Below are 248,059 nucleotides of genomic sequence, written 5' to 3' on the forward strand. Positions count from 1 at the left end.
AATGGGCAGAAGACCTAAATAGACATTTCTCCAAAGAAGATATACAGATCGCCAACAAACACATGAAAGAATGCTCAACATCATTAATAATTAGAGAAATGCAAATCGAAACTACAATGAGATATAATCTCACACAGGTCAGAATGGCCATCATCAAAAAATCTACAAACAATAAATGCTGGAAAGGGTGTGGAGAAAAGGGAACCCTCTTGCACTGTTGGTGGGAATGTAAATTGATACAGCCACTATGGAGAACAGTATGGAGGTTCCTTAAAAAACTAAAAATAGAATTACCATACAACCCAGCAATCCCACTACTGGGCATATACCCTGAGGAAAACATAATTCAAAAAGAGTCATGTACCACAATGTTCATTGCAACTCTATTTACAATAGCTAGGACATGGAAGCAACCTAAGTGTCCATCAACAGATGAATGGATAAAGATGTGGCACATATATACAATGGAATATTACTCAGCCATAAAAAAATAAATGAAATTGAGTTATTTGTAGTGAGATGGATGGACCTAGAGTCTGTCTATAGAGTGAAGTAAGTCAGAAAGAAGAAAACAAATACCATACGCTAACACATATATATGGAATCTAAAAAAAAAAAAAAAAAAGGTCATGAAGAACCTAGGGGCAAGACGGGAATAAAGATGCAGACCTACGAGAGAATGGACTTGAGGACATGGCGAGCAGGAAGGGTAAGCTGGGACAAAGTGAGAGAGTGGCATAGACATATATACACTACCAAATGTAAAATAAATAGGTAGTAGGAAGCAGCCGCATAGCACAGGGAGATCAGCTCAGTGCTTTGTGACCACATAGAGGGGTGGGATAGGGAGGGTGGGAGGGAGGGAGATGAAAGAGAGAAAAATTTTTTTTAATTTTTTAAGTAAGTAAATAAATAAAAATGGTGTAAACATCACAATTAAAAGGCTGAGATTGTAAGATTCGATAAAAAAGCAAGACAACTATATGCTACCTAAAAGAAACATACCAAATATAAAGACACAAATAGGTTAAATGTAAAGGATGGGAAATGATAAACCATGATAATACTAGTTAAAAGAAAGCTGGAGTAGCTACATTAATATCAGACTAAATAGATTTCAGAATAAAGAATATTACCAGTTATAAATAAGGCCATTTTATAATGATAAGGGAGTTGACTAATCGAGAGAACGTGAAAATCCTAAACACTTATGCACTTAAAACAAAGCTTCAAGATACATAAAACAAAAACCGATAGAATTTCAAGGAAAAAAAGAAAAATTCACAATTATTGTCAGAGACTTCAATCTCTTTCTCTCAATGACTGATGGAAGAAATCGGCAGAAAATCAGCAAGGATATAGTAAAGTTGAACAACACCATCAACCCACTTAAACTGATGGACATCCACAGAACATTCCACCCAACAGTAGCAGAATATACACTTTTCTCAAGTGCATAGGGAACATTTACAAGTAAAAATCACATTCTGGGCTTTAAAACAAATTTCAATAAATTCGTAAAGATTCAGTTTATAAAAAGTTTGTTCTTTGATCATGATAGGATTGAATTAGAAATCAACAGCAAGATCCTTGGAAAAGCCCCAAATATCTGGAAACTAAATTACATGCTTCTAAATAATGCATCAATCAAATAAGAAATCAAAGGAGCACTATTGATGTTTTGGGCCAGCTAGTTCTTTGTTTGGGTCAGGGGAGGACAGTGGCTGTCTTGTGCATTGTAACGTATTTAGTGGCATCCCTGACCTCTGCCTACTAGATGCCTATAGCACTCCTCCCCACATCCCACCACCCACAGCTGCAACAACCAAAAATATCTCAAGACATTGTGAAGTGTCCCTGATGGGAAACTACTCCCCTCTCTACCCACATTGAGAACCACTGCTCTAGAGTCAAGGTGAAAAGGAGATTACAGGAATTTGAGAATGAAGGCAGTTAGAATATGACTGCAGTAGTAAAAGTGAAATGTAATAAAGGCCTGAACCACATTAGCAGTAGTAGACTTGGACTAGAAGGAGTGGGACAATCTTACTTAAATATCATTTGGGTAATAGGGTAGAATAGAGTAAGAGCTCAAGTTTTGGCTTAAGTAAGTAGGTGGATGATGGTGTCACTAAAGAGATAATCATATTACATATCAGAAAATAAATAGGATATGTGTTTTTGCAAGTCTGTCATAGTGGCTGAATTTCTGATTCCAAAGGACCTCTGGATAAAAAGAATTAGAAAAGTAGAACTTTACTAAGAGTGCTCTGACTTGACTTTCGTCTTGACAAACATGATCTTAAGTGGTCTTCCTGATCCCCAGAATCATGAGTCACCACTCACATTGAGACATGGAGGACTACAGAGTGGATTTGGTTTCTATAAGTATGATAGAGCAGCAGAGCACCAAAGAGAGGCAAGGAGGGGCATTCAAGTTAAACATGGAGCTGTAAAGATAGTTCCATAGTCGCTCAGAAATACAGACCTTTCCTCCAGAAAGCAGAAAAAGGACAGCCAACTGGAATGTGCCATTCTACCTTAGGCTGACACCTATGATACCTATGTGTGTGACTTTTTTATTTACAAGGCGCAATATTTATTAACATGATGACATTTTGTCTTGATTTATATCTTAATACACTTCAATTATCAGCAGTTGTTATATGCAATAGTAAATAACAGATTGAAATAATTTACCTTGGGGTGAAAAGCAAAACACATTCCAGGAGCCTGTCGAGATAACAAAGCTTCACCTTTCTTTTCTTTTTTTCCTCCTTTTTTGCTGCTGCTAGCAGTAGTTCTCCTCAAACGCATCAAATCTTTATTTAAAGAAAAAATACATATATTATTTACCACAGGAAATAATAATGTAGATATGTCCCTTCTGCAAAGAATATGATCTCTGCCATCCTTTGCAGGTCATTAGGTTAAAATTAGCAAATACCAGAGCTAGATGCTTAGAAAAACAATGACCAAGCCCAGTTTTTTTTCTTATTTAGCCAAACCTAAATTCGTCACCTCTTATACATAGTTCACTAGGAATTTTTAATTCAACACATAACAAGAGAAAGATAATTTGGTGTCTGTGTGTGTATTTATTTATTTTTACCATGACAGTCCAGTCCTTTCCGCATAACCCATTTGGAGATCCTTCCATCTGCTGATATAGAAACTAGTATTTCTCTTTTGTCATCACCTGCTGTCCCTCGATCTTGTTCTATCCACTGTAGTTGCCATACAGGTCCCAAATGTTTTTGAGGTGATTCGCTAAAACAGGGAAAAGCACGAAATATAAAATACTTATAATAATTTTAAAATTCTTGGGGTATAAGCGACTTGGAGTATAAGTGATAAGGACAGCTCCCTAAAGCATCATGACCTACTCATGGAATGATACTTTTGTTGTTCAAAACTGGACTTTTACTTTAAGTATTTTGAAAAACAGGGGAAAAAATCACTTTGCTAATATTCACTGGTGTTTTTCTCATTTCTTACAAAAGGAAAATTTTATTGCCTTTAATTATATTAGCTATCATATCAGGGATACAAAAGCAAACATTTTCTTTTTTTAGAATCTACTTCTCTTACTCTATTCATTTACTTTTTCCTAGTTGTGTAAGTTTATTTTAGACACATTGAATATTACTATCTCCATCTTTATAAGGATATTTTTCATAGCTTAAATGAGTAAGTCATTTAAGTCTTATTCAAGTAGATAGTTACCTCACCCTTCTTCCTATGTTTCAGGATTGCCCACTGGCTTGATTCTCTCTAGGGCTGAGATTTAAAAGTTTTATGATGAATTATAATCACTTCTTAGATTACTGGTTGCTTTCCTGTCAGATTAATGGGTTGCTTTGTTCCTAGTACTGACTCCCTTGATTTTTTATGCAAACTCTCCAAATCAGTAGTTCTGAATTTTTTAAAGTCTATATATCTTTGATTATTTGGTAAAAGTTATGGACCCTCTTCCCAGAAACAAGCACAAAGGCTCACGCTTACAAAACTATGTAAATAATTTCAAAATTAAGCTAAAGAACACCTGCTTTAATGCCTATTTCCAGTTATTGTGAAGTTTATGCAAACACTAATATAAATATACTGCCTCATTTTGCTCCACTGGTATCTGGTTTATTATAAAAACCTAAGATATCTTTAACATTTTATTTTCTCAATATGTCTCATTCATTCATTCTTAATCAAACACTTACTGTAATCCTGTTATATGCCTGATATTATGTGACATACTGAGGATACAAAGGTAAGGAAGACATAATCCTTGCCCCCAGAGCTTACAGCCTCCTCAGGGAGTTATATATGTAAATAATTTATACAAAGCACAATAAAGGCTACAATAAACGTATGTATCGGATGTACAAAAGAAAAGAATGGGCAGGTTTCCTGGAAGACGTGACACAGAGGCAATAAAGGATACAACTTTCATTTATAAGGTGAATAAGTTCTGGAAATCTAATGTACAGCATGGTGATTATAGTTAATAATACTGTATTGCATACTTGAAATTTGCTAAGAGAGTAGATCTTAAGTGTCCTCACCACTCACACATAAAATGGTAATTATGTGAGGTTATGGTTGTGTTAATTAATTTGACTGTGGTAATCATTTCACAATGTATACATATATTAAATCACCACACTGTATGCCTTTAAAAATTATGTCATACAATCTAAATATATCCAATTTTTATTTTTCAATTATACCTCAATAAAGCTGGAGATATTTAAAATTTTTGAAAAGAATAAACCGTCAAGCCAAAGGAAGTTTGTTGGTAAAGAGGCAGAGAGGATGATAAGGAGATATTAGGGCAGAGCATTCCAGCTGGAGAGACATTATGAGGAATTATTAAATGCTTGAAGGATAATGGTATTACTCGCAATAACAATATAAACATTCACTCAAAACTAAATAACATTAGAGTAATTTTTTCCTTCTCCCTAAAAAAAGCACATGGTTTATGTTTATCTAATTCTTGGGATTCTCACCTACTATCCAGAACTGGAATGTTACTGTTGCTCTGTACATTATAAATCGCAATAGTGCCATTGTGATAGCCAACTGCTAAAAGGTTAGGTGCTCCAATTGAAAAATCCACAGCAGTAACGCCATATGGACTCTGATAAGTACGTTCTGGCCACTGAATAAAAAAGAAATTACATTACATTTTAACCTTGGTTTTGTAGACCACAGTAAGGTGGGTATGATGGTGGCTGAAGACTAGGCTGGTGGCAGTGGGGATATGAGGAGAGTTAGTCTGCATTCAGTTACTCATTTCTTCCTAACTTCCTGTATACATGAGAATAAAACTTCAATTGGCCATTTCCTTTATTTTGATGAATCCTCAGACCTCAGTAGTTTTAAGAAATACAGCACGTGGTTTCTACAGTAATTATCATTTTGGGTAATCCTGCAGCAGGATTTGTATGATCATCACAAGTCACCGTCTTAAAGATACAAATAATGGACACCAAATAAATTATCCTGCATATATTCCTATCCTCCAGTATCTGTTTCAGATGCTTGTATTATCTAATCATTCTAAACAAGGATAGAGGAAGCTCCAAAACTCTCTAAGTTACTCTTTTCTACAACTCTGTCAAGATTTTTATTGTTTTGTTTTGTTTTAATGTCTAATCCAACTCCTTTCTGGTTTCTAACAACCTACATGGAAGAGAAGATAACCTGCTGATGATGAATCCTATGTCAACCCTTCCATACGTTTAAAATTGCTTCTTCCTTTCTTTTAGGCTATATACACCCAGCTTCCTAACAGATGGGGGATTATTTATAAAAACTCTAATCATTTTAATATGCTCTTCTGATCCTTTTCTAAGTTTTCCACTTTACATTTCAGTTGTGACTTAAAACGAAAGCTGTAAAGTAACAGGTTGACTAGGGCTGTTTAACAAAAAGCATAACTGATTCTTGTTCATTCTCTTTGAAAAATTCATGGCAGTAAGAGAGTTATATTAATCTATTTTCTATCTATCGAGGAGAGCAGAAATATATTTTATAAAGTGATAAGGAGTTATTTATATATTGAGAAACAACCCAGTAGTAAATGAAACTTAATTTTTAAAGAATTTTTCTTTGCAAATATATTCTTCTTTATAACAGGCAGTGATAAACAATAATGGTTCAGCCCTAGATCATCATATCTAACAGCACATAGTAGATTTTCAATAAATATTTATTAAATGAATTTACCTTATCCAATAAAGTGTAAGAACAAATTTTTGTTGTTGTTGTGTTTTGTTTTTGTTTTTTGGGGGGTTTTTTTGCAGTACGAGGGCCTCTCACTGTTGTGGCCTCTCCTGCTGCGGAGCACAGGCTCTGGACGCACAGGGTCAGCGGCCATGGCTCACGGGCCCAGCCACTCCGCGGCACGTGGGATCCTCCCGGACCGGGGCACGAACCCGTGTCCCCTGCATCGGCAGGCGGACTCTCAACCACTGCGCCATCAGGGAAGCCCAAGAACAAATTTTAATTGTTTTATTGTTATAGATTTAAACCAAAGAAAGTAAAGTGTTGCTTGGTAAAACTTTCTTGAGTTAGTTTAATGATCACATAAAACTAATTACTTTATGAGATTTATGTGAACATTTAATTAAATAAAAATAGGTCTTATTCCTGTTTTAGTTACCATGGGATTCTTTATTGACCAGCAGCAAGCCAATCCTCTTTTTTGCTCCTTAAATCCAAAGTGCCCATAGCCAACAGCCAAAAGGTCCTTAAAAACAGAAAAATTAAAAATAAGAGAAGACAGCATAAAAATATCAGCAAATGTATAAAGATGCATATTAATGAACTGTGTTAAAATAGTGATGACATTTCAATTGAGGTTAAAAAATACCAATATGCCAACTATTTTCACTCTACATTTCCATCTTCATAAGCAAAATAATAGTAAAAATAACCATATTTTTAGGCTGAAGAATAAACATACAAAAAAAACAATTGCTGAAAAGCTATTTTACATACTGAGATAATCTTCAAAAATTGTATTATTGCATTATAGTGTCTTATGGGTTTTTAATAATGACCTAATAATTTCAAATGTAAAATAAAAGACATTTATTTTTAAAGGGAGGTGCCATGGACTGAATTGTGTCTCCTCCCTTAAAAGTGATATGCTGAAGTTCTAACGCCTAATAACATGTGATTATATTTGGAAATAGGGCACTTAGGAGGTTATTAAGGTTAAATGAAGTCATAAGGGTGGGGTCCTAACCTGATAGGATTGGGTTCCTTACAAAAAGACAAAGAGACACAAGAGCTCTTTCTCTCCACCATGCAAGGATACAGCCAAGCCAGGAAGAAAGCCTTCCCCAGCAACCAAATTCATCTGGCACCTTTATCCTGGGCTTCCCAGCCTCCAGAACCGTAAGAAATAAATTTCTGTTGTATAAGCCATCCAGTCTATGGTATTTTCTTATGGCAGCTCGAGCTGATTAATATAGCAGGTCATTTCCAGAAGTGCTTATACAGATGACCCTTGAACAACACAGGTTTGAACTGTGCAGGTCCACTTATACATGGATTCTTTTAAATAAATACATTGAAAATTTTTTAGAGATTTGAGATAATTTGAAAATTTTACAAACTGCATAACCTAGAAATATCAAAAAAATTAAGATTTATCATGAATGCATAAAATATGTGTAGATAGTAGTCTATCCTCATATAGGCATAAGTGATATTCAATATAAAATTAATAATATGTGAGTTTTCTTACTGTTTTATAGCTTTGCTTTCGAAGAACTACATTACCATAAAGTATGCCTCTCTCTCATAATTGGAGAAACTGCATATCAGCCTATCATCACAGGTAAGTAGGTTTTTTTTTTAATGTAACAGTGTTTCCAATATTGTATTATGAATATGACTGTAATACTGTATGTCATAAAAACTTTATAATAATTCACTCATTAGTTTATAGGCTAGGCTATACTGAAGCAATCATATCAATTACACTAGGCTACCATTAAGCAATCATATTGCTGCTTCTTCATTATCAATGCATAAATCATTATACCTGTAAACAAATATGAATTTATTTTTCACATGATATTTTCATTTTTGATGTCTGCTGTTAGTAATACATGTAACATCAACAGTGTTTTGTATCATATAAGATAGTATTGATGCAGGTACTGACAGAGTATTCATCTGTTAAACAGATGACATAAGCTTAACGGTATTGATAAATACAGTACTATAAATGTATTTTCTCTGATGATTTCCTTAATAACATTTTCTTTTCTCTAGCTTACTTTATTGTAAGAATACAGTATATAATACATATCACACACAAGATATGTGTTAATTGACTATGTTATTGGCAAGGCTTCCAGTCAGCTACTATAGGCATTAGTCGTTAAGTTTTGGGAGAGTCAAAAGTTATACTTGGATTTTCATTTGCATGGGGGGTTGGCATCCCAACCCCCTCGTTGTTCAAGGTCAACTGTATAAGGATGTATGGACAAAAGTTTAATGATCGACCAAACCCTGCCTCTTCTCTGTAATCAGAAATATTACAAACACAGTCCTGCCACCACCTTACCTTCAAGCCAACATCGTGTCTCCACAATTCCCTCTGCCTTAAAATACTCTTCACCACTACCCTTTTTATCTTAACATTGACAAACTCCTATTCATCTCTTCTAGACTCAGCACAGGCGTCACTTCCTCTAAGAAGCATTCACAAGCCTCTCTTATATGTTCCCACAGCATTATTTATTTTCTTTATTAAAGCACATAGGAAAGTATTATATGGTCAGTGTCTATGTGTGACTAAATTACTACTGTATCTCCAGCGCTTTAACAGAGTTCCTGGCACAGAGTTAATGTTCAATAAATATTTGTAGAATGAATTAATAAATATGATAGATGGCACCTGTCATATATTTTTTAGCTTCATTCAAAATTAATCTTATTCTCAATAGCAATAATAATGTTTAAATGCTAGTATATCCAGTTTCTTAAAATGATTCATCTGTACTTATTACATGGTTATTATTGATTTATTAAATTTCACTTATCTACAAGATGTTCCCAAATAGTTTTATAAAGACAAATCCATACTAATAGTATTCTATTTTATTCAAAAATAATATATATAATTTAAGAATGCTGTAATTTAGGTTTCAACAAAAATGATTTTTTTAGGTTTTTTAGCATTAATTTTTTTATTGAGGTATAATTGACATACATTATATTAGTTTCATGTGTACAACATAATGATTCAATATTTGTATATATTGTGAAATGATCATCACAAAAAGTCTAGTTAATATGCATCACTATACATAGCTACAGAATTTTTTTCTTGTGATGAGAACTTTTAAGATCTACTGTCTTAGCAACTTTCAAATATGCAATGCAGTATTATTAACTATAGTCACCATGCTGCACATTACAGCATGACTTATTTATTTTATAACTGGAAGTTTGTACCTTTTGACTCCATTCACCCATTTAATAGCCATAACAACTATCACGTTTGCGCACAGTACCTTATAAGGTGTAGCAATAAAATAATAAGGCTAATTCTTAAAACATGGATAATACAAGACAATTTAAACAAATTAGTTTTGACCATTTTAAAAATACACCAAATATTTATTCCAAAGATACTGCCATTACACAAAAGATTTTTGAAATTACTAGTGGAGAATCATGTCTTCAGAATGAGTTTATAAACCACAGGAAAAAATAAGTCTCATTACTCTATAATCATCTCTTCTTGACAAGCAAACATACCATTCTCCCACTTGATGATTCATCTAATTCTCCTCAGGATGATTCTTAGCAGTGCAGTAGCTAAAAGCAAGAACTCTGGAGCCAGATGTCTGGGTTTGAATTCTGTTTCACTTACTGGTTACATAACTTTGGGCAAGTTATTTATCCTTTCTGTGCTTCAGTTTCCTCATCAACATAATGAGGAAAATAGTAGAGTTGTGATAATACAAGTAAAACATTTACAATAGTGCCTGGTACATAGTAGGTGCTGTTTAAGTATTTGCTGCTATTAGTAGTTATAGTATTTTAAGGAATCTCAAAATCATTTTGCACATGTTCAGGGTCACTGGATTAAGTATATACTTCCAAATATGATTACTTTAAAGAGAACACAAATTTGAGCACATGAATTTGGTACCATGTTAAACTAAATAAATATATACTATCTTCTTGTTCACTTAATATCTCATGTGGATTCAGAGAATGCCATGTCCCAAGTACATCTCCTAAAATAAAAATGGTGACATTTTCATATTAAAGGAGAAAACCATCATTTTGTAACTGTTTGCGTTTTCCCCTTTTAAAAACATAAACTTGTTTTTAGAGGAATTTTAAAACTAGGGGTTATGTCCATTTAAAGCCCTTGCCTAATAGCTGAGAAAAAAAAGTTTTCATTAATACTTGACAAGTGCCCTTAAATGCTAGAGACAGAATTACTAAAATGTTTGATAACTTACTGGATTTTTTTTATTCCAGGCAAGGCTGCTCACATTAAGGCCTTTGGTTAAGTCGCAGGAAAAGGACCAAAGTCGTTCCAAATTGGCTGGTATTGTTGATTGTTCTGAACCTATTTCTATTTCTTCTTCCTCTTCCTTCTTAACCTCTTCTTCTACCTCTTCAAGTTTTTCACCTACTAAAAAGTCTTCAGGTTCTGGTTCTAAAATTAAGTCAAATCAAAAAGAAGATCATTGTGCTTTATACCTACAGGAATCTACCAAAGTCTCCAAAGGGCATCTCTATCTACCACTGACACTTCAGCCATCATTGGATCTGCTGGGTCATATGGGTACCCTGAATAGCTGCCTGAGCCTGTTGCAGAATATTCTGTCATTCTAGGCCCCACTCAAAGCTATTGGTTTTTCAGACCACTTAGTAAATGGACCAGAGGACACATCCAAATGAGGAATATGTTGCCTCTAAAATGCAAAGAGGTCCACTAGGCATTGTGTCTCTTTTTTTTTTATTTTTGGTTGAAGGGGAACCAGATGCAACAATGTATCCTTCACCTTAGAAGGTATATATCTTGACATATTCCATGCCACTGGACCCTTTGAAATTTCACTGAGGTGGAAGGCCCCTGAAATTTTGTCAGATTTATTTCTCACCCTCTGACATGCAAATGTCTTACCAGTTAAGTCTACTTCCTGTTCACTAGGTCCAATCAGCACAATATCAACAATGTAATGGACCAGTGTGATGTTCTGCTGAAGGGAAAGCTCCCTGCAGACTAAATTATGACATGAAGCAGAACCGTGAAGGTGTACTGCTAACCTGACCAGCTGAAAGCAAATAGCTTCTGGTGGTTTTACCAACAGGTATTGAGGGAAAAAAAACACATTTGTCTTATCAATAGCTACACACCAGGTACCATGAGATACGTTAATTTGCTCAGGCAGTGAAACCCTATCTGAAACAACAGCTGCAATTGGAGTCACCACGTGGTTAAGTTTACAATAATCCACTGTTTTTCTCTAGGATCCGTGTGTTTTCTATGTAAGCTAAACAGATGAGTTGAATGGTGAGAGTCAACAATTCCTGCATATTTCAGGTCCTTGGTGGTAGCATTAATCTCTGAAATCCCTCCAGAAAGGTGGTATTGCTATGATGTACTATTTTCATAGGTATAGGCAGCTCTAGTGGCTTCCACTTCGCCTTTTCCTCCCATATTAGCCCTCACTCCACAGGTCAAGAATCACATGTGGGGATTCTGCCAGTTTCTGAATATTTCTATTTCAAGTATACATTCTGGAACAGGGGAAATAACCACAGGATGATTCAGTGGACCCACTGTGAGATGAACCTGATCTAAAATTCTGTAGATCACCTGACTTTTACAAGTCCTTACTCTGACTTGTAGACTCCAGTGATGTTTTGGGTCTCCCAGAGCTAGTGTGAACTCAGAGCCACTGTTCAGTAATCCCTGAAATTTCTGATTATTTCCTTATCCGCAATGCACAGTCACCCTTGTAAAAGGCTATAGATCCCTATGGGGAAAGCTGGGATAAATATTAACAGTATACATTCTTGGCAGTGTAGCGTGATACATTCTCAAAGGGACCCAGTCTCCCCTTCATTCAAGAAGTTCTGGTTCTATAAACTGGCTCAAGAATAGGAATAGGTTAAGGGGCTGTGACTTTGTTTTTTAGTGTTTCAAGTTAGAAACACTTGACCTAGAACTCTACTGCTTACACAGATTAAGAATTTACAAGAAGTGTGTCTGTTATGGGCTGAATCATTTCTCCCCAAAATTCATATATTGAAGTCCTAAGAATGTAGTACCTCAGAATGTAATAGTATTTTGAGACAAGGGCTTTAAAGAGGTGATTAAGGTAAAATTAGGCTATTAGTGTGGGTCCCAATCCAATATGATTGGTATCCTTATAAGAAGAGGAAATTTAGACACATCAAGAGAGACAAGGGATGCACACACACAGAGAAAAGACCGTGTAAAGAGGCAGCAAGAGGGTGGCCATCTGCAAGCCAAGGAGAGAGGCCTCAGAGGAAACCAATGTTGCTGGCACCTGGATCTTGGACTTCCTGCCCCCAGAACTGTAAGGAAGTAAATTTCTATTGTTTAAGCCACTCAGTTTGTGGTATTTTGTTATGGCAGTCCTAGCAAACTAATACACCACCTACCAATTTCTCTTCTAAGGACATCATAATCAACTAGCCAGTGCCCTGGGTCTCTGCAAGTCAGACTATTCTCATTACTGCCTTGTCCCCATTATGGTAACCACGCCTACATTTCCTCTGGCAATTAAATGCTGCCCTTTAGCCCCCTCACCTTCAGGATCCAATTACCCTTATTGTATTTAAGGCCCCAGTTCAGAGGCAGCAGCTCTCACTATAAATTCTGACCTACAGAAGAGTGACCACAGAGCTCTTCAAGGATGTTGGGGCTCTCCCTCACAAGTTTATTTCTCACAATTGTGATGAAAGGTATGTTATCTGGACCCTCTTGGAGTGACCAGGCAGGTCATCATGATAAGTCCGCTCTAACGTTAGAAAGTCCCTATGCCTTTGGATACCTTTCTTTAGAGTATACCAAGACAGTTCTGATACTTCAGCTCCACTTAGTAAAGGCCACATTTTGGTCCATTATCAGCCAACCAAATAAAAAATTCTTAAAGCCATCTCTAATCCTTAAACTACAACACTGTACCCAGAATCTCCGCTCAGCGGAACCATATTAACTTTGACCTGATCTGACTTTATATTCCTTCCATCATTATCCTATAATACCCATTTCCACCTATATTCCTCAGATCTCTGCCTGCATAAATTAGCAAACTCAGCAATTGATTCTCCAAGAATTATAACAAACCAAAATATGTATGTACCTAACAACTTCAAAATACATGAAACAAATAAACAATCAAAACCAATAGCTCTGAAAGGAGACATAAATACACAATTATAATTGGAGATTTCAACACTCCTCTCTCAATAACTGGTAGAACAAGTAGGCAGAAAATCAGATGGCCTGAACATCACTATCAACCAACTTGACCTAACCAACATTTATAGAACATTCTATTCAAAAACACCAGAATATATATTCTTCTCAAGTACCATAGCACATTCTTTAAGATGGACCATATTATGGACCATAAAACGACTTTAGACCACAATGGAATTAAATTAGAAATAAGAGAAAGATAGCTAGAAAATTCCAAAATATTTGTAAATTAACACATTTATAACAACACATGGGTCAACGAAGTCTCAAGAGAAATTTTAAAATACATTTTAATGAACTGAAAATACAACATATCAAATCTTATGAGTTTCAGCTAAAGCACTGCTTAGAAAGCGTATATGAGAAAAGAAAGAAAGTTAAATTTGTATCTCACATGTGATCCACCCATTCCACTCCTAGGTACTGACCCAAGAAAAATGAATGCAAATGCCCGTACAAAGACTTGTATACCAATATTTTTACCAACTTTATTTGTAATGGCCCCAGACTAGAAACAAATATAAATCAACAGGTGAAAGGATAAACATAGTATAGGATATTCATACAATGGAATACTAGTCAGTAATAAAAAAGAGTGAACAATTGATACATGCAACCACATGAGTGAATCTGAAATAATAATTTTGATTTTAATAATTTTGCTGAGGAAAAGAAGCTAGATAAAAAAGAGTACATAATGTACATTTATATAAAATTCTAGAAAATGCAAACTACTAATCTATATAAGGATATAAAGCAAATCAGTGGCTTCTTAAGGATAGGAGAGGGGCAAAGAGGAATAAGAAGGAAGGATTATAAAAAACATGAAAAAAACATTTGAGATATACATATATATCATTATATATAATTGTATATATTGATTGATTGTGGTGATATATCAAAGCTTTTGAATTGTATGCCTTAAGCATCGGCAGTTTATTGTCACTTGTACTTCAGTAAAGCTGTTAAAAAATAACAGTGGTATATCACTCTTTAAATGAATCCCAGATAATATAAATACCACAGCATTTTTTAATTGTGAAAAAAATTACAATCATTGACATGCATAGGTTTTAGCTGTACAGTTTGATGAGTTTTGATAAATATACACACTGATGTAACCAACAATCCAATCAAGATGCAGAATATATCCATCAACCGAAAAAGTTTCCTCATACTACTTTCCAGTCAAACCTAATCTACCATAGGCAGGCACTGGTTTAATTTCTAAAACCTTGGAGTAGTTTTGTTGGTTATAGCATATCATGAAAATGGGCCCATTGGTATGCATTCTTTTGTGTCTGAATTCTTTCACTTAACAATGTTTTTGAAATCCATCAAGGTTATTATGTATATAAGTAGTGCACTCAGTTTTACTGCTGAGTAGTGCTCCAGCATTTGTTTAAGCATTGACCTACTGATGGATACCTGGGCTTTTTCCAGTTTGGGGTTATTATGAATAAAGCTATAATGAGCATTCTTATATAAGTCTTTTTTGTGGACATATTTTTTTCTCTTGGGTAAATATCCAGGAAAAGGATTATTGGGTCATTGGATGGATCTGTGTTTAACATTTTAAGGAACTTCCTAGCAGACGTCTGGGTTGTACAATTTTATATTCACACAGCAATATATGAAAAACCCAAGCTGCTCCATGTTTTTGCTAACACTTGGTTTTGTCAGTCTTTTTAATTTCAGCCATTCCGGCTAGTGTATTGATTTTAACTTGCATTTCCTTGATGACTATGTTTAGTACATTTTCAGGTGTCTATTTGTTGGGTGAAGTTCCTGTTCAAACCTTTTGTCTAATTTTTTAAACATCTTTATTAGAGTATAATTGCTTTACAATCTTTTGTCTGTTTTTTCATTAGTCTGTTTATCTTCTTTTTATTGGGCTGTAAATAAATGTCCATTACATATTCAAAACTTAAGTCTTTAGTCAGATGTATGTATTGTAAACATATTTTTCTAGTCTGTTGCCTTGCATTTTTTTCCTATCAGTGTTATTCAAAGAGCAGGTGTTTTAACTCTTGCAAAAGTCTTATTTTTTTCCTTTATGCCTTGGGATTTTTGTGTATTAAGTATCTTTTCTTACGCTAAGATCACAAATAATTTTTCTTATATCTTCTTCTAGAACTTTATAGTTTTAATTTTTACATTTAAATCTATGGCCCATTCTGAGTTAATTTATACATATGAGGTGACAGTTGATCTTCATTTTTCTGCCCCTATGGATATCCAATTGTTTCAGCACCATTTTTAAAAGATCAGCCTTCCTCTATTGAATCACCTTGGCATGTTTGTTAAAAATCAGTTGACCATATAGGTCTGTGTTTATTTCTGTACTCACTACTCTGTTTCAATCATCTATATGTCTATCCTTAGACAAATACCACACCGCCTTGATTACTGTAGCTTTATAGTCACTTGTAATCTGGTGGGGTAAATCCTTCAACTTTATTCTTCTGTTTCAAAGTTGATTTAGTTATTCTAGGTCCTTTGCTTTGCCATATAAAATATAGAATTATATTGTCAATTAATTATCTTTAAAGAAATTTAAAATGGTAAGAAATGTCTCTTACTTTTACTCACATTTTCAAATTCTAGCATTTTCCATTTCTTTGTTTAGATTCTGGTTTCTATTATTATTTTCCATCAGTCTGAAGAACTTCCTTTAATATTTTTTACAGTGCTGGTCTGCTAGCAATGAATTCTCTCAGTTTTTGTTTGTCTGAACATGTTTTTATTTCACCTTGATTTTTGAAGGATATTTTCTCTACATATAGAATTTTTTAGCACAGTAAAAGTGTCATTGCACTGGCTTCTGGCTTCTGTTAAGAAATAAGGGCATTATTAGCTTTCTTCCCTAAATGTAACATGTTTTTTCTGGCAACTTTTAAACATTCTTTTTTTTGATATATTACTTATGTGCCTCAGTGTGGTTTTCATTGTGTTTATCTTGCTTGGGTTTCATTGAGCTTCTTATAATTGTTGGTTTAAAGATTTTTTTCAAGTATGGAAAATTTCTAGCTACTCTTTCTTCAAATATTTTTCTGCTTTCCCTCCTCTTTATTCTAGTACTACAATTCCAATTACATGCATATTAAATCACATGATCTTGTGACACAGGTCACTGAGGCTCTTTTTTTTTTTTTTTTTTTGGCCTTGTTTATCTCTGTACTCCAGTTTGGAATGTTCCTCTTGCTTGTCTTTGAGTTCACTGATCTTCTTCAGTTTTTAGTATTCTGTTAAACCCAAACAGTAAATTTTTCATTTCATGTATTATGTATTTCAGCTCTAGAAGTTCTGTTTGGTCCTATATGTAGCTTTCATTACTTTCCTCATTGTATTCTTATTTTCTTTAAATCCTTAAGCATATTTTTATAGCTTTTTCTTTAATAAACTTTATTTTTTTAGAGTAGTTTTAGGTTCACAGCAAAAATGAACTCAAAGTGCAGAGTTCCCAAATACTCACACACAGATATATGCACAGCCTCTTCCAGATCAACATCCTGCACCACTAGTACATTTGTTACAATCAGTGAACCCATACTGACAAATCATTATCCCCCAAAGTCCATAGTTTACATTAGGATTCACTCTTGGTGTTGTACATTCTATGGGTTTGGATGAGTGTACAATGACATGTACCCACAATTATGTATCATGCAGAATAGTTTCATCACTCTAAAAATCTTATGTGCTCTGCTTATTCATTTCTCCCAACCCTCTAATCCCTGGAAACGCCTGATTTTTTTACTGTCTCCATACTTTTTCCCTTTCCAGAATGTCATACAGTTGTAATCAGAGCATGTAGCCTTTTCAGATTGGCTTCTTTCACTTAGTAACATGCATTTAGGTTTTCTCCATGTCTGTTCATGGCTCGATAAGTAATTTCTTTTTAGTGCTGAATAATATTCTATTGTCTGGATATACTGCAATTTATTCATCCATTCACCTACTGAAGAACATTTGTTTGCCTTCAAGTTTGGGCTATTATGAATAAAGCTGCTATAAACATCTGCATGCAGATTTCTGTGTGGATATAATTATTCAACTCCTTTGGGTAAATACCAAGGAGTGCAGTTATGGACCATATGGTTACAGCATGTTTAGTTTTGTAAGAAACTGCCAAACTATATTCCAAAGTGGATGAACTATTGTGCATTCCCACCAACACTGAATGAGAATACTTGTTGCTCCACATCTTTGCTAGCATTTGGTAGTATCAATGTTTTGGATTTTAGCTATTCAATAGTTTTGTGGTGGTATCTCATTGAGGTTTTAATTGGAAGTTCCTTAATATATAATGTTGAGTATCTTCTTACATGCTTATTTGCCCTCTGTATATCTCTTTGGTGAGGTATCTGTTAGGTCTTTTGCCCATTTTTAAAAATTATGTTTCCTTATTGTTGAGTTTTAAGAGATATTTTTATATATTGGATGAGTCCTTTACCAGATATGTCTTTTGTATTTTCTCCAGTCTGTGACTTGACTTCTCATTCTATTGACAATGTCTTTCATAGGGCATAAGTTTTTTTGTGTTTTTTTAAATTAGTTTTTATTGAAGTATAGTTGCTGTACAATATTATATAAGTTAAGTATGTACAATATAGTGATTCATAATTTTTAAAGATTATACTCCATTTACAGTAATTATAAAAATTGGCTATATTCCATGTGTTGTACAATATATTCTTGTAGCTTATCCTATACCTAATAGCTTGTATCTCTTAATCCCCTACACGGCCCCTCCTACGTTCCCTCTCCTCACTGGTAGCCACTAGTTTGTTCTCTATAAGTTTGCTTCTTCTTTTGTTATATTCACTAGTTTTTTGTATTTTTAGATGCCACATATAAGTGATACACAGTACATGTCTTTCTCTGTCTGACTTATTTCACTTAGCATAATGCCCTCCAAATCCATCCATTTTGCTGCAAATGGCAAATTTTCATTTTTATTTTTGGCTGAGTAGTATTCCATTGTATATATATTTTTTCTTTATCCGTTTATCTGTTGATGGACACTTAGGTTGGTTCCATATCTTGGCAATTGTAAATAATGCTGCTAATGTACATTTCAGAATTAGTGTTTTTGGTTTTTTTGGCTATATATCCAGGAGTGAAATTTCTGGGTCATACAGTATCAATATGGTATAACTTTTTTTTTAATATGGTATAACTTTTTAATTGTAATGAAGTCTGGATTATCAATTATTTCTTTCAATAGATCATGCTTTTGATGTTAAATCTAAAAAGTCATCATCATACCCAATATCCTCTAGATTTTCTCCTGTGTTATCTTCTATGAGTTTTATAGTTCTGCATCTTACATTGAGGTTTGTGATCCATTTTGAGTTAATTTTTCTGAAAAGTGTAAGGTCTGTATCTACATTCTTTATTTTTCCCATAAATATTCAGTTGTTCCAGTACCATTTGTTGAAAAGACTATCTTTTCTTTCCATTGTATTGCCTTTCCTCTTTGGTCAAAGATTAGTTGGCTATACTTATATGTATCTAGTCTGGGCTTTCTGTTCTGTCTCATTGATCTGTGTGTCTATTCTTTCACCAACACCACACTGTCTTAACCACTGTACCTTTATGGTAATTCTTGAAGTCAGGTAATTCCAGTCCTCCAACTTTGTTCTTCTCCTTCAATATTGTGTTAGCTATTCTGGGTAAAATAGCTTTTTAAAACTCCTTGCCTCGAGTTAGTGTCTCCCTACAATTAGGGCACCTGCTGGCCACTGGTGGGGAACCCTGACACCCAAGGAGGTGGGAAGAACCCCCAAGTGAACCGGATCTTCGTTCACTAGCTGGGGGTTCGGCCAGCTCTGCAGAGGGAGCTCTGAGTCTAAACCACTGGACTAACAGAGAACCTCAGACCCCATGGAATATTCACTGGAGTGAGGTCTCACAGAGGTCCTCATCTCAGCACCAAGACCCAGTTCTACCCAACAGCCTACAAACTCCAGAGTTGGAAGCCTCAGGCCAAACAACCAGTAAGACAGGAACACAATCCTACTCATTAAAAAAAAAAATGAGATGGCAGAAAATTATGCCACAGATGAAGCAGCAAGGTAAAAACCTACAAGACCAAAAACTTGAAGAGGAAATAGGCACTCGACCTGAAAAAGAATTCAGAGTAATGACAGTAAAAATAATCCAGAATCTCGGGAAAAAAATGGAGGCACAGATCGAGAAAATACAAGAAATGTTTAACAAAGATCTAGAAGAACTAAAGAACAAACAAACAGAGATGAACAACACAGTAACTGAAATGAAAAATACACTAGAGGGAATCAATAACAGAATAACTGAGGCAGAAGAACGAATAAGTGAGCTGGAAGACAAAATCGTGGAAATAACTGCAGAGGAGCAGAATAATGAAAAGAGAATGAAAAGAATTGAAGACAATCTCAGAGACCACTGGGACAACACTAAACACACCAACATTCGAACTATATGGGTCCCAGAAGAAGAAGAGAAAAAGAAAGGGACTGAGAAAATATTTGAAGACATTATAGTGGAAAACTTCCCTAACATGGGAAAGGAAACAGTCACCCAAGTCCAGGAGTGCAGAGAGTCCCATACAGGATAAACCCTAGGAGAAACACACCAAGACACATATTAATCAAACTAACAAAAATTAAACACACAAAAAAATATTAAAAGCAGCAAGGGAAAAACAAAAAATAACATACAAAGGAATCCCAATAAGATTAGCAGCTGATTTTTCGGCAGAAACTCTGAAGGTCAGAAGGGAGTGGCAGGATATACTTAAAGTGATGAAAGAGAAAAACCTACAACCAAGATTACTCTATCCAGCAAGGATCTCATTCAGATATGACAGAGAAATTAAAAGATTTTCAGACAATTGAAAGCTAAGAGAATTCAGCACCACCAAAACAGTTTTACAACAAATGCTAAAGAAACTTCTCTAGGTGGGAAACACAAGAAAAAAAAAAGATGCACAAAAACAAACCCAAAACAATTAAGAAAACTGTAATAGGAACACACATATCAATAACAACCTTGAATGTAAATGGATTAAATGCCCAGCCAAAAGACACAGACTGGCTGAATGCATATAAAAACAAGACCCATCTATGTGCTGTCTACAAGAGACCCACTTCAGACCTATGGACACATACACACTGAAAGTGAAGGGATGGAAAAAGATATTCCATGCAAATGGAAATCAAAAGAAAGCTGGAGTAGCAATATTCGTATCAGATAAAATAGACTTTAAAATAATGAATGTTACAAGAGATAAGGAGGGACAGTACATAATGATCAAAGGATCAATCCAAGAAGAAGATATAACAATTATAAATGTTTATGCACCCAACACAGGAGCACTTCAATACGCAAGGCAAATGCTAACAACCATGAAAGGAGAAATCAACAGTAACACAATAATAGTAAGGGACTTTAACACCCCACTTACACCAATGGACAGATCATCCAAAATGAAAATAAATAAGGAAACACAGCTTTAAATGATACATTAAACAAGATGGACTTAATTGATATTTATAGGACATTCCATCCAAAAACAGCAGAATACACTTTCTTCTCAAGGGTTCATGGAACATTCTCCAGGATAGATCACACCTTGGGTCACAAATCAAGCCTTGGTAAATTTAAGAAAATTGAAATCATATCAAGCATCTTTTCTGACCACAACACTATGAGATTGGAAATAAATTACAGGAAAAAACCGTAAAAAACACAAATACATGGAGGCTAAAGAATACGTTACTAAATAACCAAGAGATTGCTGAAGACCTCAAAGATGAAATTAAAAAATACCTAGAAACACATGATAATGATATGCAATGACCCAAAACCTATGGGATGCAGCAAAAGCAGTTCTAAGAGGAAAGTTTATAGCAATACAATCCTACCTCAAGAAACAAGAAAAACTACAAATAAACAATCTAACCTTAAACCTAAAGCAACTAGAGAAAGAAGAACAAGCAAATCCTAAAGTTAGTAGAAGGAAAGAGATCATAAAGATCAGAGCAGAAATAAATGAATAGAAATGAAGAAAACAATAGCAAAGATCAATAAAACTAAAAGCTGGTTCTTTAAGAAGATAAACAAAATTAATAAACCCTTAGCCAGACTACTCAAGAAAAAAAGGGAGAGGACACAAATCAATAAAATTAGAAATTATAAAGTAGAAATCACAAGTGACACTGCAGGCATACAAAGGATTATAAGAGACTACGACAGACAACTATATGCCAATAAAATGGACAACCATGCAGAAATGAACAAATTCTTGGAAAGGTACAATTTTCCACTACTGAACCAGGAAGAATTAGAAAATATAAACAGATTGATCACACGAAATGAAATTGAAACCGTAATTAAAAATCTTTGACAAAAAAAAAGTCCAGGACCAGATGGCCTTACAGAAGAATTCTATCAAACACCAAGAGAAGAGCTAACAGCAATCCTTCTCAAACTCTTCCAAAAAAAAGCAGAGGGAGAAACACTCCCAAATTCATTCTACAAAGCCACCATCACCCTGATACCAAAACCAGAAAAATATATCACAAAATAAAGAAAATTATAGACCAATATCACTGATGAACGTAGATGCAAAAATCCTCAACAAAATACTAGCAAACAGAATCCAACAGCACATTAAAAGGATCATACACCATGATCAAGTGGGATTTATCCCAGGGATGCAAGGATTCTTCAGTATATGCAAATCAATCAATGTGATACACTACATTAATAAATTAAGGAATAAAAACCATATGATCATCTCAATAGATGCAGAAAAAGCTTTTGACAAAATTCAACACCCATTTAGGATAACAACTCTCCAGAAAATGGGCATAGAGGGGACCTACCTCACCATAATAAAGGCCATATATGACAAACCACAGCAAGCATCATACTCAATGGTGAAAAACTGAAAGCATTTCCACTAAGATAAGGAACAAGACAAGGATGCCCATTCCCGCCACTCTTATTCAACATAGTTTTGGAAGTCCTAGCCACACCAATCAGAGAAGAAAAAGAAATAAAAGGAATATAAATTGGAAAAGAAGATATAAAACTTTGTGTGCTGATGACATGATACCATACATAAAAAGTCCTAAAGATGCCACCAGAAAACTACTAGAACTAATCAATGAACTTGGTTAAGTAGCAGGATACAAAATTAATGCACAGAAATCTCTGGCATTCCTATACACCAACAACAAAAATCAGAAAGAGAAATTAAGCAAACACTCCCATTTACCACTGCAACAAAAAGAATAAAATACCTAGGAATAAACCTGCATAAGGAGGCAAAAGACTTGTACTCAGAAAACTATAAAACACTGATGAAAGAAATCAAAGATGACATAAACAGATGGAGGAACGTACCATGTTCTTGGATTGGAAGAATCAACATTGTGAAAATGACTATACTACCCAAAGCAATCTACAGATTCAATGCAATCCCTATTTAACTTCCAATGGCATTCTTCACAGAATTAGAACAAAAAATTTTACAATTCATATGAAAACACAAAAGACCCCAAATAGCCAAAGCGATCTTGAGAAAGAAAAGCAGAGCTGGAGGGATCAGGCACCCTGACTTCAAACTATACCACAAAGCTACAGTAATCAAGACAGTATGGTACTGGCACAAAAACAGAAATATATATCAATGGTACAGGATAGAATGCCCAGAGATAAACCAACGCACATATGGTCATCTAATTTACGACAATGGAGGCAAGAACATACAATGGAGAAAAGACAGCCTCTTCAATAAGTGGTGCTTGGAAAACTGGACAGCTACATGTAAAGGAATGAAATTAGAACACTACCTTATACCATACACAAAAATAAACTCCAAATGGATTAAAGACCTAAATGTAAGACCAGACACTATAAAACTCTTAGAGGAAAACATAGGAAAAACACTCTGACATAAATCACAGCAAGATCTTTTTTGACCTACCTTCTAGAGTAATGGAAATAAAAACAAATGGGACTTAATTAAACTTAAAATCTTTTGCACAGCAAAGGAAACCATAAACTAGACAAAAAGACAACCCTCAGAATGGGAGAAAATATTTGCAAATTAAACAACAGACAAAGGATTAATCTCCAAAATATACAAACAGCTCATGGAGCTCAATATCAAAAGAACAAACAACCCAGTTAAAAAATGGACAGCAGACCTAAATATACATTTCACCAAGGAAGACATACAGATGGCCAAAAGGCACATGAAAAGATGCTCAACATCACTAGTTATTAGAGAAATGCAAATCAAAAGTACAATGAGGGGACTTCCCTGCTGCTGCAGTGGTTGGGACTCTGCCTGCCAATGCAGGGGATACGGGTTCAAGCCCTGTTCTGGGAAGATCCCACATGCCACAGAGCAACTAAGTCCATGCACCACAGCTACTGAGCCTGCACTGCAGAACCCACGAGCCACAACTGCTGGGCCTGCATGCCACAACTGCTGAGGACCGCGTGCCTAGAGCCCGTGCTCTGCAACAAGAGAGGCCACCGCAATGAGAAGCCCATGCACTGCAACGAAGAGTAGCCCCCACTTGCCATGACCAAAGAGAGCCCGTGCACAACAACAAAGACCCAACGCAGCCAAAAATAAATAAATAAAAATTTGAAAAACCAACCAGAAAAAGCACTACAATGATGTATCACCTCATGCCAGTCAGAATGGCCATTGTCAAAAAATCTAGAAACAATAAATGCTGGAAAGGGTGTGGTGAAAAGGGAACCCTCCTGCACTGTTGGTGGCAATGTAAATTGATAAAACCACTATGGAAAACAGTATGGAGGTTCCTTTAAAAACTAAAAATAGAACTACCATATGACCCAGCAATCCCACTACTGTGCATATACCCTGAGAAAACCATAATTCAAAAAGACATGTACCACAATGTTTATTGCAACACTATTTACAATAGCCAGGACATGGAACCAACCTAAATGTCCATTGACAGATAAATGGATAAGGAAGATGTAACACATATATACAATGGAATATTATTCAGCCATAAAAAGAAAGGAAATTGAGTTATTTGTATTGAGGTGGATGGACCTAGAATCTGTCATACAGAGTGAAGTAAGCCAGAAAGAGAAAAACAAATACCATGTGCTAATACATATATATGGCATCTAAAAGAAAAAATGGTACTGATGAACCTAGCTGCAGGGCAGGAATAAAGACGTAGACATAGAGAATGGACTTGAGGACACGGGGTAGGAGGGGGAAGCTGGGGTGATGTGAGAGTAGCATCAACATATATACACTACCGAATGTAAAATAGTTAGCTAGTGGGAAGCAGCAGCATAGCACAGGGAGAACAGCTCAGTGCTTTGTGATGACCTAGAGGGGTGGCATAGGGAGGCTCAAGAGGGATGGGATGTGAGGACAGGTGTATACATATTTCTGATTCACTTTGTTGTATAACAGAAACTAACACAATATTGTGAAGCAATTATACTCCAATAAAGATCTATTAAAAAAAAAAGTCCTTGTCTGCTTTTGCACCATCTCAGTCATCTTTTCATCTGTTTCTATTAACTGATTTTTCTCAGTTATGGCTCACATTTTCCTGCTTCTTTACGTGACTAGTAATTATTTTTATTGGAGGCTGTACATCATAAAATTTACAGCATGAATGACCGGATTGTGTTTTCTTCCAAACAATACAGTTTGAAGTTTGTTTTATCAAGCAGTGAACTTATGTTCAGATTATCTTGCTTTTTAAATTAGCTTTTTCTAAAGTGTGTGAAGGTAGGGGTCTAGACTAGATAGAACAATTTAAGTATGAATGTATCTGATAATAAAGCTCTCAAATATATACAGTAAAATTAATAAGCCTAGAGAAAATAGAGACAAATCCATAATCATAATTAAAGATTCTAACAATACTCTCTCATTAGTTGATAGAACAAGTCAGCAAAAACTCAATAAAAATGAAAGATTTGTAAAACACTATCAATCAATTGGACATAATTAACATCTAAAGAATACTGCACTAAATAATAGAATACCCCATCTTCTTGAATGTGGAATATTCATCATATGCTGGACCATAAAACAATTCTTAATAAATTTCAAAGGGTAGAAATCATATAGAATATGTTCTCTGACCACCATGCCGATGTTAAATTAGAATTCAGTAAGAAAAGATGAATAAAAAATTACTAAAAACTTGGAAACTAAACAGTATACTTTTAACTAACCTAAACATCAAAGAAAATCCCACATGGAAAATTAAAAATTATTTGGAACTGAATAATAATAAAAACACAAGATATCAATATTTGTAAGAGGCAGGAAAATTTATAGTATTAAATGCCTATCTTAGACACGAAAAAAGATGTAAAATCAATGATCCAAACTTCCATCTTAAGAAGCTACAAAAAGAAGAGTAGATTAAATTCAACGAAGAAAAACATAAAAGTAAAAATGAAAATAACTGGTTTTTTTTTAAAAAGACCAAAACATTGAGAAAATCATTGAAACAAGAAGATATTTTTGAAAGGATTACTATAATTGAAAAAGCCCCAACCAGACTAATAAAAAAGAGAGAAAAGTCAAAAATGACCAATATCAAGAATGAAATAGGAGATACCACTATAAATCCTACAGATATCAAAACAATTTAAAGAGAGGATATTATAAACAACTTTATGCATATAATTTCAACAACATAGACAAAACGGGTAAATTCCTCACAGATTACCAAAACTGATACAGGTAGGAATAGAATAACCCTATATTTGTCAAAGAAATTAAATTTGCAATTTGAAAACTTTCTGTAAAGAAAACTCCATCCCAGATGGTTTCACTGGTAAATTTTATGAAACATTTAAAGAAGAAATAATACACAAAAATTTTTGAAAACAGAGAATGAGGGAAGACTTTCAAAACTCATATTATAAGTCTATCATAACACTTAAGAACTTCAAAGGAACAGAAAATTACAGAAAAATATGTTGCATGAGACTAGTCACGAAAATTCTCAATAGAGTATTAGAAAATTGAATTCAACAGTATATAAAAAGGATAATATATCATAACCAAGTGAAGTTTAACCAGAGGAATTCAGTTTGTTTTAACATTTTAAAATCAAGCACTGTAACTGGCCACATTGACAGATTAAAGGAAAAAATTACGTAATTGTTTTAATAATTTAGAAAATGTTTTGAACAAAATTCAACACCCATTTATGTTTAAAAATGTCTAGCAAACTGGAATGAGAAGGAAATTTCCTCAAACCAGTAAAAGGCATCTATAAAAAACTATACTTAACATCTCATTTAACAATGAAATACTGAATTCCTTTATCCTAAGTTCAGAAACAAGACAAAGACATTTGCAACCTTGGGGCAGGCAAAGATTTCTTAGAGAAGACATGGAAAGTATTTACTACAAAAGGAAAAACTGATAGATAAGACTTCATCAAAATTAAAAACGTCTGCTCAACAACAGACAAATATATAAGTTATAGGCTTAAATAAAATAGTTGTATCTTTCAAAGAGCTTGTACCCAGAATATATTTTTTAAAAAAAAGCTCCTACTACTTGATTTTTTTTTAAAAAGACAACTCAATTTAAAAATGCACAAAGAACTTGACCAAATATTACACAGAAGAAGATATACAAATGACAAAAAAAGTTATTGAAAAGATTGCCAACGGCAGGCATTATCAAGAATGCGGGGCTTCCCTAGTGGCAGTGGTTAAGAATCTACCCGCCAATGTAGGGGACACGGGTTCAAGCCCTGGTCCGGGAAGGTCCCACATGCCGCCGAGCAACTAAGCCCATTCACCACAACTACTGAGCCTGCACTCTACAGTCTGTCAGCCACAACTACTGAGCCCGTGTACCACAACTACGGAAGCCCACGTGCCTAGAGCCCATGCTCTGCAACAAGAGAAGCCACCGCAATGAGAAGACCGCGCACTGCAATGAAGAGTAGCCCCCGTTCAGCAATGAAGACCTACCGCAGCCAAAAAAAAAAAAAAAGAAGGTGGAGCAACTCCTGTATATTTCTTGTGGGATTGTAATATGGTACAAATAATCTGGAAAGGTATTTTGCAGTTATACATACATCTATCCAAAGACCCAATAATTCCATTTCTAGGTATTTATCTAAGATAAATTAAAACATATATCCACAAAAAGAAACACAAAAATGGTCATAGCAGCTTTATTCACAACAGCTCAAAGATGTACGGGTGTCCATCAGCAGGTGAATGAATATACAAATTATTATGGTATATTCATAAAAAGGAGTAGTACTCAGGAAAAAAAATGAACTACTATACATATCAATGTACAAAAAATGAACTACTATACATATCAATGTAGATGAATCTCAAAAACATTATGTTAAGTAAAAGAAGCCAGACACAAAAGAATACTTACTATACGAACCCACTTATATGAGATACCAAAACAATTTCTCTATAGTGATAGAAATCAGCTTAATGCCTGTCTATAAGGGTGTACATTTTAACTGGAAAACAGCAGAAGGGAACTTTTGGGGTTGGTAAATATATTTTCTGTCTTGATTACAGTATTAGTTATATAGGCTTATACATTCTTAAATATATCAAATTATGCAGTTAAAATATATGTACTTTATTATATGTAAATCTTACCTCATTAAAAAATTTCCTACTATATTTCTATTTCTTAGATATATTTAAAGAAGTGATCTACCACCAGTTTTGTTTTTAAAACATCAAAATTTACAGTACTCAGTAAAATTTTAATCTTATAACTCTAATTATGGGACGAAAAATTTATATATATGATAAAAATTTTAAAACATCAACCTAATGTGAGATAAGAAACATAGTTTTTCAATATTCTTAGAGGTAAGTAAGCAAAAAGGTTTACATCCATTTGTCACACATGCAATTTTGTAACCTAATTTTTTGATGTAGAAGATCAGTTTTGACTTGAAGGATCAAGAAAGATTTCTTAAAGGAGGTGGCCCTAAGCCATACTTGAAAGCTAGGCATTGAAATTGAAAAGTTGAATTAGATAATCTCTCAAATCCTACAAAATATTTTGTGAATCTGTGAGATGGGATTTGTAGCAATAAGAGTATGTAATAAAATTAGGGAGAGGTAATAAAAGCTAGAACCTGGAAAGTATAAATGGCAATGGAAAGGTGGGTCTGATTATGAGAGAATAATTCAATGAGGGGACAACGGAGAGGAAAGGGCCAAAGGTAAAAGTCTACACCTTTTTCTTTCAGGTTCCTGGTCTGGACTCTCTTGCTACTCATATGTTTAGTGCTGTAAACTATATAAAAATGTCTTCTGATCAGTGATAACTCAGTCTAGATATTGCATTTAGAAATAATAACATCATTTGATTTTTTAAATTATTTGAGCTTAACTAAAAGTGATTATTTTTAAATACCTTTTTTAAAGTACAAAATCGTTATTTCAAAACAACACCATGTTTTTTTACAAAAGATTTTTAGTATATAATGTATTAAATACCTTTTAAAACAGGAAGCTGACGATAAGCTGCAAGTTTTGGCTGAAATATATTTTCCATTATAACTCGTTCCATAAAAAATAAGTCCTGTTGGAACTTATCAGATTTCAATACTGCCTCTGAGTTGTCTTCTTCTTCATCATGGACTTTAGCCAGAATTACATTTTCAATATCCATTAGAGAACTACATTCACTAACTGTAAAATACAAATATGATGCAATGCTAAAATAATTCAAATAATATTAGCTGGTTTGTACATTCTAAAGATTTAAGAAATGACATTTTGCCACCACTATTTGTTTTCCTCCAGTATTTAACAACTTCAATACACATTTATTGAACATCTTTTACAAACCAAGCACATACAAGATATACGTAAATTATCTCATTTTGGAATTCTTAACCACTCAAAAAATGTGTGTTTTCCAGAAAATAAGCAATGATAACTCATAAGGTAATTTGTATCTCTATATATTTTTATTCAAACTGAAATAAAATTATTAGCAGTCTTCAGATAAAGGTTTGATTTGATTATTGCTTTATAGGAACAATAGATTAATTTTTATTGATTTTATTTTTATTGATGCTATAACAAATTACCAAAAACTTAGTGGACTAAAACCATACAAATGTATTATCTTAGAGTTCTGTAGGTTAGAGGTCTGACTCAGGTCTCACTGGGCTAAAACAAAAAAGTTAATAGGGTTATGTTCCTTTCTGAAGGCTCTAGAGGAGAATTCATTTCTTTGCCTTTTCCCACTTCTAGAGGCCACCAGCAACCCTTCCTCTATCTTCAAGAGACAGCAATATTGCATCTCTCTGATAGTCTCCTGTCATTACATTTCTCTCTGACCAGAACTGGAAAAAGTGCTCCAATTTTAAGTACCCATGTGATTAGTTTGCGTCCACTCCAGTAACCCAGGATAACCTCCTTCTCTGAAGATCCTTAATGTAATCACATCTGGAAAGTCTCTTTTGTCATGTAAGGTAATTTATTCACAGGTTCCAGAGATTGGGATGTGTATATATTTGGGGAATGATTATTCTGCCTACCACATTACTTAGTAAAAAAACAGAATGAAGGGGAATCCTGCATCCATGAAGATGGAGTAGACACTTTTTCTTATTCCTTTTCTAAGTACAACTAAAAACCCTGGACATCATATATAAAACAAACATAGGAAGCCTTTGAAAACTTTGATAAAAGGAGGCAAAGCAACAAGAGAGCTCAGGAAACAAGGAATGACACAGTGGTGAGTTCCCTGGATTCTTTATTGCTACATATACTCCAGACAAACCTCCTCTCTCTAGCCAAAAGACCAGGAAAAGAAAAACCTTGCAAGAGAAAAAAAAAAAAAAAACTTTTAGAATATAACCATTCCACTCCAGACAAAAACACAGAGAAAAAATTGTAGCCCCACCCATTCCACAAATTCCACTAGCAAAGTGGGGAGCCTAGACTTCCATCCTTGCCAGGCTCTAATAAGGCATCCCAATCTCCTAGTCTTCCAGTGGGAGTGGTGTCAGAAAAGGATCAGTAAGGAGCCAGGACTTTCAATCCTAACAAAAATAATAACTGTGCTGCCCTTTCTGCAATGTCAGTGGAGACCAGTTGGGGAACATGGAATTCCACACCTATCTGGCAGTAACAAGATGTCCCTTCTTCTCCTCAATAGAATAGTCAGAGTTGGACTGGTAGAGTCAGAACTTACAGAACTGCCCCAAAGTAATAAAGCCAAGTCCCAATCCATGGTGTCAGGGAGTGGTAATGAGGTGCTCCTATCCCTCCCAGTCATACAGGTATCAATGGAAATCAGAGCTCCCCACCTGTCCCTGCAAAACAGTAATGAGGAGATGATCCCCTCCCTCACTGTAATTGAAGGTCAAGTGGAGAACATGGATTTCTACAAAACCCCACTTCTACTCCCACCTGGCAGTAATGGAGCAGTAAATTCCCCTGTCAAAATAGTGTCAAACAAAGCCTGCTAAAAAGGAAGGTTTAGAGAAGATCCAGTTCTCATGACATAATGCCCAAAATTTCTAAATTTCAACTGAAAGTCACTCATCATAAAAAGACCCAAGAAAATCTCAACCTAAATGAAACAAAGAAAAAACAAATAAAATCAATAGATGCCAACACTGAGATGACAGAGATATGTGAATTACCTGACAGTTTAAGGCAATCATCAAAAAAATGTTTCAAGCATTTATGAACACATTTGAAACAAATGGAATAATAGAAAGTATTATCAAAGAAATTAAAAATCTTAGTAAATCAATTCAAGAACCAAACGGAAATTTTAGAACTGAAAAATGAAATAATCAAAATTTTAAAATTCAATGGATGGGCTGAACAGCAAAATGAAGGGGACAGAGGAAAGAATTAGTGAATTTGAAGAGAGAACAATAGAAATTACCTAATCTGAAAAACAGAAAGAAAATAATCTGAAAAAAAAACCAAAAAAGAACAGAGGCTCAAAGGCCTGTGGGACTATAACAAGATATCTAACATTCATGTCATTGGGGAGAGCAGAAACAGGATGAGACTGAAAAATGTACTTGAAGAAATAATAGCTGAAAATTTCCAAAATTTAGCAAAGAATAATACACAGAATCAAGAAACTCAGTGAATTCCAAAGAAGATAAACCTAAAGAAATCCACACCAAGACATCATACTCAAATTTCTCAAAACTGAAAACAAAGTAAACAAAAATACAGAAAGCATTAAAGAAGAAATGATGTCTTATACATAGAGAGAAATAATTTGAATAACAGCAGATTTGTCATCAGAAACCATGGAGGCCAGAAGGAGGTGGCACACATATTCTAAGTGATGAGAGAAAATAACTTTCAACCAAGAATTCTATATCCACTAAAAATATTTTATAGGAATAAAGGTGAAATTAAGATATTCTCAGATGAAGAAATACTAAGAGAATTTGTTGCCAGTAGATCTTCCTTAAGAATGGCTAAAGGAGAATGGCTAAACAAGAAGGAAATTATTTTTGAAAAGAATTTTGGAATATCAGAGAGAAAAACAGAATGTGGAGAGTAAAAATATAGGTAAATACAATTTCCTTCTCTTCAGTTTTCTTAATTATGTTTGATGGTTGATATAAAAATTATAACTAGCTGATACAGTTCTAATGTTCAAATACTCCATTTAAATATTTAAAGGAAATATTTAGGGCAAACATATAAACAGGGGAGAGTGAAAAGATATAAAGGGGGGGGAAGATTTCTACTCTTAAACTGGTAAAATGTCAACACAAGTGGACTGCAATATGTAGAGCATCCACTAAGAAAAGCTCCACAAAGAGATAAACTCAGAAATACCATATATATATTAGAATGGAATTGTGAAAAAAAAAAAAAGAGTTACCAACAGGAAGACTGAAAGTGGGGGAATGGAAAAAGGTATTCCATTCAAATAGAAATTAAAAGAAAGCTGGACTAACTATACTTATATCAGACAAAATAGACTTTAAAACAAAGACTATTACAAGATACAGAGAAGGGTATAATATAATGATAAAGGGATCATCCCAACAAAAAGGAAAACACTTGTAAATATATATATACACTCAACATAAGGACATTTAACTACATAAAGCAAATACAAATACACATAAAGGGAAAGATTTTATAATAATTTAACAAGAATTATTATAATTGTAGAATAATATAACAATAATACATAATTGTATAATAATAGAAAGGGACGTTTACACCCCACTTACATCAATGGACAGATGATCCAGACAGAAAATCAAAAGGAAACATTTGGCTTATACAACACATCAGACCAGATTGTTTAATAGGTATACAAAACATTCATCAAAAAAACAGCAGGATACACATTCTTTTCAAGTTCACATTGAATATTCTCCAGGGTAGATCATATGTTAGTCCATGTACAGGTTTCAGTAAATTTAAGAAGACTGAAATCATATTAAGCATCTTTTCTGGCCACAAAGGTATGAGACAAGAAGTCAACTACAAGAAGAACCTGGAAACACAAACATGTGGAGTCTAAACAACATGCTAGAAAACAACAAATGAGTTACTGAAGAAATCAGAGAGAAAATCAAAAAATACCTCGAGATAAATGAAAGTGGAAATACAACATTGCAAAATCTATGGGATGCAACAAAAGCAGTTCTCTGAGGAAAGTTTATAGTGATACAAGTCTATCTCAGGAAACAAGAAAAATCTCACACAATTTAAAATTACACCTACAGGAACTAGAGAAAGAAGAACCAACACCCTCACACAGTTACTAAAAGGAAGGAAATAATAAAGATCAGAGCAGAAATAAATGAAATAGGCACTAAAAAACAATAGAAAAAAATCAATGAAACTAAGAGCTGGTTCTTTGAAAAAATAAACAAAATTGATAAACCTTTAGCCAGACTTTTCAAGAAGGAAAAAGGGCTCAAATAAATAAAATCAGAAATGAAAGAGGAAAAGTTACAACCAACACTACAGAAATATAAAGTATTATAAGAGATTATTATGAACAATTACATGCAAACAAATTGGACAGCCAATTTGTTGTTTAGAAGAAATGGATAAAGTCCTATAAATACACAACCTACAAAGACTTATCATAATAAAATAGAAAATCTGAACTAACAGATGACTAGTAAGGAGATTCACTAATGAAAAACCTCCCAACAAACAAAAGTCCAAGACCAGACAGCTTCACTGGTGAATTCTACCAAATACTTAAAGAAGGATTATTACCTATTCTTCTCAAATTATTCCAAAAGATTGAAGAGGGAACACATCCAAATACATTCTATAAGGCCAACATACATACCAAAATCAAAGACAGTAAAAACAAAAAGAAAACAATAGGTCAACATCCCAGATAAACATAGATGCAAAAATCCTCAACAAAATATTAACAAACAAAATTCAACAATACATTAAAAGGATCATACACCATAATCAAGTGGGATTTATCCCAGGCATGCAAAGATGGCTCAATATCTGCAACTCAGTCAACATGATACACCACATTAACAAAACAAAGGATAAAAATCATATGATCATTACAATAAATGCAGAAAAAAGTTTTGATAAAAGTTAACATCAGTTTATGATAAAAACTGTCAACAAAGTGGTAATAGAGGGAACATACTTCAACATAATAAAAGCCATATATGACAAACCCACAGCTAATATCATACTCAAAGTGAAAAGCTGAAAGCATTGCCTTTAAGATCAGGAAAAAGACAAAGTTGTCCACTCTTACCACTATTATTTAACGTAGTATTAGAGAGACCTTCAAGATGGCAGAGGAGTAAGACGTGGAGATTCCCTTCCTCCCCACAAATACATCAGAAATACATCTACATGTGGGACAACTCCTGCAGAACACCTACTGAATGCTGGCAGAAGACCTCAGACCTCCCAAAAGGCAAGAAACTCCCCCACATACTCGGGGAGGGCAAAAGAAAAAAGAATAAACAGAGACAAAAGGATAGGGATGGGACCTGCACATCTAGGAGGGAGCTGTGAAGGAGGAAAAGTTTCCACACACTACGAAGCCCCTTCACTGGTGGAGACGGGGTGGCGTGGGGAAGCTTCAGAGCCATGGAGGAGAGCACAGCAACAGGGGTGTGGAGGGCAAAGCGGAGAGATTCCCGCACAGAGGATCGGTGCCGACCAGCACTCACCAGCCGGAAAGGCTTGTCTGCTCACCCGCCTGGGCGGGCGGGGCTGGGAGCTGAGGCTCGGGCTTGGGAGGTCAGATCCCAGGGAGAGGAATGGGGTTGGCGGCATGAACACAGCCTGAAGGGGGCTAGTGCACCACGGCTAGCCGGGAGGGAGTCTGGGGAAAAGTCTGGAACTGCCTAAGAGGCAAGAGACCATTGTTTCAGGGTGTATGAGGAGAGGTGATTCAGAGCACCACCTAAATGAGCTCCAGAGACAGGCGCGAGCTGTGGCTATCAGCACGAACACCAAAGATGGGGATAAAATGCTAAGGCTGCTTCTGCAGCCACCAAGAAGCCTGTGTGCAAGCACAGGTCACTATCCACACCTCCCCTGCCGGGAGCCTGTGCACCCTGCCACTGCCAGGGGCCCATGATCCAGGGACAACATTCCTGGGAGAACACAGAGTACACCTCAGGCTGTTGCAACGTCATGCCAGCCTCTGCCACCGCAGGCTCGCCCCACATTCCATACCCGTCTCCCCCCTCAGCCTGAGTGAGCCAGAGCCCCCTAATCAGCTGCTACTTTAACCCCATCCTGTCTGAGAGAAGAAAAGACGCCATCAGGAGAACTACACGCAGAGGCAGGGACAATTCCAAAGCTGAACCGCAGGAGCTGTGCGAACAAAGAAGAGAAAGGGAAATCTCTCCCAGCAGCTTCAGGAGCAGCGGATTAAATCTCCAGAATCAACTTGATGTACCCTGCATCTCTGGAATACCTGAAGAGATAATGAATCATCCCAAAATTGAGGCAGTGGACTTTGGGAGTAACTGTAGACTTGGGGTTTGCTTTCTTCTGCATCAATTTGTTTCTGATTTTATGTTTATCTTAGTTTAGTATTTAGAGTTTATTATCATTGGTAGACTTGTTTATTGATTTGGTTGCTCTCTTTTTTGTTTTCTTATACATAGATATATAGATATTTTTTTCCTTTTTCTCTTTTTGTGAGTGTGTATGTGTATGCTTCTTTGTGTAATTTTGTCTGTATAGCTTTCCTTTTACCATTTGCCCTAGGGTTCTGTCTGTCTCTTTTTTTTGTTCGTTTGTTTGTTTAGTATAGTTTGTTTAGTATAGTATGTTATCATTGGTGGATTTGTTTTTTGCTTTGATTGCTCTCCTTTATCTTTCCTTTTTTCTTCTTTTTTGTATTACTTTCTAATTTTTTTATTTTTAATAATTAAAAAAATTATTTTAATAACTTTATTTTATTTTTTTCTTTCATTTTTTTCTCCCTTTTCTTCTGAGCCATGTGGCTGACAGGGTCTTGGTGCTCTGTTCAGGTGTCAGGCCTGTACCTCTGAGGTGGAAGAGCCGAGTTCAGGACACTGGTCCACAGGAGACCTCCCAGCTCCACATAATATCAAACAGCGAAAGCTCTCCCAGAGATCTCCAACTCAGCTATAAGATCCAGATCCACTCAACAACAAGCAAGCTACAGTGCTGAAAACCCTATACCAAGCAACTAGCAAGACAAGAACACAACCCCACCCATTAGCAGAGAGGCAGCCTAAAATCAAAATAAGGTCACAGACACCCCAAAACACACCAGCGGTCGTGATCCTGCCCACCAGAAAGACAAGATCCAGCCTCATCCACCATAACACAGGCACCAGTCCCCTCCACCAGGAAGCCTACACAACCCACTGAACCAACCATACCCACTGGGGGCAGACACCAAAAACAATGGGAAATACGAACTTGCAGCCTGCAAAAAGGAGACCCCAAACACAGTAAGTTAAGCAAAATGAGAAGACAGAGAAATAACAGCAGATGAAAGAGCAAGATAAAAACCCATCAGACCAAACAAATGAAAAAGAAATCGGCAGTCTACCTCAAAACGAATTCAGAATAATGATAGTAAAGATGATCCAAAATCTGGGAAATAGAATGGAGAAAATACAAGAAATGTTTAACAAGGGCCTAGAAGAACTATAGAGCAAACAATGATCAACAACACAATAAATGAAATTAAAATTTCTCTAGAAGGAATCAAGAGCAGAATAACTGAGGCAGAAGAACAGATAAGTGACCCAAAAGATAAAATAGTGGAAAACACTACTGCAGAGCAGAATAAAGAAAAAAGAATGAAAAGAATTGAGAACAGTCTCAGAGACCTCTGGGACAACACTAAATGCACCAACATTCAAACTATAGGGGTCCCAGAAGAAAAAGAGAAAAAGAAAGGATCTGAGAAAATATTTGAAGAGATTATAGTTGAAATCTCTAATATGGGAAAGGAAATAGTCAATCAAGTCCAGGAAGCACAGAGAGTCCCATACAGGATAAATCCAAGGAGAAACACGCCAAGACACAAATTAATCAAGCTTTCAAAAATTAAATACAAAGAAAAAATATTAAAGGCAGCAAGGGAAAAACAACAAATAACATACAAGGGAATCCCCATAAAGTTAACAGCTGAACTTTCAGCAGAAACTCTGCATGCCAGAAGGGAATGGCAGGACATATTTAAAGTGATGAAACAGAAAAAACCTACACCCAAGATTACTCTACTCAGCAAGGATCTCATTAACATTTGATGCAGAAATTAAAACCTTTACAGACAAGCAAATGCTAAGAGAATTCAGCACCACCAAACCACCTTTAAAACAGATGCTAAAGGAACCTCTCTAGGCAGGAAACATGAAAGAAGGAAAAGACCTATAATAACAAACCCAAGACAATTAAGAAAATGGTAATAGGAACATACAGATTGATAAGTACCTTAAATGTAAACAGATTAAATGCTCCAACCAAAAAATATAGGCTGGCTGAATGGATACAAAAACAAGACTCATATGTATGTTGTCTACAAGAGACCCACTTCAGACCTAGGGACACATACAGACTGAAAGTTAGGGGATAGAAAAAGATATTCCATGCAAATGGAAATCAAAAGAAAGCTGGAGTAGCAATTCTCATATCATACAAAATAGACTTCAAAATAAAGACTATTACAAGAGACAAAGAAGGACATTACATAATGATCAAGGGATCAATCCAAGAAGAAGATAAAACAATTATAAGTATTTATGCACAAAGCATAGGAGCACCTCAATACATAATGCAAATGCTAACAGCCAAAAAAGGGGAATCGACAGTGACACAATCATAGCAGGAGACTTTAACACCCCACTTTCACCAATGGACAGATCAGCCAAAATGAAAATAAATAAGGAAACACAAGCTTTAAATGATACATTAAACAAGATGGACTTAATTGATATTTATATGACAATCCATCCAAAGAAAACAGAATACACTTTCTTCTCAAGGGCTCATGGAACATCCTCCAGGATAGATCATATCTTGGGACACAAAGCAAGTCTTGGTAAATCTAAGAAAATTTAAATTGTATCAAGCATCTTTTCTGACTGCAGCCCTATGAGACTAGATATCAGTTACAGGAGAAAATCTGTAAAAAATACAAAAACATGGAGGCTAAACAATACACTACTAAATAACCAAGAGCTCACTTAAAAAATTAAAGAGGAATCAAAAAATACCTTGAAACAAATGATAATGAAAACACGATGACCCAAAACCTATGGGATGCAGCAAAAGCAGTTCTATGAGGGAAGTTTATAGCAGTACAATCTTATCTCAAGAAACAAGAAACATCTCAAATAAACAACCTAAACTTACACCTAAAGCAATTAGAGAAAGAAGAACAAAAAAACCCAAAGTTAACAGAAGAAAGGGAATCATGAAGATCAGATCAGAAATAAATGAAAAAGAAATGAAGGAAACAATAGCACAGATCAATGAAACTAAAAGCTGGTTCCTTGAGAAGATAAACAAGATTGATAAAGCATCAGCCAGAGTCATCAAGAAAAAAAGGGAGAAAACCCAAATAAATGGAATTAGCAATTAAAAAGGAGGAGTAACAACTGACACTGCAGAAATACAAAGGATTATGAGAGATTGCTACAAGCCACTATATGCCAATAAAATGGACATCCTGGAAGAAATGGCCAAATTCTTAGAAAAGCACAAGCTTCTGAGACTGAACCAGGAAGAAATAGAAAATATAAACAGATCAATCACAAGCACTGAAATTGAGACTTTGATTAAAAACCTTCCAACAAACAGAAGCCCAGGACCAGATGGCTTCACAGGCAAATTCTATCAAACATTTAGAGAAGAGCTAACACCTATCCTTCTCAAACTCTTCCAAAATATAGCAGAGGGAGGAACACACCTAAATTCATTTTATGAGGCCACCATCACCCTGATACCAAAACCAGACAAAGATGTCACAAAGAAAGAAAGCTATAGGCCAATATCACTGATGCAAATATCCTCAACAAAACACTATCAAACAGAATCCAACAGCACATTAAAAGGATCATACACCATGATCAAGTGCGGTTTATCCCAGGAATGCAAGAATTCTTCAATATATGCAAATCAATCAATGTGATACACCATATTAACAAACTGAAGGAAAAAAACCATATGATCATCTCAATAGATGCAGAAAAAGCTTTCGACTAAATTCAACAACCATTTATGATAAAAACCCTCCAGAAAGTAGGCACAGAGGGAACTTACCTCAACATAATAAAGGTCATATATGACAAACCCACAACCAACATCATTCTCAATGGCGAAAAACTGAAACCATTTCTACTAAGATCAGGAACAAGACAAGTTTTCCCACTCTCACCAGCATTATTCAACACAGTTTGGAAAGTTTTAGACACAGCAATCAGAGAAGAAAAAGAAATAAAAGGAATCCAAATTGGAAAACAAGAAGTAAAGCGGTCACTGTTTGCAGATGACATGATATTATACATAGAGAATCCTAGAGATGCTACCAGAAAACTACTAGAGCTAATCAATGAATTTGTAAAGTAGCAGGATACAAACTTAATGCACAGAAATCTCTTGCATTCCTATACACTATTAATGAAATATCTGAAAGAGAAATCAAGGAAATACTTCCATTTACCACTGCAACAAAAAGAATAAAATACCTAGGAAGAAACCTACCTAAGGAGACAAAAGACCTATATGCAGAAAACTATAAGACACTAAAGAAAGAAATTAAAGATGATACAAACAGATGGAGAGATATACCATGTTCCTGGATTGGAAGAATCAACATAGTGAAAATGACTATCCTATCCAAAGCAATCTACAGATTCAATGCAATCCCTATCAAACTACCAATGGCATTTTTCACAGAACTGGAACAAAAAATTTCACTATTTGTATGAAAACACAAAAGACCCCGAATAGCCAAAGCAATCTAGAGAAAGAAAAACGGAGCTGGAGGAATCAGGCTCCCTGACTTCAGACTATACTACAAAGATGCAGTAATCAAGACAGTATGGTACTGGCACAAAAACAGAAATATAGATCAATGGAACAGGATAGAAAGCCCAGAAATAAAGCCAGACACATATGGGTTATCAAACCCATAGCTTTGATAAAAGAGGTAAGAATATACAATGGAGAAAAGACAGCCTCTTCAATAAGCAGTGCTAGGAAAACTTTGGATCTGCCACCTCAGGCAAGGGCAGCAAAAGCAAAAATAAACAAATGGGACTACATCAATTTCAAAAGCTTTTGCACAGAAAAGCACACTATCAACAAAATGAAAAGGCAATCTACCGAACAAGAGAAGACATTTACAAATCATGTATCTGATAAGGGGTTAATATCCAAAATATATAAAGAACACATACATCTCAATATCAAGAAACCAAATAATCAGATTAGAAAATGGGCAGAGGACCTAAGTAGGTATTTTTCCAAAGAAGACCTACAGATGGCCAACAGACACATGAAAAGATGCTCAACGTCACTAATGATCAGGGAAATGCAAATCAAAACTACAATGAGATATCACATGAAACCTATCAGAATGGCTAACATCAAAAAGACAATAATGACTTCCCTGGTGGCACAGTGGTTAAGAATCCACCTGCCAATGCAGGGGACACGGGTCTGATCCCTTGTCCAGGAGGATCTCACGTTCCGCAAAGCAACTAAGCCCATGAGCCACAACCACTGAGCCCACATGCTGCAACTGCTGAAGCCCACACACCTAGAGCCCGTGCTCCACAACAAGACAGGCCACAACAAAGAAAAGCCCGTGCACCGCAACGAAGAGTAGCTCCCACTCGCTGGAACTAGAGAAAGCCTTCATGTAGCAACTAAGACCCAACGCAGCCAAAAAGAAAAAAAAAAAAGAAAGAAAAGACAATAAATAACAAGTGTCAGCAAGGATGTAGAGAAAAAAGAACCCTCCTGCACTGTTGGTGGGAATGTAAATTGGTACAGACACTATGCAAAACAGTATGAAGATTCCTCAAAAAATTAAAAATAGAATTACCATATGATCCAACAATTCCACTGCCTGGTATATATCTGAAGAAAATGAAAACATTAATTTGAAAAGATACATGCACTCCAATATTCATAGCAGCATTACTTACAATAGCAAAGATATGGAAACAACCTAAGTTTTCATTGATAGGTAAATGGATAAAGAAGATATGGTATATATATAATGGAATAATACCAAACCATAGAAAAGAATGAAATCTTGCCACTTGCAACAACATGGATGAATATAGAGGGCATTTTCCTAAGTGAAATAAGTGAGAGAAAGACAAATATTGTATGATTTCACTTACATGTAGAATCAAGAAACCAAAATAAGTAAACAACAAAAACCAGAAACAGACATAGATACAGAGAACAAACAGGGGGTTGCAGAGGAAATGACTGTGGGTGGTTGGGTGAAACAGGTAAAAGGGATTAAGAGGTACAAACTTCCAGTTATAAAATAAGTCACAAGGAAGTAATATACAGCATAAGGAATATAGCTTATAATCCTGTAATAACTTTGTATGATGACAGGTGGTTACTGAACATATCCTGGTGATTATTTCATAATGTATTTAAATGTTGAATCAGTATGTTGTAAAACAGAACCTTATATAATATTATATCCATTATATGTCAATAAATTTTAAAAAGAATAGCTAAAAATCCAAAAAAAGTAACAATATCAAATATTGCCAAGAATGAGAGCAACAGGAATACTCATTCATTGCTTGTGGCAATGCAAAATGGTACAACCACTTTTGAGGACAGTTTCATAGTTTCTTAAGCTAAGCATACGCTCACTATATGATCCAGCAATCATACTGCTAGGTATTTACCCAAATGAGTTGAAAACTTATATCCACACAAAAACCAACACATGAATGTTTATAGCTGCTTTATTTATAATCGCCAAAAACTAGAAGCAACCAAAATATCTTTCAATAAAGTAATAGATAAACAAACAGTGGTACATCCATATAATGTAATATTATTCAGTGATAAAAATAAATGAGCTGTCATGATAAGACATAGGGAAATCTTAAATGCATATTGTTTAGTGAAAGCAGCCAGTCTGAAAAGGCTGTATATTATACAATTCCAACTATATGATATTTTGGAAAAGGCAAAAATACAGAGACAATAAAAAGATCAGTGGTGGCCAGGGGTATAGGGAAGAAGGAATGGTAGAATAGGTGGAGCACAGGAGAAATTTAGGTCAGTGAAATTATTCCATGTAAAACTGTAATAGTGGAAATATGTCATTATGCATTTGTCAAAACTCATAGAACAGTACAGCACAAGGATTAAACTATAATGTAAACTATGAATAATAATATATTAATATGGGTTTATGAATTGTAACAAATTTACTACATTAATGCAAGATGTTTGAAATAGGGGAAATTTTGTGTGGAGTTGGGACAGAGATGGAGTTGTATGAATCTCTCAGTACTATCTGCTCAACTTTTCTATAAACCTTTGCTTAAAATGCCTACTCATTTTTTAAAATCTAAAACCCTACTGCAAAAGAAAAAAAAAGCCTTTAAGAGAAAATAATTTTTCTCTGTGAACTGAGCTATGGCCTTATACACTTTCAAAAATGAAAACTATTGGCCTATTTTTCCCTTGAATATGATAACAGAGGTTAAAATATAACCCGTACATTCAAAATTTAAATGGAATAGAAATACTTCTTAAAGCAATATGGATCATATTTAACTTTCTTCTCTTTGTGTTTACATTACAAAATCTCGGCGTCAAAAAGGACCTTAGAGGTGACCTAGTCCTAGTTTTTATCTGAATTACTTTAATTCTCAATAAATCTGATCATTCGGCTCTGTTGCATACATTTTTCTATGTTTTATTTTCTCCCTTTTCCTAGTTCTGGGGTCTCCTATTCCACTAACTGGCTATCATAATAAAATAAAATTTATTTTCACTTTGTATTGTAGTTATTGAATATAATTATATTATCCCTTTTTGCTTTTAAAAGCACACCCATACACACATGAAATAAAAGACCCGCAATTTGAGACATTTTCCTTGTAGGACCTTCCACTAACACGTTTTTGTGGATCAATGGCTTTAATGGGGGTGGGATAATATGTTTTGAAGTCTCATGTAATTTTTAGTCTAAGATTGATTTTTTTCCTAGCAATTTTTGGAATCTTCTAAAAGCAAACCTACTGTATGGACATTAATACTTAAATAACAAAAAATAATGTTTCTTTAGTGGTTACTAATGATTCATTCTTCCCCTTCACTTTCCTCTGGGAAAATGAACTGGTGTTCATTATAAATAACTTTCAGTAAAATATGGATATAGTCTACATACCGTAAGTATCATTTAAAAAAACCAAAAAGATATAGGTAACACATCTAAAGTTTAGACGTTTTTAACATTAAACTTGAGAAACAATGATAGAGCAAGTTATAAGGTGATAAGTTCCATGAATCTCTATCTCTGAAGGGTATGTAGTCATTATAAATAAGGTCATTGTTTTCTGAAAATTATCAATTCTTTTTAAACTTGGCTTTTCAAAATATTTACTGATTTACTATTTTTAAATATTACATTTGTCTTTGGGTCAAAATTAGTGAGAGTAGAAATATTTGAGTTCAATTTATGAAAATTTACCAAAACTTTACAAAATTTTGCCAGGGTATAGTTAGTCTGAAGTAAAGACCATCCCTTAAATGTAGTAATATAATTCTAGAAGAAAAAGACTCAGAAGTTCAGAATATGGAGACAAAAATTATATAATCACAATATAATCAGAAGTGGAACTTAACAAACTTCTTATAACTGAACTTTGTAAAAATTCTTTCATAGCAGTATATCTGGAGAATTACAATTTTGTGTTGGTTTTAATTATAACATTTAATCTTAAAACTTAACATACTAAAAGCTAAATTTGTAATGCAGGATTTCCAAGCCTTGGTACTATTGACATTTTGGCCAGATAATTTTTTTTGTTGTGGGGCTGTTTGGTGAATTGACGAAATTTTAGCAGTATCCTTGGCATCTACCCAAAATGTCAACATAGACATGACAACCAAAAATGTCTCCAGATATTGCCAAGTGTCCCCTAGGAAAGGTAAAATTGTCCCCAATTAAAAGCCATTGTTGTTAACGTATCTCCATTTTATGTTGTCACAGAGCTTGCATATTTTATTTTTCTTACAAGTTATCTAACGTATAGAAAGAGAGAGAGAAAACTGTGGAACCTACATGTATGAAAAAGAGCTTAAGAGCAAGTAAAGAAGCGACAGAGAAAGATACGATCTTTGAAACTCTTGACAGGTATCCAAGAAAAAATAAAATTTTCAGTTCAAAGTTCAAGACTATGTGAAAGAGTAACAATGATATTTCTAAGTAAAAGTTGTATTTTTCATGTTCCACCAGAAAGAAAATATTGTAACTACTACAAAAGATTTGTTAAAAATGTCACATGAAAACATTCCAAAAAATCTTAAATAGCAAGACACTAATAAAAGAAATTTTAAAAGATACAAATAAATGGAAAGGTAGTCCATGCTCATGGATTGGAAGAATTAACATTGTTAAAATGTTCATGTGGGGCTTCCCTGGTGGCGCAGTGGCTGAGAGTGCGCCTGCCGATGCAGGGGACGCAGGTTCGTGCCCCAGTCCAGGAAGATCCCACATGCCACGGAGTGGCTGGGCCCGTGAGGCATGGCCGCTGAGCCTGCACGTCCGGGGCCTGTGCTCCTCAACAGGAGAGGCCACAACAGTGAGACGCCCACATACCGCAAAAAAAAAAAAAAAAAATGTTCATGTGACCCAAAGCAGTCTACAGATTCAATGCAATCCCTATCAAAATTCCAATGGCAGGTTTCACAGAACTAGAACAAATAATTCAGAAATTTATGTGGAACCACAAAAGACAGTGAATAGTCTAAGCAATCTTGAGAAAGAAGAACTAAGCTGGAGGTACACACTCTCTAATTTCAAACTATACTACAAAGCACTAGTAATCAGAACAGCATGGTATTGACATAAAAACAGACTCATAGATCAATGAAACAGAATAGAGGACACAGAAATAAATGCACACATATATTGTCAATTATTTATGACAAAGGAGCCAAGAATATACAATGGGGAAAGGATAGTCTCTTCAATAAATGGTGTGGGGAGAACTAGACAGCCACAAGCAAAAGAATGATACTAGATTACTATTTTACACCAAATGTAAAAATTAACTCAAAATGGATTAAAGACTTGAAACATAAGACCTGAAACCATAAATCTCCTAGAAGAAAACATAGACAATAAGCTTCTTGACATTGGTCTTGGCATTGATTTTTTAGATCTGACTCCAAAGCAAAAGCAACCAAAGCAAAAATAAACAAGTGGTACTACATCAAACTAAAAAGCTTCTGCATAGCAAAGGAAACCATCAATGAAATCAAAAGACAACCTACTGAATAGGAGAAAATATTTGCAAACCATATATCTGATAAGGGGTTAATCCAAAATATATAAAGAACTCAAAGAACTCAATAGCAAAAAAAAAAAAATCTGATTAAAAATGGACAGATAAGCAAAACAGACATTTTTTTCCAAATGGTACATGAGATGTTCAACATCACTAATTATCAGGGAAATGCAGGGTATTATGTTAAGTGAAATAAGTCAGAGAGAGAAAGACAAATACCATATGATTTCACTCATATGTGGAATGTAAAAAACAAAACAAAAACAAAATTCATAAATGCAGAGAACAGATTCATGGTTGTTAGAGGGGAAGGAGGTTGGGGGTAGGTGAAATGGGTAAAGGGGGTGGGTTAATTATATGGTGACAGATAGTAACTAGACATGGTGGTGATCACTTTGTAGTGTATACAAAGATTGAATTATATGTTGTACAGTTGAAACTAATATAATGTTATATACCAATTTTACCCCAATTTTTAAAAAACTGAAATAAATGAAATCTTACTTTTTTCTAAATTACTCCCTGGCATTCTTTGGTCCCAGTCTTTAGAAGGTATGCATGCTTTACTACTTGAATCAACTATAGATCTTTTTACTGGTAAAGATGAAAGCTCCATAGCATTATAAGAATCGTACAAATCCCAAGCAGTGGACATTATGCCTAAATAAAGAAACAGAAAGGTACAAAGTATTTTGAACCAAATTCTAATATTTTCGCTTATATATAATGAGTTATAGCAAAATCTAAGATAAGAAAATCTATTGTTCAGGGAAAAAATACTATTGTTTTCCAACAATGGCAGGAAGTAGATAACGATGAAAAAGAAATAAATCAAGAGGACACCTTAAGAGATCCTTAGCCATTACACTTTTAGCATCTACAAATACCTTAATGTTTTAGTAATAGCTGCAAATAATCCTCACCATCTATTCTGATCCCCACGCCTTCCTCTCTTTATCCCAAACTGGTGCCACATAATCTCATTAGTCTGTCGGTATAGGGCTGCCTTGATATGGTCCTGGACAATCATGTTATAATAAGGTTTTAAGGTGCTTTACTTAAGGTTAACATATAACATGCTATATTCTATAGTACTTTTTATTTGTAATATAATTCCATTTTTATCAAGTTAAATTTCCTATATACTTATGTGTAAAGATTGTACTTGGGAAAGTGACAGACTCTGTTCTCAGGAAATTTATAGACTAGTACGGTTATTACCTTCTCTTTTTAAATTTTTGTTTAATTTATCTACATTTAATCAAATTAGCAAATATAACAATGGCCTCCAAACAAAAATTGGTAATGTTATTTATCTTTAATATATAAAAATAAAAAGTGCCCAACCCCTTTTATTGCTGATATAACAATGAAATTCTCATATATAAATTATTTTATCAGTGACCATGTAATGATATATTCCTACATGCTAACCTTACTAAACTTTCAGTTAAAGTACAATGACTTAATAAAAAGTTATTTTCCCTGAAAGTCAAAACAGGATCTAGATCTAATAAATGCAACTACTTCATTGTTAGAACTTTTATTTTCATGATGTGGAATGAAGGAGCTCTGGTATTTAACAATTTTTTCAATTAGTAAGAATGTTAATTCACATCTCATAATAACATTTCTATCTTAATGAACTTATCTTGACAGTATGTAACAAAGTCATGCACAGAGTAAATAAATACCTAGTATATTTTGCTGAATTGAAAAGGGTAGAATTTCCATGGTCACAAAGTAAAAGACCTTAGAAAGAAATTATTTCTTTGAATTTTGAATTACCTAACCTTCTTTTTCTTCCGGTAACTAAAAGTTTAGTAAGTTGAGCATATAGAAATATATTGTTACATGGTCACTAATAAGATAATTGTTACATAAATAAATATACAAGTTATAAATGAGCAATGTAAGATGTTTTGGTGATTTAAAGTTGTTTCTTCTTTAAAGATAATAAATAACATTCATTGGTAATTTTAGTTTAGGTAACATCATTACATTTGTTCACTGGAATAAAAATTAACCTAAGAGACAGAAAACCTAAGAAACAGATATTATGTACATGCCATAATATCATGTACAAGGTAGAATAACAAATAATGAGTGTGACTTCCCAGTTTTATACTGTCATACACTATTAAAGAAATCTTACTTTAATTACTATCAGAAAAAAAAGTATTCCCTACTATATGTATGTTTTGAGCATTTCTGAGTGTACGATTGTGTAAAGCTGTTACAAGTTTTAAAACATTGTTTCTATCTACTAGTTTAATTCAGACTATAAAAGAGTAACAATTGGCCACATAACATTTATACAAAAATAATTTTGGGCTTCCCTGGTGGCGCAGTGTTTGAGAGTCTGCCTGCCAATGCAGGGGACACGGGTTCATGCCCCGGTCCGGGAAGATCCCACATGCCGCGGAGCGGCTGGGCCCGTGAGCCATGGCCGCTGAGCCTGCGCGTCCGGAGCCTGTGCTCCGCCATGGGACAGGCCACATCCGTGAGAGGACCGTGTAACGCAAAAAAAAAAAAAAAAAAAAAAAAAGGAGGAAAAATAATTTTATTTTAGCTGAGTAAAAAGACATGCTTACTGTAAAAGAAAAGGTAAGACTTACATTTCCATCACCTAGAAATAATAACTGCTAACATTTTCATACATGTCCTTCCAGACTGACATAAATATATATGTGTTTGTATATGAACAAATATAAATGCATATTTTTTAATAAAAACGAGCTCATATCACACATACTTTTTTAAAAGAATTTTTATTGTAGTATAATATACATAGAAAACAAACTGTCTTTATGAAATCTACCGAGTTTTAGGATTTAACTGTATTTTCAAAAGTTAGCCAGGAACACTAATACATTTATTGAATTATCTATTTTTTTGAAGTGACACTTCTGTAACAAATTATTGTATGTATACTGTTAGGTGGGAAAACTTTTCCTCAGTTTTTGTGAATCTTTACAGAGGCAACTTCAGCTAAATTGACATTTCTGGCTTCTCTATGTCCCTCATTCACTAATTGCCAGGGAAAGAGAAATGGCTAATCCTATAGGAGAGTTTAGGAGAAGGAATTGCAGCTCAGCCACTTCTGGATTCTTTTGTTAAGCCTCCTCACTTGCAAAAAGCATGCATTCTGGTCTGTTCTCACCCATGCAGAGGAGGTCTGTGCTTTTCTAGCTGTGCCAATTACTATTGGTAAGATCTATTCTGGAGGGGAAAACAGCAAATCCACTTAGCTGTGGATTTAAGGCTACATTTTTCAATTAACTTCATCAGTAATAAAGGTACTACTTTTATTTCCTTCTCTGTGACTCCTGAATCTCTTTCAATTTCAACCAAAATCAGGCAAGGAAGACATGCTTTTTTATTGATCCATAAAATCTCAATACTTACTTGGTCTGTATCAAATTCTTTAATATAAATTGTACCATTATTTTTAAATTTTTTATTGGAGTATAGTTTATTTACAGTGTTGTGTTAGTTTCAGGTGTACAGCAAAGTGAATCAGTTATACATATACATATATCCACTGTCTTTTAGATTCTTTTCCCATATAGGCCATTACAGAGTAGAGTTCCCTGTGCTATACCCATTATTTTAATAAAACCTTTATTGTGAAATATATACCTTCACAGAAGAGTGTATAACACATATATGTGAATTAAGAATTAATACCATGTACTCACAAACCAATATAAGAAATAGAACATCCTTAGATGCTTAGAAGCCCCCTGGACACTCTCCCATCATAGGCCCCTTCCTTCGAGCTACCTCCAAAAGAAGTATTCACTTTGCGTAACTTTCGTATTGATCATTCTCTTGCTTTGTTTTAAGGTTTTTTTCTCCTGTGGCAAATGTTATTGGGGTCCTGCATGTATCCATTCTGCATCACCTCTTACTTGCCAATCTCCCAACTACCAGCACCTGCATTTCTCTGCTTGGATCTGTCTTTGGTCACCAAGACCACTTTGATGTCCATAAATTAAGCTGGGATTGCCAAGGAACTAAAAAGCCCATCAACCATCAAACAATGTATACCTATATAATACATTGTCTAGTTAAAAAAACAGAATAGCAAACACTAACACAGATGCATAAGGAGAAAACAAAACCACTATTAGATGAGGACAATTAGATGAGGACTCCCAAGAGAAGACAAGCAGAACTATCTGGGCCATAATCTGACTTCAGCTTCTTTGAGAGTCTATAAGAGACACTTAGAGGGGAATCACAGGGTGAGACCATGAGTAAGTCCTTGGAAACACAGAGCGTAACCCACTAACAGCGCCTGACAAGCTAGGCACTGAATGTCCACTGAAAACATGGTCAGGGTAAGTGAGCTGCTTTGTGTTTTCTGTTCACCATGACTTCTCTGCTGGTCTCAGGAGTATGGTAAAACAGAACATGTCTGTGAAGTGAAATGAGTTTCCTCAAACTTACCTAAGGAGACCTACTGGAAAGGAGAGTAGGGACTATATAAAGAATGGTAAAACCCAGCTAGATACAGAGAAGGATCTGGGCAGATTCACCTGAGCATTCTGTCCTCAGGTTAAGAAGATGGGACTCAGAGTTTCCAGTTCCACAGTTAAGGGGCTTGGAAGTTGCCATTCTGTACTAACAACAAGTAAAAAATTAAACAGACTGAAAAATCAACACCTCTTCTTGGATCTGAAAAAGAGGTAAGGACACAGGGAAAAGAACTGCTGACTCTAAGATTGGAGAGTCACAGTTTACTGGAGCAGAGACTCAGAAGTAGAAACTGCTGTGGGAACAAGTTCTGGGGTAGGAAAACCTGAACTGTAAATGATGAATTGGTGCAGGTTCAGTGTGGACAAGTCTGAGAGTTAAAAACTCTAAGGGGCCCAGTCATAGGGAAGCCCCTGCATTTTGTGAGCTTTATCTCCAGGAGCTGGACCAGATTCCCAGAGTGAGAATGAGAAAAAAAAAAAAAAAATCCCTCATGCTTCTGGTAGGGGAGGGGGAAAAGGAACCATTCTGAAATATACCAGAGCACTCTGTTCTTAACAATGCCTGCCCTCAGAATAAACTAGTTCAGCAGAGAACAGCCTGCCAGGGTCTTTTCAGAGCCTAACTGACCTGCGGGAAGGGAAATACCCAGCACCAGCACACTGGAGACATCTTGTCCTACCTAAGGGTGGGGAAAAAAACTGAGACACATTTGTGAAGTTCATAGTCCACAGGAATAGGTACACTGAAAGGCTGAAACCTAATCAAAGGACTAAAATGCTTGCCTCCTCTACACCTTACCACCACAATACTAAAGGCCTATTTATAGCAGCTCCTTTTACCTGATACATCATGTATCATATGTATCATACTAAAAGATCATACTAAAAGATAAAAAAATCATACTAAAAGATAAAATCATACCGAAAGATAAAAATCATATTAAAAGATAAATCATACTAAAAGATTAAAAAAATCATACTAAAAGATAAAAAATCATACTAAAAGATATAAAAATCATACTAAAAGATAAATCAAATCATACTAAAAGATAAAAAAAATTTTTGAAGAGGTAGAGCAAGCATCAAAACTAGACATGGCAGGGATGTTGGAATTATCAGACCAGGAATTTAAAACAACTGTGATGAATATGCTAAGGGCTCTAATGGATAAAGTAGACAAAATGCAAGAACAGATTGGCAATGTAAGCAGAGAGATGGAAATCATAAAAAAAAGGACCAAAAAGAAAAGTGAGAAACCAAAAACACTGTAGAAGAATGCCTTTGATGGGCTTATTGGTACACTGAACACTGCTGAGGAAAGAATCTCTGAGCTTGAAGAAATCTCAACAGAAATCTCCAAAACTGAGAAGGAAAGAGAACAAAGACGAAAAATACAGAACAGAAAGAAGGGAAAGAAGAAATCTTATTTGAAGACATAATGGCTGAAAACTTCCCTAACCTTGGGAAGGAAATAGACATCCAGATCCAGGAGGCCCAGAGTTCCTAATAAGAGGAAACCAGGGCTTCCCTGGCGGCGCAGTGGTTGAGAGTCTGCCTACCGATACAGGGGACACGGGTTCATGCCCCGGTCCGGGAAGATCCCACATGTCGCAGAGCGGCTGGGCCCGTGAGCCATGGCCGCTGAGCCTGCGCATCCGGAGGCTGTGCCCTGCAACAGGAGAGGCCACAACATTGAGAGGCGTGCATACCGCAAAAAAAAAAAAAAAAGAAATACCACTCTGTGCATGGCCACAACTGTGAAGTAAGGAAAGCCCTATCTAAGCAAAAGGTGGCTAGTCCTTCATCCAGCCAAAGAGGTCAAAGTGTTTCTGGAAACTTTGGTGGTGGTCATCGGGGGTTTTGGAGGGAATGACAGCTGTGGTCGTGGAGGAAACGTCAGTGGTCAAGGTGGCTTTGGTGGCAGATGTGGTGGTGGCTATGGTGGCAGTGGGGATGGCTATAATGGATTTGGTAATGATGAAAGCAGTTTTGGAGGTGGCAGAAGCTACAATGATTTTGGCAATTATAACAATTAATCTTCAAATTTTGAACCCATGAAAGGAGGAAACTTTGGAGGCAGAAGTTCTGGGCCCTATGATGGTAGGGGCCAATACTTTGCCAAACCACAAAACCAAGGTGGCTATGGTGGTTCTAGCAGCATCAGTAGCTATGGCAGTGGCAGAAGGTTTTAGTTGCTGCCAGGAAACAAAGCTTAGCAGGAGAGGAGAGCCAGAGAAGTGACAGGGAAACTACAGGTTACAACAGATTTGTGAACTCAGCCAAGCACAGTGGTGGCAGGGCCTAGGTGCTACAAAGAGGACGTGTTTTAGACAATACTCATGTGTATGGGCAAAAAAAATCTCGAGGACTGTACTTGTGACTCATTGTATAACAGGTTATTTTAGTTTCTGTTCTGTGGAAAGTATAAAGCATTCCAACAAAGGGTTTTAATGTAGATTTTTTGTTTTTTGCACCCATGTTGTTGATTGTTAAATGTAATAGTCTGATCATGACACTGAATAAATGTGTCTTTTTAAAATGTGCTATGTAAAGTAGTTAGTCTACTCTGAAGCCATTTTGGTAAACTACGCCAACAGTGTGAAGTTAGTATTCCTTCAGGGTGATGCCAGGTTCCATGTGAAATTTATTTACAACCTGCTTGGGTAGAGAAGCCATTGTCTTCAGAAACCTTGGTATAGTTGAACTGACAGTTACTGTGTTGTGACCTGGAGTTCACCTTTAAAAGGGTCACCCAAGCAAAGTCATGGAGCTTCTTGGTTATTAATATGATTCTTGGCACATCCTATGCGATATATCTAAATTGAATTATGGTACTAGATAAAGTTATAGTTGGGAATGAAGCTTGTGTATCATCCTTTATCATGTGTAACCAATAAACGATTTAATACCCTCTTGAAAACAATGCTAAAGGGACTTCTTTAAGCTGAAAAGAAAGGATGCTAATTAGTAACAAGGAAACATGAAAGAACAAGTCTCACTGAAAAGGTAAATATATAGTAAGTGGATTAATCACTTTTAAGCTAGTATGAAGATTAAAAGTAAAAATAGCTATGATGACAATAATTAGTCAATGAATACATAAAATAAAAAGATATTAAATGTGACATCAAAAACATAAGATGGGAAAAGAGAATAAAAATGTTGAACTTTAGAATGAGATCAAGCGTAAGTTTTTATCCCCAAATCAGGCTGTGTGATACAGCACATTAACAAAATGAAGCATAAAACTATATGATCATAGAGGACAAAAAGCATTTGACAAAAGTCAACATCTGTTTATGATAAAAACTGTCAACAAGGTGGGTATAGAGGGAACAGACTTCAACATATTAAAGGTCATATATGACAAGCCCACATCTAACATCATACTCAACAATAAAAAGCTGAAAGCATTTCCTCTAAGATCAGGAACAAGACAAGGATGCCCACAATTTCCACTTTTATCCAACATAATATTGGAAGTCCTAGACGGAGAAAATAGGAAAGAAAAAGAAATAGGTATCCAAATTGGAAAGAAGAAAGTAAAACTGTCACTCTTTGCAGATGACATATTATATACAGAAAAGCCTAAAAACTCCATCAAAAAGTTGTTAGAACAAATAAAGTAATTCAGTAAATTACAGGATACAAAATCAATACACAAAAATCTGCTGCATTTCTATACACCAATAACAAGCTATCACAAAGAGAAATAAAGAAAAAAAATCTTATTCACAAATGCATCCCCCCACCCCAAAAAAACACCACCTAGGAATAAATTTAACCAAGAAGGTGAAAGACCTCTATATTGAAAACCACAAGACATTAATGAAAGTAATGGAAGAAGACACAAATAAATGGGAAGACACAAATAAATAGCCATAAATGGATATTTCATGCTCATGAATTAGACGAATCAGTATTGTTAAATGTTAAATTAAATTAATTAAATTAAATTAATTTAAATTAAATGTTAAATGTTAAATTAAATGTTAAATTAAATCCACAGATTCAATTCAATCTCCATTGAAATTCCAATGACATTTTTCAAAGAAACAGAACAAACTGTCCTAAAATTTGTATGGAACCACAAGAAAAACCAAACAGCCAGAGCAATCTTGTGTAACAAGGAACAAAGTTGGAGGCATCACACTCTCTGATTTGAAACTATATTACAGGACTTCCCTGGTGGCTCAGTGGTTAAGAATCCACCTGCCAATGCAGGGGACATGGGTTTGATCCCTGGTCCAGGAAGACCCCACATGCCAGTGAGCAACTAAGCCTGTGAGCCACAACTACTGAGCCCACATGCCACAACTATTGAGCCCACATGCCACAATTACTGAAGCCCACACACCTAGAGCCGGTGCTCCACAACAAGAGAAGCCACCACAATGAGAAGCCTGCGCACCACAACAAACAGTAGTCCCTGCTCGCTGCAACTAGAGAAAGCCCACGTGCAGCAATGAAGACCCAACACAGCCAAAAAGAAAAAGAAAAAGAAACTATATTACAAAGTATAGTAATTAAAACAGTATGCTATTGACATAAAAACAGACACATAGATCAATGGAACAAAATTGAGAGCTCAGAAATAAACCCACATATATATTGTCAATTAATTTGTAACAAAAGAGCCAAGAATATACAATGGGGAAAGAAATGTCTCTTCAGTAAATGGTGTTGTAAAAACTGGACAACCAGTCTTCCCTGGTGGCGCAGTGATTGAGAGTCCGCCTGCCGATGCAGGGGACACGGGTTTGTGCCCCAGTCTGGGAAGATCCCACATGCCGCGGAGCAGCTGGGCCTGTGAGCCACGGCCGCTGATCCTGCGCATCCGGAGCCTGTGCTCCGCAACAGGAGAGGCCACAACAGTGAGAGGCCTGTGTACCGCAAAAAAACAAAACAAAACTGGACAACCACAGGCAAAAGAATGAAACTAGATCACTATTTTACACCATACATAAAAATTAACTCAAAATGGATTAAAGACTTGAATGTAAGATCTGAAATCATAAAATTCTTAGGGGAAAACATAGGAAGTATGCTCTTTGACACTGGTCTTAGTAATTCTTCTTTGGATATGTCTCCTCAGGCAAAGGAAACAAAAGCAAAAATAAACAAATGGGACTAGTATATCAAACTAAAAAGTTTTGCACAGCAAAAGAAACTATCAACAAAATGAAAAGGCCTCTTACTGAATGGGAGAAGATATTTTCAAGCAATATATCTTATAAAGGGTTAATATCTAAAATATACACAAAACTCATATAATTCAACATTAAAAACAAACAACCTAATTTTAAAAATGGGTAGAGGACCTGAATAGACTTTTTTCAAAGATGACATGCAGAGAGCCAACAGGTACGTGAAAGGTGCTCAACATCACTAACCAACTGGGAAATGCAAATCAATACCCAATGAGATATCATCTCATGCCTGTTAAAATGGTTATTATCAAAAATACAAAAATAAGTGTTGGCAAGGATGTGGAGAAAAGGGAACACTTGTGCACCATGGGTGAGAATGTAAATTGGTGTAAGCACTATGAAAAGCAGTATGGAGGTTCCTCAAAATATTAAAAATAGAACTACCATATCATCCAGCAATTCCACTTCTAGGTATTTATACGAAGAAAAGCAAAACATTAACTTGAAAAGATATATGCACCCCCATGTTCATAGCAAAATGAGTACAATAGCCAAAATATGGAAGCAACCTAGGTGCTCCTTGAGGGATGAATGGGTAAAGAAAATGTGTTATATATACATAATGTAATAATATATAGCTATGAAAAAATGAAATCTTGCCATCTGCAACAACATGGATGGATCTTAAGATTATTATACTACATGAAATATGCCAGACAGAAAAAGATAAATACCTTATGATCTCACTTATATGTGGAATCTAAAAAAGAGAGAGAGAGAGAGAGAGAGCACGGACACAGAGAACAGACTGGTAATTGCCAGAGGCAAGGGAGTGAGGGGTGGGTGAAATGGGTGAAGGGGGTTAAAAAGTACAAACTTCCCCCTATAAAATAAATAAGGCATGGGGGTGTAATGTACAGAGTGGTGACTATAGTTAATAATACTGTATTGTATATTTGGACGTTGCTAAGAGAGTAGATCTTAAAAGTAATCACAAGAAAAAACTTTTCTATGTACAGTGATGAATGTTAACTAGACTTATGATCATGATCCATTTCACAATATATACAAACATCTAATTGATATGTTGTACACCTGAAACTAATGTTATGTGTCAATTATATCTCAATGAAACATAATAAAATATAAAAGAATTAGAGCAGGGCTTCCCTGGTGGCACAGTGGTTAAGAATCCGCCTGCCAATGCAGTGGACATGGGTTCGTTCACTTGTCCAGGAAGATCGCACATGCCGCGGAGCAACTAAGCCCGTGCGCCAAAACTACTGAGCCTGCGCTCTTAGCCCACAAGCCACAACTACTGAAGCCTGCAGATCTAGAGACCATGCTCCGCAACAAGAGAAGCCACCACAATGAGAAGACTGCGCAACGCAACGAAGAGCAGCCTCTGCTCACCACAACTAGAGGAAGCCTGCACGCAGCAACAAAGACCCAATGCAGCCATAAATAAATAAATAAATAAATTTATTTTTCAAAAAAGATAACAAAGGGATACTATGAACAACTCTATGCCAATAGATTTGAAAACCTTGATGAAATTGTCCGATTCCTTGAAAGACACAATCTGCCAAAACTCACACAAGAAGAAACAGACAATATCAATTAAGGAAATTGAATCAATAATTAATAATCTTCTAAAACTGAAAGCACCAGGCCCAGATAGATCCACTGAGTTCTACCAATAATTTAAGGAGAAAATTATACCAATTCCCTGCAATATCTTTCAGAGGATAGAAACAGAGGGAATACTTCTTAACTCATACTTTGAGGCCAGCATTACTCTAATACCAAAAACAGACAAAAACACCATAAGAAAGAAAAATGGCAGGCCAATAACTCTCATGAAAACAGATGCAAAAATCCTCTACGAAATATTAGCAATCAAATCCAGCTGTATATAAAGAGAATTATACACCACAATTAAGTGGAGTTTATCCCAGGTATACAAAGCCTAGTTCAACATTGGAAAATTGATTGATGTAATCCATCACATCAACAGACCAAAGAAGAAAAATTACTTGATCATATCAACAGATTCAGAAAAAAGCACTTGACAAAATCCAACACTCATTCATGATAAAAACTCTCAGTAATTTAGGAATAGAGGAGGAACTTAACTTGACAAAGAATATCTATAAAAACCTACAGCTAACATACTTAATGGTTTTCTTCTAGAAACTAGATTTTCCACTAAGATCAGGACCAAGGCAAGGATGTCCCCTTTCATCACTCCTTTTCAACATCCTACTGGAAGTTCAAGCAAATGCAGTAAGAAAAAGGAAATAAAAGAAATACAGATTGGAAAGGAAGAAATAAAGCTGTTTTTGTTCTCGGATGACATAATCATCTATATAGAAAATCTGAAAGAATTAACAAAAACTACTGAACTAGTAAGTGATTACAGCAAGGTTGCAGGGTACAAGGTTAATAATACACAAAAGTCAATCTCTTCCTGTACACCAACAATGAACAAAGGAATTTGAAATTTAAAACAATATGATTTACATTAGCACCCCAAAAATGGAATAATAATAAATCTAACAAAATATGTACAAAATCTATTATGAGGAAAACTACTAAACTCTGATGAACAAAATCAAAGAATGAAATGAATGGAGAAATATTCCATGTTTATTAATAGGAGGACTCAGCATTGTCATGATGTCTGTTCTTCCCAAGTTGATCTATAGATTCAACGCAATCCCAATCAAAATCCCAACAAGTTATTTTGTGCATATCAGCAGACTGATTCTAAAGTTTATGTGAAGGGGCAAAAGACCCAGAAGAGCCAGCACAATATTGAAGACAAAGAACAAAGTCAGAGGACTGACACTACTCAACTTGAAGACTTACTACAGCGCTATAGTAATCAAGACAATGGACAATGTGAATGGAACACAATAGAGTGCTCAGAAATAAACCCACATTAATATAATCAATTGATCTCTGTAAAAGGAATGGAAAAAAACAAATGGAGCGAAGACAGTCTTTTCAACAAATGGTGCTGGAACAACTGCACATCCAAATGCAAAAAAAAAAAATCTATACACAGATCTTACATCCTTCAGAAAAATTAACTAAAAACTCATTATAGACTTAAAAGTAAAAGCAAAACTAGAAAACTCCTAGAATAAAACAGGAGAAAATTTAGATGACCTTGGGTATGGCAATGACTTTTTTAGAAACAGCAAAAGCACAATCCATTAAACAGTAATAGATAAGCTGGACTTCATTAAAATTAAAAATGTCTGCTCTGTAAAAAGAAATGTCAAAAGAATAACACAACAAGCCACATATTGGAAGGAAACATTTGCTAAAGATACATCTGAAAAAGGACTATTGTCCAAAATATACAAATATCTTTTGATCCTTAACAATAAGAAAACAAAAAACCAAATTTTAAAATGGGCCAAAAGCTTAACAGACACCTCATCAAAGAAGACATACAGATGGCAAGTAAGTATACAAAAATATGCTCCACATCATATGTCATCATGGAAGTACAAATTAAAACAAAAATGAGGAGAATTCCCTGGTGGTTCAATGGTTGGGACTAGGTGCTTTCACTGCTGGGGCCTGGGTTCCATCCCTGGTTGGGGAACTAGGATCCCTCAAGCCGGACAATGCAGCCAGAAAACCAAAAAACAAACAAACAAAAATGAGTTGCAAAAAAAAAAAAAGAGTTGCCACTACTCCCCTATTAGAATGGTCAAAATCTGGAACACTGACAACACAAAATGCTGGTGAGGACATGGAACCACAGAAACTCTTCATCATTGCTTCTGGGAATGCAAAATGGTACAGCCACTTTCAAGACAGTATGGCTATTTCTTACAAAAATAAAAATACTGTTGCCATACAATCCAGCAATAGCGCTCCTTGATATTTACCAAAAGGAGTTAAAAACTTATGTCTATACAAAAACCTGCATACAGATATTTATAGCAGCTTTACTGATAATTGCCAAAACTTGAAACAATCAAGATGCCCTTCAGTAGGTAAATGGATAAATTAACTGTGGTACATCCAGATAATGGATGGTTAAGAGTCTTGCTACCTATGTTCTACAAGCCGTCCATGATGGAGGAGAGGATTTCAGAGGAGTCTCTGTGTGTAGCATTCAGTATGCTTGTTTGTTTGTTTTGTTTTGTTTGTTTAAGTACCCATGTCTTGATCTATGCCTGGTGTTCCCCAGCTAAAGAGCCTCTATTTTGTCCTCTCCAGAGAAGAAATTTCTGACATCTTCCAGGGTAGAAGAGGGGAAGTTGCTCAGAGAATGTACTTGATTCCTTTTTGTGATTGGATTATATTTCATTGCATGTATTTACACATTTTGTTTATCCATTCATCCATTGATGGACATTTCAGTTGTTTCTACTTTTTGACTATGGTAAAAATTGCTGCCATGAACATGTGTGTACATATATTTGAGTACCTATTTTCCATTCTGTGGGGTATTATATCTATCTTTATGCTAGTACCACCCATTTTGATCACTATAATTTTATAGCAAGTTTTCAAATCAGGAAGTATGAGCTCTCTAACTTTGTTCTTTTTCAAGATTGTTTTGGCTACTTGGGGATCCTTTGATATTCCATATAAATTTTAGGATGACTTTTTTTCTATTGTTGCAAAAAAGTCTTTGGGATTATTTTGGGTGGTATTCACATCTTAATAACATTAAGTCTTTCAACCCATAAACACAGAATGTATTTCCCATTTACTTAGGTCTCCTTTAATTTTTTTCAGCAATGTTTTATAGGTGTCAGTGTACAAGTCTTTCATCTCCTTGGTTAAAATTATTCCTAGGTATTTTATTATTTAGGATGCTATTATAAACACAATTACTTTCTTAATTTCCTTTTTGGATTGTTCATAGGTAATATATAGAAATACAACTGAATTTTGTGTGCTGATCTTATATTCTGCAACTTTTCTTTTTATTTTATCTATATGAGATGATGGTTGTTAATTAAACCTATTGTGGTAATCTTTTCACAATATAGGTAAATCAAACCATCATGCTGTACTTATACATTGATGTATATCAATTATTTCTCAATAAAACTGGAAAAAATAGTGAGTCTCTTGTTAGACAACATATAGATGGATCATGGGTTTTTTTCTTCCAGTTTTTTTGATGTTTGTTATCTTTGTTTAATCCACCCTACCAACATTTGCTCTTTAATTGGAGTGTTTAATCCATTTATTTAAAGTAATTACTGTTTAGGAAGGGCTTCTGCCATTTTTAATCTGTCTTCTTTATGTCTCAAATTTTCTTGTTCTTCAAATCCTCCATGACCATCTTCTTTAATGTTTAATTGATCTTTTTTATAGTGCATCATTTTTATTCCTCTCTAAATTTTTTTCTGTAATTTTTAAGTGATTTCTTGGTGACTGCCTTGGGAATTAAAATTAATTTCTTAAAATTTTAACATTCTATTTTGAAGTAATACTACCTTACTTCAGTTATATACAAAAACTGCTCCTATACAGCTAAATCCCATCCACTTTAAGTTGATGTCACAAATTACATCTTTATGCTTTGTATGCCCATTAGCATAGATTTAGAATTATTGTTCAATGCATTTATTTTAAGTCATATTGCAAAAAAAATAGGAGTTACAAACCAACATTACAATATTGGCTTTTGTATTGACTTATGTAGTTACCTTTACCAATCTTCTGTATTTCTTCATATGTCTTCGAGTTACTGTCTAATATCCTTTCATTTCTGACTGAAGGGACTCCTGTTAGCATTTCTTGTAAGGCAGTTCTACTAGTGCTGAATTCTCTTAGCTTTTAGTTATCTAGGAACATCTTAATTTCTCCTTCATTCAGTTTTAATTAGATTTCTCCTTCATGAGGATTATTTGAAGAATATAGAATTCCTGGTTGACAGTTTTTTCTTTTGGTGCTTTAAGTATGTCATCCCATTGGCTTCCAGCCTCCATGGTTTCTGCTGAAAATTGAGTGTAATCTGATTGATGATCCTTTGTAAATGATGAGTTACTTTTCTCCTGTTGCTTTCAAGATTTTCTCTTTGTATTTCAACTGTTTGATTATAATATGTCTCAGTGTGGATCTCTTTATTTTTATCTTTCTTGGAGTTCGTTAAGCTTCTCGGAGGTGCAGATTTATGTCTTTTAGCTGGGAATTTGGGAATATTTAGGCCACTACTTCTTCAACTTTTCTTTATGCCCCTTTATCTCTTTCTTCTCCTCTCTTTCTGAAATTTCCATTATATGTATGTTGGTGACTTGATGGAGTCCCACAGGTCCTTTAGGCTCTGTTCATTTTACTTCATTATTTTTGCTTTCTGCTTCTCAGACTGGATTATTTCAATTGACCTATTATTAAAAACTGGTGATTCTTTCTTTTGCCTGCTCAGATGTGCTACTGAAAACTCTAGGGAGTTTTTCCATTTCAGTTATTGTACTTTTAACTCCAGAATTTGTTTTTTTTCCTTTTTATAATTTCTACCTTTATTGATACTTTTTATTTGTTCACACACTGTTCTGGTTTATTTTATCTCTTTGTCCATAGCTTCCTTTAGCTTTTTTTTTCTTCTTCTTCTTCTTTTTTTTAATACAATTGATCTAAAACCTTTGCCTAGTAAGTTTAATATCTATACTTCCTCAGGGAGAGTTTCTGTTCATTTCTCCTTTGAAAGAGCCATACCTTCTTGTTCCTCTGTATCCTTTGCAGTTTTTTTTTGACAATTGAACATTTTGAATATAATTATGTGGTAATTCTGGAAATCACTCTCTTCCTCAGGATCTGATATCATAGTTTGCTGTGAGTGGTAGTTGTTTGTTTGCTAAGTGATTTTGCTAAACTATTTTTGTAAAGTCTGTATTCTTTGTCACGTATCATCTCATAAGTGTTTGTTTTTTAGCTTTTGGTCAGTTAGTGTCCTGACAGAGATTTCCTTGAACACCTGGGTTTCTTCCCACTCAGAAGAAAAAAAGGAAAGAAAGAAAGGAAAAAAAAAAGGGAAAAAAACCCTCCCAGTCTTTGCAGATGGGCTCCATGTTGGGGAATTCCTTCAATGCTTAGACATGCTGCTTAAAACTATACCACAGCTTTCACTTCCTGCTTGTACTGAGCCTAGAGATCAGCCAGAAGTGAAAGTTTAGGATCTTTTCAGGTCTTTCTGAGCATGCATCCTGCCCTAGGCATGTGCATGACTTTCTGAATTCCTCTGTATATGCAAGCCTTTTTCAATACCTTAATTTCCCAAAGGAAGTCTCTCTCAGTTTTTTCTTCCAGGCTTTCAGTGTGTCTCTTGTTTGACTCAGTTGCATTATTTTGCCTTAGGTAGCAGTGAGTTGTTCATCTGCCTTACAGTTTTTTGAAGAATGCATTATGCTTATCACCTGAGAGAGTTCTGGGTTAGGCAAAAAAACCACAAATGCCTTAGGTCAATCCTCCAGGTAGCCCCTAGACAGGTTAAAACATACAAACCAAATTCTTTGAGAATAAGGTCTTTTCTGTTCCCTCTGGAACCAAGGGCCAGGGTCTCACACTGAGAAGGCAGGCTTCTATCTTTAAGACTACCACTCTACTGGGGAGGGGAGTGGAACAAGAGCAAGTAAAGATGCCACAAAGCTTTCCTACTAATTGTAAGTTTCTCTTTTCTTGATTTAGCACCTGCTTAGAAGTTTGTCTATTTTAATCTTTTTAAAGAATTAGCTTATGGTTTTGCTGAGTAACAAAGGCCATTAAGATTATAACCTTTCTTCTAATTACCTTTTTGGCCACAGCATTCAGAAGTTTGGCAATGCAGTGTTCTCAGAGTTGTTAATTTATAAACACTGAAAGATAGTAAGTATAGTAGTTAAGAGAACAGGTTCAAGAACCAGAGCGTCTGGGAGTATCGTTGTCCACCATAGTAACTGAGTGACCTTGGGCAAATTAGCTAACATCTCTTTGCCTGTTTCTTCTTCTATAAAATGAGGAATAGGGAGTTCCCTGGTGGTCCAGTGGTTAGGACTTGGTACTTTCACTGCCATGGCCCAGGTTCAATCCCTGGTTGGGGAACTAAGATCCCGCAAGCCTGGGGGTGCACCCCCCCAAAAAAAATGAGGACTAGTAAGAGCTCCTACCTCATAGGGTTGCTGTGAGAATTAAATCAGTTAATATACAGGTCTACCTCCTTTACTGCACTTTGCAGGTATTGCATTTTTTCCAAATTGAAGATTTGTGGCAACCCTGCATTGAACAAGTCTGTTGGTGCCATTTTTCCAACAGCATTTGCTCACCTCATGTCTCTATGTCACATTTTGATAATTCTTGCAGTACTTAAACTTTTTCATTATTATATTTGTTATGGTGAGGTGTGATCAGTGATCTTTGATGTTAGTATTGTAATTGTTTGGGGGTAACACGAACCATGTCAATATAAGACAGTGAACTTATTCTATAAATGTAGTTTATGTTCCAACTGCTTCACTGACTGACTCATCCCCCATCTCTCTCCTTCTCCTCAAGCCTCCCCACCTCCTCAGAAATGACAATATTGAAATTAGGCCAATTAATAACCTTATAATGGTCTCTAAGTGTTCAAGAGAAAGAAAGAATAACACATCTCACTCTAAATCAAAAACTAGAAATGATTAAGCTCCGTGAGGAAGGCATGGTGAAAGCTGAGAGACCCAAAGCTAGGCCTCTTGCACCAAACAGCCAAATTGTGAATGAAAAGGAAAAGTTCTTGAAGGAAATTAAAAGTGCTACTCTAGTGAACACATGAATGGTAAGAAAGTAAAACTGCCTTATTGCTGATAGGAGGAAGTTTTAGTGGTCTGGGTAGAAGATGAAAACCAGCCACAACATTCCCTTAAGCCAAAGCCTAATCCAGAAGAAGGCCCTAACTCCCTTTAATTCTATGAAGGCTGAGAGAGGTGAGGAAGCTGCAGAAGAAATGTCTGAAGCTAGCAGAGCTCATGATGTTTAAGGAAAGAAGCCATCTCCATAACATAATAGTGCAAGGTGAAGCAGCATGAGCTGATGTAGAAGCTATAGCAAGTTAACCAGAAGACCTACTTAAGATAATTAATAAGGATGGCTATGCTAAACAACAGATTTTCAATATAGATGAAACAGCCTTGTATTGGAAGAAGACAACACCCAGGATTGTTACAGCTAGAGAGGAGAAGTCAATGCCTGACTTCAAAGATTCAAAGGACAGGCTGACTCTCTTGTCAGTTAGGAGCTAATGCAGCTGATGACTTTGGGTTGAAGCCAATGCTCATTTACCATTCTGAAAATCCTAGAGTCCTTAATAATTATGATAAATCTATTGTTGAGATCTACTACTCAGAAAAAAAACATTCTTTTCAAAATATAACTGCTCATTGACAATGCACCTGGTCACCCAAGAGCTCTGATGGAAGTGTACTATGAGATTCATGTTGTTTTCATGCCTACTAACACAACATCCATTCTGCAGCCCATGGATCAAGGAGTCATTTTAACTTTCAAGTCTTATTATTTAAGAAATACATTTTTGAAGGCTATAGCTGTCATAGATAGTGATTCCTGTGATGGATCTGGGCAAAATAAATTGAAAACCTTCTAGGAATGACTCATCATTCTAGATGCCATTAAGAACATCTGTGATTCATAGGAAGAGTTCAAAATATAAACATTATCAGGAGTTAGGAAGAAGTTGATTCCAACTCTCATGGATGACTTTAAGGGGTTCAAGACTTTAGTAGAAGTAACTACAGATGTGGTAGAAATAGCAAGAGAACTAGGATTAGAAGTAGAGCCTGGGGCTTCCCTGGTGGTGCAGTGGTTGAGAGTCCGCCTGCCGATGCAGGGGACACGGGTTCATGCCCCGGTCCGGGAAGATCCCACATGCCGCGGAGCGGCTGGGCCCGTGAGCCATGGCTGCTGAGCCTGCGCGTCCGGAGCCTGTGCTCTGCAACGGGAGAGGCCACAACAGTGAGAGGCCCGTGTACCGCAAAAAAAAAAAAAAAAAAAAAGAAGTAGAGCCTGAATGAATTGCTGCAATCTGCTTCTTATGGATGAGCAAAGAAAGTGGTTTCTTGAGATGGAATTTACTCTTGGTGAAGATGCTGTGAAGATTGTTGAAATGACATCAAAGGATTTAGAGTATTACATAAACTTAGTTGACAAGGCAGTGGCAGGGTTTGAGAGGACTGAGTCCAATTTTGAAAGAAGTTCTACTATGGGTAAAATGCTATCAAACAGCATTACATGCTACAAAGAAATCACTCATGAAAGGAAGAGTCAATCAATGTAGCAAACTTCATTGTTGTCTTATTTTTAAAAAATTCTGCAGCCACCCCAATCTTCAGCAACCACCACCCTGATCAGTCAGCAGCCATCAACATCAAGGCAAGATGCTCTACAACAAAAACATTATGACTCACTGAAGGCTCTATGATAGTTAGCATTTTTTAGCAATAAAGTATTTTAAATTAAAGCATATACATTGGTTTTTTAGATATAATGCTATTGTACACTTAATAGACTATAGTATATTATATGCACTGGGACATTTTAAAAATTCATGTGACTAGCTTTATTGCGATATTCACTTAACTGGAGTGGTCTGGAACTGAACCTGCAATATCTCTCAGGTATGCCTGTATGTGAAAAGCCTAAAATAGTGCTTGGCATGTTTTAAATTTTATTAGTTATGGTCGATATGCTTTGTTACAGTAAACAATCAGTTTCTATAAATGTTTCATAAATATTTGAAGAATACAGTTCTATGATATAGTTTGTATAAAAATCAAGATAATTATATTATTCAAATCTTCTAAATCTCTATTTATTGCTTGTAACTTAATTGTCAAATTCTGAAAGCTGTAGATCACAGCACCCAGCTATTGTTGTGATTTGGCCAAATCATTTATATTTTTGCCTTATATACTATAGTATTGATTTGTTAATCGACAGACTCAAAGAATATATATTAAAATATGGTAATTTAGTAAGCAGAATAAAACATAAATTACCTTTGTCTTCCTTCATGATTTTGTCACATTGAACGTGTTTATTCTTTGGTGCTCCATTAATAGTCTGCATCATCCTTTCTACATATAAGTCATTACCTAATCTATTTCGACAAAGAGTCTCATAGTTCTTGTTTCTCCGGCTATAAAAAGTAATATATACTCAACTTATTAATAAAAATTAATTTTTACCACACATATATTTTTCTATTGATATTATGCTTTTTCTTAAAATTACCTTCTTTAATGTGGATTGCACCAAAAAATGAAGTGAAAATTCAAGACACTTCTTAGGGAAAGACTGAATTAAACTACCTCCAAAGGACTCTTTTACACTATATCCCCCGACATCCCTACAACTTTCGGTCCCCACCAATAATATCCTAGCACTATCTCCACATAGGTTTTATGAATTTTGATTATAGACATAAAGCTATAAATTTCCCTCAAAGTACTACTTTTGTGTCATCCTGCAGTATTATTTTCATAATTGTTTTGTTCTGAGTATTTCTTTGATTTCCATTATGATTTCTTCTTTGGTTCATGAGGAATTTTCAAAATGTGCTTTTTAACTTTCAAAAGCGTATGTGAATATGCATCTATGTTTTAGTTGAGATTTATGTAATTAATTTTTAACTTCATTCCACTGTGGTCAGAGAATTTAGTTTGTCTGACACTACTTCTTTGAAATTTTTGAAACCTTGCTTCATGGTCTTGTACATGGATGATTTTTGTAATTGTTCCATGTGTGATTGAAAAGAGTGTGAATCATCTAATTGTTAAATTCAGAGTTCTATATATGACCATTAAATTATGTTTTTGGTTCAAATTTTCTATAACTATACTAATTTTATCAGATTGACATCAATAATTAAGAGAGGCATATTCATACCTCCTACTTTAATAAGATACTTATCAAGTTTCCAGTTTTTGCTTTATATATTAAGAGGTTATTTTATTAGGAGTTTCAAGTTTAGAATTATTATACCTTCCTATCATTATGAAACCACACTCTTTATCCCTAATAATGCTATTGGTGTGTTTCTCTGTAGATGATGTGTTCTTTATATTTTTCCTTCTGTTTTTAAAATCTTCTTTTAATATTTGGTATTTTGGAGTATGAGTACAATGCGTCCCATTTGTGTGTGTGTGGATTTCTTTTTATTTATTCCTATTTCTGTGGAATGGTGTTTTTCAATAGTTTGGGGAATTACTTACTCTCCTTGAATAGTAACTCTCGTCCATTCTTTCTATTCTGCCCTTTCGGAACTGATTAGGTGTATGTTAGACCTCTAGTCTATTATCAATATCTATTTAATATCAAAGATTAAATCAATATTTAATATCAAAGATTAAATCAATATTTACTTTTTAATTTTAACAATTATAAACATACTTTATTTTAAAATTCTTTTTAAATTTTTTGTCTTATAAGTAATCATTTTGATAGTTTCTTAGTGTTAATGATGTTTTAACTCTATCTTTTATTTAAATATTTCACATATATTTTATACTTTATATTTGATAATATCATTACCCATAGTCCTCAGGATTTAGATCTAGGAATTGTTATTTTTAAAATTCTCATTCATAATGACTTGTTTCTTTATTGGTTTGGTGTATTTTTACTAAACTCAAACTGAATGAATCTTAAGAGTATAAATGGGATATGCTTTCCTCCAGAGAAAATTTGTATTTGCTTATGAGATAACTGAGATCCTTGTAAGGGTCTTGGTTTAATATAAGAATCTCTCCTTCAGCTGTCTCAATTTGTGGGGGATCCAAGACTTACTGGTGGACTCTAGATCCATGTGCTAATATTAACATTTGCTTCTAGCATCTCTCCCTCTATGATTTCAGATCACTTATCTATCCCATTGTTATTCTTTTCCTTTCCTTTTTCTGGTCCTGGGAGCTTTCCCTTATGTCTCATGAGCTTTAAAAGTATGCTGTTTGAGTTATAAAGCAGAAACTAATACACCATTGTAAAGCAATTATACTCCAGTAAAGATGTTAAAACAAAAAAAGTATGCTGTTTGAGATCTAATTGTACTATATTATATAGTCTAAACAATTTTACAAGATTTTATATTTGTATAAAAATAATACCATAAAAATTATTTTAGTGATGAATTTTTTAGTACTATAAATTATATTCATATTATACTTGAAGAAAACTAATCTGAACAATTATATTAATAATCTATTTATGTAGCTGTATTAATTTCAGACAGAGCAGACTTCAGAGCAATGAAAATTATCAGAGATAAAGAGGGGCATTACATAATGATAAAGGGGTCAAGTATCCAAAAAGACATAACAATTCTTAATGTGTATGTGCCTAACAGGAGAGTTTCAAAATAACATGAGGCAAAAACTAATGATCCCCGCGTGCCGCAGAGCGGCTGGGCCCGGGTGCTACCACTGCTGAGCCTGCGCCATGGAGCCCGCGGGGCACAACTGCTGAGCCCACGTGCCATGGCTGCTGGGGCCTGTGCGACTAGAGTCCGTGCTCCACAGGAGGGGCCAGCGCAGTGAGAGGCATGCACACCCCGGCGGGGAGTGGCCCCCACTCGCTGCAGCTGGGGGGGGCCCACGTGCAGCAGTGGAGACCCAGTGCAGCCAAAAATAAATAAATAAATTTATTTAAAAAAAAAAAAAACAACTAATGATCCATTTATATTCATTAATAAAGAGAAATGGAAAATCTACTCTCAATAGTAAATTCAGTCATTTCCCCATAACATATTTTCCCTTTTAAGTTTTAAATATAAAAAATGACAGTCATTTCTTTTTAACTTGAAAATAATTCACATATGCATAAAAGAAAAAATCATTAAAACCTATACTGAGACTTAGAAGCCTCCTTTATTTCTTTTATTATTTAACTTAGTAGCTCACCTACTTTTTAAAGAATATGCTAAAGCTATGGGTTCCTCTTCTAGGAAAAACATACAGCATAAACACTTTACATGTAATTTCATGAGGCACATATGTAACTTTATATACGATTTCACCAGGCACATATACCACCAGTGTTTATCCAGAAATCCCCAAAGACAGAAACAAGGATAAGAGCCTCTGATTTAGCATTTAAATTACAAAAGCAATGTAAACAACTGGACAATACATACCTTACTTTCTCAGCTTCTTCAGATCCTACAGAAACCATGACTGTTGGTAGGTTAAAAAAGTTCATCGTTTCTGTCTCTGTGAGTATTATCTCTATAGTCTTCTCCAGGTCTTCTTTTGTTACAATTTTTCCAGGTGTTGCCCTAATAACTTGTAAATCTAAAATACATGACTTAATAAAAATCATTTACTAATTGTTATTTTTAATTTTCATTTCATCAAAATACCATGACGAGTCATACATTGCAGGTGGCATTACATGGTCCAGGAATAGGCCATGTTGTGAGATGTAGTCTATTTAATCCCTCTGAAGCCAAACTGGATCCTATGGCTCATAAACCATCTCTGTTGCTGATACATCAAGCCTACTCCAATCTCAAATGTGTAGTCATGACTACAAGGGCATCCCATTACATCTATCCTATAATATTAACAGGGAGATTGGGGTGAACAACTATTGATACAACTCAAGAGACATATGGGCAAGTGTATTTCCCAGATAATATGCAACCCTTCTCTGAGCCCTGAAGCTAATTTCTAGTATATATCTACAACAGCCTTTTATTCTGTTTGTCCTTCTTACTGGTTGACTTTTGATTTAGATTACAGCTCACCTCTAATCATCTTCACCAAGAGCTAAAAAGACTCTCCAGTGAAAGTTGTGGTTAAATATAGGAGAAAAAGAGGCTCAATATCCATGCAAAACATACACTGAAAAGGGTTAGCCTCAAGCCTGTAGTCTTGTCAGAAGTCCAAGATTCTTGAAAAATTTCACTGAGGATGGAGTGTCAGGGCTAGAGAGTTTGGACTTGGTTGTATGGGTAATAAAGAGCCATGACACAGTATATAGGTCAGAGTTCAACGTTTTCTGTTAAAAACAGCATGTGAAGCAGGGATACATGAGGCTTTGACATGGGTAAAGCTTGAAAAGCTTTAGGAAAACAAGACTTAAGGGTATACACTTTCTAGAGATTAAGGCTCAGTCTCCTTAAGAAGGCCCAAAGCCTGAGAAAAACACTCTCCTTATAACCTAAAAAAAATACAAGCTACTAATTTCACAAACCAATCATCAACATTTGGAATGGCTAAATAAATAATAGTATACTCATCTATGAATAGTAACTAGTAATTAAATATGACATTAAAAACATATGAAAATGTTTGTGATAAAATGTAAAGTGACAGAATAATCCAGGACAAAACCCATGCTATGGTTATAACAATTAAAATACTTATGCATATGGAGAAGCTGAGGAAACAAAATTTTTAATTGCTAATCCTTTATAGTATTGGATGATTCTTCTTTTAAAATATGTTCTTTAATTTTTATTATTTATGCAATAAATTTAAAATATGAGGGAGAGGGCTTCCCTGGTGCCGCAGTGGTTCAGAGTCCGCCTGCCGATGCAGGGGACATGGGTTCGTGCCCCGGTCCGGGAGGATCCCACATGCTAAGGAGCAGCTGGGCCCATGAGCCATGGCCGCTGAGCCTACGCGTCCAGAGCCTGTTCTCCTCAACGGGAGAGGCCACAGCGGTGAGAGGCCCGCGTACCGCAAAAAAAAAAATAAATAAATAATAAAAATAAAGTAAAATATGAGGGAGAGATAATTTATATAAGCAAATCTAGCTAAGATAGATATAAGGTAAGTGAAAAAATAAATGAATTACCCATAATGGACACAACTGAAGATATATCTAGTTCAAACTGTTCGTTTTATCAGTGAAGAAAATGAGAAACAGAGAGGCTAAGTGAGAAGTTTAAGGTCAAAAAGGAATACTGGCAGTTTTGAGACTAGAAATTTTGGTTCTTTTTTTTTTTTTCTTCGTGGTTCGCAGGTCTCTCACTGTTGTGGCCTCTCCCATTGCGGAGCACAGGCTCTGGACGCGCAGGCTCAGCGGCCATGGCTCATGGGCCCAGCTGCTCCGCGGCATGTGGGATCTTCCCGAACCGGAGCATGAACCCGTGTCCCCTGCACTGGCAGGTGGACTCTCAACCACTGTGCCACCAGGAAAGCCCCTAAATTTTGGTTCTTGATACTCTAAACTTTGTTTCTTTAAGAACACCAGATCTTCATCTATGATTTAGTTACATATACCTTAAAGTAGCATTATGGCACAGATATGTTAATTATAAAAATGAACGATCTTACAGTAGATAGAACCTAATAGGGGACTTCCCTGGTGGCGCAGTAGTTAAGAATCCGCTTGCCAGGGCAGGAATAAAGACACAGACGTAGAGAATGGACTTGAGGACACAGGGAGGGGGAAGGGTAAGCTGGGATGAAGTAAGACAGTAGCACTGACATACATACACTACCAAATGTAAAATAGATAGCTAGTGGGAAGCAGCTGCATGGAACAGGGAGATCAGCTCGGTGCTTTGCGACCACCTAGAGGGGTGGGATAAGGAGGGTGGGAGGGAGACTCAAGAAGGAGGTGATATGGGGATATACGTACTCATATAGCTGATTCACTTTGTTACACTGCAGAAACTAACACAACACTGTAAAGCAATTATACCCGAATAAAGATGTTTCAAAAAAAAAAAGAATCCGCCTGCCAATGCAGGGGACACGAGTTCGAGCCCTGGTCCAGGAAGATCCCACATGCCGCGGAGCAACTAAGCCCGTGTACCACAACTACTGAGCCTGCGCTCTACAGCCTGCAAGCCACAACTACTGAGCTCGCGTGCCACGACTACCATGACTAGGTGCCATGCGCGTGCTCCGCGACAAGAGAAGCCACAGCAATGAGAAGCTCGCACACTGCAACAAAGAATAGCCCGGCACGCCACAACTAGAGAAAGCCCACGTGCAGCAACGAAGACCCAACGCAGCCAGAAATAAAAATAAAAGATATACCAGATTATGTTAATGCAGTCAAGACTGAGAAATACTGATCTACCAGGTGGTAGAAGTAGAATTGTTTGGGTGTGACTCAGTTTAGAGACTTGACTTTGTGGTTGGAATTCACCAGCAGGCCAAGACGATATAAACATCTATACTATTCTTCAAGGCTTCTGGAGGTGAAGTTTTGTTACGTTTGTTTGTTTGTTTGTTTGTTTTTGATGTAGACAAATAGAGGTAGACCTCAAGGCAAATCACTACATAAAGATTTTCTTCTTTATCTTAAGAGGAGTGCAAATCCATTGGAGGGCTTTAAGCAGGGAGAATGCGATTAGATTGTGTTCTTAAAAAGATCATTCTAATAGGGATACAGTAGGATAATTAGTTGGCTTAGAAATCCCACTAAGGGATTAAAGACAGAAAGAATTTTAAGGGAGTTTGGGGAGACTGTTGTAAACTATTGACCACTCAAGAAAAGAATCTAGTAACCTAGCAACAATCTACACTACCTTGACGAAAGACCAGGTGCATCCAAGCACCAGGCACACTCAAGCCACAAACGTCATTGTTAAAACACAATAGATATATGGTCTGAATCTTGTTACATGAAGTCAGGGAGTTAGTAGTCCTTGAAGAGTAGCATTTCTGCAAGACAGAAATATAGGTGAAAAAGGAAAGAAAGTAGGTGAAAGGGGACATTATACCAAAACCTGAGATGAATTACCATATATTAGTATATGTCACCACGCTTCTGCTAATATACATATTTAAATAGCGTCATGACCGTCCCCATTAGACAATACAGGGTCAAAGGAGGAACTAGTGATTTAAGCCTTGACGTCTACCCAAAACTGAGGAAGAAGGTGGTCTTCTCTTCCCACCCCACTTCTTCTTTGATTGTAAAAATGTAACGCTCTTTGTTCTCAGGGCTGTGCTCCCTTGCCTGCCCATTTGTAGCTCTCACAAGTATCCTATGCTTATAAACTCACTCTTTGCCTATCGCTTTGCCTCATGCTGAATTCTTTCTGCAAGGAGAAAAAAGAACCTGAGCTTGAGTAAGACCTGACACCAGGTGAGCAGCTTCAATTAAAAGACAGTGGATCTGAGTCCCCTCCTAAGTCAGGGACCCCAGTCTGAGGTGTGGCTGGGCTTGAGTCCCATTCCATGGGTTCAAGTCCCATCCTGTCGATTCAAGTCCCAATCTGAATTTTGGCTGGGTTCGAGTCCCATCCAAGAAGGAGAGCAGGTTCAATTCTGCATACAGTTTGGAAAAACAAATTGGAGGGTGGCAAGAATATATGTAGAGACTGCTGGGGGAGCTTATGACAATAATTCAATTCTTTGTCCCCTCCTGAGAGGACGGGCATCTTCCTACAACAGACATTGCTAATTGCTTAAGTTTTCATTGCTAAGCCTTTCTCCCTTCCCTGGCCTCTTTCCATTAATACAGGCTGAGAAATAAAATGTGTGGCTTTTCCAGCCTCTCTTGAAGCTAGTGGTGTCAATGTGACACAGTTCTGGCCAATGAGATAAAAACAGAAATATACAGGAAAAAGGAAGCCTTCTGGGAAAATGTTTACTTTCCTGATAAATGAGGGAGATGTGACTGGTGCTACTGCCTTTCTCCCTCTTTCTGCTTTTAATGTGGATATAATACCCAGAGCTGGGGCACATATCATGAGACCATGAGGCAAGAAAGAAGAAGAAAAGGCTTACGAAAAGAGAAGAGCAGAGCTTCCAATCCAGATTCTGACACAATTAAGCCACAAAAGCAAACCCAAAAGCTACCTACATTTAACTTCTTTTAATGTGGAAAAAATGGTAGTTGGGTATTCTGTTACTTGTCAGAAGCATTCTGTTACATATGCTAACACCAAATAGAAGAGTCCATCAAGCACTTTTCCAACCTTATTAATATTTTCACTAATCCTCATTACCATCTTAGAGGAAAAGACATCCTGACCCTCAAGGAAGTACCCACTTCTTCCAGCACTTTTGGTCAACCATTATTTCCTCATTCTTTTAACTTTACTTGCATAATCCTTTGCATTACCTCATGTTTTATCCTCTGCCTGGAATGGGTCTCTCCTTTTGTTCTCCTGACAAATTACTAATTATCTTTAGAAACCCAATTCAAAAGTCAATAATGTTCTCTATGAACGTTCTCTCATTTTTTGTTTTCCACTTCACAGTAGTTAATATTTTCTTTGTAAGTACTCCCATCACATTCTGCACATGTCTTAATATGGCATTGATCACAGTGTATCACAATTATTTGTCTCCTGAGTTAGAAGCTGAGCTCTTTTAAAACAGGGTCTGTGGGACCTCCCTGGTGGTGCAGTGGTTAAGAATCCACCTGCCAATGCAGAGGATACAGGTTCAAGCCCTGGTCCTGGAAAATCCCACATGCCAGGGAGCAACTAAGCCCACGTGCCACAACTACTGAGCCCGCGGTCTAGAGCCCGCACACCTAGAGCCCGTGCTCTGCAACAAGAGAAGCCACAGAAATGAGAAGCCCACACACCACAATGAAGAGTAGCTCCTGCTCACCACAAGTAGAGAAAACCCGCACACAACAACAAAGACTCAATGCAACCAAAAATAAATAAGTAAATAAAATATTTTTTTTAAATTAAAAACAAAAAAAAACAGGGTCTGTGATTACTGAGGCTGGTGGTGCAAGAAAGTCACTTGAGAATTTTAAAAAATATATAAACATTACCCTGGTAATTCTCATGTAGCTACTGCACAGGCCAGTATTTGGGAATGATTACCATAGTCCTGCTACCTCAAGCACCCAAAAAATAATGAGCATATTTGCTAAAGAAATAATGAACTGTTACTGAAATAAAAGATTGGATTTTCATTACCTGTAAAACTAGCCAACCTTTCCCGTTTAAAGGATGGTTCTTCTAGGTCTTCTACCATTGATTCAGTAGTGGATGTACTTGACTTAGAAACTGTACTGCTTCCTAAAATTGACCTTTAATAATGAATAACAACATTATTTATTTAGATGTCCTTATGGGCAATTAAATGTATAAATGAAAACATTATCAGATTGAGAAATCAAATATACTGTAATCATATGAGCAAAGTTGATAAAAATAAACTAGTTCTTTAAATATTGAGTTGATTTTTAATGTTCTTTAAGTAAAAAGTCATTTTAAATATATTTTAGAAATAAAACATGTCAAACCTATGCCTAGAGACCTTCAATGGATTCTCAACAGTATGTTTAGGATAAAAATCCAAAACACAGCCTACCTACCAAGACTCTCTGTCTTATCTTCATTATCAATATTCTCTCCCCCCACTTTTTTTTTAAGTTTCTCAAACTTATGGAGCTCTCTTACCTCAGGGCCTCAGCCTGGAGTAGTCTACCCTTCATTTTTCACCAGGTTTCTGCTCATTTTTCAAATCCCATATTAAATGCAATTTATTCAATTTGATAAATGTCCTCTCAAGACAATTTAAAATAAAATTTATATACTTCGTGGGAAATCAATACACTGAAGAATCCAAAAATAATTTTCTTTAAACATAGAAACTTAACATTACTCCATGATATTACATACTTTTTTCCTTTCTATTTATAGTTCCAACTGCCTTCCAAAAGGTTGGCTTCAGTTTACTGGAATATCCTTTGTTTTGCGGAGAACTCCCATGGCTTCTGTATGCTAATTTGGAGGCAGACTCTAGAGTAGCATATTTTCTCCTAAAATTTCGTGCTTAGTTAACATCTGGAACTTTTAATTTATCAGATTGAAAGTTACACACTAAAGTATTTCCCCATAATCTTTAGATTGTTTTAGGAGTACTGTTTTATTATGGCAAAGACTGCATTTCTCTATTGGAAGCAGTAAAAATTTTCAATTGTATAAGTATTTATATATGTAAATGCAAAACATGTCATTTACCAAAAAAAAAGTTACAAAACAAGAGAGAAATCAAACCCTAGGAGAACAAGGATTTGTATGGAAGAATAGGGAGGGAAAAAAAGGAAAGCTCCTAAACTGCAGCATAAAAGAAACAACTGAAGAAACATGTCTGTGATGCTAGGTCGCATCTTTTGGCTCCTCAGGAAATCTTGAGTAAAATCTGTATATTTTTTCACAAATGTTTTGGTGTAAGTGTAGGGGAACACTTGACATGCAAGCTCTACATCTAGTTAAAACATGAGAGGAACACAGAGGTGGCACACTAGGATGAGAGAACAGAGCTGGGAGACTGGGGACAACTGACATCCAAGTTACATATGTGCAACTTAAATGAAAATACATAAGATATAAAAAAAGAATCATAGAATAGTATACACTACCTTGTAAACTGCCCTAACGTACTAGGATTTATTGTATTCTGATAAAGGCTATAGGAAGCTATAAAGTCTGATGTACGTGATCCTTCTTGTGATGTCAATAGTTTATTTGGCTTTGCTGTACCAGTATATGGATCTGGATGGTAAAGAGGTCTGGGAGTAACATCAACTCCATGTATATCAGTCACCTGTAGAAAATAGTTATTTAAAATAAAATAAGTAAAAAAGACAGGGTTTCTGAATGATAGGTCCTAAAAAACAGAGATAAAAATAGTAGAAAAAAGATAAATATAATGTTTGTAGGATAGGACAAACATGAAAAATTGAATGATACAAGATTTTATGCTTAAAAAGTTTCTTAACTGAGGCATACACTTTTTTAAAAGTCTTATTCATGTTTTACCTATATATAAGAAATATATACTAATTTTGAGAAAATTCAAAAATATAGAAAGATAATTCATTCAGATTGTTAATAATTTGGTATATTTAATTATTTTATGTATAAGCTTTAAAAACCAAAACTTTTCATTTAACATTTTATTAATAAACATTAGCCAAGTTATTACACATTTTTGGCTTATTTGTTTTTGGTTAATTTTTAATATTTTTAATTATGAAATTTAACACATACAGAAATATAATTAAAACATAACCATATAGTTAAATAATACAAAGCAAATGTTCTTATAATCACAACTAAAGTAAAAAATTAGAACATTGATAGAACCTCTAGGAGACTTTGCCCCTCCTAGATCACAAGCAGCTCCCCTGGCTTTTGCTTCTTCTGGCTTACTGCCTCTCCCTCCTCCCCAGTGAATATCATTAACTTGATTTTGGTAATTATTTTCTTTCTTCTTTTTAAAGTTTTATTAAGTATGCATTCCTAAACAATAGCACTTACTTTTTATAACTTATATTGAAGTAAAATATACATAGAGATGTGCACATATAAATGCACACCTTAATGAATTTTCATAAATGGAAGACACCCAGGTACCTAGCATTCAGATTTAGAAACAGAAAATTACCAGCATCTCAGAAGTTCCTTCCATAAGAGTCACTATCTCCCACCAAAGGTAATGATTATACTGACTCCATGGATTAGTTTTGCCTGTTTTTGAACTTCACTTTGATGGAATCATGAAGCACATACCCTTGGTATCTGGTTTCTTTTTTTCAATGTTATATTTGTGAGAGCTCTTCATATTGTTAAGTATAGCTGTAGATGGTTCATTTTCATTGTTGTACAATATTCCATTGTGTGAATATATCACAATTTTATATATCTATTTTATTGTGCATGGACATTTCTGTAGTTTCCAAATTTTTGGCTTTTACAAATGATGCCACTGGGCTTCCCTGGTGGTGCAGTGGTTAAGAATCCACCTGCCAATGCAGGGGATATGGGTTCCAGCCCTGGTCCAGGAAGATCCCACATACTGCAGAGCAACTAAGCCCATGCACCACAACTACTGAGCCTGAGCTCTACAGCCCGCGAGCCACAACTACTAAGCCCATGTGCCATAACTACTGAAGCCCTCGCACCTAGAGCCTGTGCTCCACAACAAGAGAAGCCACTGCAGTGAGAAGCCCGCACACTGCAACGAAGAGTAGTCCCCACTCACCGCAACTAGAGAAAGCCCGCGAGCAGCAATGAGGAACCAACGCAGCCAAAATAAATTTTAAAAAACCAAAAACAAATGATGCCACTAAGAAGATGGTTGTACGTGTGTTTTGCTGACTATAATGTATGAATTTATGTTGGGTGTATACCTGTGTGAAATTCCTGGTTATTGGATTATTTATATGTTCACATACAGTAGATACTGCTGAAAGGTTTTCCCAAGTGGTTCCCACCAACAAAGTATGAGAGTTCTGGTTGCTCCAGATTTTGGTTAGCACTTAGTATTGATATTTACCAAGTTTATCAATGTAATTTAGTTTTGCCTGTTTTTAAAATTTATATAAATAGCCATATATTATAATGGAATTATCTGACATCTTTTGTTCAACAGTATGCTTTTATGTGTCTCTCCATGTTGTTGCATGTATAATAGTTCATTCATTTATTGGTGACTGTAGTCTGTTGGATTAGTATATCATATTTTATCTATCTCTTTTACTTTTAACAGACATTGAATTGTTTCCCAGTTTTTGGCCATCATGAAAACTGTTTCAATAAACATTAATGTGAAAGCATACTGCTAAACATGAAAATGTATTTCTGTAGGGGATATATAGATGTGGAATTGATGAGTCAACCTGATTAGATAACACCAAACTGTTTTCCAAGTTGATTGTAAAACTTTTCAAGATTGCCAGCATTGTGACAGTTGCTGTTACTCTACATTCTCATCAACAACTAGCACTGCCAGATTTAGAAATTTAAACCAGTATGGGTATAGGTGTACAGGTATCTCATTTCGACTTTAATTTTCATGAAATTGAACTTCTTTTCATGTGCTTATTCCTATCTTGACTTCCTTTTTTTTGAAGGAAAATATTCCATGCAAGTCCTTTGCACACTTTTCTGTTGAGTTCCGTCATTTTTTAAATTGATGATAGAGTTCATTAAATGTTCTGACTATGAACCCTTTCTGTTTTATGTGTTGAAAATGTCTTCTTTCACTGTATGGCTGAATTTTCCTTGTAGTATCTTTTAATGAATAGAAGTTCTTCATCTTAGCGTAGTCAAATGTATCATGTTTTCCTTTATGGTTTACACCTTAGATGTCTCATCCAAGAAACCATTCCCAATCCTGAAATTATGAAGATATTTTTGCTTTTCATGTTTAGATCTATAATATACCCGGAATTCAGTTTTGTGTACAGTATGAGGAAGAAAGCCAATATATTTTTATTCCATGTGAATACCCAATTGTCTCAACAAGAATTTTTGAAAATCCTGTTATTTCCCCATTACTCTTTAGTGCATATTTATTATAAAACAAGTGTTTATATGTGCCTGAGTCACTTGTAGGCTCTCTATCTATACCTTTGTTAATGTTACACTTTATATAAAACTTGGTATCTAGGAGAGCAAGTCCTTTCACAAAGTTCTTATTCAAGAGTATCTCGGTTATACCTAAGCTTCAGCAGCTTTATATAAATTTTAGACTTACCTTGACAAGTTCCTGAAAAAAATACAATGAAAAAAAAACAGATTTTGACTGAAATTGCAAAGAATCTATAAATCAAAATTTGGGTATAATTGATATACTTACAATACTGACTCTTTCTATGCATAAACATGTTCTAGCTCTCCATTTGTTTGGGTCTTGTTTAATGTCTCCCAGTAAAATTTTATAGTTTTTACAGTATAGGTATGTGCATCTTTGCTATATTTATCCACAAGTACTTAATACATTTTAGTGCTATTATAAATGGTATCATTAGAAAAATATGTAATTTTTGAAATGTGTGTTGCTGGTATATAAAAATATAATTGTTCTTGGTTGTTTTATTTGATATCCAATAACCTTGCTAAACTCTTATTAATTTGATAATTATTAATAGGTGATTTAAAATTTTACATGTAGATAATTGTGTCATTTACAAATATTCAATGTTTCTTTTCTTTCTTTCCAATGCTTACATTTTTCATTTCTTTTTCTTGCCATACTGAAATGGCTAAGACTTCCAAGAATGTTGGATAGAAGTGGATCCTTCTTAGGCATGCTTTACCATTAAATACAACCAGTGCTGTAGGATTTTATAAATCAGATTAAGGAAGTTCCTTGTGATTGCCAGTTTCATAAGAACATTTTAAATCATGAATAAATTTTAATCTTATCAAATAAATACTTTATGTATTGAGATGATCATATGCTTTTTTCCTTTAAGCTATATATGAATGTGGTGAATTACACTAATGGATTTTTCAATGTTAAACCAATCTTTCTTGGTATAAATGTAGCTCATGATGTACTATCTCTTTTTATTGTTATTGAATTTTGTTAACATTTTATTGAGGATTTCTCCATCTATGTTTGGAGATATCGACTTGTAATGTTTCTTTCTCATACTGTTGTAGTCAGATTTTGATATCAAGATATTTCTAGCCTCATAACATGAGTTCTGGAGTATACCCATTTCTTCTGTTCTGTTTTTGTCCTTATGTGTTTGGCATATATCACTAGTGAAACCATCTGAGCCTGGAATTATCTTTGAAGAAAGATTTTTAAATTACTCATATTAATTTCTTTAATATCTTCCAATTTTCATTTTTGTTTGTCTCTTGGTAAAATGTAAGTTTTTAAGGAATCTTTCCATTTTATATTCATTTGCAAATTTTGCAAAATTTAAAATTGGCATAAAGTTACACACAATCTGCATAATTATCTTTTTAAATAGCTTTTAAAGTGTACAAGTCAGTGGTTTTGAGTGTATTCACAAATATGAGCAATCATCACCACAGTTAATTTTAGAAATTTTTTATCACCTCAAGAAGAAACTCTGTATCCTTTAACTCTGATTCCCTAACCCTTGTCTTCCTCCCAGTCCTAGGCAACCACGTAGGTATTTCATGTCTCTATAGATTTCCCTATTCTGGACTTTCATGTGAGTGGCATCACATAGTGTGTGGTATTTTGATTGGCTTGTTTCATTTAGCATAATGGTTTCAAGATTCATCCATGTTGTTGCATGCATCAGTACTTCATTCCTTTCTGTGGTTGAATAATATTCTACTGTATGAATATACCACATTTTGTTTAGCCATCTGTCCACTGATGGACATTTGCCCTGTTCCCACTTTTTGGCTATTATGAATAATACCGATATAAACATTCATGTACAAGTTTCTGGGTTGGAAATATATCTTAATTTCTCTTGGGTGTATATATCTACATGTAGAATTGCAGGGTCATATGATAACAGTATGTTTAAACACCTGAATTACTACCAGACTGTTTTCCAAAGTGGCAGGACCATTTTACATTCCTATCAGTAGTATTCTGATTTCTTGATATCCTTGCCAACACCTGTCATCTGACTTTTTGATTCTAGCCATCCTACTGAGTATGAAGTAAAGATCACACTGTGGTTTTGATTTGCATTTCTCTGATGACTAGTGATGTAAAGTATTTTTCCATGTGCTTTTTGACCATTTGTATACCTTCTTTGGAGAAATGAGCATTCAAATCCCTTGCCCAATTTTTAATTGGATTTTGTCTTTTTATTATTGAGTTGTAATTCTTTATATATTCCCGATACAAATCCCTTAACAGATATATTGTTTGCAAATATTTTCTCCCATTCTGTGGGTAGACTTTTCACTTTATTATGTTCTTTGAAGAACAAACATTTTTAATTTTGGTAAAGTTCAATTCATCTGGCTTTTTTTCTTTTGTTGTTCATATTTTTTGTGTCATATCTGAGAATCCTTCGCCAAACCAAGGTCATGAAGGTTTACCACCATGGTTTCTTCTAAGAGTTTTTAGTTTTAACTGTTACGTATGTCTTTGATTCATGTTGAATTAATTTTTATATGGTGTGAGGCAAGGGTCCAACTTTATTCTTTTGCATGTGGCTATCCAGTCATCCCAGCACCATTTATTGAAGACTATCCCTTCCCTCTTAAATGGTCATGGTACGCTTATCAGAAATCAGTTGACCATAGATGTAATGGGTCTATTTCTGGACTCTCAATTCTATTCCATTGATCTGTATATCTATCCTTGTGCCAATCAGTACCACACTATCGTGATTTCTGTTGCTTTGTAGTAAATGTTGAAATTGGGAAGTGTGAGTCTGCCTACTTTAGTCTCCTTTTTCAGGACTATTTTGGCTATTCTGGGTTCCTAGCAATTCCATATGAATTTTAGAATCAATTGTCAATTTGCACAAGGAAGTCTGCTGGGATTCTGATAAGGACTGTGTTGAATCTATAGAACAGATTGGGAAGTATCACCATCTTAATAATGGTAAGTCTTCCAATTCATAAATTTTGGATGCTTTCCCATTTATTTAGATCTTCTTTAATTTCATTCAGTAATGTTTTACAGTTTTCAGAGCTTATGATGTCACTTTTATTATTAAATTAATTCCTAAGTATTTTATTGTTTTTGATGTTATTGTGAAAGAAATTGTTTTCTTAATTTTCAAATTGTTTATTGCAAGTGTAAAAAATACAATTTATTTGTATATTGATCATGTATCCTGCAACCTAACAGAATCCATTCATTAGTTTTAATAGTTTCTTTTGCATTTGTTTGGCCATGCCACGGCTTGCAGAATCTTAGTTCCCCCACCAGGCATTGAACCCGGGCCACTGCAGTGAGAGCGCTGAGTCCTAACCACTGGACCGCCAGGGAATTCAATAGTCTTAATAGTTTTTTAGTAGATTTCTTAGGAGTTTCTATATGTAACATTATGTCACCTGCAAATAGAGATTTATCTTTTCCTTTCCAATCTGGTTGCCTTTTTTTTCCCCCTAATTGCCCTATCTAGAACCTCCAGTACAATGTTGAATAGAGTGGCAAGAAAATTTTGTCTTGTTCCTGATGTCAAAAGGAAAGCATCCAGTTGCATGATTGAGTTGATATTAGTGGATTTTTCGTAAGTGTTCTTTATCAAGTTGAGGAAGTCCCTCTACTCCTAGTTTATTAAGTGTTTTTTATCATGAAAGGATGTTGAATTTCGAAAAGTGCTTTTTCTGGATCTAGATGATCATTGCTTTTTATTCTACTGATATGAGATGTATTACATTAATTTTTAGATGTTAAAGTACTTTGCATCCCTGGGATAAATCCCATTTGGTAACTGTTATGGGCTGAATTGTCTCTCCCCACCAAAAAATTCACATGTTGAACCCCTAACCCCTAGTACCTCTAAATGTGACTGTATTTAGTGATAGGGACATTAAAGAGATAATTAAGTTAAAATGAGGCCATTAAGGTGGGTCCTAATCCAATATAACTAGTGTCCCTAAAGGAAGAGTAGATTAGGACACTGTTTAGGCCATACAGTCTGTGATATTATGTTATGGCAGCCTTAGCAGACTAATGCACTCCAGGCATATAATTCTTTTTATATGTTAGATTTGGTTTGCTAGAATTTTGTTCAGGATATTTGCACCCACATTCATAAGAGATATTGGTCTGAAATTAATATTGAAATTAATGTGTGTCTCCTCTAGACAGCCTATCATTGGATAATGTTTATTAAGCCAGTCTGACAATCTTTGCCCCTTATTTGGATTGTTTAATCTATCTACATTTAATGTTTTCTTAATATAGTTGGATTTATATCTCCCATCTTACTTTATGTGTTCCATATGTCTCATGTCTTTTTCGTTCTCTATTCATCCTTTATTACTTTTTTCTGCATTGAGTGAATATTTTCTAAGGTAGCATTTTAATTTTTTAATGATCTTTTCATTATATTTTTGAGGTTTTTCTAGATGGTTGTTCTAGGGTTTAACATACACATCTTGTCAAAATTAGCTTTGGATTTATATCAGCTTAATTCCAGTAATATATTGAAATATTACTCCTATACAGCTCTATTCACTATTTCCCCCTTTTGTGGTATTATTTTTATGTAAATTACATGTATTACTGTTACAAAATATAAGAAAACAGAGCCATAATTATTACTTTTCATTTTGTCATCATTTGCTTACATTACAGCTTTGTTCCCATCCACCTCCTGTGTGCTATTACTGCCAAATACATAACACATATATTACATTTCTGTGTCATAGATCCAATAATACATTATATACATGTTATTTTATATAATCATTTTTCAAATCAGTTAAGAGGGAAAAAAGGAGGAAATGCACTAATAGTTACATTAATTACATGATATAATAGTTGTTGTAATTACATAATTGTGTTCACTGATGTTCTTTGTATGGATATGAATTACCATCTGAAGTTACTTGTTTTCAAGCTGAAGAACTTCCCTTAGTATTTCCCGTAAGGTGGGTCTGCAAGCAATAAATTCTTTCAGTTTTTGTTTATCTTGGAGACTCTTTATTTCATCTTCATTTTGGAATAATAGCTTTACTGGATACAACATTCTTGGTTGAGCTTTTTCTTTAACAATTTCAAATTTGTTCTCCTCTGCCTTCTGGCCTCATTGTTTCTGATGAAAAGTTATCTGTTAATCTTATTAAGGTTCCTTTGTACATGATACACACTGTTTTTCTCCTGCTGCTTTTAAGATTTTCTTCTTGTCTTTGACTTTCAGCATTTTTACTGTAATATGTCTGCATTCATTCATTCTTGGACTTCACTGAGTTTCCTAGATATGTAGGATATTGTTTTTCATTAAATTTGGGGTGTTTTCCATTATCTTTTTGAATATTTTTTCCTTTCCTTTTGTGTCTCCCTTCTTCTGTTACTCCCATTATGCATATGTTGGTGTGTCTGATGGTGTTTGATGGCTCTATTCATTTTTCTTCATTCTTTTTTTTCCCACTCTGTGTTTGTCTTGAATAATCTCTATTGATCTATCTTCTAGTTTGCTAATTCTTGCTTCTGTCAGTTAAAATCCATTGTTGAGCTCCTCTAGTGAATTTTTAAAATTTCAATTATTGTACTTTTCAGCTCCAGAATTTCCATCAGTTCTTTTTTATAATTTCTGTCTCTTTATTGATACTTGATGTAACATGATCATACCTTCTTTTACTTCTTTAAAGCATAGTTTCTGTAATTCCATGAAGCTATTTATAATGGCTTCTTTTAAATCTGTTAAATTTGACATTTGCTTCCTCCCACAGACAGCTTCTGTTGCCTTTTTTCTTGAGTATGGGTCATACTTTCCTATTTCTTTACATGTTCCACAATTTTTTGTTGGAAATCAGAGATTTTAGATAATATATTGTAGCAACTCTGGGTACTGGAACTTCCCTCCTCCCTAGAGCTTGTTATTTGCTTGTTTATATTTTGTTTAGTGATAACCTGGATTATTTTAGAGAGGTCTGTTTTCCCATTGCAGGTTGAACAGTGTCCCCAAAAAGAAGATATGTTGAAGTCCTAACCTCCAGTACCTCAGATTATGGAAATAGGGTCTTTGCAGATTTAACTGAGTTAAGATGAGATCATTAGGGTGAGCCATAATTCAATATGACTGATGTCTTTATAAAAGGGGGAAATTTGAACAGAGGCAGAGGGAAGATACTGTGAAGATAATGGGGAGAACACAATGTACAGATAGAGGATTAGAGTGATGGATCTACAAGCCAAGGAGTGTTCGGGGTTATCAGAATCTAGGAGAGAAACAGATACTTCCCTAGCATATTCAGAAGCTGCACACCCCTGCTAACACCTTAATTTCAGACTTTGAGCCTCCAGAAGTGTGAGACAATAAATTTCTATTGTTTGAAGTCATACAGCTGTTGGTACTTTGTTAAGGCACTCCTGGGAAACTAATATGCCCCCTCCCAACACCTACCCTGCAGTCCTGTTAACACACTAATGTTGCTCCTCAGGGAGGTGCAGCTTTGGGTATGCCCAAAACCATCCTGCGATGACAGCGCTACTGGTAGGGCTCTCTTCCACACTTACTCTGACCACACTCAGCTGTTAACTTCACTAGTCGCCAGCTGATTGCTCTATTGTTTTCAACAATGCCCTGGGGCATAAATTCTCTACAGACTAATCCAATCAAATTGTGGCTCCTTCCAGGGAAGTTTCTGATGCCAATGTTCAATATTTATTCTCACTACAGGAATTCCTTCTTGCTGAGGAATTGCCTTATACCCTGTTTCCCTATAAACTAGCTAGCCTACAGTCTAGGGTGTATCTTCATTAGATCAATTAATTTCCTTGCAATTGCCTTTTACCACTATGTCCACTGTTTTTGAGGGTGTTCATAGGTTTAAACTTCTCCATGCTCTGCTGCAAATAAAGGTGGTTCCTTATGGAAGATATAAGGAACTACCTGTTGTACAGCTTGCTTCTCTCCCCAGATAATATCTCTGCACCAGATCTCTGGGGTTGACAGTGGAGACAATGGTAAGCTTCTCCATGAGTGACAACCTCACTCTAGGTGTTGAGTGCTCCATGGAGGGAATAGGGCAGTAGCCTGAGGTCTTCTCAGCTTGCCTCTCCTGACATGGAACATGATCTCATGGACCAGGGGAAGGCCCCAGGATTCTCAGTGTGCCACACCCAGGCAGAGCTCATCAGTGGGGGTTATTATGGTAAAATGCATACATTTTTCATCTTAACTACATTTAAGTGCTCATGGCATTAAGTACTTTCACATTGCTGTGCAGTCACCACCACCATCCATCTCCAGAACTCTTTTTAAGAATCTCACAAAGGGCTTCCCTGGTGGTGCAGTGGTTGAGAGTCCACCTCCCGATGCAGGGGACATGGGTTCATGCCCCGGTCCGGGAAGATCCCACATGCCGCGAAGTGGCTGGGCCTGTGAGCCATGGCCGCTGAGCCTGTGCGTCCGGAGGCTGTGCTCTTCAGCGGGAGAGGCCACAACAGTGAGAGGCCCGTGTACCGCAAAACAAAAACAAAAATCTCACAAAACTGCAAATCTGTACCCATTAAACAATAATTCCTCTTTATTCTTTCCCTGGTGACCACCATTTTACTTTGTCTCTATGAATTTGACTACTCTAGGTATCTCAGATAAGTCGAGTCATACAGTCTTTGTCCTTTTGTGACTAGTTTATTTCACTAAGTATAATTAATATCTTCAAGGTTCATCCATATTGTAGTATGTGTTGAAATTTCCTTCTTTTTAAAGGTATATACACACATACACTTTGTTTATTCATTCATCTGTTGATGGAAACTTGGGTTGCTTCCACCTTTTAGCTACTATGAATAATGCTGCGATGAAAATCGTTGTACAAATATTTGTTCAAATCTCTGCTTTCAATTCTTTTAGGTACAGACCAAGAAATGGAATTGCTGGACGATATGGTAATTCTATTTTAAAATTTTTGAGGGACAATAATACTGTTTTCATAGCAGCTGCACCATTTTACAATCCTACCAACAGTGCACAAAGGTTCTGATTTCTCTATATCCTCATCAATACTTGTTATTTTCTGTTATTGTTGGGTTTTTTTTCATAGTGGCCATCCTAATTGGTGTGAGCTGGTATCTTACTGTGGTTCTGATCTACATTTCCCTAATGATTACTGGTGTGATGTTGAGCATTTTTTCATGTGCTGTCAGCCATTTGTATATCTTCTTTGGAAAAATATTTATTCAAGTCCTTTGTCAATTTTTTAAATTAGGCTGTTTGTTGTTGAGTTGCAGTTCTTTATATATTCCAGATATTAACTTGTTATCAGATATATGATTTTCTAATAATTTTCCTCATCCCATGGGCTGCCTTTCACTCTGTTGTTGTGTCCCTTGATGCACAGAAGTTTCTAATGCTTGATGTAGTCCAATATATCTATTCTCTTTTGCTGTATATGCTTTTGATATCATATCTAAGAAATCATTGCCAAATCCAATGTCAAAAAGTTTTTCCCTTATATTTTCTTCTAAGAGTTTTATAGTTTTAGATCTTCCCTTTAGGTTTTTATTACATTTTGAGTTACTTTTGTAAATGGTGTAAGGTAAGAGTCCTACTTTGTTCTTTTGCATGTAGATATCCAGTTCTCTTAACACATTTGTTGAAAAGACACCATTGCATGGTCTTGATATCCTTATTGTGAGGGTTTGTTTCTGGGCTCTATATTATTTCATTGACCTATATGTCTGTCTTTTCTTTCTTTCTTTTTCTTTCTTTCTTTCTTTTCTCCCTTCCTCCCTTTCTTTCTTTCCTTCCTTCCTTCCTTTCTTGATATCCTTATTATTTCTGGGCTCTATATTATTTCATTGACCTATGTCTGTCTTTTTCTTTCTTTCTTTCTTTCTTCCTTCCTTCCTTTCTTTTTGGCTGTGGTGGGTCTTCATTGCTGTGTGCAGTCTTTCTCTAGTTGTGGTGAGTGGGGGCTACTCTTCATTGTGGGCATGGGCTTCTCATTGCGGTGGCTTCTCTTGTTGTGGCTGTAGGCACACAAGCTTCAGTAGTGTGGCTTGCGGGCTCTAGAGCGCAGGCTCAGTAGTTGTGGTGCACAGGCTTAGTTGCTCCACGGCATGTGGGATCTTCCCAGACCAGGGATCAAACCTGTGTCTCCTGCATTGGCAGGCGGATTCTTAACCACTGCGCCACCAGAGAAGTCCCTATATGTCTGTCTTTATGCCAGTACTACACTGTGTTGATTACTGAAGCTATGTAATAAGTTTTTAAATCAGGACGTGTGAGACCTCCAACTTTGTTCTTTTTCAAGATTGTTTTGGCTATTTGGGCTCCCTTGATAGTCCATATGAATTTTAGGATGGGTTTTTTTTATTTCTGCAAAAAATGTCACTGGGATTTTGATAGGGATTGCATTGAAGCTGTAGATTGCTTTGGATAGTATTGACATCTTAACAATATTAAGTCTATGAACAAAGGATGTGTTCCTATTTATTATTGTCTTCTTTCAGCACTCTTTATAGTTATCAGTGTACATATCTTTCAACTCCTTAGTTAAGTTTATTTCTAAGTATTTCATTCTTTTTGATGCTATTGCAAACAAAACTATTTTTCTTGATTTTCTTCTTAAATTATTCATTGCTAGTGTATAGAAACAATAGATTTTTGTGTGTCAATTTTCTATCCTGCAAATTTGCTGAATTTATTAGTTCTAACAATTTTTTTAATGTGGAATCTTTAGGGTTTTGTATATATAAGATTATGTCATCTGTGAACTGAGATAATTTTACTTCTTCCTTTCTACTTTGGATGACTTGTATTTCTTTTACTTGCCTAAGCGCTCTGGCTAGGACACCCACTACTGTGCTGAATAGAAGTGATGAAAGTGAGCATCCATGTCTTGTTCCTGATATTAGGGGAAAAGCATTCAGCCTTTCATCACTGAGTATGATGTTAACTGTAGGTTTTACAGATCGCTCCTGAGGAAATCCTTTCTCTTTCAAGTTAGTTGAAAGATTTTATTTTTAATTTTTATAATCATTGGATATTGAATTTTTCAAATGCTTTTTCTTTATCTGTTGTGATAATCACATGGATTCTTTTTCAATCTACTAATAAGGGGGAAAGTACTGACTTTTGAATATTGGAACAATCTTGCATATATTATCCCCACTTGGTCATGATGCATTATACCTTTTACATAGTGCTGTTAATACTGTGTAATATATATGTATAACATACACGTAATGCATATAATGTGTATGTAATATGTATATAATTATTATGGACTGAATGTTTGTGTACCCCCCCGATTCATATGCTGGAACACTAATCCCAGTGTGAGATGGTATTGGGAGGTGGAACTTTTGAGAGGTAATTAGGTCATGAAGGTAGAACCCTCATGAATGAGATTACTGTCTTTATAAAAAGAGGCTAGGGAGCTAGCTAAATCTCTTTCCCCCTTGTGAGGATACAATAAAAGTTGGTAGTCTGCAACCTGGAAGAGGGTCCTCACCAGAACCTGACCATTTGTCACCATACTCTTGGACTTCCAGACTCCAGAACTATAAGAAATAAATTTGTTTATAAGCCACCCAGTGTATGATACTTTATTACAGCAGCCTGAGCTGACTAAATCATTCTTAAGGTCATGAGTAGACTTTCTTCACTCCACTCTAATGTTCTTACTACCAATAATGAATTATAGGTGCCAACTGCCAATATTATGCTGTAAGATATGTTATATGGCAAAGATTCTAACAAAATCAATATATCAATACAGGCATACCTCATTTTACTGTGCTTCACTTTATTGCACTTCACAGATATTGTTTTTTACAAATTGAAGGCTTGTGACAACTCTGCATCCAGCAAGTCTATTGACACCATTTTTCCAACAGCATTTGCTCACTTTGAGTCTCTGTGTCACATTTTTGTAATTCTCGCAATATTTCAAACTTTTTCATTATTATTATGTTTGTTATGGTAATCTGTGACCAGTGATCTTTGATGTTACTATGACTTGCTGAAGGCTCAGAGGATGGTTAGCACTTTTTGGCAGTAAAGTTTTTTAATTAAGTCACGTACATTGTAATTTTTAAACATAATGCTACTGTACTCTTAAGAGACTACAGTATAATGTAATAATTTTTATATGCATTGGGAAGCCAAAAAAACTCAAGTGACCCACTTTATTGCGATATTTGTGTTATTCAAGTGGTCTAGAACTGAACCTGCAATATCTCTGAGATATGCCTGTATTAGAAGTTATTGTTTCAAAGCAGCATACTTTCTACCTTTAACATTTCAATCAAGTTCTTCCCAGTGTCATTTTCACAAAAAAACTCAGAATTCTAAAGAATATTACCCGCGTGGCTGTCTTTGTGGAGGAAATATTCATTTTTTCTACTGTTTTGGGGTCAGGTAGAATCACCATGGTTTTTGACCCAGCCATTTTGCTTTGGTTTGCACTAATATATCCTCCTTTCGTTTGCGCTCCTTTTGCTGGGCCAGTAAAGCTCATAGACCTCTTCGACTGTGTGCCAGTGTTTCTATATCAGGAAAAGAAAACATAACACTGAGGATCCAGGATTGAAGAAAAATTAGCCAATGATAAAAAAGTAGATTTTCATTTAGAAACATGGAAACAATCTAAACATATAAACAAGAAAAAAATAGTAGCCACTTGAGAGCTCATTATGTGTAAGCATAGCTCTAGAATGTTTACAAGCACTGTGTCACTTTTTCCTCACAATAATTCTAAGAGGTTGCTATAACATTATTTTATATAAAGTCACAGAGGCTTAGAGGGAAACATTCTTACTAGAGTTGAAATTTGAACCCAGGCAGTCAGATCAAAAGTCTACACTTATTTCTCTGGGTCTCAGTTTCCTTATCTGTAAGATGAGGATAAAGATAGTACTTAATTCATTGGTTATTATGAGGATTAAATGTATTAATTTCTATATTATGGTTAGGAAATGCCTGACACATAGTAAGCACAAATGAGTGTAGAGCGCAGTTTTGCAGGCAGATTGAAGAATGAGTAATAAAACCTGGGAAAGAATATCATGTTCCTGCCTGAACGATTACATAATAATTCTTAATAAGAGAAATTATAATCAAAATATTTGTATCCAGGAGAAAAAATATGATTTCACTTTTGGATCAATTCTCTAAATTCCTTAAGACAAAAACCTAATCATTCTTTCATTCTAGTACTCTGATTGTACTGCAGACTTCTATAAAACAAGAATGATCACCCCTTACACTATAAAAAGGCATTGTGTTTCCAAAGAAAACATTTTAAACAATACTTTTACTTTCCTACTCATAAAAGATCAGACAAGAATAAAATACTTTAAAATGACAACAATCTACTTTTCATATTTTATTTTTCTTCATGGCATTTAGTACTACTTGACACTGTTTGTTGTCTACTCCTCTACTAGAATGTAAGCATCTTTAGGGCAAGAACTTTGTCTTGTTCATTGCTATATCGCTAGCACACAGGACAGTACCCAGTATATTGTGGGCACTATTAGTATTTTTTAAATAAATGACTAAATGAATTCCATTCATACTATTTCAAGTTTACATTCTTTTAAAGTATCATACCCTATCCTCCCTCCTTCAGTCTCTAAATGACTTTAACTCCAACATTTCCAAGAAAACCAAATTAATCAATGAGGTAAGAATTCCTTAAATTTCTCTACCTTCATTATATTCTTCTTTCATATCCCACAAACTCATCTAATCCATCCTTATTTCTTTCCTCCTCTTTCAGTTCAAAAGTTGCTCTTCTTATCTAAGGTTAACCTTTCTACCTGTGCTCTGAAACCTGTCTGTTACTACTTTTCTCAGGGACTCTTTTCCTTTGCAAAAAAATTTTTTTGGCCATGCCACGTAGCTGTGGGCTCTTAGTTCCCCAAGAATGGAACCCAGGCTCTCAGCAGTGAAAGCACTAAGCCCTAACCACTGGACTGCAAGGGAATTCCCATCTCAGGGACTCTTACGTCAATAATTCTTGGTCTCCTATATCTTGTTTCCAATCTTTTCCCCTTCAGCATATAATTGTACTCCAGTCATCTCTTCAACTTAAAAATCCTTCCTTTACCTATCTATTACTAGTCTTCCACTATCTATTACTGTACCTCTCCTTCACTTTTTAAAATATTAGTCAATAATCCTGTCTATGTCCTTACTCCTCTTATGCTCCATAATTCACTACAACCTAATTCCACCCTCTCCTCTCCTACTGCAGAGACTACTTTCATTAAAATCACCTAGTCTTGTCCTTCAAATTGTCAGATCCATAGGACTCTTTCCAGTACTTATCTTTGTAGCATCTGACGTCAGTTGACCATTCCCCCTTCTTCTTTTTTTTTTTTTTTTTTTTTTTTTGTGGTAGGTGGGCCTCTCACTGTTGTGGCCTCTCCCGTTGCAGAGCACAGGCTCCGGACGCGCAGGCTCAGCGGCCATGGCTCACGGGCCCAGCCGCTCCGCGGCATGTGGGGTCTTCCCAGACCAGGGCACGAACCCGTGTCCCCTGCATCGGCAGGCAGACTCCCAACCACTGCGCCACCAGGGAAGCCCCCCCCTTCTTCTTAAACTTGAGTTCTCAAATTGGTTTCTGTAACATAACTGTCTCCTATTCTTCACCCTCCTTGGGACCTCTAATTACCTGACCCTTCCATTTTCTACCAATTACTCAGTACCTTTTAGGTTTCTCTTCTTTCACTGTTTAATCCAGTATCCACAATTCATCAACTGAATCACTCTTTTACCATTACCTTCAACTCTTATTTTCTTTCTCCCTTGAGCTTTGCCCTACTATCCCTACAAAATACAGTCTGTCCATTCTATTCTTCCTCTTTACTATATCAGCTGCTTATTCCCATGGTCATACATTTGACCTTGTCCTTGTCAAGGACAAATACCCCTCAAATACTTCATATCCCCTTGCTTTTTCTCCTCAGTACTTCTTACTAACATATCTGTTACTTATTTATCTTATGAATTAGATGTTCCCCACCCAACCCTCCAACGCTGAGAATCTAAATTCCACGAGACTAGGGACTTTGTGTTATTTTGTTCCCTGCTGTATCCCTAATGCCTACCATAGTACCCAATACACAGTAGCTGCTTAATAAAAAATTGTTGAATGAATTCCCAAATCATTACATCCAATTCAAAACATTCTCTCAACCTTCATACTCAAATGTTTACCAGTCTACTGGGTAGCTGCAGCTAAATGTCTACTAGACATCTCAAACTAAATAGATGCATAATGAAATCATATCACATTTACTCATAAACCAGCTCTATCTCTTTTATTCCCATAGGGACCAAATAGAAATGAATCAGCAAATGATGTTGCATTTACCAATTAGGTAGTTACTGTGATCTTATGAGAATCATCAATAAACTCCCCCAAATCTTCAGACTATAAGTTTCATGGGAAGGAACCATGTCTACCATGATAGCCCCAACTCTTAGTACTCTGCCTGACAGAGTGGGAAATTAGATTCAGAAAGTACAGACTACTTTAAAAAAAAAAATGAACTAAGTACCTGTAGCCAATTATGTTAGAAATTTATGGTGCACATCTAGCTATGTTAAAAAAACAGATGCTTTCAAAAGAGCCAAATTGGTGGGCAATAAATAGGATGACTTTCAGGAGATATTCACTTTGAAAGTTTTGCCTGAAAAACAGTCATGATACAAGAGGTTATGTAGCTGTACATTCCTGAGTTTTCTGAAGCAGGGACCTAATCTATTTTGTTCACTCCTATGTCTTCAGTACCTAGGGCAGTAGCTGGAAAATATAAGGCATTCAGTTGGTACCTGTAGAATGAACACCATGAGCACCGGATGACCACTTCTATGAAAAAAGAGACTAATGACATTAAAAGCATGCTACACATACATAAATCTCACTATGAAAAAAATAACCACAAGAGGAAAGAAGGAATGGCTTAAGAAAAAGTGTCTGTATTAGCCACTTCTTAGTTTAATGAGATTAAGGTAAACATTTCAATCTAAACCCAATCAATTACTTTCATTTATCCAACTGTTATTCATAAAACACTTATTGTACATAAGGCTACATGCTGGCAGAGATACAATATGAATCAGATATGGGCCCTAAGGAGCTGACCGTCTAATAAGAGATAAAACATATATATGATTACAATGCAAGTACAAAATTGTATTTGCCTCAAGACTTACATGTAAGATGAAATGAAAGTTGTGGTAAAGATTACCTTGGGTAAGAGGAGTGAGCAGAGAAATCATGAAGATGGCATTTGAGTTAGGCTTGAATGTAGGTCAAATTCAAAAGAAGTACACGGGGCCAAATGTATATGTGTGCTTGTGTCTGATGCACATGCAGGTGAGGAGGGATGAGGACAAGACAGGAAATGCACCCTGAGCAAAGATCACTGTGAACGATGACAGTAGGAAAGCATGTGGTATATACAGGGTATCTTAAATGATTCAATTAGAAGGAAATTGAAGGAAAACAAAGTTAAGCTTTGAAAAAATAAAATGGCCAGGCTAAGTCTCTGAAATTTACTACACAAGCATGAGAGTGCCTTTGAATGATTTTGAGCATAAGAGTTAACTGCTCAAAACTATGCTTCAGAAAAATTTAGCTATATTCAGAACACACTAGTAGCAAGAAGACCATTAGTTAAGATGCTATGGAAATAGGCCAGATGAGAAGTAATCAAGGCTTAACCTGGGGTGGCAAATGTAGAAATAAAACAAATGCTAAATACAGCATGTATTAAGCATATCTTTTTATTTTCTGTATTTTGATGTTTTGATATCTAGGAACTTGCTAACCCTGGAGGGACTGCCCCTCCCAGGGCTAATCAATTCTTATACATAGTAAGGGACTTGCCTACAAGCAAACCTTTTATACGCAAACCAACAAATCCAGAGTCCATACCCTCAACCATCTCCTTCATCAGGCTCTCAAAGAGATCTCACTCTCTGGGTCACTATCCACTTGCCCTAATCACTGTAGGGACAGGAACCAGACAACTAGGGATAGTCCCTATGCCCAGAGCCTTTTGAAATTATTCAAACAAGCTATTCCTACACCTGCTTATTCCGCTATGTCCATTTCTCCCCATGGGAACCACAATAAAGCTTCTTGCCCATGTTTTCCCCTTGCTAGTTTTACCTCCTGCTCAGCCCTGGTGCTTCCTCATGTGGCCCCACTATGTGGTACGGCATGCCATGTCTCCTGATTCTAGGGATCTATGAGTATTTAAAAAAACAAAAACAAAAAAAACCTTCTTCCTTCATGATAGTTATTTCTGTGTCTATGTACCTGATTAAAACATACCCCAAGTACCCTTAAACCACAGATACAGAACAAACAGGACTTAATTGATAATAACAATGCCACTTAAAATCTAAACTTCAAAGTACTTCCACTATATTTGTAATTTAATTCTTTTATTTATTTCATTTTTTTTAAATGGAAGTATAATTGACCTACAGTTCCAGGTACACAATATTGTGATTCAATATTTCCGTACATTACAAAATGATCACCACCCTAATTCAATTCTTATAATAAATTATGAGATATTTAATTGCCATGTTTTACAAGTGAGGAACTTAAAACTCAAAGAGGTCAACTTAAATGCCCAAACTCATCCAATAACTCACAGGCTATGTGTTCTTGAGCAAGTTTCTTTCCTCATATGTAAATTAAGGTTAATAACAGTATCTGCCTCAAAGAGTTAAGGCAATGATTAAAGTAGTCATTATTTCCAAAGCACAATAAGAAGTTAAATTGTAGACATGTTCAAGTTTAGATATTATGAGTGATATCCTGGTGGAGCTGTTTGGTAGCAGTTGAAAATCAAGAGGAAAGTGAATTTCAGGGAACAAAAGTGAGAACTGGAGATACAGATTTGAGAATCTTTCATGGAGATGATAATAAATGAACTGAGTCCCAAAATAAAAACCTAAAGATACAAAGAGAAGGTAATAGGGCCAAGGAGAGAAACTGGAGGTAGAAAGAAAGTAAAACCAGAAAAAAGGCATCTTTGCCAGTAGTAAGTGAACCAGTTCAGGGTTAGTTCAGGGTTAAGGAGGGGAAGATTGATATTGTCAAATGCTGCAGAGAGGTAAAGAGAAAGCCCATTGAATTTGGTGACTTTTGAAACCTTTAGGTTACTCATTATTGACCTGAGTAATTTTCATATAGAAATGGAGACAACAGACTGCAAGTGTTAAAGAGTAAACAGATACTTCTGGTTTCTGGTCTGACGTGTAAAGGCCATGAAAGACATCAATCCTGTACTCACAAGAAAAAGGCTGAGCAAACTGAAAATCAATGGGTCTTCTTAGGTCCATCAGAGAATTGAGGTTACAGGCAAACCCTCACACTGAAAGATTGAGATGCAGGAATAACAGAATCACAACTTACTGGGAGCAGAAACTGCCACTAGAGCCAACAAGTGGTAGGAAAACCTAAAGGGTAATTGCCTAATTGCTGGAAACTGAGTGTAGACTAATTCAAAAGAGAAAAAACTGCTGGGGGCCCAGCCTTAGGGAGCTCCCGCCCACAACACTTTTATCTTTACACACTCCACCAGTCTCTCAGGATGAAGATCAGAGTAAAACTCCCTGATAGTTCCAGCAGGGGGACAAGAAGTAACCATTTTGAAATATACCTGGAATGTTCAGTTATCCTTAACAAAGGCCTGCCCTCAAGGAAAACCATTTTACCAGAGCCTAACCAATGTGGGGGGAGGGAAATAACCTACTCGAAGTCCATCTAACCTTCTTGTTCCACCTAAAGAGAAAAATTCTGAGAAATACTTATGAAGGTCACAGCCCAGGGACAAAGGCCCACTAAAGGATTAAGACCTAATCATAGGATTATGGCACACTCCCCTCCCCCTTCCCCGCTCCCTCACATATCTTACCACCACATCAACAGGGCTCCTGTATAACTGAATTACAATGGGAAGAACTGTAAGGCTCAGACTCTAAGAAGGAGTCTCTAGGGAAACCTAAAAAGCCAGAGGAGACAAAAAGCAGGACACTAGAGGAAACTGAAGTCTTGGAAACCTAGAGCTACAGCAAACAGCCTAATTCCTAGACAGATAAACATAAATCCTCACACTAAGGGCTTACTTACCTCAGTTCATATTACCTGATGCAACATGTTCAGCTTTCAACAAAATACATGGCATACCAAAAAGCAAAAACAGTCTGAAGAAACAAAGCAAGGATTAGAGCCAGAATAAGATATGGCAGAGATTTTGGAATTATCAAGACTGGGAATTTAAAATAATTATGATTAATGTTAAGGATCCTAATGGAACAAGTAACATGCAAGAACAGATGAAAACTCTCCCCACCCCCCAAATCAAAAGGAAATGAATGAACACGTAAGGAAGAACAGAGAAACTGGGCAAAGAAGTGAGATAAAGGCAGTGAAGGAAACACTAGTGGTTTTTACCACAACGGAAGATTGTCTAATACAGCCAACCCCCAAATTATGATTTTTTGACTTTACAGGGGTGTGAATGTGATATGCATTCGGTAGAAACTGTACTTCGAATTTTTATCTTTTCCTGGACTAACGATATGCTATAAAATGATACTCTCGTGATGCTGGCAGTGAGCCATAGTTCCCAGTCAGCCGTGCAATCATGAGAGTAAACAACCAATACATTTACAACCATTCTGTACCCATACAATCATTGCTTTTAATTTTCAGTACAGTATTCAATAAATTACATGAGCTATTCAACACTTTATTATTAAACAGACTTCATGTTAGATGATTTTGTCGAACTGTAGGCTAATATAAGTGTTCTGAGCATGTTTAAGGTAGGCTATGCTAAGTATGATGTCTGGTAGGCTAGGTGTAATAAGTGCATTTTCTACTTAATGATATTTTCAACCTATGATGGGTTTATTGGGACATACCTCATTGTAAGTTGAAGAAGATCTGTATTGCTAAGCCAATAGGTAAAACCCAATATAGGAAAAATTGGAGAAAGTGAAAAATTGATAAATACATGTTTCATGATATCCTTTCCAAGATCAGATTAAGTCTTAAACTGAGAAAGATGAGAAACATTAGGTCAAACCAATGGGTGTAAACTTTAGTGTGTATGAAATTTTGTTTTAATTAGATAATATGGCTACCTCAAAAAGTGAAGGTTATATTAATTTCTATCTCCCACCCCACTCTTTCCTTAATAGGTAATCTCCCATGAATGTGTCATTATTCAAGAAATCCCGAAGGGAATTTTTCTAACACTCTCTCAGGTACTCTGAGAGTTTTATGATTTTTTAAAACTTCACATGAAACCAACTTAATGTTAGTTTGAGACTGCCATACCTACAAGTAAAAACAAAAACCAGACGAGATGAGCAATAACCAATGTTACTCAAATACATATTCACTCATTTGTTTGCTGCCAGCAAATACTGTCTTCTTCATTCTAAGCAGTAGCAGTGAACAAAACAAAACTCTCTGCCATTATGGAGTACATCATAGCTTGGATGAAGACAGATTAACAAACAAGTATATAATATATCAAACAGAAATAAATCTTATGGAGAAGAATAAAGCAAGTTGAGGGACAGGAAGTACTGGGGAGAGTAGTATTATTTTACGTAGGGTAGTTAGAGAAGGACTCTTTGATAAGGTGACACGTGAAGAAAATGAGTGTCATGAGATTACTAGCGGGTACAGTATTCCAAAGAACAGCAAATGCCCAGGCCTTGAAGTGGGAAAATATGCCTGATATTGTTGTGGAACAATATGGAGTGTAATTAGCCAGGGGGAAGAATCCAAAGTGAGATTCTGTGGGGCCCTGTGAGGATGTGAGCTTTTACTCTGAGTGAAATGGGAGAAATTGGAGGCTTTTGAGAAGAGCCACAGTGATTACTATGTTGAGGGTGAGGGCAAGATCATTTAGGTGTTTACTGCAATGTAACAGTGACTTACATTGGAGTGGTAGTCTGGACTTATTTTGCAGGTAGAAATGGTAGAATCTGCTGATGGAGTGGGGTATTGAGAAGTCAAGGGTAACCCAAAGTTTTTTTACTGAGTAACTGGAAGAGTGGAAATTGCCATTTACTGAAATGGGAGACTGCAGAGTTGATTAGAGGGCGAAATAAGTTCAGTTTTAGACACAAGTTTTGAGATGCCTATTAACTTTTAAGCACAGCTGCTTGATTTTAAGTCTGTTTTCTTGGGAGAGATGTTGGCTGCAGTTAAACTTGTAAACGATCAGTAAATAGGTGACTTTTAAAGGCAAAAAACAATAGTGAAGAGCTTTACTGATCCCATCAACACTGCAATATTTAGATACGGGAGAGATAAAGAGGTGCCAGCAAAGTACTTTGAAAAGGAGTAGGCATAAACCAAGGGGAGAATTAGGGAGGAGTGGTGTCCCAGAAACCAAATGAAGTGATTCAACACTCAAGAAGTGGTAAACCAGATCAAAGCTGCTGATGGGTGAGTTAAGAAACAAACTGAGAAATGGCCACTGTATTTGGCTGGACAGTTATTGCTGACCTTCACAAAAGCTATTTTTTGTGGAGTGATAGGATGGACAAAAACCTGAGTACCATATGCAGGAAAGAGCAGAAGGTTCTCTCCCAAGACCTTTTCAACAAGTTCTGCTAAAGAAAGATTAGCTGATCTGGAAGAGACTGGATAGAAGAGATGCTGAAGGTTTGAGAAGAGAGAACAAAAGTGGTCTGGAAGTGCGGGAGAGTGAATGAATTAGGAAACTTCAGTGTAATTGCTGGACTAAGGGACCATTTGAAGTTGTAAGCGAGACATCTGTAGAGCTGTATGCTTTTCTCCAGCCTCTCGTCCAACTGCTGCAGAACAACAGAGAAAGTTGTAAGCTGGAATGAGTTTTAAGGCAGAATGGTATGAGGAGAAGGCAGAAAAAAACCTCAACTACAGAGCATAGTAATGTTCGGTCTGGTAGCTCACAGAAGCTGAGAGGGTTGAACATCTGGGCACAGCTTGGAGGCAACAAGCTGGAGACTGCAGACCGGGGGAAAAAAAAAAAAAAAAAAAAAAAAAAAACCAGGAGTGCTAGGAGGAAGGGTGGTTCCCAACAAACTAAGTCTTTTCTCGACCAAGCACAGCAGTAGAGGTTTGGAAAAGGCAGTCCTAGGCCAACGAAGTAGACATTGCCGCCTCGGAGGTTCGAGGGCTGCCGACTGAACACAGATGCAATAAGTGCTAAGATCTAAAAGGGCTCCCTCCGGGACCCAGGGGAATGGACTTAGGTTTTAGCGCCGGAACTTACACCCCGACGTTCGGCTGCTTGCGGCTGTTTACCGGAGAGATGGGCATGGTGGCGACTGGGTGGGGAGTGGTCGACCACCCCCTTCCCTGGCTGCTTCTGGAGCCCCTGTACCCCAACCCCCGGCGTCAGCGGCTCCGGCTAAGGCACGGGAATGTTTGCCGGGCGTCATGGAGACGGTGGAGCCTTGGCTCAACAAGCGGCCGCGCGGTTGGCTGGCGGCTGGAGGCCGAGGAGGAGGGCGGAGGCGGAGGGGAGGACAGAGGGTTGGTGGAGCAAGAGCAAGCCCCGGACGACGACTAGAACAAGGAGGCGGGCGGCCCGGGCCCTAGGCCCCTCCCAGGCTCTGAGTCTCCCGGGCTGCAGGCGGATGGATGGGGCTTCTTCAGGCGGTGGCGGCAGCAGCGGAGGTGGCGGCGGCAGCGGCGGCAGCGGCTGTAAGTGCAGCCTCCATAAACCACCTCTCCTCTTCTAGCCCTGTTTGGGTGGAGGGGCTCCCAAGGTGTCCTCGGTCCCCTTTCTCTCCTTCCCCTCCCCCACTGCAGAGTACCGCCCGGAAGACCCTTAACTTCCGGGGAGGGGCTGAGAGAGCGCGCCGGGCGCGCTTCCCCTCCCGGAGTGGCGCCGGCCACCCAAGGCGCATGCGCAGCTCTCCATCGCCATCCACCCCCTTCCCGGACTGGTCTTTGCTTTGGTGGTGGTGGCGGCGGCGGCGCCAGTCTTCCCCGGCGTCCGCGGCGCGCTGGGAGTCAGCTGCGGAGTGAGTTCGCTTCGCCTTGTCCGCTTCCGTCTTTCTCCAGTCGGCCCCGGAACGCGGTCGGGGTGGGGTCAAGCAGACCGCCCCGCTGTGGCTCCGCCTCTTTCCCGCAGTATCTCCGGGTTCTGTCTCAGACCTGGAAGGCTCCTGCTCCCACTGCAGCCCCCTGTGGTGAGCAGGGTCTTGGGCAAACCGGCCCTTTTCGGAGGGAGTGAGGGAGGGAAGAGAGGCTCGAAGAGGCTGTTGTGAGGGAATGAGGTCTTCCCAGGCCTTGGGTGTATCCCTGGGGGCAGATGCCTCCCTAGTCTTTGAATGGCCTTGTTCTTTCAGCTTTTGGTGGAAAGATCTCTGGCCTGGAGACCATTTCTAGTCCTCGTTTGCTGTGTGACCTTGGGCGAGTCACTACCTCTCTCTGGGGGCCCCAGTTATACCTAAAGCTTCTTCCAACGCTAAAACTCTTAATTTTGCAGAAAAGCTTATGCAGTTCCAAGATTGGCCCGTCTACTGAGGCCGCTTAGACGAGATGACCCGGACTTGAGTGAACCTTTCTTCAATCATGGGTGGAATGAGGCGACCTATTTATTGGATCGCGTTTATTCCTTTATCATCAGTTACAAATTGCATGACTCAAGACTCATTAATGTTTTTCTAAAATTGTCATGGGATTCCTGTCCTAATTCCTGGCCGTCTTTTTAAAAATTAGAGACAGGGCGAATGGTGAGCTTGTAGTATCATCGTCTCTAGTCTCGTTACTACTGAGGCTCTCTTTCCTTTGATCCAGATGGTGTGGTGGCTCGATTCTCCCAGTGCCTGGCTGAGTTTCGGACGTGGTTAAGAACCAACTGGTTGAGGTTCAATGCAGACAAGACGGATGTGATGCTGGTAGGCAGGGGCACACTTGGAGATTAAGGGAGGGAAAGTCCAAACTCCCTCAAGTAATATAAATGTTATATTACTCTTCCAGTGTTTGAGAACTGCTGATGGGCCAATAATTTCCAGAATTTGGGTGAGATAAAAATAACATGTCAACAATATAAAAACTATCAAAGTATCAGTTTGTGATAATCTGATAAAATGGAGCCACTGGATAAAACTCTTTATGTAAAAATTATGAAAAGAAAAACCAGAACTGTTCTTTGAAGAACCAAAAGGCTATATAGGTGTTTTGGGGTGGCGTTAATAATAAAAATCAAACTAACAAAAAGATGATGCTGATTGTCATAGATGTGGGGCTTCCAAATGTAATGCATTACTGCTTTGTAACCTACATTTTGCCTGCTAGAGTAAAGGTAAAACTCAATTTATCTAAAATGCACATTTTAAAAATAGGTGAAGTTTTTTGACATTTAGCTATCTTCAACCAAATTAGTATAGTTATCCATAAATTTTCACCTGCACATCATGTGTAGCCTGTCACTCTTAAATAAAAATTTAAGGAAATAGTTAACACAATAATCTCAAAAGGGACTCATGGACTCTGAAAATTGTTAGATACAGAATTTGGTTTTAGGGTTTTGAATGTGCTGTTTTAATCTATTTCATTCAAACAGCCCCAGAGTCTGAATTGTTTTCTTGGTGCATTTTTTTTGTTGTTTTTGGTTTTTTTTTTTTTTGCGGTACGCGGGCCTCTCACTGCTGTGGCCTCTCCCGTTGCGGAGCACAGGCTCCGGACGCGCAGGCTCAGCGGCCACGGCTCACGGACCCAGCCGCTCCGCGGCATGTGGGATCTTCCCGGACCGGGGCACGAACCCGTGTCCCCTGCATCGGCAGGCAGACTCTCAACCACTGCACCACCAGGGAAGCCCTTCTTGGTGCATTTTGAGAGGTACCTTTTTGAAGTGCATAACATGTTTATATTGTATACATTATATTTGAATCAGGTATTGGTCCTGAATAAAAGGTTATATTTCTTAGGTATGTGTAAATTGCCAGGTTTACTTATTGGTTAGTTTGGGGTACTGGCTGAAGAAAAATTGAGACCTTAAAATGCTTTTGTTAATAGCAAAATAACTTCGAGGGGTTCGTGTGTGTGTGTGTGTGAGTGTGTATATATGTATGTTTGTGAATTGCAGCCTCTATAAAATTGTTTAAAACTTTTTAATGGAGTATGCAGTAAATTGCTTAAAAAGAATTTCCCAATATAGCAGCAGTTTTGAGTAGCTTATGTGGTAAAAGTTAATGTTGGTTTGCCTGAAAATAAGAAAGCCTTTAGGTGGGGAATGGGAGCTAAAGAGGCATTTATTCAGGCTTTGTATAGTGATTTTTTTTGTTTTGAGACATTAGCCACAAACCTCACATATAATTGGAATTAACCACACCTTTTAGCTTAACTGTAAACGTTTTACTACACAATTCTAACAGCTACCATTTTGGATATCACAAAATAAAGATTATAAACCGTAATAATTTTAAACAGCTCATAGGCAACGGTGAATTTTCTCATGCTTTCAACTCTGTAATGTCCCGTTTTCAGCTCCTCTGGTATCAGTAGGCTTTAAAGATTTATTTTTTGTTGACCCAAGTATAAATATTGAGTGTTTGTATTTGAATACAGAGAAGACATCTGTTGAATTAATCCAAAGTGCTGAAGAACTCAGGGTAATGGGTGGAAATAACAAGGAGGTAGATTCTGGTTTGTTAAAAAGAAGAATGTTCCAAACATTAGAGGTTTTTTTGAAGAGCAGCCTTTTCATGAGACAGTGAGTCATTGGAGGTGTTTAAGCTTAGGCAGAAAAGCCTGGTAGTGGGGAAACAGAATGAGGGATTCCCACCTAGACAACATTAAGATTCTATGACTAATGAATAGTTAATTTTTACATATTTGTTACTGAAGAGGTAAGCAAGCGTTTTGAAAATTTGCTTTCCTTAAGATGGCTCCTTAAAATTTTTGAAGTATAGCACTAGAATAAAATGGGGAGTAAAACTATACTGAATTCAATAATAATGTTACCAATGACTTACAATATTGGAGCTGTTTCTTTTTACCTTTAGAATATCTGAACCTAAAAAAAAAAAATCATGTAACCCACATTTACAAAAAAAGGAAGGAGAAAAATGTAGAGGGAATGTTTCCCCAAAACGATAATGCCACATAAAAATAGTAAAATTGATAACACAATATTAATAAGCCTAAAAGTCATTTATCAGTAAGATGGATATCTATTCAAATATGTCCCAGACCTCGATATTCCTGACAATTTCAGAATTTATTCAGTAGCTTATTTATTCAGTAGCTTGAGGGACCATGATCCCCAGCTCTTTATCACAATTGGGATTCTTGTTGATGAATTAACTGAAGAATCAAAGATTTAACAGGCTTAAGCAAGTTATTCCTGTACCTTGCATTTTGACAATACTTTTAAATTTTCCTTTTGAGAACCCGCTGAATTTCATATATTAGCTTTAGTATTTAAATGGATAATTCTCCTTCAACCAGTGGTTTTATAAAGCCTGAGTTTCTACCTCTAGGCCCCTTATTTTTCTTATCTTTACCCACCTCAGGTCTATGCACATACATTGTTCTTTGCCTTCACAGATGTTTCCATCAAGCATCTCAAAGTGAAAAGTGTTTGAATATGAACTGGCTTATACAAAAGTCATTTCTATTTCGAGTCCAAAGGACTAAGGTAATTCAACAGGGTAACTTAGAAACTGTATACCTATGCTAAAATATTTATTCCCTCAAGGAATCCTGAAAAACACTTTTATATAAATATTATTAAAAAATAAAATGAAAATACTGTACAGTACAGTTAATGGTAAAAATTGTTTGTAGATTTGGGAACCTTAAAGTTTTCCTTTCTCTTCTTTCCCTTGCTTTTCTTTCAGTAGAAAATGTGCATCAGATGTTTATGTTTAATTGGTTTACAGACTGTCTGTGGACTCTTTTCCTGTCATATTACCAGGTAATGTCCTTACTTAGCAGCTACTTCATATACCTATAAATGCACAAAATATTCATGCACAAATTATTATTGGACATAAGAATTTCAAGTTAATGTTGAATCTGTGGAAATAAGCTACTTAATAGAGTCTAGAATTTTAAGGGAATACAAATAACTTAAAACAGACTTCCCCATATTCCTTGTAAGTTAAGTATCAGTTTAAAGAAAAATTGTATACGTGCACATTTATGCAATATATTGTAGTGCTGGCATCACATTATTTGGAGGGAATGAATGAGTTTCATATATAACTTGTTGATTTTGGTAGTCATTTTTGAAATTGCAATAAGAAGAACCCTTGAACATTTGGGGGAAAACAGGTCTTTATGAAATAAGACTTTCTAACTTCTGGTTTGGTAAAATGTGTTAGTGCACGTTTTAATATCACGTTTGCATTACCCAGTATCTGCCTTAGTAATGGAGGTGAAACATGTTTGTTATTTTGCAATCTTTGGCTCTGGCAGTCATCAGAATTGTCACCAAAGCCACTTGGCAGTTCTAGGCCAATACATTAAAATAAACTTTTAACTTGCAGGCATTTCAGGCGTTGCACATAAGCAAGTTCTCCATCTATGCAGTCGAGTCGGAGATTATTTATATCTATTAAAGAGCAGCTTTTCAATATTTCACATTTAAAAATTTTCTCTAGTTGTGCAGAATTCAGCAGTTGCACAATTATGTTGCTACTGGCATCGCAGAAGGTGTGTGAGGAAAAGCAAATGATATATGAGGATGGCAGTCTACCTAGCACAATCCCTTTTCTTAATCTCTGCTGTGACCTCTAAGATTTTGGTACATGGGATTTTACAGTTCCTGTAGGGAAAGAACCGAGAGAAATATCTGTCAAGGGATAACCGCTTTCAAAGCGCACTAGTTGCAGCTGTTGCATCACAGCAACATCCGTTTTCTAACAAATGCACTTCAAAAAAGGCCTACATGTGAAATGTATCGTATCTTTTCCCCTGCGATATGAAGGCAGGACGCGGCTTGTTTGGCTAGTTTCCTCGACCTCTCTGGTCCCTAGAGCCCTCTCCCGGGCTGGAGTCGCGGATCCGCTAGGGCAGGCGCCCGGCACTAAGATGCCCGCCTCCCCCCACACCCACCTTGGCTCCGCCTCCTCTGCGCTCCTCCGGGGGAGGGCTGCCTCGGGGCCGCGCGCGCGCGCTCCGGCCTTTTCCCTCTAGTCCAGCTCAGCCCGGGCGCCGCGAGGGGGCGGAGTGGGGTGTGGTGGGCGCGCTCGGGCGGCTCCTGCGCGTTCCCGCCGAGGCAGCGGCGGCGGGAGCGGCAGAGACTGTGGCGGCGGCGGCTGGAGTCCCGTTGCCGAGTCTTACATCCGGGTTCTGGCCGTGACCCAGCTGCGGCCGCCGCGGAGATGTGACCCGTCAGTACGGCAAATATGGCGGAGGTAAGGGAGTGAGCTCCCCTCCCCGTCCCGGAGCCGGGCGCCCCCAGGTCCGGGCCGGGGAGGAGTGGAGTGGGCCTGGCTAGGGGAGGCCCAGCCCTGCTGGCGCCACTGCCCACCTGTTGTCCGGAACAGGCCGCGCTCTGGGCGGGAGCTTTCCGTGGAACTTAGTTGGGATGGGTCCGGGGGCAGGAGGAAGCGGAGGCGTAGTTGGACTTCGGGGGGCACTTTGAAGGGTCGAGGGCTGCGTAGCCGTGCGTACGGAGAGGGGCGAGGGGGAGGGGGCGCCCGCGGGGCTGGGGCGCCTGTGGCGCAACTTCGCCGGCCGGTGCTAGGGGCCAAGAGAGGAGCTGCTGCTTCCTCTTCTTGCGAAGTTTCTTCCTTCCCTAGCCGAGATGCTGTTGCGCCCTTCCGCGTCACCCTAGTCGGATTGCTACTGACATTCTGCCTGTGTTGGGGAAAACGGCCTTTGATTAACTCTAATTTTCTAGATGGTGACCAGATGAGCGTGGAGAAATAAACCTGGTCTTTCGCAATCCATCCCTCTAGGTTGGGGGAGTCTCCCCATTTCTTAAAACATTTCCCTTTCCCCCCCACCGGAGAACCTCTTCTACTCTTTATGTTTCAGAAGAGTTGCTTTCTCCCTTTCTTACCCCCCCATCACTTTCCAGGCATTTACCCCCCTTGCAAATCTAGGCTGTCTATTCTTGTCTTCTTTTTAACCCTTAGGGAAAATTTTTTTTTCCCCCGTTTGCTCTTTTTCTAGTAAACGAGTTGCCAAAGCCCCCTTTTTCGATGGCGATTGTTTTACATTTTGGGGCCTCAGATCGGTGGGCAAACAACCTCTCTCGATTAATTTGAATTTAGTATATGCTACTGGAGATTTAAATTTTTCCCTCTGATTTAAACCTTTAAATATTTGATTTTTTTTAACACGTTTTTTACCCTTACCGTCTGAAGAATTTCGCTGTCCTTTACTCGCTGCAGTTCAAGAGGTGATATATTTGGACTTTTATGTCTTCTTTGAGTAGAGCCACTCTAAACGTTGATAAAGCCATTTTTATTCATGTGAGAATTACCATTTTCATAGTCTCAGAGGCACCTAAAAACAGATTCAGGAAGTAGGTAATTTTATTTATCATCCAACCCCAGTTTTTGTCTTCATTATTTGCTAAATGAAGTCAATGGTGAGTACACTTATCAATACCATAATTTCTCCTTTTTAAACCTTGGAATACAGAAACATAGGTTATGGAAAAGAATCTTAATTTGGAGGCCTTTTCATGTACCTGTTGAGTGGAGGGACCTAAAGCTTAAACAGTTTTCTGGAGTGGCTCTTAGGGTGCTCCTTCCCCTTTATGGAAACTGACTTTATATTTATGTCTTGGAGTATTTGCTATTAAAAGAGGAAGAGATTTTACTGTAGCAGGATTGATTGCTGCCAGTATTATTTTTAAAAATTCAATATTCTGATTTAAAACTAAATTTAGATCTTAGAATTTATTTCAATTTCTTTTGCTCTTTGTGGTTAAATAATTGTATTTCAAGAAATTATGAGTTGGAGAAAACATAGTTCTTTGTATTTCACTTAAATGTGACTGGATTTATTTCACTGGGCTGAAAGGTTTTTAGCCTTGATGAGGTTCTTAAGTGATTCTTTCCTTCATATGTAAGAGGGGAAGGGGTTCTGTGTAGCTGGATTTACATATATTTTGTCAAGTAGTCTTCATTGGATCCCATGCCCATTAGATAAGCAGCAGTGTGTTGTAATAGGAGATGTCGTTTCTTGCCTCGTGGTGCTGCTCACAATGGTTTGAGCTTTAAGTTCTGTAGTCATATTTTAAAGCAAGATATTACTGAAGGAAAATATCTTAGTGTATGAAAATACGGTGAAAACTCAGAAATTTTAACTGCCTACCACACTGAAAACTTAATATGTAAATAAAAGCATTTTAACATTTTATTTGTTTTAGAAATTAAAGATGGTTGCATTCATGTAAGAGAAGAAAAGCAATATTTTGAGCCACTGGTCATTTCCTAATAGTTTCAAGTGTATGTTTTAGTTTGCTTAAACATTACGTCATTTGGAGAATGGAACTCTCATATTCTGTAGGAACACATGGATAGTTCAGTTTCAGGGAGAAAAAAACCCTGAATTTTGTTTTCAGTGCACTTTTTTAGTGACCTGGTATCTTAAAAATTCATCTTTTATATTCTTCCATTACTTGTAGATGGTTTTATTTATAGTGAATTTGTAGGAAGAGTGGAGGAACGTTCATCTCCTACAGAAAATCTAGAATAAAAAAAAATTTTTAGAATGATTTTAGAGACTGGTCATTTTAAAAATTAGATAAGGAGAAATGCTTGTTTTATATTATAGAGTGCTTTTACTTTTATGTGAATGCTCAGGAGATTCATTCTTTATGCTGCCAATACAAAGCATGTGGTAAAATAATTCAAATGCAGTGCTCTTGCACTTTTGGTTAGATAGACCTGAGTATTGACACTAACTGATAAAATAACAGTAAGCGCAAAGTGACAGTATGCGTTTATTTGATAAATCTGAGGGGAAAACGGGTTATTGAAGAAATAAGTTTCCAGAGAAAAATGTAGGTATTATGCTTCTGTGCTTTTTTGTTGTTGTTTCCTACATAGAATGACCCTGACCTTGTTTCTCCAGAAAAATATTTAATTCTTAAATACAATTTGCTTTAGATGTGAATACAAAACACTAATTTTTCATACTTGATCTGATCATCTTAGTCCATAATAGGAAGTATGTGTTTAATGCTTATTAAAATTGTAGTAACGTTAAAAACATACTTAATGTATACAGAAGTAATAGCATATGCTCCCTTTCTTAATACTTTTTGGTAACATTTCTCATTGTTTATTATCTCTTAAAATTATTAATCAACCTTCCAAAAGGAGGCTCTCCTAGTCACACTTAAAGGAAGGAAATTACAGGGCAGTGGCAGTTTTACAAAGGCAATGAGAGAGAGAATAAGAGGAAGAAATAGGCGATCCTTTGGGTTTTATAAGGAATGTGGTGTACAGACCTTTGGGAATGAACAATTTGTTTTTTATTTCAGAGTTTGTAAACACATAAGGGACTTCCTTTTCAAGGAAAAAAAGCTACAGCATAGTGCAAGACCTGTCTTTTCACCTAGGCCATATTGTTGTCTCATAAAGAGAAGAAAATTTAATGGATTTGCTATTCTGTATTAGTTTAAAGTATTTTAGTATTTCCAAAAATAATACATAATCTTATTTATTCACTATCCAATCTATCCATTTCTCTTAAAAACAGACTCCCTGTTTAGCATTTTTCAAGGGTATTTGAATTTTGTTTCTTAAGAAAATGGGATCATCTTGACTGCTGTTCTTGATAGTGTTAATTTCTACTTTAAACAAAACTTGTTTTACTGCAATGAATTTAGGCCTTAAAACTGCTAATGAAAAAAAACCTTTTTTTGGTGTTTATACTTACAGAGCTATTAAGGAATTATCCAAAGTGCTTAACACCAATGCATGAAAGTCTTAAAAAGCTTAATTCAGAAGGAGTAATAGTCAAAGTGCTTGTTAAGGTAGGAAAGATTAGTTGGGAAATATAGAAGTGAATTTCTTTTAGAGAATTCTTGAGACTAATCATTTTCCCAAATTATTCAGAAATACAACACTGCCAGTGAAACTTCAGTGTTTCTTCATAAAAGATAATCAGCTATATAGAAATTTATTGCATAAAGTTCAGATGGAGTCCCTGTATATTTCAAAAGATTTGCAAATTCATTGCAGTGATTAAGTTCACATACCAGTTGTTGCTGGGACCCATTCTGTTCGACTTATGCCGTGGCTTAGAATGACTTGTATAATTAGGTTTATGTAGATATGAAATTCATAAAGTAGCCACCCCCAAAAGCTTTTTGCAAATTGAGATCTTTTTTTCCCAGTAGCCCTAGATTTAAAAAAAAAATTTAGAAGAATCTTAAACATATCCCATCCATGGAGCTAAGTACTCCTCAGTAGTGTTTATGTCTTTTGAGCAATTCATAATAAAAGTAAAGAACTTAGATCTCAAAGGAAATTGAACTAAACTTGAAGAAATCTAAATCTTTTCATCTAAGGGCAGATGAAACTGAGCAGAGAGCTTACGCAATTTGTCCTAGATGGTGCCATTTGTGGCACAATTAAGACTGGAACCTAGTAGGCCTCTGAATTCCTAGTGCTTAGTAATAGCAGTTCATCCTCTGAATTACTACTACTGTGGTAAACTTGCTAGTTTTAACTCCAAGGCTTTGTTAACCAACAGCAAAGTTAAGTGATTTAATTGTGTATGGAGGAAGAGAGATGGTGGGCCCTGGCACAGTGTCCCTGCCTTCTCCACCCTGGAGTAGGCCCTAAACTCCTTTCTGTCTTCATCCCGGTGAGAATCTGTGATTCAGTGTCTGCATTACTAAGTAGGTGGTAATAATACTTAAATGGTGGTGGAATTGGTTTGAGGGGAACAATTAGGACAGTTATACTTACTGAAAAATACGCTCTTGATTGCCTGGGATAAAAGAGTCTAATGACTACTTGATGTTTTTACTACCTTATTTATTTATGTTTTAGTAATGGTGATATTCTAGTTAGTTGATCTTTTATCTCTCAGTTGGCAGTTTTCTGGTATATGGGATATTTCTTACCATGGTCTAGAAAAATACAGAAGAAAAACATTTGAACAAATCTGAGGCATTGAATGTTTTACAATTATTAGCAGCTTGATCAACTGAATCATATATATGGGTGACAGTATAAAAGTTGCTATAAAAGTTAACAGAGTTCATTCTTTAATTTGATTTAGCCTATTCATATTCTGTCTTTCTAGTGTTTTCCATCTCAGATAAAACAATTACGTATGTACCTAAAAGAAAACTAGGTTATTTTTCAAAATTATACAAACTTGTTAAAAAAGAAAAAAAAGGCAAATACTAGGTTTTCTTGAAAATCTAAAAGTAAAGGAAGAAAGTGAAAATAGCTCATAATTCCACGAGATAGTCTTTACTGACTTCCTTTTTAAAAAACAAAGAGTAATGCTTGCAAGTGGTTAAAAAATTCCAACAGTACAGAAAGGTATAAAATGAAAAAAGCCTTCTTTCTGCAACCCATACTCTAGAGGTAACTGTTGTTAACAGATTCTTGTGTATCCTTTTGGGGGAAAACTTTTTATGTATATCCCAGCCCAATTTACTCTCTCCTCTATACTTTGCTTTTTACTCCTAACATAGCTGTCTATTTATCCAGATACATGTACTTATATATACATATATATTTCTTTTTAGCATTCTTTTCTCAATCAACAGAAACAGAACTGTCTCATTCTTTTTAGTGGATTAATAATGTTCCATTGCTTGGAAAAACTATATTTCATTTCTAACTAGTTAAAGGATGGACTTAAATTTTTTCCCAACTCTTTGCTATAGACAACTTTGTGGTGATACATGATATACATGTATCTTGGTGTGCTGTTTTAGGCATATCAGTAGGGTAAGTTCATGTTGGCAAGATGATCTCCAGAATGCTTAAACTAACTCATACTTCTGCCAGTAATGTATGAGTGCATTTTCAGTGCATTTTAATCCCCAATGTAAAAATTTTCTTTACTGCTTACATTTTATAATTTGAGCTTTTGCTAAAAATAGGTATTGCTACAAATGATTACCTGTTTAGCTTTAGTTTTATTTTTCCCCTCCGTCTTCCTTTCTAATTTACTGTAGTCACTAACAGTAGATGTTGCAGGTTTTTCTGGAGGGTGTTGTTAGAGATACCAGTTCCTAATGTGACATAAATAAGAGTCTGACATGACAGATGACAACTTGCAGTCACATTTTTAAACATGCTTTGGATAGATGAAAACCATTTTAAAAAGAAAGAGAAAGTAAGGAGGAGAGAGGTAAAGATAATTTTTTTTTTTTAACATAGTTGTTTCCATGGGAAGTATAGAAAGAATCAGATCCTAGGCTTTACCTTCACCACCCACCGTGGAACCTTGATCAAGTCAGTTTATCTCCCTGGGTTTGCTAATCTATAAAATGAGGTAGGTGGGTCAGGTTTTATTGTCAGGTTTATGATCAGGTAACCTTATGCATTTGAAAATATGTAGTGCTCTATGAACATAAGCTGGTTCTGTTGTTCTTTTAAATACCTAAATAAAAAATGCCCTCATTTCATACTAAAGTTTTCTGTATTATGATACTAAACTCATATTTCATTTGAAAGATAATCATTTAGTTTGTTAGTTGGACAAAAGTAATGTTTACAGTATACACTATTTTCAAATGCCTGTTTTCAAGAAGCTCATCTTTGATTTATTTGGATATAATTAACTTTCAGGAAACCGGTCTCCCATCTTCATCAAACTGATACAGTAGAATTTTATTTTGAACATGGAATACTAAAATATGTATCTATAGGCAAACCATTCCTACTTCCCCTCCCCCAGTTCTAATCTAGATATACCATCCATCAAATCACGGTTTTAAAACATTCTAGTATGTCTTACATAATATGATTAGTGCTATCTTTGAGCACTGAGTGTTCTACCTTATGCCAGCTATACTTACAAATGCTATCAGTCCTCTAAACATTTGGTATCTTAATAAATGGAAGATATTTCAGGCCTTTTTCAGAACATTAAAGTGGTAACTATTTACCAGTAAAACAACAATCAGTGTGGTGTCTATTGGCATTTAGCACAGTCTGAGGCGTCTTACAAATACAAATGCAGACGCCAGTCGCAATTCAGTATCTCTGTTATTGCCAATATCTAATAACATCAGTGAAAATGTACCTTTTATTCTTCAGTGGAATAACTTATTTTTAATCAGCCTTTTTAATCAGAAGATTGTTAAGCGGAATAATTATTGAAGTGTTCAAAAAGAACCAAATGCTCAAAGAGCTATTTCTTTTTAGCTAATTTGAAAGAAGTCCTGGGTTCTTTTTGTTTATGCCATGCAAACCAATTTCAGAAGTTTACTAAAAAGGAAAAACAGCATTGTAAGGCTACTCTGTGGATAGTGAACCTGGGACCAGATGAAGATAGAACTTTGCTGTAGCCTTGAACAGAGGTTGTGCTTAAACTTAGGAAATAAAGTATGAAGTAGAAGTGGATTAATATTTTAAAATACTGATTTGCTGTGTAATAATTTGTGTGGTGTTAAATCTATTTTGAGCTAGAAGTATATAACTGTTCAAAAGATGTTAAGCAAGCTAAAAACCCTTTTTATGGTTACATTCTTTGTTACCCTGCTCTACAGCTTCCCATTGGAGGAACCAAATTTAACAGTAGCACTGTTTTCACTCTGTTGTGGCAGAGTAACTTTTAAGTAAAGATGGTGGTGTGACACTTGAAAATATATAATACTGAATACTGTTGGTCTTTTGTTAGAATGAGACAATGCTGTAGGCAAGAACCATTCTTTTGTAAGAATTAAAAGGAAAAAATAAGACCCTTGAAAAAGTATGCCTCAAAATAATCTAAGTCACCACGTGGACTCTAGAATGGCATACTTACTGCAATAGCATAATGTGGACAGTTTTCAAAATGGACTTTTAACACCTTGTAAGAACTTGTCTTAGATGTCTAGCTTTTGAAAAATCGGGCACTTTGCTCATTTCAATTTTGTTCTTGCCTCTCTGCCCCATTTCTTAGTAGAAAGAAGGAAAACACTAGAATATCTCTATCTTTTTCCTAGTGCTTTTGGACTTCCAGCATCTCTGACTTCTAATGAGCATGAAATAGATAGCTTGAAATGAATAGGCAAGGTTTCAGTTATAAAGTTTATGTCATTTGAGGCATTTTTTGAATTTCTATTATTGAATTTATAGGAGTTGATGTTTGCAGATGACTTGTTTATAATTGTGAATTAACTGAATTAAGATAAAACACAGCCACAGACTGTCAAGTGGTGATAACACTAAAATAAGTTGCTAACAATTTTATCTTTAAATTTTCCAGATGCTTGTGGTTAAATTTATAAGAGGTAGAATGGTACAGTAGAAGGAACATTATAATTGGGAATCTTTGTGATCTTCCGTTAGATAACCTTCCCAGATTTGAGCTTGAAAGGTTGTTAATTCTGTGGTAATTTAAAAGTATGTTTTGTGTTAGTAAAGTTAACCTAATGTACTGTCTGGTGCTGAAGTAACACTTAAATTTTTCCTTCTGCTTTCTTACAACGAAATTTTTATTTTAAACAATGTTGTAAATTGTTTCTGCCTCCCTTCTCACACTCATTTTAAGCCAGAGACCAGCTTGATAACAAACCTTGGGTTTTCCCTGTATTGATAAGGAAATAATATTTTAGAGAATTCCAGGATCTAGAATCATATCTCTTGAACCACATATATTATGAGATACATGTTTGCCTTTAAAATCTGAATCTAATTCCACGTTATTGTCTTTGTTTCTAGATTTAGGAACGTTTTAGATTTTTCTCTATGTTTAAGTTAACATGTCAGAGAAGGGATTATATGGGAAGTTTTAGTTTGTCTTAGACAATTCAGACATTAAAACGTAACTATAGTTTTTGGTGTTTATATCAGTCATTGAATAATTCTTGTAATGTTTATAAAGATTTACTACACAAAGATGCTAATTTTTGTTCTTTTCTCCCCCACTCAGCCATCTGTTGAGTCTTCAAGTCCAGGTAAGTATTTTCTATATTTTTCATAATCTCTGTTCGACTAACATTTGGCCTATTAGTTACATAAAGGTTAGAGGAGTTAGACTATCATCTGACTTGCTTTTCTTCTGAATGCTTCTTTTCTCTGGGGAAAAAGAAATGGATGAAATATTTGACTGCCCATGAAGGTACAGGTGAGGCTGCTGTGAGTTCAACCTCGTGACTATTTGTGGGTTTCTTCTCTCTCTTTCTCTCTCTTTTTTTTAAATGAATTGCCACATGTATTTTGCGTAGTTTTTATTTGCTGTTTGATTTGAAGTATATTTGAAGTGTATTTTTAAAAAGGAAACATTAACTGCTTAGAGATATTTGATTGTGTAGGAAACTCAGAGTATTTGAGAAAAATACTGTTAGCGCATATAATGAGAGAGGGAAAGGTAAAATAAAAGATTCAACAAATGAGTGTTGTTGTAAATTAAGAAAGTTATTTTTAGATTTTATTATTTGTAGTATCAGGCTTCTGTCCAAGGAAATGTTTATTGTTTTAAGTAATAATAATTGTAGGCAATTAAGAAAAAATTAGGAATAAAAACTTAATGTAAAAACATTTTTGGTCCACTGGTGAAAGGCTGTGTGCTTTGTAACATCTGTACTTTGGAATTGATGCTAATAATAGTAGTCATGTGACCCAGGCTAAATGGTTTGTCTATAGACTCCACCAATGTAAACCAGTTACATCTAGTAGCCATTAGAGGTGAGGATTTAGGGGAGGGAAGGTAATAAAATGATTAAATGAGTGCACGTGTGATGTATTATAAACTGAATTTATCTTTTGAGTCTTTGCAAAGATGTAAGGTACTTTTTAGTGATTTTGCAGTAGGATGGAATTCTATGACGAAACAGTGATATTAGCCTTAACTCTGAAGCAAAATACTTACACAAAGCACCAGACTCCCTAACCCTAATAATTTACTTTTGGGATTCTTTTCCCTAGGAGATAGCCTAATCTTGGGCCTTAGTAATTAACAGAAAGGAATAGGGTGGTTAGTTGGTCTCAAAGAACAAGGTAAAAAGAAGTCAACTAAAACAAGGGTGAAGAAAAATATAGCAACATCTGTAGGAATACATCATTATCGACTAAGTGTCCTAAAAGATTGCTGTGTGAACCGAAAAGTTTTGGGACATTTCCATTGAAAACTCAGAAAGAAGGAAGAATGATTGGGACAAAGAAGCAACAACTAAATTAGTGATTCTCAAACTGCTCTTACAGAACCCTTGTGTCTAGTCCCTCACCTAGTACTAAGATCCCCTACTAAAATTATGCCACATTCTTCTTAATTTCCAGAAGAAATTAAAGTAATATAATTTCTTAAGTGTTTTTATTTTATAAATCATTCTAAAACTCTGATAACTCATTTGTATTATAACAAGATAATACTTGATTTAGCAATTATATATTTAGTTATTTTATATTTAATATCAATATTTTGTTACGTTCCTCAGAGAGCATACTGACTTCTCAGTGCTTTGCCATCTGACCTAGCTTGCAGTTTACTCATCTTTGTGAACATAGGCTCTTTTCAGGTATTCTTTGAGGCAGAATATCTACTGCTTCTGAAACTCGGGCTTACAGGAGCCTTGAAGCACAGTGAAAGCAAAGGCATTGGAATTGGCAGAACCAGGATTAAAATTCCGTTCTTGGCACCTACTGGCTCTGTGAGTTTAAACATGCTATTTAAACTCTCTGAGCCTCAAGTTTTTGTTTTTTGTTCATAGGATTGTTTGAAGATTAAATGAGATAATGTATGTGAAGTGCTTAAGCATAGTATTTGGCACATAAGAAAATATTGTGAGGTAACAAGAACCCTGGAGTCTTGGTGCCCCTTATTCCTAATTGCCTGATTTTTCAAGAAATCAGCCTCTATATCTCTTTCTTTTACTTATTGGTTTTCTTAATGGAGTGAAATAGAAGGGTAGGTATATATAAAGGTAATATAACCTTTAACACTTTAAATTGATAAAAATAAATTGCTAATTGTTTTTGGTTTTTTTAGTGTTAAGTAACTCATTTGTTTATTAGTTAACAATGCTTTTGTAAACTTAAGTCCAGGTTTGGCAATAGCCAAATGTGGGGATAGTTTATAGACTATATATGCCCAGCATTTGCTATCTCCTATTACAAGTTTTGACCCTATTGAGTACAGTATTCTCCAGCCACGAGGCTAAAAATAGATTAGCTTATACAAGTTACCTACTGGATTATTTTTAATGCCTTTCATAAGAGTTTTATATGTAATTTTAATAAACTTTGCTTTTTATACTCTATCTTTGAGTTATTAGAATATATTTTCCTGGATATGTGATAAAATAATATTTGAGTTCAGCTGTATTTTCATTAGACTGTGTATTCAGATGGTTGTGTATTTCACATGACTGTATATTCATATTCATTGGTTCTATTAAATATCAATCAATTGATTACGAATTGACTTTTCTCACACAAAAGATCATTCTTATTTGATATGACCATTTATTATTTACAACTCACGTTTTGTTGGAAGATTACAGTACTCTTCAAACATTCCCCCCACCTCCTCCCCGTTTTGCGGTTGTCACTGTAAATATATAGAAGTGAAACAGGGTAAAAAATAATCCTTAAAGAAGATATTTTGTGGGGGGTGATAAGTAAGGGCAAGAATTTTAGAAAACAACAAATAATACTTCCCGTGCATAGCCTTTTGTGCATAGCTTTTCCCTCGTACTTTTACTTGACATATCCAGCTTCAGATAACATATACATTAAATTAATATTAATAAGGTACACATAATTTGGTTTACCAAACTGTTTAAAATATTCTTTACCAGGAGGTTCAGCAACATCAGATGACCATGAATTTGATCCATCAGCTGACATGCTGGTTCATGATTTTGATGATGAACGCACATTAGAAGAGGAAGAAATGATGGAAGGAGAAACAAACTTCAGTTCTGAAATAGAGGATCTTGCAAGGGTAAATAACAATAAGAGCTAGAGAATGAAGTGGTTATAACTTTTTTGTGGAGAGAGGAAACACTAAATTTTATTTCTCTACTTTATTTTGGGGAAAGTGGTATTATATATAATCAATACTGAAAATTTTTATGTGGTCATAGGTGGGATAATTTAAAGTTGGAAATTTTTTAAAAAGAACTTTATTATGTGAATTAGAATTCAGTAGTTACTTTGGTAAAACATCACAGATATTGGGTCAAAAAATATATAAAAAAGGGTACTAAATTTCCTCTTACATACCTTTTGCCTTCCCACAATTACTGCACCTTTTATTTACTCCCCTTCAGAAGCAAAACTTCTTATGAGTTGTCATCGTCTTCCTCATTTCCTGCTTACTCCATAAAGTGCTCTAGATTGTCTCTGCCCCTTTCCTATCAAGATAACCAGTGATTTTATTGTTATATCCTTTGGTCGCTTTTTTCTCTACTTAACTCTCAGAGGTATTAACACAATTTATTATTCCCTTCTTTTTTTTGAATTTTAGAGCACCCACTGTCGTTTTCCCGATCTCCTTGTTCCTCTTCAGTGTCTTTCGTAGACTCGTCTTGCTTTCCTCAAGGATTAGATTTGGAATTTCCCAGTTCTCAGTTCTGGGTTGTGTTTTCTTCTGTCTGTAAATCAGTGCTCCTCAGAATACAGTATGAGGGTCAGCTGCATCAGAATCACTCATGGACTCACTAAGAAATGTGCATTTGTATGCCTCTCTCCCAGGCACACTGAATCAGAATGTGGGGCGGGGGGGGGGCTCAAATCTACATCTTCACCAAGTGTGCACACCAGGTTTAGACACTGCTAAGCTAGGTGGTTGATCTCATTTAATCCCATGGTGTCTGTGTATGCTCAGTATTTCTTAGTTATTTTTCTAGCATTAACCTATTCCCTGTCTCCAGTTTTGTTTATCTAACCACCTGCTTGACATTTCTGTTTGGGTATCTCAGTAGACATCTTTATATTTTAAATGTCTAAACAGAATTATTGATTGATGTTCTCCTTCCTCTGCCTGTTTCTTCCCTGTATTCTCCATCTCAGTAGAAAATGGTACTACTGTTTACCTTGTTGGCTGAGTCAGAAACCAGGGAGTCATCTTTCTTCATTCTCAATATCCATTCTTAAATAAACCTATAATTTCTATCCAGAAATATCTCTTATCTGGCTCTTGTTCCATCTCTGCTGCTACCCTCAAGCCCAGGTCACCATCATTTTTAGCTTAGACTATTACAGTAGCTTCCTAACTGGTTTTTCATGTCCTCTTTTACCACTCTTCTCTCCAATATATTACCACAGCAACTATGATGATCTTTTCAAAATATAAATCAATTTATATCAGCCTTCTATTTAAAAAACTCTTCAGTGGCTTCCTGTTACACCAGAAGAAAATCCAGACTCCTTTCCCTGGCCAGCAAGGCCACCTACATGATATGGTCCTTTATCCCTTTATTACACTAGTTGTATAGCTACACTAGTTGCTTTTGTTCTTAGGTGTGCTGTTTGTTTTCACACTTGAAGGCTTTTCAGCTCATTCCCACTCTCTTGTATGTGCTTTCTGCATCTGGCTCCTTATCCTCTCAAGTCTGGGCTTAATATTCCCTCCTCAGAATGGCCTTTCCTGGCCCCTAATCAGCTTTTATAAACCACTGTACCCCATTCAATGCTTTCTTTATACCTAACACAATTTGTAATTATATGTTTGTTTAACTTTTTTGTCTGTATCCTTTAGTTCCATGAGAGGAGGGATAGTCTGTTTTATTTACCAATGTATTTCATGACACCTAGCAAGAGTGGTCACCCAGAGTTTTTGAATGAATGAATAAATCAGTTTGGTATGCTATCATTGAAAGGTATTATGTATACAATCTGCTGAACTCCATGACAAGAACGTAAGAAAAAAGACATGCCAGCCTTTAAGCATTTGGAGTATATAATGTCATCGAAAAATGAATTCTTCCACTTTTACAGTAGTAAAGATTATGTTTCAGAATTTTAGTTTAGAACTTTTTTTTTTTTTTTGCGGTACGTGGGCCTCTCACTGTTGTGGCCTCTCCCGTTGCGGAGCACAGGCTCCGGACGCGCAGGCTCAGCGGCCATGGCTCACGGGCCCAGCCGCTCTGTGGCATGTGGAATCTTCCCGGACCGGGGCACGAACCCGTGTCCCCTGCATCGGCAGGCGGACTCCCAACCACTGCGCCACCAGGGAAGCCCTAGAACTTTTTAAAGTGTACAGTTAAAGAGCTGGAAAAGTAGTATTATTAAGTCAAATCTTGTCAGGTGATCCCATTTTGAATCATTTAGTGATTAAAACTGGCTTAATCCATAATACCTAAGCAATTCAATATTTTATTAAGCCAGACAACAGAACTGATCTTAGTGGTAATGGTGTAGAGCTGTTATAAAAGCTTTTCAAGGATGAGTTAAAAAGAACACGAGGAATCTGGAGTCAGAACTATTCTTTATAAGAGGCTGGAAAGCCATTCAAAAACTGGGATAATTTGCTTGGATGATTCAGAACCTAGGTGAACATCAGAGGAAATGATTGATTTAACAATCAGTCACAGTGGCTTCATATATTCATGAAGTGGAAATGCAGTTATTTTTAGTTATTTGCCTGTATTTCACAGAAACTTACCACTTTAGATATATTTTCTTTTTTCTGAATAACCCATCCATGGGATAAAGGGTAAAGGAAGAAAATCTTATATTTTCCATTTTTTCACATTCTGTGTTAGTCAAGTAATTGAGTAAGTAATTACTCAAGAAGAGATAATCAAGTACAGGTGAAAATAGGTTATGAAGTGGAATGATTATTTTATTTCAGAAAATGGGCTACTATATTTAATTAGTACAAAATTACTAATGGGCTTCACTAAAATTTTGGTTGTGTTATGGTCTTTTCCTATTTTCTCCTTTATTCTACCTCCTTCCCGAGTCCCTTACAACCCCCCAAAATTTGCTTTCAAATGACCCTTTTTTAGGAAAAAGTAATTAAAATATACAAAGGGAGAGAAAGACAAGGGAACCAATCTTTTATCATTCCTTTCAACCAGACAGTCTTAAACCTTCTCAGAGAGTACTTATAACTTTTCCCAAAGTAATTAAGGCTTAGGTGTAAGTAGCACATAATCACCAGTGCTTTTATCTGTAGCCTAGAGCTAAGCTACACGGCCAATGTATTGGATTTCCTATAGTTGTAAACTCTTTAGGTCCAAACCAAACTGGTTTTAGTTTTTATTAAAAAGGTGAGCATGATTTTGTCATTGGTTACTAATTTGCTTCTATAGAAGTGAAACATCATAGTTGTGTCAGGAATTGATAAGGTAGTTTATGCCTGGCATTTTGGTTGCATGAAATGGACCTTTGATGTAATTGGGGCAAAATTTTGACAGTTGATTCATTCAGGAGTTATCAGTAACTGCAATAACCTGTAGTTTTAAGTTCATTCAATATGAATTCTAAAATTTCAGTGTAAACTAGCTTTTATGTGTATTGTTATGTTTGTATGCATGAATCTTATTAATATAAAGTATTTTAGGTAAGTTCAGCATTTAAATGTTTTAAGAGAATTAGATGTACAGGTTAGAATTTATTAGTGATCTTAGAAGTGTCAGAATCATTCCCATAGTAAACTTTGGTTTGCTGGGAATGGCAATATGCAGGTTTAACTCTGTTTTTCAAATGCACTCTTAAAACCCATGGTCTCACTTAACAGTAGCAGTCTGTTTGGGAGAAGAGGGATCAGGATCAGCTATATCTTTATGTATTTATAGTTTTGAAAATCACATTATAGCAGTGTTAATAATTGACACTTTAAAGTGCTAGACACGTTTCACCCAGTGGATCTCCAGAGCTAGAGAATAAAGATTAAAATGTGAGAGATTGAGGTTTTTTTTAAGTGTACACACCACATGAATTATACAGATAAAAAAAAGAAACTCCAGCATGGAGATTATAAAGAAGAGTTCACTGCCTTCATCTCTTCATAGTTTATTCTGTAGTGAAGCCCCAGCCCCAAGAGGTTGGTTACCTTAGGAACCAGCACTCTTGTCCAATCTGGATGTGGTGTCTTAAGCCTTCCTGGCTGAAAATCAGTCTCTTTCCTTCTTTCCCCCAACTTAGTAAGTATTTACTGGTAAGTCACAACAGGTATACAGAGAGTACTATGTCCATCCACCAAATGGCCCTTCATTGGCCAACACCTGGTACCACGTGCAGTCATTGCTAAATGACTAATCCCCTGGTGTGAGGGAGAGGGAGCCACCTCCTGTGCAGCTAGGAGATGGATACCACTCCAGCCTTATAATGCTGCTGGTGGTGATTGGTAATGTTACCCTATTGTTGTGAAGTTTAAGGACAGATTTAATTTCAGCTATGATGTTTGTCTTTGAAAAAGTCTATATTCTTTCCACCTCCACCTGGTCTCCGGTGAGCTTATATAGGCATGATTTTCCCTCTTCTTGTTACAGTGCTTAGACAACTTATATTTTAAAGCACAATATGTAGGTATAGTCCACATGGCTGATTTTTATTCATCTTGTACTATGTCCATTTTCCTTTTTATAGTCTATCAACTTCTTTCCTTACTTTTTCTTACTTCTTATAGTCTATCAACCCAGCACATCGTATTTCACTCTCCATCAGGATGATGCACACTTAACCTAGGATCAGGTTTTGAGGAAGGGAGTGTATATGCATATGTATGTAAGGGCACTGTAAAGCAGTGAGTCAGACTGTACTACTTATTCAGTGTGTAACTTTGGGCTAGTTGCTTAACATTATTAAGCTTCAGTGTTATTACAAGGATGATATATGTAAAACATTGAACACAGTGTCTGGTACATGATAATCACTCAATAAGTCTTAATAGTTACTCATAAAATTCTCAAAGAAATCTGTAACACCCGAACAGTGGAGAACCACTGTAATTGACTCATAATTTTCTTTCATCTGCTCCTTCCATTTCTCAACTCTTGTATGAATGGGAACAAAACACTCTTGACACTTTATTATGATGTTTCAATTTGGGGAAAGCCCCTTAGTACCTGGTAGAACATAGACTTCGACAATATAAGCTAATGAGAAAGTCTCTGGAACAGGTGACTGATGGGCCCTAGTATAATGTACTGTCAGCCACATTTTATTCATCTTTTAGTCTTTTTTCAGAAGGAAATAGCAAAGAACATTTGCTTTACGGGATAGCATTACTTTTTTTTTTGAGGTTTTTCTCTCTTTTTTTTTTTGGCTGCATTGGGTCTTCACTGCTATGCACAGGCTTTCTCTAGTTGTGGCGAGTGGGGGCTACTCTTCGTGTGGTGTGCGGACCTCTCATCACGGTGGCTTCTCTTCTTGTAGAGCACGGGCTCTAGGCGCACGGACTTCAGTAGTTGTAGCACACGGGCTCAGCGCGGGCTCTAGAGCGCAGGCTCAGTAGTTGTGGCGCACGGGCTTAGTTGCTCTGCGGCATGTGGGGTCTTCCCGGACCAGGGCTCGAACCCATGTTGCCTGCATTGGCAGGCGGATTCTTAACCACTGCGCTGCCAGGGAAGCCCAGCATTACTTTTTATATCAAATATTTGGGGACAAATAACAGGAATCCATCTTGAACTAGCTTAGGCAAAATGAAGATTTAGTTGTAAGGCTCGTGTTAATTTCATTAAGGGCAGAGGGATATCTAGACCTCATGGACTCAAGTGCCACCAGAACATATTTTTCTGTTTCTGCTTTTTTACATGGTGGTGTCCTTTTTCAGACTAATTTTCTTCACATCTTGTCAGTTTTCAGGCTCCTAGATTTATTGCTTGAGATATAGCCTATATTCTTTAGCTGCTATTGGTAAAATTCTGGAAACAAATTATGGTCCACCTTGGGTCATGTGCCCATTCCAAATGCATGGCCAGGGAGTACAGTGATTCTAATTGGGTTAGATACTATGAGGTCCATGAGGTAAGCTTTCAATCAAAATACATGCTTGGAATGGAGGAAAGAACACTTCTGGAAAAAGATGCGTGTAGAAGTAGAAAGAAAGGATTGGGTAGCAGACAAGATACGATACTTGAATTTAAAACTGGGGATTCCTCAGCAAAGTTAATTTGAGGTTTTATTGTAGTTGTAGCCCAGTGTTTTCTGTAAGGGCATCACTTCATACCTTAGATCAAGTAAGATATTTTTCATACTATGTGGGTCATGATTGTTGCTTACTAACTTGATATTGGGTAACAGAAATTAAAAGTCAATTCCAAAGAAAAGCATAATACCACTATATAGTCTTTGTTTTCAATATTAAGAATTTTCTAGATGGAATAGGCAAGGATATTTTGTTTACACATGATACAACCCACCTAAAACCAACTTTGACTGAAAATAAACTTTTTAGACGTTTGTTAGAACTTCTTTAGAACTTTATTGTTTTTATTTTTTTTTTTGGTATCATACGAATATGTATCTGGGTCCAAGGAATGTCTGGAGCCAGAGATTCAGTGTCACAAGGACCTCTTGATCACTCTTAACCCATGGTTAAATCTGTTGATTCCTTCTGCAGGGTCTCTTTGAGTTTTTTCTGTACCACAACCACTAATTTGGTTTAGGCTCTGATTACTCATATGAATAACAGTGGATTCCAACTTAGCAAACTAAATTTCTCCCTGCCTAAGTCCATCTTGAATATTTTGTTGTGTGCATAATTTTCCCTAAGATGTTCCATAGGGTCAGTCACTGTTCAACAGCTACTCTCAAATGAATCAAAAGTAGAGTATAACAGATCCCTTTAGAAACTAAGTACAACTAGAGAAAGTAGGTAAAAATACCAGCCCTAACTTTTTTTGGTTACAACAGATACCCTCTATTCTAATCAGGATAACCTGCTTATTCATTGTTTGTTTCTACGCTTGCACAGTTGTCATTTCCTCTGACTTTTCTCTCTTCCAGTTCTGTTACTGTTTTTCAGATTCAAGCACTTCTCTTCCAAATGCACTATGATCAGCCACTTCTGACTCTACTCTGTTCTCTGCTTAGTCAATATTGGAGGTGTTGCTAAATTTTTCTTTGAGAAATGAATTTTTATAAAGCAAGTCACACTTCTCAGATGTGTATCCAAGAGGGAAAAATCTTGACCTCACCATGGAAGTCAGATATTCCACTTACCTGAAAATGGTTAAAAAAAAAAAAAATCTTTTCATGCAGTTGGTGTATCACTTACCCTTTTGACATGTAACTTAGCTATCAGCTGTTAATGATAAGCTTTATTAAAGATAATGATCGTACTTTATTACCTCCCACTGGAGAGGCTGATTTGCAGTTATCTTATCCTAGAACTGTGAGCTAAGTGGTTCTCCAGGTGGTCTCATACCAGCAGCATCAATATCACCTGGTACTTTAAAAAATGCAGATACTCAGGCCCCACTTCAGCCTTACTAGATCAGAAACTTTGGGGTGGGGTTCAGCAGTCTGTTTAAATAAGGTCTCAAGGTGATTCTCTTGCCCTTGAATAAGACAGACCAAAGGTAGAGAACTTGAAGACATTTATTTGATTGGTAATCATACCTCTTTTTTGTGATCTCTCAAAGTATCAGTTAACTCAGTTGTAAAAATTAGAGGTAGTAGTAGCATATTAAGGTAGTCTTAAAGATGAAATAAATATTATGAAACAGGCTGTTTATGAATTCTCAAGGTCCATGTAAATGTTAGTTGCAAACCTACACTAAAGTGTTTTTCCTGGTTTGGCCCTTATTCATAATAGTGACTTCAGTGGCTTGGTCATAGAAGTGACTTCATTGTTAAACCTGCTTCTCATTCGTTGTGCAAAAGTTTATGGAAAGTATGAGCTGGGCTTAGGAGGTCTAGGTATTATAGTAAAGTCTCTGTCAGTGCATGATGTTTCTCTCTGCTTGGTTTTCTTATTTACATATATAAAGGTAGCACTGTCATCTGGTACTTTTAAAGATCAAATAAGATAGTATAATATTCTCACTCTGCTTTTGTTAAGAAAAGAGAATAAGATAGTGGAATTAGAGCACTTATCACAAATGCCTGGCATATAGAAGACACTTTATGGAAGCTATATGTTATGATTGTTTATATAACCCACCTTTTCTATATCTTTTTCTCATTTTACTTCTTTCTTGATTCTGAAGTTCTGTTTTCTTAAATCCTGACTCCTAATTCCCTAATTTCTGTCTCCTGTACCAGATGCTTGGTACTGGACCAGATATCTGCAGGGACTAGATCCTTGAACACTTCAAGCACTGTCTGTGTTATTGCACCTTGAGAATCACAATATGAGATGTCAATTAAGTATGACAGCTTGTCATTGATTTCTGTTTCAGAAACTGATTCACAGGCTGATTTATAACTAGAATATCCATTTACAGTATGAAATAGAAGTGTTAAACAGTATTTTCTTCCTATTTCTTTCTATAAGAAAATTTTTTCAAATTATAATCATTAGTTGCTTTTTACACACGAATTCTGAGTGATGGGGGTTAACTGTATGATCTAAGTATTTAGTGTCACCAGGTTATATCGTCCAGTCTCATGTATTCATGCCCACTATAACAGTGTATTTAACACACGGGCTAGACTTATTTCTATCCATGAATGAGGCTGCAAGACTGCTGGAGAAATACAAAAGTCTTGTTTCATGATTATCCTTGTTCTAGGTTCTAAACTGACTGACTCAGTTAAATTTTTCTTCAGAGTGTGTATGTGTGCGTCTGTGTAAAATTTCCTTTTTATAATCAATTCTGTCATGTTTCCCTGATACTTTATAATGCTTGATTATTGATTAGAGTGAGTACCTTCTGCAGAAAGCTGATTTCATTTCATTACATATGGATATTTCTTCATTTCACCTTGAGGAGGGTATGTTTTTTGTGATGATTGGGGAAGGTCCAGGGCCCTGGCTGAGGCAGCCTGGTATATATATGATAAGAGTATGGGCTTTTGTAATTAGACTTGAAATCTGGCTTCACTACTTGTAACTTGTGTGGTTTTTGGAGAAATTGCTTAATCTGCCAGCCTCAATTTCCTCATCTATGAAATGGAGATAATACAACAGTTTTGTAAGATGGATAGTAAGGATTCCATGAAAGGATTTTATATGCAATTATACATAAAGCTAGAAAAGAATATATAGCTAATGTAATCCAGTATCATTCATGTATGTCATTGCTGTTTTAATTTATTTGGGCTGGGCTATGAATTTCATCCCCCTTTCTGGGTTTGTTAACTTAGTTTACAGTCTGTTTTCTGATTATTCTATTTCCCCACTCCCAAATTATGTATGGTACGCTTACTAAGTGTGAGCATCCATACGTAGTGTTAACTGAACATTGGTGTACATTCACTGAATTGATGCAGAAAAGAATAGTAAAAGCCTAGGATTTTCTTAGGTTTCAGAATTATATTCAGTTTTACCTTATATGATTTGAGAATTCATAACAGTTCTAAGAGTATACTCAACAGATTCGTGAATTATAGGAATATGAAATATCACCTATTCAGAAATTAACTTTTTATTTTGTTCTATTTAGGAAGGCGACATGCCAATTCATGAACTTCTCAGCCTTTATGGTTATGATAGTACTATTCGACTACCTGAGGAAGATGAGGAGGAGGAGGAGGAGGAAGAAGGTGAAGATGATGAAGATGCTGATAATGATGATAACAGTGGCTGTAGTGGGGAAAATAAAGTAAGGTTATACACATATATTTTTATTCCTCTTGAAGTTAAAGTTTATTAATACATTCATTTTGACTGCTTATTTTTGTCATCTGTTTTTACTGACTTTAGAAGTAATACATTTAAATGTTAAAAAGTTAATATATAGATATACGTAATACAAATTGGAAGTCCCCTATAATCTAATACAGAGAAGTAATAGTTTTCTCTGTGTCATTCCAGATTTCTTATCAATGCCTAGTCTAAATAAATTTGTATGAACTTTTTAAAAAATGCTATTTTTTTTAAGTAATAAAGGCTAATTGGTAGTTCTGTATTCACTTTTATTTTGTTTTGAAATAATTTTAGATTTACAGAAGAGGCTCAAAGATAGTACAGACTTTCTGCATATTCTTCACTCAACTACCCCTAATGTTAGCATCTGTGTAACCATGGTCTATTTATTAAAACTAAGAAATCAACAGTGGTACCATACTATTAATTAAACTACAGACAATTCAGATTTCACGAGATTTTCCACTGATGTTCTTCTTCCTGTTCCAGGATCCAACCCAAGACACCATTTAGTATATTTATTTTAGCCTTCCAGTTGTATATGGAGTACTATGACCTTTCATCTGCAACAATCTTCTTTTTATCTTAGAGATTTAATTTATTATTCCACAGGAAGAGAATATAAAAGATTCCTCAGGTCAAGAGGATGAAACTCAGTCTTCCAATGATGATCCATCACAATCTGTTGCTTCTCAAGATGCCCAGGAAATAATCCGTCCACGTCGATGTAAATATTTTGATACAAGTAAGTGTTATTAGTTACTATTTTTTGGATATGATTTTTACTGCTTAATGTATGCCTAAAATTTTAGTGTTTTTTTTCACTACTCTGTTTGAATTCATTGATTTTGAAATCTTGCTCATCAGTAATGGGATTTTGTTCTAGATTATTAGTTTAGCAGTACTGGGGCCCTCTTGTCCATGAATATACTACAGTAATTACTGTGTCACTATGATGCCCGATTCTGAGTGTGTTCCTTTTTTTCCCTCTTGACTGTTCTTTAGTTTGTTTCATGGTCATCTTTTTGATTTCACCTAGTCTTTTCCTCAGTTTTCCATTTTCTGCTTTCTTTGCCTCCTCAGCCTTGATATATTCATAAGCATTGCTTTCTCTAATCAATGGCTCCCAAGTCCAAAAAGTGATTGACTCTTGAGGTAGGAATATGTTATACAAAGAACTCTCCTAATTTTTCTACAGTTATGATCTAGTCAGAGATGACCAGTAGTCAAGACAACATTTAATATATGTATCTTGAATAATTGCATGTTTCATCTGCTCCATAATATTCATTCTAAGCAGGAATCCTTACTCTGGAAGTAAGATAAGAAAAAGTTAAACATTAGTGTTATTAGTTTAAATATGTGGTCTAAATTTCTATACTTGAAAAAGGAAAATAGTTGAAGAACAATAACCTCTCATGAAATGTGGTAAAGTAATAACTGATTAAACATGGCTACTTCTTTGTATGAGTGACTTCTGTTACACAGTTTGTTTAGAAGTGAATGTAGGGCTGCTAATAATAATTTTATTGTGAACTTTGATCACAGATATGGTCCAACTGAAAAGTATATCAATGCACAGAGAGATTAGTTACTGAGATAGTTGTTTGGGGGAAATGTGGTATTTTTCCCTTAGTTAAACCAGGAGCAGATCCATTGCCAAAGTTTGCTCAAAAGTGGGATACTAAGTGACTGCCTCTTGAAATAATATTTAATAATTCACATCTGGAATTTTAGTTATGGTGTATGCATTGAAGCTACAAATATACTGCCTATCTTAGCTTTTCCATAGGAAGAATTAATTTCTGTATGCAGTGTTACCCTTTTGAATTTTGTGTGCCATTTTAGAGTTGAGAAGATGCTGACAGTCTCATGGTTTTCAGATTTCCCACCCCTTTATGTAAATACATTCTTAGTCCAAAATGTAAACAAATAGCAGCTTGCCTGCTCTGAATAAAACAGGAGTTGGGAAGACATACATACCCTCTCTTCATGCGCTCCCCCCAAAGTGGTGCTACAGAGTTGTCAGTGCTTTAAGGAGCACTGTTCAGAAACCACTGTTTTGCCCCAATTCTTATTTTATAAGGGAAGAAACTGAGATCATATAATTTATTCTGTCACCAAGCTGTTGGAAGGAGAATTAGGCTTAGAAACAGATTATCTTGACTCTGAATCAGATTTTTTCTTAAAATTTTTTGTAGGAAATCATTTTATGAAAATACAGTTGTCTAAGAAGATTGTCCTAGAAGGTTTATGAGTTTTGTTTTTTTTGTTTTAACTGACAGGGTATTATTTGATTAAAAATATCTTGACCTACCTCTGCAAATACCTTTTGGCATATTTAAATATTTGATGGTAGATATAAGAATGGATAGGATAAGCAATCATTTTATAGTACTATTGTCTTACTTATTCTAGATAGTGAAATAGAAGAAGAATCTGAAGAAGATGAAGATTATATACCATCAGAAGACTGGAAAAAGGTAGTTAGAGCCATATTTTCCCAAAACTTAGATAAATAACTACTTAAAAAGCCAAGTGTAATTATTCTTTTACTAAGTATAAATATTGATAAAATTGAAGTAAGTCTTTTTGTGACATATGAATGTTTAGACTTTCCCTTAATACATCCAGGTAAGAAAAATAATTTACCTTTTTATAAATAAAATAATGGTATAGAAAAAATTGGACTTTGTTGAGCAAGCCAGTACTCAGAGCAAGATTAGAATTCCAAATTTCTGAACCACTACAAATTACACTTTTGTTAGCTACACTATAAAAAGTATCACATGTGATTTTTTTTTTTTTTTTTTTAATATACTTGAGAAAGCAGTTGTGGAGGCTTTGGTATTTGTTAAGTAAATTTTGTTTAATAAGTTAGATTACAAGTTTTTCCATCCCATATTAATGTCGATATTTACAACTCGAGTATATTGTGTGAAGAGACAGATTTGGGCTTCGGTATAACTATCCATAATTAATTTCTAAAATGAGTCTAAAGATAATATATTGACGTAGTCTTTAAATATAAAATTGTATAACATTGTGTAGTTAATCACATGGTTAAATTGAAGAATTTTAAGCTGTTGCAAAGCAGTTGACTTATCAGGAAGATTTATCAAAATGTTGTATAGAATTGATCAGGGCAAATCATTTCTATAGAAGAGATGATGTCATTCTTGTTGAGATAGGTGACCTGATATTTCTCTTAAAATCTCCATTGAGGTTTTTTAGTGTTCTTTTTCATAGGTCTGATTTTTAATTTAGGGCATAAGCCGTCATTTATTTGGAAGCAGAATAGCCCAAAATATCAAATTGAGTGGCCTTTCTGCACTTTTTGAGTCATGATTGTTTACTTAATTAGTTAATACTTTTGAGGCTTCCCGGTGTTTTGTTTGTTTAGTTTGTTTAAAGTTGTCTAGTTTGGGATGCCTGGGGCAAACTTAAAAAGAGCTAACCTCCTTGTGGATTAAAATAAGGGAAAATCTCTATATTTAGAGTTTCAGTTGGGAAGAATGAAGTATTCAAATGAACTTGGACTGTGCTACCCAAGGATTCTGGGCTTCAGCCAGAATTGATCTATTTATGGGTTTCCAAAGAGACGTTTAGAAGAGAGAGACATTAGTGTGGGTTGGAGTGGTAAGGAAAGATTATCCCAGTGCCGGATGTGTTAATTAACTTGAGTGAGTAATGAATGAATGATGGGACTGAAGACAGAAAAAAGGATCACAGAAGTTACTATTTGTGTGACCTATTTGAGCAAGTGTTCTTCAATCCATTTTTTTCTGATTCCTACATCATGTAGAAATTAAGGTGAAAAAAAGCTAGAAACCTTGGGAGTCATCTTAAACTGTTATTTTCTACCACACGTTCAAGTTTATCTTTTCTCCAGTATAAATTGATTTTGTATCTGGAGTTTCCCAAGAGAGTATTTGATTAAGCCTTGAATTTTTTTTTTTTTTTTAATGAAGCAATAAAAACTCAGGAGGGAGAACATGGGGGAGATGAAGCCTTTACTGCTAGGGAGTATTAGTCCCTTCCTCAGGAAAAACATGTAATAACGTAGACCACAGTAAATCCAGATTGTCTTATTTTAGTGAGATTTGTAAAAAAGTGTCAGGATTCAGAGATTCATCTTCTAAGGCTTGTAAGATGAAATTGAATTTTTATAGAAACTAGGGTAGAGGAAACAGCTTTGAAATCAAACCTGAGTTCAAATTATAGCTCAGAATTTACTAGTAGTGTGTTTCCGAGGAAATTAATTTTGTTGAGTTTCATCTCCTCAAATACAATATGGGAATGACAAATTCAGCCTTGTCGAAGTTGGTGAGGATTTAATGAAAACTTTGCATAAGATACCTGGTACATAATGCACCTAAACGCTGTTTTCCTTCCCTTCCCTGCAGAACAAATTAGGTGAAAAGAAGTTATCTGAACTCGATAGGAAAAAGGAAGTGTCTTATCTTTATACCAGTCGAGAAGTTATCAACCCTGGCTTCATGTTAGAATCACTTAAAGAACTTTTAAATACTGATTACCATGGCTTTCATCCAGAGATTCTAGTTTAATTGGTCTGGAATGGATCCAGACATCTATATTTTAGAAGCGCCCTAGCCAGGATTGATAACTTGACTAGTTATTCTCTGATAGGCATAGGTGAGTAAAGTTAAAAGAGCCACAAGAAGTGACAATAGAGTAATCTTTTTTATGGTGAAAGACATAAAGAAAATTCCTATATATGAGTAGAGAAAATGTGAATGTGGTATTTTTAGAAAACTAACTGGTTTTCCTGTACAGGTGCAGCAATAAATTTATTACATAGAACATGTCTTTGAAGTTACACTAGATAAAATGAAATTCTAACAAAAGTGGGAAACAATAACAGGAGAGAGAAACTTTTCAAATCCCAAGAGTTATTTAAACTTACTAGACCATGATTTTGTACCTTTCCTGCATAAGTCTTCATTCTGAAAATGTAGTAACTGTATTATTAACATTTAGCCACAGACAAAAGAGGGCCCATGTAATTAATCTTGGTCCCTATGTCTTGTAAAATCTCATCAGTGGTGATTTCTCATTGTCTTTCTGAACAGCCAGTTTCCCCTAATCTGTGTTTTGACTATATAGTTTACCAGATTTCCTAAAATAAGATATAATTACATTTGGGAGAAGGTACGATTTCATCTTGTATTGTTTTAATGAAAGTTAGGCACTAATTACCTGTCCAGTTGGTTTGGAGTTTCATTCGTTTGGCCTCTACTGAGCTTTATACAAATGCTTTCGTTATTTCCCTTACCTTAAAGCTCTGGTTCTCAGACTTCAGTGTGTGTCAGAATCACCTGGACAGCTTGTTAAAACACTTATAATTGCCGAATCCCATGCTCGTAGTTTCTGGTTCAGTAGGTCTGGTGTAAGACCTGAGTATTTGCATTTGGTGATGCTGCTGATCCAGAGACCATAGCTTAGAGTGGGATGCTCTGAAAATACTTTAACTTGACTTTCTGCTTTTCAGAGTTATCTTATAATTGAATTATAAGAATTCATTTTTATTTCTTTTCCTCCATATTTTGAAGTAGTTTGTATCCATTTCACCCCATTATTATTACTAATGTTTTCATCCAGTCATATCCAAGGTCTTATCTATTATTAATTCATGCATCCTCACAATACTCCCCTGAGGTAGTTAATTGGTTGTAACTGTGTTTTATGACAAACCAGGAACAGTTAACCCAAGACGGTAAATCTAGAAAATGGATACAGAATCTGTGTTACTAGATCTTATTAATGTTTTATGTTATTTTTAAAATAGGAGATTATGGTGGGCTCCATGTTTCAAGCAGAGATTCCAGTTGGCATCTGTAGATACAAAGAAAATGAAAAAGGTGAGTTATTAGTAAATTTACTAATTTATAGCTGAATTCATGCTTTTGAATTGATGAACTGTTTTTATAATGGGATAAGAGCATGACAGTTTGTTACCCCACTGATTTATGAAAGAAGACCTCTGCACCAGTATCTGTAAGAAATACGTTTTCTGTTTCTCCACTTCTGTCCATAGAAGTCTAGCCAAAAAAGAAAGAAAGAAAAGTGAATGCTTCTTTGGTATTGGATTATTAGATGACTTAAAACATTCCAACTTTTAATTTTTTTCATATTTTAAGTACTCTAAAATATATGCCCTTTTATAACCTTTATGATTTATGTTTTAAAAGGTCATTTTGTTTCAGTGGAAGCTGTTGGACAGGTTTTAAAAAACAAGTAAACAACTAATATAAAACGTTTATTTGCTTCTGAAACTTCTAATATTACTAAAATTGAGTATTTTGATGTTTGTGTATTTAAAAACAATTTGGAAAAATTGTTTTACTTTGGAAAAACAATTTGTATACTTAAATTTTACATGTTTTTTTTTCATTATTTTGTCTAAAAGTGCTAAGGTAAGTCACAAATAATAAATACTTAACAAAAACAGAATACTTTAAGAGAGTTCCAGAAAGAGAGAGAGAATGTGTGTGTGTGCGCACGCACGTTTAATGAGTTTTCATGTGCGGTGTGACATCACTCAATGCTAGAACTCTTTCATCATTTCCTTATTTCAGTTTTCTTTTCCGCACTTCACCTTACATATACAGAGCCTTTGGGAGTTGTCGTCTTGTTTGTTTTCTTTTTTAGCATTCCCTCTAGAAAATTTATATTCTAAGTATGCACCTGCTTTCAGGGCAGAGCAGCAGATCAGAAGCAGTTAAGGGAGCACCACAGGCTAGTAAATTCTAGTGACAGTAGAAATGTTTTAACACAACAGTAATAGCTTTCAAGTTAATTTCTGCAACATACAGGAATGTTAAAGGTATCAATATGGAGTGACCTTGTTGTATATTGAAATTCTGTGCACAGTGTTTGTGAATACATTATAATTGTGTGCAAAAATGAATGATCCATTGGCTTTTGTATTTTTTTATATGTGGCAAGTTAATATTATGGCTAAAGATGGTTTTAATTATGTCTTAATATGTTTATCTTTTATTTTAACATGTTTGCATTGTCAGATATCACAGTGAATGAGTGATCACAATCTCCAATTTTGATTTACTGTTTTCCATTTTAACATTTTAGAAAGCAATTTTATGTGTGTGTGTATATATATATATTTTTCTTTCTTTCTTTCTTTTTCCAGAAAAGCTGTGGTTTATGAAGCTTTCTCACTTTGAGAAATTTAAGCGTGTTATATTGTATGAGGATCAGATGCATTTACCAGGGTTACTGCCTTAGAGGAGTCACTATGGTTCAGGCCCTTTCCTCATCTTTGTAGTTCTAGGAATTCAAACTTTGGTCATGATACCACGAATTCGTCTCCACTTAGGTTAACCTGTGCACACAAACCAAATTGTTGTAAAACTATTAGGTAAACCACCCTGTTAGAAATAAAACTGTCAAAGGGATAGTGCCTTTTTTCCTTACAGCGAAAGTTTCGCAGGGTATTTTTCATCAGTTTGGTGATCACATTCAAAAAGGAGAGCATTTGGTTTGAGTGATTTTGATAACAGTGCCACAAAACTTAAGATACCTTGATATCTGAACTGTAAGGAATTATTCGGCAGTTGGATTAGAATTTTTCATTGCTATAAGGAAACCCTATTACTGAGTATCCTAAAGAGACATTAACTTTTTCTCTTAAATGTATATAAATGATCATTTTTACTCAATGAGTATATTATAATCATTTGTTTATTCATCTTTGTATCCTTAATACCTTGGGAGATCTTTTTCACATAAGACACTTTGTAAACATTTGGTAGCTGAGTTATTAGGTGGGTGCAGGTAGTGTAAACAGAACGTATGTGGAGTCAGTAAACTTGAATCAGTATCTAGGCATTTAGCCATGGACGTGTTACTTAACTACTTTTTTCTTCTCGTCTATAAAATAGCAGTCACCTATTTATTTATAAAGCTCGTGCGAGGATTCACATGTGATGTTTTTACGTGTAGTGCTTAGCGGCATAGTGTTTGGCACATAGAAAATGGTCAGTAAGTGGCATTAATATCCAAAAGATGATTAATCTTACCCTTATGTTTAGGTTTTATTATTCAGATTTTCAGAAAGTATCAATTTATGCTCTTTTGCTTGCAGGTGACAAAAACTGAGTTCAGTTTAGCTTTAGCAAAAAAGAATTTACCTTATTGCTTTACTGGGAAGTTCTGGCTAGTCTGGCTTCAAATAAAACTGGATTCGGGATTTTTATGACATCAGGTGTCTCTCCTCCCCTTTTCCTTTATTGTCAGACAAGCTAGGATGGCTACTGGGAGCTCATGACTTATACTTTTCACTATTCTAGCCAGGAACCAGGAAAAATGAGAACTTCCTCATCCCCCTTTGCTCCAGCAAAAGTCCTAGAGAGAGCCTCTATTGACTCAGCTTGAGTCTTACCCAACCAGAATTACTGTGAGCCAAGAGAAGAGTGAGTACTCAGGCTTGCCCTGGCTCGTTTATCTCTTGGGGCTCCAAGGAGCAGTGTCAGCCCTGCTCAGACTGTATGAAAAGGGTTTAATTCCCAAAAAAGTGCTGGGCATATGAAAAACATGATTTTTAAAGTTACGTGGGTGTTTTGTTTCTCCCATGTACTAAAAACTGAGTAAATGCCGCAGCTTTGTGATAATACTAAATAATTCGAATACTTGGTAAACATCTTACAATGCATGGGACCCCTTTCCTCAAACTAAGAAGTATCTGGCCAAAGGTGTCAGTAGTGCTGAGGTTGAGAACCCTTTACTAGATTAGCTGAGAATTAGATGGGCTACTTAGGAAAAAAAGTTAAGAGAAAGGAACAAGGTATTCTCAAATTTTCATGCTTGCATGACGTAAATTTTAGAGTAAGTAAATGTTGGCTAGGAATTACAAAGCAGTGAATAGCAAAGGACCAGGTGAATTGTTGTTTCTAATGAATATTAGACGAATTATTGATTCTTAAGTTGCTTACTGAAAAATGAACACATGCATTACCCTTAGTTGATAATAGTAATGTTGAAACAGGCAGTTCAATTAATCTACACATAGGAAAAGCTCAGCTAGACAACTTAAAATTCATGTCATTAATCACAGTGTGACCTTTTAAGAATGTGGAAATCTCTATTATAAACCGCATTACTACACCTTGCTGATTATGTTTCAGCATTTTCATTCTCATAATACATTGATTAGGTAGAATTTTTACTTGAGCATTAAAAATGGAATGACACCTTTTTTTTTTAACAGAAACTGGAGGTTTATAAATTTCATTTATTTATTCACGTTTATTCTTACTCACTAGGAATTTCCCAGATTGCAGAAGTTTTTAATTTTGTGATGTAGTTTCTCAGCTTTCTACATTTGTCATCTCCATTCCCACCCCCAACACACATATAATGAACTTTGTTAAATTATTTTGAACTCATTTTTGCTTATCTGACACACTTACTTTGATTACTTAAAATACCATAAAAAGCACTTCCCCAGTTAACAACCTGTGTTGATAGACTAGGTGAGCTCTTGCCTTCTGAGACTCTTTCACTTATTTATAATCATTTGTAAATTATATCTTTCAGTAGTATGAGGTGGATATATTTATGGTTGCTTTTTAAAAGTTCTAATATTTAGGCTTGGTAATTCATTCGAATGAAATAGTTTCAAAAGATGCTGTTACAGTTCAGTGATTGTGATCTTTCAAAATCCAGCATGTTCATGAAACTATACAATTATAATAAAGACTGTTTTTTCCTTCTGTTGCTGTCATATTTATAGAGGTTCATGTCATATTTATAGAGATTATAAATTTAAAAAATAGAGATAAATAAATTAAAAAATCGAGATTATTTTTCCTCCTTATTTTCGTGTGTTTTATCATAATGGTGGAGTTCTTCCTGAATTTATGATCTCTTGGCGTTTAGTCATTCTATAGATATTTAATAAATATCAACTGTGTTGCCTTTTTTATTTAGATCATAGTCAGAAGTCATATTTAGAGTATAAACTTAACTGGAAAGTGATTTGGTCTGTTTCTGGAACCAGTTAAGGCAGTGTGGTTTATTCTCTGAGAATGCTAGTGGTTCTCACCTCATTGTCATTTTTAGTATATGCATTAAATGAAGTATCATATTCTCAGGGTTAGCCTATCTGGCTGCTAGTCACAATTCTAGGGACCTGGCTTGTCATTTGGCGCCATCTGGTGATGTTTGTGTACTCAGTTTAAATAAGCATATCTCTGTATCCTGTGACTTGGGACTTCCAGATTGATTCCAGAAGTATCTCTCAGGTAGTTTGTGCTTGTTTCATAGGCTCAACATGGGGTATCTAACTGGGAGAACACTGGGGACTCAGGGACCCACCCTCCATTGTCTTCTTCCTGAATCAGGGTTTCCTTGTAAGGCATTGTCCATCTCCCACTCCCACTCCAAGAATATAAGAACTCTAGTGTGTTCCCTTTGGCAAAGAAAGGCTGAGTGCACACCAGAAATCAATAGCAGTATATCCAAATTCACTTTATCATGGGAGTTTTATTGTATTTACAGTTTGGAGTTTTTCTACGATTGTACCAACAGGTTAGAAAAGGAATAAGGTTTATTACTAAGGAAAAATGTAAAGTGTATGTGTGTAGTGGCAGGGGAGTGGGTGGGGACAAGGTAATTTATATGAAAACACTTAACATAGTACCTGGTATGTAGGAGATGTACCTTTGTTAGCTGTTAATTCCTTTTCATAACACAAGGAAGTTTGACACTGTCAGCTATACTTTGTCTGTTAAATTCAGAGTCTTTGTCCAGCTGGCTCCTTTCTATTGGCATTTAAGTGATTATGTCTCATGCCTTTAAAAACCAACAAACAAGCAAAACCAAAAACTTTCTTCAGCTATGCTTCCGCTCTAGCTACTGTACTGCTCTATCTCCTCCCTCACCATGGAACTTTTCAGAAGAGTTTTCTACTTTATTTCTTTACCTTCCATTTCCTCTTTATTCCTCTCTAGTATGGCTTTGGCTTCCATCTCTGCACAGAAACAGTTCTTGAAACATTCCCCTCCTAGTTAGTAAATCCAGTGCACCTCTTCAATTTTCATCCTGCTTGTTTAACAGCATTTAACCAATCTATTACTCTCTGAAACATTTTCTTCCCCTTGCTGCTATGATGCCACACTTTTGATATTTCTTCGGTCTTGTGACTGTTCCTTCTTAATTTTGTGTTTTCATCTTCCTGTCATTTAGGATTCCACAAGGCTCTCATCTTAGTTTCTCCTCCATTCTTTCACTTATAAAATTTTGATGAAATTGGGGCCTCAGTCTTATAATGGAAATTCTGATGAAACCTAAATGCTTTTTTTAAAAAAGTAATGACTTGTTTTATGAAAATGATTTATGGTTATCACAATATATTTTCAAGCATCATGGAAAAGTACAAAGATGTAAGAAAAAATTGTCCCAAATCCTACCACTAAGAAATAAGCAGTGTTAACATTTGGTGAGCATTCTTTTAGACATCCCTATTCAAAAATCATAATTATAGCTAACATTCATTGAAACTTATTTAATATGTGTCAGAATTGTTTTAAATTGCTTGAAATCCTTACAGCCATGTATAATAGGATTGTTTTCCCCATTTCACAGATGAGGCAGAAAGAAGGGAAGTAACTTGCTGGGGTCATACAGGTAGGAAGTGTTGGTACTGCTATTCAAACCAAGAGAGCTTGGAATTTGGTTAAGTCAAGCCAAGTCAGACTAGATCTGAAAGGGGCATCAAGTGGTACCTTCTGTTTAGATTGTTTAAATCACTTAAGCTATAAATATTGCCCCAGAATGAAGTCACGCAAGTAGTGGGACCACACTTTACGTCTCAGTTCTCAACATTTTGGCTCTAAGTATGGGTTATTTGTTCAGTGATATGTTTTAACACAAACTCTATCCATTTTTGGCATTATTTTTAACATTATATTTTACTAATTTAGTATATGAAAATGATGATCAGCTCCTGTGGGACCCTGAGTACTTACCGGAAGACAAAGTGATTGTATTTCTTAAGGATGCATCTAGAAGAACAGGTGATGAGAAAGGTGTAGAAGCAATTCCTGAAGGATCTCACATAAAAGACAATGAACAGGTACATGAATAAGAAATAACTTACAATATTCCCAAAATATATTAACCACATACGTTTATAAGTTTAAGTGCTGTCACATTTAGTGCTATTCTATCCACCAAAATTCCTTTACAGATGGTCCCTGACTTAACGAAGGTTCAGCTTAAAATTTTTTGACTCTATGATTGTATGAAAGCAGTATGCGTTCAATGGAAAGCATACTTCGAATTCTGATCTTTGCCCAGGCTAGTGTTGAATATCTCTTGTGATGCTGGGCAGTGTAAGAGAGCCATACCTCCCGGTCAGCCACATGACCATGAGGGTAAACAACTGATACAACCATTCTGTACCCAGACAACCATTCTCTTTTTCAGTACAGTATTCAGTAAATTACATGAGATATTCAACACTTTGTTATAAAATAGGCTTTGTGTTAGGTGATTTTGCCCAGCTGTAAGCTAACGTAAGTGTTCTGAGCACATTTAAGGTAGGCTAGGCTAAGTGATGGTGTTCAGTAGGTTAGGTGTATTAAATGCATTTTCAGCTTACAGTATTTTCAACTTAGGATGTGTTTTTGGGGATCCATTTTACGTAGAGGAAGATCTGTAATGTCATCAACAGGGAGTCTGATGTTTATAATCAGCATAAGATATGTAGTATTGACACACTCGTTGGTATGACTTCAGCTCAAATAAAAATTTTGATATTTTATTTTGCCTGTATATATTTTTTATTAAGCTTTTTGAACTTCCTTTGCATATCCCATAGAATCTGTGGATATCATCAAGTTGGGAATACCTGTCTGGGATAATGTTATTCTGTATATAATAGAACAGTGCCTACCATGAACCTAATAGCAGCATTATATACTTTCTTGCCTTTTTCACCAGTGTTTTTATTTTCTGATTTGTTTTAAATTGTCTTTGAATAGGAACCCCAGAAAACCAAAAAGAAGGGACTTGTGATTATTATAAAATTTCTTTTTATTTATAAATTCCTAGAGTACCATGGCCACCAGTAGAGTATTTGCTTATCCATTATTTTCTACATATTCAGAGGCAGTTAATTATCAGGAATGAATTATGTTTGTTTTTCTTTAGTGTTCTTTATGTTGCATTTACTAGAATTACTTGTCCTCTGGAAAGTATGAAAACACTGGATTCTGGAAAAGCCTTTACTCTGTTAAGAAACTGTAGCCTTGAATTGTTCATAGTCCAGGTTACATACTGAAGCCTTTTATTTTTCTAGGCATTGTATGAATTAGTTAAATGCAATTTTGATACAGAAGAAGCATTAAGAAGATTAAGATTTAATGTAAAAGCAGCTAGAGGTAAGCATAAATATTAATTTTTTTATTTGTTTTCATGATATAGCAGAAATTTAAAATTTAAGCTTTTCAATTTACCTAGGTATATCCTAAATTTAATAATACTAATCTCTGAATTCAGTAAATATTTGCTGGAAAACAACTTGTTATAACTTGTTAAATAACTTGTATATAACACAAGTGTTACACAAGGCATTATGGGGAATGGGGTTAATATTGTCCCTTCCTTTATGGGAAAATAAGGCCATTTAAATAAAAATATATAATGCCTTTCAATTTTAAGGCATTTTTATAAACATTTTCCTATTTGATCTTGGTAATGATCCTGTGAGCTAAGTAAGGTGAAAGATGTTAGCTTCACTTTAAAACTGATGAGAACTGAGGTCTCTTAGTTGAGGCAAGCATAATTCATAAATAATGAAGCCAAAACTAAAATCCAGGTTTTTCACTTTTTTACTCCAAACTGGCTCTCACCCCACTTCACTAAGAGTACTGTTTATATATCATTATGTAACAAATGAAAGATTATTCATTCAACAGAATTGGAGGGCCTACTAAATTGTGGGGACATAACTATAAACAAGGTCCCTGACATCACGGTGCTTAGAGCCTAGGTAGGGAAGCTGAAAAATAGTTACGAGTTCTTCCAAGGAGAATTAGAGGGTGCAATCCAAACTTATTGCAGTGGGACTTAACCTAGTTGGGGAAAGAGTGAGGCTGTTAAAGCTTCTCGAACAAAGGGATATTTTTACTGGCTAGGTGAAAGGAGTTTGAGGTAAGAGGCAGGAAATAACTCTAGACAAAGGGAAGAGCATGCACAAAGTCTCTAAAGTAAGAAAGGACATAACGAATTAAAGGAATTGAAAGGTAGCTTGTTTAGTTGGATCATAAAGAATAAAAGGGAGGGCTTCCCTGGTGGTGCAGTGGTTGAGAGTCCCCCTGCCGATGCAGGGGACACGGGTTCGTGCCCTGATCCGGGAAGATCCCACATGCCGCGGAGCGGCTGGGCCCGTGAGCCATGGCCGCTGAGCCTGTGCGTCCGGAGCCTGTGCTCCGCAATGGGAGAGACCACAACAGTGAGAGGCCCGTGTACCGCAAAAAAAAAAAAAAAAAAAAGAATAAAGGGGAAAGGGGAAAGGCATAAGTTGAGGTTGGAGAGTCAGGGACTAAATCATCCATTATTAAATAAGGAGTTTTTGTCACTATCTTTTTCAGCCATCAGTAATAGAATTCAGGAGTAAAATACTTCCCTCATTGTTACCAGAAAGTTACATTTTTATTTACAACTTTGTTTGTTGTATGCAGCATTTGGGAGAATATTGCTTAACAGTTTCCCCTCCTTCCCCCGCCCCCCGATTTTGTCAGAGGAATTATCTGTTTGGACAGAGGAAGAGTGTAGAAATTTTGAACAAGGGTTGAAGGCCTATGGAAAGGACTTTCATTTGATTCAGGCTAATAAAGTAAGTGATGATATATGTTGTCTCTTTTATTAAAAGAAATTTAGTTAACCTAGATTATATTAAATCTTCTATTATGTTTTCTCATTAGTTAAAGGTTCAATAATGAATATTTTAATACACTGGTATTTAGAAAATTATAATAAGCATGCCTAGACTTCCTGGCATGTATTTGCCAAGTGACTGTTCTCAGTGTATGATATTGGAAGCCTTTAAGAATTAGACGTTTATAAATATGTTCATCAGCTTCTGGATGGGATTTGTGTATACACTGTAATTACTTAAAGCTATTTTCCACAAACTTGTTAACAGATTTTTTTTAGGAGGGTCTTACTTGGAAACTTTAAAGCATTTTTACCATGACATTATTTATAATTAAAATGTTTTTTACATTTGCTTAAGTCCTAAGTGGTCCAAAATCAGATACTTAATATTTAATTTGGTTTTAATTAAGATTTAATTTTCCAGAAGAATATCTCAATAAGTCAGCTTTATTATACATTACATAATTTTATAATTTGACAATTTAGCATAATTTATCATGCCATATGGATAATATCAATCATACAGTGTCAATGTATACCCAAAAAACCTTCATAAGTACTTGCAAATTTATTTTTAGGTTTAATTCTCTTAAACTGAAATCAGGTAGGATTTTTACTACTAACTACACAATTACATAGAATAGAAAAATATGTTCCTAGGGGATATTAGGACAGGCAAAATTAAAATCTCAGAATGTAAATATAGGGCTTCCCTGGTGGTGCAGTGGTTGAGAGTCCCCCTGCCGATGCAGGGGACACGGGTTCGTGCCCCAGTCCGGGAAGATCCCACAAGCCGCGGAGCGGCTGGGCCTGTGAGCCATGGCCGCTGAGCCTGCGCGTCCGGAGCCTGTGCTCCGCAACAGGAGAGGCCACAACAATGAGAGGCCCGCGTACCGCAAAAAAAAAAAAAAAAAAAAAAAGAATGTAAATATAGGAAATTAAGTAATTTCTAGGTTTATAAATATCACATTTTTAGCAAATATAAATGACAAGGAGCTTGGCTTTACATGTTTCCTTAAGGATGGTGTGTAAGATATGTGATGGCTTATCTAGGATGATGCTGAAAGTATCTGGGCTTATGTGGGCTTGCTTCTGAGGCTCTAAATAGTCTGTCATCACATTCTCCTATTTCATACCTCTGGATGTGATCCGATGGTATTCACTTGATTTGTTTCAACACATATTTAACAGTATCTATTTTATGTTCCAAAATAAAAGAGTTGCTTACAAATCCTGTGAGTTCATTCTTCTCAATTTTGTTGTTCTTTAGTTTATTCTTGATTATTTTGTTGAATTTTGGTATTTGACATCAGGCATAATTAATAAGAGAAATTTTGAGTCTTAGCATTGATGTGAAAGGTGTATCCAAATCATCTTAATGTTGTATCTAACATTAAGGTGTTGTATCCAAATCATCTGATAATTTCCAATATAGTGAATACTCTATGAAAGGAGCGCATTATTCTAATGTCTGTTTCATGTAATGGCCATGCATGTTTCTGATTTTAAAAAAACAAATTGTCTCATGGTTGAAAGGGACAGCGTTGTGGGAAAGAGTTTTCTAGCATTCCTGCTTGAATTCAAACACTATTGACCAAACCATGCTGGATTATCTGTGGAGGGACCCTTGGGATGATAAGCTGATGTAACTGGCAGGAGCAGTCCTTTTTTAAGGAATAAGAACTTATTAGATGACTTAAAACTATTAGCCAAAAAAAGTCTTAACATAATATTGAAAATAAGACCTTGATTTCTTCATAAATATTTGGGATGGTAATATTTCAGTGTTACAGAAGTCATCCGACCTATATGTACCTAGTACACTAGTTGTTCCAGTGAACAAAGGGAGGACAATAATTCTTAAGAAGAAGACACTGAAGTCCAGTGAAAACATTAAGGCTTTGTTTTTACACCTGAAATTGAAGTTTGGATCTTAATCGTAGGTTGTATTATGCACACTTACTTAATTGAGGATTTTTCATAATAATGTTAACTTTGCATGCTACAAAATGTGTTTGTAATTTTTGCTTTCAGTAACGTACAGTTGACTTGACAATTGTCTACTAGAAATAAGATTCTAAAAAGGAGGCAAAAAACAGCTTGAGAAGATGACTGGGTTTTTAGTTTTTGTTTTTAAAGCCCTGATAGCTTTGTCTTAAAGCAACACGGGGCAAAAAGAAAAATATACGTCGCATAACAAAATAAGGATGTCATAAAATTGACCTTAGGTGCAGTCAGTCCCACCGGATACCTTCTTCAGAATCAGAAATTTATGAGTTAAAGCATATTGTCTTGCATCCCAAGCACTCATTCAGATACCTTTTTAACTCGTATTTTATATGCATCAACCCTACCAGCTCTCTAAGCAAAGTAGCAGAACAGGGAATTTTGTCAACATCAGTTGCCAATCTCATATGTTTAACATTAGTAAAGGGAGCCATTCAGTTGCCCAAATAGGTATAGCACAGTAAGCCACTGGAGTAATTTAGTAAACAAAGTATTAGCATTACTATAATAGCTTTTAACTCACTGGGGAATACTTTCAGCCTTTCTAGAAAGTAAGTAACTGAGACTGGATCAGTGTTGGGATTAGTAAGAGAATCCTTTAAATGGGAATTTAAAGACAGTCTCCCTAGGCGTTCTGTGAGTAAAAGTATTTGCAAATTGTTTATAACATTATTTTAATTCAAATGCCACTTCCAGACATTTTCAATAAAGGGGTATTTATTTTATAGTAAATGAACATATGATAGTCTCTTTAAAAGCATAATGCTATTGACATATATACACTACCAAATGTAAAATACATAGCTCGTGGGAAGCAGCTGCATAGCACTGGGAGATCAGCTTGGTGCTTTGTGACCGCCTAGAGGGGTGGGATAGGGAGGGTGGGAGGGAGACACAAGAGGGAGGGGATACGGGGATATATGTATACATACAGCTGATTCACTTTGTTATACAGGAGAAACACAGCATTGTAAAGCAACTATTATTCCAATAAAGATGTTAAAAAAAATTAAAAGGTTAAAAGCATAATGCTAAATATCTGAAGACCTGTTGCCAATGTATTATTTTTCGTAATGGGAGTTCAGAAAGAGTAATTTTTAACACGGCTGCTACAGTGTTGTATTTTATAAGTGGTATTATGTATTACTTAAAGACCAGCTAAATTTGTTTTCAAACTTCAGGTATTTTTCATGAGATAACTCCTTTAAGGAGGAGATACTTGTTAAAAACAAGTATTTGTTTCTTATAGGTTCGAACAAGGTCAGTTGGTGAATGTGTAGCATTCTATTATATGTGGAAAAAATCTGAACGTTACGATTTCTTTGCTCAGCAAACGCGATTTGGAAAAAAGAAATATAATCTTCATCCTGGTGTCACGTGAGTATTTTTTCTTTTGAGTCATATTTTTGCTAAGCTTTTCTAAATTTTTCTTGAGAAAATTGTAATTTTTAGAATCCTCTTTCTCTTGATAGGATAAAAGTTTACACTAGTTTCAATTTATCCATTTATTGACATCTTCATAGGGCATTTAGACTTTTCAGTGTATTATAAATACATTGTAAACTACAGTTCATCTTATTTGAGACAGCAGATTTATCAAAGCGAATGTTAAGAGTGTATGTTTTCAGTAGTATTCCTGAGAGGAAATGGATCAGAACAGCTGTGGAGGCATGTTTTTGTTAAATTTTATTCCATTCAGTATAAGCGCATACAGTTTTGATCTAATAACACTGAGAGAGAGCAGTAAGAATAGGAGAGACTATCTTTTCTAAAACTTATAGGGCCATATGCCTAATAGAGGCCCTTTAAAGAGGAAGGGAAATTAATATTTTTCCTTTCCCAATCTATTTTTGATTCTGGGAACCAAAATCAGATTTGGATATAGATGATATCAAAGGGAAAAGACGTAGGGATATAATAAGTCAGGTAAAATTGCATTTTCTTTTATTACAAATTTTTTTATAGAGGTGCACATGTGCATGATGACTTCCCTTTCCCTAAATATTCTGAAACCTTTTCCTTTAACAAGTAATATTTAATAAGTAATGTACCTTTAGCTAACTCCCAGTGATAGAGGGAGTATAGTTTATTATATCCTCTTTTTAAGCAAAATGCCTATATGTCTAATCCATTCCCCATGCACCAAATTCTCTTAGCTTCATTCAGTCTAGCTGTGGAATGAAACACTGTTCCCACTCCCACTAGCAATTTGTTACTTAAGTATATAGTACATAGAGTATTGAACCCTTCATTTCACGTGAGTTGCTCTAAAATGCTGATGAATTTGTTGTGGTGGAATTGACTTTACCATATACAAATTAACTTTGCCAATACCTTGAGTATTCCCTAATGTTTATGGAATAAAAATAATGCAAAGTTGTGACTTCATTTGGTCACCATGCACCACTGAAGTTCTTAAGCCTGGCCAAATAACTGCCTTTGGAAGATGTGCTTATATGCATATTTGCTTGTGCTTTTCAAACTCCTAGGCTGCACTATTTCTTGGTCATGTTCATTTACAGGTGTCTCTGCTGGTCACTTCCTTGGAGGATCAAACACTCTAAAATCCAAAGCAGAATTACCTAAAAGGGAATAAATGGGTATGATTGCTCCTGGAAGTCATGAGACATTGGACTCTGTGCCTCATTCTCCCTTGTTCAAATCTCATAATGAGTAGAATTTTATATATAACAGTATTCCAAATTTTATATAATTGCTTACTGTTATCAATTTAGAGTTAAATTTGTATTTATTGGTAGTGTTGAGGCACAGTGATGTAGAACTAGATACAGCTATCTAGTCTTCAGAGTATATCTTAAAATAGTCAGTTTTCAAGCTATTCTATAGGGAAAAGCAATAGTAACATCTTTCATTTTTTTCACCCATTTCAGAAATAATGTTCACACATGAACTACAGGCAATCTGTCGTCATCAGCAGTAAGAACATAAGAATTGCCATGCTGGGTCAGACCCATGGTTCATCCAGTTTTCTCTTTCAGAAAGCATCACCAAGGGAAGTGTTGTGGGCTGGCTTAGTTGGTCCTCTGTGATGTCAAGCTCAACAGGTTAGGTAGGGATGTGCTGCCAAACATTTTAGTTTTTCTGATAATCTCTCCGTAGCTTCTGAAAACTTTCTGAAGATATTTATATTTGTAACCTTGATTCTCCTTAAGGTTTAAGTATTCTGTAGGTGGAGTAGTCTCAGTTAAAAGTAATCCCGTATCTTCTCTTTTCTCAGGCTTTAAGAGTTAACAAGCATGTTCCCTGGTGTTATGGTAGGAAGTGAAGAAGTGCTTTTCCCCCTAGACAAGAATACTGTGTTTTTGTAGGCTTCAGTTATATCCCCTCCGGGGTCTTTTATAAAGTTTTTTGTTTTTTTAACTGAAAACTATAATTCTTTTACTCCTGCTTCTCCCTTTTAACTGTGTTAAATCTCCTGTAAGAAGCCATGACCAGACTGTATATTCCAGATGGGGAGAAATTGTGGTTTTCTGTAGGCATGAAGATATTTTTCTAGTTTGCTTCCAGGACCTTCTCTATTAATAGTTGCACTTTAAGTGACCGCACAAAACATTAAGTTAATGCCTTTAGACAAAAATTGGACTGAATTTTAAAATTTTCCTCCTTAGTCAGAATCAATAGTTAAGAGCAGATTATCCTGAAAGTTATTTGCTCATTTTTCTGTTACATTGTTACCTTCCATTTGTTCACCAGAATGAAGCACATTGCCACTTTTCTGCCTATAAATGGCCTTTGAAAGATCCTACTGTGGGTTCTGTCTGTTCACTACCTACCTGGAAGAATTGGTAGCCATATACAAATTGAAGATTTTGCTGTAACAGCCTTGCAAATAATTTTTTTCAAAGTAAAAATTAACTCAGCATAACTCGAACTATTTGAATGCTACTCCAGCCTTCTGTACGGTCTACCTGACTCTTCCTTTCTTAAGCATTCTGGATGCCATTAACCTTTAAGAAATAATAGTAATAAGTCTTTCACAATATCATTGTTATATTCAGAAATTTAAAATAATTTTGATATCTAGTCAGTTCTAGCTTCCTTTGCGTGGCTTTTAACATCCTCCATTACCCATTCCCACTATGCCAAATTTATTTCCAACAATTCCTCATGCATCATCTGTTTCTGTTAGCTTTAGCTTCTGAAGTCCCTTTGGCATTGCATTCATCATGCTCATTCTGTTTCTGTGTGATTGTTCTGTAATGGTGAATGACATAAAGCCAAAGAGATCTTAAAAGACCATTCTCTCCATTTATAGATGAGGAAAATAAGGCCTAGAATGTTAAATTGATTAGTTCGTGGTCATATATGTTTCTTTGATATGTGTTAGTTTGTACTCTTAACCTGTTGGAAGCTTCTTGAGGTCAGATTCTACATCCCTATATTATAAACTACACATTTATAATGTATGTCCCTGTATATAAATGACAACGTGATCACGTAGTTTGAGATTAAAACTATAGTTACTAATCTGTTCTAGACTGTTACCACAGACTTTCAGTAAAGTCCCAAAAGCCCTTCCATGGTTTCCTTCTTGTCCACATTCTTACTTAAGCCGCTCACAAAATTCTAAAAGATAAGATTTGCCTTTCTATTTGTTATACATATTGAGGGAATTTAAAAATAAATAAGGTATTTTGGTTTTTATTGCACTTCTCTGCACCGTGCACAACTTAGGCACTGGTGGTGCAGTGATAAAGCAGACTAAACTCCCTGCTTTCAGGGAACTATTCCAGCACAGGTGATGGCAGACTTTTTCTGTAAAGAGCTAGAGAGTAAATGTTTTAGGCTTTTGCAGGCGTTAAGTTCTCTTGCAACTACTTAGCTCTGCTATTGTTGTGAAAAGCAGCCATAGACACTGTGTAAGTGAATGGATGTGGCTGTGTTCCAGTAAAATACTGTCCACAAAAATAGGTGGCCAGCCCACAGGCCATAGTTTGCTGACCTTTATCCTAGTGACTTAATAGCACTTCATAGTTCATAAAACACTTCGCTACACATATCTTATACAACAGCCCTGTGTGGTAGATAGGTCATGTATGGTTACATGCATTTTATAGGTAAAGACACTAGACCTGAGAGAGAAAAGTATTTTGTTCAGATCGTCTAACCTCAACCCAATGTCACTTACCACAAATGTCTTCCCATGCCATACAGTTAGGAATGACTTAGGGAAGGAAGTAAGTTCACCTCTAATAATATATGGGCAGATACAGCTAGCAGATAAGCCCAGGAACTTAGTGAGCTTATTATAGCTTAGCTCTAGCAGAAAGGTAATATAGAAGGTAACAGGAAGGTAATTCACTATTAGGTCCTAATTTGTCTTTCAGGTATTGCCGTAGCCATCCAATAGTCTTTATGAGCTTTACAGTTCCAACCTGTGTCTGTTCAGAAATTCTTCTGTACTCCTCCTGATTGACATCATCCCAGTCTCTTCATTTACAGATTTTCTGATTTTAGTTGGGCCCCTCTGATCACTTGCCTACAGTTTTTAAAGTTTTAAAACTTCCTATAGGTCTCTAAAATTTGCTAGTGTAGAGGACTTACATATTTTTCCTACAAACATGTAACCAAAAGGAGCGTTTCCATTTAAATGTTCAGATATTGGTGTCATAGATGAGGCACTGGAATAAATGTAAGTGAAAATTAGGATATATTTGCTAATAAAGCCTTCTAAATTTAACTTCAGTCAACTTTAATTTTCAGCTGTTTTTAATATAAGAAAATAATTGTCTTATTATTTTACTCAATTTTAAGGGATTACATGGATCGTCTTCTAGATGAAAGTGAAAGTGCTGCTTCTAGTCGAGCACCATCCCCTCCCCCAACTGCCTCAAACAGTAGTAACAGCCAGTCTGAGAAAGAAGATGGCACTATAAGCAATAGTAATCAAAATGGTAAGCAACCAAAGAACACTTAGATTTCTTCATAGTGACGGGCACTTTTCTTTCAGTAGCTTGGAAAATTCAGTTTTGGTGTCTCTTAAACTTCCAAAGCAGAACTGAAGTCATAATTGTAAATACCAGATGAAACATAGTATCAGCATACATATATACTAGCACGCAGAATATGTACAAGTCAGTTGGAAAGAATTCCCATTGGATATCACTAAAAAGCACATATAATAAAGTATACTATCAACAGTGACCATTTCTTTTAAGAAATTAAGAAAATAGCATCTGTTTTCTTATCAGGTTGGAATGTCTAGCTATAAGTATTCTTGTTAAGTCTTAGACCGAAACTCCAGCCATTTCACATCAGAAATACACAGATATTTATGAAATACTTTCAGAGCTTATAACACTTTATTAGGGAACTGATTTAAGCATATAAATGAAAAGAAGCAGATAACAAGGGCACTTTTTAAAATATTTTCCTCCTTGATAACATAATAACCTTGAAGGACGAGTAAAGATAAAGCGGGTGTCAGCCTGTGCATTAATATTGTACAGAAACATTCATTTTTATGTCCATGAAAAAGAGAAGCAAAAAGCATACTAATATGTTTGAGATTCAGATAGTGTTCTTGTTTAAAATATACAGTGGACCAAGGATCACTGAGCTGATCAGTAAGACCTAGTCAGAGAATTATCTTGATTTCTACTTTAATTAAAATAGTCTTAAGTAAGACCATTGCTAAGCAGAAAGTAATAAATCCTCCAGTCCTTTTTAGGAGGAAACTGGTGAATTAGAGACAAGCTCTGCCCACCTGCATTCTGATGTAACAGCTTTAGGGGAGGGCCAGTGGAGAGCTAACCTCCCCCTGACAGAAACTAGAAGAGGAATACTGTGAAGAATTTGAACTTTGTTCTGATCTTTGCTCTCACACTGGCATTTAATATTACTGTGGTGAATATACTTTCTTCATTTAATGACCCCTCTCTATTCCCTCACTACTTCCCCTCTAAGAACAAGCCAAACAAATATTAGGGCCCAGCCGTTTCCTGATTCAAGAAGGTTCATTGACATGATTTCTAATGCCAGTCACATCCATCCTGAAGTTGAATAAGAAGCTGAGACTGACTTTGGGACTAGGGGTGGAAACTCGGGGAGGCAGACGATTGGTAGTACAGTCAGCCCTCTGTATCGATGGGCTCCGCATCTGCAGATTCAACCAACTGCATAGCAAAAATATTTGAAGAAAGAAAAAATTCCAGAAAATTCCACAAAGCGAAACTTGAATTTGCTCTGTGCTGACAGCTATTTACACTTTATTAGGTATTATAAGAAATCTAGAGATGATTGAAAGTGCATGGGTAATATGAATTTTTCATGCTGTTTTATTTATATAAGGGACGAGCATCTATGGGTTTTGGTATCCGAGGGGGTCCTGGAACCAATCCCCTACAGATGCCAGGGACTACTGTATTTCTGTCTTTTCTTATTTGCTGATAACACCAAATAAATTGTTTCCCTTTCTTTTCCTTCTTTGTTTTTTAACCATTTGATGATAACATGCAGTTAGCCAAGGAAGAGTGTTCATAAGTTACTTACAAATTACTCAGCCCAGAAGCCATTCACATCAGGTACAATTAAGATTTCCAGGTTTTTCAAGGAAAGGAAGGAACTTTGCAACCCAACTGTCTTTTTTTGTAAGGGGCTTTAATTCATGTCTTGAAATCTACTAGTGCTTTTTGACCTAATGAGAGTGTCACCAAGCTTCTTGTGCTTACTATGACAAAATCACTCCTTCACTGTCATATGGCGCATAATCCCATAAGCGTACATGACTTGAGTGCACCTTTGAGCTGGGGAAATAGTATATTTTATTTGACCAAAATGTGTATTTGAGGCTCTCGTTCTTTATAGTGAATATTTTTCAGAAAATTAAATTTAAATTATCTCCAGTGGCACATTCTATATTTTACATTAAGTATTTGCAAAATTTCTCCATTTTGCAGTCAACTCTAACCTTTTGTCACTTCATTAGAGTAATTATACTTTCTTTTCTCAATCTGTTATGAAGGAATTTGTGTTTACTTTTAGCATTTTCAAGTGTACGTTGGACAGTGCAAGAATTAATTTAACATTACGACAGATTATTTAAATCCGTTTAGATAAATATAGCATATGATCTTTACCCTTAAAGCATAATACCTGTAGATTTACATTAAGAATGAAAACGTCATGTCATCCTGCTTTTTATATACGGCACTAGAAAACTCAAACTTCTAAAGAAAAAATATAATTTTTTCATGGTTTTAGAAAGTTTTGGCCTTTTTGCTAAATCTGAATAATTTATGCATATCTTTGCTTTAACTCACCTTATTTAGACTGCTGGATCCATTGCTTATTTCTTGCCACGTATAATACCAGCATGCTATTAATATATGCCAAATTCTGTTCTTAATTCTTTACATTTATTAACTTATTTAATCTTCACAGCAATCCTATAAATTTGTTATTATCTTCATTGTATATGTGATGAAACTGAGGTACAAGAGAGTGTAAATAACATGCCTAAGGTCACACAGCTACTAAAGTAAATAAAGCCAGAATTCAAACCATTATGTATACACAGATTTGATACCTCACTTGCTCGATAAAAAGTTATTTTACAGCTGTTTATAGCTGTGTTATAATAGTTTACAAATTTAGCTTTTTAATATTAGCAGTTTCATTCATGTTTCTTTCAACTTAGGGGTGTCATCTAACGGACCAGGTGAAACATTAAACAAAGAAGAAGTGAAAGTTGAAGGGTTACATGTTAATGGACCAACAGGTGGAAGTAAGAAACCACTTCACACAGATATGGATACTAATGGTTATGAAACAGATAACCTTACCACTGACCCAAAAATTGCCCATACGGCTGCAAGAAATGAAAGTGATTTTGATGAAAAAAGTGAGAGACCTGCCAAAAGGCGAAGGGTGAACAGCAATGGAAAAGAAAGTCCGGGTTCTTCTGAATTTTTCCAAGATGCAGTCTCACATGGAAAATTTGAAGAACTTGAAAACACAGATGACTAAATTTTAGACTTATTTTACTTTCTTTGGAGTAAATTCTGGTGTGACTAAAGTTTTCAGGGTTGATGGGTGACCTTAAAAAGTTGACTTCCTTGAAGCAGTTGGTTAAAATTTTGAATTGTCCTAACTTTAGTAAATAAGATTTCATAATTCTGCCTTTTGCAGACTTTTTACTTTAAAATTGTGAAGGCCCTTTTAAGGATATATAACAAATAGTTTAGTAAATTTGAAAGATATATCTGTACCTTCTCATTTGATGTATTAATCCTAAAATTTCACTACAAGGTACTTTTTGCTTAGTTTGATGGCAGAGAAGGAAAAAACAAGTTCAAATTTCTGATTAACACCAATTTTTCTGAGTTTCTTGAAATGTCTTTTATGACATTTTTCTTCTCCATACAAATTGAGTTATCATTATTAAGGAAACCCTTATGAATCCTGAAAGTTATGCTAGCATGATTTTTTTATATATAGAAGTTTAAAAATAAACCAAGTCAGGTTTGTATATGTAAAATTGTTGACATCAATGATGTCTTTCCATATTCTTATCTGGGCTTAAGAAATACATTCTGTATTTTTCCAGATTCTTTGTAGCCTTTGGAAGATTTTTACAGTACATATGTCTTGACTGAGCTGTCCTTTCTTAATACAAAAGCTTGTATAATTTTCTTAACTTGTACAGTTGGTAAACTTTTATGAGAGGAATTGATATTCTGAGTCTGTCAGCTTTCATTTTATTTTGCTAAGGTTTTTCTAATGAATTTTTAAGTGTTTGTGTAGTAACTAAGTCATGTTTCTTATATCCAGGTGGTAAAAGCATTCATAAAGGATTGTGAACATTTGTTTTTTTCAAGTTTCTACTTAAGGACAAATAGTTTGAGAACTCTGAAATTAAGCATGATACTTAGATCACATAGTTTGTTTTGCATTTGCTATAATTTTCAAAATTATTTTTGAATCGACAAAAGTTTAATGTTGGCTTAAGTGCTTAAATGTATCATGCTGACCAGAATCCTGTTCAGTTATTTTTATATGCATTACAAAATTTCCCATTTTTGCATTAAATAAACAGGGGAAAAGGTCAAGTGATACTTAGATGTTGGCACACACAAGGAGTTGGCAGGCAACAGTATTGATTTTATGAGGAAAAAGTGATAAAGTCAGAAGTTTTTAGAAACTTCCAGTTAACAGTCCAGCTTTTCAGATTTGATAGTGTATTTCCAAAATGAAAATAAGATATTCAGTAACCACTGCTCTGTGTGATTACAAATAGGATCATCCATTTGCATAGCCTTACAATAGTGCCATTTTATTTTTAGTGCAAAATTCTTGTTTAAAAAATGTAGTTTTATACAGCTGATAGACCAACCTATATCCAAACTTTTATAAAAGATTATTAACTATTCTTGTTTTATCACACGGGCATACCCCAAATGCTTCTACTGATTCATTTTCAGCCATCAAAGAGCCAATGCCTTTTTAAAATAAATCTTCTGTGGTCTTGTTTTTAATGGCTCAACTGTCTAATGCAATTGAGTAGAGGTTTGCAGTGAGAAATTATGGTTTAGGCCTTATCCCCCATGAAGTATTACTATTAACCTATGTTCAGACTGCTTCCCTCCACCAATGTGAACAACTTTTTCTCCCCAAACAGTGTTAAAAGCCACTTTACAACACTTGACTTCATATGATGTAGATTCATTGTTGTTACATACACATCCAAGTAAATCAAAGTTTTGGGTGGAAGTGTTGAGAAGCGTGAACAACTTCTTGTTTTTGTTTTACCTAGAACATTAATTTATCCAGAATGGCAGCTTTTGCAGATGGTCACTATCCATTTTCTAAATCAGATTTTATTATACGAATCCAAAGTGTCCTAGCTCTTTGTCAAAGGTGGTCTATAGAAATAGTGATGATGAACTTTAAGTTGCTGCAATATTAGAGTTGCCATTTTCACCTTTTTTTTTGAAAGATGCATTTTGTTTGCAGGTTTGTGAAGTTCTTGCAGACTAACATTACAGGAACATTTTAAATAAATTCTCAGGCATGTTTGCAAATACGGCACATGTTGTATACATGTTAGGAAATTTTACTTTTCTTGATCTTTTTAAAGTATGCCTAATGAAAGACATTCCACTATTATAATACATAATGCTCAGCTTTTCATAGAGAAATATTTAATTGTATTTTATGTTTATACAGGTATTTCACACAGTACTTTGTTCTTCATAACGCAGCCACTATAACTTGATGTCATTGCACTACTTTAAATATTTTTAGTAATACCATGAATTTAATTTGCTTAAGATTTAGTACATTTCATAACTCTTGAACTCTTGACAAATTGCATTGGGAAAAGAAGGCTTCGTTAATAGTTACTTAGTCTCCCTCACCCCATACCTACCCCCAGCAAAGCACTATCTGTCTTCATTTGGAATGGTTTTCTGTTTTATGATGTGCTTTCAAAAGAGTTCAAAATTTGTAACTCAGTTCAACACAAGTCTGTTGAGCTTTCAAATGTATTTGAAGTAATATTCAAATAGGCATTTAAAATTATGAATTAGATGTTTTAAAATTTATGCATAGTAATTTTGCACTATTAGGAAATTCCCTTCCCCTATTCCCTGTCTGCCATTCTGAATATGCTTATTAAAATATTTTTTTAAACATATTTGCCTATATAATGCTTTGTGAATGATTTTTATTAGATTGAGTAGGTTTTAATGATAGATTTTAAGTTTGTATAATGCACACTGTTTACAATGCAAATATATACAACTTCTGTTCCTTCTGCTCCTAGACGAAGTGTGTGAACTAGTGTTTCGGTGGCTCCTGATCCCTTTGACCTCATGGGTAAATGGGTGAATGATGTATTTTTGTCTTTTTTTTTTTTTCCTCCAGAGAGATCCTTTGGTCTGTGGACCTCTATTCACCTGTGTCTCTTCCTCTGAACTATTTAATTAAAAACATTTTGTTTCCTTCTTTTGCAGTGCAGTGTATATGGCACATGTGAATTTGCAAAAAAACTTTTGTCACAGTATTTGATTTACTCTCAATGGAAAATTAAGAGTGGGCACTTTGAAAATTGGGGCTGATGAATTTTCATAGGCAAGATGTGTGCTGATGACGCTAGGGGGTGTGTAACCAGCTCTATATCACTACTAAATACCAAATCAGAAATACAGGTTTTCCTAACTATAATCCATATTCATGAAAAGTGCTAATGTGGAAAACCACATAAATCTCTCTCCCTAAAAATGACCTTCCTGTATCACATAAGTCTACTGATTATAAACTTTTTATCGTAAAATCGACTCTGCTCTTTAATAATCAAGTTTATCCTTTGCAGAATCTTAAGGGTCATACCCCCCCCCCAGTTATGGACTGATTTTATGTATTTAAATATCTGCATTAGTCTCTGTCTTCTAATACCAATTTTCTATAACCTTATTTCTCATTTACCCTTAGTATTGCGCTGGTATCTTTGACATCTGTATGTGTGTGTTTTTCCTTTTCCGAACATGATTGTTTTTTATCTTAATTTGTTTTTATACTAGCTTCTGTGACTTATTTAGGATACATAATACACAGTTGACCCTTGAACTAAACAGGTTTGAACTTAATGGGTCCATTTATATGCAGATTTCTTTCAGTAGTAAATACTACAGCACTACATGATCCATGGTTGGTTGAATCCGTGGACGTGGGACACTGGATGAGAGAGGAATTGTATACAGAGGGCAGACTGTAAATTATATGCTGATTTTCAACTGCATAGAGGGTCAGCGCCCCAGCCCCTGCGTTGTCCACAGGTCAACTGTACTTAAAATGTCATTTTGCTTGTTCTAAGAAGTAAACTCGAATATACTTCTAAAGTCTACTTATTCTGTGAAGAACACTGAGGAACTGCCATATAAACTGGACGTGAATTCTAATTCTCCTTTGTCCAAATTGATGATAAAGTTTTCTTTACATTTAAAGTCAGTGGTGGCAAGTTTTCATCATGTTTCCATATACAGTATTCAACAGATATTTGGGCCTGTACTTATGCAAGCTACTATGCTTGGCTTATGGCTTCAGAGGTGTGGCATGTCCTCTTCAAGAAGGCATTAGGTAAGTGCAACAGTAGAACTGCATGCTGAGTACAAGGAGGGCACAAGGAGAGGAAGAGGTAGGCACCACCTCAGGGAAATGAAGAATTAATGACTCCATGCCCTATAATTCTAGCTAAATAAGATTTTCCTCTAACTTAGTATATTTGTTAGAAATTAATCGACATAAAATAAATGTACGATTCCCTAAGAAAGCATTTATTTTTACCATTTCCTGCAGGCGGATTACAACAGCTGTGGATTATGCAGGACTCGCCCCTTTTGTCATTCACTGTCCAGGGAGCACTACTGTAAGGTGAGGAGGCTCCTGATTTCCTAAAGAAAGAGGAGAGGTGAGGCCTAATCTAAATTTGGCCTGATTATACAATTTCACTTTTTGCTATTATCATCATTAACATGAATGGTTGAGTGAATGTAGAGCTGGTTAAATGTGTCTTTCTGCACACCACCTAGAACATGTTTGCCAAGTGAGTTCAGGTAGGTTCTAAAATAAATGGTTTTGCTTTCTCTCCAAAAGACAATGGACTTTGAATTAATGTGAGGAATATACACTTAAGCTTGAATTAATGTGAGGAATATACACTTAAGCTTTTTTTTTTTTTTTTTGCGGTATGCAGGCCTCTCACTGTTGTGGCTTCTCCCGTTGCGGAGCACAGGCTCCAGACGCGCAGGCTCAGCGGCCATGGCTCACGGGCCCAGCCGCTCCGCGGCATGTGGGATCCTCCTGGACCGGGGCAGGAACCCGTGTCCCCTGCATCGGCAGGCGGACTCTCAACCACTGCGCCACCAGGGAAGCCCCCCACTTAAGCTTTTTAAGCAGAAAAAGATCTGGACCCTGAGTTAGCGTGGTTTCTTTCAGAACTGAACGAAATGAAGCAGAGAATGGCATCAGAGTCATTTTAAATTCCTGAGCCACTTTAAACTCCCGACCAGAAAATCTGGGTTGAGGGAAAGAACTCGCCCTCAGTCTACCCTTGTCACCAGTTGTACTTTAGCTGAGTGAACAAGAGAAACCAGCTCTGGCTAGGAGCTACTGTGGTGCCAGTCATTGAGTCTGAATACTCCATTAATCCCCTCTGAACACGTATTTGTAGAGGGTGGAAATTTGTTTGGATGGCTAGTGGTTCTCAGCTTTCAAACAGCCTGAATTCCCGGCTCCATGAACTGCCTTGCCATGTGGCCTTCTTACTGCATTGCTGTCTGCATCTGCCTCCAGTGTTCAGCAGACAAGCGGTTGCATTTCAGAAACATACTATAAACACAATTGGGCTGTGTCTACAAATCTCCTAATATTCGGCCAAAAAGGATGAAACAGCTCATTTAGCTCTCTCCTCTGCCACAATCTGTGTCATACTTTTAAGTGAAAAGAGCAGGATGACCCCAGTTTTGTTAAAGGGATACATTTCATGCATATGTATGGTTAGGAAAAACGAAGGCCATATGCCAAAAATGTTTCTAGGTGGATTTACACTGGCTCTTACTAAAGACTTAAGTCTTCTATGTAGCACTAGTCACAGGGGCCATTTTGGTTTTGTAGGATTATCACCCCCTTGTGATCGTAAGCCTCATGAGAGGAAGGGTCATGTTTGTTTTCTGACTATACTCAGAAGATTGACCCACTCGATTTCCTTATCTCTGATTATACCTCCATTTCAACCAAGGGATAGTCTAAAATATGCACAGTTGACCCTTAAACACAGATTTGAACTGTGTTGGGTCCTCTTATACATGGGTATCTTTTTCCAATAAATATAGTACCTGTATTTCCATTTTACATATCTTGAAGTGTGGGGGAAGGTTAGTGTTTGATTGGAGATCACAATATAGGGAATCAAAAGAATTTAGGGTTTGAGTCCTGATTCTATCCAAACTCAGCTTCCTGTCCTTGGGTGAGTCATTTACTAGTCCCTTTGTTTTGGAGGCAGAAATAGCAGTACTTGGATTTTCGCCTGCACAGGATTGGGGTAGGCACCCCTAACACTCCCACTATTCAAGGGTCAGCTGTACTTTATTCAGAATCCTCCTATTCAAACAGCCTTTTCTACACCATGCCACCTCTTTCCATCCCACTTATCCAAATTCAGCCATGTTTCAAGATTTCCCCTCTTGATTTGGCCACTACTTGTGTCATACATATTGTGCTAAATAAACAGCTGAACTGCCCATCTGTAAAATAAGCATGATACCCACAGTGCCAGTATAACAGGGATTATAAAATCACACATGGGCAATTTTTTTATCCCCAGGAAGTACTAGATAGTAGTAGACCTAGTAGTAGTACAGGTCTATAATCCCCTACCCAAAATCCCCATAGCCAGAATTTTTCAGATTTTAGGGAGGTAATACATCTGTTCTATAAAAGATCCATGGCAGGGTATAGAACCTATGGTAAAAACACTTATGTCCACAATAAAATGTATTCGTATTCATACAAATTTCAGGTCAAATACTGCTGCCAGATGAGTTTGCCAACAAACTCAAGAAAAAACTTGGTTTTCAGAGCGATGTGAATTTCAGAACTACAAGCTTGTAGTAGCCTTCAAATTTGGTAGCCGTCACTTGGCAGTTGATTCCAATTTCCTTTACTTTGTTATGTAACTGGCAAAGAGGAAGGTAAACAGGAAGCCGAAAGTAAAATAGCAGGGTGTGCTTTGCTAGGTACGGCAGCCACAACAGAACCCTGTACACTGGTCCTTCCGCAGAGCCAAGAAGCAGCCTGTACGTGAAGCAGCAAGTGGGTGAGAGGAACCTGCCAGAGCCCAGATGTAGCCCTTCTGGAACCTCCCACTCAGTCCTCTGATTTTATAGAAGGGAAAACCTAAGGCCCAAAATGGAGAAATCACTTGTCCAAAGTTCAACAGCCTTAGACTGAGCTTCTTAGACAAGATCAGATCCCTCTGTCTCTTTCTTTCACGACACTTAATAGTTATGTAAGTAGGTATGCGTGGCTAGGGCCATGGGCTCAACCCTTGGCCAATCAGTCCCTATGGCCAGGGAAGTGAATCCTATTAGCCATCCTTTAGCCAACTCATAAGGTGGGCGCTCCTTTTGGATTCATTTGGCTAGGACAGTTGGGGAAGAGCCATTCCCTCAAGAGGAGCGTGTGCCGATCACAGACAAAGGGTCATCAGGCAGCTAAAACAAGCCTGTGGCAAATAATACATGTACCATTACTGAGTGATTGCCATTGCATGCACTGGGCTAAACACTCAAACCAATCTCAAAACGATATTTCCCCCAACTTACAAATGGGGAAACTAAGCCACCTTGAGAAGTTGAAAGACTTAACCTTTCCAATCATTTGGATTTTGTTCACTTTGTATTTTTCCAGGTTGGATCTTTGCGTTCTGGGAAGATGTGTGTTCTGGGGTAAAAAGCAGATGTTGCTTGCAAACGACATTTTCTCCTAGCCTGTTTCCCACAAGTCAGTTTTGGAAAGGAGAAAGTCCGCAAATTGAAAAGATGGTCAGTAGGCTCTGGGAAAAGCTGGAATGCAAATCTCGTGGAGTGAGACATCAAAGGAATGGCTGCATGGGGTGTAGGACAGGCTGCACTCAAGGCACTGGAACTTCCAGGAGTAAAAAATATCACTGTGCCGAAGTCTGGAATCTGTGGTGCCACCTGCCTTCAAAGGACACCTTAGAGTTAGTCATTAAGATGAGTTCAGCAGTGACCATGAGGGACTGAAGACAAGAATGTCCCCCTTCTATATTCTAGGCACCAGGTGACTCTCCCTTCAATCTTGTCTAACCTTAGAGAAGGACTGAGATTGAATATCCTGCCAAGTGGCAAGATGGGGACTCATGTAATTTGATTTAAAAGAATAATTTGACATTTCCTCCACATGCAGACATTACACTGTACTGCAGCTCCAAGAACTCAGAGCAAAAGGTAGGCCTTACAGGAAGGCAAATTTATATTCTGTACAGCAAAGAATTTCTCACAATTACCACTGTCCAACAATGGGACCTTCCTGTGCCTGTTTCCTCACCTCTAAAATAAAGTTAATAATGGGACTTATATTAAAGGACAGTTTAGAGGATTCGAATGTACTTATATGTAAGGTGCCAAGAAGAAATGCCTCCCTAGCATGTAGCAAATGCTCAGTAAACTTATTTTTACTGTGGGTAGTGGATGTACTCTGTTCCATGGCTACAGTTCAAATTTACCTTTTTGGAAAACACTTGGAAACCTAAGATAAAATACTTAACAATGTTCATGTTTGGTCTCCTGAAGACATTAGATTTCAGCCAAAAAAAAAAAAAATTCACCACAGTTTTACTTATAAACAAAAAGTAGAAACAGATCTCATCATCACCTGTTAATTCTACCTCCTAAAATAACCCAAATCCTGTTTCTCTGCCGTGCTTTCACAACCGCGTTAGGACCCCATCATTTCTCAGCAGGACTGTGCATCCTTCTCTAGCCGATGTACTTACCTGTACAGTCACACCCTTCTTTGACCACCACCCGACAGTAAGCGGCACAGCAACCTCAGCGATCTCGTTATTGTGCAAATCGGATCTACAGCAGTTCCTTGATTGAGGCACACTGGTAGCCAGTGGGCCAAACCTGGCTGGCAGATCTGTTTTAATTCGAATGCCTTTAAGCAGGTAGGTACCACAAGCCCTACCACTCGCTGTTGTATGTACTGATCGCATTCTTTCAGATTCACACTTCTTTCCTGCCTGGGCCCTGTAAGATTTGAATTTGTCAGTCTACAGTATACAATCCAAATACTGCAGCTGGCATAATCTTTCTGAAATGAAGAAGAGGCTATGTTTCTGCCTTGCTGTGCTCAAAAAATGTAGCTATTAATTGGCTACTCTTTGTCTAGATGTATTCAATTCAGAAAATACTGTGTCCCTACAACGTTACCCAGCACTCTTCTATGTGCTGTGCCAGGGACACAAGAGCAAACAAAACAGACCAACATCTCTGCCTTCATTAGGCTTAAATTTGATGAGAGGAGGAGACAAGTGCTGTGGAGATAAAGCATGGAAGGGGAAGGGAGTATGGTGGGGTACCATTTCAGACCCACTGGCCAAGGAAGGACCACAGATATGGGGGCATGTGCTCTAAAGACATGGGGGGATGGGTGGAAAGCATTCCAGACAGATACAGTGGCCCTGGAATGCTGGAGGCCTGTCCCTCCAATAGCTTCTCAGTTGAATCCTAGTTGTCCCTCAAGAATCAGCTCAAAGGCAGTTTCTCCCAAGAAATTTTTCCTACCATTCCCAGGTAGAGTGGCATTCTTCCTCCCATAGATTCTTACATATAGCTCAGATAATTTCATGATTCTGTCATCATGTGTAGATATTGGCCTCAAAAATATCCACTGAAAAAAATAAGTTACCTGAAGGATAAGCAGACATGATGAGGCGCTCTGGTGAAACTCTCCTACTGCATTCTCCTAACGCAGGGATGTTACCTGGAATTCTTTGGAAAAAAGGTTTTGGAATCAAAGTCCAGATTTCAGTTTATCAGCTGAGGGACAAATCCCTCAGCCTTGTTTAAGCCACCATTTGTACGTTGTCCCATGAAAACGCATGATAGAGGCCTAACTCTGTAACAGCATATAGTGGGCATAAATAAGTAAATCATAGTGCTTTTCTCCTTCCTGGAAAGCAAATTGCTTTCCATCATAGATTCCCCCAGTGGTAGCTGTGGCCACAAGAGGGCACCATCAGCGTAACTGAAAAGCATGGCTGCTTTGCCTACTCAGGCTCCACCAGCCACCAGCTCCTGCCAGCTTTAAGTCCACTGTGTGTGAACTCTGAATGAAGAATGCCAACTGACAGGCGTATGGTGGTGATGAGCTTGGTACCACCAAGTATATTACAAGCAGACGAGGAGAAACAAGTATCCAGTGCCGTGGGGAAGAGCAAAGGCTGATCAGGATTGGAATGTGGGTTCCACAACCACAGTGCACAGCTGTACCTCCCTCAGCTTCACCTGTAAAACAAGGTCGTGCCAGGCCTCTGCTACAGGCTGTGCGCTGGCCTCAGTGAGCTCAGTCTTGCTCGATGGATGAACAAACATGTGATGAGAGCTGCAGGGAAGAAGTCCTGGGGGCACGTGGTCACTGCTCACCTGCTGTGGATACACAAAGTCCCCAGCTCTGCGCTCTGCCCCTCTCGACAGTGCCTCTTCCGTGCTGCTCCCCAATAACCGAGGGCCCTGTGTGCGGAAGCCATGCGAGACGATAAACCAGCAAGGGGCTGCGTGAAAGAGCATATATCTCACAGATTAGAAAGAAAAAAACTCTAAGATGATATTTAAAAATTGATTAAAACACATGCCTTAAAGGACAGTCTCTCCAACAACTGGTGCCAGAAAAGCTGGATATTCACATGGAAAAAAAAACAAATAGCTGGATCCTTACCTTGAACCATACACAAAAACTAACTAAAAACAGATCCAAGACTTAAAATTATAAAACTCTTAGAAGAAAACGTAGACGAAAGGCTTCATGACAATGGATTTGGCAATTATCTCTTGGATATGATACCAAAAGCATAGTCAACAAAAGTAAAAATAGATTGCATTACGTCAAAATTTAAAACTACATCAAGGACACCAGTCAACAAGAATCAAAAGGCAACCTTCAGAATGGGAGAAAATATTTGTAGATAATATATTTGATAAGGGGTTAAAATTCCGGATATTTATGAAGAAATGCCTAAAATTCAAGAACAAAAAAATCCAATTGAAAAAAATGGACTTGAATAGACATTTCTCCAAAGAAAGTATATTAAGTGGCCAACGAATATATGAAAAAATGCTCGTTAATCATTAGGAAAATACAAGTCACAGTAACCTATCACCTCACACCCAGTAGGATGGCTACCATCAATAAAACAGAAAATAACAAGTGTTGAAACTGGAACCCTTGTGCACTACTGGTGGGAATGTAAAATAGCACAGCCACAATGGAAAACAGTATGGCAACTCCCCAAAAAATTAAAAATAGAATTATTATATGACCTAGCAACTCCAAAAAGAATCGAAAGCATATTCGCACACCCACTCCTATAGATTTTGTGTCCCATCCCCCTCCCCCAATTTATGTTGAAACCCCAATCCCCAATAAGATGGTATTTGGAGATGGGGCCTTTGGGAGGTAATTAGGTCATGAAGGTGGAGACACTCAGGATTAGAGCCCTTGTAAGAAAAATCAAGACGGCTTGCTTCCTCTCTGCTCTCCACCACGTGAGGATATGAGAAGATGGACATCTGCAAACCAGGAGGTGGGCTCTTACCAGATGCCAGATCTGCTGGCATTTTGACCTTGGACATCCCAGCCTCGGAACTGTGAGAAAAAAAATGTTGTTTACCCAGTCTGTGGCAACTTGTTAGAGCAACCCAAAGTGACAGCTTGGCTTGTTTGGCAGTATTATTCAGAATAGCCACAAGGTGGAAGAAACCAAAGTGTCCGTCAGTGGGTGAACGGATAAACAAAAGCTGGTATATACATACAATGGAAAATTATTCAGCCTCAAAAAAGAAAGAAATTCTGACACGTGCTACAACACGGATGAACCTCAAGGACATTAAGTGAAATAAGACAATCACAAAATGACAAATACTGTATGATTTCACTCATACGAGTTATCTAGAGTAGTCAAATTCAGAGAGACAGAAAGTAGAATGGTAGCTGCCAGGGACTAGGGGGAAGGGGGAAATGGGGAGCTCTTTAATGGTTATGGATTTCAGTTTTACAAGATGAAAAAGTTCTGGAGACTGATTGCACAACAATGTGAATATACATTATACGACTGAATTGTACACTTCAAAAGTATTAGGATAGTAAATTTTATGTTATGTTTTACTACTATTTTTTTTAATGCCTTAATATACTTCTACCTCTGTTGAGTGTGCCAGTAACAAAAAATGCTTCCTGATGAGCATGTTTTATTGGGGGGTTATTTCCTAATAAAGCTACTCAGAGTCTTAAACACGATGAAGCAGATGAAATATTTTAAAAGCAGAGAGGTTATCAGCACTTTTTTTCCTTTCAGCTTACCACAAGTACACCAAAGACACTGGATATTTAGTCATATGTGCTATTCATGCAAAGCATTGAATGGTTATAAAAGAAAAACTGCCCCTGGGTCTTCCTCTCAATGCTCTACTCACAATATTTCTGGTCACCAAATGTGTGTTTTTCTCCCTACCAAGCCAGTCTGCTACACAGGTTGTAACAGGAACTGTAATTCAGTTCCGACACTATGTACCCGGAGTTAGCATCAGATCCTGCAGGCTAAGGGCTCAGTCTCACAAGACTGTTCCCCAACCCATTTCCGACACAAATCACAAATCCAGATTGTTACCTGTGCTTCTGAACAAACAGCTATATATCACACCCTCTCCTCACATTGGATTAATTTGTTAAGAGTGGCTCACAGAACTCAGGAAAACAGTTTACTTACTAAACTACCAGTTTATTACAAAAGGATACAAATCAGGAACAGCAGATGGAAGAGATGCAGAGGGCAAGTACATGGAGAAGGGTGCCGAGATTCCATGCCCTCTCCAGAAGCATCATCATCCCAGCACTTATGCATGTTCGATAATCTGGAAGCTGTCCAGATCTCAAAGTTCATGGATTTTTATGTAGGCTTCATTATGTTGACATGGTTGACTAAATCATTGGCCATTAGTGATTGATTTAACCTCCTGCCCCTCTCCCCTCCACTTGGAGGGGGCGGGTGTGTGGAGGTTGAAAGTTCCAATATAAATCATTCAGTTGGTTCCCTGGGCAACCAGCTCCCAGCCTTAGGGAGTTTCCAAAAGTCACCTCATTAACATAAACTCAGGTATGGTTGAAAGATGCTAAGGAAAGACACCCATTTCACTGTTACGGCTCTGGAGCTATTTCAGGAACTGGAAACGATACTAAATACTGTAACAAAACATGTTCCTATAGCTCTTATAGAAAACTACAAGGGGGCTTCCCTGGTGGCGCAGTGGTTGAGAGTCTGCCTGCCGATGCAGGGGACACGGGTTCCTGCCCCGGTCTGGGAGGATCCCACATGCCGCAGAGCGGCTGGGCCCATGAGCCATGGCCGCTGAGCCTGCGCGTCTGGAGCCTGTGCTCCGCAACAGGAGAGGCCATAACAGTGAGAGGCCCGTTTATCACAAAAAAAAAAAAAAAAAGAAAATTACAAGGGTTTTAGGAGCTGTGTGCCAGGAACAGGGACAAAGACCAAATGTATATTTCTTATTATAAATCATAATATCACAATGGCAAACAGTATTTTCTCTATTACTGGGTCTCAGTTAACTAACTTGGATGCCATCCTCTTAAATTCAGGCATGCTTATGGCTCTTGACTGTCTTTGTAGGCACTTAGAAAGAAATTTTAATACATGTGTTGAAGAAAAAGTATTTATTTGACACCTTTACAAAAATATTTAGGCACATAATTTTCATATTATGTCACCTGATTTACATATCTCAATCCTTGGTACCTTTTAAAAACACTAAAATGGTCATTTGGTAAATAGAATCTGTATTGAAAAAATACTGTGATAGGCCAACATTTGTAGACAAACTCAGTTGATCATCAGCATGAGAAAGAAACATTTATGAACAAAATAATCTCTAAAAACATTTTTGTGAGACAAAAAAATCTAACCAGTAGATTTCTTTTTAAAAAGTATTTTCAAAAAAGCAAGCTTAAAAAAAAAACCACCATAGAATACCTCCTCATACCATGATGAAGTGGCACCCTAACAGTAAGAACTAGAAGGTAGGTTTAGAAAACAGCAATGGTGCCAGAGGTTCACAAACACCAACTGACAAAAGCCTGGACACAGAGGCAGCATGAAGTTGATGCATTTAATTCGGAGAAGGGAAGAAGGAATGTCTGACCTATACAGGAGCTACCTTAAGGTGACAAACCGGGGAAGTTTTAACGGAATCACCATTCTGAAGTCTAATTATCTTCCTCTCAGGTAGAAAATAATTTTTCTTTTTTTTTTTTTTAATTTACCAAAATACGAAAGTAATTTTATTTTATTTTTAAACAGATGGATTCACCTGCATCACACAATATCCACAATTATATCCAGTAGGTATTTAATAAAAGACGGCCGTGAGCAGAAACCATTCTTTAACCGTGAGCAGAAACTGTTCTTTGAAACTAAGCATTCTAGAGGCAACAAAGTATAGGGTCACATTTTAAAAGAAATACACTGCCCAGCCTCTAGCATTTTAAGGAGCACAAATTAAGAATCTTAACCTTTGCCTATAGTCTTACCATGAAATAATGACAATAACAACATGTGCTGAGTGCCTAATATGTAGGAGGCGTTGTGCTGAGTAGTTTGCATCTGTTATCTCATTTATTCTGAGTATCTTTTTTTCCCCTCAGGGAGGGAAAAATCAATTACAGCCTCATTCACAAGGAGGACCAGAAGTACACAGCTGTAGCTCTGAGGAAGCAAGAATGCACGCACGAGAGGGAGGAGGGACCCAGGCTAGTCACAGAAGTCTAATGGCCTGGCACGCATCTCAGAGCTGGGGGACTAGTAGGAGTTATAACTCCTCTTAGATTAAAAAAGTGCTTCATTCAGCGCAGTGGGTGGGACACCCCTGATCAGCGGTGCTGACAACTGTGCAGGCAGCTTTTACTCATAAATCATGGACTCCTTTCATCTCAATCGGGGTCTCAATCGGGGTCTGGCTAAAGAATTATACATTCCTTGAGAACAAGAACCCTGCCCTCTTCACCTCAGATGCCCCAGAGCTTAGAATAATGCCTGGAATTAAACAGTCAATCTTTGCTCACTGAATGACGCCATAATAATGAAAGCAAAGGCAGGCCCTCCCCAAATCCTGGGTTCCTTCCCAAACCAGTCAAAAGTGAAATTCTACTATTCTTTCCACGAAGATCCTACATCAGCGTTACTGATGTGAACTTACCATGCATTCCTGATACACTAGGACTACAAACAACAAACTTGCAAACATACTTTTCTTTCTTAACCTACGTGCAAGTTGGATCCTACAAATGACCGACTCATACAGCCAACTGCCATATAAGGGTATTAAAAATCACCTGACATGTTAGCAATGTGTACCCTGGCCAACCAGGGTTATTCAAATCAATCTGGCACTGCCTTAAAAACAGACTGGCCAAAGACAACATCACTGTCACTGACTCAAGAAGAGGAGCCACTAGTCACTAATGTGTTTTCAAAATTCTCACCACAGCTCATCTGTCTCAAAGGGCAAATTTAAGCATTTAACTCTATACTGTCTCTTTCTTCCAAGAGGTAGTTAACAGGTCAAAGAACTTTTGCCTTATAAGATGCTGGAATACCAGGTATATCTCTTTGTGTGTGCCATAACCAAGCCTGCACGTAATTGAAAACAAACTTCAAAACTGGTTAGCCAGTCTATTCAATCTCCAACTTCTCCAGGCTTCTTTCTCTTATCTTGAAATGTTGGTGGCAGTTGAAGGGGGCATCCAGCAATCAACATGGACAGAGCAGAAGCTGTAAACTACTCTACTGCTTCTAAGCATCCAGAAAGTTCAGCACAGGCCAGGAGCCCTGAGGTCATGTGCATCTAGTGAAGTTATAACTATTCATGATTTCCTCAAATAAACCTGGAGAGATGACATATCTTCAAGGGAACCTGATCTCCAAGAAGCAGTTCAACCCCTGGTGGGGTTTTAGTCCAACACCTCTAAATGCACACAAAGTATTTCTAACATCAAAGTTCCCTCCTCCATGTGGCTGGCAGAAGAAGGAACAGAACTGCTAAAATTAGCTCCTACGACTTCCCACTGTCCCCAGTGGCAAAACCAGGCAGTGGCAGCAACATTCACAGCCAGAAGTGCATGTCAACCGAGGCCAGCCTGGAAGTGAGACAGAAGCTCAGGCATGTAGACTGACCCATCATTCTCCCTGATTCACAAAGCCTATTCCTCTCTGACTCCAAATTCAATCAACAGATTGCCTCCCTGAAAGAGCTCAAGCTAGCTTAGCTGGCAGCCTCATTTCCTCACTCCCTCGGAGGAGAAGGGAGGTTATCATTGGCAGCATGGTTCAGTAGAAAAAACAGGAATTGTGACTTACTAGCAAGTCACCTAACTTTCTCTGAGTCTTGTTTTCTTATCAATAAAACAGGGACAACAAGATATCTTGTACAAGATAATATCCTATTCTCGCACTTGAATTTTCTCAGCTCACATAATACTGGAAAAAAGTGAGGCTTAGGACCCCTTACCTGGAGCTTGTAACTTAGGAGTTGGCCATGAGGCTAATTCTAGGGACCCAGCACCACCGGCCAGGCTTCGATAAAGACAAAATAAGGGAAAGATATGAACGTGAAATGACCTCAATATAATACTTTTTCAAAAATAAAAAGAAATCAAAACCTTCCAGGTCCCCTGTTGAGGCCCCAAAATACTAACTGTTTAGGTCAACAAAGGCCAGTAGATTGCAAACCTAATGAAATGGAAGCCAGAGTGTACACCAACACAAAGGTACCCAGCCTCTTACACAATGATTGCACAGCTGGCCTGAGCAAACACTCATCTCCAAAGTCAATGGATGTCTCTAAGCCAAGTCACACTACTGTGTTCGAGTTAACACCTGACCCACCCAAAGAGGCAATTTAGGCGTATGCCCATCCACAGCTGCTCTCCAGGATGCAGCGCCGGTCTTGAGAGAAGCGGGCATGCCCATCAAGTGACCAAGGGAGGTGGGATGTAGGTGGGAGCGTCCAAAGGAAATAGGTATGCTCGTGCCACGCAAGTGGAAAGGAAGGTGATGGCTCCAACACTGACACTGCCAGAGACAGTCCAAGCATCGACAATGGAGAAACATCTAACCAGCCTTTCTCCTCAAACCATACACTCAAAAATATAAGATGCAGACATATTGATTCAAGGATGAGTAAAAAGGGTAGCAACCAAACCCAGAGGTGGGAAGCATGGGGAAACGTGACGGCCCCCTTCCCTGCACGCCACTCTCACTCAGAGAAGAAAGGCTGAGTTGCATGGTTTACAATTGCAGCTTTTCACATACATGTGACTGACATACACTGTAGCATGTGGTTTTGCATCGCCCTGGGGCTGGTAGACAGGTGCTTCCAACCCTGCTTACAGATCTGCAGTTTCTGAGAGCTGAAAAAATTCCCATGACTTGTTCATAGTCACAACGTCTTCTAAATAAATCAACAGAGCTAAGTCCTCTGTCTAACCCTTGGTCACTGTAGCAGGAGTGAGATCAAGGCAACTACCTCCAAAACATCCCTTTACCCCCAGCACTTAGCACAATGCCTGGCACATAACTACATACTCAGTACATTTTAGTTGAATGAATGAATCAGAGACAGACGAATAAATGAATAAAAGGCCTACTTCCTCCGCCCCTTCATTATCCTCATCCTACACAACAAAGAGGGAATAGGATATTTTCAAGGAAAGCACTCTGTTCATCCCATGAGTTCTTAGGGAAGCCAGCGTGGAAACCAGTACACTTCAAAGCCGCACACATTTCTTTAGCGCCAAAGATGTCATCTTTGGCAAAAGGAGTGATGACATCCTTATGAAGAAAATGCAATTGTTAAGAAAGAAAATTCAAAGAAGAGAAATTTAAGATCCTTGGCTGCATTTCCAGCAGAAGGAAGGCTCAAGTGCCTCCAGACGCGGCAACGACGTGAATGATGAGGCTCCAGGTGAAGCACTTCATATACGCAGCTCTCAGGGACACCTGGATATCAAACTATGGAATAAAATATTTTCAAAACATTGACGTTTCACTGTTGGCATAGAAGAAAAATAAATTAAAAAGCCCAGTACATTTTCCAGTCTGATATAAATTAATGCAAATGGCATATTTAAAAGAGTCAATTATAAGTCTCTTTCATAAAATTTTAAAAGGCAGCAATCAATCCTCAGATTGTACAAGTGCAAAGGAATGGTATTTTTCTCCATGATCAAGACACCTCAGAATCTGTATAAGAACTGCCAGTGTTCCGAGCTGATCAAAAACTTGGGCCTATGTAGCTGATGCAATCCTCCGGTCATACTGCTCCTTTCCCCTTAATGTCCAGCTTGTTACTGGCCTCTGACTGTTTGCTCAGCTGCTCTTCAGAGAAGGTGATGTAGGAATACACCAGGCTCCCAGCAATGCTGCAAAATAGAAAACCACCATCAGAGAAGAAGGAAGGAATGGCAAATGTAAGTGGTGTGAGCACTGCAGCTACCTTTACAAATCAACAGCACAAAAAACTAAAACATATAGCATTTTCATCTACCAAACTAGAGACATTTCCCTCATCATGATATTATTATCCACTGCTGTTGATGCTCTGGGAAAATGAATGTTTGCACATACTTGCCAGCAGGACTGCCAATTTTATATAGCCTTTCTGCACGACAATTTGTTGAAATAAAAACCCTTAGAATTCGGCTTATCCTTTGACCTAGCAATCCATTTCATGGATGAATTGTATACATCTTCACAGAGTTATTGACAAAGTATTTACCACAAAATCTATAATTGCAGAAAATTAGCTAAAGGATAAATGTCCCACAACAGGGAATTATATAAATTCATACAATAGAATACTATGCATCCATTTAAATGATATAAAATAAAAACTGGCAATGACAGTATTTTGTAATCTTACAAAATATTAAGTATTGTCCAACCCCATTTTATTTAAATGAACATGAATATGTATATTAATATGCATCATAATAGGAAAATGTCTGAAAGGAACACAACAAGAGTATTAACAATGGTTACATCTGGGGGCTTCCCTGGTGGTGCAGTGGTTAAGAATCCGCCTGCCCATGCAGGGGACACGGGTTTTAGCCCTGGTCCAGGAAGATCCCACACACGGCGGAGCAACTAAGCCTGTGCTCTAGAGCCCGCAAGCCACAAATACTGAGCCCAAGTGCCAGAACTACTGCAGCCCGTGTGCCTAGAGCCTGCGCTCCGCAATGAGAAGCCACCGCAATGAGAAGCCCGCGCACTGCAACGAGGAGTAGCCCATGCTCTCCGCAACTAGAGAAAGCCCGCGCACAGCAACAAAGACCCAAAGCACCCCAAAATAAACAAAAAAAATAAATAAATTTATTTTAAAAAAATGGTTACATCTGGACGGTAAGGTTATAGGTGATTTCTATATGTATTTTCTGCATTTTCAAAAGTAATCATTCAAGACAAAAGAAATATTATTTTTAATAAGAGTAAAAAGCATCCCAATAAGTAAGTAAACATGCAGACCCTGGGGAGATTTCACAGAGTTGGTTTCTCTCCCACTAGAATCAAGGTCACAGTGGAGAGAACCTGTCATCTGAGCCCTCAGACTCTGAGCTGGTTGCTGCTAGCCCTCACACTTGTCTACCACACCTAACGGCAGGAGGGTTCATTCTTTTGCGACAGTGATTATTCTTGTCTACTCTCACCTGGACTACATAGCCTCCTGCCCCAATCACTAAACTGAAAGCAAGCTGGAGAAGCTCCAAGAGCCGACATGCTAAACTGCCCTGACCAGCTCTGCCACCAAGCCTGCCACCTGTGACTCCCTAGGGTCTCCAGCTGGCAGCCTAGCCTACACTCTTTCAGATGTCTCCATCCTGGATTTGGCCCCCACCTCCTACCTGACCACCTGATTCATAAATTTGCTGCTTATCTGAAATTAGTTCTATTCTCCTCTGGACTTTGGCATCCCGGTCCCAGGAGGGTAAAAGCTGCATAGCTCCTGCAAATAAGGAAGCAAGATCAGGTATTTAGGGTACTAAATAATCAAATTGTGACCATTTATTAAAGTCTACTACATGCCAGGCATTTTACATACATCTCCTGCCACTATAATATCCCTTCAAGGTGCTCATTTTAGGGATGAAGAAACTGAGTCCCAGAAGTCATAAGTTACCTTGCTCAGGGTCACAAAGCATCTTAATCATGGACCAGAATAAAACCCAAGTCTGTCTGATTTTCTCCACTGAATCGGCTTCCTCCCTATAGCCCCTGCTCCACTTGATAGTGCAGGTACCTGGCTTTATACTGTTCCCATCAGCCTATGAATTTCCCAAGGCTTTACTCTTAGCTCTACAGAGTGCCTTACACAGGCCTGGCACTTTGTAGCAGCACAATTAAATAACTGCTGAATTGAATATCTGCTATGGCCCCATTCAAAGAAAGGAGCCTCATGAACCCAGCCCTGGGCCAGAGTTCACGGAGCTTCATCTTTTCCTTCATCTGGTTGCTTTCTTCCATTTCTTTTTTTTTCTTCTTCTTTTTTCCTTTCAGAATTTGATCCGACTCTTCTGGAAACTTTTCTTATTTATCTAATGCATCAAGTAGATGATTTCCTTGGTAGCTGGGCTAGGACCCAAGGAGACAGACAGCCTACCATAGGCTTCCTGATCAAAGCTAAACTTCTTTGAGGTTCACATGCACATCTACATGATAGTCAATTTCCCTTTGCTTCCAACCCCGCAAAAAAGTAGAAGGAATGCTCTTTCTTACTTTCATCCTATCCTCCTCTAGATCCCCTCTCTTATGACAACCTAAAACATAACAATGCTCTCTTTTATTTCTCCTGTCAAGACAATCTATTATGTTCATGTTAAGCCGATTTCACCTAAATAGAAATAATGGAGCAATGTAGGATAGAAGAAGACAAAGAACGCCCTGGAATTCACTCTGGACTTCCTCCTTATGGCGATCTTGGGACCCTATATCCCTAGTGTAGTTAGTGTGACAAAAAACATGGACTCTGGAGTTAGGTGTTGGTTCAAATCTTGAATGTAACCGCTAGCTCTGTGCCCCTGGGCAAATCTGTTAATCTCTCTTGAGATTCTAGTTCTGTACTAAAAAGATAAGAATAATACTATCTACCTAGACTTGTTTGAAGAATAAATGAGATAACACGTATAAAGAACCAGGCCCTAATCCTGGCACACAGAGTAAGCAATCAGGAAATATTTATTCCCTTCTCCCCACTTCCATGTAAGCTCCAATACTCACAGGCTAGAGGCGAGATGCATTGTTAACAAAAGGTACAGTGGTATGATAAGGTATAATAAGAAGATTCCTGATGCAAGAAAAGGGCATCTTGTTACCACAGAGTTGTTTAAATAACCAGAGCAAAACCAAAACACAGAAACCATTATTCTTAACTCTGGAGATTAAAGAGTACAGACTGTTCGGGTTATCACAAGTTCCAACATGAGGCAATAATAAAAGGCTTTCATCTCATCTTTATTCCTGACCTGATCATTATCAAACGTTTACATCTTCAGAAATGGCCTTTCCTGAATCACCTGAAAAGAAGTAAATATTCATCGACAAAGACACCATGTGCCAAAAAGCAAGGATGAGTTAATGCTGTGGAAGAATATAAATTGCTTCCTAGAAGCTTTGGGAATGTGGGGAAGCTGGAAGGAGGAGATGAGGAGGACTAAGAAAAGAAAGGGAAAAAACCCAATTTGGGGGGGAAAGGCCTACATCTAAATTTTTATACATCACTATCAAGTGATTTTGAATCAAAATCTGCTACTTCAAAAAACTTCTCATTAATCTACTGGCTCTACAAATATTCACATTAAAGTTGACCTCTGATACTTTGGAATTGGTATTTATATATTTATATATTCGACAATCCTAAACACTGATTGTTAAAAATCTTAAGCAATTCTCCATCTGCCTAATATTCAGTGAATATTGTTAATTCACTGAGACCTGCTGTGGCAGACACAGCCAGGAAAGAAACAGAAGAAAGAGACAAAGCAAGAGTGTCCTGCAGACAGGAGTCTAGCTAGAATGCCACAAGCCTGGCTGGCAAGTGCCACTTCACCTGCTCTGATCCGCTTCTGATCTTCCAGAGATCAGGCAAGTACAACCTACCTCTCCGAGACCTACGCAGCCATGGACATGTTTACCAGCCTCATACGATTAGAAATCCATCCTACAAACATATACTAAAAACGCCCCTCCATGTAGCAGCTCCATGGCCGCGGACAAGAGTCTGAAGGAACAGGCTGTCTCCATCTCCCCCTGCAGCTGACTTGTCTGTTCACCGGTGTAGCCAGGTAGCTCTGCCTCTTAGATTAGACCCTGCCTTCCATATTCCATGTGTAAAATATGTCAACCAGTATCAAGACCTATGAACTAAGACAGTTTGACTTTTACTGCGATTTCCTAATACACGCAATTTCTGCCAAATAATTGAGGCAGGGCCTCTGAGTACATTCCTCCTACAGTGACCAGGGACACCCCATCTTCACTCCACACGCAGCAGCTGCTGGGGACCCTTTTCTCATCTTTCTCACCAGGCACATAAAGCAGAGCTATGCTGCCTCTTCATCTATCTTCCAGAGCTCCTATCTGAACAAAGGGAAACAGAGAGGTGACACAGGGTTGACTAGAAAGCATTTAACTGTGGGCTCTGTGACATTTGCAAAATTCTATAATGTGGGGCAAGTTACTCTCAGAACCTCTCAGAACCTTAGTTTCCTCATTTGTGAAATGGTAATTAGACTACCACCCTTACAGGACTGATGTGAGAATTAAATTATATAATTTATTTATATAACAATGTTATATATAATTATATGTTAAACCATATAACTAAACTACAGACTTAATAGGACAACAGATCATTTTCAAAAGGTTAATCAGCATACAGCAGACATCCAATAGGGGTAAGAGTCAAAATGCTACGGCATACCAGGGACGAATACTGCCAAACGCAGAAAGAAGAAAGGGGTTTTGGCAGTTGTCACTTCTCCCCCATCTCTGTGGCTGCACACCAATTTATTCATCCAGAAAGTCAAGGAGTCCTAAGTATAGTAAAACCTTCCTGGTTTTGTCATCCCAATTAGACCTTAATTGTATTATGAGTAAGCAAGACTTGACCTACCCTCTACCATCTGTAGTGTATTAGTAACTCTCAGAGTATTTTCCTAGCTGGGTATTCATCCTTCCCATTATGAGACATTCAAGGCACTCTGCACTCGGGCACCAACCTACTTCTCTAGCACAGTCAGCCCTCGGTACCTGCAGATGTAGAACCCACAGATACAGAGGGCTGACCACGGGACTTGAGCATCTGCAGATTTCGGCATCCACGGCAGGTCCTGGAACCAATCCCCAGGAAATACTGAGGGAGGCCTGTTTCACCCTTGTGAAATACGTCTTGCTCTAGCTGTACTGGAGTCCCTACCAGCACCTCCCCAGCCTCCACCCAACATCTGCCTTTCCAGCCCCACACTTCTGCTCACGCAGTACTGCGTGGCTGGAATACCCTCCCTTCTCTTTCTCACCTCTCCAAATCCTACCCACTGGTCAAGTCCTGGCCTAAGTATCCTTTCCACTGTGAAATCTCCCAAGCAACTCTGTGTGATTTTAGTTCCTGAGACTACCACAACCTTTATTACTGGTGCCAGTCTGGATAGATACTTTGTGACCTTTGAGTGATGACAGCTGTTGAAAGCTCTTTTGAGGGAATGTATTAAAAGGGCCTCGGCATTGCTATTATTAATGCCATATAAATGCCTAATGTTATTATAAATGCTATGTGATTCCTATATAAATGAAAGCCATTACTATTAATATAAACATTTCACACTTCCCCTCTTTTGGTCTCATCACAGTAGCCAGGGTGGTCCTATTAAAATTAAATCAGATCTTGTCACTCCTCTATTCAAAATCCTCCAACTCTCTTCCTATCTCTTAAAAGTTGTCCCTAGGGGTCTTCCCTGGTGGCGCAGTGGTTGAGAGTCCGCCTGCCGATGCAGGGGACACGGGTTCGTGCCCCGGTCTGGGAGGATCCCACATGCCGCGGAGCAGCTGGACCCATGAGCCATGGCCGCTGAGCCTGCGCGTCCAGAGCCTGTGCTCCGCAACGGGAGAGGCCACCACTGTAACAGTGAGAGGCCCGCGTACCGCAAAAAAAAAAAAAAAAAAAGTTGTCCCTAATCTGCCCCCACCCCATTACCTCTACGGTCCCATCTCATTTCAGGCACTCCACTCCCACCTGCCACACTGGCCTCCTTGCTGGTTCTTGAACACACCAGGCACACTCCCACTTCAGGACCTTTCCACTTGCTCTTCCCTCAAGAAATCAGTATGGCATCTTTGATACTAATCAACTCGGAGCTGAGTCCAAACTACTCAAGCATTTCCATCATTTTCTCCCCTACTTCTGTTCCTTTTTCTTTCCTGCCTCTTAAAACAACTTAAAATGAGGGTAGAGAACTCCCATCAGAACTTTTAAAAAGATAATATATTTTATGTGTTTCCTACACCTGGAAGAAGTTCCTTCAAATGTCATTAGTCTTCTGCAAAATAACTTTAGACCTAATGACCACATGACACAGTTTCACAGGACTTCCTCAGGGTGAATCAGAGAAGTTTAGTGGCAGAACTAGGATAGACAACTCTAGCTTAAAAACTGAGCACATGAAAACTGAGGTCATGAAAAGTGAACTATATATAAATAGCTAGCAGCAGTACCCATAACAAAACACACATTTTTGGGCTATATTCTATTTCAGTGCTCTTCTGTAAGGAATTATACTATAACCAAGGGCTAGCTAACCTCCCTGCATCCTATTTAAAAGTCCAAGTTATTCTAGTGAGATGCCAGTTATTTAACTCTAAAAAGCCTGGTAACTGTTGTCCTCTCTCTCTCCAAATGAGAGAACTACTAAGTAAAATGTCCTTACTTCAGGAGTAAGGACATGTCCTTACTTGTAAGTAAGTAAGTCCTTACTTCAGGAGAAGCCTAGAACCAGAAGAGAGTCTGCTAGGATGGAATTATTCAGGAGGAGAAGTCTGGAACTAGGAAGCAACACATGCTCCTAAGGAAACAGGCAAAGGAGTCCACAAGGAACGAACTGTAGATTCAGGCGCTGGGCAGAGACCGCTAGACCAAAGTCCTCAGAAGCTAACTCTGGAGCTAGACTCTGAGCTGCGCCATGGCCCACCCCGAAGACTGCAGAGACTCTAGTTTGGTGTCAGAAGCTACAGTAAAATGGGTTGTGTTACACAAAAGGAGGCCGACTTAAGAGTTATATAACCAGTATGATGACACATCCTGAAGGGATATGAAAATAAGTGCATTCACCTATTCACCATTTACTAGATTGCAGTTAAGAAAATGTGGAAGGCAATCAAGGATTGAATATTTACCAGCTGGGTAGTATGTGGCAAGTTTCTCAGCCCCACTATGAGATGGAATATACACAGCATCTGTCTCAGAGGGCTGTTTTAAAGATGAAGTATGGAGTACTTAGGGCAATGCCTAAGCATAAAAAATATTGTCTGGTATTTTGTTATTATTATTACTGGTTGGATGCCTATTATGGACCAGGAACTGATAAATACTGACACAACTATAAATAAGACAAGTGGTTTCTACCCTCAAATAGCTGAGAATCTAAGGTAACAATGGCTACATATGGTTTACTTAGGTTACATTACAACTAATCAGTCATTTACTGAATGATAATTCATTAAGGGGTGAGAACTTGGACTCTGGAGTCCAACGCATCTGGGTTAAAATCCTTTAATGACTTACTAGCTCTGTGACCTTGGCAGAGCTATGAGTGAATGCACCATGTCTCTCTGGAGCACGATGCCTGGCACACAGAAACAGGCTCAATGCATGTCTTCAGAATCCATTCAACTCAAACTTTCTAAGCCTCAGCCTCCTCATTTATAAAACAGTGATAATAAAAGAACTTCAAAAGAGTGTTATGAAGAATTAGGCAATTCAACAAAGAACAGTATTTTCAACAAAAGGTACTGGAACAATTGGATATCTATATTAAAAAAACACATACACAGGAAAAAGAATCTTCATCCAGACCTCACACCACATATAAAAATTATTACAAAACAGGCTATATACCTAACTATAAAACCTAAAACTGTAAAACTTCTAGAAGAAAATATAAGAGAAAATCTTCGTGACCTTGGGTTAGGCAGAGATTTCTTAGACACAGCACTGAAAGCACAACCCATAAAAGAAAAAAGAACTGGTAAATTAAACTTCATGAAAAATTTTAAATTTTGCTCTTCAAAAGAGATTAAGAAAATGAAAAGCAAGCCATGACCGAGAAAAACTACTTGCAAGTCACACATCTGATAAAGGACATGTATCCACAATATACCGATATAAGGAACTCTCAAAACTCATTAAGAAAACAACTCAAGTTTTTGAAATGAGCAAAATATTTGAATAGCCATTTTACCAAAGAATACATACAGATGGCAAATAAGCACATGAAAAGATGCTCAACATCATTAATCATTAGGGAAATTAAAACCACAATGAGACACCACTACAGATCTATTAGAATGTCTAGAATTTGAAAAACAAAGACAAACTGACGATACCAAGGGCCAGGATGCGGAACAATTAGAACTCTCATACACGGCTGGGGGTTACACAAAATGGTACAGACACTTTCGAAAATAGTTTGGCAACTTCTAACAAAGTTAAATATACACTTACCATAGGGCCCAGAAATTCCACTCCTAAGTATTTACCCAAGTGAAATGAAAACTTATGTTCATACACAACTTTTAAACAAATGTTTTAGCAGCTAACACAAAACACCTAAAAACTGATAACTATGCAAATAACTTTCAGCTGATGAATGCATAAACAAACTGTGATGTATCCATAATGGAATACTACTCAGCAGTAAAATGGTACAAACTACTGATACATGCACACCACAGAATCTCAAATGCAACATGGAATCTCACATGCAGTATGTTAAGCAAAAGAAGTCAGACCAAGAGCTACATAACATTATGTATCATTATATGACATTCTGGACACCATATGGATAGAAAACAGATCTTTGTACGGGGAGAGAGGGTCAATGCAAAGGGACATAGGGAGATTTTGGGGGGTAATACAATTATTTTATACCTTGAGTTGGTGGTTACATAACTGTAATAGTTGGTTACATAACTGTATGCATTTGTCAAAACGTGCAGAACTGCACAGGAAAAGGGGGACATTTTACTGTATTTAAATCATATGTTAATTTTTTTTTTTTTTAATGGAAGGGAAAAAAAAGAATCACAGATAAAGATAAGCTCCATAGATTCTACAAATTCTAGGCCGGGCAGTTATGGGGATGATGATATCATTATCTGGAGAGGATACATTACTCGGGCCAAAGCCACGGGCCAGAGCCCAACCTCTGAAGAAAGTACAGAAGCGTGTTCTGTCACCACCCTTCACTATTCATTCCCCACTTGCTCTGTTGCTTTTTTGGGCTTGGGTGAACATGCACTAATTGGCCACTGGAAAAAGGCACTTAGGGGAGTTAGAGACAGCCAGGCTCCCCACAGAGCCCTACTGAAAAAAGAAAAAAAAAAAGCCTTCATAAATCACAGTATCAAATTTGAATGGAGCCTGAGAAGCCAGCAATGCAAACCTCCTGCTTCCTGGAATTGAATCATATCAGAGGGGGCTATTTAAACTTTCCTTAAAACAGCAAAGAAACCAGGCAGGGTGAAGGGGAGCTAGATGCATCTGAGTTTAATCAGAGAATCCTTTAAGAGTACAGTTTAATTAGTGATTTCCTTCAAAGTGCAATCAGCCAAGGATGGACTGACACCATGTCCAATCAAAGTGAAATCTATTAAGTAGCCAATTTAAGTTTGGTTTTCACATTTTAAAAAGAAGTAATATTCACAACCTATGAGTCTGCTTATTAACTAGTGGAAGATAAGTCAAAAAAACCAATAAAACCATAATTTTCATTTTAAAGAGAAAAAGTGAAAGAAAAAAAGGCAACATATACTTTCCTTTACAAATGCTGTAAAGCATGTTGTAATGGAAAGAGTATTTGAAACAGAAGGTCACCTGGATTTTAATCCCAACTCTGCAAATAATTTGAACGCTGACTGGTGACTAAGTATACCACTTATTGTCCTTAACCTTATAATGAAACAGAGATTGAAGAGATACGGCATATGTAGGGCTTCCCTGGTGGCGCAACGGTTGAGAGTCCGCCTGCCGATGCAGGGGACACGAGTTCGTGCCCCAGTCTGGGAAGATCCCACATGCCACAGAGTGGCTGGGCCTGTGAGCCATGGCCGCTGAGCCTGCATGTCCGGAGCCTGTGCTCCGCAACGGGAGAGGCCACAACGGTGAGAGGCCTGCGTACCGCAAAAAAAAAAAAAAAAAAAAAAAAAAAAGAAGAGATACGGCATGTAAAATTTATTACAATAAAATGTGAAAGCAATTAGGAATTATTAAAAATACTACAGAGGAGAAGAGTACCAATGACATCATTATCAACTAACCTTGCTAGCAAACAGTACTGTTTAACCAGAACTATAATGCACTACTTAACACAAAAAGAAATTCCACTGGAAGAATTTTCAAGATGTTATGTATGTTAGGCTGACATACGTTGTAACATTCCAGCATACTCAGGCACTTCAAAGTTTTTTTTAAGTAGCCTGAAACGTGAAAAAAAAAAAAAAACCTAATATTTCTTATAAGATACTATAAGAGATTTGAATTGCAGATATCTGAAAATGCAAACAGCAGCTTTTATTTCATTTTGACTATCGAGTTCTCATTTGAAGGGGACAAAAAGAAAATCAAGGCATCTCTGAATCGGGTCTATAACGTGTCATAATGATTCTTTAATCTAGATTTTTAGAAATGAAGGAAACTTAGGCCACATCCAAAGTCAAAACTGGTTCACCATGTTGATCCTTACAGCCTGGCCCTTCTTCACAGCTATTAATGAAAGAGACTGATATTTACTAAGCATAGATGTGAAGCGATGAATCAGGTACTTTACATTCACTGGATTATTTCATTCCAACAACTCTAAAGAGATAGGTATTTCTATCCCAAACACATAAGAAAACTGAAGCTCAGAAAAGATAAACAACTCTTTCAAAATCACACAGGTAGCAAGCATCAGAATTGTGACTCTGACCAAGATCTGAGACTCAGCTACTCATCTTCCTTCTATAATATGCAATCCTCAGGTATACTTACATACCCATCCTCTCACCAACTCCTACCGCACAAGTAAAAAATGATTTTTCCTCTAAAAGGCGAACAACAATAGTGGCAAATAAATGTCAGGGAAGGGGAAACAATGAATTACTAACCTATTAATAATATTAGTATGGAATATTAAATTCTCATATTGATTCATAAGAAAGGTAGAATAGGTATTATCATTTGTTTACATTTGAAAGGTAGAATAGGTATCATTTGTTTACAATTACTAACCTATTAATAATATTAGTACTGAATATTAAATTCTCATATTGATTCATAAGAAAGGTAAAATAGGTACTATCATTTGTTTACATTTGAAGAAATAAAAGCTCAAGAGAAGTTATATACTTTCTTGCAAATTAAAAAAAAAGATACTACCATATTCTAGAAAAGAGCTTTACAGTTTCCAAAGTGTTTTTTTACCAATCCATACAGCAATATACAGCAATCCGATCAAGCAAATATTTATTAAGCAATGGCCAGGATTCATTCTAGGAGCTTGGGAAACGTGAGTGAAGAATACAGGCAGAGATCCATACCCTCACAGAACTTACATTATAGCAGGGGAGATAGAAAATAGGTAATATATATAAATATAAATAGAAAAGTAGAATAAGAGGGTTTGGGAGTATCAGAAGAGGAAGAGCAGGCTGCAATTTTAAATAAGGTGGTCGGGATAGACCTCCTTGAATAGGTAACATTTGAGCAAAAATTTATAGGCATAAAGGAATTAGCCACGCAAAGTATCTGGCAGTATAATGTTCCAGGTAGAGGAAATATCCTGTCCAAGCACCTAAAGAGAGAGCATGCCTTGTATTCTAAACAGCAAGGAGGTCTGTGTAGATGAAGTGAGGTGAGGGAGAAGAGAAGCAAGAGTTGAGCTTGGAGGACAAGAGGGGGATAGATCTTGTAGGGCCTTGTCAGGACTTTGGGACCTGGAGAGACATGGGGGAAGGGGAGTAAAAAGAAGAGTGACATGTTCTGACTTACCTTTTACAAGGAATATACTGTCAACTCTTGAGAACTGACTAGGGGTGGGATGGGGGGATGAGTTAAACCAGGGATACAAGTACACAAGACTAGGCAGTAATCTAGGCAAAAGATGTTGGTAGCTTAGATGATGATGGAAGTTATGCACATGGTGAAAAGTGATATTCTGAAGGCAGAACCAACAGAATTTGCTAACAAACTGGATACTGGGTATAAGACAGAAGAGCCAAGGATGACTCCAAGGCTTTTGAACTGAGAGGCTAGAAGGATGGAGGCTCCATCAGCTGAGATGCAGAGGCTGTGGAGGTGGAAGAGACTTTGGAGAAAATGAAGGAGTTCAGTTTTTGACATGTCAGCCAGAGATGTCAAGTGGGCTACTACATATAAAAGTCTTGAGCTCAGGACAGAGGTCTCTAAAATTTGAGAATTTTAAAGCATATAAATAGTGTTTAAAAGCATGAAATTCAAAATTCTCAAACTGAAAAAGATCTTTCATGCAAGTCACCCTCATCACTGTTGAAGATAAAGTCTAAAGAAATGCAGTGATATGTCCAAGGTTAGACACATATAAAGCAACTCTAACAGAGCTGGTATTCTTTAGCCTGGAATTTTCTTGAGAACACTGCATTGACATCTAGCACAATAAATAAAGGATTATTCTTTGAAGGCTAAATAAAAGGGGTTCAACTTCCAGAAAAGACTCCCCAAAAACTGTGGATAAAATATGGAACCACTGTCTCCCTTTTCTTAAAAAGCATTATTGAAAGACGTGAAATGTATAGTTTAAAGACAGCCTCTTCAATAAGTGGTGCTGGGAAAACTGGACAGCTACATGTAAAAGAATGAAATTAGAACACTCCCTAACACCATACACAAAAATAAACTCAAAATGGATTAAAGACCTAAATGTAAGACTAGACACTATAAAACTCTTAGAGGAAAACACAGGAAAAACACTCTTTGACATAAATCACAGCAAGACCTTTTTTGACCCACCTCCTAGAGTAATGAAAATAAAAACAAAAATAAACAAATGGAACCTAATGAAACTTAAAAGCTTTTGCACAGCAAAGGAAACCATAAACAAGAGGAAAAGACAACCCTGAGAATGGGAGAAAATATTTGCAAATGAAACAACAGACAAAGGATTAATCTCCAAAATATACAAACAGCTCATGCAGCTCAATATCAAGAAAACAAACAACCCAATCAAAAAAATGGGTGGAAGCCCTAATAGACATTTCACCGAAGAAGACATACAGATGGCCAAGAGGCACATGAAAAGATGTTCAACATCACTAATTATTAAAGAAATGCAAATCAAAACTACAATGAGGTATCACCTCACACCAGTCAGAATGGCCATCATCAAAAAATCTACAAACAATAAATGCTGGAGAGGGTGTGGAGAAAAGGGAACCCTCTTGCATTGTTGGTGGGAATGTAAATTGACATAGCCACTATGGAGACCAGTATGGAGATTCCTTAAAAAACGAAAAATAGAACTGCTATGTAACCCAGCAATCCCACTACTAGGCATATACCCTGAGAAAACCATAATTCAAAAGGACACATGTACCCCAATGTTCACTGCAGCACTATTTACAATAGCCAGTTCATGGAGACAACCTAAATGTCCAACGACAGATGAATGCATAAAGAAGATGTGGTACATATATACAATGGAATATTACTCAGCCATAAAAAGGAACGAAACTGGGTCATTTGTAGAGATGTGGATGGTCCTAGAGTCTGTCATACAGAGTGAAGTAAGTCAGAAAGAGAAAAACAAATATCGTATATTAACGCATATATGCGGAATCTAGAAAAATGGTACAGATGAACCTACTTTCAGGGCAGGAATAAAGACGTAGAGAAGGGACATGTGGACACAACGGGGTGGTGGTGGGGAAAGGAAGGGTGGGACAAACTGGGAGATTAGGATTGACATATAAACACTACTGTGGGTAAAACAGATAGCTAGTGGGAACATGCTATAAAACACAGGAAGTTCAGCTTGGTGCTCTGTGACGACCTAGATGGGGTGGGGTGGGAGGGAGGGGATATACGTATACATATAGCTGATTCATTTCACTGTACAGCAGAAATTAACACAACATTGTAAAGCAATTATACTCCAATAAAAAATTTTTTAATAAAAAAAAATATATATAGTACATTGCAGGCACTCCATAAATATTTGTCTAATAATAAATGAACAAATTTGCTGTGAAACAGTCTAAGCTTACCGTAACTATTTGACAATCCAAATCCACTCATCAAAGTGGTTACAATTAAATATTTTTACTTACCTGATATTTAAGCCAATGAAGTTTGTCCATGTGAAAATGTAATCTCCACCAAAGACCATTCCGATATAAGTTATTAATATATTCTAAAAAGAAAAATGGCAATATACTGTTTCATAGGTTTAACTGAACTTTTTCAATATTCATATAAACTCATCCATACAAAGACCCAAACATATATCCTTAAAATACAAAAACAAATAAACAGAAAATAACAAAAACCCAACGACCCTAAAATGAGTGTAGTATGAGCATGAACATTAACTAATTAAAAAACAATGACATCAGTCTCTTCCCAGTCTCTCTCTGAAAGCTAAATGCTTTCACTGATACTGAAGAATACTAAAAAGATTATCAAACTTTCCCTGCCCTGTGGCACGCGCTGACATTATCAATCTAGAAAGAAAAGCACTGCTATTACTAGGGGCAGAAAACACCAAGGCACATTTAGCAATCTCAGAGAAGAGTGCTTTTTTCCTCCCATAGAGGTAGCAGTTGACTTGCCAGGGGAGAGTGAAGAAGGAAAATCTGCTTACATGCAAGCATCTTTCCCTCTTTCTTGAAAAGGAAAAAAGGGATGGTGGGGAATTTACCAACTCAAAGACTGTTTCTAGAGCAATCTTCCTTGGCACCTTAAAAAACCACAGGGGAAGTCATCTCAAAGTAGCATACCTAAAATCACCTCTCCCAACTCCCTTAAACTCCCAGGTGTAAACATCTTCTGCTTATCTCACTCCCTTTTTGGCTTGTGAGATCTTACTTCTTAGACCAGGGATAGAACTGGGCCCAGGCAGTGAAAGCATCTGGCTCCCTTTTAATTATCCTCAGACCGTAAAGGTGATATAAAGTTTTCCAGGGCTTCCCTGGTGGCGCAGTGGTTGAGAGTCCGCCTGCTGATGCAGGGGACACGGGTTCGTGCCCTGGTCCGGGAAGATCCCACATACCGTGGAGCGGCTGGGCCCGTGAGCCATGGCTGCTGAGCCTGCGCGTCTGGAGCCTGTGCTCCGAACGGGAGAGGCCACAACAGTAAGAGACCGCGTACCGCAAAAAAAAAAAAAAAAAAGTTTTCCAAAGTTTCATCTCTTATTTAGTTCTTCCCTAACCTCTCTTCTTTCACATTAAGTCACTGCCTCCCTCTGTGCTATTACAACTGCCAGAAACGGTAAATGTCACAAATATTTTTAGTACCTGGGCTCTCTCCGATTAGACCTATGAAGCAGAAAGTATAGTGCCACAGTGTTTTTAAGAAGCCAAAAACAAACTTCAAAATTATTTTTTTAATGGAGTATGCTTTGAGAGAGCACTCAAAATTATGTCAGCCTCTTCTAGGTCTAAGGATGGAGACAGAAAGTTATTTTAGAGCAGATTTTCTTATTATTTGAGAGGAAAAAAATAAAATTAAATACCATGTAACAGTAAACAAGGTTGGTAGACAACTTGGGAAAATGTGTAACAGGACCTCTTGGAATACAGAGATCCAGGGAAAAGAGAGATTAATTTGCATAAGCTGCCCAAGGAACTTCAGAAAGGGAAAGGACAGAGAACTCAACCCTTGTTGCTCAAAATCAGTCAGAAGTTAGAAAAACTTTTTTTGAAATATTTATTTATTTATTTGGCTACGCCAGGTCTTAGTTTTGGCATGCGGTATCTTTAGTTGTGGCATATGGGATCTAGTTCCCTGACCAGGGATCGAACCCGGGGCCCCTGAGTGCGGAGTCTTAGCCACTGGACCATCAGGGAAGCCCCAGAAGTTAGAAAAACTTCAAGTATATATTAGGGTATCCTAACCAAGGTTTTCTATCAGAAAAGACACTCATGTTCCCAAAGTAGAACTTACCAGGAAGCACAGAAGAGTCTGCGCTGGTAGCTCAAAACTAAGACCGCAATCTCAGCCTTTAGCACACCTGAGACTCAGCTGGAAACCCTGATGATTTCCATGTCCTGCTTTAGAGATTCTGATTCAATACATCTGAGGTGAGCCTAGGAATTTCCGTGTTTAACTAGCTCTCCTAAGTAATTTTCCCACCACACTCAGGCGAAACAAGGAATGCTGACCCAAGGGTTTATGGGGTTAGGATCCTCAAGCACAGAAGGAAGCCTGAAGCCTGCTGGGGAACAGTAACTGAGCTACAAGGGCTGTAACTGGGAGGCTAATGAAAGAAGCTCCACTGTGTCCTGAAACACTCCAAACCAGCAAGGACATCAGGGTACTCCCATCTGTCTGAAGGTATAAGACATCCTTTAATAGCAAAACCACATGGCCGTGAGAAGCAACAGCAATTATAAACCACAGCTGACCCTTGAACAAAGCAGGGGTTAGGGGTGCAGTGGAAAATCCGACTGTAACTTATGGATGGCCCTCCTTGCCTGTGATTCAGCATCTGTGGATTCAACAACCACAGATGGTGCAGTACTGTGATATTCACTACTGAAAAACATCCGAGTATTAAGTGGACCAGAGCAGTTTAAACCTGCATTGTTTAAGGGTCAACTATAATCAGATAATCCATTTTTTCCCCTCCCTCTAGAGTTTGGAAGTAAAACTGCTCCCTTTGGACTAAGTTCATACAGTTCTGTGGGAAGGAAGAAATATCAAAAGAAAAGTACTGGACTTTATGGTAATGAGAGCATGACTGTATTTGTACCCCATGCTAATAAAGATAAAGAACGTACACTAAGAGATTCTAAGCAAATAGGTTTAGTGATCTGCTAAATAACTTTCCCTCACCATCCTTCTTCTTGGTTAAAAACATGGCACCAACTGTTCTGTCTCTCATGTTCTTACTGTTTTTATTCTGAAAAGGCAAGTCATCTACTTTGCTCTTGAAGCACTCACTTTACAAAAACCGAAACAGGGCTGAGAGCTAAGGCCAGGCCTTTGAATACCTATCTCTAGCTTTCACGGGAAGTCACACAACTACTTGTTATAGTTTAATTTAGAATTCTATTCACACCAAACACTCCAAATCCATGATTTGAAGACACAGACCTTCTGAAGTTTTAACCCAAATCTAGTTTCTAAAATGAGGTCAGGCAGACACAACTCCACTGGGGGTGTAAAGGGAAACATAGCACAACAGTACAAACTTTGCCTCTGTAACCCCTTCCCTCGCTATTGACAAATGGGGCACCAGAAAGTAAGTTCCAAGGGCAACTGCACTCTTTCCTCCAAATGATCCAGGACCTACCTCTATCCTGCTTTTCTTAGAAAGCAAGCCTACCTCACTAATTCTTTTGGAATTCAGGGATGCTGTGGCCTCTTCCATCTTAAAGCACCAGAATCACAAAGTCAGATGAAAGAGGCCTCAGGCTTCAAGTCACTAACTGCAGCTCAATATTCAAGTCAGCTTGGCTCTCCTGGCTGAAGACAAATGAGCCTCCCTCAAATAAAATGGATCAGGAGGAAATGACATCACTGGAAATGTCAGATACAGCTTTTAAAAGTGGGCCATTTAAGGTTTGGCTCACGCTTAGGAAAACTCGCTGGATTAGCTTTTGGCAGGCATCCTTTTCCTACAGAACAGCCAGAACTCAGCGAGGCAGAGAACAATTCTCATTGGGAGTTAAAGGGACAAACCTATCAGAACCAAGCTAGTCATCTGCTCTGTGAGAAACAGGGCTGACTCTCCTTCCTCTGCTCTGAGATGACACATTCTCCTTTTCCCATACTCCTCAGACCTAAGTTGCCTGGAAGTAGAGATGATGCTTTCCCTGAGTTCTCAAGGATTGTTCTAGCAACCACCCCACAAGTCGTCAAACTACCAAGGCAACACATGAGGAAATAAGAATGATGGGGCTTAAGGCCACAGCCAGATGTATTTTAGAGGAACACTTTTCAAATAAAGAAGGCACCCAAAAGAGAACAGTATTTTTTCCACTCACCTTAATACAGCCAACTATTGTAGTTGTAAGAGCAGAATTATACTGAGTGCAGAGTACTGTGGCATACATCAAGATAAATCTGGAAAAAAGAAGGAAAAGGTATCTTATAAGTAAGATTCAACTGCTGATTTTATAATAACCTGTAGCCAAGAGAAACAGTGTTGGCCATGCCAGTACATTCTACTAGTCGCCCACTGACTGTGAGCTTTCCCTACTCCACTGCTGCTTATACTGCAGCTTCAGAATTTTTTTTAATTTCATTAAAGAGAAACACACGTACATTTAACGATCAGGTGCTTTTCCCAGCTACCGCACCAAAACCTTGAAACCACCATTCACAATCATGAGTACTCTTTTTAAATCACAGTCTTAATTCACCTAACCCAGACAGAAAGCTCAGGACTCACAGACCCTGGCTCAGGTGTGCATGTCACTGTGAGGCCAATATGATTCCAGACCAGGGTGAAGGCAAGAGAGATTCTTAAGGATGGAAGAAAAGCAAATGAGAACTACTTTAAGAGGGGATATAGTTCACTTAACAACCAAGTGGCAGCAGTCAGCAGCCCCAGATTTTACAATGAGGCTTCGAAGCCTGACTCAGTACCAAGGTATCATGTCAACTTTATTTTGAAGCATCCAATCACTATGTACCTAGCCTGTGCCAGATCTGGTCACAAATATCGAGTGAAATGACTGGTTGAGGGAAAAAAGCATTAGGGATATTTGGAGGTGAAGAGAAGAGGCAGATAACAGCACATTTGCAGATATCCTCTTGCCTTCTACAACCTGGCAGGGAGAAGTCAGCCCTAAATTCAAAGGCTGCCACTGCTACCTACTAATTCTGCAAACTTAAGACAATTTACTTGAATTCTGGGCCTGCTTTCTCATAGGTAAGGGACAACAATATCTGTCAAATGGTCAATGTAGAAATAAAAGTAAATAATGCATGTTGAAATATAATGGTGCTTATCACATACTATCTTATTGGGTAAATATTAGTTTTTTTCCTTCATCCTTCTAAGCATGACTTTGAGATCAGTTTGGTAGCCCTGAGGGCACATTCCCAAGGGTGGTGAAACCACTTGAATCTGGAGGTTTATCCTAAGCTGATACACTCAAGAGACAGAACAGGATACTAAGGAATGAGGCAAAAAGACACTAGAACAAATCTGCCTCGAAAAACTATCTGTTAACAAGGCAGCAAAGGCTTACCCCATCACACAAGAGAGGGTGAACTGCAGAAGAAAGAGGGTGTCGGCCCAGCCTTCAAAATCCATTGCCTGTAATACACAAGAAAGCCCCGGACTTTAGAGCAGGCTCTCAACATCAGCCGTTCCACTCATTAACCCAACTCCTGTGCACTTTTGCTCCCGCCACACTCTGACACATACATACATTTCCCTGCATCGCTCCAAGCATAGTGATGTTCAAGAATGTCATATACATGAGGCTGAATCAACAAGCAGTTTCGTAAGGTTTTCTCCTTTCCAAAATATGTAAGGTGAGGGAGATTTTGTACTTCTCCCTGTTGGTACAAGGAAACTGATATCTGCTTGAAGGCACAAGCCATGTCCTACTAATCTCAGCAGTTTTCCCAGATGGCTGGTATTAAATAAAGGCTTTCTCAAACCCTAAAATGTATTTCTTCCCTGTAACGTGCGAAAGCTGAAGTACAGCCTTAGTTACACAAATTCAGCTGAGGTCTGTCCAGGAAGAATTCCTATTTTAAAACAGTTGATTTTGTAAAAGCAAGATTTCTGTTGTTCTGTTTGTTTTGAAGCCAAAAGCAAAGGAATGAATAGAAATGACAGGTGCATTGATCATCTCATTTCTCATCCAATAGGGAGGGTTTGTCTCTCAAGTACATAATTTCTCTTGCAATGTGAGTTTGTCAGGCAAATATGAGAAATGCTCCACTTTTTCTCTCTCTGCCAACCTGTCCAGCTTCAACTCTTACCACTTCAACATAAATCTCACAGCTCCAGGGCTCCAGCAATACCAGGCTCCTTGTGGTTTATAAAACATAACCTGCAGTTTCAAACTCACATGCCTTCGCCTGGAATACCCTTCCCCTCTACATTCATCTGACTCCTGCTCACCCATCAAACTAGAAGCCAAGCAGCTTCTTCGTGGGGCTTTCCCGGAACAAGAACACCTTCCTTTGTGCCTCATCAGGACTTCTCTTTAGTGCTCTTATCTCTCTGAACTGCAAATCTTTCTACACCACATCTACAGACTGTGAGCTCCCTGGTGGGAGGAACCACATCAAATTAACTGAATCACATTCCGAACACAGCATCTGACAGACAGTAGACATTCAATTTGTTTATGGTTCTTTGTTGAGGCGTAACATATAAAAAATAAAATTCACTAATTTTAAGTATGTAATTCAATGAGTCTTGAAAAATATATAGTCATGAAACCACCATTACAGTCATGATAAAGAAATTTCGGCCTAAAACCATGAAACCTAGAAGAGAACACAGGGAAAAGCTCCTTACCACTGGTCTTGACAATAATTTTTTGGCTATGACACCAAAAGCACAAACAACAAAAGCAAAGATAAGAGGGACTACATCAAACTAAAAGGTTTCTGCACAGCACAGCAAAATAAACCATCAACAAAATGAGAAGGCAACCTACGGAATGGGAAAAATTATTTGTAAACCATATATCTGATAAGAGGTGAATAGCCAAAGTACATAAGGAACTCATATAACTCAACAGCAAAAAAAAAAAAAAAAAAAACCAAACAACCCAATTAAAAAATGGGCAAAGGAAGTGAGTAGACATTTCCCCCAAAAGGAGGCACAAATGGACAACAGGTACATGAAAAGGTGCTCAACATCACTAATCAAAAGAAAGATGCAAATCAAAACCACAGTAAGCACACCACACCTGTTAGAATAGCTGTCAGCAAAAAGACAAGAGATAACAAGTGCTGAGAGGGTGTGGAGGAAAGAGAGCACTTGTGCCCTGCGGGTGGGAATGTAAATTTGTACAGCCAAGATGGAAAACACACACACACACAGACACACAGACAATGGAGAATTATTTAGCCATGAGAAAGGAAATCCTGCTTTTTGCAACAACATTAATGGACCTTGAGGGCATTATGCAAAGTGAGATAAATCAGACAGAGAAAGACAGACAGGGTCTGATCTCACATGTAAAATCTAAAAAAGCCAAATTCACAGAAACAGAGGGTGAATGGTGGTTGCCAGGGGCTGGGCCGTGGGGGAAATGGTGAGAGGTTGGTTTTACAACTTTTAAGATGCGTAAATTCTAGGTATCTAACGTATAAGCATGGTATTATAGTTAACAACACTATATTATATACTTGAAAATTACTAAGAGAGTAGATCTTAAGTGTTCTCACCACACACAAAAAAAGGCAGTTATGTGAGGTGATGGCAGGGTTAACTAATGCTACTATGGTAATTATTTCCTAATACATAACTGTATAAAATCAACCATTGTACAACTTAAACTTACAAAACATTAAATGTCCATTGTAACTCAGTGAAGCTGGAAAGAAAGATTTACCACCCTAGAAAGTTCCCTCCTGCCCCTTTACAGTCAATCCCCTCTCCCATTTACAGCCCCTGGGAACCTCTGATCTACTTTCTTACTAGAGTTTTACCATTCAGTAATTTCATATAAATGAGAGATTGTACAGTATGTACTCTTTTATATCTGGCTTCTTTCACTTGACACAATGTGGATGGCTTGGTTCTTTCAGTAAATGCATCTTTAATTTTATAATGAACTGTCCAACTGTTTTCCAAAGTAGCTATAACATTTTGTATTCCCACCAGAACTGTTATGAGAGTTCCTGCTGCTCTACATTCATACATACATTTGGAATTGTTTCAGACCATCCAAGTGATTAAATAAATGGTAGCTCATTATAATTTTAATTTTTTTTAGGTCATGAATCAATTTATTGATCACAAATAGCATTCAAAAATAAAACAGAACAAAACAGAAAACAGGGTGTATTCCGTGTAACAAGAAATATTTTTTCATGAAATTTTGCCTCATTTATGTGTGCATGGGAGTGTATACTGAATCACAATATAATTATTATTTCTAACTGTATGTAGAGGTCAAACATTTTAAGAAATACTGGTCTAGGGGATCAAGTGTTAGTTTTAGGGTTAAATGTTTAAAATATTTATACACTGACATGAAAATTGTAGTTTATACCTGGTCGAAGCATGGCAAGACTCACACAGATAAACCGGAGTAAAAAGTATTACAGACCTAATACTTTTTTTTGGCTGCGTCAGGTCTTAGCTGCAGCACATGGGATCTTCGTTGAGGCATGCGGGCTTCTCTCTAGTTGCGGCGTGCAGGTTTTTCTCTCTCTAGTTGTGGTGTGCGGGCTCCAGGGCAAGTGGGCTCTGAAGTTGTGGCGCTCGGGCTCCAGAGCGCGTGGGCTCTGCAGTTTGCGGCACGCAGGCTTAGTTGCCCTGCGGCATGTGGGATCTTAGTTCCCCGACCGACCAGCGATGGAACCCAAGTCCCCTGCGTTGGATGGCAGATTCTTTACCACAGGACCACCAGGGAAGTCCCCAGACCTAATACTCTTGAAGAAATAGAATACATTCTATTTCACACACAGACACCAACATCTTTGGTCTTGAAACTTGTAGCACTTTCCTCTCTTATAAGTTCCGTTTCTTCTTCTTTTTTAAAACCTTCATAAACTGATTACTGGCTTTGAAGTCAGACCTGCACCCAGATCCCAAATCCAGCATTCCCTATCATCCCTATTATCACTGTAATTTTAATTTGCATTTCCCTAATCACTAATGAGGTTAACCATCTTTTAATGTGCTTTTTTGCCATCAGTACTGTTTCTTTAGTGAAGTGTCTGTGCAAATCTTTTCCAAATTTTATTCAAGTTATTTGTCTTCTTAACTACTAAGTTTTAAATTAACAGTTTTAAAAAATATATTCTAGATACAAGTCCTTAATCATATATATTGGGTTGGCCAAAAAGTTCCTTTGGTTTTTAAGTAAAAATAAAAGACACATTTTTCATTTTCACCAAGAACTTGACAACGTATTCCCCCTCTTGTTCCACTACCTTCTGCCATTTTCCAGGCAACTTCATAATTCCATCTTCCCAAACATTTCATCTTTTTGAGCAAAGAACTGTTCCAGGTGCCTTTTACAATTTTCCTGGGAATTGAAATTTTTTCCGTTGAGAGAATTTTCTAAAGACTGAAATAAATGGAAACCCGAAGGTGCAATGTCTGGTGAATACGGCAGATGAACCAGAACTTCCCAGCCAAGCCTTAACAGTTTTTGCCTGGTTATCAGAGAAACATGCGGCCTTGCGTGATCCTGATGGAAGATTATGCGTTTTCTGTTGACTAATTCCAGACGCTTTCATCGAGTGCTGCTTTCAGTTGGTCTAACTGAGAGCAGTACTTGTTGGAATTAACTGACTGGTTTTCTGAAAGGAGTTCATAATAGAGGACTCCCTTCAATCCCACCATATACACATCACTACCTTCTTTGGATGAAGACTGGCCTTTGGTGTGGTTGGTGGTGATTCATTTCACTTACCCCACGATCCCTTCCATTCCACATTATTGAACAGTATACACTTTTCATTGCCCGTCACAATTTGTTTTAAAAACGGAACGTTTTTGTTACGTTTCAGTAGAGAATCGCATGTGGAAATACGGTCCAGAAGGTTTTTTTCCACTTTAACTTATGTGGAACCCAAACATTAAAGTGATTAACATAACCAAGCTGCTGCAAATGATTTTCAATGCTTGATTTGGATATTTTGAGTATGTTGGCTATCTCCCGCGTGGTATAACGTTGACTGTTCTCAATGCCTCGATTGATCACTATCAACTTCAACTGGTCAACCTGAACGTGGAGCATCTTCCAGCAAGAAATCTCCAGCACAAAACTTCGCAAACCACGTTTGAAACGTTCGATTAGTCACAGCACCTTCTCCAAACACTGTACAAATCTTTTTGTGCATTGCAGTTGCGTTTTTACCATTCTTGAAATAATAAAGCATAATGTGCCAAAAATGTTGCTTTCTTCCCATCTTCAATATTAAAATGACTGGACAAAAATTCACCAATATCCATGTTTTTTTTTTTAAATGCAGGCTGATATGACAGCTGTCATACAATCTAACAAAACAATCTAACAAAATTGTTTTGAATGAAGTTAAAGACAACTAAGCACTACTAGAGCCATCTTATGGGAAAAAACCAAATGAACTTTTTGGCCAACCCAATATATATGAATGCAATATATGATTATACAAGTATTTTCAGTCTGTGGCTTGCATCTTCTTAATAGTGTCTTTTGATAAACAATTTTAGGGGTTCCCTGGTGGTGAAGTGGTTGAGAATCTGCCTGCCAGTGCAGGTGACACGGGTTCACGCCCTGGTCTGGGAAGATCCCACATGCCGCGGAGCAACTGGGCCCGTGAGCCACAACTACTGAGCCTGCGCGTCTGGAGCCTGTGCTCCGCAACAAGAGAGGCCCGTGCACCGTGATGAAGAGTGGCCCCCGCTCGCAGCAACTAGAGAAAGCCCTCGCACAGAAACGAAGACCCAACACAGCCATAAATAAATAAATAAATAAATAAATGTATTTAAAAAAAAAAAAAAAACAATTTTAATTTTGATGGAGTCTAAGATCAATTTTGTGTTTTACAATTCTTGCTTTTTATGACTTTTCTATGAAACCCAGTGTAACCCCAAATCACAAAGATATTTTTCTGTGTTTTCGTCTAGTTTTATAGTTTTAGCTCTACTTTTAGGTCTATGATCCTTTTTGTATTAGTTTGCTAGGGCTGCTGTAACAAAGTATCACAAACTGAGTGACTTAAAAAACAGAACTGCATTGCCTTACAGTTCTAAATGCTAGAAGTCCAAGATCAAGGTGTCAGCAGGGTTGGTTCCTTCTGAGGGCTGTGAGAAAGAATCTGTTCCACGCCTCTCCCCTAGCTTCTGGTGATTTGCTGGCAATCTTTGGTGTTCCTTAGCTTGCTGAGGCATCATTCTGGTGTCTGCCTTCATGTTCTCATGGCATTCTCTCTATGTTACTGTCCGTGTCCAAATTTACCCTTTTTATAACTGCACCACTGATAATAGATTTAGGGTCCACCCTACTTCCATTATGATTTCATCTTAATGAATTGCAATCTGCAATGATCCTGTTTCAACATAAGGTAACATTCTGATACTGGGGGTAGGACTTCAACATGACTTTGAGGGGAGGAACAACACAATGCCACTCAAAATACTTTTCAAATTAATTTTTGTGTATTTCCTGAGGTAAGGGTCAAGGTTCATTTTTCTGCAAATAGATGTCAAACTGTTCCAGCACCATTTGTTGAAGAGATTATCCTTTCCTCATTGATTTATTTAGTTACCTTCAACAAAAACAACTGACCAAATGGTCTATCTGTACTTCTCGATTCTCTGCTCTGTTCCATTGGTCTATGTCTACTCTTAATCCAATACCACACCATCTTGATTACAGTAGTTTTATAAAAGTCTTGAAATCAAGTAGATAAATCCTCCAACATTTTTCTTTTCTTTATAAAATTTTTTTTTTTTTTTTTTTTTTTTTTGTGGTATGTGGGCCTCTCACTGTTGTGGCCTCTCCTGTTGTGGAGCACAGGCTCTGGACGCGCAGGCTCAGCGGCCATGGCTCACGGGCCCAGCCGCTCCATGGCATGTGGGATCCTTCCGGACCGGGGCACGAACCCGTGTCCCCTGCATCGGCAGGCGGACTCTCAACCACTGCGCCACCAGGGAAGCCCCAAAAGATTTTTGGTTTTTTTTAATTGAAGTATACTTACAATATTGTGTTAATTTCAGGTTACAGCAAAGTGATTCAGTTATATATATGTTTTTTTTCAGATTATTTTCCATTATAGGCTATTACAAGATACTGCATAGAGTTCCCTGTACTATACAGTAAATCCTTGTTGCTTCTCTATTTTATGTAATAGTAATTTGTATCTGTTAATCCCATACCCCTAATTTATCTCTTCCCCTGACTCCCTTTCCCCTTTGGTAACCATATGTTTGTTTTCTGTACCTGTTGAGTCTGTTTTGTATATAGATTCATTTGCATTATTTTTTAGATTCCACATATAAGTGATATCATATGTGCCTTTCTCTGTCTGACTTACTTCAGTTAGCATGATATTCACTAGGTCCTCCAACATTTTTCTTTTTCAAATTTGACTATGATTAAGTCCTTTGCAATTCTATATAAATTTCAAAATCAGCCTAGCAATTCTACAAAAAATCCTGCTATGGGATTGGAACGGTGTTGAATCTACAGATCAATTAGAAGAGAATTGACAGATTAATAATATCAAGTTTTCCAATTCATAAACATTCATAAATATAAAAATCATTTATTTCAGTCTTTTAAAATTTCTCTCAGTACTATTTTATAAAGTTTTCAGTGTACAGACATTGACATATTTTGTTAAATTTTTCCCTATTTCATACTTTTGAAGCTTTTATAAATGGTATTATTTACTTAGTTGCCAAGTGTTCATTGTTGGTATATGGCAGTACAGTCCATTTTTATATGCTGACCGTATATCTCACAACTTTGCTAAACTAATTAGTTCTAATCACTCTTTTCTAGATTCTTTAGGATTTTCTGCATATATGATCATGGTTTTTATAGAGATATTATTAATTCTTCCTTTATAATCTCTTATTCTTACCTTCCTGCACTGATGGGGTCCTCAGACATCCCTGCCTTGTTTTCAATCCTAGTGAAAAGGTATTCAGTCGTTCACCATTAAGTAAAATAGCAATACATTATTTTGGTAGATGTCCTTTATTAGGTTGAGAAAGTTCCCTTCTATTCCTACTTTGCTGAGAATTCTAAACTCATAAATGGGTGTCAATTTTTGTCAAATACATTTTCTCAAACTATCGACATGTTCTTCTACTTTATTCTTGCCAATAAGATGAATTGCACTGATTAACTGATATTCCAATTTTAAACTAACCTTAATTCCTAAGATAAACACAACTTGGTCATGATTTAGTGTCCTTTTTATATACTGCTGTATTTTTTTGGACTATAGTTTTCTTCTCTCCTTGTAATTTTTTGTCAGCTAGCGGTAGAGGGTATGCTGGCCTCATAAATCAATTGGGAAGTGTTCTTTTCTATACTCTGGAAAATTTTATGTAGAATTAGCATTGTTTCTTCCTTAAACATCTTGTAAAATTCTCCAGTGAAGTGATCAGGGCCTGGAGTTTCCTTTCTCGGAAGGTTTTAAACTAAAAATTCAATTTCTTTAATAAAGATAGGGCTAAAAACTAGGGCTTTTACTTATTTTAATTAAATACAGCAATTTATTTAATCGAATAAGGCTATTCATGTTATCTATTTCTTCTTGAGTGAGCTTTGGCAGTTTTGTTTCTTTCATGAATTTGTCCATTTCATCTCAGTTTTTGAGTTTATGGTATATTGTTCATAAAATTCCCTTATTATCCTTTTAATATATGCAGGCTAGGTAGTGATGTCCCTTTCTCATTCCTGATGTCGGTAATTTGTGTATTCTGACTTTCCGTCCTGATCAATTGGCCATGGTTTAGCAATTGTACTGATCTTTTCAAAGAACCAGCTTTTAGTTTCATTGACTTCTCTACTGCTTTTCTGTTTCCTATTTCACCGATTTCTGCTTCCTTCTATTTACTTTGGGTTTAATTTGCTCTTATTTTTTCTAGTTTCTTAAGGGAGAGGCTTAGATCACTGAATTTAAATCTTTCTTCTTTTATAATACATACTAATTTCTAGTTTAATTCTGTGCTGATCAGCGAACATACCCTGCATGGTTTTGATTCTTTTAAACTATTACTACTTGTTTTATGGCCCAGAATATAGTTTATCTTGGTGAATTGTTCCATGTGCACTTGAAACAAATGTGTATCCTCTTGCTATTGAGCGGAGTGCTCTACAAACGTCAGTTAGGTCGGCTTGGTTGACGGTGCTGTTCAAGTCTTCTCTATCCTTAATGACTCTGAATTTGTTTTATCAATTACTGAAAGGAGAATGTTAAAATCTCCACTATAATCGTAGGTTGGTCTATTTATCCTTTCTGTTCTATCACTTTTTGCTTCATATATTTTGAAGCTCTCTCATCAAGTACATACACACTCAGTACTGTTATACCCACTAATATTAACCCTTTTAGCATTATGGAATATCCCTCTTTATGGTATAGTTTCCTTTATGCTTATTCTATTTAAGGTTTATTGAGTTCCTTGTGGGCATAGGTTTAGAGTTTCCATCAAATTTGGAAAAAATTCAGCCATTATTTCTTCAAATATTTTTTTTCTCCCCCACCCCGCCCCTTTTTCAGGACGATACTTACACAAATGTTAGACCCTTAATATTATCCTACATGTCACTAATAATCTGTTCGTTTGTTTTCTAGTCTTTTTTTCTGAACTTCATCTTGAATAGTTTCTATTACTATTTGTTTAATTCACTGAACTTTTCTTGTATAGTACCTCATCTTTTTGATACCTTCTGCTTTATTTTTCAATTCTGATTATATTTTTCATCCCTAAAAGTTTCACTTGGGTCTTTTTTTATATCTTTCTTTTCTCTCCTCATCCTTTCTCAACAGTCCTTCACTGCTTTCAATGTACAATTCAACATCTGCTAAGTTCCGATCATGTGCCAGGCCCCATGGTAGGCCTCAGAGCACTAAGGTGAAGATGGTTTAGTCAGGTTTGCTGATAGTGAAGGGACAAACGGCAGCAATAAAAACGTATCACCTTATATTTATGGAGCACATTTATGGTTTACAAAGTGCTTCCGTACATGGCCTGTCATTTGATTCCTACAATAGAAAGGCCTAGCCTTATTATTCCCAGAAGACAATGAGTGACTTACTTCAGGTAACACAGCTAATCCATGGTAGACTTAACATATTTCAAAGCCCAATGTTCTCTACACGGAGCATTAAATTTTATTCAGAAAAATGCCCCAAATATTTAGTGCACAGTCCCCTTTGGGAACATAATAACTATACAGAATATTAAAATAAATCTCAAGAACATAATTCCATTTATATATAATTCAAAAATAGAAAAATAATTCTCACGGGATTTTTTTCTTTCCCTAAATACTCAGCCTGTCTCTGGAGAAAGCCAGTCTACGGGACAGGCAGCCTGTTGCATTCCCCTGCTTTGCTCTAGGAATGGATCTTTGGCAAGCAGCAGACATTTGAATGTATAGCTGCAGGGTAAATATGACCCAAACAGTCCTACAGTACAAAGGAGTCCAGTCTCCTTTTATTGTGCCATAAAGATGGCATAATAAAAACAATAAAAGCTACTGCTTATTAAGCTATTATGCTCTAGGCTCAGAAATATTAAGTAACTTTACCAAAATTATTCGGCTAGTAAATACCTGTTCAGCTCCATAACCTTCATCCTGCTATCTGGGCTACTGGGGAAAACCAAAGACAAGGCAATATATTCTGAATTTTCTCCTAGATGGTTCCACATGGTTACTGAGTCAAAAAGCGAAAGTTCTAACTCTATCTCTGCCATTAATTTTCTGTGAGGCCATCATAAAGTCATTTAACCTTGCTAAACCTCTACCTATATTACAAATATAGAAAACTACTCCATCTGTCTCTTATGAGAATCAATCAAGAATAAGATACAGACTCTTTAAATGTATACATAATTTACATTCAGAGAGATTATTCACTTAAACTTCTATCACTGTTATCTCTCAGTGATAGATTTACAAGCGAATTTTTCTTCTCCCTAAGTTAGAAATAAAGAAGGCACGGTGAGAATGTACTTTGTTATTCAATTTTTAAACAAAACAAAACTTCTGCCTCTAGAGAAAACTGATAAAGAGCCACTGTGAAGAAAATGACCTGCTTGGTCATTCTGTGTGGCACAGAACTAGATGGGCTCTCTGACACAAGGCCGGCAATTTTCAGTGCTGGCTGAGTGCGGGCTGTGATTACAGACTGAACATACAAACGTGCTTTCTGAGGCTTTCCTTCTGTTTTGAATGAAGTCTCTGGTTCTACAGGTGCTGATAGTGTAACGTAATACACACCACAGGCATGAAAAGAATGTGGCGTAAGTAATGGGCAAACAGGTCATATGGACCTACCACTTCCTAAAACTAGGCATTTGGTTTAAATAAGACTTTCAGTTAAATAAAAATATTTAGAAAAAAACTTTAATGAAAAAAATGTGTTCTTTAGTTGCTTAGGTTAAGGAAATTAAGAAAGAAAGGGAGACTGAGTAAGAGTAGGCAGTAATCAGTAACATAATGAATAAAATCTAGTGAAGGTACACCTGAAACTAATGTAATATTGTAAGTCAATTACACTTCAGTTTAAAAAGAAAACAAACCTAGTGTAGGGATACAATCAGATTTTGTCTAATCAACTAGCTCTGATCGATAGATCTGCCTATCTGGACCAGTATCTTGGTGAAAAGTCTGAGGCTACGTGCAGGCTTAGCAAGAAAGTGCTGGGACAACTTGGCAATGTCTACAATGCCACGTTAGCACCAAATCACCACCCTAATCTAGTGAAAAGCAGGGAATAATTTCAACATGTACCTGAGTCTTAGATGCAACCATTCTCACTCCCAGGAAAATCTGTTGCCAATTTACTTGAGATTTGAAATAAAATCCAAAGCATCATTGAGACATTTTCTTATGTTTGGATACCTCCCTGCTTACTATAAAGACTAAAATTAAACAAACCACTTAGTCTTTGGACTTCATGGTTAAAAGAAAAAAAAGATTAATGAATTCTATTTTGAAAATTCATTCCCCAAAAAACTCTTGAGAAAGGAATTGAATGAATCCTTAGCCTAGAAAGTAAACTGCCAGGACACCTGCTAAGGCAGAAGATAATGTCAGTGGTGTAAATGATCTGCATGGTTCCCCCCACCTTGGAAAAGTTAGACAAGTTCATGCAACCAGTGGTCCTAGTTAGCAACCCATCTTCTGCACTACTGTAACCATCTGCCTGCCTCCTGCTCCTAGTTGAGAAGAGGAATAAGAACCCACAGATCTTCAATACCCCTTCTTGCTAGGTTCTACTGCCTATGTTAAAACCTACATACCATGTCAAAACTACATACTCCAGTACTAGTGTCAATGGGGTCACTTACTCTTATTTGAAAAAAGCATATCCTCAAAGGTAAGAATGGCTAAAAACATTACTTTGTCAGTCAAACAATATAAAGGCAAAGAGAAAGATCTAGTCATTCACAAATAAAAAAATAACTGATCCAACCCACCTGTATTACATTTGAGAATACCAAGGCCCAGAAAGCCGGAAGGTCCTGTCTCTATGTGGAAAGAACACTTCAGGGTTGAGAATCAGTCTGAAATGATCCACAAAGGGACCCAGAAAAGATTAATAACTCTAGACAGGCTAAAGCAACAGCCTAAAAATTATTTAGTAGTAATGCTTAGTAAGACACCTCCTGGTAGATGATCTGTGCAGGAATTTTTCCTGTAAAACTCATCTGAGCCGTGTAATTTAACCACTGATATAATGAAGACATTATACAGTGTACCAGTACCTACAGTGCTGGCCTTGTGAGAGGTACAGCAAGGGGTCTGTTCTCCCATCCCTACGTGAGAACACCTAGCAGGGTGTGCTGTCAGAAAGTCAGACTCCAATTCCTGAGACTCTGAATCACTGGCTTTGTGCTACAGACATTCCCTTTTGGAGGCAGCGACTAACAAGTTTAAACACAGTCTGTCCTTTGGAAAGTCATTAGTCAATTGGTGCTTGTTCTGCCTTTATCTATGTTAAATAGATATCTTTGGTTAACAGTAAGCTGGCTTTTGTGTGATACATAGTTTTGTTTTGTTTTTTTTTGGCTGTGTTGGGCCTTCATTGTTGCGCGTGGGCTTTCTCTAGTTGTGGCTACTCTTCGTTGAGGTGTGCAGGCTTCTCATTGCGGTGGCTTCTCTTGATGCAGAGTATGGGCTCTAGGCATGTGGGCTTCAGTAGTTGCAGCATGCAGGCTCAGCAGTTGTGGCACAGGGACCCTAGAGTGCGTGGGCTCAGTAGTTGCAGCTTGTGGACTCTAGGGCGTGCAGGCTTCAGTAGTTGTGGCTTGTGGGCTCAGTAGTTGTGGCACACGGGTTTAGCTGCTCCACAGCATGCGGGATCTTCCTGGACCAGGGATCAAACCCATGTCCCCTGCATTAGCAGGCAGATTCTTAACCACTGCACCACCAGGGAAGTCCCATGGTTTTTTTTAAAAGGAGAATGTTTTAAAGTTAGAAGACATGTGTCTAAAAAAACTAAATGCTGGATATACTGGTTCCTTTGTTTCTGGTAAACCTGGGACGTTGAGAACTTAAACTTTTTGAAAAATTACACGCACATATTTGGTTTCTCAGAATGCTTTGCCAAGGACCTTAGTGTTCATTAGGATGAGTTGTTCAATTGCATCCTGCCTTTCAATTTTTATGGTAATTTAGTTTTTTCTTCCTTGGGCTTCAATTCTTGCTTAAAGGCTGTGCCAGCTCATCAACTGCTTTATGTATCTCCTGCTTCCCTGGGGAGCTGATCTTTCAGAGCCCTCTTATTGGATTCCTGCCCTAACAGAGGGAAGTTTTCCCTCCTCTTCCTACTAAGGTTAACAGTGGGATTTTGAGAAAAATAATTTGGATCTGATTTTGCTTCAGTTTGAATCCTGGGTCAAGAGTCTGCAACTCTGAACAATGAGAACAAATTAATTTGTCCCACCTCCCCCAGTTATTTTAAAATTTATAATTCATCACAGGATAGACATTACTTATAGAAAAAAACTTTATCTTTTTCTTATTTTCCTTTTATAAAATGTAATTTAAAATACATTCATATGGTTCTACAATCAAAAAAATATAAGAAGACAAATAATGAAAAGTCTCCCTCCCACTTCTATTCTACACTTACCCTGTTCTCTCTCTCACACACACACACAAATTGGTGGTTACTTTATTAGTTTCCTGCATATTCTTCCAGTTTCTTTACTTAAATAGTAAGTAAATTAAATGAATGCGTATATATATTCTTATTTTTCCCTTTTTATTTTACTCAAAAGTTAGTAAACCATATGCACTGTTTTACACTGTGCTTCTTCATTCAACAATTTATCTTGGAGATCTTTTCATTCAGTACACAGAGAGCTTACAATCAAAAAAGCTCTGGGTCAGGAAAGCCAAGAGCGCAACAGATGAGAGCAGTTTATCAGCGCAGGTTATCAGGAGGCAGCTGGGCTCATGCCAGCTGTCAGAACAGCAGCCCAGTCTCCACACTGGCGTGCATCCTACTCCTCAGAAACACTGTCTCAGCCCCGAAGCATGCCCTACCTAGAGAACCAGCCGACTCAGTGGACCCAGCCTACTCGGTTACCACATGACGAAGTGGGCCTGGAGAGCAGAAGGGACTCATCCAAAGTCAGAGTGGTCACAGACAGAACTGGAGTTTGCTGGTCTTTTGCATTCTGGCCCCAAGTCCCCTCCACTGTACCACTTATGTCACAAACTCTTAGGGACGTGTCACTGTCTGCAGAGGAACTTGCAAATTCCTGTGTCTGGCACTAGTCCCAACTTGGAAGGAAGCAGGCTGTGGGATGGCAGGAAGAAGGAGACACTAGTCATAGAGTCAGAAAACCTGGGCTCTCGCCCTGAGCCCTCTTTGGACCCAGTTCCCTCATTCGTGAAATAAGGGTCTGGAACCACATGCTCTCCAAGGAATCCTCTACGGGCTCCAAAGCCGTTGACGTCTACCTTCTAACCACGTGGAAGAGTCTGGTCCTTGCGGCTGGGCCTGTGCCCACGCTATTAATTCCACCTGGAATGTACCTTTTGTTTTTCTGCCTCCACACCTTCCAAGGCCCACTCTGACGTCTCCTGATATTTGCCACTCCAGAAAATGCTCCTTGTGAACAAGCTCCTACCTCAGTCATTAGAGCCTGCTCTTCCCTCGGCCTAGACTACTCCCTCCAAAGAGCCACACAAACTGGTCTCTCAGTCCACTCAGTTCAGTGTCTGCTCAAACGAAGCTTATAAAGATGCTTTCCCTAATCATCTTATCCAAAACAGCACTTCCCCAATCACTCTTCTCCTCGTTTTCTCTCTCTTCATAGCTCTTATTACACAATTTATGCTTAGTATATCTTACCCCATTGGAATGCAAGCTCCTTTGAAGCAAAGACATGTCTTTTTTTTTTAACTTAGAACAGCACCTGACACGTAATAAGCACTCAATAAATATTCACTGAGTGAAATAAATAATTATTTGTAAACAATTAAGTAACAAGAAAGCCAAGCTTCAGGGACTCCACTTCTAATACTAATCTGAGATATTTCTCCCATTCAGTAGCTTGTTCTGTATGCACGCAAGTCCTGAACGGGGGAAAAAACAAGTCAGGGATGCAGCAAGTGGCTTTGGGAGATAGATGTGGTCAGGCAAACAGCAAGAGATCTCCCTGGAGTCAGAGAGACTGGTTTTAGGGAAATTCCCTGGCAGTCCAGTGGTTAGGACTCTGTGCTTCCACTGTCGAGGGCACGGGTTCGATCCCTGGTCAGGGAAGTAAGATCCCACAAGCCACAGGATGCGGCCAAAAAAAATGAAAGACTGGTTCTAGTGCTGAACTCAGCCACCATGTAACCTCAAGCATGTCCTTAACCTCTATATATCAGATAACAACCTACCACAAAGGTACACAATGAGGATTAGGGAAAATGATTAATGTGGAAGCATCTTATCAGGCATTGTGCAAGGCATCATACCCTATAGGTGAAGTATTACTTGAAGGTCAGAAGTAGACTGAAATTGTTAACATGGGAACAGCTTTATTTAAAGATAAACTGTTGGGACTTCCCTGGTGGCACACAGTGGTTAAGACTCTGTGCCACCGAAGCAGGGGACCCGGGTTCAATCCCTGGTCTGGGAACTAGCTCTCACATGCATGCTGCAACTAAGAGTTTGCATGCCACAACTAAGGAGCCTGCCTGCTGCAACTAAGACCCAACACAACCAAATAAATAAATAAATAAATAATTTTTAAAAAAAGATAAATTGTCATGCCAAAAAAGTGTCCATTTTTTAAAAAAATACATGCACATACATGAATGTTTGTCCACTTATATGTACACGTATTTTGAAGGGAAAACCCAAGCCTAAAAGACACAATGAATATGAACCTGACTTACTAGAAAACACTTACCTGAAATCCTGCCACATATTCCACTCTGTAATGTGAACCCTTTTTGCCAGAACTTCAGACAAACAACCCACTGACTACTATGAAACTGAACCTTCCAGTGGAAGAAATCAACTGCAACCTCTCGTAGGATACTATGAGCCTCTAGGATGCACTAGGGCATCTATGGCTTCCACCGACTGCTTCTGTGCTGATTAATAAAAGCAAACCATTCAACCCCTTCTGTAAGTTATATCTCTAACAACAACCCCCAGAACAGGTTAGCATTACTTGTTGCAGTTGGTGGGTAAGAAAACCAATACCTATCTCCTCTAAAAATCCAAGCTTGATATTTAACCCACACCAGTTTCTTCCTAACCTGAATACTTACAGTACTGACTGACTGACAGGCATGTACTTTGGTGCTGGATCTTACACCATCTCTGTAGCATGTCAAATGTCTTTCTTGTGTGGCAAGGACTATGTTGTATTTCTCATATATTCCCCAAAGAACTTAGCACAGGGCTTTCTTACCACAAGGAAGATGCTCAGTAATACTGAATTGACTGAATCTGAAATGAACTTAAAATAAAATTGTAGTAAGCACACAAGGAATTTAGGAAGAAAGGAATTTAGGAACAGAATAAAACTCAGAATTCTTGGAGTTCCTAAGTTCCAAATTTAATTCATAACCTACCAAAAAATACTGATTATTCATATCATTTGTATTTTCATTCTGTAGGCAAAGCTCCATGAGATAGGCATTCCCTCTCCAACAAGGAGATGGAATTGACCACTTCCATTTTCCAACCCACAATGACCCCAACACCTTTCCCACAGAACCGGTGACAATTACGACTCTGATGTTGACAGGTCTGCTCCCCAAGACAATTAAATGGTCCTCAAAGGCAAGAATACCACCTAATTCATCCTTCTTTCTTATCACCTGAGCTTAGCACTGTGAGACACACAATAGCACTTAATAACTATTCGAGAATGTGAGAGAGAGAGTATGTCAAGCAGAGAATGTTAAGAAAAAGAGCATGAGATTGTAAGCCTGCCAGCCAGTAGGTTCATCTGTTCCCCAATAAATATTTTATAAGAAGCATATTAATTAATAATAAGAATAAGGATGAACAAACATTTATGTAAAACCCAAAACACTGATGGGGTTGATCACAAAGCAATGAGTTAAGCCTCCATAATTAGTTTATCATCCCAACTTGAAAGCATTTAGATAAATTCAGTCATTCTTAAAAAACATTGTTCTTTGAAAATAAACCTTTCTTGACCTTTGCTTGGCATTTTCATTGGAAAAAACAAAAAGATTACTCAAATTCCACTCCTCTGCTTAAAAAAAGAAGAAAAGAAGAATAAAAGAGTAAAATCTAAATCTCATCCCAATATAGGTGGCAAAGTCATTTTTTCCACTATGGGTAAACACCTGTAATTATATCGAAGCATTTAAAATTGAAAGTGTGTTAGTGAATTTCAAAATACGCATGAATTTTGCTACAACCTGGCAGATAACTTCTAGTTAAACGATCATCACTCTGGAATGAAGAAATATCTCCTTCAGTCAATGTTTTCAAGTAGCTACAAGCTACTAGTCAAAGTTTCAAATTAATGAAAATTCCATTTTTGCCAAGTCTGTAGAATACCTAATCACATTAATTCTTCCAACTTTCTCATGTACAGATTGGCCTCAAGATTTGGAATCATCTGTGCTGCCATGGGGTACCTGGTTATTTTACATTACATTCTTACCCCAAAACTAAAGATTGAAGGGTGCTTCTGCCAGAGTCGGCTAGAGGAGGCAGAACACTGAAAAGACCATGGCCTCTGCAGTCAGGCTTGGGTTTAAATCCTGACTCTATTACCTGCTGACAGTCTGATGTTGGGCAAGTTATTCAGTCTCTCTGAACCTCTATTTCCACCTTGGTAAAACAGGGTTAATTCAAACTTCCTACAGCTGTTATGGGGACTATATTACATCGTATATAAAAAGTGACTAGCACATAATAGGGACTCAATAAATGTTAGTTTCTCTTCCCACTTTTTTCACAGCCACAAAAAACTCATTCAACATCTTTATTTTTAGAGCAACACCTCTACAGTAGTTTCCTGCTTTGGAGTCATTTCTAGGCCTGCTGATAGCCAGGTCACAGTTCATTAAAACATTTACATATGTTCTTTGCCAGTTTTAAAAGAAAGAGTTCTTGATGAAAAAAAACAAAACAGCTTTATAAGCAGTCTTCTCCTACCTCTGATTCAAGAACAATTTTTAACAGTCTAACTACTTCTAAAAACCTCTTCTTTATTTTGGTCCCCACTGATATGGGGAACTTGTCACTGTCATTATAATAAACAATCAATACATTTATTCTGAAGAAACTACTAGCCAGGGGAATCATTAGGAGGAATCTTGGTACCGAAATCCTTGGCAGAATTCTAGATTTCCATTAAGTTTGCAAAATTCTGTGAATTCTAACAAAATGTTACCAATTTTTATCCTATGAATATGTGTTTCAGAGAAAAATTCTTATCTGGATTTAGTTTGCTACTTTATTCTGGATTTATTTAGCTAAACATTTGCAGAAAATGAGTAAACTATTATATTCGTTGCTATTTATATGGTTAAGTCACCACATGGCTAAATATCTCCTGAGGGGAAAAAACAGCTTGGGATTTAAGCCAGGATGACAATTGTACACCAAAACTGAGAGCTTCTAGAGATAACAAGCATTTTGTTAGGTTTGAAGAATTCTACTACTTCTGGATTTTTTGTTTCTCAAGGATAGTTTGCTACTATTCCTTTTGTAGTTTAGTAGAAATGTAAAAATTCCCTTCCTCTATCCTCCTGGCACGTAAGAGAAGGACACTAGTTGGCATGCACTGTTTTTATGTCGACAGCCAGAGCTATTTTAAGCTATTTTAGTACTATCCAAAAAGGTTAGCATGACATTAGCAAGCTAAAAGGTAAATTCTCAGTCTTTGGTCACTTACTAAGAACATTACTTTTTAACAACCCAACTGTCTACCTCTTGGTCATACAAATAAAAATAAAATTCAAAAACATAAACCATGAAGCCATAATTAGAAAGTCCTACCTTTTGCGCATCTCCCGTAAAATATGCAATGGCTAGGGTGGGCAGAATCATGAACAGTGCATTGTAATAGAGCAGACCATATTTTCCCAGCTCCTAGGAGAATAAAAAATTAGGTGTTTCATTTGGTTCTGGTAGACAGAGAAAGACAACCCTGTACAGAGTGCCACCCCCCATTACAAACATGCACCCCTCCCCCACAACATACACAGCAAATTAGTCAAGTCAGAAGTCTTGCAAACATTAATGACCTAAGCTTTCCAAAAAAAAAAAAAAATGCAAACTTACAAGATTTCAAGTTTATTTGAAATAAATTCCTTGAGTGCTTAAGATCAGAGAAATAAAAATGACATCAACTCACTGCCTCAAAACAGCAAGGAGAAAAGAGGTTATTTTGAACACAAACATACACGTCCTTGGAGCCCTTCCCTTTCCAGAACAGAATAAAAGTCACCAAGTTAGTCTTGGGCTTTTCAGAACTATAATAGAGTGCAATTTAACAGACACAAAGACTCACACCTAGACCAACACAGACAGACATAACTTCCCAATGAAGTATTTCTGAAAATGTATACGGGAAGTACAATGAAGATTAAGAAGAAAGAAAAGAAAAAGAAAAAGGAAAAGGAAAAAAAAGAAAAGAAAAGAAAAAAGAAAGAAAGAAGATTAAGATTACCCTACAGGGACTTTCCTGGTGGTCCAGTGGTTAAAAATCCACCTTCCAACGCAGGGGATGTGGGTTCGATCCCCGGTTGGGGAACTGGGATCCCACATACCGTGGGGCAGCTAAGCCCTCACACTGCAACTACTGAGCCTGTGCACCACAACTAGAGATCTCACGTGCTGCAACTACAGAGCCCACATGCTCTGGAGCCTGCACACCACAACTAGAGCGCCCATGTGTCATGACTACTGAGACTGTGCACTCTGAAGACCACATGCCACAACTAAAGAGAAGCCCACACACCACAACAAAGAGCCCGAGCGCCACAACAAAAGATCCCGCGTGCCACAACTAAGACCCGACACAGCCAAAAATAAATAAATAAAATAAACATTAAATAAAAAAAGATTACCCTACAATTCCCAAAATATGGTATGACTAGTTGTGCCCTCAGCTACTGGGGAGCAACACACATCTTCAAACACAGGGAGTCTATGAGAACTGTGGGTCCACCTTTGATTCACAGAATTCTGGGACATTCAGCAGGAAGCAGTCACCTAAAAAAGTAGGCCTGAGTTTGGAGGGTAAAGGGGGGGTAAAGGAATAGTGAGGATTAGGGGCATAGTATCTGCCTAACTTCTGTGACTGAAAGATCACCAAGTGATATGAAAAGTCAAACTACCTTCTCAAAAGCAGGGGTTTTTTTCAGTGATATATTTTTTTAAATTTTTATTTTATATTGGAGTAGAGTTGATTAACAATGTTGTGTTAGTTTCAGGTGTAGAGCAAAGTGATTCAGTTATACATATACATGTATCTATTCTTTGTTATGTATCTATTTAGGTTATTACAGAAAACTGAGCAGAGTTCCCTGTGCTATATCAAAAGCAGCTTTGAAAAACTGGAAACAAATACCCAACAACAGAAAACTAGTTGATTAGACTATGATACAACCATACAATGCAATATTATGCAGCCACTAAAAATGTTTAATACTGATTGATGAGGAAAGTGTTCATGAAACAGTACTAAGTGAAAAATACAGGTTAGAAAACATTATATTTCATCACTCTTTTAAGTTTTTCTCATAGTTAAGTGTGTACATGCACATATACACACAAACACACATTCTTACAAAAGGGTATCTACCAAAACAGTGCTTCTCATTCAATGGTGGAATTAAGAAAGATTTATATTTTCTTCCTCTTGTTTATCTATGTTTTCTACTAATTCTATTATAAATACATGTTATTTGTGTGACTTCTTTTGAGTTAAAAATGTTTTAAATTCAGTAGCTGCATTCAGGTCTGAAATGCAGCACTAAGTCTTTATGTCATGTGATTCATGCTCAAAGGACCACGATTATAAGCAGTTCTGAAATGATAGGTAATAAAACTCCTGATTAAAAGCATCTCATTGTGGCCCTACTGCCTGCTGGATAAACCAAATAACTGATTGCTTATAGCCACCACAGCATCAATGAAAAGGTGTGCCTGATTTCTAAGGCAGCAAGAAAAAAGCCACAGTAGGACAAAACAACCTTTAACATCAGGTGCCCCAACAGCAAGAGACATGAGTGTTATCCGGGAAGTAGAGGATGCCTACACACACACACACACACCATCCAGACAGCTGACAAATGCCAAACTGTTGTTTTTCTTTTCACTTGTTACCTGTTTTAAATATCTTTTCCCCTGTTTTCTTAAACAGAGTACATTGACTACAATTTAATTTAGGGCATCATCATTAACATGCATTACTGTATTGTGTTTTTATATGGTGTTGTCCATCTTTGAGTAGTTCCATCTGACTTTCACAGTTTTCCTGTTTCTCTTGTTATTAGCTGAGCTTTTATATTGCTGATAAGCCTCTGCCTCCAGATACGATTGTTGCTCCTAATCCATGAACTGTGAAAAGCAGATCAATATGCTTAAAAGTTCTAATACAAGTAAGCCGTAAGTCATTTCTGAGTGAGGAACTAAAAGGCTCCCCTGGGAATAAAATACTCAGAAACCCTCTTTGCTTTTTTTCCTAGGTTCTAGGATGTACTCTAGATTGTGCTATCCAATATAGTAACCACTGGCCAAACGCAGCTATTCCAATTGAATTATAATTACATTAAACTACCAGTTCAGTTCCTCAGTTGTGCCGTCACTTATCAAGTGTTCAACAGCTACGTGTGGCTAGTGGCTACCATTAATGGTCCGCAGAGATAACAGATTTCCATCATTATAGAACTGTACTCGACAGTACTGTTTTAGACAGCTGAGGCTACTGGAGAAATGAAATGTTATTATTACTACATATTTCCAAAGCAGCAAAAAACAAGAGTAAAACTAAATAGAGCTCTAACTATTCACTTTTCTCTAGCTATTGCAGAAAGATTAAATTTTTTAATAGTAGCTTCCATTAAAATGCAATCATCATACAGAGTCGTCAAGGCAAATAAATGGAGAACAAGACATAAAGGGTATATTCAAAGAAAATTTGCTGAAACTAGATCTATACTGCCCCTAGTTCTTCCAGGTTATTCAAAATAAACATTCTAGATTATTCAAAATAATGAAAACTACTGGGATGGCCATATATTCTACAGTCCTTTCTGAAGAAGGCAAAGCCACCAGCCAAGATGATACAAACTCTATACTAATACTACTATCAAGCAGGTAGGGCATTTGTATTTATGATCTGAACCCCAAAAAGGACCTGAAGTAGTTTCAGAAATACTGTACATATAATAGAGCCAACTAAAAACTAAGCGGATATGGTCATCTGACTGATGAGAACACAGGGGTAGGAAAATAAGATAAAGCTATGGTCAAGTTATAAGACTTAAATACTAGATAAAAATACACCAGCTCCTTAGGAAAAACTACGACGGTATCTATGATAACGATCTCATGTGGGTCTTCATATAGGATCCATTATGATAGAAAGGACAACTCCTTCAATAACAACCCTAGGATATATAAAGCTGAGTTCCATGTAGCTTCTCCTTACAATAATGCAATCTTATACCATAATGTAGTAAAATATGGCTTGAGTGCTCAGCTTTCTGATGGTCTGGCTTGATCTCAAAATAAAATTTTGTGTGTTTATATTCAACATATACATTAGACAAATAAAAATATCTTTAAAGCCTTCATATGCATGCTGCAGTTGAAGGAAAAGAGCAGGGTATATGAAGTTCATGTCTATGAGATCTAGGCCAGGAAACTCGGTGCTGCCCCTGAAAGAGAGATTCTAATACTGCCTAAGTTTCCCATTACAGTTGGCCCTCCATATCCATATCTGCATCTGAGGATTCAACCAACAGTGGATGGAAAATATTCGGAAAAAAAAGTAAAAATTCCAGAAAGTTCCAAAAAGCAAATCTTGAATTTGCCACACAAGCAACTGTTTACACAACATTTACATTGTATTTACAACTATTTACATAGCATTTATATTGTATTAGGTATTATAAGTAATCTAGAAATGACTTAAAGTATATGGGAGGACGTGCATAGGTTACATGTAAATACTGCTCCATTTATATAAGGGACTTGAGCATCTGAGGACTTTGTTAATCTCGGATGTTCCTAGAACCAATCCCCTATGGATATTGAGGGACTACTATATATTTGTAGGACAAATATGCAAAGTCCATCCTTGTTCTTGTTCCAACTCACTTCTGAAATCTGCTCAAGAGCTTCCAGATACTTCTTTCTTGTCCAGGTCCCTCACCAAGTCCTCCAGAACACAGCCATGAACGTTTATGACACTTTTCTCTAATGAACACTCCTTACTTACATCACTATCCCTCTCAAAGTCAATATTCACCCAGTCCCTTCCAGAAAAGCCAACAGTAAAATCTAACTGCTAATTAGAAAATAAAGTTTCTTACGTGAGCACCAAAGTACAGGCATTTCGCATCCTTCATAAGTATTTTTCCTTATTCCCCACTTTATCTCCTGATGAATTGACATGACCATTCCCAACAACAGTAAACATCTCTTAAAGAAGCGTAAGACTGCTACCTACTTTTGAATCTAATTTTTGTTTTACGTAGGCACCATTTGCTGCTGTCAGGACATCATTTATCAGAATAAAAACATATCCTTCCAGATCGAATGCCAAGTCAGAGCTGCAAAACATAAGTAACACTTTAATAACAGCTAACATTTAAAGAACATGCATTAAATTTTAAGTAAGTCTGAACTACAATATTTCTAAGAACATACGCTAATCTAGGTAAGTGAATATTAGGCATTTTATCAGCTACTAGTATTTCTTGGTTCCTGGTTAGAGTTTGCAATTTCATAATCAGTACGGGGGTCTTCAGAAATGAGAAGCACTAACACTTAAACAAAATCTTTAAAAAAATTAGCAATAATCAACGTCAGTTAATAGCACACTGCTCTGAATTCAAAGTCAGACAACAAGAAAGAACCAACCAAATTCACCATTACAATATATCCGAAGCAAGCAGAAGGCATCAGAGCTCAATTTCACAGATAAGGAAAACAAAAGGAGAATGAAGTTGTTAACACGTCATTTTTCAAAGGTTCACACAAAAGGTAGGGCTGTCTTGCACAGGTGGTTGGGCCACTGGGTGGAATTTCTGAAGTGTGGATGGTGGTTAGTTCTGAGATCAGGCTACATCAGTGTCTAAGCACATAGTGGGAACTCAAATACTTAAAATAATTGCTTAGTGAGCCTACCAGGTGTAACTAGTGGGATTAGGGAAACTGAAGTTTCCTGATATTTAGCAGAGCACCAGGCACAGGACCTTAGTAAAATGAACAGAATAAATGAAAATCTAAGTACACCTTCAGCATACTTTAGCACCCTAGCTAAAACAGGGGCCCTGCATTCTGTGATTCTGCAAAGGTGTTATCTATTTGTAGCTAAACTATTACATGGGACAGACTTCTGAGGAGCTCTATGCCACTGCAATTTCGGGCAAAACTACCTAATGACCCAACCCTCTTCCAAGGAGCCTGACAACCTCTAACTCCAGACTCTCTTCCTCCAAATTTTTTTCCCAAGTAAAAGGTTCTACCAGATAGCAATCTGCCTCAGAAACTTTTTGCAGGCCAGAGTTAGCCCTGAGAAACTCCTGTTGTTTTGCTCTGTTTTAGATAGCACCAGCTTCAATGAAATACTTCAAAGATTAGTAGGGCATCTTTAAAAAGAAAGGTAGGAGGCTCGTACAGAATTTTTCTCCAAGGAGGAAGGTTACCTAGGGGGAAAAGCATCAGCTATATAACAAAATTCTAGTAACTAACTACTCTATTTTTTTTTTTTTGAATGAAATTTCACTTCGAGAGTTAGGGTAGAGTAGAACTGACTTATAGTACTTTCCCCCCACCTATACTACAGGGATATGATGAAGGTAAATGAGCCAATTCAAGAAGCACACCAGAACTCCCAGATGGAAAATACAATGTCAGGCAGAATTTGCGGCATTAGCAAACCCACACATGCAGAGTAAAATGTTGTAGAAGGCTTCCACTCATCATTTCAATTTTCTGAGTCTTTGGGTATACATTTTCCCCACTCACTTTAAAATTAAAACTTAAGAACAATGGAAAAAAGCTTTAATAGAATATCTAAGTTACAGCATTTGTGATACCTTAATGTGAAACCCAATAAAGCAATTCTATTATTTATTTCCCATAAGGCAAATAATTTATTATCATTTGCCTTCTCTGAGACACATTTTCTTTAGCAGCATGCAAAGGAAAAGAACGTCACATGGTTTATAAAAGCACACAGACTCTGGAGTCAGGCACAGATTCAAATTCCAGCTCTGCCATTTACTAGCTGTGTGACCTTGAGCAAGCAAGCTACTGAACCTAGATTTTAGTTTTCTCAACATAAATAGGAAAATTATACCCATACCTTTCAGAGTGGTTGTGAAAAACACATAAATAATATGTGTAAAAATACCAAACATACTGTATGGCACATGGTATATGCTCAATAAATAGAAGATAGCAATAATAAACTCTAAATAGTTTATTATATAAAGAGTTTAAATAATAAACTCTTTAACCTTTTGAATGAATGAATGAACTTTTAGAATGAATTTAACTTTTAAGAATCCCAAGAATCTGATTTTGCTAGCCTTAATCTTCATACAGCCAAAAAGATTTAACTTTTAAAAGTCTTTTACTTTTCAAAAACATGATTCTTATTTAGCCTATAAAAAAATTCTCTTTATTGGTAATTGATCATTTATTATCAATAATTATTGATAAATTCTAATGTACTCTCATAGGTTTTATATAGGCCCCCATCTTACCTGGCAGCTACAAAGGCTCCAATAATCATTGCAAATACAGTCATCTTAATACCCCAAGAAAAAGTCTTCCTACAAAATAAAATAATTAAAAAATACATACATGTGGCTTTAGTTATTTACAAAGACTCGTTCTGCAACATAGGCAAAAAATATATGTTTTCTTTAAAAAAGTTGTAAACAAATGATTCCAAGGAACTGGATATTTAAAAGAACCCCTCTGATGAAGCAAAAACTTACTTTCTTATATAAGTAAGTATACTTATTTTTTCTTATTTTTACCATTTATTATTATTACTGAGCTTGAATTTTTGCTAATCAGATTTCTTTAAGTTGAAAATGGCCACACACATTTGTAGTAAAAGTAGGCAAGACATGAACACTATTTAAAGCCTATACTGATCTTCTGACCCAGCTTCACCCAGTGGCATCAGTAGGTATAGGAATTCTTGAAAGTATACCTCATGTTCAGCCAGGCTTCCATAAGGAAGCCATAAACTATCAACTCCTACAGCAAAGGGAGAAAGTTGCTTAAACTTCTCAAAAGATAAAGTAGAAACAACACAAATAATTGTAATATCTTACATATGCTGGGCACCTTTTCAGGGTGATTAAAGTTGGTTAAAGACTAGATATATTAGAAATTTAACTCACTTGAGTAAAAGTCCTTCAGCAAACATTGTAAACAGGATGGAGAACCTTCTCAGAACTGTAAACATTGGCAAGCTGCAGGAAAAAAACAAAGATATTTAGGTAAAATAAAATTTGATTCTCCAAAATTAGTATTTTAAAATAATGCTAATCTCTTCCTTCCATTATGGAAATTCCATGCTGATTAATCTGTGACTAAATTAAATCCTTATTTCTCTCTAGAAAGTATTTGAAAGCCTGAAAGGGTTGCTTTTATAAAACTACCAGAAGTGAAAAACACCAAACTAATTATAAAATGGTAGAAAACATACATCTATTAACAAAGACTGATAACAGACATTTTTAATTTTACCCTGCTTATCATGTTAAACACCCTGAACAGTAATCATGTTAGTCTTTAAGACCTCGTCTTTCTTTTCTAGACTGACCTCCCTTCCTACCCCTAACTTTCAAATAACATCGGTGATAATCTTACCCCATAAAACATTCCTTGATTGTCCTTTTGTGGAAGTAATCCTGTCTTCCTCTAAATTCCTAGAGCATTCTGCTTGCACTAATCAAACATACAGCCTCTTGCAACATAATTATTTCTGAATCTATCTCATCTCACCCCAAAGTGCCTTATACTTAACTGGCAATCAAAGATAGGGTGTGAAAAGATGGATGGATGGATAGATGACAAAGGATGAAAAAGAGCAAACTCTATATACAAGCAGCACTTTGCAGCAGGTCTGCATTTCTTTCCAAGTGGGTAATGAGATGTAAAAGGATGCCCCACCCATGATAAATCTGACTTCCATGGAACCTTAACCAGAAATACCATCGTGGTCATTCTGTCAAGTTTCTTGGGTCTGAGGAAATGAAAAAAGCTTGGTCTCTACCCTCAGAGATCTCTCCATTCTGTTTTACAATCACCCATTAAGCCAGAGGTTTAGCTCACGTGACAGTGGTGAAGCCATGGGTTTCTGTTAAATGGTTTCCCTATGTGTATACTTTTAACATCACATATACCTGATACATACACTCTTTAAGTGGAAAAGCCAAGAACTGGGAAGTTAGAGGATAATAAGTGTTGTCATGGAGTAGAGAGCTACTGCTTCTTTCTAAAAGTGAAAATGCTGCCTCTAAAATCATATGGCCATGTGTAAAATGTTAATCATATTTGTATCAGGGTTCCATCTGATGCTATTTTAACTACCCCATGTTAAAAGAAAAACTACAAAAGTTCTCATATCCACAATCTAATTTTACTTGTAGAATTTGCCTAAAATATACTATTTATAAGTTGTACTAATGAATTGAAATCTCAGAAGCCTAACATATATCCTTCACTATTACAGGTCTGGAAAAATAATGAAAATCTCCCATCACAGTATTTTATAACATTTTAAGACTTCTATCATCAAAGTGAAGGGGGAAAAAAACCCCAAACAAACAAAAAACTTCTTTCTCTTCAAACTTAAGAGATTAAGTTTCTGGTCCTTTCATTCTTCCAGGATCAGTAACAATGTGTTAAACATTTGACATTTTCAAGTACAATTTTAAGAACACATTATATTAACCTCACTAGTAAAATAAAGTTATCCATACTTCAGTTTCTTTGTGCTGAACAGTCCCGTGATTTGGTTCCCAAAATATAGTAGAGGTAGTGGAAACGTCTAGAAAATTTAAAAAGGGATAACAAAACTCAATAATAAAGACAGCTAAAACAAGGTCCTTTTCAAACAGAAACAGTTTTGTTTATATGATCAAATTCTTTCTACTTAAAACACAAGATTAGTTCTCACACACAATTTTGGCCCCCATGAAGCACCCAAACAACATTACTCCTGGATAAATAGCTCTCTGCAGAAAGAATGGAAGGGAAAAAAGAAACACAAATATGAATATGATCAAAGCACAAGGGACAACAACATCTTTCTTTACAGTATGATAATGTAGAGCCCATTGTTCCGATGTCAGCAGAAAAATGAAAGACATTTCATCCTCAGGTGGAGTCAAGCAGAAGCAGATCGAAGAATAAGAAAATAAACCCAAAGAATAATGAATGCAGGGTACACAGATTAGATGGACGTAGAAAATGCAAAATGACTGTAATCCCAGCAAGTGTTCAATAATTAAAACAGAACACAAGATCTAGGGGCATTTTTTCTTAACTTTAAAGAGACTGTGGGACTTTTTAAAAACACATATTACTATATTTATTCTTTGCCTGCATTATACCTACTCTGGATTGGGCGATTTCAAGGCTGCAATTTTTAAATATGTAAGGCACTGATGAAAAATATATATAGTGACTTCTTTTCAGAACATAAAGTATTACTTTTTTTTTTCTTTTTTACCTTTCGAGGTACATTTCTGTCAAAGTCAGGAAACTTGACTACTCTGAGTGCCTTTCCAACCCAGAGTACTGCCACTGTGGCCACCATCTGTAAACAGAGAACACAGATTCACTGTTCTACATATAAAGACACATTCAGAAGTTCTAACGACACAAACCACGTAACGCTGAAGATTCCAACTAACCTGGCCAAGTCCAACACATAGTGAGGAGGGAAATCTACAAAAATGGTAGAGAAAACAAAAAAAACACAGGGTCAGAAAAACCTGAGCTCGGTGAATTCAATTTGCACATCGGCAACCTTACAATGCATTTTGATAAAAAACACACCAACGTCTACCCCTCATCCAAATGACAATCAGAGGAAAATCCCTGCCAGTTGTCAGGCAACACCGCTGATTTTGTAGCCTCGGGCTGCCACTTGTCTCATCTTGTCCGATTCTACAATTTCAGTCGGCTGCCTGTAACGGACTTGTCTTGGAAGTGAAGACATACATCTCTTGAACGGTTTCACACATTTAAAAAAAAAAAAAAAAAGCTTCTGCCTTTGTGGTCCCAGTGGCAGCATCACAATCATCTTAAATGGGCTTGAGGATGCGTAGGTCCCCAGAGGCTGTCAGCGAAGTCAGGGAACCCTGAAGCCCCGGAACCTAGCCCAGGGTGCGGGGAAGGCCGGGCATCCCTCTCCGGGCTCCCAGCCTGGCGTGCACAGGAGTCAAAAAAGTCACGAAGCAACTCCGCTCCGTCTCTCCGAAGGGCAGGGTTTCCAGGGTGCTGCACGGCGGGCAGGGCAGGCGCTTTCCGAACGCGGCCCCGAACGCTCACCCGGCAGTCCCGAGCTCGGCGCCGGGAGCGGGAACCCCACTCCGGGCCGGCGCGCAAGCCGGCTCCGCCGCCCCGGCCGCGTATCAGCCGCCCGCCCGCCCTCCCTCCCTCCCCGGCTCCCGCCCAACTTTGTTCAGCTCCAACTTTGCAGGCAAAGTCCAGGGAGCCGGCGCCCAGCCGCCGCCGCCGCCGCCCGCTCGTCTCCGCGGCCTGGGTCGCCGCCGCCTAGGCCCTACCTGTAGTTGGTGAGCACGCTCTTGTTGACCACCACGATGAGGAAGGAGCTCACGCCGTAAAAGCCAGCGGCCAGCAGTTTCAGGAACACGGTCAGCGTTTCGGCCGACGCCATCCCCAGCTCCTCCTCATGTCTGTGTGTGGAGGATTTCGCGGGGGCTTCTCCTTTAACCCGGGCCTGCTGACGTCTATGAACTTCCGCCATGGCGGCGGCGGCGGCGGCCTGCGAGGGGAGCGGCGGGCGGCGGGGCCGAGCAGAGCTGGGGTCTGAGGCGGCAGCTCGCGGGGACTCGCGGGACCGGGGCCGGTGTACTGGGCCAGCTGCCGCTGCCGCCTCGGCTCCCTGCGCGGCCGCCGCCCACCCCCGCCCAGGGGCAGGGACGCTGTGGTTCACACGCCCCGGGACTTTGATCGGGCATTGTGCAACGCGGGGTCAGAGGGTAGGGGCCGCGCCTGGCTCGGCCTGGGCAGGGCTTGGAGAAGGCCCGGAGAAGGGGCAGTGGCGACCCTGAGTCCCGTACAGAGAGGGAGAAGAAGCTTAGGGGGAACCACTCGGGGACACCAGGATGCCTAGCAGCACAGCACAATCGCGGAAGGAAGCAACCGGCTAACGCCTGCGCGCAAGCCCGCGCCGGGTGTCTCGGGGGCCGCGTACCTGGGATGCGGAGGCTGGCGGCCGGGGGGCTGAGAGCCGTATTTTCCAGATAACTGCCGCAACCAAAAATACAGACCCTCCTCCAATCGGTAACAGGTGGCTGACTGAGTAGTTAACAATGTGCGTGCGTCTAGCCTCACTCGAACGCTATTTTGGTCTCTCTTGCAGAGGGCCTAAGCCCTTAAAAAGTATCAGATGTGGATCAAGAGTAAACATTCAACTGTTCAATATTTCAGTCTGCGTTGCCTCAGATTTCTTACGGTTTCTGAACCCAGAAAACACCATACAATACTGTCTTTGAGATTGTACTGCCATATCCAAAAAGTAGCAAGATAATAAAGTGGCTTGGGGGTTGGTGAAACAGTAAGGTGTTAGGAGCTGAGTTCCAATTCCGGGTTTCCTAGAAATGCCCCCTCACTAGCTGTGTGCCCTTGGGTCAGTTAGTTGAACTCTCTGAGCCTACATCTCCTCATCTCTGGATATAAAGCTGGTTTTCAGTAAACAGTAGACATTGTCATATAAGAGAAACAACTCATTATTACCAGCTTAAACAAAGAAATGACATATCTAATTTTAATGTTAAGGCAGAAAAATAACTTTGAATTATTTATCTAACTATTTTGTCTATATCTTTAAAATATTTTTCCATATTTTAAAATTATGGTAAAATATACATAACACAAAATTTACCATCGTCACCTGGTTTTTATTATGGTGAAATATGCATAATATAAAATTTATTATTTCAACACTTTTTAAGTGTACAATTCAGTGGTGTTAAGTACATTCATGTTGTTGTGAAACTCTTAACCACTACCCTTCTCTAGAGCTTTCATGTCATCTCAAACTGAGATTATGAAACCACTAAACAATAACTCCCCATTCCTCCTTCCCTCCATCCTCTAGAAACCGCTATTCTACTTTGTCTCTATAAATTTGACTATTCTAGGTATCTCAAATAAGTAGAATCATACAGTATTTGTCCTTTTGTGTCTGACTTATTTCATTTAGCATATTTTCAAGGTTCATCCACATGTAGCATGTGTCAGAATTTCTTTCCTTTTCAAGGCTAGATAATATTCCATTGTATGTATATCTTTTGATTTATATATTTTATGTTATCCTGGGGACACTTGTGTTCTTTGACTGCTCCTTAGGAAAAACTGGCACACAGAATGAAATTCTTAACACAGTCCACAAGGCCTTAGGTGACATGGCTCCTGCTGTCCTTACATTTTCCTCCCTAGGCTTCAGCTAAATCAAACTACACCCAGTTCCCTGAAGAATAATGTGGGTTCCTGTGTCCTTACTTCTGTGTCTTTACTCCCATATTCCCTACATCTGGGGTGCTTTTTCTCTCCCTCCTCTCCACTGTCTCCTGAAGAACTGTTACTTTTCTTTTAGTATTTAGGCAAAATATTATCTCCTCTCTGGGCACCTTCCTTCACACCGCCTCTCCTTGCCCTCCACAGAAATGACATCTCTCCTTTGTGCTTCTCCCACTGCATCTTTGTGCATCCCCTTTATAGAGGCTCTGGAATTATATGTGTACATGTCAGTCTGTTCCACTTGACAGTGAGCTCATTGAGGGCTGGGTGAGGCAGGGACATCTAGCACACTTTAGATGTTTTTGCTAAATGAATCAGCGAATGGTATAACTTTTCAACAATGAAAGAAGTGGCCAAATTTCTTCCTTAACTGCTGGCAGCAGAAGAAAAATAACTCGAAAATTATATTTTGAGAAACATCCCTTGTGAAAAAAATTATTATTAAAATAATAATGTCCCTCATTACAAAAGCAAACAAGCAAAAGAGACTTGTATCGCATAACTATCTTGCTCTCTTCCTCTCTCACCCCTACCCATTTTTCAGAGAAAGCAACTGCTAACCATCTCGAGGCTCTGCTTAGAGCCACTTTCTGTGCCTATACAAATACATATACACACACATATGCATATATATACATACACATATATTTATAGACATGTATTGGTATACATTTTTTAACATAAATGAAGAGAACCAGGTAAAAACACTGATGCTCAAACCAGATACTGCCTCTGACACTAGTTTTGTGATCTCCGGCAAGTTGCTTAATGTTACGGTGGTTCAGTTCCCTCATCTGTAAAATGGGGATAACAATAGCACCCACCTCATAGGGTGGTGATGAGAATTAAGTAAGTTAATAAAGTTAAATGCTTAGAATATAGTACACACTTTACAAATGTTCCTAATAATAATAATTACTATTATTATCATTATGATTATGCAACCTTTCTCTTTTCACTTTTTATTCCTTGAAGGCCTTTCTGTGGCAGTAAAGAAACTCTACCTCATTCTTTTCAACGGCTGCAGAGAATTCTATCAGCTAGATGCATCATGATTGATGTGGTCCATCCTATAGACATTTTTAAGTTGTTGCCATTTTTTCAGTTTATACACAATGCAGCTTTGATTATCCTTGTCCATTCAACTTTGTACAGGTATCAGTTTCTAGAAGTGGAATTGCTTAATTAAAGACTACTTTTTTAAAAAATTAATAGAATGAACAAATTGATCTCCAGAGAGGTTGTACCAATTTTATATTACCACTAACACTGTATGAAAAGGAAATTTCCTTTTATAAAGTCAGGTGGTGATAATGGAAACCAGTGAAAGAGGCCAGATAATAGTTCAAGTGCTACTCTATGGAGTATGAAATGCCAGGTACAAATTTCTGCAACAAATCAATTGCAATTACACAAAATGAAATGAAAATAAATCTCCTAAAAAGTACTGATCCAAGCAATTACTGTTGTTTTTCTCAGCACGATTATGTAATTTATTAGCAAGTATACACTAAGACCTACCACAGACAGGCCAAGAACTGTGCTGGGTTTTCTTAACTCCAGTAATGATTTGTGGAGCCTCAGTAGAAGGCTTTGAAGTGTAGAGGAGTGACGCATTCTCATTAGATAATAAGAGATAAGATAGGTACTAAGGGGCTTCCCTGTGGCACAATGGTTAAGAATCCGCCTGCCAGTGCAGGGGACACGGGTTCGAGCCCTGGTCCGGGAAGATCCCACGTGCCATGGAGCAACTAAGCCTGTGTGCCACAACTACTGAGCCTGCGCTCTAGAGCCTGCAAGCCACAACTACTGAGCCCACGAGCCACAACTACTCAAGCCCGCGTGCCTCGAGCCCGTGCTCCACAACAAGAGAAGCCACCACGATGAGAAGCCCGTGCACCACAACGAAGAGCCGCAACCCTCTCGCTGCAACTAAAGAAAGCCTGCGCGCAGCAACGAAAACCCAACACAGCCAAAAATAAATAAAATTAAATCTTTTAAAAAAAGAAAATGAAAAAATAAAGCAACTATACCCCAATAAAAAAAAAGATATGTACCAATACTATAGTAGGGTATTATTATAGGGGATTAGACTTTTAGGTATTTTAGGTACTCAAACCTCTTTCCTAACCTTAGTAATATTAATCACAGAATTATATATGGGAAATGTATACATTATCTGATGAAATTTAATAAAGTTTAAAAAATATCTTAAAAAGCTGTACAAGATTGGAAAGACTGGATTTCAATGTTCTCATTGATATACAAGCCTACTCTAGTTGGAAATGTCAACACTGTAGGTTGATATATTTTATATCTTGCTAGGTGTAATTGCTAGCAGAAAAATCTTCTTTGTATTTAAATCATGTCTTTTGCTTTAGCCATCATGTTTCTCCATGAAGGAAATTGATCAGTACTTTTCCCTACACTTCTCCATTTGCCCTGGCTCACTTGCTCTTCTTATACTGGAATTTATTTGGCCTTTTTGGTGTTCACCAATTTCTTGTTTCACTAGATCAGCCAGCCTAGATCATACCCAATAACATACTGTGTTGTACCACTGATTATTCTATAGCCAGGGAGCAAAAGTCATAGGTGTTTCCTATTTGAACAATGCTTTTAAAATTCTGAGAACCAAAGTGCAAAGAAGTAGCATGCAGCTTCTCTGCAGTGCCTTATACTTCTCTGTGTTGGGCTGGAAGGAATGACCTCAATGACGACTGATGGGTGGCCTGGCAATGTGCTGCAATTGAAGTTCATTATCTTATTGCATCCTCACCACTCTAGGAAGTAGGTATGGTGAAACAACTTATAAACAGGAAAACAAAGGCCTAGTGGAAGTATTAGGCATGCCCTGAGTCTCACAGCTCTAAGTAACTGTACAGATTTGGCCCTAGTCCGTTCAACATTCATTTTGTGCTCCTCGACTGGACACACTTGCCTTATTTGGGGTAGGTGGACATACTTGCTTCTAAAGTTCTCACAATGCCATTACCTCCTTCAGTTGCCAAGTTTAGTGTTTAGCAATGCTATGAAGAATAATCAGGATATAGGAACACCAGTCTATTAAAATCATTGTCACTCATGACCCATTCACAACAATACCATACCAGACATCAATTTAGGCATTGAAAATACAGAGACATTTCAAACTCAATTTATTTACAACCGAACCTCATACAAATCTATCCAAAGTCAGCAGCTTTGATTCTTCTGTCTCTGTGAACTGACTGGCCTCACTATCCACCTATTCACATGGCTCTGCCCAATCTACAACCACCTCCAATCACGCTTCAACTCAAACCAAACTAGTTTTATCCCCTCCACTACACTGAAGCTGGTCACCCCTAAGTCACCAATGACCTCCATGGAAGTAAACCCAGCTGACTCTCAGTCCTTCTCTTGCTTGTCCACTTCACAGCATTTGCACTGCTGACCCTCTCCCTTCCCTTAGCTACACTCTCTTCCCTTGATTCCTGGGACACCACACTCTCTGCAACTCCTCCTGGTTCTCTGGATGCCCCTCTCATTTGTCTTTGCTGGTTCCTCCTCTTCTACCATATCTTTAAAATAAAAGTTTCATATGCCTCAAGGCTCAGTCGTGGGTCTTCTCATTTGATTCTACATATTCTCACTAAATAATATCATCTCATTCCATGGCTTCAGTTATGATTTAACATTCCATCAACACTTCCTAAATCTACTCATGTATGTTCTCTTGAACTCCAGGTTTGTATATCCAACTGTGTCTTGAACATCTTCACTTGGATGACTCTCTCTGAGGCTCTTCCACATGTCTAAAACTAAATTCATCCTTATCCCCTGAACACCAGCAAACTGCTTCTCCTCCACTGTTCCCCATTGTATCAAGTAATGAATTCTGACCAGCTGAGATCCTGGCTGTCTTACTTAACTATCCAAAATATTTACTACTTCCTTGGGACTTCCCTGGCGGTCCAGTGGTTAAGACTCTGAGCTTCCAGTGCAGGGGGAATGGGTTCGATCCCTGGTCGCGGAACTAACATCCCACATGCTGCACAGTTTGGCCAAAAAAAAATAAATGTAAAAAATTTACTACTTCCTGTTTATCAGCTCCAATTAGCATATTTCAATCCCTATACTGATTCTGTATGAGAATGTTCAGATGATTAAGATCTCTGTGGACTATATTATGGCAGAGAGTAGGAGATTTGATGCAACCCTGAGGCTAGGCTGTGATGACGTACTCCTGACCCTGCCATTTAAGAAGTAAACTGCTTCTAGTCAGTCCTAATAAACTGATGAAGAGAAAAAAGCATTTGCCATATCAGTACAGCATACTAGGTGTCAGGAGCTGTAGTGTTGATCTACCTCAGTAAAAATGCTACATGTGAAACATTATCTAAAACTGGAGTCACCTCCTGATTAAGTTTATAATCGTTCTCAGATATTTGTCAAGACCTGCCTTCTGTATTGGACAAACAGGTGAGTTAAATGGAAATGTGATAGGTATCACCACTCATGCATCTTTCCAAGTCTTTGATGATGGCAATAATCTCTGCAATTTCCCTAACGATATGCTATTCCCTTTTGTTACTGTTCCGGTAGGATGGGAAAGTTCCAGAGGCTTTTGCTTTCTACAATTATGGTCTTTATTCCATGAGTCAAAGAGCCATTGTGAGGATTTTGCTAGTTGCCAAGTATATCTGTTATGTCTAAACATGCATCTCTTCTAATTATACATTCAAGAATTGGATAAATAACCACACAGTGGCTCTGCAGACCCACTGGGCCCACTGTGTTTCAGATTTGGGCTAAGACTCTAGTTGTCACCTGACTCAGCCCCCAGTTTCACTGGTAGTCTACAGTGATATGGGTGCCCAGGAATTAGTATCAAGTAGCCAGCGTTCCATAATCCCCAAAAGGTCTGCGTATGTCCTTTCCCCTAGTACAAAGTCACTCTAGTAGATCACTGCAGTTCCCTTTGAGGAAGACTCGGAGGAAGATATGGTGTATACTTGTACCATGATACAGGAGCCTTCCTCAAGGACACTTGACACCCCCTTCAGTGCAAAGGGTTCTGGTTCTATAAACTGGCTTATGTCTGGAAACTGAGTAAGAGACTGTGAGTCTCCATTTTAGAAACTCAAGTTCGATTTTTTTGCTGTCAGTCTGGCTTTTCCTGTTATATAGATTAAGCACCATTTCAGTAGGTTGCCTTGCTATTACATTCTTAGGGATGTTGTAATCAATTAGCCACTGCCAAAGATTCCTGGGGATTAAAATATTCTGGTTACCACTATGTTACTGCTTTCCTTTTATGGTAAATATGCCCATCTCGCCTTTGGTGGTTAAGAACTGCTACTTGCCTCTGATACTCCAGACTTCTATCATCTCTATTATAAATAGTGAGCCCACCTCAATAGTGAAATTTCCCACCTTTATGCTTGGCTTATGGAGAACAGCCATGAGAGAACTTCTCAAGGATGTATATGCTCTACACAAAAAGATGTTTCTCAATGTGTTGATGATGGGCGTGTCCTCTCAGGATGTAGTTGAGGGATGGATATGTAGATTATTCATGATAAAAGCCCTCCAATATTCCTATCTCCCTAAACCTTGGCATTCCTTCATCTACATTATAATGGAGGAAGTTTTGGTCTCATTAAACAGAGGCCACTTTGAAAGCCAGGTCTTAGTTAACTAACTATAAATTGTCAGAATATTTCCACCTACATGAGTTAAAACATTAAATCCAGAACCTCTGGTAAGAGTACTCATGTCAATACATATGGCCCAATCCAGTGTTATGGCCCATCTTCCTTAAAACTCATCCCTATACATATTCTCCAGGCTTATATTGATATAAATTAGGAAAATCTTGCTGTTTTTTTGGTATATAAGCTGCTTCCTCCTGGGTCAGACTTTGTACTTGCTCCCCTGGAGCATACTGATATCTGATAGTTTTCAAGCAAGGAAAGGCTAGCATCAGGCACAGGAGAACAAGCTTCTTCTACTGTTAGAAGAGGTTCAGAGTGACCTGAGAATTCAAAATTCTCCACTTGATCTAAATCCAGCCAGATGTATCCCCACTTCAAGATTTAGGGTCCCTCTGCTTCCCTATCATTTTCCTAACTTCTTCATAAGAGACATGGCAAAGCTGTAAATTCAACTGATGTAAATTCTGTAAACTGGACAAGTATATATTTATTCACTTTTAGGAATACCAGTCGTGTAGCTACAAGAAATGAGAGATTCTTTTAGAGCTGCCATAGAATTTCTCTAGCTCTCTGATGAAACTGAAGCAGAGAGTATAAGGACCTGAGTTTGATACTTTCTTTCTGTAAGTGCTTTAGTCCACTCAGAAGAATCTATCCCACACCACGATCTTCATGGTCATAATTACTGCTGTGACGGTCAAGTGCAGCAGGCACAGGCTCCAGGGCACTTGGGTCAGCAGGCACTTCCTCACAATCAACTACAGGTGATTATTTAATCAATCATGCTACTTCTGCATGACATGGGTAACCAGTATTCATTTCCCATTAGCAAGGAGCTCAGCTCTACATTCAGATCCAAGGACAAAACCAAACCAATCCCCCAATCCCATCTTTTAGGGTCTGTTTCCTGGAACCACTCCTAGTAACAATTTCTGTATCAATCCGAGTCCAGTTAGGAGACAGAAATAACACTAGTTATTTGATTAGAGAGAATCTAATATAAAGAAATATTAACTAGGGACTTCCCTGGTGGTGCAGTGGTTAAGAATCCTCCTGCCAATGCATGGGACACGGGTTCGAGCCCTGGTCCGGGAAGATCCCACATGCTACAGAGCAGCTAAGCCCACTACTGAGCCTGCGCTCTAGAGCCCATGCTCTGCAACAAGAGAAGCCACTGCACTGAGAAGCCCTCGCACCGCAATGAAGAGTAGCCCCCCGCTCGCTGCAACTAGAGAAAGCCCGCGCGCAGCAACGAAGACCCAGTGAGACCAAAAATAAATAATATAAATAAAAATAAATTCATCAAATTCAAGGTTTTTAAAAAAAACCCTCCAAGGTATCATGGAGGTAGCAACTGCAGGAAGGGAAGGGGGAATAATGGGAGGAGACTGGAATTATTAAAACCTATAGGAGGAACCCTAGTAGCTAAAACACAGACCTCTGAGGAAGAGATGCTGCTCAGCTGATACCGGAATCTCTAGTTTAGAAAAGGCTCCCCGTAAGCCTGGGATCCATCCAGACCTTTGAGGAGGAAGCACCAATTGGCTGATGCTGTGGGCTCTGGGAGGCACTAATAGATTGGCCCTGCAAATTCAGGGAAAACCGCAAATGGCTTTCACCTGCTGCTATGTGAAGGCCCTGCTGTTCCTGGGCTGAAGACTTGTTGCTGGAGCATTGCTAACAGAAGGCAGACTGGAAAGGACATTTTTTTCTTCCTCCTCCAGCTTTGCTATCTCCCTCTAGCACCACCTATGACGGGGCCTAACACAGAGCCAGCTGGCAAAGCAGATGCATGGTTTGCAAAATACAAGCACCAGCTTCACAAAGCAGAATAGAGAAGGGTGGTCCAAACCTAGTGCAAAGTTTGGAGCTGAGAGACAATTAATAACTGGCGTCCCCATTTTAGTAAAAGGAAGCACCATTCACCAAGTTGCTCACCTTAGAAGCCTAGTAGTTACTCTCAGGGCCTCTCTCTTCTCATCTGCCATATATAGTCCCCTAAATACCTCCCAAGTCTGAACCCACTGCCGTCATCTTCATCCCTCACCAAGACTACTGCAACGACATCGTCACTAGTCTTCATCCAGATGACTGTGGCTCTACAATTCATTTTCTACATAGCAGCTACACAGCAGCCACAGCGATTCTGTAAAATGCAGATCTAATTATCAGGATAAAATCTATCTCCTGGGCTTCCCTGGTGGCGCAGTGGTTGCGAGTCCGCCTGCCGATGCAGGGGACGCGGGTTCATGCCCCGGTCCGGGAAGATCCCACATGCCGCGGAGCGGCTGGGCCCGTGAGCCATGGCCGCTGAGCCTGCGCGTCCGGAGCCTGTGCTCCGCAACGGGAGAGGCCGCAGCGGTGAGAGGCCCGCGTATCGCAAAAAAATAAATAAATAAATAAAAAATCTATCTCCTGCCTTACTTCACAGCTTTCTCCTTTTGGCTCTCCCTGCTCTAAATTCATGGTTGACTTTCTTTAATTCCTCAAATACACCCTCTCATTTCTGGATCTTTGCACCTGCTCATCACTTGACTTATAGATTAAACCCCCATTCCCACAAACCCCACCTCCCTCCTCTGGCTAACTTCTTCAGGTCTCAAAAGAGAGACTCTTCAGTGAGGTCTTCCCTACCCACAGACTCAGGTAACACCCATTCCTACATGCTCTTTAAGAGACATGATAAACTGAGTTACTCATTGGAATAGTCTTTTCCTACTCTCTGTCTGTTGCCTTCCCCCTACCATTCATGTTCAGACCACAATGCACAGGCTGCTAGTTACTACAGATCGTTGCCATTGCAATGTACGCGGATCATAGGCTGCAAATCCTTAGATTCTGTGCTTAAAATTCAAAGGTGAAAAAGATTTTAGAAAGAATCATTTTTCCCCTGCTCATGCCTTCTGAATCAGATAAACACCTTCCAAAACTTCTCTCACAGTCTTCCCCAACTGAGTTGTTGGAAACTATTCTTCCAGTTGCTTAAGTCCAAAACTTTGGAGTCATCTCTGACTTCTCTTTTTCTCTCACAGCCCATAGCTAACTTTCAGCCAATCCCATTAACTACATCTTTAAAGTGCAGTCTTCCCTTGGTACCTGAGAGGGATTGGTTTTAGGACCCCCACGGAAACCAAATTCGAAGATGCACAAATCCCTTATGTAAAATGGCACAGTATTTGCTTGTAAGCTATTAACCCTCCCACATACTTTAAATTATCTCTAGGTTACTTATAATACCGAATACAAGGTAAATGCTATGTAAATAGTTGCCAGTGTGGGCAAATTCAGGTTTTGCTTTTTGGAACTTTCTGGAATTTTTTTTTTTTTTGGAATATATTCTATCCACGGTTGGTTGAATCTGCAGTTGTGGAGCCCACAGGTATGGAGGGCCGACTGTCCATCCGTATTCCAACATTTATTACTTCTTCTACTGGCCCCCTAGTCCAAGTCACCATCTGCTCTTGCTAAAATATTGTAATTGTCTCTTCAATGGTTTCCCTGTTTTTATCTTGTACTCACCATTCCTCATTAATCCTTTCTCCCCAAAGCACCCAAAGTAACATAAAATATTAGTCAAATATCACACCACTGCTCAAAACTGTTCAATCACTTCCCATCTTATTCTGAATAAAATTCAAAACATTATAATGGTTTACAAGGCCCTACGTGGTCTGGCCTTTTGTTACCTCTACCCCTTCCACTCCACCTCTGTCAACTCAGCCACAATGGCCCCTTTGCTGTTCCTAGAACCCTTGAATTCCACTCCGCCTCAGGGCCTTTGAATTTATTGTACTTTGCCTAGAATACAGTTCCTCCACATATCTCCATGGTTCATTCTGTCGCTTAATTCAGATCTTAACTCAAATTTCATCTTATCAAAGTGGTCTCTCTCAACCCTGAAGAAACAAATGAAAGAAGAACTAAAGAAATGATGAGCTATACTGTGTTCATAGGTTGGAAAATACAATATCATTAAGGTGTTAATTCTCTCAAAACTTATCTATAGATTTAATGCAATTCTTGTCAAAATTCCAGCAAGCTTTTTTTATAGATGTTGACAAGATGATTCTAAAATGTAAATGGAAAGGCAAATGAATGAGAATGGCCAAAACAATTAGGAAAGGTGGAAGACCCACACTACCCATTGTTTATTTATTTATTTTTTTTGTGGTACGTGGGCCTCTCACTTTTGTGGCCTCTCCCGTTGTGGAGCACAGGCTCCAGACGTGCAGGCTCAGAGGCCATGACTCACGGGCCCAGCCACTCTGCGGCATGTGGGATCTTCCCGGACCGGGGCACGAACCCGTGTCCCCTGCATCGGCAGGCAGACTCTCAACCACTGCGCCACCAGGGAAGCCCACACACTACCCATTTTTAAGCCTTGCTATAAAGCCACAGTAATCAAGACAGTGTGATACTAACAAGGATATTCATATGGATCAATGGAGTAGAATAGAGAGCCCCAAAATAGACACACAAATACAGTCAATTGATTTTTGCCTAAGATACACAATTTCAATAGAGAAAGAATAGTCTTTTTGATAGTGCTGGAACAATTGGATGTCCATAAACAAAAACAAACAAACAAAAATGAACTTCAACACATACCATATACCTTATATAAAAATTAACTCAAAATAGATCATAGATCTAAATATAAAACCTGAAAGTATAAAATGTCTAGAAGAAAACAATGGAGAAAATCTGTAATCATGGATTTGGCGGCAAGTTGTTTTTTTTTTAATGGTAGGAAAAAATACATAATATGAAATCTACTCTCTTAGCAAGCTTTTAAGTATGTAGCATCGTAGAGTTAACTGTACCTTTGCACGTTGTTGTGCAACAGGTCTCTAGAACTTTTTCATCTCGCATGACTGAAACTCTGTATCTATTGAAGAGCAACTCCTCATTGTCCCTTCTCTCCAGCCCCCAGAAACCACTATTCTAATTTCTGCTTCTGAGTTTGTCTACTTTAGATATCTTACATAAGTGGAATCATGCAGTTTAATTGTCCTTCTGTGACTGGCTTATCTCACTTGGTTTAATGTCCAAGTTTCATCCATGTTATTACATATTATAGGATTTCCTTCTTTTAAAAGGCTGAATGATATTTCATTATATTGATATACCTTTTTCTTTATCCATTCATCCATTGAAGGACATTTAGGATGTTTACATGTCTTGGCTATTGTGAATAATGGTGCAGTGAACATGGTAGTGCAAATATTTCTTCGGAATCCCATTTCCAGGCCTTTGGGGTAAATACCAGAAGTGGGATTGCTGGTTCACATGATAGTATTAATTTTAATTTTTTTGAGGAATCTCCATGCTGTTTTCCATAGTGACTGCACCATTTTACATTCCCACCAACAGTATACAAGGTTTCCAATTTCTCCATAGCCTCATTGATACTTATTTTCTGTTTTTGTTTTGTTTTGTATAATCACCATCCTAACAGGTATGAGGCAATATCTTACTGTGGTTTGATTTGCCTTTCCCTGATGTTGAGCAACTTTTCATATACCTGTTGGCCATTTGAATGTCTTCTTTGGAGAAATGTCTATTCAAGTCCTTGGCCCATTTTAAAATCAGGTTATTTGTTTTTTTGCTAGTGATTAGTGGGAGTTCGTCATATATATTGGATAGTAATCTCTTATCACATAATGTGCTTTGCAAGTATTTTCTCCCATTCCATAGGATGCCTTTTCACTCTGCTGATCATTTCCTTTGTGGTGCAGAAGCTTTTTAGCTCGATGTAGTCCCAGTTGTCTATTTTTGCTTTTGTTGCCTGTTCTTTGGGTGTCATAACTAAGAAATCATTGCTAAGACAAATGTTATGAAGTTTTTCTTCTATGTTTTCTTCTAAGAATCACATAATTTCTGGACTTATATTTAAGTCTTTAATCTATTTTGAGTTGATTTTTTTCTATATGGTGTAATATAAGACTCTAATTTTGCTCTTTCACATATGAATATCCAGTTTTCCCAGCACCATCTGTTGAAGAGACTATCCTTTCCCCATTGTGTAGTCTTGGCACCATTGTTGAAGATCATTTGATCATACACACATGGATTTATTTAGGGGCTCTCTATTCTGTTCCACTGGTCTGTACGTCTGTCTTTATGCTAGTATCATACTGTTTTGATTGCTGTAGTTTTGTAATATGTTTTGAAGCCAGGAAGTGTGAGGCCTCCAGGTTTGTTCTTCTTTTTCAAGAGTTCTTTGGTAATTTGGAGGCTTTTGTGGTTCCATATGAATTTTAGAATATTTTTCTCTTTCTGCATAAAACTCCATAGGATTTTGATAGGGATTGCACTGAACTATAGATTTCTTTGGGTAGTATGTTCATTTTAACAATATTAAGTCTTTCAATTTACGAACACAGATATCTTTCCATTAATTTGTGTCTTCTTTAATTTCTTTTAGCAATGTTTTGTAGTTTTTAGTGTACATGTCTTTCACCTCCTTGGTTAAGTTTATTGCTAAATACTTTATTCCTCTTGATGCTATTGTCATGTAGTTAACATGTACTCCCTGATATGATGTGATTAGCAAGACACTTCACTTCTGTGGTATCCTTCCCTGAAACTCACAACCCTAGTTTAATCATAAGAAAACATCAGACAAATCTAAGTTCAGGGCCTCTACAAAATACTTGACCAGTGTTCTTTAAAACTCTCAAGATCATAAAAAACAAGGAAAGACTGAAAACTGTCACAGATTAGAGGATACTTAAAAGACAAGATGAAGAAATGCAATGTGGTATCCTGAATTGGATCCTGAAACAGAAAAATAACAATGTGTAAAGACTGGTGAAATTCAAATAAAGTCTTAGTTTAGTAGTTTTTTTGTTTTTAAGAGTCTTCTTTGACCAACCTACCTAAAATGTCATACTTCCTATGGCTTACTGTTCTCTAACCTTACCTTATCTTTTCTTTCAGCTTTGCCACTTATTGATTATGTTGTATTAGCTTATTGTCTGTCTCCTCCCAATAAAATATTAGCTCCATGAGCAGGGGTGGATGGAAGTTTTATGAAACCTGAAGCTTTGTGAGTCCTTCCTAAGAAAAAAATGCAAAGTTAAGCATGTAAAATAAGGTACCAAAATGGATATCTACTTAATATAAGAAACCACAACTAACAACTTTTTAAAATCTGACAATTCACAGAAACTATATCTTTATTAATTGCTTGTCACATTTCTATCTATAATTTTTCTATACTTTTCTGCATTTTTATTTGACTGCTCTGTATGTAATAAAATTTTATAATTTTTTTAACAGCTTTATTGGAGTATAATTGCTTTACAATGGTGTGTTCATTTCTGCTTTATAACAAAGTGAATCAGCTATACATATACATATATCTCCACATCTCTTCCCTCTTGCGTCTCCCTCCCTCTCACCCTACCTATCCCACCCCTCTAGGTGGTCACAAAGCACCGAGCTGATCTCCCTGTGCTGTTTTTAATAGAGATAACACGAAAATAATTCAGTCTTTCTTCTGGCATGGTTTGACCAGTTTGTTATCATTATTGGTAGATGGGATTTATAAATATGCATCTTGACACCCAAACTCACTGTAGTTCTATTGCAAATACATACCCTACAAACACAGAAATTCTAATAAGTTCTATTTTGCAAGATTCCCATCAAAACAGAAAAAAAATGCATTTATAACTGTGTATACTACATTACCGAGTATTTGCCAACAAGAGAGGATTTCTGTTTTGGCTAAGTATTGATAAAACTCAAATCCTCTGCTAATAATTGTGTTTGATGACTGGAAGAAGGTTTCAGAGATAGCTTCAGATTCTGTATGTTACAGATCTTGTTTCTTCATATAGCCATAAAGTTTTGAAATTGGCCAGTACTGGACACATTTTATTTCATGATATGTCCTCTGGACCTGTAAATTTGTGTCACATGGTATGTAAGTAGCGCAGTAGATGGTGGGAATACTCTTGGAAGCCATTCCTACATTAAAACAACTTAACTTCATACAGAAGTGGCTGCATACCATCTATATACAACCTACTAAACCCAGACCAGATATATTTCTAATTCAGTTTCTCCTTAGAAGGATTCCCAATATTACTTCTGCCACTCAGTGTCATCTGCTATGAGGGGAAATTTGATGGTTAAAAAAAAAAATGGAGTGGAAAGAGACAACATTCTTAACCAATTTCAGCTCAAACATCTTCTGCAAATTTTATAAAATGTATAAAATATAATCCAAGCCTTAGAAAAAGAGGCTTGAAGCTTGTTTCATCAACTTCAAGGTCCATGTCCATAAGAGTGGAGACTTTTTTTTGTTCACAGCTGTATTCTTGATACCTAGAAGAGTGTCTTACATAAAGTAGGCATATGATACATATATGTTAAAAGAGAGAAAGGCAGGAAGAGAGACAGAGGAGAAGTGGAGTAGCTCTTTGCATAATTTGGATTACAGAAGCATAATATGGCTTCTCCACATTTGGCAAAAAATAACTATCCTTAGAGTTATTTCCAGGGAAGGACAATGCATTGGGTCAAATGAGGTAGTCTAGGATACTAAACCACTCCACATATTAATATGTCAATACAAGGAGGTGACGGGCCTGTTTGGACTCAGAAGTAGGCAGAACTATGAGATGGCCCAGGAGAAGGAGGTCCTGGATGATAACTTGAGTAGAGTCAAGAGAAGAAACTAAAGTTAAGATGGAGGGTTTACATACATATAAAGACCCAAGGAGGCATCTCTAAGAAATGTTGGGGTACTGAAGGCTTCTCCTGGTGACTTTGGAAAGGCTAAGTTGTTGATAAGTAACATAGCTGTCTGTCCATGCTGCCTCATCAATTCTACTTTACACTGATATTCAGTAGAAACACACCAGTATGGCGACTCTTCAGTTAGAATGTAGGAATATTTCTATAAATGCTGGTAAACAGTAACTTCCTCAGATCCTCTGAGACTTGACCTACAGCCATGGTCATCTTAGCCCCTCCTCTGAAATCCCTCAGACCTCCCCACAAACCTGCAACCAAGTCTAGGAATAATACCTTGCTTCAGCCATAAGTTTGGCCAGTGCCTGTACTGTGCTCATTATTAAATCTTCTGCATATAAGCCTGGTTCTACTAAGCAATCGACATAGCTGCATGGGAGAAATCATGAACTGAGAGGAGGCCTAGTCTCACCCTCCTGGTACCCGTGGATTAGCCTAAGAACAGAGCAATCTGTGGCTTACATTGTTTTCCCTAGGGCTGAGCTTTCTCAGGGTAGAGCACTGAACAGGTAGTTCACTTCCCCATCAAATTATGTGAGGGCATAAGCCAAGTCTGTCCTAGTCATTGCTACGTTTTCAGCAACTAGCACAGTGATGGCACATAGTACGTACTCAATAAACATTTTTTGATTAAAAGTTGAACAGTAAAGAGGAAGAAGGTAGAATCTTAAAGGTCTAGACCTGGAAATGTCATCTAAAATCTTGAGAAAAAAATCATTAGAAGTGTTCTCTCCTATGCAAGTGGGAAATCTGAGGCTGGACAGGTTGAAAGTCTTGCCCAATCAACCATGTGAATTATGAATAGAACTGTTGAAAAACTCTGGCCTCTTGTATCTTCATCAGTGTTCTTTTCACTGCACTGGGCTCCCTCTCTTTGCTCCAAGAATACAAGTAACCCCGCTATGGGGCTTCCCTGGTGGCGCAGTGGTTGAGAGTCCCCCTGCCGAGGCAGGGGACACGGGTTCGTGCCCCGGTCTAGGAAGATCCCATATGCCGCGGAGAGGCTGGGCCCGTGAGCCGTGGCCGCTGAGCCTGCGCGTCTGGAGCCTGTGCTCCGCAACGGGAGAGGCCACAACAGTGAGAGGCCCACGTACCGCAAGAAACAACAACAACAACAAAAAACCAAAAACAAGTAACCCCGCTATGAATTTCTCATAGCATGGAGAAATTCAGAGATGATCAGTACTGTTGTCTACATAGGAAGTGGAAATTTTAAGTAAACTCCAGGATTACACAGGAAGTAATCTCATATTACAGCTGCAACTGGTCTTGCTTTCTTCCTATTCTGGGAACTGGTGGGCAGGGTGAAGTCATGAGTTTGAGCAGAGTGGGAGAGTTTGGAACAACAACCATGGAACATGCAAAGGGAAGTCAACAGGAGTTAAATAAGAAGATTGCTGAGAGCTGAGGGAATGAGGTTGAAATTAAATAGGATGACTGTGCATGGACCTACTTAGTATGGTACATGAATTTTCTCAGCAATGTTGGCAAGGATAAAGAAATACTCAGCCCAAAACATGAATAGTGTTGAGTTTGAGAAACCCTGCCCTAGAAACATTTTAAGTGTTTAATGGCCACATGTGGCTGGCAGTTACTATATTGAACAGCACAAATATAGAACTTTTCCATCATTGCAGAACATTCTACCAGACAGCTCTGGTCTAGAAGATTTTCAAGATCCTTTTTTAACCTCTGAGGTCCTAAGCCAATCAATGAAAGAAAAGAACATGATAGTAAGGATGCCAACAGAAAGAAAAATAAGGCAACAGAATGAAATAGAATTGCCTTCAGCAGCATCAATTACCAATTACTGCCACTAAACATAGATAGTTCATATCTGAAACCCACAGGCCATATTTTGATTCTGTTTCACACAGACGTCTAGTGTTTAGATCAAATTAATTATTGACTAAAATTAATTAAGCATGTTGACAAACTAAACGCCCCTTTGGAATCTACATTGTGACTACTTGTCTTACTAGTTCTTTTTTTTTTCTGTCGTCAACCCACTGCTATAGCTACGAGTACTGTCCTACTTCTTTTTTGAGCAGAGAATGTATATAATGAAGGCTTTCTTTAGAGTGAAATAGGCGGTAAGTGGGATTTACATTTAATAATATACCCCAGGTTTAATAATAAGTGGTTTTGATTCTCCCTTTGGTAATTGAAATAAAACACCGTGTTGCTCATACCTCACCTGTGCTTAATCCTGGGCACCTGACTCCTGGAGAAAGATGAGATGTCTCTGATCTCTTTAAATATCTGAATGGCTTCCAGGCAAGAGGAGGAATGTTTAAAATTTTTATCCAACTGTAGAAATAAGAAAGGTGATTACTGATTGTCCTTGCAGTGGAGCACTGGGAATTGTTGGATGGATCCTTGGTAGATTAATTCTATAGGGGTGTGCAACTTTTTTTTTTTTTTTTTTGCGGTACGCGGGCCTCTCACCGTTGTGGTCTCTCCCGTTGCGGAGCACAGGCTCCGGACGCGCAGGTTCAGAGGCCATGACTCAGGGGCCCAGCCGCTCCGCGGCATGTGGGATCTTCGCGGACCGGGGGCACGAGCCCGTGTTCCCTGCATCGGCAGGCGGACTTTCAACCACTGCGCCACCAGGGAAGCCCGGGGGTGTGCACCTTTGATGGGCTTTCTACCTGTAGAAAATCAACTGTAATGCAAATGACTTGTTCACAGCAATGGAAATAAATTTTATCTGTAGAGATATAATTGATTTCCCTCTGGTGGAAAAGATAACCTCAAAATTTTAAATTCATTTGCCTATAGGATGTTAATCAGCTTTTTTTGTTTTTTTAAACACAAGTCTGTGTTTTTTTTTTGTTTTTGTTTTTTTTGGCTCTGCTGCGAGGCTTTTGGGATCTTAGTTCCCCAGCCAGGAATTGAACCCAGCCGCCCCCGGCAGTGACTGAGTCCTAACCACTAGACCGCCAGGGGATTCCCCATAGATTTTTAACTTATTATTAGTAAAGAACTTTCTGACAGGGTGTACTATCTTCCAATTGATCCTTAAATCTACTTACCACCCAGCTCTGTGCCCTGGGAGGTCGATTTCTATGGATTACCTTGTGGGCACTCCTAACTCAGAGCTGGGACCATATAAAAAAGCACTCACTCTCAGGCCGTGATAGAAAGTGCCTCCTTAAATGTGGTGCCCTAGGCACTTCTCTAGCCTCACTCTAGTCTCAGGCCTGTCTTAAACCCAGACTTCAGATTGATTTTAGCCAATAGCATTATAGTCAGAAAAGCGCAAGAGGAGAGTGAGGTTCTGGTATTTATTATTACTACTGTAAGCAGATGAGGTAGGGGGTCCCCGGAGAAAGAAAACCAAGTATGGGTTTCTTGACATAAGAGAAGTCATTTTTGGCCTAAGCCATTTTGGGATCTATTTGATGCTAGCCCAGGCTATTAGACTGAGTTCCAGGACAGTGGCTCAGGACTCAAGGGAAGATTGATGACTTGCAGTTTGAATTGCTCTGGTGGTTCTCTCCCTGCCACTCCATCCATATCCACACTCAATGTTATGTGATTGAATCGTAATCTTTGACAAGAGGCATTTTGGGAAAGTACATTGGAAAATATATGTTGGAATTTGAGGAAGCTAAAGAATAAGGTCCATTTTCCCCACCCAAATTTGGGAGTAACTGGGAAATAGATGCAGCAGGTAGTTTGATGGCAATCATAACACAGTTCAAGCTGTTTGGAGAGTGTGGCTTAGGTTTGAGAGCTAAATGGACTTGTTTAGGACTGTGTTCTGCTTCCCTGTCTCCAAGGATGGGATTGTCCACCCAACGGAATGTTTGAGTCTGCAGAATGCACACATTTACCCCATATATTGCTGCTCCCTCTGAATTGGGTCAAAGAGGGAAGAAAAGAATCAATTCCCTAGTGTTAACAGCCTTTTAACAGATTAGTCCCATGCAGTCAAGAAACTTGGACTAATTGCTTCCACCCCTAATGAGGCTTCTCACTCCTCGGTGGAGAAAAGTGGTGCAATGTGTAGGGCAGGAGACCATGGGTGTTACCATAGAGAAGTCCCTCTCTCCACAGGGCAACAAGAAGGGTGGGGGAATAAGTGCTCTTGTCCCTTACCTTTTGAATTTAATCATTATGTTCAATCAGGGGTGTGTCTAGCACCCTTTGGAGAGGATTTTAGCAGCTATCAGGGAAGTCCTGCTCCTACCTTTATGAGATCACTCCAGCAGTGTACCTTTTTGGATTCTCCTAGGAATATTGGTTAATAGTGTTAATTTCGTGTTCAGAAGGCTCTGAAATACACATTAATCGTTATTTCACAGAGAAGAACAAACCTGATTCTGTATTGGATCTATTCCTTTAGCTCTAACCTTTGTGCTCTGTTGCCTGCGCCTAGTCATGCTGGCTCTGCACCTTTGTAAAACAGTGTTGCCTGTAACCTGAAAACTACACAACAGCCCATCCTCAAGGCTCTGCCTCCCTCGACCTTTATTTAAAGGTGTAACACTTTTCATTTATATAAAGTTGCAAAACAGAATAACAGTTGTCTTGTTGGAGGTTTATAGGCACATCATGACCAGACCTGCCTGGGCAGCTGCAAGAACAAAGGATTATCACATCCCCTCAGTGTGCAGCAACCAGCCACATCTCCTCTGCTCTTAGTATAAAAGAAGCCTGAATTCTAACTCAGGTAGGAGGCAATTTGGGACACTAGTCTGCCATCTTCTTGGTCTGCTGGGTTTCTGAATAAAGTCACTATTCCTTGCCCCAACACTTTGTCTCTCGATTTATTGACCTGTCATGCAGTGAGCAGTACAAGCTTGGACTCAGTAACAATTATATTAATTCAATTAACTCGGAGACCATGATGTGTCAAGAGTAAAAATTCCATTTCCTACTTTATTTCCCATCTCAAATCATGGCCAGCCCATCACCCAGCATAAGTCATCAGAGGCACTGTTATGAGATTAATACACTCCAGTAATAAAATGCTAACACAGAAATGCCCAATTTTGAATACAACTCCCTCAACTATAAAATTTCTTGTGAGAAATTAAATTCAAAGATTAAAGTCCCAAAGAGATTGTAATAGTCTGACCTTGTTGTGGAAACAATTGTACATTGTCTTAGTGACTTACAATGTCAAAAATTTATTTTTTGATCGTGTTACGTGAGGGCTATGTGTTGGTTGAGGCTCCTCTGGGCTTTGCAGGATTCAGCTTGCCTTGGTTCCGAATGTCTTCTCATACTGGCACCCAGGTTCAAGGAGTGGCCACTACTTGAGACATGCTGATCTCATGGTGGAGGACAGGAGCAAGAGGGGCAACGCTGAATCATGTAAGTCATGTCTACTCATATTCTATTGGTTAAAGTAAGTCCCATGGCCAAGCCCACGTCAATGGAGTAGGGAGACACACTCCAACTATGGAGACACATGGAAAAGGTAGGGAGGAAATGAGTAATTGTGAACAAATTGAAAATATCGTAAACAAGTGTTTAAAAGTTTTGCCTTTATGAATTAAAGTCTCCAACCTCTACTCCTCTCCCATCTTTCTTACCTTCACTTCTGCCACATCTCTCTGACTTCTGCATTCCTCTGCTCCTAAGGGATCATGTGATTACATCAGGTCTACCAATAATTCCAAATAATCTCCATATTTGAGGTCAGATGGTTAATAAAACAAACCCATTTACAAAGTCCATTCACAGCTGTATCTAGTGTTTGAAAAATAAGGATCAGGAATCTTGGAGAGACATCTTTGAAATTCGACTTACCACACTGGCTTCAATAAGAAAATAAGAAAAATTATTTTTGAACTCATCTAGTCCTGGTGCTTGTCACTGTCTTCTAGGAAGTTGGTTTATTCAAAATATCCATTCCTAGGGGTCAATTCTGAGCATTTCTTTTTGGATATGAAATTAACCTTTTTTTTTTTTTAGACTTTCAAATGTGTTGGCATAAATTTGCATGTAATATTTCCTATGATTCTTTTGCTCGCTCCTACATCTATGGTTGTTTCTTTTCTCATTCATAATCTTATACTGCTTTTTTTGCTCCTTTCCCTTAAATCAGGTTTGAGAAGAGCTTATCCATTTTAGTGTGTTTTAAAAACAAACACAGAAAACAACAACTTTTGCTTTTATCTATTTTTTATACTGTATTTTTATTTCTAAAGTATTTTTAATGTTTATCTGTATTAATGTCTTACTCATAATTGCTTTTGGTTTGTTTTATATGTTTTCTGTTTTCCAAAATAAGAACCTCAGGATCCTTTTCACTAAGAAGAAAGAAAGAGGAAGAAGGAAGAAGGTAGAAATGAAGAAGAAGAAGGAGGAGGAGGGGGAGGGGAGGACGGGAAGGAGGAGAAGGATGAGAGAGAGGAAAGAAAAATAAGACCTACACTTTTCTTTTAAACCAGCTTTTGCTGTTGTTCCATAAGCTTTGAAATGAAGTGGCTTCCTTTTCATTATTTTTCATTTTATAGTTTGAGTTTTGATTTCTTCTTTATCCTTTCTTTATTTTAAATAGTTAATATATTTGGATTCTGTTTAATTTTGATTTCTTTTTATTGGGTTATTTTTTTAAAAGGTCTCTACATTTATTAAAAAAAAAGTTAAGTGTTTTTGTGTAGCCTCGCACATAATCCATTTTCTATGGACAAAGTCAAAAATTTATTTTCTCTGTTTCAAAGAAACAACGAAACAGGGGTTTATATCCACTACATCAATTTTATTAGTTGCATTATATAATTACTCCCTAGTCATACCATTTTTTTAACCTGTTTAACTCTGAAAGAGGTGAATTGAGGCCTTCCACAATAATTTTATGTTTTTTAAGTTCTCCTGAGATTTCCAATAGCCTTTGCTTTATATAACTAACTGTTCTGTTGTTTGGTACATATATAGTGCACCAAAGATGCTGTTATATCTTTTTCAGATATTGTGTTTTCATTATTACATAAGGCATAAGGTCCTTCTTTGTCTTATTTATTGTTTCTAATCCTAAATTTTAACATCTGATATTAATAATGCCACTCCAATCTCTTTTTGTTTCATTAGTCTGATATCTCCATCTTCACTCCTTTATTTTCAAGCTTTCTTTATTGTTTTAATGATATTTCTTATAAACAGTATACAGTCATCCGTTTGTATCAACAGGGGATTGGTTCCAAGGCCCCCAACAGATACCAAAATCCATCATGCTCAAGTTCTTTATATAAAATGGAGTAGTATTTGTATAAAACCTATATACATCCTCCCATATACTTTAAATAATCTCTAGATCACTTATAATACCTAATACAATGTAAATGCTATGTAAATATTTATAAATACAGTGTAAATGTAACTAGTTGCTGGTGCTAGGCAAATTCAAGTTTTGGTTTTTGGTGTTTTCCAGAATTTCTTTTTTTTTTGGACTACTTTCTATCTGTGGTTGGTTGAATCCACAGATGTAGAACTCATGGATACAGAGAGCTGATTGTATAGTTAAGTGTTATTTTTAACTCAGTCTGAGAGTCTCTGTTTCTTTAAGAGAAAATTCAACCAGTTCAAATGTAGTATGACAGATACTTGATATCAACGTTTTTATGATATTATGTTTGTTCTTTCTCATTTTCCATACATTTTTAAATTAATTCCATTTCTCCTTATTTTGGAACTCTTATATTTTCTATTCAGGTAACAGTTAACTCTTCTATCAATTCAGATTACAATTGAGAGTAATACATACAACCAGTGTTTTATAAAAAATAGTGTAATGAGTGTGTGTGGGGGGTGTCTGTGCTGCATTTGAATCAACTTAAGTGCTTTTATTATTTTTCTTGTCAAATTATCCCTGTCTCCTCTAGCATCTTTAACTGTTCTATTTATTTAATAGCTGATTGCTGAATGAGCTGGACTTGGCAGGATGAGCAAACAGGAAAAAACTTTATTTTTTCAGATTTTTTTCTGACTGTTAATCCTACAAAATTACTATGTTTGCTTATTCCTCCCCATTCCTAGGTGAAACCTCTGGCAAACCTCATAATTTTGCCCTTTTCTCTATTACATCCTGCCTGGCTGGCCACCGTCTACTTGCTGTGCCCCTTTAGATAGCTTGTTGTTTTTCTTAGTTGGCTCAGGGAAGCTCAGGTCTGTTTTTTGCAATATCTAGTGACCACAGTTGTGTAAACGGTAGAAGGTAAAATCCTGCCCATTATGGACTGGTACTATAAAAGCAAGCAGAGCACGACCTCTGTTGAGGCATCTGAAGGAAAATTCATGGACCTCTGACTTCCCAGTTTTTTCATAGGTTTACAGTTTCCTTGTTGGTCTCCTGGGGACCAATGAGACCAGGAACACTTACTTACACAGGACCAAAGACAACCTTTCCCTGGGTAATCCACAGATCCCAAATGCTAGCTAGTCCCTGGATACAGCACAGCTTCCATTATTACCTTCTAACTCACAGACTGGTTTCTAGGGCCATGTTCAGATCTCAGCATCAGAATAGAAACCATGTCTAATCTTGCAGCCCACGTCTTGCAGATGCCAGCATCTATTTGGCTGAGGAGATAATAGATTAAATCTGAGAATGGAAGAGAAAGGTGCTGAGTTTATGTCACCATCTTCCCAGAATCCACTGCTCCCTGCTGTCCAGCTATGTCAATGGCCAATCTCAGCCAAATGGAATTTTTAAGTTGATTTAGCGCCTTTCTAAAGGATAAAACTCACAAGCTCCAGCAGAAACTTCCAAAAATAACATACAAAATCCTCAGTTCTAATTTGAGTCTACTTTGGGCTGAAGTCTGGACACTGATTGTAGTTAGGTTTAGCATTTAATTTAGAAAAGATGGTAGTAAGACACTTTGGGGAACATCTTTTAAGATGTCATGCTTACACTAAGAGCAGGAGAAAGGATGGGAATAAAAAGGGAAATTTAAATGAATGCTTACCATACTCAAGATACTCCACACTGTTGTTTTAATCTTAAAAATGATAATACAGTAAAATAAGGTATTGTTGTCCTCATCTTAAGGCAGGGATACAGAAAAGTGAGACTCAGATAGTTTACATTATTTGCCCAAGTTTACTCATAACTGCCCAAACCCAGGGCCTACACCTGTTTCTCTTGTACTGAATATCAGGAAACCCTACCGTCATTACTCGGGCTATTATTAGGTATATTTTCTCTTTCTTGTCATTTTTATTGTTAGTGGTTAAGAAGAGTCTGTGTTTTCTCTTCTGAGCCAGCAGGGTAGTTAGGGAAACTATTTTACTTTGCAGTGAGCAGGGGAGGAGTGAATATGGGGGTGGGGTAGAGGTAGGGGGAGAGTGGATAAGAGCAAGCAAAGAGAGCAAGAGGGTCAATCCCTGTTTTCTAGAAAGAAAGAAAGAGGACTTCATGACTTTGAGTTGCTGCAGCTGCTGCTTCTCCTCCCCAACCAGTAACAAAAAGAAAGGTAAAGAGCCAGGGAAAGCTTGTATGTTTCCACCCTACTACTTCCTACATACCTGAACCCACCACCTTATCTTGAACCCTTTTTCTCTTGCTCTTGCCTCATTTACAAAGTCTCCAGTTACACTATCTTTCCTTCATCTCCGTTTTCTCTACTTGTCATCCTATTTGAGAGCCAAAATCTGCCTGTACTGTGAAAAGATGTCCAAGAGTAACACTGATGACGCACCATAAAGAAAACCTCCAGTCAGTGGAAACAGAGAATCCTGAACAAGTTTACCTCCTTACCCTGGAAAGTTTCCAAAAGACCTCCAA

At 37.3% G+C, this 248,059-nt stretch overlaps 3 protein-coding genes, 1 non-coding gene and 1 pseudogene across 7 annotated transcripts; 3 read left to right on the top strand and 2 right to left on the bottom strand.

Moving 5' to 3' along the window:
• Positions 1–6,628: 6,628 nt before the first annotated feature.
• Positions 6,629–100,921, bottom strand: DNAI4 (dynein axonemal intermediate chain 4). Its single transcript, XM_065890122.1, is given in 11 exon segments — positions 6,629–6,751; positions 10,500–10,699; positions 29,027–29,221; positions 46,051–46,206; positions 66,190–66,329; positions 69,321–69,477; positions 75,036–75,148; positions 76,487–76,671; positions 90,801–90,984; positions 100,753–100,864; positions 100,867–100,921. Coding segments are annotated over 11 exon segments (1,620 nt in total).
• On the top strand, positions 49,884–52,222 carry LOC136131053 (heterogeneous nuclear ribonucleoprotein A1-like; annotated as a pseudogene).
• Positions 63,170–63,241, top strand: TRNAE-UUC (transfer RNA glutamic acid (anticodon UUC)). Its single transcript has one exon. It is a non-coding gene; the product is annotated as a tRNA-Glu (tRNA).
• A 198-nt stretch (positions 100,922–101,119) lies between the features above and the next one.
• Positions 101,120–154,208, top strand: MIER1 (MIER1 transcriptional regulator). Of its 4 annotated transcripts, XM_065874642.1 has the most exons (16): positions 101,120–101,186; positions 102,288–102,388; positions 105,338–105,411; positions 115,515–115,539; positions 115,673–115,709; positions 118,381–118,526; positions 128,086–128,244; positions 128,901–129,033; positions 130,707–130,771; positions 134,098–134,170; positions 140,255–140,406; positions 141,634–141,715; positions 143,078–143,172; positions 146,470–146,597; positions 150,996–151,135; positions 153,880–154,208. In XM_065874642.1, the coding sequence occupies exons 1-16, from the start codon at positions 101,120–101,122 to the stop codon at positions 154,206–154,208; spliced, it is 1,806 nt and encodes a 601-aa protein (XP_065730714.1). The 4 variants fall into 4 exon arrangements, with proteins under 4 accessions (XP_065730714.1, XP_065730721.1, XP_065730730.1 ...); XM_065874649.1 differs by lacking the exons at positions 105,338–105,411; positions 115,673–115,709; XM_065874658.1 differs by lacking the exons at positions 101,120–101,186; positions 102,288–102,388; positions 115,673–115,709 and having other exon boundaries at positions 105,341–105,405; positions 115,508–115,539.
• A 17,929-nt stretch (positions 154,209–172,137) lies between these two features.
• SLC35D1 (solute carrier family 35 member D1) lies at positions 172,138–222,178 on the bottom strand. Its single transcript, XM_065880256.1, has 12 exons — positions 221,872–222,178; positions 220,996–221,029; positions 220,812–220,898; positions 220,060–220,127; positions 218,473–218,544; positions 217,822–217,890; positions 215,556–215,658; positions 210,872–210,964; positions 191,743–191,810; positions 190,531–190,609; positions 186,652–186,734; positions 172,138–172,469 (listed from the first exon to the last, which is right to left on the bottom strand). Exons 1-12 carry the CDS (start codon positions 222,072–222,074, stop codon positions 172,361–172,363), a joined length of 1,068 nt encoding a protein of 355 aa, XP_065736328.1. The 5' UTR covers positions 222,075–222,178; the 3' UTR covers positions 172,138–172,360.
• Between the last annotated feature and the right edge of the window lie 25,881 nt (positions 222,179–248,059).

The sequence above is a fragment of the Phocoena phocoena genome, chromosome 1 (assembly GCF_963924675.1).
Source record: "Phocoena phocoena chromosome 1, mPhoPho1.1, whole genome shotgun sequence".
Classification (NCBI taxonomy): domain Eukaryota; kingdom Metazoa; phylum Chordata; class Mammalia; order Artiodactyla; family Phocoenidae; genus Phocoena; species Phocoena phocoena.

What these genes read in the sequence shown, in the direction of transcription:
- MIER1 (XM_065874642.1), top strand. Translation starts at nt 101,120, where the DNA reads ATGGATGGGGCTTCTTCAGGCGGTGGCGGCAGCAGCGGAGGTGGCGGC. An exon ending in ACAAGACGGATGTGATGCTG is followed by an intron (nt 102,389 to 105,337) that starts GTAGGCAGGGGC and finishes TTCTTTCAGTAG; the next exon opens with AAAATGTGCATCAGATGTTT. An exon ending in AATCTTCATCCTGGTGTCAC is followed by an intron (nt 146,598 to 150,995) that starts GTGAGTATTTTT and finishes CTCAATTTTAAG; the next exon opens with GGATTACATGGATCGTCTTC.
- SLC35D1 (XM_065880256.1), bottom strand. Translation starts at nt 222,074, where the DNA reads ATGGCGGAAGTTCATAGACGTCAGCAGGCCCGGGTTAAAGGAGAAGCC. An exon ending in AGCGTGCTCACCAACTACAG is followed by an intron (nt 221,030 to 221,871) that starts GTAGGGCCTAGG and finishes CCATTTTTGTAG; the next exon opens with ATTTCCCTCCTCACTATGTG. An exon ending in TTCAGCACAAAGAAACTGAA is followed by an intron (nt 218,545 to 220,059) that starts GTATGGATAACT and finishes TTTTTCCTGCAG; the next exon opens with CTTGCCAATGTTTACAGTTC.